Here is a 288,358-nt window from a genome sequence, read left to right as displayed (position 1 = left end):
TAGCTCATCTGACACTGACTCCTCTCACAACGACCAACTTTCCGAATACTCATTCAGTAGTAAGACTCTTAAATTGACGGAGAAAGCTCTCGTCAGAATCCCCTATTTTGATCCACACAATAGGAACAGAGACATACACTCATATCACAACAGTAGAAGTGGAGGCAATGATTAGAGGTCTGAGGAAGTTGGACGAGAAAACAAGTGCTGTAAAGAAGGTTACATGAATATTCTATACCATGGGTAAAGTCGCTACCATACAAGGTTAGGAACTATTTTAAAAAAACTCAGCCTAACAGTGATTACGAAGTTTGGAGAATATTCAACACTGAGGGGTTTAATGCTGCCAAATTTATGTCCCAGTGCGTAAACGAGGAGTGTATTACGCAGGTGATGTTGATCAATACCACGAAGGTGACAAAATGTTCAAGATTGTTTTTTTTAATCCTGACAAAATGTTCAAGATTGTTTTTTTTAATCCTTGAGTTCAGAGATTACAGAAATTGTGGGAATGGTTTTGGACCCAGAGACGGCCTCCTTACACCACATACAGAATAGGGTTCACACGGCATGGCTATATAGAATTAGGAGCCATAATTCGGACAAAACACAGGGAGAGAGATAATGCACCCCGCCATCTAGAGGGAAGTAAAAATCACGTGAGCAGCTACAGCACCTCACACCAAGCCCCACAATAGAGTTAGTTAGTTCATAGTTCATTTATTTGGTAGAGCCCTGTGAGCTATTCGGCTCTTGAATCGGGTGCAACCGCAACAAACAAAAAACATGAACAAGAAAACATCTTAAAGTGATTATGTGACTGTGCAAACAGAAAATACAGGAAAAAAATATCAAAATATTCCTGAAATAGCACCGTACACCAACGCTGTGTGCAAAAATCCCAGTGGGATGCAAGTCAAATAACAACAACAACAACCACAAGACAACTAAGATTAAAGCCATCAGTCTAACTCCGTACTACAATAAACAAAAACATGGCCAAAACAAAAAAAAACTTTTCGAAATCACCAAAATAAAAGCCATAAATTCAATGTAACAGTGATCATAGGGACTGTGACCGAATTTTTAACAATAAACTACATAAATAAATTATAACACCAAAATCTAGAGCCATATTTTAGGCCACTGAATAGCAGTGGCAGCTAGGGTTGTACAACTCCTCTAGAGCAGTTTTGAGTGAAGATCTCATAGGTAGTGATTCAAGTTGCAGTTTATTGGCAATAGCATTCCAGACCCTGGGGGCATCAATAGCAAAGGCCCTTCCTCCAGTTTTTGTACGGCAATAGGGAATGTGAAGCTGGTAAATGAGTGAAGACCTGAGGTCAAATTTGTTCTTTGAAACAGAGAGGAGATCCAGTAGGTAGTCTGCGGAATTTTTTTTTCAGAGAGGAGCAAGCACCCACGAACTACCAACATAATTACACGCAGAGATGGCAAGGTAACAATCCAGCGAGAGAGTGGCACACCAATCCGAGGCAACCACAGCGCACAAAGACAGGTAATTATTGGAATTTCAGGGTGTGGAAGCCAAGAGCGGAATCATACCAGCACCCCATGCCACGACAAACTCAAGGTTAAACACAATCTGCCCATTCCCCCTTCGATACCCCCACCCGGCTATACCAGGAGGGAGTAGAGAAACAGGAAAGGAAACAAAAATGGACTCAACTCAGATACAAAATGTGGCACAAACACGTGGTGAATCACCCACATTAATTGAGAATGAGCTGCCAGTGAGAGCACTGCCCACTGAATTACTGAAAAATAAAAGTTTTTCATCCAAAGGCCGATGCCTGCATTCCTCAGGGCGTGTCCCTGTAGCACGTTCCTCTGCCCCATCCATCGTACAATCATGCAAATCCGCGAGACAATGGGCGACTTTTCCAATTACCTGGCGATTAGGTTTTACTCCCCCTCCCTGCGGTTTATCATCTCCTGTCGGATGTAGATCGGAGTGCTGAAATAGGGGAAGATTCACAATGGATCGGGAATTATGTTGAAACCCAGCACACCCAAAAGCACAAAAGTGGGGAGGACCCAACGGGGCACGGAATCGAATCGACTCATCGAGTTAAATGTACGGATCAATGAGTGGTGGCCCACTTTACTCCAGTGACCTGGGTGCTGCTACGGGGTCCACTTTCTGCCCCGCCTCCTTTCCCCCCCCCCCCCTCTCTCCCCCCTACTGTCGATTCCTATATAACCTCGTGCCACGGCAGATCTCTCGCCTACTTCAGCAGTTTTTTCTTGCTGTGGTTGTCCCACCTGATGGGAGGGACTTGATCACATCAGCCGCGTCACAGGAAGTAAGATGTGGGGATGGCTGTCATTTTTAAAGGGGTCTGAGTAATTGACCATACACAAGGAATCGGTTATAATCGACTTGGTAATCGAATCGTTCCAGCTTTAGTATTCGCGCATATAATACACTAGCTATTCTAGATTTAAAGCTTTCGTGACTGCTAGGATCCATACTCTTTGGTTCTATTGGGTAAAGTCACGTAGGTGAAAATAAAATAACAAAAAATCACGACGTTTCGGCCACAACACAAGCGGCCTTCATCAGGTGAAGGGACGCTACTGTCTGGAGGACAGCGCTGGAGTGGAAGAAGCCACGCTTAGATCACGACCTTTAAGCTGTGTGAGAAGAAAAACACCAAGCGCCTTGACAATGGAATTAGCATATAATTTAGCATTGAAATGGCTAATTGAAATAGCTAAGTTAAAGTATACACATCCGCAGAGGTACCCCTTGACAAAGGAATTAGCATAGAAGTTAGCATTGAAATATCTGAGTGATTAGCTTGTAACTGGTCACAGAAATATCTATGTTAAAGTGGCGTACAATTCTCGAACTCACCCACTCAACTACTAAAGCCACCCACCAACCCACTCATAAACCCGCTCACCCTGCCATGCACTCAATTTCTAATCAACCCACTCACGCACACACCCACTCACTCACTCAACCACTCATCCACGCACCCACCTACACATGCACTCACTAACTCACTCACCCACCCACCCAACCTACCCACCCACTCACCTCACCCACCCACTCACTCAGTGACCAACTCACGCTCCAACCCACCCACTCACACTGTGACCCACTCAATCTCCCAACAACTCACCGAGCCCCTCACCTACTTACTTAACCACCCATTCACTCACCGACCGACGCACTCACCGCCCACTCACCCAACTGTAAACTAAAATTTAACTATTTTAATTTTAACAGGAAAGGCCCACGGAGCTATATAGATTTTTTTCATAAGCGACGCGGCCACAAATGACTGCTCAAGTAAGTTATTGAGTGCGTGTGTAGGTGGGTGCATGGATGAGTGGTTGAGTGAGTGGGTGTGTGCGTGAGTGCGTTGATTAGAAATTGAGTGCATGGTAGGGTGAGCGGGTTTGTGAGTGGGTTGGTGGGTGGCTTTAGTAGTTGAGTGGGTGAGTTCGAGAACAGCCAAAACCTCGAAATGCATGTTTCTAAATATGGAGAGAAAACCCGGAGGACTCGGGAGAAAAATACATGCAACCACAAGGAGAACATGCACACTCCAAATATACAGGCGTCATAATCGAGATCGAACCCACAAGCTCCTGTACAAAAGGCGAGGTAGTTAATATCTCACCACCATGGCGCTCCACTTTCTTGACTCAGTCACCCACTCACCCACCCATTCAGCCACCTACCCACTCAAACACCCACCCACTCAAAAACCCGCACCTTGCCACCAACTCAACCACTTACCGACGCATCCACTTGCACACCCACCCATCCACCCACTCAATCTCTAACTCGCACACTCACCAGTCCACCCGCTCACCCAGCTACTTACCTACTCACCCACTCACCCTGCCACCCACTCACCCTGCCGCCCACTCAACCTCTAACCGACCTACCGACCCAACCAGCCACCCACCCCCTAAAGTAAACTACTTTTTATTTCACCAGGTAAGACCCATTGAGCTATATAGACCCTTTTCAGAATCGGCCTGGCTACAAATGATAGATAAACGAAGTGGCTTAGCACATACATTTATTGCAGCCAAATCATCAAAAGGCATGTTGATTCTAAATGCAGCGGAAAGGACCCGGAGCAGGAAGCGCTGCCAGGTCTCTGGAAGCATGGAGTAGGTAAGAGAAGCCTATGTTCTGAAGAACCGTTCATGTTCTGAACTGTTATTAATAAAGATTGAGAAGATTGGATCAGTTGCACTTTTTTTTGGAATACTTGATGCGGCCCAGCCTCACACACAGACTCTACCTCCAGCGGCCCCCAGGTAAGTTGAGTTTGAGACTCCTGCTCTGAACGCATGTTTCTAAATATGGAGGGAAAAACTGGAAGACCTGGAGAACAATCCACGCGACCACGGGAGAGAGAGAGAGACATGCAAACTCCAAATATACAGGCGTCAGGGTCCGGATCGAACCCACGACCTCTTGCATACCAGGTGAAGGAGTTAACATTCCACCACCCTTATGTACCAGGTTACACAGTCACGGACTCAAATGAAGACACAGTCCCTTCATTTAACAGTCTGTTCGATAAAGAAGTGCTGTTAGCGAGCACCTATTAAGGCTAGCATGCCACACGAGGGGGTGGGTGGTCAGTTTTACCCAGGATAGCCCTACTGGCTCTTTTCAGGAGGGTTCTACCACATTTCCCAGCAATGATTACTAGGCACAGTATATTCCAACTGGGTAATTTGCGGGCAATTGTATTTAATTCGGTTAATCTGGTCCATGACGCTGGGATCTTCAACGTCCACTGAAGCAGACGGCACATGGTGTCTTTGCGGTGAACACGCCTGTAGCATTAAACAGGGCGGCCGCTGGATTCAAACCGCGAACATCTACGACAAGCGGCACACGTACAACTGCTACAGACACACGCCGAGTGTGTAATCATTCAATATGTGAGTGATTACACGCAACATTGTTGTGTGATTAAACACAACGTCGTTGTGTGTGTAATCACACACAAAAATATTGATGAGACGCAACGACGTTGTGTTGAGTGTAATCACAAACAACAACGTTGTGTTGAGTGTAATCACAAACAACGACGTTGTGTTGAGTGTAATCACTCACAACGACGTTGTGTTGAGTGTAATTACACACAACGACGTTGTGTTTAGTGTAATCACTAACAACGACGTTGTGTTGAGTGTAATCACTAACAACGACGTTGTGTTGAGTGTAATCACTTACAACAACAACGTTGTGTTGAGTGTAATCACAGGCAACAATGTTGATGACACACAGCGTCCAACAGAGGGCGTCGTAGTCGTGCCATGGGGAGGCGGCGAGTGATGAACGCCACTGCGGCGCCGCAAAGAGATCAGAGCCGTGATATTTATTTATTTGTACACTGGAGGAGGAATCCGATGAGCTACGAAGTTCTTTATCACAAACGTCCAGCGTCTTGGCCGTCACGATAGAACGAGGCCGATAAACGTGGAGGTATAAATGAGGGTGATGCTAAGTCGGTGTGCAGTGCCCTAAGTGAGGTTGCCATGGGCGTGTGTGTTGGCCGTGTCAGGAGCGGGTGAGGAGGACGAGGCAAGGGGTGAGGAGGACGAGGTGAAGGGTAAGAAGAACGAGGTCAGGAGGTGAGGTGTGAGGAGGACGAGATGAGGTGTGAGGAGGACGAGGAGAAGGGTGAGGAGAACGAGGAGTGAAGAGAACGAGGGGTGAGGAGGACGAGGGGTGAGGAGGACGAGGGGTGCCGAAGACGAGGGGTGAGGAAGACGAGGGGTGAGGAGGACGAGGGGTGAGGAGAGTGAGGGGTGAGGAGGACGAGGGGTGAGGAGGACGAGAGTGAGGAGGACGAGGGGTGAGGAGAGTGAGGGGTGAGGAGTAAGAAGAACGAGCTGTGGGGGTGAGGACGAGGTGAGGGGTGAGAACGAGGTGAGGGTTGAGGACAAGTGAGGTGGACGAGGTGAGGGGTGAGAATGAGGTGAGGGGTCAAGAGGACGAGGTGAGGGGTCAAGAGGACGAGGTGAGGGGTCAAGCGGACGACGTGAGGGGTAAGGAGGACGAGGTGAGGGTGAGGAGGATGAGGAGCAGGGTGAGGTGGACGAGCGAGGGGTGAGGAGGACGGGGGGTGAGAAGTAAGAAGAACGAGGTGTGGGGGTGAGGAGGACGAGGGGTGAGGAGGACAAGGTGAGGGCTGAGGAGAGCGAGGCGTGAGAGCTAGGGGTGAGGAGAGCGAGGGGTGAGGACAGCGAGGGGTGAGGAGGACGAGGGGTGAGGAGGTGAGGAGCAGGGTGCGGTGGACGAGCGAGGGGTGAGGACGGGGGGTGAGAAGAAAAATGAGGTGTGGGGGTGAGGACGAGGGTTGAGGAGAGCGAGGGGTGAAGAGAGCGAGGGGTGAAGAGAGCGAGGGGTGAGGAGAGCGAGGGGTGAGGAGGACGAGGGGTGAGGAGGACGAGTCGAGGGGTGAGGAGGAAGAGGTGAGGGGTAAGAAGAACGCGGTGTGGGTGAGAAGGACGAGGTGAGGGGTGAGGCGGGCGAGGCGTGAGGATGACGAGGCGCGGGGTGCGGTGGACGAGGTGAGGTGAGGGGTGAGGATGACGAGCTGAGGGGTGAGGAGAACGAGGGGTGAGGAGAACGAGCGGTGAGGAGGACAATGTGTGAGGAGGACAATGGGTGAGGAGGACAATGGGTGAGGAGGGTGAGGTGAGGGGTGAGTAGCACGAGTCGAGTGGTGAGGAGGACAAGGTGAGGGGTAAGAAGAACGAGGTGTGGGGTGAGGAGGACGAGGTGAAAGGTGAGGCGGACGAGGGGTGAGGATGGGTGAGGATGAGGCGAGGGGTGAGGAGGATGAGAGGTGAGGAGGACGAGGGGTGAGGAGGATGAGGGGTGAGAAGGACGAGTCGAGGGGTGAGTGAGTCGAGGGGTGAGAAAGTCGAGGGGTGAGGAAGTCGAGGGGTGAGGAAGTCGAGGGGTGAGGAAGACGAGGGGTGAGGAAGACGAGGGGTGAGGAGGACGAGCTGAGGGGTGAGGAGGACGAGGGGTGAGGAGGACGAGCTGAGGAGAGAGGAGGATGAGCTGAGGGGTAAAGCGGATGAGGTGAGGGGTGAGGAAGATGAGGTGATGGGTGAGGATGAGGTGAGGGGTGTGGACGAGGTGAAAGGTCAAGCGGACGACGTGAGGGGTGAGGACGAGGTGAGGAAGACGAGCTGAGGAGGATGAGGTGAGGGGTGAGGAGGACGAGGTGAGGGTGAGTAGGATGAGCTGAGGGGTAAAGATGACGAGGCAAGGGGTGAGGAGGATGAGGCGAGGACGAGGTGAGGGGTGAGGACGAGGTGAGGGGTGAGGAGGACGAAGTGAGAAGTGAGTACGAGGCGAGGGGTGAGGAGAACGAGGCGAGGGGTGAGGAGGAGGCGAGGGGTGAGGAGGGTGAGGGGTGAGGAGGGTGAGGTGAGATGAGGGGTGAGAAGGATGAGTCGAGTGGTGAGGAGGACAAGATGAGGGGTAAGAAGAACGAGGTGTGGGTTGAGGAGGACGAGGCAAATGGTGAGGACAGCGAGGGGAGGACGAGGAGTGAGGACGAGCTAAGGGTGAGGAGGACGAGGCGAGGGCGAGGTGAGCGGTGAGGAGGACGAGGTGAGCGGTGAGGATGACGACGGGTGAGGAGGACGAGCTGAGGTGAGGAGGAGTCAAGGGGTGAGGAGGACGAGGGGTGAGGACGACGAGGGGTGACGATGACGAGAGTGAGGAGGACGAGGGGTGAGGAGTAAGAAGAACGAGCTGTGAGGGTGAGGAGGACGAGGTGAGGGGTGAGAACGAGGTGAGGGTTGAGGACAAGTGAGGTGGACGAGGTGAGGGGTGAGAACGAGGTGAGGGGTCAAGCGGCCGACGTGAGGGGTAAGGAGGACGAGGTGAGGGGTGAGGAGGATGAGGAGCAGGGTGCGGTGGACGAGCGAGGGGTGAGGACGGGGGGTGAGAAGAAAAACGAGGTGTGGGGGTGAGGACAAGGGTTGAGTAGAGCGAGGCGTGAAGAGAGCGAGGGGTGAAGAGAGCGAGGGGTGAGGAGAGCGAGGGGTGAGGAGGACGAGGGGTGAGGAGGAAGAGGTGAGGGGTAAGAAGAACGCGGTGTGGGTGAGAAGGACGAGGTGAGGGGTGAGGCGGGCGAGGCGTGAGGATGACGAGGCGCGGGGTGGGGTGGACGAGGCGAGGTGAGGGGTGAGGAAGACGAGCTGAGGGGTGAGGAGAACGAGGAGTGAGGAGAACGAGGAGTGAGGAGAACGAGGGGTGAGGAGAACGAGCGGCGAGGAGGACAATGGGTGAGGAGGACGAGGGGTGAGGAGGGTGAGGTGAGGGGTGAGTAGGACGAGTCGAGTGGTGAGGAGGACAAGATGAGGGGTAAGAAGAAGGAGGTGTGGGGTGAGGAGGACGAGGCAAATGGTGAGGACAGCGAGGGGAGGGGAGGACGAGCTAAGGGTGAGGAGGACGAGGCGAGGGAGAGGTGAGGGGTGAGGAGGACGAGTTGAGCGGTGAGGACGACGACGGGTGAGGAGGACGAGCTGAGGTGAGAGGTGAGGACGAGTCGAGGGGTAAGGAGGACGAGAGGTGACGATGACGAGAGTGAGGAGGACGAGGGGTGAGGAGAGTGAGAGGTGAGGAGTAAGAAGAACGAGCTGTGGAGGTGAGGAGGACGAGGTGAGGGTTGAGGACAAGTGAGGTGGACGAGGTGAGGGGTGAGAAAGGGGTGAGGGGTCAAGAGGACGAGGTGAGGGGTCAAGGGGACGACGTGAGGGGTAAGGAGGACGAGGTGAGGGGTGAGGAGGATGAGGAGCAGGGTGCGGTGGACGAGCGAGGGGTGAGGAGGACGAGAAGTGAGGAGGACGGGGGGTGAGAAGTAAGAAGAACGAGGTGTGGGGGTGAGGAGGACGAGGGATGAGGAGGACGAGGCGAGGGCTGAGGAGAGCGAGGGGTGAGGAGAGCGAGGGGTGAGGACAGCGAGGGGTGAGGAGGACGAGGGATGAGTAGGTGAGGAGCAGGGTGCGGTGGACGAGCGAGGGGTGAGGACGGGGGGTGAGAAGGAAAACGAGGTGAGGACGAGGGTTGAGGAGAGCGGGGGGTGAAGAGAGCGAGGGGTGAGGAGAGCGAGGGGTGAGGAAGACGAGGGGTGAGGAGGACGAGAGGTAAGGAGGTGAGGGGTGCGAAGGACGAGTCGAGGGGTGAGGAGGAAGAGATGAGGGGTAAGAAGAACGCGGTGTGGGTGAGAAGGACGAGGCGCGGGGTGCGGTGGACGAGGTGAGGGGTGAGGAAGACGAGCTGAGGGGTGAGAACGAGGGGTGAGGAGAATGAGCGGTGAGGAGGACAATGTGTGAGGAGGACGAGGGGTGAGGAGGACGAGGGGTGAGGAGGACGAGGGGTGAGGAGGGTGAGGTGAGGGGTGAGTAGAACGAGTCGAGTGGTGAGGAGGACAAGATGAGGGGTAAGAAGACCGAGGTGAGGGGTGATGAGGACGAGGTGAGCGGTGAGGACGACGACGGGTGAGGACGAGCTGAGGTGAGAGGACGAGTCGAGGGGTAAGGAGGACGAGGTAAAAGGTGAGGCGGACGAGGGGTGAGGAGGACGAGGGATGAGGAGGTGAGGAGCAGGGTGCGGTGGACGAGCGAGGGGTGAGGACGGGGGGTGAGAAGAAAAACGAGGTGAGGACGAGGGTTGAGGAGAGCGAGGGGTGAAGAGAGCGAGGGGTGAGGAGAGCGAGGGGTAAGGAGGTGAGGGGTGCGAAGGACGAGTCGAGTGGTGAGGAGGACAAGATGAGGGGTAAGAAGAACGAGGTGTGGGGTGAGGAGGACGAGGCAAATGGTGAGAACAGCAAGGGGAGGGGAGGACGAGGAGTGAGGACGAGCTAAGGGTGAGGAGGACGAGGCGAGGGAGAGGTGAGGGGTGAGGAGGACGACGGGTGAGGAGGACGAGCTGAGGTGAGAGGACGAGTCGAGGGGTGAGGAGGACGAGGTAAAAGGTGAGGCGGACGAGGGGTGAGGAGGACGATGGGTGAGGATGTTGAGGCGAGGGGTGAGGAGGACGAGGGGTGAGGAGGACGAGGGGTGAGGAGGATGAGGTGTGAGGAGGACGAGGTGAGGGGTGAGGAGGACGAGGGGTGAGGAGGACGAGCTGAGGGGTAAAGCGGATGAGGTGAGGGGTGAGGGAGACGAGGTGATGGGTGAGGACGAGGTGAGGGGTGTGGACGAGGTGAAAGGTCAAGCAGACGACGTGAGGGGTGAGGACGAGGTGAGGAAGACGAGCTGAGGGGTGAGGAGGACGAGGTGAGGAGGACGAGGGGTGAAGAGGACGAGCTGAGGAGGACGAGATGAGCTGTGAGGAGGACGAGGAGAGGGGTGAGGAGAACGAGGAGTGAAGAGAACGAAGGGTGAGGAGGACGAGGGGTGAGGAGGACGAGGGGTGAGGAGGACGAGGGGTGAGGAGGACGAGGGGTGAGGAGGACGAGGGGTGAGGAGGACGAGGGGTGAGGAGGACGAGGGGTGAGGAGGACGAGGGGTGAGGAGGACGAGAGTGAGGAGGACGACGGGTGAGGAGAGTGAAGGGTGAGGAGTAAGAATAACGAGCTGTGGGGGTGAGGACGAGGTGAGGGGTGAGAACGAGGTGAGGGTTGAGGACAAGTGAGGTGGACGAGGTGAGGGGTGAGAATGAGGTGAGGGGTCAAGAGGGCGAGGTGAGGGGTCAAGCGGACGACGTGAGGGGTAAGGAGGACGAGGTGAGGGGTGAGGAGGATGAGGAGCGGGGTGCGGTGGACGAGCGAGGGGTGAGGAGGACGAGGGGCGAGGAGGACGGGGGGTGAGAAGTAAGAAGAACGAGGTGTGGGGGTGAGGAGGACAAGGGGTGAGGAGGACGAGGTGAGGGCTGAGGAGAGCGAGGCGTGAGGAGAGCGAGGGGTGAGGAGAGCGAGGGGTGAGGACAGCGAGGAGTGAGGAGGACGAGGGGTGAGGAGGTGAGGAGCAGGGTGCGGTGGACGAGCGAGGGGTGAAAACGGGGGGTGAGAATAAAAACGAGGTGTGGGGGTGAGGACGAGGGTTGAGGAGAGCGAGGGGTGAGGAGGACGAGGGGTGAGGAGGACGAGGGGTGAGGAGGACGAGGGGTGAGGAGGACGAGGGGTGAGGAGGACGAGGGGTGAGGAGGACGAGGGGTGAGGAGGACGAGGGGTGAGGAGGACGAGGGGTGAGGAGGACGAGGGGTGAGGAGGACGAGGGGTGAGGAGAGTGAGGGGTGAGGAGTAAGAAGAACGAGCTGTGGGGGTGAGGACGAGGTGAGGGGTGAGAACGAGGTGAGGGTTGAGGACAAGTGAGGTGGACGAGGTGAGGGGTGAGAATGAGGTGAGGGGTCAAGAGGGCGAGGTGAGGGGTCAAGCGGACGACGTGAGGGGTAAGGAGGACGAGGTGAGGGGTGAGGAGGATGAGGAGCGGGGTGCGGTGGACGAGCGAGGGGTGAGGAGGACGAGGGGCGAGGAGGACGAGATGAGGGCTGAGGAGAGCGAGGCGTGAGGAGAGCGAGGGGTGAGGAGAGCGAGGGGTGAGGAGAGCGAGGGGTGAGGACAGCGAGGGGTGAGGAGGACGAGGGGTGAGGAGGTGAGGAGCAGGGTGCGGTGGACGAGCGAGGGGTGAGGACGGGGGGTGAGAAGAAAAACGAGGTGTGGGGGTGAGGACGAGGGTTGAGGAGAGCGAGGGGTGAGGAGGACGAGGGGTGAGGAGGACGAGGGGTGAGGAGAGCGAGGGGTGAGGAGAGTGAGGAGTGAGGAGAGCGAGGGGTGAGGAGGACGAGTCGAGGGGTGAGGAGGAAGAGGTGAGGGGTATGAAGAACGCGGTGTGGGTGAGAAGGACGAGGTGAGGGGTGAGGCGGGCGAGGCGTGAGGATGACGAGGCGCGGGGTGCGGTGGACGAGGTGAGGGGTGAGGAAGACGAGCTGAGGGGTGAGGAGAACGAGCGGTGAGGAGGACAATGGGTGAGGACGAGGGGTGAGGAGGGTGAGGTGAGGTGAGGGGTGAGTAGGATGAGTCGAGTGGTGAGGAGGACAAGATGAGGGGTAAGAAGAACGAGGTGAAGGCTGAGGAGGACGAGGTGAGCGGTGAGGACAACGACGGGTGAGGAGAACGAGCTGAGGTGAGAGGTGAGGACGAGGTGAAAGGTGAGGCGGACGAGGGGTGAGGAGGACGATGGGTGAGAAAGATGAGGCGTGGGGTGAGGACGAGGGGTGAGGAGGACGAGGGGTGAAGAGGACGAGGGGTGAAGAGGACGAGGGGTGAGGACGACGAGGGGTGAGGACGACGAGGGGTGAGGACGAGGGGTGAGGAGGACGAGGGGTGAGGAGAGTGAGAGGTGAGGAGTAAGAAGAATGAGCTGTGGGGGTGAGGAGGACGAGGTGAGGGGTGAGAACGAGATGAGGGTTGAGGACAAGTGAGGTGGACGAGGTGAGGGGTGAGAAAGGGGTGAGGGGTCAAGAGGACGAGGTGAGGGGTCAAGCGGACGACGTGAGGGGTAAAGAGGACGAGGTGAGGGGTGAGGAGGATGAGGAGCAGGGTGCGGTTGACGAGCGAGGGGTGAGGAGGACGAGAAGTGAGGAGGACGGGGGGTGAGGAGGACGAGGGGTGAGGGGGACGAGGGGTGAGGGGGACGAGGGGTGAGGAGGACGAGGGGTGAGGGGGACGAGGGGTGAGGGGGACGAGGGGTGAGGAGGACGAGGGGTGAGGAGGACGAGGAGTGAGGAGGACGAGGGGGGCCGAAGACGAGGGGTGAGGAGGACGAGGGGTGAAGAGGACGAGGGGTGAGGAGGACGAGGGGTGAGGAGGACGAGGGGTGAGGAGGACAGGAGTGAGGAGGACGAGAGTGAGGAGGACGACGGGTGAGGAGGACGACGGGTGAGGAGAGTGAAGGGTGAGGAGTAAGAAGAACGAGCTGTGGGGGTGAGGACGAGGTGAGGGGTGAGAACGAGGTGAGGGTTGAGGACAAGTGAGGTGGACGAGGTGAGGGGTGAGAATGAGGTGAGGGGTCAAGAGGGCGAGGTGAGGGGTCAAGCGGACGACGTGAGGGGTAAGGAGGACGAGGTGAGGGGTGAGGAGGATGAGGAGCGGAGTGCGGTGGACGAGCGAGGGGTGAGGAGGACGAGGGGCGAGGAGGACGAGATGAGGGCTGAGAGCGAGGCGTGAGGAGAGCGAGGGGTGAGGAGAGCGAGGGGTGAGGAGAGCGAGGGGTGAGGACAGCGAGGGGTGAGGAGGACGAGGGGTGAGGAGGTGAGGAGCAGGGTGCGGTGGACGAGCGAGGGGTGAGGACGGGGGGTGAGAAGAAAAACGAGGTGTGGGGGTGAGGACGAGGGTTGAGGAGAGCGAGGGGTGAGGAGGACGAGGGGTGAGGAGGACGAGGGGTGAGGAGAGCGAGGGGTGAGGAGAGCGAGGGGTGAAGAGAGTGAGGAGTGAGGAGAGCGAGGGGTGAGGAGGACGAGTCGAGGGGTGAGGAGGAAGAGGTGAGGGGTATGAAGAACGCGGTGTGGGTGAGAAGGACGAGGTGAGGGGTGAGGCGGGCGAGGCGTGAGGATGACGAGGCGCGGGGTGCGGTGGACGAGGTGAGGGGTGAGGAAGACGAGCTGAGGGGTGAGGAGAACGAGCGGTGAGGAGGACAATGGGTGAGGACGAGGGGTGAGGAGGGTGAGGTGAGGTGAGGGGTGAGTAGGATGAGTCGAGTGGTGAGGAGGACAAGATGAGGGGTAAGAAGAACGAGGTGAGGGGTGAGGAGGACGAGGTGAGCGGTGAGGAAGACGAGCTGAGGGGTGAGAACGAGGGGTGAGGAGAATGAGCGGTGAGGAGGACAATGTGTGAGGAGGACGAGGGGTGAGGAGGACGAGGGGTGAGGAGGACGAGGGGTGAGGAGGGTGAGGTGAGGGGTGAGTAGAACGAGTCGAGTGGTGAGGAGGACAAGATGAGGGGTAAGAAGACCGAGGTGAGGGGTGAGGAGGACGAGGTGAGCGGTGAGGACGACGACGGGTGAGGACGAGCTGAGGTGAGAGGACGAGTCGAGGGGTCAGGAGGACGAGGTAAAAGGTGAGGCGGACGAGGGGTGAGGAGGACGATGGGTGAGGATGTTGAGGCGAGGGGTGAGGACGAGGGGTGAGGAGGACGAGGGGTGAGGAGGATGAGGTGTGAGGAGGACGAGGTGAGGGGTGAGGAGGACGAGGGGTGAGGAGGACGAGCTGAGGGGTAAAGCGGATGAGGTGAGGGGTGAGGGAGACGAGGTGATGGGTGAGGACGAGGTGAGGGGTGTGGACGAGGTGAAAGGTCAAGCAGACGACGTGAGGGGTGAGGACGAGGTGAGGAAGACGAGCTGAGGGGTGAGGAGGACGAGGTGAGGAGGATGAGGGGTGAAGAGGACGAGCTGAGGAGGACGAGATGAGGTGTGAGGAGGACGAGGAGAGGGGTGAGGAGAACGAGGAGTGAAGAGAACGAGGGGTGAGGAGGACGAGGGGTGAGGAGGACGAGGGGTGAGGAGGACGAGGGGTGAGGGGGACGAGGGGTGAGGGGGACGAGGGGTGAGGAGGACGAGGGGTGAGGAGGACGAGGGGTGAGGAGGACGAGGGGGGCCGAAGACGAGGGGTGAGGAGGACGAGGGGTGAGGAGGACGAGGGGTGAGGAGGACGAGGGGTGAGGAGGACGAGGGGTGAGGAGGACAGGAGTGAGGAGGACGAGAATGAGGAGGACGACGGGTGAGAAGAGTGAAGGGTGAGGAGTAAGAATAACGAGCTGTGGGGGTGAGGACGAGGTGAGGGGTGAGAACGAGGTGAGGGTTGAGGACAAGTGAGGTGGACGAGGTGAGGGGTGAGAATGAGGTGAGGGGTCAAGAGGGCGAGGTGAGGGGTCAAGCGGACGACGTGAGGGGTAAGGAGGACGAGGTGAGGGGTGAGGAGGATGAGGAGCGGGGTGCGGTGGACGAGCGAGGGGTGAGGAGGACGAGGGGCGAGGAGGACGGGGGGTGAGAAGTAAGAAGAACGAGGTGTGGGGGTGAGGAGGACAAGGGGTGAGGAGGACGAGGTGAGGGCTGAGGAGAGCGAGGGGTGAGGACAGCGAGGGGTGAGGAGGACGAGGGGTGAGGAGGTGAGGAGCAGGGTGTGGTGGACGAGCGAGGGGTGAAAACGGGGGGTGAGAATAAAAACGAGGTGTGGGGGTGAGGACGAGGGTTGAGGAGAGCGAGGGGTGAGGAGGACAAGGGGTGAGGAGAGCGAGGGGTAAGGAGAGCGAGGGGTGAGGAGAGCGAGGGGTGAGGAGGACGAGGGGTGAGGAGGACGAGGGGTGAGGAGGACGAGGGATGAGGAGGACGAGGGGTGAGGAGGACGAGGGGTGAGGAGGACGAGGGGTGAGGAGGACGAGGGGTGAGGAGGACGAGGGGTGAGGAGAGTGAGGGGTGAGGAGTAAGAAGAACGAGCTGTGGGGGTGAGGACGAGGTGAGGGGTGAGAACGAGGTGAGGGTTGAGGACAAGTGAGGTGGACGAGGTGAGGGGTGAGAATGAGGTGAGGGGTCAAGAGGGCGAGGTGAGGGGTCAAGCGGACGACGTGAGGGGTAAGGACGACGAGGTGAGGGGTGAGGAGGATGAGGAGCGGGGTGCGGTGGACGAGCGAGGGGTAAGGACGGGGGGTGAGAAGAAAAACGAGGTGTGGGGGTGAGGACGAGGGTTGAGGAGAGCGAGGGGTGAGGAGGACGAGGGGTGAGGAGGACGAGGGGTGAGGAGAGCGAGGAGTGAGGAGAGTGAGGAGTGAGGAGAGCGAGGGGTGAGGAGAGCGAGGGGTGAGGAGGACGAGTCGAGGGGTGAGGAGGAAGAGGTGAGGGGTATGAAGAACGCGGTGTGGGTGAGAAGGACGAGGTGAGGGGTGAGGCGGGCGAGGCGTGAGGATGACGAGGCGCGGCGTGCGGTGGACGAGGTGAGGGGTGAGGAAGACGAGCTGAGGAGTGAGGAGAACGAGCGGTGAGGAGGACAATGGGTGAGGACGAGGGGTGAGGAGGGTGAGGTGAGGTGAGGGGTGAGTAGGATGAGTCGAGTGGTGAGGACAAGATGAGGGGTAAGAAGAACGAGGTGAAGGGTGAGGAGGACGAGGTGAGCGGTGAGGACAACGACGGGTGAGGAGAACGAGCTGAGGTGAGAGGTGAGGACGAGGTGAAAGGTGAGGCGGACGAGGGGCGAGGAGGACGATGGGTGAGAAAGATGAGGCGTGGGGTGAGGACGAGGGGTGAGGAGGACGAGGGGTGAAGAGGACGAGGGGTGAGGACGACGAGGGGTGAGGACGACGAGGGGTGAGGAGGACGAGGGGTGAGGAGGACGAGGGGTGAGGAGGACGAGGGGTGAGGAGAGTGAGAGGTGAGGAGTAAGAAGAATGAGCTGTGGGGGTGAGGAGGACGAGGTGAGGGGTGAGAACGAGGTGAGGGTTGAGGACAAGTGAGGTGGACGAGGTGAGGGGTGAGAAAGGGGTGAGGGTTCAAGAGGACGAGGTGAGGGGTCAAGCGGACGACGTGAGGGGTAAAGAGGACGAGGTGAGGGGTGAGGAGGATGAGGAGCAGCGTGCGGTTGACGAGCGAGGGGTGAGGAGGACGAGAAGTGAGGAGGACGGGGGGTGAGAAGTAAGAAGAACGAGGTGTGGGGGTGAGGAGGACGAGGAGTGAGGAGGACGAGGCGAGGGGTGAGGAGAGCGAGGGGTGAGGAGGACGAGGGGTGAGGAGGACGAGGGGTGAGGAGAGCGAGGGGTGAGGAGGACGAGGGGTGAGGAGGTGAGGGGTGAGGAGGACGAGTCGAGGGGTGAGGAAAAAGAGGTGAGGGGTAAGAAGAACGCGGTGTGGGTGAGAAGGACGAGGTGAGGGGTGAGGCGGGCGAGGCATGAGGATGACGAGGCGCGGGGTGGGGTGGACAAGGTGAGGTGAGGGGTGAGAATGACGAGCCGAGGGGTGAGGAGAACGAGGGGTGAGGAGAACGAGCGGTGAGGAGGACAATGGGTGAGGAGGACAATGGGTGAGGACAATGTGTGAGGAGGGTGAGGTGAGGTGAGGGGTGAGTAGGACGAGTCGAGTGGTGAGGACAAGATGAGGGGTAAGAAGAACGAGGTGTGGGGTGAGGAGGACGAGGCAAATGGTGAGGACAGCGAGGGGAGGACGAGGAGTGAGGACGAGCTAAGGGTGAGGAGGACGAGGCGAGGACGAGGTGAGCGGTGAGGACGACAACGGGTGAGGAGGACGAACTGAGGTGAGGACGAGTCGAGGGGTGAGGAGGACGAGGTAAAAGGTGAGGCGGACGAGGGGTGAGGAGGACGATGGGTGAGGAAGATCAGGCGAGGGGTGAGGAGGACGAGGGGTGACGATGACGAGAGTGAGGAGGACGAGGGGTGAGGAGGACAGGAGTGAGGAGAGTGAGGGGTGAGGAGTAAGAAGAACGAGCTGTGGGGGTGAGGACGAGGTGAGGGGTGAGAACGAGGTGAGGGTTGAGGAAAAGTGAGGTGGACGAGGTGAGGGGTGAGAATGAGGTGAGGGGTCAAGCGGACGACGTGAGGAGTAAGGAGGACGAGGTGAGGGGTGAGGAGGATGAGGAGCCGGGTGCGGTGGACGAGCGAGGGGTGAGGAGAACGAGGGGCGAGGAGGACGAGGTGAGGGCTGAGGAGAGCGAGGCATGAGGAGAGCGAGGCATGAGGAGAGCGAGGGGTGAGGACAGCGAGGGGTGAGGAGGATGAGGGGTGAGGAGGACGAGGGGTGAGGAGGTGAGGAGCAGGGTGCGGTGGACGAGCGAGGGGTGAGGACGGGGGGTGAGAATAAAAACGAGGTGTAGGGGTGAGGACGAGGGTTGAGGAGAGCGAGGGGTGAAGAGAGCGAGGGGTGAGTAGGTGAAGGGTGTGGAGGACGAGTCGAGCGGTGAGGAGGAAGAGGTGAGGGGTAAGAAGAACGCGGTGTGGGTGAGAAGGACGAGGGGAGGGGTGAGGCGGGCGAGGCGTGAAGATGACGAGGCGCGGGGTGGGGTGGACGAGGTGAGGGGTGAGGAAGACGAGCTGAGGGGTGAGGAGAACGAGGGGTGAGGAGAACGAGCGGTGAGGAGGACAATGGGTGAGGAGGACAATGGGTGAGGAGGACGAAGGGTGAGGAGGGTAAGGTGAGGGGTGAGTAGGACGAGTCGAGTGGTGAGGAGGACAAGATGAGGGGTAAGAAGAACGAGGTGTGGGGTGAGGAGGACGAGGCAAATGGTGAGGACAGCGAGGGGAGGGGAGGACGAGGAGGACGAGCTAAGGGTGAGGAGGACGAGGCGAGGGAGAGGTGAGGGGTGAGGAGGACGAGGTGAGCGGTGAGGACGACGACGGGTGAGGAGGACGAGCTGAGGTGAGAGGTGAGGACGAGTCGAGGGTTGAGGAGGACGAGGTGAAAGGTGAGGCGGACGAGGGGTGAGGAGGACGATGGGTGAGGAAGATGAGGCGTGAGGGGTGGCGAGGGGTGAGGGGTGAGGAGGACGAGAAGTGAGGAGGACGGGGGGTGAGAAGTAAGAAGAAGGAGGTGTGGGGGTGAGGAGGACGAGGCGAGGGCTGAGGAGAGCGAGGGGTGAGGAGGACGAGAGGTGAGGAGGACGAGGGGTGAGGAGGACGAAGGATGAGGAGGTGAGGAGCAGGGTGCGGTGGACGAGCGAGGGGTGAGGATGGGGGGTGAGAAGAAAAACGAGGTGAGGACGAGGGTTGAGGAGAGCGAGGGTTGAAGAGAGCGAGGGGTGAGGAAGACGAGGGGTGAGGAGAGCGAGGGGTGAGGAAGACGAGGGGTGAGGAGAGCGAGGGGTGAGGAGGACGAGGGGTGAGGAGAACGAGGGGTGAGGAGAACGAGCGGTGAGGAGGACAATGTGTGAGGAGGACAATGTGTGAGGAGGACAATTGTTGAGGAGGACGAGGGGTGAGGAGGACGAGGGGTGAGGAGGGTGAGGTGAGGGGTGAGTAGGACGAGTCGAGTGGTGAGGAGGACAAGATGAGGGGTAAGAAGAACGAGGTGTCGGGTGAGGAGGACGAGGCAAATGGTGAGGACAGCGAGGGGAGGGGAGGACGAGGAGTGAGGACGAGCTAAGGGTGAGGAGGACGAGGCGAGGGAGAGGTGAGGGGTGAGTAGGACGAGGTGAGCGGTGAGGACGACGACGGGTGAGGAGGACGAGCTGAGGTGAGAGGACGAGTCGAGGGGTGAGGAGGACGAGGTAAAAGGTGAGTCAGACGAGGGGTGAGGAGGACGATAGGTGAGAAAGATGAGGCGAGGGGTGAGGAGGACGAGGGGTGAGGAGGATGAGGGGTGAGAAGGACGAGTCGAGGGGTGAGGAGGACGAGGTGAGGGGTGAGGAAGACGAGCTAAGGGGTGAGGAGGACGAGGGGTGAGGAGGACGAGCTGAGGGGTAAAGCGGATGAGGTGAGGGGTGAGGAAGACGAGGTGATGGGTGAGGATGAGGTGAGGGGTGTGGACGAGGTGAAAGGTCAAGCGGACGACGTGAGGGGTGAGGACGAGGTGAGGAAGACGAGCTGAGGGGTGAGGAGGACGAGGTGAGGAGGACGAGCTGAGGAGGACGAGGTGAGGGGTGAGGAGGACGAGGTGAGGGTGAGGAGGATGAGCTGAGGGGTAAAGATGACGAGGCAAGGGGTGAGGAGGACGAGGCGAGGACGAGGTGAGGGGTGACGAGGACGAAGTGAGGGGTGAGTACGAGGCGAGGGGTGAGGAGAACGAGGGGTGAGGAGAACGAGGGGTGAGGAGGACGAGGCGAGGCGTGAGGAGGAGGCGAGGGGTGAGAACGAGGGTTGAGGAGGACGAGGCGATGGGTGAGGAAGACGAGGCGATGGGTGAGGAGGACGAGGTGATGGGTGAGGACGAGGTGAGGAGAGCGAGGGGTTAGAGAAGGACGAGGTGAGGGTGAGGAGGATGAGCTAAGGGGTAAAGATGACGAGGCGAGGACGAGGTGAGGGGTGAGGAATACGAGCTGAGGGATGAGAAGGACGAGGTGAGGGGTGAGGAGGACGAGGCGACCCGAGCTCGATTCCCGCTTACAGCCACCATCACCACTGCGTCCTGGATCTCGAGAGGTCGGTTCAGCCTTAAATTAGTATCTGGTACGATGTGTACACATCGCAACTCCGGAGAAAAAGGCAGCAGAGGGTGGTCCCGGCCACCCACACAGAACATGTGTGAAACCCAGAGATTATGCGTGAAACACGTGCAGATCATTAGAAAAACAGGCAAATATCTTGTGTGATATCAAATATGGATCATGCGTAAAACACATACCGATCATACGCAAGAAACACACACTCAGGCAATGTATGAAAACACACTCATATGCTGCTGTAGGATACGTTGGTTCAACAGATGTACAGGGTGATGGATTACAATGTAAAGTTTTTTTTAAAATGGCGATGAAGAATATTGTCCATTCCTTTGCAGTCCAGCCGTACACTCATTCATTCACGTGCTATCTTTTCGTCTATGCATCGGTCAATCCGCAAGTCAATTATGCAAGAGGACTCAGTCCCCCCCTGCCCCGCCCCCCTCTGCAAGTAGTAGCAGCTCCCTGCACCACCCAGCTAACCCCACACTGCATGCCGCGTTCTGCGCGATGCCTCAAGTTCAAGGTCGTGTGGGTAACACATTACCGTGGTGATTATTTGAAATGTAACTTTTTATTTTACCAGGTAAGTGAGCCATATAGCTCTTTTTAAGAAGCGATCTGGTCACAAATGTTAGTTTTAACGGAGTGGCTCATCTTGTGGAAATTTATAGCAGTAAAATACAGGCCAATTGTGGCCCGCGGAACGATATTTTGTGGCCCACAATTTGACATCAATTATTTATTTATTTTTAAATTATTATATATTTTTTACCATAGCTCAGGCTCGTGACAGCTTCCGGTGTTTGTTGACAAGTTAGCCAACGCGAATTAGCAACGTTAGTCACTTGGTTGAAACATGATTCCGGAGTGACACCAAGTGGAAGGAAAATATATCCTGTCACCCTGTGCAAGGTACAGAGGACTTAGGAAGTGGGCGGACTCAACAAGTGTAATCAGTGACCTAATAAAGACAACAGAATGTTGCAATAGGAAAGGGAAAAAAGCCAAATGTTGGTTAAAACCTGAATATTATAAAGAAGTTATAGATTATTATTACAAGAGAAACAAAGAAAAGGAAAAAGGACAGATATGTGCAATCGCAAAAGAAAATAATTTACCAAGAACAATTTAATCAAAAAGAGCAAGAAATTAAAAGATATAAAACATGAGACAATGCACTTGATGTTAAGAATTAAGACAGGTGGAGTAACATGGACACCAGAGTTAGCTCAATGGCATCCAGAGAGATTCGGTAGAGCAGAAGGATATGTAGGATGTGAACAAAAAGAAGAAAATCTAGATCACTTTATTTGTGAATGTGAAAGGTATAAACACCTGAGAGAGAACACGATTGATGAATTTAATAATGATAAGAAAAACGAAGTGCTCAAAAAAAGCATGAACAATGATAAAGTTTTCAAATACCTCTCAGAATATATAGAAAGGGCATACTAAATAAGATCCCAAATACTCAGGTATTGGGATAAAAACATGTAAATATATCACCCCCACCTTTCCTGAGCTTTCCAGGATGTTCAAGCGGACCATGTGCCTTTTTGGGAGCACATATCTGTGTGAAAAGCTCTTTTGCACCATGAACTTTAATAAGTCAAAGTACAGGTCCAAACTTACTGATGAGCATTTCAAGCCATAATGAGGGTCTCAATTGCTTCCTCCCTCAAGCCAAATGTGGCTCAGCTGTGTAAGAAGAGGAAGCGCTGCCAGGTCTCTGGAAGCATGGAGTAGGTAAGAGAAGCCTATGTTCTGAAGAACCGTTCATGTTCTGAACTGTTATTAATAAAGATTGAGAAGATTGGATCAGTTGCACTTTTTTTTGGAATACTTGATGCGGCCCAGCCTCACCCAGACTCTACCTCCAGCGGCCCCCAGGTAAGTTGAGTTTGAGACTCCTGCTCTGAACGCATGTTTCTAAATATGGAGGGAAAAACTGGAAGACCTGGAGAACAATCCACGCGACCACGGGAGAGAGAGAGACATGCAAACTCCAAATATACAGGCGTCAGGGTCCGGATCGAACCCACAACCTCTTGCATACCAGGTGAAGGAGTTAACATCCCACCACCGCGGCACCCTTATGTACCAGGTTACACAGTCACGGACTCAAATGAAGACACAGTCCCTTCATTTAACAGTCTGTTCGATAAATAAGTTCTGTTAGCGAGCACCTATTAAGGCTAGCATGCCACACGAGGGGGTGGGTGGTCAGTTTTACCCAGGATAGCCCTACTGGCTCTTTTCAGGAGGGTTCTACCACATTTCCCAGCAATGATTACTAGGCACAGTATATTCCAACTGGGTAATTTGCGGGCAATTGTATTTAATTCGGTTAATCTGGTCCATGACGCTGGGATCTTCAACGTCCACTGAAGCAGACGGCACATGGTGTCTTTGCGGTGAACACGCCTGTAGCATTAAACAGGGCGGCCGCTGGATTCAAACCGCGAACATCTACGACAAGCGGCACACGTACAACTGCTACAGACACACGCCGAGTGTGTAATCACTCAATATGTGAGTGATTACACGCAACATTGTTGTGTGATTAAACACAACGTTGTTGTGTGTGTAATCACACACAAAAATATTGATGAGACGCAACGACGTTGTGTTGAGTGTAATCACAAACAACAACGTTGTGTTTAGTGTAATCACTCACAACGACGTTGTGTTGAGTGTAATTACACACAACGACGTTGTGTTGAGTGTAATCACTTACAACAACAACGATGTGTTGAGTGTAATCACAGGCAACAATGTTGATGACACACAGCGTCCAACAGAGGGCGTCGTAGTCGTGCCATGGGGAGGCGGCGAGTGATGAACGCCACTGCGGCGCCGCAAAGAGATCAGAGCCGTGATATTTATTTATTTGTACACTGGAGGAGGAATCCGATGAGCTACGAAGTTTTTTTTTATCACAAACGTCCAGCGTCTTGGCCGTCACGATAGAACGAGGCCGATAAACGTGGAGGTATAAATGAGGGTGATGCTAAGTCGGTGTGCCGTGCCCTAAGTGAGGTTGCCATGGGCGTGTGCGTTGGCCGTGTCAGGAGCGGGTGAGGAGGACGAGGCAAGGGGTGAGGAGGACGAGGTGAAGGGTAAGAAGAACGAGGTCAGGAGGTGAGGGGTGAGGAGGACGAGATGAGGGGTGAGGAGGACGAGGGGTGAGGAGGACGAGGGGTGAGGAGGACGAGGGGTGCCGAAGACGAGGGGTGAGGAGAGTGAGGGGTGAGGAGTAAGAAGAACGAGTTGTGGGGGTGAGGACGAGGTGAGGGGTGAGAACGAGGTGAGGGTTGAGGACAAGTGAGGTGGACGAGGTGAGGGGTGAGAATGAGGTGAGGGGTCAAGAGGGCGAGGTGAGGGGTCAAGCGGACGACGTGAGGGGTAAGGAGGACGAGGTGAGGATTGAGGAGGATGAGGAGCGGGGTGCGGTGGACGAGCGAGGGGTGAGGAGGACGAGGGGCGAGGAGGACGGAGGGTGAGAAGAAAGAAGAACGAGGTGTGGGGGTGAGGAGGACGACGGGTGAGGAGGACGAGGTGAGGGCTGAGGAGAGCGAGGCGTGAGGAGAGCGAGGGGTGAGGAGAGCGAGGGGTGAGGAGAGCGAGGGGTGAGGAGAGCGAGGGGTGAGGAGGACGAGGGGTGAGGAGAACGAGTCGAGGGGTGAGGAGAGCGAGGGTTGAGGAGAGCGAGGGGTGAGGAGAGCGAGGGGTGAGGAGAGCGAGGGATGAGGAGAGCGAGGGGTGAGGAGGACGAGGGGTGAGGAGGACGAGGAGTGAGGAGAACGAGTCGAGGGGTGAGGAGGAAGAGGTGAGGGGTATGAACAACGCGGTGTGGGTGAGAAGGACGAGGTGAGGGGTGAAGCGGGCGAGGCGTGAGGATGACGAAGCGAGGGGTGCGGTGGACGAGGTGAGGGGTGAGGAAGACGAGCTGAGGGGTGAGGAGAACGAGCGGTGAGGAGGACAATGGGTGAGGACGAGGGGTGAGGAAGGTGAGGTGAGGGGTGAGTAGGATGAGTCGAGTGGTGAGGACAAGATGAGGGGTAAGAAGAACGAGGTGAGGGGTGAGGAGGACGAGGTGAGCGGTGAGGACGACGACGGGTGAGGAGGACGAGCTGAGGTGAGAGGTGAGGACGAGTCGAGGGGTGAGGAGGACGAGGTGAAAGGTGAGGCGGACGAGGGGTGAGGAGGACGATGGGTGAGAAAGATGAGGCGAGGGGTGAGGACGAGGGGTGAGGAGGACGAGGAGTGAGGAGGACGAGGGGTGAGGAGGACGAGGGGTGAGGAGAGTGAGAGGTGAGGAGTATGAAGAATGAGCTGTGGGGGTGAGGAGGACGAGGTGAGGGGTGAGAACGAGGTGAGGGTTGAGGACAAGTGAGGTGGACGAGGTGAGGGGTGACAAAGGGGTGAGGGGTCAAGAGGACGAGGTGAGGGGTCAAGCGGACGACGTGAGGGGTAAGGAGGACGAGGTGAGGGGTGAGGAGGATGAGGAGCAGGGTGCGGTTGACGAGCGAGGGGTGAGGAGGACGAGAAGTGAAGAGGACGGGGGGTGAGAAGTAAGAAGAACGAGGTGTGGGGGTGAGGAGGACGAGGGGTGAGGAGGACGAGGCGAGGGGTGAGGAGAGCAAGGGGTGAGGAGGACGAGGGGTGAGGAGGACGAGGGGTGAGGAGATGAGGGGTGCGGAGGACGAGTCGAGGGGTGAGGAGGAAGAGGTGAGGGGTAAGAAGAACGCGGTGTGGGTGAGAAGGACGAGGTGAGGGGTGAGGCGGGCGAGGCGTGAGGATGACGAGGCGCGGGGTGCGGTGGACAAGGTGAGGTGAGGGGTGAGGAAGACGAGCTGAGGGGTGAGGAGAACGAGGGGTGAGGAGAACGAGCGGTGAGGAGGACAATGTGTGAGGAGGACAATGGGTGAGGACAATGGGTGAGGAGGGTGAGGTGAGGTGAGGGGTGAGAAGGACGAGTCGAGTGGTGAGAAGGACAAGATGAGGGGTAAGAAGAACGAGGTGTGGAGTGAGGAGGACGAGGCAAATGGTGAGGACAGCGAGGGGAGGGGAGGACGAGGAGTGAGGACGAGCTAAGGGTGAGGAGGACGAGGTGAGCGGTGAGGGCGACGACGGGTGAGGAGGACGAGCTGAGGTGAGGACGAGTCGAGGGGTGAGGAGGACGAGGGGTGAGAAGGACGAGGGGTGAGGAGGACGAGGGGTGAGGAGAGTGAGGGGTGAGGAGTAAGAAGAACGAGCTGTGGGGGTGAGGAGGACGAGGTGAGAGGTGAGAACGAGGTGAGGGTTGAGGACAAGCGAGGTGGACGAGGTGAGGGGTGAGAACGAGGTGAGGGGTCAAGAGGACGAGGTGAGGGGTCAAGCGGACGACGTGAGGGGTAAGGAGGACGAGGTGAGGGGTGAGGAGGATGAGGAGCAGGGTGCGGTGGACGAGCGAGGGGTGAGGAGAACGAGAAGTGAGGAGGACGGGGGGTGAGAAGTAAGAAGAACGAGGTGTGGGGGTGAGGAGGACGAGGGGTGAGGAGGACGAGGCGAGGGCTGAGGAGAGCGAGGCGTGAGGAGAGCGAGCGGTGAGGAGAGTGAGGGGTGAGGAGGACGAGGGGTGAGGAGGACGAGGGGTGAGGAGGACGAGGGGTGAGGAGGTGAGGAGCAGGGTGGGGTGGACGAGCGAGGGGTGAGGACGGGGGGTGAGAAGAAAACCGAGGTGTGGGGGTGAGGACGAGGGTTGAGGAGAGCGAGGGGTGAAGAGAGCGAGGGGTGAGGACGAGGGGTGAGGAGGACGAGGGGTGAGGAGAGCGAGGGGTGAGGAGAGCGAGGGGTTAGGAGAGCGAGGGGTGAGGACGGGGGGTGAGAAGAAAACCGAGGTGTGGGGGTGAGGACGAGGGTTGAGGAGAGCGAGGGGTGAAGAGAGCGAGGGGTGAGGACGAGGGGTGAGGAGGACGAGGGGTGAGGAGGTGAAGGGTGCGGAGGACGCGCTAAGGGGTGAGGAGAACGAGGGGTGAGGAGAACGAGTGGTGAGGACAATGGGTGAGGAGGACAATGGGTGAGGAGGACGAGGGGTGAGGAGGGTGAGGTGAGGGGTGAGTAGGACGAGTCGAGTGGTGAGGAAGACAAGATGAGGGGTAAGAAGAACGAGGTGTGGGGTGAGGAGGACGAGGCAAATGGTGAGGACAGCGAGGGGAGGGGAGGACGAGGAGGACGAGCTAAGGGTGAGGAGGACGAGGCGAGGGAGAGGTGAGGGGTGAGGAGGACGAGGTGAGCGGTGAGGACGGCGACGGGTGAGGAGGACGAGCTGAGGTGAGAGGTGAGGACGAGTCGAGGGGTGAGGAGGACGAGGTGAAAGGTGAGGCGGACGAGGGGTGAGGAGGACGATGGGTGAGGAAGATGAGGCGTGAGGGGTGAGGAGGACGAGGGGTGAGGGGTGAGGAGGACGAGAAGTGAGGAGGACGGGGGGTGAGAAGTAAGAAGAACGAGGTGTGGGGGTGAGGAGGACGAGGCGAGGGCTGAGGAGAGCGAGGGGTGAGGAGGACGAGGGGTGAGGAGGACGAGGGATGAGGAGGTGAGGAGCAGGGTGCGGTAGACGAGCGAGGGGTGAGGACGGGGGGTGAGAAGAAAAACGAGGTGAGGACGAGGGTTGAGGAGAGCGAGGGGTGAGGAAGACGAGGGGTGAGGAAGACGAGGGGTGAGGAAGACGAGGGGTGAGGAAGACGAGGGGTGAGGAAGACGAGGGGTGAGGAGGTCGAGGGGTGAGGAGGACGAGTCGAGGGGTCAGGAGGAACAGGTGAGGGGTAAGAAGAACGCGGTGTGGGTGAGAAGGACGAGGTGAGGGGTGAGGATGACGAGGCGCGGGGTGGGGTGGACGAGGTGAGGTGAGGGGTGAGCAAGACGAGCTGAGGGGTGAGGAGAACGAGGGGTGAGGAGAACGAGCGGTGAGGAGGACAATGTGTGAGGAGGACAATGTGTGAGGAGGACAATGGGTTAGGAGGACGAGGGGTGAGGAGGACGAGGGGTGAGGAGGGTGAGATGAGGGGTGAGTAGGACGAGTCGAGTGGTGAGGAGGACAAGATGAGGGGTAAGAAGAACGAGGTGTGGGGTGAGGAGGACGACGCAAATGGTGAGGACAGCGAGGGGAGGGGAGGACGAGGAGTGAGGACGAGCTAAGGGTGAGGAGGTCGAGGCGAGGGAGAGGTGAGGGGTGAGAAGGACGAGGTGAGCGGTGAGGACGACGACGGGTGAGGAGGACGAGCTGAGGTGAGAGGACGAGTCGAGGGGTGAGGAGGACGAGGTAAAAGGTGAGGCAGAAGAGGGGTGAGGAGGACGATGGGTGAGAAAGATGAGGCGAGGGGTGAGGACGACGAGGGGTGAGGAGGATGAGGGGTGAGAAGGACGAGTCGAAAGGTGAGGAGGACGAGGTGAGGGGTGAGGAAGACGAGCTGAGGGGTGAGGAGGACGAGGGGTGAGGAGGACGAGCTGAGGGGTAAAGCGGATGAGGTGAGGGGTGAGGAAGACGAAGTGATGGGTGAGGATGAGGTGAGGGGTGTGGACGAGGTGAAAGGTCAAGCGGACGACGTGAGGGGTGAGGACGAGGTGAGGAAGATGAGCTGAGGGGTGAGGAGGACGAGGTGAGGAGGACGAGGGGTGAAGAGGACGAGCTGAGGAGGACGAGGTGAGGGGTGAGGAGGACGAGGTGAGGGTGAGGAGGATGAGATGAGGGGTAAAGATGACGAGGCAAGGGGTGAGGAGGACGAGGCGAGGACGAGGTGAGGGGTGAGGAGGACTAAGTGAGGGGTGAGTACGAGACGAGGGGTGAGGAGAACGAGGGGTGAGGAGAACGAGGGGTGAGGAGGACGAGGCGAGGGGTGAGGAGGAGACGAGAGGTGAGAACGAGGGTTGAGGAGGACGAGGCGATGGGTGAGGACGAGGCGATGGGTGAGGAGGACGAGGTGATGGGTGAGGACGAGGTGAGGAGAGCGAGGAGTTAGAGAAGGACGAGGTGAGGGTGAGGGGGATGAGCTAAGGGGTAAAGATGACGAGGCGAGGACGAGGTGAGGGGTGAGGAGGACGAGGCGACCCGAGCTCGAGTCCCGCTTACAGCCACCATCACCACTGCGTCCTGGATCTCGAGAGGTCGGTTCAGCCTTAAATTAGTATCTGGTACGATGTGTACACATCGCAACTCGGGAGAAAAAGGCAGCTGAGGGTGGTCCGGGCCACCCACACAGAACATGTGTGAAACCCAGAGATTATGCGTGAAACACGTGCAGATCATTAGAAAAACAGGCAAATATCTTGCGTGATATCAAAAATGGATCATGCGTAAAACACATACCGATCATACGCAAGAAACACACACTCAGGCAATGTATGAAAACACACTCATATGCTGTAGGATACGTTGGTTCAGCAGATGTACAGGGTGATGGATTACAATGTTAAGTTTTTTTTAAATGGCGATGAAGAATATTGTCCATTCATTTGCAGTCCAGCCGTACACTCATTCATTCACGTGCTATCTTTTCGTCTATGCATCGGTCAATCCGCAAGTCAATTATGCAAGAGGACTCAGTCCCCCCCTGCCCCGCCCCCCTCTGCAAGTAGTAGCAGCTCCCTGCACCACCCAGCTAACCCCACACTGCATGCCGCGTTCTGCGCGATGAGTTCAAGGTCGTGTGGGTGACATATTACCGTGGTGATTATTTGAAATGTAACTTTTTATTTTACCAGGTAAGTGAGCCATATAGCTCTTTTTAAGAAGCGATCTGGTCACAAATGTTAGTTTTAACGGAGTGGCTCATCTTGTGGAAATTTATAGCAGTAAAATACTCTAAACCAGGGGTCTCAAACTCGCGGCCCGCAGGCCAATTGTGGCCCGCGGAACGATTTTTTGTGGCCCACTATTTGCCATCAATTTTTTATTTATTTTTAAATTATTATACTTTTTTTACCATAGCTCTGGCTCGTGACAGCTTCCGGTGTTTGTTGACAAGTTAGCCAACGCGAATTAGCAACGTTAGTCACTTGGTTGAAACGTGATTCCGGAGTGACACCAAGTGGAAGGAAAATATATCCTGTCACCCTGTGCAAGGTACAGAGGACTCAGGAAGTGGGCGGACTCAACAAGTGTAATCAGTGACCTAATAAAGACAACAGAGTGTTGCAATAGGAAAGGGAAAATAATTACATGGATAGCAAATAGCATGAGATGGGTGGCAAGAACAAAAGCCAAATGTTGGTTAGAACCTGAATATTATAAAGAAGTTATAGATTAATATTACAAGAGAAACAAAGAAAAGGAAAAAGGACAGATATGTGCAATTGCAAAAGAAAATAATTTACCAAGAACAATTTAATCAAAAAGAGCAAGAAATTAAAAGATATAAAACATGAGACAATGCACTTGATGTTAAGAATTAAGACAGGTGGAGTAACATGGACACCAGAGTTAGCTCAATGGCATCCAGAGAGATTCGGTAGAGCAGAAGGATATGTAGGATGTGAACAAAAAGAAGAAAATCTAGATCACTTTATTTATGAATGTGAAAGGTATAAACACCTGAGAGAGAACACGATTGATGAATTTAATAATTATAAGAAAAACGAAGTGCTCACAAAAAGCATGAACAATGATAAAGTTTTCAAATACCTCTCAGAATATATAGAAAGGGCATACTAAATAAGATCCCAAATACTCAGGTATTGGGATAAAAACATGTAAATATATAACCCCCACCTTCCCTGAGCTTTCCAGGATGTTCAAGCGGACCATGTGCCTTTTTGGGAGCACATATCTGTGTGAAAAGCTCTTTTGCACCATGAACTTTAATAAGTCAAAGTACAGGTCCAAACTTACTGATGAGCATTTCAAGCCATACTGAGGGTCTCAATTGCTTCCTCCCTCAAGCCAAATGTGGCTCAGCTGTGTAAGAAGAGGAAGCGCTGCCAGGTCTCTGGAAGCATGGAGTAGGTAAGAGAAGCCTATGTTCTGAAGAACCGTTCATGTTCTGAACTGTTATTAATAAAGATTGAGAAGATTGGATCAGTTGCACTTTTTTTTGGAATACTTGATGCGGCCCAGCCTCACCCAGACTCTACCTCCAGCGGCCCCCAGGTAAGTTGAGTTTGAGACTCCTGCTCTGAACGCATGTTTCTAAATATGGAGGGAAAAACTGGAAGACCTGGAGAACAATCCACGCGACCACGGGAGAGAGAGAGAGACATGCAAACTCCAAATATACAGGCGTCAGGGTCCGGATCGAACCCACAACCTCTTGCATACCAGGTGAAGGAGTTAACATCCCACCACCGCGGCACCCTTATGTACCAGGTTACACAGTCACGGACTCAAATGAAGACACAGTCCCTTCATTTAACAGTCTGTTCGATAAATAAGTTCTGTAAGCGAGCACCTATTAAGGCTAGCATGCCACACGAGGGGGTGGGTGGTCAGTTTTACCCAGGATTAACCTACTGGCTCTTTTCAGGAGGGTTCTACCACATTTCCCAGCAATGATTACTAGGCACAGTATATTCCAACTGGGTAATTTGCGGGCAATTGTATTTAATTCGGTTAATCTGGTCCATGACGCTGGGATCTTCAACGTCCACTGAAGCAGACGGCACATGGTGTCTTTGCGGTGAACACGCCTGTAGCATTAAACAGGGCGGCCGCTGGATTCAAACCGCGAACATCTACGACAAGCGGCACACGTACAACTGCTACAGACACACGCCGAGTGTGTAATCACTCAATATGTGAGTGATTACACGCAACGTTGTTGTGTGTAATCACACACAAAAATATTGATGAGACGGAACGACGTTGTGTTGAGTGTAATCACAAACAACAACGTTGTGTTGAGTGTAATCACTCAAAACGACGTTGTGTTGAGTGTAATTACACACAACGACGTTGTGTTGAGTGTAATTACACACAACGACGTTGTGTCTAATCACACACAACGACGTTGTGTTGAGTGTAATCACTAACAACGACGTTCTGTTTAGTGAAATCACTAACAACGACGTTGTGTTTAGTGTAATCACTAACAACGACGTTGTGTTTAGTGTAATCACTAACAACGACGTTGTGTTGAGTGTAATCACTTACAACAACAACGTTGTGTTGAGTGTAATCACAGGCAACAATGTTGATGACACACAGCGTCCAACAGAGGGCGTCGTAGTCGTGCCATGGGGAGGCGGCGAGTGATGAACGCCACTGCGGCGCCGCAAAGAGATCAGAGCCGTGATATTTATTTATTTGTACACTGGAGGAGGAATCCGATGAGCTACGAATTTCTTTATCACAAACGTCCAGCGTCTTGGCCGTCACGATAGAACGAGGCCGATAAACGTGGAGGTATAAATGAGGGTGATGCTAAGTCGGTGTGCCGTGCCCTAAGTGAGGTTGCCATGGGCGTGTGTGTTGGCCGTGTCAGGAGCGGGTGAGGAGGACGAGGCAAGGGGTGAGGAGGACGAGGTGAAGGGTAAGAAGAACGAGGTCAGGAGGTGAGGGGTGAGGACGAGATGAGGTGTGAGGAGGACGAGATGAGGTGTGAGGAGTACGAGGAGAGGGGTGAGGAGAACGAGGAGTGAAGAGAACGAGGGGTGAGGAGGACGAGGGGTGAGGAGGACGAGGGGTGAGGAGGACGAGGGGTGAGGAGGACGAGGGGTGAGGAGGACGAGGGGTGGCGAAGTCGAGGGGTGAGGAGGACGATGGGTGAGAAAGATGAGGCGAGGGGTGAGGAGGACGAGGGGTGAGGAGGACGAGGGGTGAGGAGGACGAGGGGTGAGGAGGATGAGGGGTGAGAAGGACGAGTCGAGGGGTGAGGAGGACGAGGTGAGGGGTGAGGAAGACGAGCTGAGGGGTGAGGAGGACGAGGGGTGAGGAGGACGAGCTGAGGAGTAAAGCGGATGAGGTGAGGGGTGAGGAAGACGAGGTGATGGGTGAGGATGAGGTGAGGGGTGTGGACGAGGTGAAAGGTCAAGCGGACGACGTGAGGGGTGAGGACGAGGTGAGGAAGACGAGCTGAGGGGTGAGGAGGACGAGGTGAGGGTGAGGAGGATGAGCTAAGGGGTAAAGATGACGAGGGCGAGGACGAGGTGACGGGTGAGGAGGACGAAGTGAGGGCGAGGTGAGGGGTGAGGAATACGAGCTGAGGGATGAGAAGGACGAGGTGAGGGGTGAGGAGGACGAGGGGTGAGGAGGACGAGGCAATGGGTGAGGAGGACGAGGTGATGGGTGAGGACGAGGTGAGGAGAGCGTGGGGTTAGAGAAGGACGAGGTGAGGGTGAGGAGGATAAGCTAAGGGGTAAAGATGACGAGGCAAGGGGTAAAGATGACGAGGCGAGGACGAGGTGAGGGGTGAGGAGGACGAAGTGAGGGCGAGGTGAGGGGTGAGGAATACGAGCTGAGGGATGAGAAGGACGAGGTGAGGGGTGAGGAGGACGAGGCGACCCGAGCTCGATTCCCGCTTACAGCCACCATCACCACTGCGTCCTGGATCTCGAGAGGTCGGTTCAGCCTTAAATTAGTATCTGGTACGATGTGTACACATCGCAACTCGGGAGAAAAAGGCAGCTGAGGGTGGTCCCGGCCACCCACACAGAACATTTGTGAAACCCAGAGATTATTGCGTGAAACACGTGCAGATCATTAGAAAAACAGGCAAATATCTTGTGTGATATCAAATATGGATCATGCGTAAAACACATACCGATCATACGCAAGAAACACACACTCAGGCAATGTATGAAAACACACTCATATGCTGCTGTAGGATACGTTGGTTCAGCAGATGTACAGGGTGATGGATTACAATGTTAAGTTTTTTTAAAATGGCGATGAAGAATATTGTCCATTCATTTGCAGTCCAGCCGTACACTCATTCATTCACGTGCTATCTTTTCGTCTATGCATCGGTCAATCCGCAAGTCAATTATGCAAGAGGACTCAGTCCCCCCCTGCCCCGCCCCCCTCTGCAAGTAGTAGCAGCTCCCTGCACCACCCAGCTAACCCCACACTGCATGCCGCGTTCTGCGCGATGCCTCAAGTTCAAGGTCGTGTGGGTGACACATTACCGTGGTGATTATTTGAAATGTAACTTTTTATTTTACCAGGTAAGTGAGCCATATAGCTCTTTTTAAGAAGCGATCTGATCACAAATGTTAGTTTTAACGGAGTGGCTCATCTTGTGGAAATTTATAGCAGTAAAATACTCTAAACCAGGGGTCTCAAACTCGCGGCCCGCAGGCCAATTGTGGCCCGCGGAACGATATTTTGTGGCCCACTGTTTGGCATCGATTATTTATTTATTTTTTAATTATTATATTTTTTTACCATAGCTCTGGCTCGTGACAGCTTCCGGTGTTTGTTGACAAGTTAGCCAACGCGAATTAGCAACGTTAGTCACTTGGTTGAAACGTGATTCCGGAGTGACACCAAGTGGAAGGAAAATATATCCTGTCACCCTGTGCAAGGTACAGAGGACTCAGGAAGTGGGCGGACTCAACAAGTGTAATCAGTGACCTAATAAAGACAACAGAGTGTTGCAATAGGAAAGGGAAAATAATTACATGGATAGCAAATAGCATGAGATGGGTGGCAAGAACAAAAGCCAAATATTGGTTAGAACCTGAATATTATAAAGAAGTTATAGATTATTATTACAAGAGAAACAAAGAAAAGGAAAAAGGACAGATATGTGCAATCGCAAAAGAAAATAATTTACCAAGAACAATTTAATCAAAAAGAGCAAGAAATTAAAAGATATAAAACATGAGACAATGCACTTGATGTTAAGAATTAAGACAGGTGGAGTAACATGGACACCAGATTTAGCTCAATGGCATCCAGCGAGATTCGTTAGAGCAGAAGGATATGTAGGATGTAAACAAAAAGAAGAAAATCTAGATCACTTTATTTATGAATGTGAAAGGTATAAACACCTGAGAGAGAACACGATTGATGAATTAAATAATGATAAGAAAAACGAAGTGCTCAAAAAAAGCATGAACAATGATAAAGTTTTCAAATACCTCTCAGAATATATAGAAAGGGCATACTAAATAAGATCCCAAATACTCAGGTATTGGGATAAAAACATGTAAATATATCACCCCCACCTTCCCTGAGCTTTCCAGGATGTTCAAGCGGACCATGTGCCTTTTTGGGAGCACATATCTGTGTGAAAAAGCTCTTTTGCACCATGAACTTTAATAAGTCAAAGTACAGGTCCAAACTTACTGATGAGCATTTCAAGCCATACTGAGGGTCTCAATTGCTTCCTCCCTCAAGCCAAATGTGGCTCAGCTGTGTAAGAAGAGGAAGCGCTGCCAGGTCTCTGGAAGCATGGAGTAGGTAAGAGAAGCCTATGTTCTGAAGAACCGTTCATGTTCTGAACTGTTATTAATAAAGATTGAGAAGATTGGATCAGTTGCACTTTTTTTTGGAATACTTGATGAGGCCCAGCCTCACAAAGACTCTACCTCCAGCGGCCCCCAGGTAAGTTGAGTTTGAGACTCCTGCTCTGAACGCATGTTTTTAAATATGGAGGGAAAAACTGGAAGACCTGGAGAACAATCCACGCGACCACGGGAGAGAGAGAAACATGCAAACTCCAAATATACAGGCGTCAGGGTCCGGATCGAACTCACGACCAATTGCATACCAGGTGAAGGAGTTAACATCCCACCACCGCGGCACCCTTATGTACCAGGTTACACAGTCACGGACTCAAATGAAGACACAGTCCCTTCATTTAACAGTCTGTTCGATAAATAAGTTCTGTTAGCGAGCACCTATTAAGGCTAGCATGCCACACGAGGGGGTGGGTGGTCAGTTTTACCCAGGATAGCCCTACTGGCTCTTTTCAGGAGGGTTCTACCACATTTCCCAGCAATGACTACTAGGCACAGTATATTCCAACTGGGTAATTTGCGGGCAATTGTATTTAATTCGGTTAATCTGGTCCATGACGATGGGATCTTCAACGTCCACTGAAGCAGACGGCACATGGTGTCTTTGCGGTGAACACGCCTGTAGCATTAAACAGGGCGGTCGCTGGAATCAAACCGCGAACATCTACGACCAGCGGCACACGTACAACTGCTACAGACACACGCCGAGTGTGTAATCACTCAATATGTGAGTGATTACACGCAACATTGTTGTGTGATTAAACACAACGTTGTTGTGTGTAATCACACACAAAAATATTGATGAGACGCAACGACGTTGTGTTGAGTGTAATCACAAACAACAACGTTGTGTTGAGTGTAATCACTCAAAACGACATTGTGTTGAGTGTAATCACTCACAACGACATTGTGTTGAGAGTAATTACACACAACGACGTTGTGTGTAATTACACACAACGACGTTGTGTGTAATTACACACAGCGACGTTGTGTTTAGTGTAATCACTAACAACGACGTTGTGTTTAGTGTAATCACTAACAACGACGTTGTGTTTAGTGTAATCACTAACAACGACGTTGTGTTTAGTGTAATCACACAGCGACGTTGTGTTTAGTGTAATCACAGGCAACAATGTTGATGACACACAGCGTCCAACAGAGGGCGTCGTAGTCGTGCCATGGGGAGGCGGCGAGTGATGAACGCCACTGCGGCGACGCAAAGAGATCAGAGCCGTGATATTTATTTATTTGTACACTGGAGGAGGAATCCGATGAGCTACGAAGTTCTTTATCACAAACGTCCAGCGTCTTGGCCGTCACGATAGAACGAGGCCGATAAACGTGGAGGTATAAATGAGGGTGATGCTACGTCGGTGTGCCGTGCCCTAAGTGAGGTTGCCATGGGCGTGTGCGTTGGCCGTGTCAGGAGCGGGTGAGGAGCACGAGGTGAAGGGTAAGAGAACGAGGTCAGGAGGTGAGGGGTGAGGACGAGATGAGGTGTGAGGAGGACGAGGAGAGGGGTGAGGAGAACGAGGAGTGAAGAGAACGAGGGGTGAGGAGGACGAGGGGTGAGGAGGACGAGGGGTGAGGAGGACGAGGGGTGAGGAGGACGAGGGGTGAGGAGAGTGAGGGGTGAGGAGGACGAGGGGTGAGGAGGACGAGAGTGAGGAGGACGAGGGGTGAGGAGAGTGAGGGGTGAGGAGTAAGAAGAACGAGCTGTGGGGGTGAGGACGAGGTGAGGGGTGAGAACGAGGTGAGGGTTGAGGACAAGTGAGGTGGACGAGGTGAGGGGTGAGAATGAGGTGAGGGGTCAAGAGGACGAGGTGAGGGGTCAAGCGGACGACGTGAGGGGTAAGGAGGACGAGGTGAGGGGAGAGGAGAATGAGGAGCAGGGTGCGGTGGACGAGCGAGGGGTGAGGAGGACGAGGGGCGAGGAGGACGGGGGGTGAGAAGTAAGAAGAACGAGGTGTGGGGTGAGGAGGACGAGGGGTGAGGAGGACGAGGTGAGGGCTGAAGAGAGCGAGGCGTGAGAGCGAGGGGTGAGGAGAGCGAGGGGTGAGGACAGCGAGGGGTGAGGAGAGCGAGGGGTGAGGACGAGAGGTGAGGAGGACGAGTCGAGGGGTGAGGAGGAAGAGGTGAGGGGTAAGAAGAACGCGGTGTGGGTGAGAAGGACGAGGTGAGGGGTGAGGTGGGCGAGGCGTGAGGATGACGAGGCGTGGGGTGCGGTGGACGAGGTGAGGTGAGGGGTGAGGAAGACGAGCTGAGGGGTGAGGAGAACGAGGGGTGAGGAGAACGAGCGGTGAGGACGACAATGTGTGAGGAGGACAATGGGTGAGGAAGACGAGGGGTGAGGAGGACGAGGGGTGAGGAGGGTGAGGTGAGGGGTGAGTAGGACGAGTCGAGTGGTGAGGACAAGATGAGGGGTAAGAAGAACGAGGTGTGGGGTGAGGAGGACGAGGCAAATGGTGAGAACAGCAAGGGGAGGACGAGGAGTGAGGACGAGCTAAGGGTGAGGAGGACGAGGCGAGGGAGAGGTGAGGGGTGAGGACGACGACGGGTGAGGACGACGACGGGTGAGGAGGACGAGCTGAGGTGAGAGGACGAGTCGAGGGGTGAGGAGGACGAGGTAAAAGGTGAGGCGGACGAGGGGTGAGGAGAGCGATGGGTGAGGAAGATGAGGCGAGGGGTGAGGAGGACGAGGGGTGAGGGGTGAGGAGGACGAGGGGTGAGGAGGACGAGGTGAGGGGTGAGGAGGACGAGCTGAGGGGTGAGGAGGACGAGGGGTGAGGAGGACGAGCTGAGGGGTAAAGCGGATGAGGTGAGGGGTGAGGAAGACGAGGTGATGGGTGAGGATGAGGTGAGGGGTGTGGACGAGGTGAAAGGTCAAGTGGACGACCTGAGGGGTGAGGACGAGGTGAGGAAGACGAGCTGAGGGGTGAGGAGGACGAGGTGAGGAGGACGAGGGGTGAAGAGGACGAGCTGAGGAGGACGAGGTGAGGGGTGAGGAGGACGAGGTGAGGGTGAGGAGGATGAGCTGAGGGGTAAAGATGACGAGGCAAGGGGTGAGGAGGACGAGGCGAGGACGAGGTGAGGGGTGAGGAGGGCGAAGTGAGGGGTGAGGAGGATGAAGTGAGGGGTGAGTACGAGGCGAGGGGTGAGGAGAACGAGGGGTGAGGAGGACGAGGCGAGTGGTGAGGTGAAGAGGACGAGCTGAGGAGGACGAGGTGAGGGGTGAGGAGGACGAGGTGAGGGGTGAGGAGGACGAAGTGAGGGGTGAGGAGAACGAGGGGTGAGGAGAACGAGGGGTGAGGAGAACGAGAGTTGAGGAGGATGAGGCGATGGGTGAGGAGTACGAGGTGATGGGTGAGGACGAGGTGAGGATAGCGAGGGGTTAGAGAAGGACGAGGTGAGGGTGAGGAGGATGAGCTAAGGGGTAAAGATGACGAGGCAAGGGGTGAGGACGAGGCGAGGACGAGGTGAGGGGTGAGGACGAAGTGAGGGTAAGGTGAGGGGTGAGGAACACGAGCTGAGGGATGAGAAGAACGAGGTGAGGGGTGAGGAGGACGAGGTGAGGGGTGAGAACAAGGGGTGAAGGAGAACGGGGTGAGGAGGACGAGGCGAGATGCGAGGACGGGGTGAGGACGAGGTGAAGGGTGAGGAGGAGGTGATGTTTGATTCGTGACAAAACATGTAATAAAGTTATTAATAACAATCTGAATTATTGTCAATTATTCACGTCTACTACATAGAGTGCAGGTAGCCGTGTGAGGATGAGGTGAGAACGAGGTGAGGGGTAACGACGAGGTGAGTAGAACGAGAGGCGAGAACGAGTTGAGGGTTGAGGACGACGGGTGAGGTGGACGAGGTGAGGGGTGAGGATGAGTCGAGGGGTGAGGATGAGTCGAGGGGTGAGGAGGACGAGGTAAAACGTGAGGCAGACGAGGGGTGAGGAGGACGATGGGTGAGAAAGATGAGGTGACGGGTGAGGAGGATGAGGGGTGAGGAGGACGAGGGGTGAGGAGGATGAGGGGTGAGAAGGACGAGTCGAGGGGTGAGGAGGACGAGGTGAGCGGTGAGGACGACGACGGGTGAGGAGGACGAGCTGAGGTGAGAGGACGAGTCGAGGGGTGAGGAGGACGAGGGGTGAGGAGGACGAGGCGAGGACGAGGCGAGGGGTGAGGAGAACGATGGGTGAGGAGGACGAGGCGAGGGGTGAGAACGAGGGTTGAGGAGGACGAGGCGATGGGTGAGGAGGACGAGGTGATGGGTGAGGACGAGGTGAGGAGAGCGAGGGGTTAGAGAAGGACGAGGTGAGGGTGAGGAGGATGAGCTGAGGGGTAAAGATGACGAGGCAAGGGGTGAGGACGAGGCGAGGACGAGGTGAGGGGTGAGGAGGACAAAGTGAGGGCGAGGTGAGGGGTGAGGAATACGACCTGAGGGATGAGAAGGACGAGGCGAGGGGTGAGGAGGAGGCGAGGGGTGAGAACGAGGGTTGAGGAGGACGAGGCGATTGGTGAGGAGGACGAGGTGATGGGTGAGGACGAGGTGAGGAGAGCGAGGGGTTAGAGAAGGACGAGGTGAGGGTGAGGAGGATGAGCTAAGGGGTAAAGATGACGAGGCAAGGGGTGAGGGATGAGGCGAGGACGAGGTGAGGGGTGAGGAGGACGAGGTGAGGGGTGAGGAATACGAGCTGAGGGATGAGAAGGACGAAGTGAGGGGTGAGGAGGACGAGGCGACCCGAGCTCGATTCCCGCTTACAGCCACCATCACCACTGCGTCCTGGATCTCGAGAGGTCGGTTCAGCCTTAAATTAGTATCTGGTACGATGTGTACACATCGCAACTCGGGAGAAAAAGGCAGCTGAGGGTGGTCCCGGCCACCCACACAGAACATGTGTGAAACCCAGAGATTATGCGTGAAACACGTGCAGATCATTAGAAAAACAGGCAAATATCTTGTGTGATATCAAATATGGATCATGCGTAAAACACATACCGATCATACGCAAAAAACACACTCAGGAAAACACACTCATATGCTGCTGTAGGATACGTTGGTTCAGCAGATGTACAGGGTGATGGATTACAATGTTAAGTTTTTTTTTTAAAATGGCGATGAAGAATATTGTCCATTCATTTGCAGTCCAGCCGTACACTCATTCATTCACGTGCTATCTTTTCGTCTATGCATCGGTCAATCCGCAAGTCAATTATGCAAGAGGACTCAGTCCCCCCCTGCCCCGCCCCCCTCTGCAAGTAGTAGCAGCTCCCTGCACCACCCAGCTAACCCCACACTGCATGCCGCGTTCTGCGCGATGCCTCAAGTTCAAGGTCGTGTGGGTAACACATTACCGTGGTGATTATTTGAACAAAATAGTGACGCGGTTCAATTTTCAAGTGCGAGTTCGCGTTTAAAGTCAATGTTATAAAATATATATTTGATGGAAGCAGGTTCGTAAGTGCAGGTGTTTGTAAGTTGAGGACTGCCTATATATACACTTATTTTTCACACAGATGTGTATATGCGCACTGGGTTACTGAGCATCCTCTGTTTAGGGACTGTACCACATTACAATCCACCATCCCACCTCTAGTAAAAGTACCTACTACTACTAGAACATCTGCTCCCCTCTGCTACGTGCATCTCCATCCCCTCCCTATTTTTGGTTGGGAAGCAATTATAATCGAACATTTTAAAGTAGCTTTTGGGTTAATTAATCCATATATCTGGGCTTTTATAGGTGTTATCTTGGGTTGTATGGATGGTGGTCACCCATCCAAGTACCATCAAAGTTCAACCCTGCTTTTCTTCCAAGATCTTATAATATTGGGTGCATTCCGGGTCATTTGGTCATAGGTGGTGTGGTGTATGGACATCTGTGAAAAAGAGTTTCATAGCTTATCAGATTCCTTCATTTAAAATAAAGATACTGGTTCTGTATGTGTTTGTTGGATTTGTATGTTCTTTAACAACTGCACGCAGTCGTTAAAATGCTTAGCCATGTCCTTCTGCTGCCGTTTGTCCGTGGCCCATGCAGCTCATCGAAAAGAATGAGCATCTGGGATCCCTGCAGGTGGGGATTTTGGGTTACCAGCGTGTGGTGGCGGAGCTGCACGCTGAGCTGGCGCCATGCCAAGAAAACCTGCAGAGCATTCACTCTCAGCTCCAGGATCTGCAAGTGCTGCACCAGCAGAGTGAGGCGAAGGTGAGCAAGTGCTGTTAGCGAGCACCTATGAAGTCCGGCATGGCACAAACGCACATATATACAGCAATACCATTATTTACGCCCTCCCGTTGTACGTACTTTCACTATTAACGTACTCAAGTCATTGATAGCCAATCGGATGTTATGTACTGTGGTACCTTGCCATGGCGTACTTGAGATTTACGAACTTTACTATAAAGACCCAAATAGTTTACGCTGGATGGCGACAGTAAGGCACCAGATGACGCCCAAGCGTTTGCATCTCTGACTACAGTAGTCACTTTCATGTGTACATGTGTAGTGACTAACTCAGAGACAGTAAGACTTTTAGGCGCTTCTTTTATTTAACGAGCACCATTGGGATAATACAGACACCCTACGTGGGTACACACTATTACCGTTGCTTGCCTATACAAAACACTAACCATCTAACACTGACAGCACTGAACGGAGACAGCGAACACCTATCTAGCAGCGTAATATCGAGTGAAGACGGCAGCGACGATGGCGACGAGACGACAGCGACGAGACGACAACGACGATGACGAGATGGTGACGACGACTATCTTATATATACGAACAGCACGACGAGGATCCCACTTCCAGCAACAGCCACAAGGTCCCTCACAGGGGCCCTTCTTATACTCTCAGCGTGGCCTCGCTCCGCCACGGCCACGCCCCCTCTCTGGAACCTACTAGCGGGTTCCCGATGGCCCCCCCTCTGTGACCTTTCCCCTAGATGTCCCCCTCTCGTGTCTATCGTGGCCTGCTGACGTGGGTACTACCATACACCGCAGTTACCCTTTTTTACCAGCAGCCAGCGCTATGCCACTACACATACTCTATCAATATTTTTTCCCCACATACCGGATTTATGGTGAATATTTTTCAAGTGTAAACTAATTTTACATGATAAACAACTAATAATACACAGTATAATAGACAAATATATCAATAATATGGCAGTCCTCGACTTACGAACGCATTTAGTTCCTGAGGCCCATTCATAAGTCGGAACGGTTCGTAATTCGGAATACAATATTGTGCGATATTTAAATTCCCATATTGTCAGTGTTATCAAATGTGTTAAGGTTCAACAAAAGAGTCAAGCATTGTTAAACTCGTAAATAAGAAATCATGTACATTTGCATTAACACTAAAATTATAGTGTATCGTAAGTAATACATAAAATGTAGTAAAAATATTTTTTTTATTTTCACTCACCGCTTTCAAATCACAAGCGTGCTCACCGCTACACTTGTAGCTTAATAGGCTGTTGGGGCACGTGCTGTTAGCGATAGCCTATGAAAGCCAGCACGGCATGCGAGGGGTTGTGTGCCAGCACCACACCCAGCTGCATTTGTGTCCCGAGTGGTGATGTTTATACAGCGCGCTAGGTGCTCATTTGAGGCCGAGTTGACCTACGGGAGGCCCAGGAATGGTTCAGATAATCGTCACTGGTGTTGGCCGTGACTTGGAATTGAACTTGGGTCGGTGGGTTTGTAGCGCAGCGCGTGAACTGCAACACTACCGCTCCCCACACAATCACTTTCACATATACGCACATGTGCGCGTGCACGAGGCTGACTCATGACATCTCGTGGAGGATCGCAGCACTGAACAAAATAGTTCTGTGGTTCAGTTTGGAAGTGCAAGTTCGCGTTTTAAAGTCAATGGTAACCAAAAATTAATACAGTTCATAGAAACAGATTCGGAAGTCGGGTATCCGTAAGTCGGGTCTCCGTAAGTATGGTGTTCCTAAGTCGAGGACTGTATGTATACACTTATTTTTCACACTGAAGGTTGTACAGAATGGATGCGCACTAGGTTACTGAGCATTCTCTGTTTAAGGACTGTACCACGTTACGATCCACCATCCCACCTCTAGTAGAAGTACCTACGACTACTAGACCATCTGCTCCCCTCTGCTACATGCATCTCCATCCCCTCCCTCTTTTTGGTTGGGAAGCGATCTTAATCTATTATTTTAATCCAGATTTTGGGTTAATTAATTCCTAAAAAATGTTTAACATAAAACTTTCGTGACTGCAGGAATTCATATTCTTGATTCTTTCGGTAAAGTCACGTACTTTTTTTTAATGATATAAAAAAACCCACGACGTTTCGATTGCAACACAAGCGGTCTTCATCATGCTTTTATAGGTGTTATCTTGGTTTGTATTGATGGTGGTTGCCCATCCAAGCACTTGAGGTTCAACCATGCTTTTCTTCCAAGATCTGAGATGATTGGATGCATTTCGGTTTATTTGGTCAAAGGTGGTGTATGGACATCTGTGTAAAAGAGCTTCGTAGCTCATTACATTACTCAATTATAAATGAAGATCCTGGTTGTGTGTGTGTCATTATACCTGTATGTTCTGCAATAACCTCACGCAGTCGTTAAAATGCTTTCCTGTGTCCCTCTGCCGCCATTTGCCCGTGGCCCACGCAGCTCATTGACAGGAATTGGCAACTGGAATCTCTGCAGGCAGAGATTCACTGGTATCAACGTGTAGTGGCAGAGCTGCACGCTGAGCTGGCGCCCTACCGCGACAACGAGCAGAGTGAACACTCGGAGCAGCAGCGTCTGCAGAGCGAGGTGGAGGTGAGTGCACAGCACTCGCGCATCGCACACACACACACACGTATATAATTTGCGTTTAACGTAAATAATAGATTCATGCACACACGATTCAGTGTATTATGATCATGATGAGCTGGTCTAACCATCACGTTAAGCCGTCATGGTCCCCGTTTACAAATACAGATTATCTATCTATAGACAATTTCATTATTGCTGGACACAGTGATAACGATGAGAATGATTTAGCACCTTTCTGTACACCGGGGCATCTCAGAGCGCTTTACATCACATCTCATCTCAACACGTGTGAAAGGGCACCCCCAATGACAGATGTCCCTGTGGGCACAAGGTGACTCAGCACCTGGTGTGCAATTGGCATTTGTCTGCCAAGTACTGAGTTGTGTGTAGTGTCTAATGGGTCAGTATGTCCACAGCTTGTCACGGTTGAGGAGGAAGAGTAGCCTCATGCAGAAGCTGCACGTGGCACGGCAGGCATGAAGGAAGCTGTGGAACAACTCGAGGAGCTGCTTGGCCTCGTCTGGCAACCCTGGTCAGCTGGTTCAGAACTGGAGGAGGAGAAGCAGCTGTTGTGAATCCCTGCAACAGCCGTCCCTGTGAGCTGCCCCTCACTACAGAGAGCTCCATGGAGAGCATGGCGATGATCACACCCACTCACCCACCCCACCCAATCACCCACCGACCCACTCACCCTGTAACTCACTTACTCGCCCTCATAACTTACCCAATCATTTACCCAGTCATCCACCCATCCACTCAATCACCCACTCACTCATCCACCCATCCACTCACTAACTCACTCACCAACCCACTCATCCACCAACCCCACACCCACTCACCCACTTATTAACACAGGCATTCATTCACTAACTCAACCACTAACTCACCCACCCACCAACTCACCCACAAACTCACTAACCAACCCAACCACCCACTCATTCACTTAACAAACCACCTACTCACTCAAGAACCAACCCACTCACCACCCACTCACCTACTACCAACGCAACCTCTCACTCACTCACCCACCCATTCACTCACTGACGTATCCACTCAATAACTCACTCATCCCAACCACTCCTTCACGCACCCACCAACCGATTAACCACCCACTCACTCACCCACTCACCCTCTCACTTGCCAACACACTCACCCAATCAATCACCCACCCATCCACTCACTCACTAACCTACCCACGCACCGTTTCACCCACTCACTCACCCATCAACTCACTCAACAACCCATCCACTCACTCAAAAACCCACCCATGAACTCAACCATCCACCGAGCCACCAGCACAGACTCACCCAGTCACCGACTCCATCACCCACAGACTAACACACAAATTAACTCAAACACCCACTAACTCACCCACTGAATCACCAATCCACTCAACCACTCACTCAATCTCTAACCCATCCACTCACTCGTGCACTCACCCACCCACTCACCAATCCACTCACTAACTCACCCACTCACTCATTCATTCACCCCACTCAATCAACAACCCATCCACTCTGTCTCACTATTGCATCTTCACTATCGCATCCACTAAGTCGCCTGTCACTAACGAACCCACGCACGTAGTCACCCAGTGAACAACCCACCCACTCACCCATTACCCAGGTTACCACTCCACTACTCCCCCACCCACCTAGTCACTCCTGACCCACCCACAAACCCACTCACCTACCCGCCAACCCACTCACCTACCCGCCAACCCACTCACCTACCCGCCAACCCGCTCACCTACCCCCAACCCACTCACCTACCCCCCAACCCACTCCCTGCCAACCCACTAACCCAACCGCCAACCCCCTCACCCACCCGCCAACCCCCTCACCTACCCCCCAACCCACTAACCCAACCCCCTCACCCACCCACCCGCCAACCCCCTCACCCACCCGCCAACCCACTCCCCTTCCCGCCAACCCACTAACCCATCCACAAACCCACTCACACACCCACCAACCAATTCACCCACCCACTAACCCACCCAACTACTCACTCACATACCCACCCACTCATTCAGCCACACTCACGCATAAACTCACCGACTCAACCTCCCACACTCACCCACACATCCACTCCGCCAGTGGGGGGGGGGGGGAGGTGATGGCACGTGGCCCCCCCAATGATCCGACCAAAATCCCTAATTTCGATCGGATCATTGGGGTTTATTAGTAATAAATCGGCATTTTGCGACCCCTACTGCCACTGTGTAGCATATTATTACGTGCCAGGAACTCTATGAGATGATAGGATAATAGTCTGAGTCCATAATTGGCAATAAGTAACGGCAAAGCAGTTATAAGTGACTCACAGAATTGTGCGAAGTTGCGCATAGTACACAACTTCCCTCAAGGCATTCACCTTTAGTGAGCGCGATGCCGATCACACAACACGTTCGAATCCGACCCTCGATCGATGGCTGCGCCATCGCTGGACACGCGTCGAATAAAAAGCAAGGGACAAGTTCTTACTTACTAACAACTCCTATGGTTTTTCATTGCTGGAGGGGTTTCCCCCCTACCTGAAAATCCTGGCTCTGCCATTGCACCCGCCCAATCACAAACCCATCCTGTCATCCCACCACACCCACAAATCACTCACTCATTCACTCACCTCTCCGCTCACCCACTCAATCTCTAACCCACCCACTAGCTTACCCACTTACTCAATCTCTAACCTGCCCGCCCACCCACAAACTCACCCATCCTGACGCACTCATCAAGCAACCCACTCAATCTTGTACCCACGAGCTCACTCACCCACCCACCCACTCACACACTTATGCACAGACTCACTCACCCACCCACTCACTCACCCACAGACTCAATCACCAAGCCACCCACCCAATAACTCACCAACTGACCCACCCACAAACTCCCTAACCAACCCAAACACTCATTCACTCAACCAACCATCCACTCAGCCACCCACCTATTCACCCCCACTCACTCACTCACCCCACTAACTCAATAAGCCACCCACTCACTTACCCACCCACTCATTCAGCTACACACCGACACATTAACTCATCCACTCAACATACCACACTCACACACTCATTCAACAATCCATCCATCCTCTCATTCAGCCACTGACTCACCCATTCACTCACACCCTCAACCTCCCACACTCATCCACTCACCCACCCTCCCACTAAGTCAACCACATACACCTACTCACCACCCACTCACCCATTACCCATGCAACAACTCACCCGCTTGCCCACCCACTCACCCATCCACCCATCCACTCACTCACTCACTCGGTCAACCACCCATTCACTCACCCACCCATTCCATCCATTCACTAACCCACGAACTGACCGACCCCTTCACTCACCAAACCCCTCACTCACCCAAACCCTCACTCATCCACACACTCACCCACTCAACCCCCCACATTCATCCACCCACTCACCAACCCACCCTCTCATCCAGCCATTCAATTACCCATCCCCACTCACCCCTTCAACATTGCACACTCATCCAATCACCCACCCACTAACTCAAACACCCTCACACTTACCAATGCACTCACCCACTCACTCATCCATCCACTCAATCACCCACGCACCACATCACTGACCCAACCCATCAACTCACGAACCCACCCATTATTCAGAAACTCACCCAGGCACTGACCTACTCACCCACGACGCACTACACACGTAACTACTCACCCATTCTCCCACCAACTGACTCAATTTCTCACCTACCCGCTTGACTCACTTACTCAATCACTCTCCCACTCACTCACCCAGTCATCCACCCATCCAGTCACTCACTCAGCCACACAACTCACTCACTTAATCACTCACCCACCCACTAGCGCTCCTACTAACTCATTCACCCACCCCTCACTCACCTAACCACTCACTCCCTTCAAGCTCCCACACTGCTCGCATCAGCCACCGACTTAATCAACCACAAATATCCACACACTCACCCGTCCACTCACCCACTCAATCACACAACCACCCACTCCGTCACACAACCACCCACTCAATCTCTAACCCACCCACTCAATCTCTAATCCACCCACTCACTCACCAACCCCCACAACCACCTACTCATCCACCCACGTATTAACAGGCATTCGTTCACTCTCTCACCCACGAACTCGCCTTCTCACCCACCCACAAAGTCACGAACCAACCCAACCACCCACTCACTCACTCAACATCCCATCCACTCACTCAACAATCCACTCACTCAAATACCTACCCACGCACTCACAAACTCACCGTATCATCCAACCACTAACTCACCCATCCCCTCACCCACTCATGCACTAACTCACTTTCGCATCCACTAACTCTCCTGCCACGAACTCATCCACCCACATACTCACCCAGTCACTCACCCACTACTGAGGCTACAACTCCACTACACCCACTGCCACCCACTCACTCGCCCACCCACCAACCCACTCACCTATTCGCCAACCCACTCACCTACCCGCCAACCCAACACCTACCCGCCAACCCACTCATCTACCCGCCAACCCACTCACCGATCCGTCAACCCACTCACCTACCCGCCAACCCACTCACCTACCCGCCAACCCACTCACCTACCCGGCAACACACTCATCTACCTGCCAACCCACTCACCTACCCGCCAACCCACTCACCTACCCACCAACCCACTCACCTACCCGCCAACTCACTCACCTACCCGCCAACCCACTCACCTACCAGCCAACCCACTCACCTACCAGCCAAACCACTCACCTACCAGCCAAACCACTCACCTACCAGCCAACCCATTCGCCTACCAGCCAACCCACTCACCTACCCGCCAACCCACTCAGCAACCACTCACGCATAAACTCACCGACTCAACCTCCCACACTCACCACCTACCCACTCACTCAACCAACTATTCACTCACCCCACTCACTCACCCATCCATACATTCACTCACCCACCCCCTCACCGAACCCTTCACTCACCGAACCCTTCACTCATCCACACACTCACCCAATAACTCACCCACTGAACCTCCCACATTCACCCACCCACTAACCAACCCACCCTCTCATCCAACCATTGAATCACCCATCGACTCATCCCTTCAACCTCGCACAGTCATCCAATCACCCACCCACTAACTCAAACACCCATTCACTCACCCATCCCTCCTGTTGTATATGTGGGTGTGTGAAAATTGATAAAAAAGAATTAAAATTAAATGAAATTTGAAATTGGCATAATTAATCCGAAATTATGCTAATTCGTGTAATTATGCATGTAACTATGCTAATTAGAGAGGTAATCGTATTAATTTATACGAGTGGGTGTGGTTGTGTTAATGATAGCCTTTATGATAATCAAGCCCCACCTCGTTGACGAGGTGGGGTTATCAATCAGGATGACGCAATCAATCGTGTGCAGTTACGCTAGTGTCAATTCGGCCTCGTTGTCTAACTTCGTATTATTAATCAGCATAATACAATGATTCTCGCTTTAACACTCCCCGAGTGTTCATATTTTAGGTCCCAAGTTCATATCATTCGCTTTAAAGTTTAATGAGTGTGGATTGGTGTGTTTATAGTTTAGGTTCCCGAGTTCATATCTCGTCGCAGGATACAGATCTTATGCAAAAATTTCAGGAAAGAATCACACGACCACTTCTGTATTAATCAATTTATTTCTAATTAAATCTTAACTATAATATGTATGTGAACTCTCAATCTCGGAACTTCAACACGGTATCCACACGGTATCAGGACAGTATCATCAACGACTGTACGATTTCACTTTGATAACACATGCACCCCGCATAAAGCGATTGCTGTTAGTGAGAGAGAGAGTCGGGAGATGCAAATGCTATGCTACACAAAAGCTTATACATTATAATATGAACGATCATTATGCTTGAAATGGTCAGCACATTATCACAGGCGATTGATTAACATCCAACGGTATTCATATAAAAAGACAATCAAACAGTTATTATTTCCAAAGGCATAAATGTAACAACAGATCCACCGGACAGAATATAAGATTACCGAAATGGCTTAGTGTGAGGGTATGCGGCGGAACGTGTTATCTCACGGGAGATTAATTAATTAATTCGTGAATAAGATTGTATGATCAGAAAATCGGTTTAGCACGATTCCTCCCCGGGAGCGTAGCTCCGGGGCGAAGGTGCCAAGGGTTAATTCGTATTGTTGGATCGGTTGGTAACTTATGCGATTAGAAGTACAGTCCAAAACAAAATATTAAAGAGGGAAATTATGAATATACTTATAAATGTCAGACTGTTATCACACGATCGATGCTTCTACAGCCAGATGGTTCACGGACTTGAGTGTTCGCCTCTGGTTAAGGACCCATGTATGTTTGAGTGATATGAATTGTTTTGAATAGTCAGTGTTTGGAATTAATTCTTTGCGTTGCCATACGCTGAAGTTGGCATCGCTTGTAGAAGTAGCCTTGCTCCCTTTAGAGCGGTGAGGTGTGTGGGAGTTGTGCATCATACGTATCGGCGTTCCCTCCACCACACAGCAGCCAGCCTCTGTCCACGGGGGAGAGTTGCTTGATCGCTCTCAGTTCTGCTCAGTGGACACCTCTCTCCACTGCTGGATGAGCTGCGCAATCACGCTCGTTCGCTGACAGCAGTTTCTCTCCGCTGTTGGATGAGCTGCATCGGCACGCTCCCTCTCTCTGGGTGGAGAACTCGAACCTGCTCGTTGCTGGTTTGCGGAAAGCAGGTTTTTCTCCACTGCTGGATGACTCAAGTCGCACGTGCTCTTGCTCTGGTTTGCAGAAGCTCTTGCTTGGTGCGTCGGTCGCTCTGCAGCTGGACTCAATGTAGAATCAGCAATACTCTGTCTTTCAGCTCTTGGAAATCACACTAGGTGACGCCTCACTACCCTGCGAGTCTTGCCAACGTCAGTGGGTAGCGACGGGGCCACTTTGGCTTCTGCTCGCCGCCCCCTGCTCTGCAGCTCGCCGGCTGGCGACCTGTTGCTCTCGTTCCCGATTGGAACTGCTCCTTAACCGACCCACTGGTCGAACTCCCCGCGTTCCGACCCCTCCGAGTCGAACTGTCTCCTGAGAGTCGACCCCCCGGTCGAACTCTGGTGAGCCGACCCCCCCCCCCCGGGTCGAACTCCGGTGAGCCGACCCACTCCTGTCGAACTGAGGTTTCAATGCTCAGGATCCTCTTTTTATGCCCAAAAATCCCTTCACTCGGATCCTGCCCACAAGGCGGGGTTTCTTTCGATTTTTGCTGTGTCAGGATTTGTCCGTATGTATCTGTGTCCGTGTGTGTCCGTACGTGTGTCAGTGTGTGTCCTTGTGCATCACCCACGGTATATTCCGTTGTCATACTCCTACCATAAAACCCACAAGTAAAACAATCAAATGTTATAAATTGTCTCGAAGGCGCCTCTCTGTCTGGGTGCACAACCTGGAGGGAGGGGCGATATTCCCTCCGACTTTCACCGACGCACAAAGAAATGGTTAAAAAGTTTTAAGTTAACATTTCATTTCATCTGAGTTCCATAGTTATGATTCTGTATTAATCCAAGGTCTGAGTCAGCTTCTCGTTGTGGTGTTTGACTCGTGTTTCCCAAGCGTATACAAACTCCTACCCCGCGCTGCAGGGATACAAAGACGGCCGGGATTTCCCTTTCTCTCCTACCCTGGGTTTAACATCGCCCTTTGCTTACGTTGCAGTTTTGCTGTGCGCTTGCATTTCTTTTCCTCTCCACTCTTACTTTAACCCTGCTTATTATTTGCGTATGGGTGGAGGCTAGGGCATTTATGTTGACTTAGGAAAACCTGATTGTTATAGGCTTCGGGTCAAGTCGTATAGAAATTATTAAAATATGGAAATACATTTCATATTAAATTAATAGACGGGTGATGGTTACATTGACGTAGCTATTGGCAGGGTTCAATTGAAGTTGGTGTGAAGATCAATAACTTTAGCCTACCCTGTCGTTGAATTCCGATTTTAAGTTACTTTAATAGTAATGTAGAACCAATCAGCTTTTTGACTGAACTATATCTAGGCTAACGCAAACTCCCAGTGACCCTGACTTTGTGTTTACGTCAGCCCCTGGCAATTCGCTGTGCTCTGCTCTCTATCTGCTCCCTCTGACCCTGGGAGGGCTCTAAATGTCAAAATCGTGTTAGTGGGTCAAGGTAAATATGACCTCCACATGCCATGCTGAGGCCTGGTTTGGTGTTTTTATTTATTATTAAAATTAAAAGAAACAATAGAAATATGTATCTATATGTATTGAAAAATTACTTGTTAATATTAAGATGGAAAGGGGGCATATACAACACTCCACTCACCTACTCAATCACATAACCACCAACTCAATCTCTAACCCAAACACTCACCAACTCACCCATCTTCTTATTCACTCAATCTTGTACCCATTAACTCTAATCACTCACCCACATTCCCATTCACTAACTCACTCACCAACACTCACACACCAACTCAGCCAGCCATGACCCACTACCCACGTAACCACTCACCCACCCAAGCATTAAATCACCCATCCACTCACCTTTTCAACCTCCCACTCATCCAATCACCCACCCACTAACTCAAACACAAACATCCATTCACTCACCCACCCACCTGCTCACTCACCCACGCACCAAAACACCCACCCACCCAATCACTCACCCACCCAATCACTCACCCACCCACCTTTTCACCCAGCCACCCTCTCAAACCCGTACCCACTAACACACCCACTGACCCACCCTCACCCACCCACTCATGAACTCAGCCATCCAATTATTAACCCACCCACTAACCCGCTAACTCACCCACTAACTCACCAACCCGACCACTCACCAACACAGCCTAAATATAAATTATGTTTGTTTTACCAGGCAAGGCCCACTGAGATATATGGATTGTTTTCAGAAGCAACTTCGCCACAAATGATAGCTCAACAGAGTGGCTTATCACGTATACATTTATAGCAGCCAACTCCTCTAAATGCATGTTTCTAAATGTGGAATCGAACCCACAACATCCTGTATACCCGGCGAGGTAGTTAACATCTTGCCACCATAACACTCCACTCTCTGACTCTCCCACCCACGAAACCACACACTCAAACACCGACCCACTAACTCAACCATCCATTAATTCAACAACCGAGCCTTGCACACACTCACTCACCCAGCCACGCACTCGCCAAGCCACGCACTCAATCTCTAATCCACACTCACTCACCAAGCCTCTCACCTACTACCCATCGAACGTCGCACTCACTCATCCATGCACCCACCCACAAAACCGACCATCTACACACCAAATAAAAATGTAGCTTTTTTTTTTTACTTTACTAGGTAAGGCCCATGCTATATACATCTTTTTCAGAGACAAGCAGAGTACACATGATTGCTCAATGGAATGGCTTTTCACATAGAACGTTATAGCAAAGTCTATAAATGCATGTTTCTAAATGTGGAGGGGCAACCTGGAGTACCCAGAGAAAATTCCATGCAACCACGGGGGAGAACGTGCAAACTCTAAATATACAGGCGAGGTTCTTAAAATTTCGCCACCTTGACATTCCACTCTTTAACTCAACCACCCACTCAAACACCCACCCACCCACACACAAACCACTTGTAGAGTAAAATGGGGACGTGACGTCTTGTGTGCCGTCTAGTGCTGGGCGGCTCGATTACGTCACGTCTCCTCTAGTATTTAAGGGGGACCCCGTGACGAAAGCGGGGTCACTGTGGGAACGGGTAGAGTGAGAAGGGTGGAGAGGGAACCAGGGGTAGAGAGGGATCGACGAAGAGTCAGGAGTGAAGCTGGTGGTAGCCGTAGGAGGTGCTGCTCTTTCCGGTCGGTGGGGTTGGCAAGTTCCCCCATCCGACTCGAGGGAGAGAGACCGGAGCTAGCCGGGCTGGACCAGGACTTAGTGTAGGACCCCTAACCCCTGGGAAGTTGTCACACCCTTTGTGTTATTGTAATATACTTAATAAACCTTTGGCGAAAGCCCTTACCTTCAAGCCGTCTCCGAGTCGTCGTCGGGAACTCCTCAACACACTAACCAAATCAATCTCTAACCGACTGACTCACCCACACACCCACAAACTAATTCACCAACCCACTTACCAGCCCACCCACTCCCTAACTCAACAACCCACTCACTCAACAATCCACTCACCCACCAGGTCACCTATTCACTCCCTCACACACCCACCCATCCACCAACTCAATGTCTAACTCACACACTCACCCACCCAACCAATCACAAACTCACCCAGCCACTCACCCTGCCACAAAATGAATCTCTAACCCACGCACTCAACATTCCACCTACTCACTAATCCAAACTGACTAAATTCAACTATTTTTTAAGTTACCAGGTAAGACCCACAGAGCTATATAAAATATTTTTCCAAAGTAACCTGGCCACAAATGAGAGTTTCACTAAGTGGCCTATCACATAGTAATGTATAGCAGCCAAATCCGATAAATGAATGTTTCTAAATGTGGAGTCGAAATCCACATGACCATAGAGCACATGCAAACCCCAAATATACAAGCATCAGGGTTGGGATGGAACCTACGAACTCCAAAATACCAGGCGACGTAGCTAACATCTCGCCACAGTGGCGTACAATTCTCGAACTCACCCACTCAACTACTAAAGCCACCCACCAACCCACTCATAAACCCGCTCACCCTGCCATGCACTCAATTTCTAATCAATGCACTCACGCACACACCCACTCACTCACTCAACCACTCATCCACGCACCCACCTACACATGCACTCACTAACTCACTCACCCACCCACCCAACCTACCCACCCACTCACCTCACCCACCCACTCACTCAGTGACCAACTCACGCTCCAACCCACCCACTCACACTGTGACCCACTCAATCTCCCAACAACTCACCCAGCCCCTCACCTACTACTTAACCACCCATTCACTCACCGACCGACGCACTCACCGCCCACTCACCCAACTGTAAACTAAAATTTAACTATTTTAATTTTACTAGGAAAGGCCCACGGAGCTATATATATTTTTTTCATAAGCGACGCGGCCACAAATGACTGCTCAAATAAGTTAGTGAGTGCGTGTGTAGGTGGGTGCGTGGATGAGTGGGTGAGTGAGTGAGTGGGTGTGTGCGTGAGTGCGTTGATTAGAAATTGAGTGCATGGTAGGGTGAGCGGGTTTGTGAGTGGGTTGGTGGGTGGCTTTAGTAGTTGAGTGGGTGAGTTCGAGAACAGCCAAAACCTCGAAATGCATGTTTCTAAATATGGAGAGAAAACCCGGAGGACTCGGAGAAAAAACCATGCAACCACTAGGAGAACATGCACACTCCAAATATACAGGCGTCATAATCGAGATCGAACCCACAACCTCCTGTACAAAAGGCGAGGTAGTTAATATCTCACCACCATGGCGCTCCACTTTCCTGACTCAGTCACCCATTCACCCACCCATTCAGCCACCTACCCACTCAAACACCCACCCACTCAAAAACCTGCACCTTGCCACCAACTCAACCACTTACCGACGCATCCACTTACACACCCACCCATCCACCCACTCAATCTCTAACTCGCACACTCACCAGTCCACCCGCTCACCCAGCTACTTACCTACTCACCCACTCACCCTGCCGCCCACTCAACCTCTAACCGACCCAACCAGCCACCCACCCCCTAAACTAAACTACCTTTTATTTCACCAGGTAAGGCCCATTGAGCTATATAGACCCTTTTCAGAATCGGCCTGGCTACAAATGATAGATAAACGAAGTGGCTTATCACATACATTTATTGCAGCCAAATCCTCAAAAGGCATGTTGATTCTAAATGCAGCGGAAAGGACCCGGAGCAAAATCCACACGACCAGGGGGAGAACATACAAACTCCAAATATACAGGCGGCAGGATCGCAATCGAATCCACAACCTCATGTATACTAGGCGAGCTAGTGAACATTTCACCACCGTAGCGCCCCACTCTTTGACTCACCCACTCACTCACAAGCTAACTTACCCACTCAACCTCCCACATTAACTTACCCACCCAGCAGTCACTCACCCATTCACTCACTCACCTACTTTCTGACCCCATTCAGTCAACAACTCACCGACCCACCCAACCACTTGGGTGGGTGGGTCGGTGAGTTGTTGACTGAATGTTAACCACTTGCTCACCCACCCACTCACCCTATGACCCACTTAATCTCTAAATCACTCACTCACTAAACTACACACTCACCCACCAACATACTAACTCAAACACTCACCAACGAACTCACTCACCCAACCACGAACTGACCCACTCACTCACCCACAAACTCGCGAACCAAAAACACACATACCCAACCCATCACTCACCCAACTCTTCACTCACCGACTTACTCAATCACCCATCCAGACACTCACCCACTGACCGACCCACCAACTCATTAACTCACCCAGGACTCACTCACTCTGCCACCCATTCAATTTCTAACCCACCGACACACCTACTCCCTCAGCCACTCACCTCTTCACACACTCACCCACTACCCACGTAATTATTCACCCACCCACTAACTCAACCACCCACTAACGCAACCACTGACCCACTCGAACTCATCCACTCAAAAAGCCACCCACTAAAATATCTAAACCACACCCATGCAACCACCCACCCACTCACCCTCACACTTACCAATGCACTTTCCCACTCACTCACCCATCAACTCACTAACCCACCCATTAATTCAGAAACTCACCGAGCCACTGACCTACTCACCCAAGACGCACTACCCACGGAACCACCCACCCACCAACTGACTCAATTTCTCACCCACTCACTCACCCACCCACTAGTGCTCCCACTAACTAATTCATTCATCTACTCACTCACCCACCCCTCACTCACCCAACCATTCAATGCTTCAAGCTCCCATACTGACCAAATCACCCACCGACTAAATCACCCACAAATATCCACTCACTCACCACCCACTCACCCACTCCTCACACAACCACTCACCAACTCATTCACTTGCTCACCCACGCATTCACTCACCCTACTCACTCACCAACCATCCACTCACTCACCCACTCACTGAACCACCCCTTCACTTACCCACCCCCTCCATACTTAACCGCAATAACTCACCCACTCAACCTCTCACATCCATCCACTCACTCACCAACCCAACCTTCCACGGTCATCCAATCTCGTACCCACTAACTCAATCACTCACCAACGCACTCACCGTCTCACTCATCCATTCCCTCATCCATCCACTCACTCACCCATTCACCAAATCAATCACGCACAAATTAACTCACCAATTCAACCAGCCACTGAGCTACTCACCCACGAGCCACGTAACCACTCACCCACCCTCCCTCCCACTGAATCTCTAACCCACCCACTCACACATCAACTAACCCACCCATCATCATCTCACTAACCCACCCATCATCTCACCCACTCACCCAGCCACCCACTCAATCTCGTACCCACCAATTCAATCACTCACCCCCCATCCAAGCATTCAATCACCCATTCACTCACCATTTAAATCTCCCACTCATCCAATTACCCTCCCACTCATCCAATCACCCACCCACTCATCCAACCACCCACCCACTAACTCAAACATAAACATCTATTCACTCATATTCTTAGTTTTTTCGGTAAAGTCACGTTGAAGAGAAACAACAAAATAACAAAATATATATGAAACAATAAAAAATTCTCACGACGTTTCGACCATAACTCAAACGGTCATCATCAGGTGTGTTGGTTTGCATAAATTTATTTTTAAACGGCACATTTATTTATTTATAAAAAACGTTGGCGTCACGCGCAGCGATTTGGCAGTTTGCCCAGGACTAGTCCATCTATTTTTTTGAAAAGAGGAGAGGGGAGACGAAATTTTTTATAATATATGCTGTCTGAAAGCCACTGTAAGCGTGAACAATCAATTAAGAACTGAAATGGTTTATCAAATCTTTCCAATGATTGCTAAGATAGAATCCATCTTCTCGGTTGAAATTGTCTCTGTGCTTGTATATGTGGATAGCCTCATGAACGAATCTCTCATGGAAGCCAGATGGCTTACAAAGAACCTCCGTCTTGGAAAAGTCAATGGCATGTGAGCCTACTGAATTAGAACAATGATCTGCTACGGCCGAGGTGTTGGTCCTACCGTGTTTAAGGTCTGCTTTATGTTCACGAATGCGGTCCGAAACATGGCGTTTGGTTTCTCCAATGTAACTACTACCACAGAGGCAACTTAGTTTGTAGACACCAGGGTATTGTATGTCCGGAATCACATCTTTTACAGACGGAACCAGATCACGGATTTTATGTAATGTGTTGAAACGGACCTGGATCTTGTGTTTATTCAAGATTTTGGAGATATTTTTGTGATCCCAGCAATGTAGGGTAAAGTGATGGTTTTGAAAGGCTCCTCAAGAGGGTTCTTCTTCATGGTTTGAGTGATAGCTTTGCGGATTGTATAGTCGGAGTAACCATTAGCCCTAAGAGCTTGGTGTACGTGCTTGAGTTCACTGCTTATGTGTTCCTGGTCGGATATGCATTGGGCTCTATGATACAGAGTCTTGATGAGAGAATTCTTCTGTGATGGATGGTGGTGGGAATCCGGTTTCAGATAAGCATCCGTATGGGTAGCTTTCCTGTAGACAGAGTGGCTCATTGAACCATCAGGTCTCTTTTTAATTAGGATATCCAAAAAAGGTATCTTTAAATAAATAAATAAATGTGCCGTTTAAAAATAACTTTATGCAAACCAACACACCTGATGATGACCGTTTGAGTTATGGTCGAAACGTCGTGAGAATTTTTTATTGTTTTATATATATTTTGTTATTTTGTTGTTTCTCTTCAACGTGACTTTACCGAAAAAACTAAGAATATGAATTACTGCAGTCACGAAAGCTTTAAATCAAAATCTATTCACTCACCCAATCCTCCGCTCACTTACTCAATCACATAACCACCAACTCAATATCTAACTCAAACACTCACCAACGAACTCTCAACCTCCCACACTCATGCACTCACCCACCTAACCAGTAACTCAACCACACAAATCCACTAATTCACCCCTTTGCTCAGCCAATCAATCACACAACCACCCACTCAATCTATAACCCATCCACTCACTCAACGACCCATCTTCTCACCCACTCAGACAATCACCCACTCAACCTCACACTAACTGATCAATCCACTCATTCACCCACCCACCAACTCACCCAACCCCTCACTCACGCAACCCCTCACCTCCACCCACCCAACCTCCCACTCTCACCCTACTACTCAATCACCCACTCAATTTACAAACTCAATCACCGACTCCATCACCCATCCACCCATACTGACCCACCCCCTAACTCACCCGCACACCCACTCAGCCACCCAATAATTCACCCACTCACTCACCCCAATTATCCAACAACCTACCCACTCAACTCACCCACCCCTTCACTCATTCACACACCCACTTAACTTCCCACGCTCACCCACCCATACAACCATTAAATTACACATCCACTCACCCCCTCAACCTCCCACAATCATCCACTCACCCACCCACTAACTCATCCACACACACACTCACTAAACCACAAACACTCATTCACATACCCCTCCGTTCAGCCATTCAATCACACGATGATTGATTAAATCACTAACCCGCCCACTCGCTCCCCCACTCACTCCCCCACCCACTTACGCACTCCCCAACCCACTCACGCACTCCCCAACCCACTCATCCTCTCACTTACCCACCCATGCACGCACTCACTGACTCACCGAGCCATTTACACAATTAACAATGCACTTACCAAATCACCCATGCATCCACTCACCCACTCAAACTCCCCCACCCACTCACCATCCGTCTCACTCACCCACTCGACCCCCCTCACTCACCCACTCGACCTCCCACACTCACCCACCTACTCACCAACCCACTCTCTCATCCAACCATTCATTCACCCCCTCAACCTCCCACATTTACCCACTCGGCCACCTACCAACTAACTCAACCACATACACCCGCTCACTCAACATTACCCACTCACCCTCTACCCACGCAATCAATCAATGCCTCTTTCACTCACCCAACCTGTCGCTCACCCAACCCCTCAGCCACCTACCTCCGTCTCAAGCCTCGTGCAGTCCAAGCTCCAGGAGGGCCTCCTCCTCCTCGAACCCGCCGAGGTTGGGTCCCGTGTACGTGCCCTCGTGGCCCCGCACGCTCACGCGCACACGGGGTCGCGCGTTTGTTCTCGCCACGCGAACCTCGGACGTTATCTCCCACCCGAGTCCCCGCCCACTGGGGCCCCATTAGGGTCCCCGTCGGGGGGAACAATGAGGTGTCCATCCGCTGTGTCTCCTCCCCTCTCGACCCCTCTAGGACCCCCTGCGCCGCTCACGATATCCCCCCAGGAGGACCCTGTCCCTCCTGTTTCCATCTCGCGGGGTCGCCTCTCCGCACTCCCGCGCTTCAGCAGGCTCAGTGCTTGCACCACCATGCGGCGCTCCTCAGAACCTGCGGGGGTGGACGAGGGTGGGGGGGATCATCATCGTCAGCAGCAGATGCAGCATCATTATTATTATAAGCAGCTACAGCAAGTCACAGCATCATAATCATCATCTGAATTACCACCACCAGCAGGAGCACTATCATCACCATCTTCAACTTGCCAAGCCATCATCATTACATCATCACCAGATTAATAGATCTCTACCATTACCATGCGTAAAGACATTAGCATTATAATCACTATCTCCTGCATATCCTAATCTCAACATAATTATCGTTAACATTATAATCAACATCATATCGATCAACGCACCGGTGTAAATTGTTCTAGTTGTATTCAATACAAATCAGTTAATATTTGCATCACTCGAACGTGTCACACCACTGCTCCACTCCCCGCTGCCCTTCTCCATCCTCCCCCTTGCTACTTGGCCCCTTACCATCTGCCAACTGCCCCCTTGCTGCCCGGGCTCGTGGGTACCCTCAGAGGATTTGTATTCAGCTGTAATATCGAGGCTAGAATACATTTCCGCGTGATAAGCCACTTCGTTGAGTTATCATTTGTGATAGCCAGGTCGCTTCAGAGAAACATCTATATAGCTCAGTGAGCTTTACCGGGTAAAATACAAAATTGTTTAGTTTTTTTGTCTGATGGTAAGGTACCACGCAAACCACCACCATCATGACTGCTGTCAGGCTCCATAGAGCAGGGTGCGTGTTTGTTGTCATCGTCTACAAGAGCTACACGTGGCAAACCGGGGGTGCTGTCGCATGGCTCGGCGATTGCGCATTTGCAGAATTAATCTGGCAAGGGTCACATGATCAGAAAAGGGGCAGTCCAGCAACATGAACCCTTGCACTGTGCCGCTCCCCACACCTGCAACCAACCAGCGTGGTGAAGTATGGTCAAATACACCGCAACGATCCGCTAGGTTGTGGCGGTCCCCATACAGCAGCGGAATCGTGAAAGGGCCATAGCGTGGTCGCACATCCATCGTCCCACGTGATACCACCTGCGGGGCACGCCTCGCAACGCTCAGGTGAGCGTTACCTGCACTCGCTTCCTGCCGGATAGCTTCAACCACCTGCCAGCCATCGTATCCCGAGGGGAGGTCGGGTCGCTTCATTTGCTCGTCGCTCCACAATTGGAAGTTCCTGGCAAAGGTGCGCGAGGTGGATGAGCTGGAGTCCTGTCTGTGAGCGTGTGGGTTTAGCACGCTGCGCTACAATGAATCCGGCGACCCGAGCTCGATTCCCGCTTACAGCCACCATCACCAGTGCGTCCTGGATCTTGAGAGGTCGGTTCAGCCTTAAATTAGTATCTGGTATGATGTGTACACATCGCAACTCGGGAGAAAAAGGCAGCTGAGGGTGGTCCCAGCCACCCACACAGAAAATGTGTGAAACCCAGAGATTATGAGTGAAACACGTGCAGATCATTAGAAAAACAGGCAAATATCTTGTGATATCAAATAAGGATCAGGCGTAAAACACATACCGATCATCTTCTTTGGTTCTTTCGGTAAAGTCACGTAGAATGAGAATAAAATAATAAATTGATAAAATAAAATAACACAATAATATTCTCACGACGTTTCGGCCACAACACAAGCGGCCTTCATCAGGTGAAGGGACGAGACTGTCTGGTAGGACAGCGCTGGAGTGAAAGAGCCACGTTCAGATCACGACCTTTAAGCTGTGTGAGAGGAAACAAAGCGCCCTCAACTTTAGCAACACGGATAGCTACGGGCCTCGTTCAGACGGACGAGTTCATCCATGGTCGGAACAGCTGTCTCTCTCCCCCTCCTCTGTTCCGACCATGGATGAACTCGTCCGTCTGAACGGGGCCCGTAGCTATCCGTGTTGCTAAAGTTGAGGGCGCTTTGTTTCCTCTCACACAGCTTAAAGGTCGTGATCTGAACGTGGCTCTTTCACTCCAGCGCTGTCCTACCAGACAGTCTCGTCCCTTCACCTGATGAAGGCCGCTTGTGTTGTGGCCGAAACGTCGTGAGAATATTATTGTGTTATTTTATTTTATCAATTTATTATTTTTTTCTCATTCTACGTGACTTTACCGAAAGAACCAAAGAAGATGAATCATTGCAGTCACGAAAGCTTTAAATCGAAACATACCGATCATACGCAAGAAACACACACTCAGGCAATGTATGAAAACACACTCATATGCTTCTGTAGGATACGTTGGTTCAGCAGATGTACAGGGTGATGGATTACAATGTTAAGTTTTTTTAAAATGGCGATGAAGAATATTGTACATTCATTTGCAGTCCAGCCGTACACTCATTCATTCACGTGCTATCTTTTCGTCTATGCATCGGTCAATCCGCAAGTCAATTATGCAAGAGGACTCAGTCCCCCCCTGCCCCGCCCCCCTCTGCAAGTAGTAGCAGCTCCCTGCACCACCCAGCTGACCCCACACTGCATGCCGCGTTCTGCGCGATGAGTTCAAGGTCGTGTGGGTAACACATTACCGTGGTGATTATTTGAAATGTAACTTTTTATTTTACCAGGTAAGTGAGCCATATAGCTCTTTTTAAGAAGCGATCTGGTCACAAATGTTAGTTTTAACGGAGTGGCTCATCTTGTGGAAATTTATAGCAGTAAAATACTCTAAACCAGGGGTCTCAAACTCGCGGCCCGCAGGCCAATTGTGGCCCGCGGAACGATATTTTGTGGCCCACTATTTGACATAAATTTTTGTATTATTATATTTTTTTACCATAGCTCAGGCTCGTGACAGCTTCCGGTGCTTGTTGACAAGTTAGCCAACGCGAATTAGCAACGTTAGTCACTTGGTTGAAACGTGATTCCGGAGTGACACCAAGTGGAAGGAAAATATATCCTGTCACCCAGTGCGGACTCAACAAGTGTAATCAGTGACCTAATAAAGACAACAGAGTGTTGCAATAGGAAAGGGAAAATAATTACATGGATAGCAAATAGCATGAGATGGGTGGCAAGAACAAAAGCCAAATGGTGGTTAGAACCTGAATATTATAAAGCATTTATAGATTATTATTACAAGAGAAACAAAGAAAAGGAAAAAGGACAGATATGTGCAATCGCAAAAGAAAATAATTTACCAAGAACAATTTAATCATAAAGAGCAAGAAATTAAAAGATATAAAACATGAGACAATGCACTTGATGTTTGACCTGGAGAACAATCCACGCGACCACGGGAGAGAGAGAGACATGCAAACTCCAAATATACAGGCGTCAGGGTCCGGATCGAACCCACGACCTCTTGCATACCAAGTGAAGGAGTTAACATCCCACCACCGCGGCACCCTTATGTACCAGGTTAAACAGTCACGGACTCAAATGAAGACACAGTCCCTTCATTTAACAGTCTGTTCGATAAATAAGTGCTGTTAGCGAGCACCTATTAAGGCTAGCATGCCACACGAGGGGGTGGGTGGTCAGTTTTACCAAGGATAGCCCTACTGGCTCTTTTCAGGAGGGTTCTACCACATTTCCCAGCAATGATTACTAGGCACAGTATATTCCAACTGCGTAATTTGCGGGCAATTGTATTTAATTCGGTTAATCTGGTCCATGACGCTGGGATCTTCAACGTCCACTGAAGCAGACGGCACATGGTGTCTTTGCGGTGAACACGCCTGTAGCATTAAACAGGGCGGCCGCTGGATTCAAACCGCGAACATCTACGACAAGCGGCACACGTACAACTGCTACAGACACACGCCGAGTGTGTAATCACTCAATATGTGAGTGATTACACGCAACATTGTTGCGTGATTAAACACAACGTTGTTGTGTGTGTAATCACACACAAAAATATTGATGAGACGCAACGACGTTGTGTTGAGTGTAATCACAAAGAACAACGTTGTGTTGAGTGTAATCACTCAAAACGACATTGTGTTGAGTGTAATCACTCACAACGACGTTGTGTTGAGTGTAATTACACACAACGACGTTGTGTTTAGTGTAATCACTAATAACGACGTTGTGTTAAGTGTAATCACTTACAACAACAACGTTGTGTTGAGTGTAATCAAAGGCAACAATGTTGATGACACAGCGTCCAACAGAGGGCGTCGTAGTCGTGCCATGGGGAGGCGGCGAGTAATGAACGCCACTGCGGCGCCGCAAAGAGATCAGAGCCGTGATATTTATTTATTTGTACACTGGAGGAGGAATCCGATGAGCTACGAAGTTCTTTATCACAAACGTCCAGCGTCTTGGCCGTCACGATAGAACGAGGCCGATAAACGTGGAGGTATAAATGAGGGTGATGCTAAGTCGGTGTGCCGTGCCCTAAGTGAGGTTGCCATGGGCGTGTGTGTTGGCCGTGTCAGGAGCGGGTGAGGAGGACGAGGCAAGGGGTGAGGAGGACGAGGTGAAGGGTAAGAAGAACGAGGTCAGGAGGTGAGGTGTGAGGAGGACGAGATGAGGGGTGAGGAGGACGAGATGAGGTGTGAGGAGGACGAGGGGTGAGGAGGACGAGGGGTGAGGAGGACGAGGGGTGCCGAAGACGAGGGGTGAGGAGGACGAGGATTGAGGAAGACGAGGGGTGAGGAGTACGAGGGGTGAGGAGAACGAGGGGTGAGGAGAACGAGGGGTGAGGAGGACGAGGGGTGAAGGAGGACGAGGGGTGAGGAGGACGAGGGGTGAGGAGGACGAGGGGTGAGGAGGACAAGGGGTGAGGAGGACGGGAGTGAGGAGGACGAGGGGTGAGGAGAGTGAGGGGTGAGGAGTAAGAAGAACGAGCTGTGGGGGTGAGGACGAGGTGAGGGGTGAGAACGAGGTGAGGGTTGAGGGCAAGTGAGGTGGACGAGGTGAGGGGGTGAGAATGAGGTGAGGGGTCAAGAGGGCGAGGTGAGGGGTCAAGCGGACGACGTGAGGGGTAAGGAGGACGAGGTGAGGGGTGAGGAGGATGAGGAGCGAGGAGGACGGGGGGTGAGAAGTAAGAAGAACGAGGTGTGGGGGTGAGGAGGACGAGGGGTGAGGAGGACGAGGTGAGGGCTAAGGAGAGCGAGGCGTGAGGAGAGCGAGGGGTGAGGAGAGCGAGGGGTGAGGACAGCGAGGGGTGAGGAGGACGAGGAGTGAGGAGGACGAGGGGTGAGGAGGACGAGTCGAGGGGTGAGGAGGAAGAGGTGAGGGGTATGAAGAACGCGGTGTGGGTGAGAAGGACGAGGTGAGGGGTGAGGCGGGCGAGGCGTGAGGATGACGAGGCGCGGGGTGCGGTGGACGAGGTGAGGGGTGAGGAAGACGAGCTGAGGGGTGAGGAGGACGAGCGGTGAGGAGGACAATGGGTGAGGACGAGGGGTGAGGAGGGTGAGGTGAGGTGAGGGGTGAGTAGGATGAGTCGAGTGGTGAGGAGGACAAGATGAGGGGTAAGAAGAACGAGGTGAGGGGTGAGGAGGACGAGGTGAGCGGTGGGGACGACGACGGGTGAGGACGAGCTGAGGTGAGAGGTGAGGACGAGTCGAGGGGTGAGGAGGACGAGGTGAAAGGTGAGGTGGACGAGGGGTGAGGAGGACGATGGGTGAGAAAGATGAGGTGAGGGGTGAGGACGAGTCGAGGGGTGAGGAGGATGAGGTGAAAGGTGAGGAGGACGAGGGGTGAGGAGGACGAGGGGTGAGGACGACGAGGGGTGAGGAGGACGAGGGGTGAGGAGGATGAGGGGTGAGGAGAGTGAGAGGTGAGGAGTAAGAAGAATGAGCCGTGGTGGTGAGGACGAGGTGAGGGGTGAGAACGAGGTGAGGGTTGAGGACAAGTGAGGTGGACGAGGTGAGGGGTGAGAAAGGGGTGAGGGGTCAAGAAGACGAGGTGAGGGGTCAAGCGGACGACGTGAGGGGTAAGGAGGACGAGGTGAGGGGTGAGGAGGATGAGGAGCAGGGTGCGGTTGACGAGCGAGGGGTGAGGAGGACGAGAAGTGAGGAGGACGGGGGGTGAGAAGTAAGAAGAACGAGGTGTGGGGGTGAGGAGGACGAGGGGTGAGCAGGACGAGGCGAGGGGTGAGGAGAGCGAGGGGTGAGGAGGACGAGGGGTGAGGAGAGCGAGGGGTGAGAAGGAAGAGGGGTGAGGAGGTGAGGGGTGCGGAGGACGAGTCGAGGGGTGAGGAGGAAGAGGTGAGGGGTAAGAAGAACGCGGTGTGGGTGAGAAGGACGAGGTGAGGGGTGAGGTGGGCGAGGCGTGAGGATGACGAGGCGCGGGGTGCGGTGGACGAGGTGAGGTGAGGGGTGAGAATGACGAGCTGAGGGGTGAGGAGAACGAGGGGTGAGGAGAACGAGCGGTGAGGAGGACAATGGGTGAGGAGGACAATGGGTGAGGACAATGGGTGAGGAGGGTGAGGTGAGGTGAGGGGTGAGTAGGACGAGTCGAGTGGTGAGGAGGACAAGATGAGGGGTAAGTAGAACGAGGTGTGGGGTGAGGAGGACGAGGCAAATGGTGAGGACAGCGAGGGGAGGACGAGGAGTGAGGACCAGCTAAGGGTGAGGAGGACAAGGCGAGGACGAGGTGAGCGGTGAGGACGACGACGGGTGAGGACGACGAGCTGAGGTGAGGACGAGTCGAGGGGTGAGGAGGACGAGGTAAAAGGTGAGGCGGAAGAGGGGTGAGGAGGACGATGGGTGAGGAAGATGAGGCGAAGGGTGAGGAGGACGAGGGGTGAGGAGGATGAGGTGTCAGGAGTAAGAAGAACGGGCTGTGGGGGTGAGGAGGACGAGGTGAGGGGTGAGAACGAGGTGAGGGTTGAGGACAAGTGAGGTGGACGAGGTGAGGGGTGAGAACGAGGTGAGGGATCAAGAGGACGAGGTGAGGGGTCAAGCGGACGACGTGAGGGGTAAGGAGGACGAGGTGAGGGGTGAGGAGGATGAGGAGCAGGGTGCGGTGGACGAGCGAGGGGTGAGGAGAATGAGAAGTGAGGAGGACGGGGGGTGAGAAGTAAGAAGAACGAGGTGTGGGGGTGAGGAGGACGAGGGGTGAGGAGGACAAGGGGTGAGGAGGACGAGGCGAGGGCTGAGGAGAGCGAGGCATGAGGAGGACGAGAGGTGAGGAGGACGAGGGGTGAGGTGGACGAGTCGAGGGGTGAGGAGGAAGAGGTGAGGGGTGAGGAAGACGAGCTGAGGGGTGAGGAGAACGAGCGGTGAGGAGGACAATGGGTGAGGACGAGGGGTGAGGAGGGTGAGGTGAGGTGAGGGGTGAGTAGGATGAGTCGAGTGGTGAGGAGGACAAGATGAGGGGTAAGAAGAACGAGGTGAGGGGTGAGGAGGACGAGGTGAGCGGTGAGGACGACGACGGGTGAGGACGAGCTGAGGTGAGAGGTGAGGACGAGTCGAGGGGTGAGGAGGACGAGGTGAAAGGTGAGGTGGACAAGGGGTGAAGAGGACCATGGGTGAGAAAGATGAGGTGAGGACGAGTCGAGGGGTGAGGAGGATGTGGTGAAAGGTGAGGAGGACGAGGGGTGAGGAGGACGAGGGGTGAGGACGACGAGGGGTGAGGAGGACGAGGGGTGAGGAGGACGAGGGGTGAGGAGAGTGAGAGGTGAGGAGTAGGAAGAATGAGCCGTGGGGGTGAGGACGAGGTGAGGGGTGAGAACGAGGTGAGGGTTGAGGACAAGTGAGGTGGACGAGGTGAGGGGTGAGAAAGGGGTGAGGGGTCAAGAAGACGAGGTGAGGGGTCAAGCGGACGACGTGAGGGGTAAGGAGGACGAGGTGAGGGGTGAGGAGGATGAGGAGCAGGGTGCGGTTGACGAGCGAGGGGTGAGGAGGACGAGAAGTGAGGAGGACGGGGGGTGAGAAGTAAGAAGAACGAGGTGTGGGGGTGAGGAGGACGAGGGGTGAGCAGGACGAGGCGAGGGGTGAGGAGAGCGAGGGGTGAGGAGGACGAGGGGTGAGGAGAGCGAGGGGTGAGACGGAAGAGGGGTGAGGAGGTGAGGGGTGCGGAGGACGAGTCGAGGGGTGAGGAGGAAGAGGTGAGGGGTAAGAAGAACGCGGTGTGGGTGAGAAGGACGAGGTGAGGGGTGAGGTGGGCGAGGCGTGAGGATGACGAGGCGCGGGGTGCGGTGGACAAGGTGAGGTGAGGGGTGAGAATGACGAGCTGAGGGGTGAGGAGAACGAGGGGTGAGGAGAACGAGCGGTGAGGAGGACAATGGGTGAGGAGGACAATGGGTGAGGACAATGGGTGAGGAGGGTGAGGTGAGGTAAGGGGTGAGTAGGACGAGTCGAGTGGTGAGGAGGACAAGATGAGGGGTAAGTAGAACGAGGTGTGGGGTGAGGAGGACGAGGCAAATGGTGAGGACAGCGAGGGGAGGGGAGGACGAGGAGTGAGGACCAGCTAAGGGTGAGGAGGACAAGGCGAGGACGAGGTGAGCGGTGAGGACGACGACGGGTGAGGACGACGAGCTGAGGTGAGGACGAGTCGAGGGGTGAGGAGGACGAGGTAAAAGGTGAGGCGGAAGAGGGGTGAGGAGGACGATGGGTGAGGAAGATGAGGCGAAGGGTGAGGAGGACGAGGGGTGAGGAGGATGAGGTGTCAGGAGTAAGAAGAACGGGCTGTGGGGGTGAGGAGGACGAGGTGAGGGGTGAGAACGAGGTGAGGGTTGAGGACAAGTGAGGTGGACGAGGTGAGGGGTGAGAACGAGGTGAGGGATCAAGAGGACGAGGTGAGGGGTCAAGCGGACGACGTGAGGGGTAAGGAGGACGAGGTGAGGGGTGAGGAGGATGAGGAGCAGGGTGCGGTGAACGAGCGAGGGGTGAGGAGAATGAGAAGTGAGGAGGACGGGGGGTGAGAAGTAAGAAGAACGAGGTGTGGGGGTGAGGAGGACGAGGGGTGAGGAGGACGAGGGGTGAGGAGGACGAGGCGAGGGCTGAGGAGAGCGAGGCGTGAGGAGAGCGAGGGGTAAGGAGAGCGAGGGGTGAGGAGGACGAGGGGTGAGGAGGACGAGGGGTGAGGAGGACGAGGGGTGAGGAGGTGAGGAGCAGGGTGCAGTGGACGAGCGAGGGGTGAGGACGGGGGGTGAGAAGAAAAACGAGGTGCGGGGGTGAGGACGAGGGTTGAGGAGAGCGAGGGGTGAAGAGAGCGAGGGGTGAGGACAGCGAGGGGTGCGGAGGAAGAGGTGAGGGGTAAGAAGAACGCGGTGTGGATGAGAAGGACGAGGTGAGGGGTGAGGCGGGCGAGGCGTGAGGATGACGAGGCGCGGGGTGGGGTGGACCAGGTGAGGGGTGAGGAAGACGAGCTGAGGGGTGAGGAGAACGAGGGGTGAGGAGAACGAGCGGTGAGGAGGACAATGGGTGAGGAGGACAATGGGTGAGGAGGACGAGGGGTGAGGAGGGTGAGGTGAGGGGTGAGTAGGACGAGTCGAGTGGTGAGGATGACAAGATGAGGGGTAAGAAGAACGAGGTGTGGGGTGAGGAGGACGAGGCAAATGGTGAGGACAGCGAGGGGAGGGGAGGACGAGGAGGACGAGATAAGGGTGAGGAGGACGAGGCGAGGGAGAGGTGAGGGGTGAGGAGGACGAGGTGAGCGGTGAGGACGACGACGGGTGAGGAGGACGAGCTGAGGTGAGAGGTGAGGACGAGTCGAGGGGTGAGGAGGACGAGGTGAAAGGTGAGGCGGACGAGGGGTGAGGAGGACGATGGGTGAGGAAGATGAGGCGTGAAGGGTGAGGAGGACGAGGGGTGAGGGGTGAGTAGGACGAGAAGTGAGGAGGACGGGGGGTGAGAAGTAAGAAGAACGAGGTGTGGGGGTGAGGAGGACGAGGCGAGGGCTGAGGAGAGCGAGGGGTGAGGAGGAGGAGGGGTGAGGAGGACGAGGGATAAGTTGGTGAGGAGCAGGTTGCGGTGGACGAGCGAGGGGTGAGGACGGGGGGTGAGAAGAAAAACGAGGTGAGGACGAGGGTTGAGGAGAGCGAGGGGTGAAGAGAGCGAGGGGTGAGGAGAGCGAGGGGTGAGGAAGACGAGGGGTGAGGAGAGCGAGGGGTGAGGAAGACGAGGGGTGAGGAGAGCGAGGGGTGAGGAGGTCGAGGGGTGAGGAGGACGAGGGGTGAGGAGGACGAGTCGAGGGGTGAGGAGGAAGAGGTGAGGGGTAAGAAGAACGCGGTGTGGGTGAGAAGGACGAGGTGAGGGGTGAGGTGGGCGAGGCGTGAGGATGACGAGGCGCGGGGTGGGGTGGACGAGGTGAGGTGAGGGGTGAGGAAGACGAGCTGAGGGGTGAGGAGAACGAGGGGTGAGGAGAACGAGCGGTGAGGAGGACAATGTGTGAGGAGGACAATGTGTGAGGAGGACAATGGGTGAGGAGGACGAGGGGTGAGGAGGACGAGGGGTGAGGAGGACGAGGGGTGAGGAGGGTGAGGTGAGGGGTGAGTAGGACGAGTCGAGTGGTGAGGAGGACAAGATGAGGGGTAAGAAGAACGAGGTGTGGGGTGAGGAGGACGAGGCAAATGGTGAGGACAGCGAGGGGAGGAGAGGACGAGGAGTGAGGACGAGCTAAGGGTGAGGAGGACGAGGCGAGGGAGAGGTGAGGGGTGAGAAGGACGAGGTGAGCGGTGAGGACGACGACGGGTGAGGAGGACGAGCTGAGGTGAGAGGACGAGTCGAGGGGTGAGGAGGACGAGGTAAAAGGTGAGGCAGACGAGGGGTGAGGAGGACGATGGGTGAGAAAGATGAGGCGAGGGGTGAGGAGGACGAGGGGTGAGGAGGATGAGGGGTGAGGAGGACGAGTCGAGGGGTGAGGAGGACGAGGTGAGGGGTGAGGAAGACGAGCTGAGGGGTGAGGAGGACGAGGGGTGAGGAGGACGAGCTGAGGGGTAAAGCAGATGAGGTGAGGGGTGAGGAAGACGAGGTGATGGGTGAGGATGAGGTGAGGGGTGTGGACGAGGTGAAAGGTCAAGCAGACGACGTGAGGGGTGAGGACGAGGTGAGGAAGACGAGCTGAGGGGTGAGGAGGACGAGGTGAGGAGGACGAGGGGTGAAGAGGACGAGCTGAGGAGGACGAGGTGAGGGTGAGGAGGATGAGCTGAGGGGTAAAGATGACGAGGCAAGGGGTGAGGAGGACGAGGCGAGGACGAGGTGAGGGGTGAGGAGGACGAAGTGAGGGGTGAGTACAAGGCGAGGGGTGAGGAGAACGAGGGGTGAGGAGGACGAGGCGAGGGGTGAGGAGGAGGCGAGGGATGAGAACGAGGGTTGAGGAGGACGAGGCGATGGGTGAGGAGGACGAGGCGATGGGTGAGGAGGACGAGGTGATGGGTGAGGACGAGGTGAGGAGAGCGAGGGGTTAGAGAAGGACGAGGTGAGGGTGAGGAGGATGAGCTAAGGGGTAAAGATGACGAGGCGAGGACGAGGTGAGGGGTGAGGAGGACGAAGTGAGGGCGAGGTGAGGGGTGAGGAATACGAGCTGAGGGATGAGAAGGACGAGGTGAGGGGTGAGGAGGACGAGGGGTGAGGAGGACGAGGCGAGGGGTGAGGAGGAGGCGAGGGGTGAGAACGAGGGTTGAGGAGGACGAGGCGATGGGTGAGGAGGACGAGGTGATGGGTGAGGACGAGGTGAGGGTCAGGAGGATGAGCTAAGGGGTAAAGATGACGAGGCAAGCGGTGAGGGACGAGGCGAGGACGAGGTGAGGGGTGAGGAAGACGAAGTGAGGGCGAGGTGAGGGGTGAGGAATACGAGCTGAGGGATGAGAAGGACGAGGTGAGCGGTGAGGAGGACGAGGCGACCCGAGCTCGATTCCCGCTTACAGCCACCATCACCACTGCGTCCTGGATCTCGAGAGGTCGGTTCAGCCTTAAATTAGTATCTGGTACGATGTGTACACATCGCAACTCGGGAGAAAAAGGCAGCTGAGGGTGGTCCCGGCCACCCACACAGAACATGTGTGAAACCCAGAGATTATTGCGTGAAACACGTGCAGATCATTAGAAAAACAGGCAAATATCTTGTGTGATATCAAATATGGATCATGCGTAAAACACATACCGATCATACGCAAGAAACACACACTCAGGCAATGTATGAAAACACACTCATATGCTGCTGTAGGATACGTTGGTTCAGCAGATGGACAGGGTGATGGATTACAATGTTAAGTTTTTTTTTAAATGGCGATGAAGAATATTGTCCATTCATTTGCAGTCCAGCCGTACACTCATTTATTCACGTGCTATCTTTTCGTCTATGCATCGGTCAATCCGCAAGTCAATTATGCAAGAGGACTCAGTCCCCCCCTGCCCCGCCCCCCTCTGCAAGTAGTAGCAGCTCCCTGCACCACCCAGCTAACCCCACACTGCATGCCGCGTTCTGCGCGATGCCTCAAGTTCAAGGTCGTGTGGGTAACACATTACCGTGGTGATTATTTGAAATGTAACTTTTTATTTTACCAGGTAAGTGAGCCATATAGCTCTTTTTAAGAAGCGATCTGGTCACAAATGTTAGTTTTAACGGAGTGGCTCATCTTGTGGAAATTTATAGCAGTAAAATACTCTAAACCAGGGGTCTCAAACTCGCGGCCCGCAGGCCAATTGTGGCCCGCGGAACGATATTTTGTGGCCCACTATTTGGCATCAATTTTTTATTTATTATATATTTTTTACCATAGCTCAGGCTCGTGACAGCTTCCGGTGTTTGTTGACAAGTTAGCCAACGCGAATTAGCAACGTTAGTCACTTGGTTGAAACGTGATTCCGGAGTGACACCAAGTGGAAGGAAAATATATCCTGTCACCCTGTGCAAGGTACAGAGGACTTAGGAAGTGGGCGGACTCAACAAGTGTAATCAGTGACCTAATAAAGACAACAGAGTGTTGCAATAGGAAAGGGAAAAAAGCCAAATGTTGGTTAGAACCTGAATATTATAAAGAAGTTATAGATTATTATTACAAGAGAAACAAAGAAAAGGAAAAAGGACAGATATGTGCAATCGCAAAAGAAAATAATTTACCAAGAACAATTTAATCAAAAAGAGCAAGAAATTAAAAGATATAAAACATGAGACAATGCACTTGATGTTAAGAATTAAGACAGGTGGAGTAACATGGACACCAGAGTTAGCTCAATGGCATCCAGAGAGATTCGGTAGAGCAGAAGGATATGTAGGATGTGAACAAAAAGAAGAAAATCTAGATCACTTTATTTATGAATGTGAAAGGTATAAACACCTGAGAGAGAACACGATTGATGAATTTAATAATGATAAGAAAAACGAAGTGCTCAAAAAAAGCATGAACATTGATAAAGTTTTCAAATACCTCTCAGAATATATAGAAAGAGCATACTAAATAAGATCCCAAATACTCAGGTATTGGGATAAAAACATGTAAATATATCACCCCCACCTTCCCTGAGCTTTCCAGGATGTTCAAGCGGACCATGTGCCTTTTTGGGAGCACATATCTGTGTGAAAAGCTATTTTGCACCATGAACTTTAATAAGTCAAAGTACAGGTCCAAACTTACTGATGAGCATTTCAAGCCATACTGAGGGTCTCAATTGCTTCCTCCCTCAAGCCAAATGTGGCTCAGCTGTGTAAGAAGAGGAAGCGCTGCCAGGTCTCTGGAAGCATGGAGTAGGTAAGAGAAGCCTATGTTCTGAAGAACCGTTCATGTTCTGAACTGTTATTAATAAAGATTGAGAAGATTGGATCAGTTGCACTTTTTTTTGGAATACTTGATGCGGCCCAGCCTCACCCAGACTCTACCTCCAGCGGCCCCCAGGTAAGTTGAGTTTGAGACTCCTGCTCTGAACGCATGTTTCTAAATATGGAGGGAAAAACTGGAAGACCTGGAGAACAATCCACGCGACCACGGGAGAGAGAGAGACATGCAAACTCCAAATATACAGGCGTCAGGGTCCGGATCGAACCCACAACCTCTTGCATACCAGGTGAAGGAGTTAACATCCCACCACCGCGGCACCCTTATGTACCAGGTTACACAGTCACGGACTCAAATGAAGACACAGTCCCTTCATTTAACAGTCTGTTCGATAAATAAGTTCTGTTAGCGAGCACCTATTAAGGCTAGCATGCCACACGAGGGGGTGGGTGGTCAGTTTTACCCAGGATAGCCCTACTGGCTCTTTTCAGGAGGGTTCTACCACATTTCCCAGCAATGATTACTAGGCACAGTATATTCCAACTGGGTAATTTGCGGGCAATTGTATTTAATTCGGTTAATCTGGTCCATGACGCTGGGATCTTCAACGTCCACTGAAGCAGACGGCACATGGTGTCTTTGCGGTGAACACGCCTGTAGCATTAAACAGGGCGGCCGCTGGATTCAAACCGCGAACATCTACGACAAGCGGCACACGTACAACTGCTACAGATACACGCCGAGTGTGTAATCACTCAATATGTGAGTGATTACACGCAACATTGTTGTGTGATTAAACACAACGTTGTTGTGTGTGTAATCACACACAAAAATATTGATGAGACGCAACGACGTTGTGTTGAGTGTAATCACAAACAACAACGTTGTGTTGAGTGTAATCACTCAAAACGACATTGTGTTGAGTGTAATCACTCACAACGACGTTGTGTTGAGTGTAATTACACACAACGACGTTGTGTTGAGTGTAATCACTTACAACAACAACAACGATGTGTTGAGTGTAATCACAGGCAACAATGTTGATGACACACAGCGTCCAACAGAGGGCGTCGTAGTCGTGCCATGGGGAGGCGGCGAGTGATGAACGCCACTGCGGCGCCGCAAAGAGATCAGAGCCGTGATATTTATTTATTTGTACACTGGAGGAGGAATCCGATGAGCTACGAAGTTTTTTTTTATCACAAACGTCCAGCGTCTTGGCCGTCACGATAGAAAAAGGCCGATAAACGTGGAGGTATAAATGAGGGTGATGCTAAGTCGGTGTGCCGTGCCCTAAGTGAGGTTGCCATGGGCGTGTGTGTTGGCCGTGTCAGGAGCGGGTGAGGAGGACGAGGCAAGGGGTGAGGAGGACGAGGTGAAGGGTAAGAAGAACGAGGTCAGGAGGTGAGGGGTGAGGACGAGATGAGGTGTGAGGAGGACGAGATGAGGTGGGAGGAGGACGAGGAGAGGGGTGAGGAGAACAAGTGAAGAGAACGAGGGGTGAGGAGGATGAGTCGAGGGGTGAGGAGGACGAGGTGAGGGGTGAGGAAGACGAGCTGAGGGGTGAGGAGGACGAGGGGTGAGGAGGACGAGCTGAGGGGTAAAGCGGATGAGGTGAGGGGTGAGGAAGACGAGGTGATGGGTGAGGATGAGGTGAGGGGTGTGGACGAGGTGAAAGGTCAAGCGGACGACGTGAGGGGTGAGGACGAGGTGAGGAAGACGAGCTGAGGGGTGAGGAGGACGAGGTGAGGAGGACGAGGGGTGAAGAGGACGAGCTGAGGAGGACGAGGTGAGGGTGAGGAGGACGAGGTGAGGGTGAGGAGGATGAGCTGAGGGGTAAAGATGACGAGGCAAGGGGTGAGGAGGACGAGGCGAGGACGAGGTGATGGGTGAGGAGGACGAGGGGTGAGGAGGACGAGGGGTGAGGAGGATGAGGGGTGAGAAGGATGAGTCGAGGGGTGAGGAGGACGAGGTGAGGGGTGAGGAAGACGAGCTGAGGGGTGAGGAGGACGAGGGGTGAGGAGGACGAGCTGAGGGGTAAAGCGGATGAGGTGAGGGGTGAGGAAGACGAGGTGAGGGGTGAGGAAGACGAGGTGATGGGTGAGGATGAGGTGAGGGGTGTGGACGAGGTGAAAGGTCAAGCGGACGACGTGAGGGGTGAGGACGAGGTGACGAAGACGAGCTGAGGGGTGAGGAGGACGAGGTGAGGAGGACGAGGGGTGAAGAGGACGAGCTGAGGAGGACGAGGTGAGGGGTGAGGAGGACGAGGTGAGGGTGAGGAGGATGAGCTGAGGGGTAAAGATGACGAGGCAAGGGGTGAGGAGGACGAGGCGAGGACGAGGTGAGGGGTGAGGAGGACGAGGGGTGAGGAGGACGAGGCGAGGGGTGAAGAGGAGGCGAGGGGTGAGAACGAGGGTTGAGGAGGACGAGGCAATGGGTGAGGAGGACGAGGTGATGGGTGAGGAGGACGAGGTGATGGGTGAGGACGAGGTGAGGAGAGCGAGGGGTTAGAGGACGAGGTGAGGGTGAGGAGGATGAGCTAAGGGGTAAAGATGACGAGGCAAGGGGTAAAGATGACGAGGCGAGGACGAGGTGAGGGGTGAGGAGGACGAAGTGAGGGGTGAGGAATACGAGCTGAGGGATGAGAAGGACGAGGTGAGGGGTGAGGAGGACGAGGCGACCCGAGCTCGAGTCCCGCTTACAGCCACCATCACCAGTGCGTCCTGGATCTCGAGAGGTCGGTTCAGCCATAAATTAGTATCTGGTACGATGCGTACACATCGCAACTCGGGAGAAAAAGGCAGCTGAGGGTGGACCCGGCCACCCACACAGAACATTTGTGAAACCCAGAGATTATGCGTGAAACACGTGCAGATCATTAGAAAAACAGGCAAATATCTTGTGTGATATCAAATATGGATCATGCGTAAAACACATACCGATCATACGCAAGAAACACACACTCAGGCAATGTATGAAAACACACTCATATGCTGCTGTAGGATACGTTGGTTCAGCAGATGTACAGGGTGATGGATTACAATGTAAAGTTTTTTTAAAATGGCGATGAAGAATATTGTCCATTCATTTGCAGTCCAGCCGTACACTCATTCATTCACGTGCTATCTTTTCGTCTATGCATCGGTCAATCCGCAAGTCAATTATGCAAGAGGACTCAGTCCCCCCCTGCCCCGCCCCCCTCTGCAAGTAGTAGCAGCTCCCTGCACCACCCAGCTGACCCCACACTGCATGCCGCGTTCTGCGCGATGCCTCAAGTTCAAGGTCGTGTGGGTGACATATTACCGTGGTGATTATTTGAAATGTAACTTTTTATTTTACCAGGTAAGTGAGCCATATAGCTCTTTTTAAGAAGCGATCTGGTCATAAATGTTAGTTTTAACGGAGTGGCTCATCTTGTGGAAATTTATAGCAGTAAAATACTCTAAACCAGGGGTCTCAAACTCGCGGCCCGCAGGCCAATTGTGGCCCGCGGAACGATATTTTGTGGCCCACTATTTGGCATCAATGTTTTATTTATTTTTTAATTATTATATTTTTTACCATAGCTCAGGCTCGTGACAGCTTCCGGTGTTTGTTGACAAGTTAGCCAACGCGAATTAGCAACGTTAGTCACTTGGTTGAAACGTGATTCCGGAGTGACACCAAGTGGAAGGAAAATATATCCTGTCACCCTGTGCAAGGTACAGAGGACTCAGGAAATGGGCGGACTCAACAAGTGTAATCAGTGACCTAATAAAGACAACAGAGTGTTGCAGTAGGAAAGGGAAAATAATTACATGGATAGCAAATAGCATGAGATGGGTGGCAAGAACAAAAGCCAAATGTTGGTTAGAACCTGAATATTATAAAGAAGTTATAGATTATTATTACAAGAGAAACAAAGAAAAGGAAAAAGGACAGATATGTGCAATCGCAAAAGAAAATAATTTACCAAGAACAATTTAATCAAAAAGAGCAAGAAATTAAAAGATATAAAACATGAGACAATGCACTTGATGTTAAGAATTAAGACAGGTAGAGTAACATGGACACCAGAGTTAGCTCAATGGCATCCAGAGAGATTCGGTAGAGCAGAAGGATATGTAGGATGTGAACAAAAAGAAGAAAATCTAGATCACTTTATTTATGAATGTGAAAGGTATAAACACCTGAGAGAGAACACGATTGATGAATTTAATAATGATAAGAAAAACGAAGTGCTCAAAAAAAGCATGAACAATGATAAAGTTTTCAAATACCTCTCAGAATATATAGAAAGGGCATGCTAAATAAGATCCCAAATACTCAGGTATTGGGATAAAAACATGTAAATATATCACCCCCACCTTCCCTGAGCTTTCCAGGATGTTCAAGCAGACCATGTGCCTTTTTGGGAGCACATATCTGTGTTAAAAGCTCTTTTGCACCATGAACTTTAATAAGTCAAAGTACAGGTCCAAACTTACTGATGAGCATTTCAAGCCATACTGAGGGTCTCAATTGCTTCCTCCCTCAAGCCAAATGTGGCTCAGCTGTGTAAGAGGTAGCGCTGCCAGGTCTCTGGAAGCATGGAGTAGGTAAGAGAAGCCTAGCCTATGTTCTGAAGAACCGTTCATGTTCTGAACTGTTATTAATAAAGATTGAGAAGATTGGATCAGTTGCACTTTTTTTTGGAATACTTGATGCGGCCCAGCCTCACCCAGACTCTACCTCCAGCGGCCCCCAGGTAAGTTGAGTTTGAGACTCCTGCTCTGAACGCATGTTTCTAAATATGGAGGGAAAAACTGGAAGACCTGGAGAACAATCCACGCGATCACGGGAGAGAGAGAGACATGCAAACTCCAAATATACAGGCGTCAGGGTCCGGATCGAACCCACGACCTATTACATACCAGGTGAAGGAGTTAACATCCCACCACCGCGGCAGCCTTATGTACCAGGTTACACAGTCACGGACTGAAATGAAGACACAGTCCCTTCATTTAACAGTCTGTTCGATAAATAAGTGCTGTTAGCGAGCACCTATTAAGGCTAGCATGCCACACGAGGGGGTGGGTGGTCAGTTTTACCCAGGATAGCCCTACTGGCTCTTTTCAGGAGGGTTCTACCACATTTCCCAGCAATGATTACTAGGCACAGTATATTCCAACTGGGTAATTTGCGGGCAATTGTATTTAATTCGGTTAATCTGGTCCATGACGCTGGGATCTTCAACGTCCACTGAAGCAGACGGCACATGGTGTCTTTGCGGTGAACACGCCTGTAGCATTAAACAGGGTGGCCGCTGGATTCAAACCGCGAACAACTACGACAAGCGGCACACGTACAACTGCTACAGACACACGCCGAGTGTGTAATCACTCAATATGTGAGTGATTACACGCAACATTATTGTGTGATTAAACACAACGTTGTTGTGTGTGTTATCACACACAAAAATATTGATGAAACGCAACGACGTTGTGTTGAGTGTAATCACAAACAACAACGTTGTGTTGAGTGTAATCACTCAAAACGACGTTGTGTTGAGTGTAATTACACACAACGACGTTGTGTTTAGTGTAATTACACACAACGACGTTGTGTTTAGTGTAATCACTAACAACGACGTTGTGTTTAGTGTAATCACTAACAACGACGTTGTGTTTAGTGTAATCACTAACAACGACGTTGTGTTGAGTGTAATCACACACAACGACGTTGTGTTGAGTGTAATCACACACAACGACGTTGTGTTTAGTGTAATCACTAACAACGACGTTGTGTTTAGTGTAATCACTAACAACGACGTTGTGTTGAGTGTAATCACTTACAACAACAACGTTGTGTTGAGTGTAATCACAGGCAACAATGTTGATGACACACAGCGTCCAACAGAGGGCGTCGTAGTCGTGCCATGGGGAGGCGGCGAGTGATGAACGCCACTGCGGCGCCGCAAAGAGATCAGAGCCGTGATATTTATTTATTTGTACACTGGAGGAGGAATCCGATGAGCTACGAAGTTCTTTATCACAAACGTCCAGCGTCTTGGCCGTCACGATAGAACGAGGCCGATAAACGTGGAGGTATAAATGAGGGTGATGCTAAGTCGGTGTGCCGTGCCCTAAGTGAGGTTGCCATGGGCGTGTGTGTTGGCCGTGTCAGGAGCGGGTGAGGAGGACGAGGCAAGGGGTGAGGAGGACGAGGTGAAGGGTAAGAAGAACGAGGTCAGGAGGTGAGGGGTGAGGACGAGATGAGGTGTGAGAAGGACGAGATGAGGTGTGAGGAGGACGAGGAGAGGGGTGAGGAGAACGAGTGAAGAGAACGAGGGGTGAGGAGGACAAGGGGTGAGGAGGACGAGGGGTGAAGAGGACGAGGGGTGAGGAGGACGAGGGGTGAGGAGGACGAGGGGTGAGGAGGACGAGGGGTGAGGAGGATGAGGGGTGAGAAGGACGAGTCGAGGGGTGAGGAGGACGAGGTGAGGGGTGAGGAAGACGAGCTGAGGGGTGAGGAGGACGAGGGGTGAGGAGGACGAGCTGAGGGGTAAAGCGGATGAGCTGAGGGGTGAGGAAGACGAGGTGATGGGTGAGGATGAGGTGAGGGGTGTGGACGAGGTGAAAGGTCAAGCGGACGACGTGATGGGTGAGGACGAGGTGAGGAAGTCGAGCTGAGGGGTGAGGAGGACGAGGTGAGGAGGACGAGGGGTGAAGAGGACGAGGGGTGAAGAGGACGAGCAGAGGAGGACGAGGTGAGGGGTGAGGAGGACGAGGTGAGGGTGAGGAGGATGAGCTGAGGGGTAAAGATGACGAGGCAAGGGGTGAGGAGGACGAGGCGAGGACGAGGTGAGGGGTGAGGAGGACGAAGTGAGGGGTGAGTACGAGGCGAGGGGTGAGGAGAACGAGGGGTGAGGAGGACGAGGCGAGGGGTGAGGAGGAGGCGAGGGATGAGAACGAGGGTTGAGGAGGACGAGGCAATGGGTGAGGAGGACGAGGCGATGGATGAGGAGGACGAGGTGATGGGTGAGGGGACGAGGTGAGGAGAGCGAGGGGTTAGAGAAGGACGAGGTGAGGGTGAGGAGGATGAGCTAAGGGGCAAAGATGACGAGGGCGAGGACGAGGTGAGGGGTGAGGAGGACGAGGGGTGAGGAGGACGAGGCGAGGGGTGAGGAGGAGGCGAGGGGTGAGAACGAGGGTTGAGGAGGACGAGGCAATGGGTGAGGAGGACGAGGTGATGGGTGAGGAGGACGAGGTGATGGGTGAGGACGAGGTGAGGAAAGCGAGGGGTTAGAGAAGGACGAGGTGAGGGTGAGGAGGATGAGCTAAGGGGTAAAGATGACGAGGCAAGGGGTAAAGATGACGAGGCGAGGACGAGGTGAGGGGTGAGGAGGACGAAGTGAGGGCGAGGTGAGGGGTGAGGAATACGAGCTGAGGGATGAGAAGGACGAGGTGAGGGGTGAGGAGGACGAGGCGACCCGAGCTCGATTCCCGCTTACAGCCACCATCACCACTGCGTCCTGGATCTCGAGAGGTCGGTTCAGCCTTAAATTAGTATCTGGTACGATGTGTACACATCGCAACTCGGGAGAAAAAGGCAGCTGAGGGTGGTCCCGGCCACCCACACAGAACATTTGTGAAACCCAGAGATTATGCGTGAAACATGTGCAGATCATTAGAAAAACAGGCAAATATCTTGTGTGATATCAAAAATGGATCATGCGTAAAACACATACCGATCATACGCAAGAAACACACACTCAGGCAATGTATGAAAACACACTCATATGCTGCTGTAGGATACGTTGGTTCAGCAGATGGACAGGGTGATGGATTACAATGTTAAGTTTTTTTTAAAATGGCGATGAAGAATATTGTCAATTCATTTGCAGTCCAGCCGTACACTCATTCATTCACGTGCTATCTTTTCGTCTATGCATCGGTCAATCCGCAAGTCAATTATGCAAGAGGACTCAGTCCCCCCCTGCTCCGCCCCCCTCTGCAAGTAGTAGCAGCTCCCTGCACCACCCAGCTAACCCCACACTGCATGCCGCGTTCTGCGCGATGAGTTCAAGGTCGTGTGGGTGACATATTACCGTGGTGATTATTTGAAATGTAACTTTTTATTTTACCAGGTAAGTGAGCCATATAGCTCTTTTTAAGAAGCGATCTGGTCACAAATGTTAGTTTTAACGGAGTGGCTCATCTTGTGGAAATTTATAGCAGTAAAATACTCTAAACCAGGGGTCTCAAACTCGCGGCCCGCAGGCCAATTGTGGCCCGCGGAACGATATTTTGTGGCCCACTATTTGCCATCAATTTTTTATTTATTTTTAAATTATTATACTTTTTTTACCATAGCTCTGGCTTGTGACAGCTTCCGGTGTTTGTTGACAAGTTAGCCAACGCGAATTAGCAACGTTAGTCACTTGGTTGAAACGTGATTCCGGAGTGACACCAAGTGGAAGGAAAATATATCCTGTCACCCTGTGCAAGGTACAGAGGACTCAGGAAGTGGGCGGACTCAACAAGTGTAATCAGTGACCTAATAAAGACAACAGAGTGTTGCAATAGGAAAGGGAAAATAATTACATGGATAGCAAATAGCATGAGATGGGTGGCAAGAACAAAAGCCAAATGTTGGTTAGAACCTGAATATTATAAAGAAGTTATAGATTAATATTACAAGAGAAACAAAGAAAAGGAAAAAGGACAGATATGTGCAATTGCAAAAGAAAATAATTTACCAAGAACAATTTAATCAAAAAGAGCAAGAAATTAAAAGATATAAAACATGAGACAATGCACTTGATGTTAAGAATTAAGACAGGTGGAGTAACGTGGACACCAGAGTTAGCTCAATGGCATCCAGAGAGATTCGGTAGAGCAGAAGGATATGTAGGATGTGAACAAAAAGAAGAAAATCTAGATCACTTTATTTATGAATGTGAAAGGTATAAACACCTGAGAGAGAACACGATTGATGAATTTAATAATGATAAGAAAAACGAAGTGCTCACAAAAAGCATGAACAATGATAAAGTTTTCAAATACCTCTCAGAATATATAGAAAGGGCATACTAAATAAGATCCCAAATACTCAGGTATTGGGATAAAAACATGTAAATATATAACCCCCACCTTCCCTGAGCTTTCCAGGATGTTCAAGCGGACCATGTGCCTTTTTGGGAGCACATATCTGTGTGAAAAGCTCTTTTGCACCATGAACTTTAATAAGTCAAAGTACAGGTCCAAACTTACTGATGAGCATTTCAAGCCATACTGAGGGTCTCAATTGCTTCCTCCCTCAAGCCAAATGTGGCTCAGCTGTGTAAGAAGAGGAAGCGCTGCCAGGTCTCTGGAAGCATGGAGTAGGTAAGAGAAGCCTATGTTCTGAAGAACCGTTCATGTTCTGAACTGTTATTAATAAAGATTGAGAAGATTGGATCAGTTGCACTTTTTTTTGGAATACTTGATGCGGCCCAGCCTCACCCAGACTCTACCTCCAGCGGCCCCCAGGTAAGTTGAGTTTGAGACTCCTGCTCTGAACGCATGTTTCTAAATATGGAGGGAAAAACTGGAAGACCTGGAGAACAATCCACACGAGAGAGAGAGACATGCAAACTCCAAATATACAGGCGTCAGGGTCCGGATCGAACCCACGACCTCTTGCATACCAGGTGAAGGAGTTAACATCCCACCACCGCGGCACCCTTATGTACCAGGTTACACAGTCACGGACTCAAATGAAGACACAGTCCCTTCATTTAACAGTCTGTTCGATAAATAAGTTCTGTAAGCGAGCACCTATTAAGGCTAGCATGCCACACGAGGGGGTGGGTGGTCAGTTTTACCCAGGATTACCCTACTGGCTCTTTTCAGGAGGGTTCTACCACATTTCCCAGCAATGATTACTAGGCACAGTATATTCCAACTGGGTAATTTGCGGGCAATTGTATTTAATTCGGTTAATCTGGTCCATGACGCTGGGATCTTCAACGTCCACTGAAGCAGACGGCACATGGTGTCTTTGCGGTGAACACGCCTGTAGCATTAAACAGGGCGGCCGCTGGATTCAAACCGCGAACATCTACGACAAGCGGCACACGTACAACTGCTACAGACACACGCCGAGTGTGTAATCACTCAATATGTGAGTGATTACACGCAACATTGTTGCGTGATTAAACACAACGTTGTTGTGTGTAATCACACACAAAAATATTGATGAGACGGAACGACGTTGTGTTGAGTGTAATCACAAACAACAACGTTGTGTTGAGTGTAATCACTCAAAACGACGTTGTGTTGAGTGTAATTACACACAACGACGTTGTGTTGAGTGTAATTACACACAACGACGTTGTGTCTAATCACACACAACGACGTTGTGTTGAGTGTAATCACTAACAACGACGTTGTGTTTAGTGAAATCACTAACAACGACGTTGTGTTTAGTGTAATCACTAACAACGACGTTGTGTTTAGTGTAATCACTAACAACGACGTTGTGTTGAGTGTAATCACTTACAACAACAACGTTGTGTTGAGTGTAATCACAGGCAACAATGTTGATGACACACAGCGTCCAACAGAGGGCGTCGTAGTCGTGCCATGGGGAGGCGGCGAGTGATGAACGCCACTGCGGCGCCGCAAAGAGATCAGAGCCGTGATATTTATTTGTACACTGGAGGAGGAATCCGATGAGCTACGAAGTTCTTTATCACAAACGTCCAGCGTCTTGGCCGTCACGACAGAACGAGGCCGATAAACGTGGAGGTATAAATGAGGGTGATGCTAAGTCGGTGTGCCGTGCCCTAAGTGAGGTTGCCATGGGCGTGTGTGTTGGCCGTGTCAGGAGCGGGTGAGGAGGACGAGGCAAGGGGTGAGGAGGACGAGGTGAAGGGTAAGAAGAACGAGGTCAGGAGGTGAGGGGTGAGGACGAGATGAGGTGTGAGGAGGACGAGATGAGGTGTGAGGAGGACGAGGAGAGGGGTGAGGAGAACGAGTGAAGAGAACGAGGGGTGAGGAGGACGAGGGGTGAGGAGGACGAGGGGTGAGGAGGACGAGAGTGAGGAGGACGACGGGTGAGGAGAGTGAAGGGTGAGGAGTAAGAATAACGAGCTGTGGGGGTGAGGACGAGGTGAGGGGTGAGAACGAGGTGAGGGTTGAGGACAAGTGAGGTGGACGAGGTGAGGGGTGAGAATGAGGTGAGGGGTCAAGAGGGCGAGGTGAGGGGTCAAGCGGACGACGTGAGGGGTAAGGAGGACGAGGTGAGGGGTGAGGAGGATGAGGAGCGGGGTGCGGTGGACGAGCGAGGGGTGAGGAGGACGAGGGGCGAGGAGGACGGGGGGTGAGAAGTAAGAAGAACGAGGTGTGGGGGTGAGGAGGACAAGGGGTGAGGAGGACGAGGTGAGGGCTGAGGAGAGCGAGGCGTGAGGAAAGCGAGGGGTGAGGAGAGCGAGGGGTGAGGACAGCGAGGGGTGAGGAGGACGAGGGGTGAGGAGGTGAGGAGCAGGGTACGGTGGACGAGCGAGGGGTGAAAACGGGGGGTGAGAATAAAAACGAGGTGTGGGGGTGAGGACGAGGGTTGAGGAGAGCGAGGGGTGAGGAGGACGAGGGGTGAGGAGAGCGAGGGGTAAGGAGAGCGAGGGGTGAGGAGAGCGAGGGGTGAGGAGGACGAGGGGTGAGGAGGACGAGGGGTGAGGAGGACGAGGGGTGAGGAGGACGAGGGGTGAGGAGGACGAGGGGTGAGGAGGACGAGGGGTGAGGAGGACGAGGGGTGAGGAGGACGAGGGGTGAGGAGGACGAGGGGTGAGGAGGACGAGGGGTGAGGAGAGTGAGGGGTGAGGAGTAAGAAGAACGAGCTGTGGGGGTGAGGACGAGGTGAGGGGTGAGAACGAGGTGAGGGTTGAGGACAAGTGAGGTGGACGAGGTGAGGGGTGAGAATGAGGTGAGGGGTCAAGAGGGCGAGGTGAGGGGTCAAGCGGACGACGTGAGGGGTAAGGAGGACGAGGTGAGGGGTGAGGAGGATGAGGAGCGGGGTGCGGTGGACGAGCGAGGGGTGAGGAGGACGAGGGGCGAGGAGGACGAGATGAGGGCTGAGGAGAGCGAGGGGTGAGGAGAGTGAGGGGTGAGGAGAGCGAGGGGTGAGGACAGCGAGGGGTGAGGAGGACGAGGGGTGAGGAGGTGAGGAGCAGGGTGCGGTGGACGAGCGAGGGGTGAGGACGGGGGGTGAGAAGAAAAACGAGGTGTGGGGGTGAGGACGAGGGTTGAGGAGAGCGAGGGGTGAGGAGGACGAGGGGTGAGGAGGACGAGGGGTGAGGAGAGCGAGGGGTGAGGAGAGTGAGGAGTGAGGAGAGCGAGGGGTGAGGAGGACGAGTCGAGGGGTGAGGAGGAAGAGGTGAGGGGTATGAAGAACGCGGTGTGGGTGAGAAGGACGAGGTGAGGGGTGAGGCGGGCGAGGCGTGAGGATGACGAGGCACGGGGTGCGGTGGACGAGGTGAGGGGTGAGGAAGACGAGCTGAGGGGTGAGGAGAACGAGCGGTGAGGAGGACAATGGGTGAGGACGAGGGGTGAGGAGGGTGAGGTGAGGTGAGGGGTGAGTAGGATGAGTCGAGTGGTGAGGAGGACAAGATGAGGGGTAAGAAGAACGAGGTGAAGGATGAGGAGGACGAGGTGAGCGGTGAGGACAACGACGGGTGAGGAGAACGAGCTGAGGTGAGAGGTGAGGACGAGGTGAAAGGTGAGGCGGACGAGGGGTGAGGAGGACGATGGGTGAGAAAGATGAGGCGTGGGGTGAGGACGAGGGGTGAGGAGGACGAGGGGTGAAGAGGACGAGGGGTGAAGAGGACGAGGGGTGAGGACGACGAGGGGTGAGGACGACGAGGGGTGAGGAGGACGAGGGGTGAGGAGGACGAGGGGTGAGGAGAGTGAGAGGTGAGGAGTAAGAAGAATGAGCTGTGGAGGTGAGGAGGACGAGGTGAGGGTTGAGGACAAGTGAGGTGGACGAGGTGAGGGGTGAGAAAGGGGTGAGGGGTCAAGAGGACGAGGTGAGGGGTCAAGGGGACGACGTGAGGGGTAAGGAGGACGAGGTGAGGGGTGAGGAGGATGAGGAGCAGGGTGCGGTGGACGAGCGAGGGGTGAGGAGGACGAGAAGTGAGGAGGACGGGGGAAGAGAAGTAAGAAGAACGAGGTGTGGGGGTGAGGAGGACGAGGGATGAGGAGGACGAGGCGAGGGCTGAGGAGAGCGAGGGGTGAGGAGAGCGAGGGGTGAGGACAGCGAGGGGTGAGGAGGACGAGGGATAAGGAGGTGAGGAGCAGGGTGCGGTGGACGAGCGAGGGGTGAGGACGGGGGGTGAGAAGGAAAACGAGGTGAGGACGAGGGTTGAGGAGAGCGGGGGGTGAAGAGAGCGAGGGGTGAGGAGAGCGAGGGGTGAGGAAGACGAGGGGTGAGGAGGACGAGAGGTAAGGAGGTGAGGGGTGCGAAGGACGAGTCGAGGGGTGAGGAGGAAGAGGTGAGGGGTAAGAAGAACGCGGTGTGGGTGAGAAGGACGAGGCGCGGGGTGCGGTGGACGAGGTGAGGGGTGAGGAAGACGAGCTGAGGGGTGAGAACGAGGGGTGAGGAGAATGAGCGGTGAGGAGGACAATGTGTGAGGAGGACGAGGGGTGAGGAGGACGAGGGGTGAGGAGGACGAGGGGTGAGGAGGGTGAGGTGAGGGGTGAGTAGAACGAGTCGAGTGGTGAGGAGGACAAGATGAGGGGTAAGAAGACCGAGGTGAGGGGTGAGGAGGACGAGGTGAGCGGTGAGGACGACGACGGGTGAGGACGAGCTGAGGTGAGAGGACGAGTCGAGGGGTCAGGAGGACGAGGTAAAAGGTGAGGCGGACGAGGGGTGAGGAGGACGATGGGTGAGGATGTTGAGGCGAGGGATGAGGAGGACGAGGGGTGAGGGGTGAGGAGGACGAGGGGTGAGGAGGATGAGGTGTGAGGAGGACGAGGTGAGGGGTGAGGAGGACGAGGGGTGAGGAGGACGAGCTGAGGGGTAAAGCGGATGAGGTGAGGGGTGAGGGAGACGAGGTGATGGGTGAGGACGAGGTGAGGGGTGTGGACGAGGTGAAAGGTCAAGCAGACGACGTGAGGGGTGAGGACGAGGTGAGGAAGACGAGCTGAGGGGTGAGGAGGACGAGGTGAGGAGGACGAGGGGTGAAGAGGACGAGCTGAGGAGGACGAGATGAGGTGTAAGGAGGACGAGGAGAGGGGTGAGGAGAACGAGGAGTGAAGAGAACGAGGGGTGAGGAGGACGAGGGGTGAGGAGGACGAGGGGTGAGGAGGACGAGGGGTGAGGGGGACGAGGGGTGAGGGGGACGAGGGGTGAGGAGGACGAGGGGTGAGGAGGACGAGGGGTGAGGAGGACAGGAGTGAGGAGGACAGGAGTGAGGAGGACGAGAGTGAGGAGGACGACGGGTGAGGAGAGTGAAGGGTGAGGAGTAAGAATAACGAGCTGTGGGGGTGAGGACGAGGTGAGGGGTGAGAACGAGGTGAGGGTTGAGGACAAGTGAGGTGGACGAGGTGAGGGGTGAGAATGAGGTGAGGGGTCAAGAGGGCGAGGTGAGGGGTCAAGCGGACGACGTGAGGGGTAAGGAGGACGAGGTGAGGGGTGAGGAGGATGAGGAGCGGGGTGCGGTGGACGAGCGAGGGGTGAGGAGGACGAGGGGCGAGGAGGACGGGGGGTGAGAAGTAAGAAGAACGAGGTGTGGGGGTGAGGAGGACAAGGGGTGAGGAGGACGAGGTGAGGGCTGAGGAGAGCGAGGCGTGAGGAAAGCGAGGGGTGAGGAGAGCGAGGGGTGAGGACAGCGAGGGGTGAGGAGGACGAGGGGTGAGGAGGTGAGGAGCAGGGTACGGTGGACGAGCGAGGGGTGAAAACGGGGGGTGAGAATAAAAACGAGGTGTGGGGGTGAGGACGAGGGTTGAGGAGAGCGAGGGGTGAGGAGGACGAGGGGTGAGGAGAGCGAGGGGTAAAGAGAGCGAGGGGTGAGGAGAGCGAGGGGTGAGGAGGACGAGGGGTGAGGAGGACGAGGGGTGAGGAGGACGAGGGGTGAGGAGGACGAGGGGTGAGGAGGACGAGGGGTGAGGAGAGTGAGGGGTGAGGAGTAAGAAGAACGAGCTGTGGGGGTGAGGACGAGGTGAGGGGTGAGAACGAGGTGAGGGTTGAGGACAAGTGAGGTGGACGAGGTGAGGGGTGAGAATGAGGTGAGGGGTCAAGAGGGCGAGGTGAGGGGTCAAGCGGACGACGTGAGGGGTAAGGAGGACGAGGTGAGGGGTGAGGAGGATGAGGAGCGGGGTGCGGTGGACGAGCGAGGGGTGAGGAGGACGAGGGGCGAGGAGGACGAGATGAGGGCTGAGGAGAGCGAGGCGTGAGGAGAGCGAGGGGTGAGGAGAGCGAGGGGTGAGGAGAGCGAGGGGTGAGGACAGCGAGGGGTGAGGAGGACGAGGGGTGAGGAGGTGAGGAGCAGGGTGCGGTGGACGAGCGAGGGGTGAGGACGGGGGGTGAGAAGAAAAACGAGGTGTGGGGGTGAGGACGAGGGTTGAGGAGAGCGAGGGGTGAGGAGGACGAGGGGTGAGGAGGACGAGGGGTGAGGAGAGCGAGGGGTGAGGAGAGTGAGGAGTGAGGAGAGCGAGGGGTGAGGAGGACGAGTCGAGGGGTGAGGAGGAAGAGGTGAGGGGTATGAAGAACGCGGTGTGGGTGAGAAGGACGAGGTGAGGGGTGAGGCGGGCGAGGCGTGAGGATGACGAGGCACGGGGTGCGGTGGACGAGGTGAGGGGTGAGGAAGACGAGCTGAGGGGTGAGGAGAACGAGCGGTGAGGAGGACAATGGGTGAGGACGAGGGGTGAGGAGGGTGAGGTGAGGTGAGGGGTGAGTAGGATGAGTCGAGTGGTGAGGAGGACAAGATGAGGGGTAAGAAGAACGAGGTGAAGGGTGAGGAGGACGAGGTGAGCGGTGAGGACAACGACGGGTGAGGAGAACGAGCTGAGGTGAGAGGTGAGGACGAGGTGAAAGGTGAGGCGGACGAGGGGTGAGGAGGACGATGGGTGAGAAAGATGAGGCGTGGGGTGAGGACGAGGGGTGAGGAGGACGAGGGGTGAAGAGGACGAGGGGTGAAGAGGACGAGGGGTGAGGACGACGAGGGGTGAGGACGACGAGGGGTGAGGAGGACGAGGGGTGAGGAGGACGAGGGGTGAGGAGAGTGAGAGGTGAGGAGTAAGAAGAATGAGCTGTGGAGGTGAGGAGGACGAGGTGAGGGTTGAGGACAAGTGAGGTGGACGAGGTGAGGGGTGAGAAAGGGGTGAGGGGTCAAGAGGACGAGGTGAGGGGTCAAGGGGACGACGTGAGGGGTAAGGAGGACGAGGTGAGGGGTGAGGAGGATGAGGAGCAGGGTGCGGTGGACGAGCGAGGGGTGAGGAGGACGAGAAGTGAGGAGGACGGGGGAAGAGAAGTAAGAAGAACGAGGTGTGGGGGTGAGGAGGACGAGGGATGAGGAGGACGAGGCGAGGGCTGAGGAGAGCGAGGGGTGAGGAGAGCGAGGGGTGAGGACAGCGAGGGGTGAGGAGGACGAGGGATAAGGAGGTGAGGAGCAGGGTGCGGTGGACGAGCGAGGGGTGAGGACGGGGGGTGAGAAGGAAAACGAGGTGAGGACGAGGGTTGAGGAGAGCGGGGGGTGAAGAGAGCGAGGGGTGAGGAGAGCGAGGGGTGAGGAAGACGAGGGGTGAGGAGGACGAGAGGTAAGGAGGTGAGGGGTGCGAAGGACGAGTCGAGGGGTGAGGAGGAAGAGGTGAGGGGTAAGAAGAACGCGGTGTGGGTGAGAAGGACGAGGCGCGGGGTGCGGTGGACGAGGTGAGGGGTGAGGAAGACGAGCTGAGGGGTGAGAACGAGGGGTGAGGAGAATGAGCGGTGAGGAGGACAATGTGTGAGGAGGACGAGGGGTGAGGAGGACGAGGGGTGAGGAGGACGAGGGGTGAGGAGGGTGAGGTGAGGGGTGAGTAGAACGAGTCGAGTGGTGAGGAGGACAAGATGAGGGGTAAGAAGACCGAGGTGAGGGGTGAGGAGGACGAGGTGAGCGGTGAGGACGACGACGGGTGAGGACGAGCTGAGGTGAGAGGACGAGTCGAGGGGTCAGGAGGACGAGGTAAAAGGTGAGGCGGACGAGGGGTGAGGAGGACGATGGGTGAGGATGTTGAGGCGAGGGATGAGGAGGACGAGGGGTGAGGGGTGAGGAGGACGAGGGGTGAGGAGGATGAGGTGTGAGGAGGACGAGGTGAGGGGTGAGGAGGACGAGGGGTGAGGAGGACGAGCTGAGGGGTAAAGCGGATGAGGTGAGGGGTGAGGGAGACGAGGTGATGGGTGAGGACGAGGTGAGGGGTGTGGACGAGGTGAAAGGTCAAGCAGACGACGTGAGGGGTGAGGACGAGGTGAGGAAGACGAGCTGAGGGGTGAGGAGGACGAGGTGAGGAGGACGAGGGGTGAAGAGGACGAGCTGAGGAGGACGAGATGAGGTGTGAGGAGGACGAGGAGAGGGGTGAGGAGAACGAGGAGTGAAGAGAACGAGGGGTGAGGAGGACGAGGGGTGAGGAGGACGAGGGGTGAGGAGGACGAGGGGTGAGGGGGACGAGGGGTGAGGGGGACGAGGGGTGAGGAGGACGAGGGGTGAGGAGGACGAGGGGTGAGGAGGACAGGAGTGAGGAGGACAGGAGTGAGGAGGACGAGAGTGAGGAGGACGACGGGTGAGGAGAGTGAAGGGTGAGGAGTAAGAATAACGAGCTGTGGGGGTGAGGACGAGGTGAGGGGTGAGAACGAGGTGAGGGTTGAGGACAAGTGAGGTGGACGAGGTGAGGGGTGAGAATGAGGTGAGGGGTCAAGAGGGCGAGGTGAGGGGTCAAGCGGACGACGTGAGGGGTAAGGAGGACGAGGTGAGGGGTGAGGAGGATGAGGAGCGGGGTGCGGTGGACGAGCGAGGGGTGAGGAGGACGAGGGGCGAGGAGGACGGGGGGTGAGAAGTAAGAAGAACGAGGTGTGGGGGTGAGGAGGACAAGGGGTGAGGAGGACGAGGTGAGGGCTGAGGAGAGCGAGGCGTGAGGAAAGCGAGGGGTGAGGAGAGCGAGGGGTGAGGACAGCGAGGGGTGAGGAGGACGAGGGGTGAGGAGGTGAGGAGCAGGGTACGGTGGACGAGCGAGGGGTGAAAACGGGGGGTGAGAATAAAAACGAGGTGTGGGGGTGAGGACGAGGGTTGAGGAGAGCGAGGGGTGAGGAGGACGAGGGGTGAGGAGAGCGAGGGGTAAAGAGAGCGAGGGGTGAGGAGAGCGAGGGGTGAGGAGGACGAGGGGTGAGGAGGACGAGGGGTGAGGAGGACGAGGGGTGAGGAGGACGAGGGGTGAGGAGGACGAGGGGTGAGGAGGACGAGGGGTGAGGAGGACGAGGGGTGAGGAGGACGAGGGGTGAGGAGAGTGAGGGGTGAGGAGTAAGAAGAACGAGCTGTGGGGGTGAGGACGAGGTGAGGGGTGAGAACGAGGTGAGGGTTGAGGACAAGTGAGGTGGACGAGGTGAGGGGTGAGAATGAGGTGAGGGGTCAAGAGGGCGAGGTGAGGGGTCAAGCGGACGACGTGAGGGGTAAGGAGGACGAGGTGAGGGGTGAGGAGGATGAGGAGCGGGGTGCGGTGGACGAGCGAGGGGTGAGGAGGACGAGGGGCGAGGAGGACGAGATGAGGGCTGAGGAGAGCGAGGCGTGAGGAGAGCGAGGGGTGAGGAGAGCGAGGGGTGAGGAGAGCGAGGGGTGAGGACAGCGAGGGGTGAGGAGGACGAGGGGGGAGGAGGTGAGGAGCAGGGTGCGGTGGACGAGCGAGGGGTGAGGACGGGGGGTGAGAAGAAAAACGAGGTGTGGGGGTGAGGACGAGGGTTGAGGAGAGCGAGGGGTGAGGAGGACGAGGGGTGAGGAGGACGAGGGGTGAGGAGAGCGAGGGGTGAGGAGAGTGAGGAGTGAGGAGAGCGAGGGGTGAGGAGGACGAGTCGAGGGGTGAGGAGGAAGAGGTGAGGGGTATGAAGAACGCGGTGTGGGTGAGAAGGACGAGGTGAGGGGTGAGGCGGGCGAGGCGTGAGGATGACGAGGCACGGGGTGCGGTGGACGAGGTGAGGGGTGAGGAAGACGAGCTGAGGGGTGAGGAGAACGAGCGGTGAGGAGGACAATGGGTGAGGACGAGGGGTGAGGAGGGTGAGGTGAGGTGAGGGGTGAGTAGGATGAGTCGAGTGGTGAGGAGGACAAGATGAGGGGTAAGAAGAACGAGGTGAAGGGTGAGGAGGACGAGGTGAGCGGTGAGGACAACGACGGGTGAGGAGAACGAGCTGAGGTGAGAGGTGAGGACGAGGTGAAAGGTGAGGCGGACGAGGGGTGAGGAGGACGATGGGTGAGAAAGATGAGGCGTGGGGTGAGGACGAGGGGTGAGGAGGACGAGGGGTGAAGAGGACGAGGGGTGAAGAGGACGAGGGGTGAGGACGACGAGGGGTGAGGACGACGAGGGGTGAGGAGGACGAGGGGTGAGGAGGACGAGGGGTGAGGAGAGTGAGAGGTGAGGAGTAAGAAGAATGAGCTGTGGGGGTGAGGAGGACGAGGTGAGGGGTGAGAACGAGGTGAGGGTTGAGGACAAGTGAGGTGGACGAGGTGAGGGGTGAGAAAGGGGTGAGGGGTCAAGAGGACGAGGTGAGGGGTCAAGCGGACGACGTGAGGGGTAAAGAGGACGAGGTGAGGGGTGAGGAGGATGAGGAGCAGGGTGCGGTTGACGAGCGAGGGGTGAGGAGGACGAGAAGTGAGGAGGACGGGGGATGAGGAGGACGAGGGGTGAGGAGGACGAGGGGTGAGGAGGACGAGGGGTGAGGAGTACGAGGGGTGAGGAGGACGAGGGGTGAGGAGGACGAGGGGTGAGGAGGACGAGGGGTGAGGAGGACGAGGGGTGAGGAGAGTGAGGGGTGAGGAGTAAGAAGAACGAGCTGTGGGGGTGAGGACGAGGTGAGGGGTGAGAACGAGGTGAGGGTTGAGGACAAGTGAGGTGGACGAGGTGAGGGGTGAGAATGAGGTGAGGGGTCAAGAGGGCGAGGTGAGGGGTCAAGCGGACGACGTGAGGGGTAAGGAGGACGAGGTGAGGGGTGAGGAGGATGAGGAGCGGAGTGCGGTGGACGAGCGAGGGGTGAGGAAGACGAGGGGCGAGGAGGACGAGATGAGGGCTGAGAGCGAGGCGTGAGGAGAGCGAGGGGTGAGGAGAGCGAGGGGTGAGGAGAGCGAGGGGTGAGGACAGCGAGGGGTGAGGAGGACGAGGGGTGAGGAGGTGAGGAGCAGGGTGCGGTGGACGAGCGAGGGGTGAGGACGGGGGGTGAGAAGAAAAACGAGGTGTGGGGGTGAGGACGAGGGTTGAGGAGAGCGAGGGGTGAGGAGGACGAGGGGTGAGGAGGACGAGGGGTGAGGAGAGCGAGGGGTGAGGAGAGCGAGGGGTGAGGAGAGTGAGGAGTGAGGAGAGCGAGGGGTGAGGAGGACGAGTCGAGGGGTGAGGAGGAAGAGGTGAGGGGTATGAAGAACGCGGTGTGGGTGAGAAGGACGAGGTGAGGGGTGAGGCGGGCGAGGCGTGAGGATGACGAGGCGCGGGGTGCGGTGGACGAGGTGAGGGGTGAGGAAGACGAGCTGAGGGGTGAGGAGAACGAGCGGTGAGGAGGACAATGGGTGAGGACGAGGGGTGAGGAGGGTGAGGTGAGGTGAGGGGTGAGTAGGATGAGTCGAGTGGTGAGGAGGACAAGATGAGGGGTAAGAGGAACGAGGTGAAGGGTGAGGAGGACGAGGTGAGCGGTGAGGACAACGACGGGTGAGGAGAACGAGCTGACGTGAGAGGTGAGGACGAGGTGAAAGGTGAGGCGGACGAGGGGTGAGGAGGACGATGGGTGAGAAAGATGAGGCGTGGGGTGAGGACGAGGGGTGAGGAGGACGAGGGGTGAAGAGGACGAGGGGTGAGGACGACGAGGGGTGAGGACGACGAGGGGTGAGGAGGACGAGGGGTGAGGAGGACGAGGGGTGAGGAGGACGAGGGGTGAGGAGAGTGAGAGGTGAGGAGTAAGAAGAATGAGCTGTGGGGGTGAGGAGGACGAGGTGAGGGGTGAGAACGAGGTGAGGGTTGAGGACAAGTGAGGTGGACGAGGTGAGGGGTGAGAAAGGGGTGAGGGGTCAAGAGGACGACGTGAGGGGTAAAGAGGACGAGGTGAGGGGTGAGGAGGATGAGGAGCAGGGTGCGGTTGACGAGCGAGGGGTGAGGAGGACGAGAAGTGAGGAGGACGGGGGGTGAGAAGTAAGAAGAACGAGGTGTGGGGGTGAGGAGGACGAGGAGTGAGGAGGACGAGGCGAGGGGTGAGGAGAGCGAGGGGTGAGGAGAGCGAGGGGTGATGAGGACGAGGGGTGAGGAGGACGAGGGGTGAGGAGGATGAGGGGTGAGGAGAGCGAGGGGTGAGGAGGACGAGGGGTGAGGAGGTGAGGGGTGCGGAGGACGAGTCGAGGGGTGAGGAGGAAGAGGTGAGGGGTAAGAAGAACGCGGTGTGGGTGAGAAGGACGAGGTGAGGGGTGAGGCGGGCGAGGCGTGAGGATGACGAGGCGCAGGGTGCGGTGGACAAGGTGAGGTGAGGGGTGAGGAAGACGAGCTGAGGGGTGAGGAGAACGAGGGGTGAGGAGAACGAGCGGTGAGGAGGACAATGGGTGAGAAGGACAATGGGTGAGGACAATGGGTGAGGAGGGTGAGGTGAGGTGAGGGGTGAGTAGGACAAGTCGAGTGGTGAGGACAAGATGAGGGGTAAGAAGAACGAGGTGTGGGGTGAGGAGGACGAGGCAAATGGTGAGGACAGCGAGGGGAGGACGAGGAGTGAGGACGAGCTAAGGGTGAGGAGGACGAGGCGAGGACGAGGTGAGCGGTGAGGACGACGACGGGTGAGGAGGACGAACTGAGGTGAGGACGAGTCGAGGGGTGAGGAGGACGAGGTAAAAGGTGAGGCGGACGAGGGGTGAGGAGGACGATGGGTGAGGAAGATCAGGCGAGGGGTGAGGAGGACGAGGGGTGACGATGACGAGAGTGAGGAGAGTGAGGGGTGAGGAGTAAGAAGAACGAGCTGTGGGGGTGAGGACGAGGTGAGGGGTGAGAACGAGGTGAGGGTTGAGGACAAGTGAGGTGGACGAGGTGAGGGGTGAGAATGAGGTGAGGGGTCAAGCGGACGACGTGAGGGGTAAGGAGGACGAGGTGAGGGGTGAGGAGGATGAGGAGCCGGGTGCGGTGGATGAGCGAGGGGTGAGGAGGACGAGGGGCGAGGAGGACGAGGTGAGGGCTGAGGAGAGCGAGGCGTGAGGAGAGCGAGGGGTGAGGACAGCGAGGGGTGAGGAGGATGAGGGGTGAGGAGGACGAGGGGTGAGGAGGTGAGGAGCAGGGTGCGGTGGACGAGCGAGGGGTGAGGACGGGGGGTGAGAATAAAAACGAGGTGTGGGGGTGAGGACGAGGGTTGAGGAGAGCGAGGGGTGAAGAGAGCGAGGGGTGAGTAGGTGAGGGGTGTGGAGGACGAGTCGAGCGGTGAGGAGGAAGAGGTGAGGGGTAAGAAGAACGCGGTGTGGGTGAGAAGGACGAGGTGAGGGGTGAGGCGGGCGAGGCGTGAGGATGACGAGGCGCGGGGTGGGGTGGACGAGGTGAGGGGTGAGGAAGACGAGCTGAGGGGTGAGGAGAACGAGGGGTGAGGAGAACGAGCGGTGAGGAGGACAATGGGTGAGGAGGACAATGGGTGAGGAGGACGAAGGGTGAGGAGGGTAAGGTGAGGGGTGAGTAGGACGAGTCGAGTGGTGAGGAGGACAAGATGAGGGGTAAGAAGAACGAGGTGTGGGGTGAGGAGGACGAGGCAAATGGTGAGGACAGCGAGGGGAGGGGAGGACGAGGAGGACGAGCTAAGGGTGAGGAGGACGAGGTGAGGGAGAGGTGAGGGGTGAGGAGGGGTGAGGGGTGAGGAGGACGAGAAGTGAGGAGGACGGGGGGTGAGAAGTAAGAAGAAGGAGGTGTGGGGGTGAGGAGGACGAGGCGAGGGCTGAGGAGAGCGAGGGGTGAGGAGGACGAGAGGTGAGGAGGACGAGGGGTGAGGAGGACGAAGGATGAGGAGGTGAGGAGCAGGGTGCGGTGGACGAGCGAGGGGTGAGGACGGGGGGTGAGAAGAAAAACGAGGTGAGGACGAGGGTTGAGGAGAGCGAGGGGTGAAGAGAGCGAGGGGTGAGGAAGACGAGGGGTGAGGAAGACGAGGGGTGAGGAGAGCGAGGGGTGAGGAGAATGAGGGGTGAGGAGAACGAGCGGTGAGGAGGACAATGTGTGAGGAGGACAATGTGTGAGGAGGACAATTGTTGAGGAGGACGAGGGGTGAGGAGGACGAGGGGTGAGGAGGACGAGGGGTGAGGAGGGTGAGGTGAGGGGTGAGTAGGACGAGTCGAGTGGTGAGGAGGACAAGATGAGGGGTAAGAAGAACGAGGTGTCGGGTGAGGAGGACGAGGCAAATGGTGAGGACAGCGAGGGGAGGGGAGGACGAGGAGTGAGGACGAGCTAAGGGTGAGGAGGACGAGGCGAGGGAGAGGTGAGGGGTGAGTAGGACGAGGTGAGCGGTGAGGACGACGACGGGTGAGGAGGACGAGCTGAGGTGAGAGGACGAGTCGAGGGGTGAGGAGGACGAGGTAAAAGGTGAGGCAGACGAGGGGTGAGGAGGACGATAGGTGAGAAAGATGAGGTGAGGGGTGAGGAGGACGAGGGGTGAGGAGGATGAGGGGTGAGAAGGACGAGTCGAGGGGTGAGGAGGACGAGGTGAGGGGTGAGGAAGACGAGCTAAGGGGTGAGGAGGACGAGGGGTGAGGAGGACGAGCTGAGGGGTAAAGCGGATGAGGTGAGGGGTGAGGAAGACGAGGTGATGGGTGAGGATGAGGTGAGGGGTGTGGACGAGGTGAAAGGTCAAACGGACGACGTGAGGGGTGAGGACGAGGTGAGGAAGACGAGCTGAGGGGTGAGGAGGACGAGGTGAGGAGGACGAGGGGTGAAGAGGACGAGCTGAGGAGGACGAGCTGAGGAGGACGAGGTGAGGGGTGAGGAGGACGAGGTGAGGGTGAGGAGGATGAGCTGAGGGGTAAAGATGACGAGGCAAGGGGTGAGGAGGACGAGGCGAGGACGAGGTGAGGGGTGACGAGGACGAAGTGAGGGGTGAGTACGAGGCGAGGGGTGAGGAGAACGAGGGGTGAGGAGGACGAGGCGAGGCGTGAGGAGGAGGCGAGGGGTGAGAACGAGGGTTGAGGAGGACGAGGCGATGGGTGAGGAAGACGAGGCGATGGGTGAGGAGGACGAGGTGATGGGTGAGGACGAGGTGAGGAGAGCGAGGGGTTAGAGAAGGACGAGGTGAGGGTGAGGAGGATGAGCTAAGGGGTAAAGATGACGAGGCGAGGACGAGGTGAGGGGTGAGGAGGACGAAGTGAGGGCGAGGTGAGGGGTGAAAAATACGAGCTGAGGGATGAGAAGGACGAGGTGAGGGGTGAGGACGAGGCGAGGACGAGGTGAGGGGTGAGGAGGACGAAGTGAGGGCGAGGTGAGGGGTGAGGAATACGAGCTGAGGGATGAGAAGGACGAGGTGAGGGGTGAGGAGGACGAGGCGACCCGAGCTCGATTCCCGCTTACAGCCACCATCACCACTGCGTCCTGGATCTCGAGAGGTCGGTTCAGCCTTAAATTAGTATCTGGTACGATGTGTACACATCGCAACTCGGGAGAAAAAGGCAGCAGAGGGTGGTCCCGGCCACCCACACAGAACATGTGTGAAACCCAGAGATTATGCGTGAAACACGTGCAGATCATTAGAAAAACAGGCAAATATCTTGTGTGATATCAAATATGGATCATGCGTAAAACACATACCGATCATACGCAAGAAACACACACTCAGGCAATGTATGAAAACACACTCATATGCTGCTGTAAGATACGTTGGTTCAGCAGATGTACAGGGTGATGGATTACAATTTAAAGTTTTTTTAAAATGGCGATGAAGAATATTGTCCATTCCTTTGCAGTCCAGCCGTACACTCATTCATTCACGTGCTATCTTTTCGTCTATGCATCGGTCAATCCGCAAGTCAATTATGCAAGAGGACTCAGTCCCCCCATGCCCCGCCCCCCTCTGCAAGTAGTAGCAGCTCCCTGCACCACCCAGCTAACCCCACACTGCATGCCGCGTTCTGCGCGATGCCTCAAGTTCAAGGTCGTGTGGGTAACACATTACCGTGGTGATTATTTGAAATGTAACTTTTTATTTTACCAGGTAAGTGAGCCATATAGCTCTTTTTAAGAAGCGATCTGGTCACAAATGTTAGTTTTAACGGAGTGGCTCATCTTGTGGAAATTTATAGCAGTAAAATACAGGCCAATTGTGGCCCGCGGAACGATATTTTGTGGCCCACTATTTGACATCAATTATTTTTTATTTTTTTATTATTATGTTTTTTTTACCATAGCTCAGGCTCGTGACAGCTTCCGGTGTTTGTTGACAAGTTAGCCAACGCGAATTAGCAACGTTAGTCACTTGGTTGAAACGTGATTCCGGAGTGACACCAAGTGGAAGGAAAATATATCCTGTCACCCTGTGCAAGGTACAGAGGACTTAGGAAGTGGGCGGACTCAACAAGTGTAATCGGTGACCTAATAAAGACAACAGAGTGTTGCAATAGGAAAGGGAAAAAAGCCAAATGTTGGTTAGAACCTGAATATTATAAAGAAGTTATAGATTATTATTACAAGAGAAACAAAGAAAAGGAAAAAGGACAGATATGTGCAATCGCAAAAGAAAATAATTTATCAAGAACAATTTAATCAAAAAGAGCAAGAAATTAAAAGATATAAAACATGAGACAATGCACTTGATGTTAAGAATTAAGACAGGTGGAGTAACATGGACACCAGAGTTAGCTCAATGGCATCCAGAGAGATTCGGTAGAGCAGAAGGATATGTAGGATGTGAACAAAAAGAAGAAAATCTAGATCACTTTATTTATGAATGTGAAAGGTATAAACACCTGAGAGAGAACACGATTGATGAATTTAATAATGATAAGAAAAACGAAGTGCTCAAAAAAAGCATGAACATTGATAAAGTTTTCAAATACCTCTCAGAATATATAGAAAGGGCATACTAAATAAGATCCCAAATACTCAGGTATTGGGATAAAAACATGTAAATATATCACCCCCACCTTCCCTGAGCTTTCCAGGATGTTCAAGCGGACCATGTGCCTTTTTGGGAGCACATATCTGTGTGAAAAGCTCTTTTGCACCATGAACTTTAATAAGTCAAAGTACAGGTCCAAACTTACTGATGAGCATTTCAAGCCATACTGAGGGTCTCAATTGCTTCCTCCCTCAAGCCAAATGTGGCTCAGCTGTGTAAGAAGAGGAAGCGCTGCCAGGTCTCTGGAAACATGGAGTAGGTAAGAGAAGCCTATGTTCTGAAGAACCGTTCATGTTCTGAACTGTTATTAATAAAGATTGAGAAGATTGGATCAGTTGCACTTTTTTTTGGAATACTTGATGCGGCCCAGCCTCACCCAGACTCTACCTCCAGCGGCCCCCAGGTAAGTTGAGTTTGAGACTCCTGCTCTGAACGCATGTTTCTAAATATGGAGGGAAAAACTGGAAGACCTGGAGAACAATCCACGCGACCACAGGAGAGAGAGAGAGACATGCAAACTCCAAATATACAGGCGTCAGGGTCCGGATCGAACCCACAACCTCTTGCATACCAGGTGAAGGAGTTAACATCCCACCACCGCGGCACCCTTATGTACCAGGTTACACAGTCACGGACTCAAATGAAGACACAGTCCCTTCATTTAACAGTCTGTTCGATAAATAAGTTCTGTTAGCGAGCACCTATTAAGGCTAGCATGCCACACGAGGGGGTGGGTGGTCAGTTTTACCCAGGATAGCCCTATTGGCTCGTTTCAGGAGGGTTCTACCACATTTCCCAGCAATGATTACTAGGCACAGTATATTCCAACTGGGTAATTTGCGGGCAATTGTATTTAATTCGGTTAATCTGGTCCATGACGCTGGGATCTTCAACGTCCACTGAAGCAGACGGCACATGGTGTCTTTGCGGTGAACACGCCTGTAGCATTAAACAGGGCGGCCGCTGGATTCAAACCGCGAACATCTACGACAAGCGGCACACGTACAACTGCTACAGACACACGCCGAGTGTGTAATCACTCAATATGTGAGTGATTACACGCAACATTGTTGCGTGATTAAACACAACGTTGTTGTGTGTGTAATCACACACAAAAATATTGATGAGACGCAACGACGTTGTGTTGAGTGTAATCACAAACAACAACGTTGTGTTGAGTGTAATCACTCAAAACGACATTGTGTTGAGTGTAATCACTCACAACGACATTGTGTTGAGTGTAATTACACACAACGACGTTGTGTGTAATTACACACAGCGACGTTGTGTTTAGTGTAATCACTAACAACGACGTTGTGTTTAGTGTAATCACTAACAACGACGTTGTGTTTAGTGTAATCACTAACAACGACGTTGTGTTTAGTGTAATCACACACAGCGACGTTGTGTTGAGTGTAATCACAGGCAACAATGTTGATGACACACAGCGTCCAACAGAGGGCGTCGTAGTCGTGCCATGGGGAGGCGGCGAGTGATGAACGCCACTGCGGCGCCGCAAAGAGATCAGAGCCGTGATATTTATTTATTTGTACACTGGAGGAGGAATCCGATGAGCTACGAAGTTCTTTATCACAAACGTCCAGCGTCTTGGCCGTCACGATAGAACGAGGCCGATAAACGTGGAGGTATAAATGAGGGTGATGCTAAGTCGGTGTGCCGTGCCCTAAGTGAGGTTGCATGGGCGTGTGCGTTGGCCGTGTCAGGAGCGGGTGAGGAGGACGAGGCAAGGGGTGAGGACGAGGTGAAGGGTAAGAAGAACGAGGTCAGGAGGTGAGGGGTGAGGAGGACGAGATGAGGGGTGAGGAGGACGAGGAGAGGGGTGAGGACGAGGTGTGAGGAGGTCGAGGGGTGAGGAGGACGAGGGGTGAGGAGGACGAGGGGTGAGGAGGACGAGGGGTGAGGAGGAAGAGGGGTGAGGAGGACGAGGGGTGAGCAGGACGAGGAGTGAGGAGAGTGAGGGGTGAGGAGTAAGAAGAACGAGCTGTGGGGGTGAGGACGAGGTGAGGGGTGAGAACGAGGTGAGGGTTGAGGACAAGTGAGGTGGACGAGGTGAGGGGTGAGAATGAGGTGAGGGGTCAAGCGGAGGACGTGAGGGGTAAGGAGGACGAGGTGAGGGGTGAGGAGGATGAGGAGCAGGGTGCGGTGGACGAGCGAGGGGTGAGGAGGACGAGGGGCGAGGAGGACGGGGGGTGAGAAGTAAGAAGAACGAGGTGTGGGGGTGAGGAGGACGAGGGGTGAGGAGGACGAGGTGAGGGCTGAAGAGAGCGAGGCGTGAGGAGAGCGAGGGGTGAGTAGAGGGAGGGGTGAGGAGAGCGAGGGGTGAGGAGGACGAGGGGTGAGGAGGACGAGGGGTGAGGAGGACGAGGGGTGAGGAGGTGAGGAGCAGGGTGCGGTGGACGAGCGAGGGGTGAGGACGGGGGGTGAGAAGAAAAACGAGGTGTGGGGGTGAGGACGAGGGTTGAGAAGAGCGAGGCGTGAGGAGAGCAAGGGGAGAGCGAGGGGTGAGGAGGACGAGGGGTGAGGAGGACGAGGGGTGAGGAGGACGAGGGGTGAGGACGAGTCGAGGGGTGAGGAGGAAGAGGTGAGGGGTATGAAGAACGCGGTGTGGGTGAGAAGGACGAGGTGAGGGATGAGGCGGGCGAGGCGTGAGGATGACGAGGCGCGGGGTGCGGTGGACGAGGTGAGGGGTGAGGAAGACGAGCTGAGGGGTGAGGAGAAAGAGGGGTGAGGAGAAAGAGGGGTGAGGAGAACGAGCGGTGAGGAGGACAATGGGTGAGGACGAGGGGTGAGGAGGGTGAGGTGAGGTGAGGGGTGAGTAGGATGAGTCGAGTGGTGAGGAGGACAAGATGAGGGGTAAGAAGAACGAGGTGTGGGGTGAGGAGGACGAGGGGTGAGGAGGACGAGGGGTGAGGAGGACGAGGGGTGAGGAGGACGAGGGGTGAGGATGACGAGAAGTGAGGAGGACGGGGGGTGAGAAGTAAGAAGAACGAGGTGTGGGAGTGAGGAGGACGAGGGGTGAGGAGGACGAGGCGAGGGGTGAGGAGCAGGGTGCGGTGGACGAGCGAGGGGTGAGGACGGGGGGGTGAGAAGAACGAGGTGTGGGGGTGAGGACGAGGGTTGAGGAGAGCGAGGGGTGAGGAGAGCGAGGGGTGAGGAGGACGAGGGGTGAGGAGGACGAGGGGTGAGGAGGACGAGGGGTGAGGAGGACGAGGGGTGAGGAGGTGAGGGGTGCGGAGGACGAGCCGAGCGGTGAGGAGGACAAGATGAGGGGTAAGAAGAACGAGGTGTGGGGTGAGGAGGACGAGGCAAATGGTGAGGACAGCGAGGGGAGGGGAGGACGAGGAGTGAGGACGAGCTAAGGGTGAGGAGGACGAGGCGAGGGATAGGTGAGGGGTGAGGAGGACGAGGTGAGCGGTGAGGACGACGACGGGTGAGGAGGACGAGCTGAGGTGAGAGGTGAGGACGAGTCGAGGGGTGAAGAGGACGAGGTGAAAGGTGAGGCGGACTGTGGTTCACAATATCGTGCATAGTTTGGGTTGCATGGTCACAATCACACTGTGGCTTGACTTTAAATTTCTATTGCGTCGTTTCACGTTGTACGATCTGTTCTGGATGACCACAGTCAAACACTGGAGAGTTTTTAATTTTACATTTGTGCATCAGGTATCCGCATCTGCCATGGTTTGTGCAGATGCGGTTTAGGGGGACCATGATCTTCGTGGAATATCAAGCCCAGGGATCTTCTGCGTTGGGTTTTTCACAAGGTGTGTCAGTTCTTTTGAACTTACACTGATCATGTCGACTCTCTGCAGTGGCAATGTGAAACTATTAAAATAAAAAGGGATACAATTTTTCAAAAGTTGATTCTTACACGTGCAATTCAATGCATGAATTGTCAGCTTAATAATAAATATTAATCGATTTAACCGATGTATCGCGCTGTTACTACTAACTAGCACAACTCTTTATTACGATCAGAGCATGTACAAAGTAAAATTTTAAGTAAAAATATATTTCCTGAAGTAATGATGGTTTATTCAAACTGTGTGCAATATCAAGCAACTTCGGAATGATTTCTGAAGCACTGCTGCAATGTTTGGTGCACTGCGATACTAACGCGGCGATCCGAGTTGGATTCCTAGCCATGGCTAACGTCAGTGGTGACTGATATCTGAACCAGTCCTGAACCTAATCCCCGCCCCCTTCACCAAGCGTGGTAAAGTTTGGTGCAACAACCCCCATGACCAAAGCAACGTGGCGAGGCCTTCATCAGGCAGTGGACTGCCAGAGGGGTGTAACACACACAATCATCAGTTTGTCTCGACAATCACTTGCATTGAACATTGAATCCTTAAGTTGCATTACCAATGGCATATTGGTGTGGCTCACTGACCCTTTGATGTGAAAGATTAAAGAACCCCAAGTGTCTGTCGCTGTGGCTCCAGATCCACCCAGGGCAGAGATCACAACCCCAGTCTCCTCCAACAGCTACCACAGACACAATAAAATCCGTCAACATCAGTTGGTTGACACCGCGGCGACCGCAAGGCAAACACCGGCTTAAAGCTAAACGATACGCATGGAGCTGCATCTCACAATGCAGTGCACGAAAACTGATTAAATATTACAGATTTAAGTTTGCATATTAAAACAAAATTCGCTCTCAATTTTAGTTTTCCAAATGCGCTATCGGCGTAATGTCAAGAGACAAATAAATCATCCATTCGTAAATCTCGCATAGCCGTGCAGGCCCTGTGTCATAAAATGCGGTGGGTGGCCTTTTATCTTGTACACAATAGGAGCCAACACTTTCACATTAGCTGTGTTATGAGATTGTGCGGCGCACGAGAGTCAAGCTGAAATTGTTATTCTCAGAGATGGAATTAGGAAAATGAAGTGCAAAACCCAAGTTTAATGAGACTGTAATTTTGTGCAGTCGCTGGTGAATGGGCTCGGACGATCGACTTGATAAGACTTGAGACCTCGGTTTCAACCCAAGCGGTCAAAATCCAGATTCAAGCCCAGAATCTCATTATTGCCAACACACCACTTTGATCTTTGAGCCACCCGTCCACTTTGCATATATAGTGTTATCATATATTTTATCTGAATGTCACCGCTGTACACTCAATTTTAACGGTGATTTTCAATATCTACCTTTGGGATGTTTGCCAAATTCACAGATATTTTTTAAGAGTGACAAGAGAAAACCCATGCATCTTACGTGACACTTTGTTGTGCTCTGCATTGGCAGTGATTACATAACGCTTAAACGTATTCGAGTTATCGACAAATGAGTTTTAAGTTCGTAATAATAAACTAATATTACCCCGCACAATTTTGGAAACAAACTTAACATTGAGCGCCACTCGGAGGCGGTAAGCAAACTCAAACTTTGCACGGGCAGTGTCGTACACCTACTTGCTGTACTGCCTCTTACCAGCTGGAGGCGGGTGGGCTCACGCACGCCACGTACGCACCTGGGCGTTGCGATGGAGGATGTCCAAGAAGGAGCCGAGGCCCAGGCTGGGGAGGTCGCGCGAGTCAAAAGCTCGGCAAGCTGCTTCTCCACGCGTGACAGCGCAGATAGGCTCGGGGGCTCTGCCATCTTACTTGCGTGGCTCAGCAGACGGACCAGATGCTCGGCTACCGCCTCTGCGAAGGAGAGAAGCAATGCCATTGTAGGAGAGGACAACGATGCTGTAACTCGCTCCAATAGGCTCAACAACTGCAACTCTCTCTCTGCCCCCCCACCCCCACGTCTCATCTACGGCCTCCCGATACGTTTCATCATCACTCTCCAGATGACTAAAAAAACAAGTTTAACACGAAGGCCTTCGCGACCAATGATTATCCATAATTTAGATTTTTGGGTAACCATTCATATGAACCTTATGGCGGGACCCCGGGGTCCCATAAGTCCCCGCCTCCCGCATAAACATATTATATATAATATATAATATAATTTAAACATTATATTATAATGTAAACATAAAGTTTGCTCTTTTTCACCAATGGGTTTGAAGGATGGTGGCAAGTGTTGTCTTGTTAAACTACGCCTTTAAAACTGGAAACTACTTACCTACAGTAGCTCTATTTAAATATACTATCGAAAATAAAATTTACTCCCCTCTGTCAATCATCGTGTTTCTCAGTGTGGATTTGTAAACACACTTGTTAAACAATACATAAAATAGTACGCGTTTTCAATGCGCTGTTCATATTGTAAAATGTGTTTATACCAATGTGACTCTACAGCAGTTGCAGAGCCGCACTTTTATATTATTCAGGTCAAAGCCAGATAAACAGTGGAGGATGAACATCCCATGAAGGCGGGGCAATTGTTGTGCAATCATTTCAGGTCAAATTTACAGGTGCGTTTTATTCATGCCACACAGGTAGAGAGTTGAGAGTGAAACCTGGCCCACTGGCATCGTGAATCACGGATCATGAGTCACCCGGACTTGTTGTGTTTGCTTATGGTTGCTATACAAGCCATCAAATCTACACCACGAAGAGAGTTGATGAACAAGTAGGAGAGTGTGTAACTGGATTACATTCATGTTCACAGGCGTTTCACATGTGAATATAAAATAAGGTCGACTCAAACGCTACTCTTTAGGATTTGGCACACTCAATAACATTTTAGTTGATAAATAAAGACCAATAAACCACAATCAAATGGGTCATGCATCGATGTATCAATTGTAGCTACGGACTGCTTAAGAAGAAAATGATGAATGCAGATTCGAAGCGAGTTTAAACATGAATCTACACCATTTAAATATATTTTAAACAACCCGTTGCAAACATGACAGTAATTTGAAATGTAGCACTGTACATCAGAACAATTTGAAAGACGTTAGAGATTTGAAACTGTCCAAAAAGAAAGGAGGAAAATAAATTTATTTTTACATAATACAGGTTTTTGCGTAAGATTGCGTAAATATAAAAATATGTCGGTAAACCCACCACCACCCGACACAGCCAATTAGTAAGGTTTGTCACTTAAACAGAACATGCCAATGCGTTACTAGTACAGCACACCGGTTGTGTGTTAGAGAGCAAAGCCACAACATAAACAATCTGAGTACGTCGTTTCGCCAGTAATTACAACCAGCATCATCAGGAGACAGCCAGATTTGTGGATTTTTAAATGTAGATTTATTCAAATCTATATTTAAAAACATATAGAGAAACTGGAACATTATTATTACAGAATTTGGTTGGACATATGTCGAAAAGAGAATGACCCCAGCTTAGCTTGCAAGAACTAAGAGACACTGTGTGGCCATGTGGCCTTAATGAGAGAGACTGACTCCAGCTTAGCTTCTAATAACTAAGAGACACAGTGTGGCCATGTGGCCTTAATGAGAGAGACTGACTCCAGCTTAGGTCGCAAGAACTAAGAGACAGTGGCCATGTGGCCTTAATGAGAGAGACTGACTCCAGCTTAGCTTGTAAGAATTAAGAGACAGTGTGGCCATGTGGCCTTAATGAGAGAGACTGACTCCAGCTTAGCTTGCAAAAACTAAGAGACACAGTGTGGCCATGTGGCCTTAATAAGATAGACTGACTCCAGCTTAGCTTGTAAGAACTAAGATACAATGTGGCCATGTGGCCTTAATGAGAGAGACTGACTCCAGCTTAGCTTGCAAGAACTAAGAGACACAGTGTGGCCATGTGGCCTTAATGAGAGAGACTGACTCCAGCTTAGCTTGCAAGAACTAAGAGACACAGTGTGGCCATGTGGCCTTAATGAGAGAGACTGACTCCAGCTTAGGTCGCAAGAACTAAGAGACAGTGGCCATGTGGCCTTAATGAGAGAGACTGACTCCAGCTTAGCTTGTAAGAATTAAGAGACAGTGTGGCCATGTGGCCTTAATGAGAGAGACTGACTCCAGCTTAGCTTGCAAAAACTAAGAGACACAGTGTGGCCATGTGGCCTTAATGAGATAGACTGACTCCAGCTTAGCTTGCAAGAACTAAGATACACTGTGGCCATGTGGCCTTAATGAGAGAGACTGACTCCAGCTTAGCTTGCAAGAACTAAGAGACACAGTGTGGCCATGTGGCCTTAATGAGAGAGACTGACTCCAGCTTAGCTTGCAAGAACTAAGAGACACAGTGTGGCCATGTGGCCTTAATGAGAGAGACTGGCTCCAGCTTAGCTTGCAAGAACGAAGAGACACAGTGTGGCCATGTGGCCTTAATGAGAGAGACTGACTCCAGCTTAGCTTGCAAGAACTAAGAGACACGGTGTGGCCATGTGGCCTTAATGAGAGAGACTGACTCTAGCTTCGCTTGCAAGAACTAAGAGACACAGTGTAGCCATGTGGCATTAATGAGAGAGACTCACTCCAACTTAGCTTGCAAGAACTAAGAGACACAGTGTGGCCATGTGGCCTTAATGAGAGAGACTCACTCCAGCTTAGCTTGCAAGAACTAAGAGACACAGTGTAGCCATGTGGCCTTAATGAGAGAGACTCACTCCAGCTTAGCTTGCAAGAACTAAGAGACACAGTCTAGCCATGTGGCCTTAATGAGAGAGACTCACTCCAGCTTAGCTTGCAAGAACTAAGAGACACAGTGTGGCCATGTGGCCTTAATGAGAGGGACTGACTCCAGCTTAGCTTGCAAGAACTAAGAGACTCAGTGTGGCCATGTGGCCTTAATGAGAGGGACTGACTCCAGATTAGCTTGCAAGAACTAAGAGACACAGTGTGGCCATGTGGCCTTAATGAGAGAGACTGACTCCAGCTTAGCTTGCAAGAACTAAGAGACACGGTGTGGCCATGTGGCCTTAATGAGAGAGACTGACTCCAGCTTAGCTTGCAAGAACTAAGAGACACTGTGTGGCCATGTGGCCTTAATGAGAGAGACTGACTCCAGCTTAGCTTCTAATAACTAAGAGACACAGTGTGGCCATGTGGCCTTAATGAGAGAGACTGACTCCAGCTTAGCTTGTAAGAATTAAGAGACAGTGTGGCCATGTGGCCTTAATGAGAGAGACTGACTCCAGCTTAGCTTGCAAAAACTAAGAGACACAGTGTGGCCATGTGGCCTTAATGAGATAGACTGACTCCAGCTTAGCTTGCAAGAACTAAGATACACTGTGGCCATGTGGCCTTAATGAGAGAGACTGACTCCAGCTTAGCTTGCAAGAACTAAGAGACACAGTGTGGCCATGTGGCCTTAATGAGAGAGACTGACTCCAGCTTAGCTTGCAAGAACTAAGAGACACAGTGTGGCCATGTGGCCTTAATGAGAGAGACTGGCTCCAGCTTAGCTTGCAAGAACGAAGAGACACAGTGTGGCCATGTGGCCTTAATGAGAGAGACTGACTCCAGCTTAGCTTGCAAGAACTAAGAGACACGGTGTGGCCATGTGGCCTTAATGAGAGAGACTGACTCTAGCTTCGCTTGCAAGAACTAAGAGACACAGTGTAGCCATGTGGCATTAATGAGAGAGACTCACTCCAACTTAGCTTGCAAGAACTAAGAGACACAGTGTGGCCATGTGGCCTTAATGAGAGAGACTCACTCCAGCTTAGCTTGCAAGAACTAAGAGACACAGTGTAGCCATGTGGCCTTAATGAGAGAGACTCACTCCAGCTTAGCTTGCAAGAACTAAGAGACACAGTCTAGCCATGTGGCCTTAATGAGAGAGACTCACTCCAGCTTAGCTTGCAAGAACTAAGAGACACAGTGTGGCCATGTGGCCTTAATGAGAGGGACTGACTCCAGATTAGCTTGCAAGAACTAAGAGACACAGTGTGGCCATGTGGCCTTAATGAGAGAGACTGACTCCAGCTTAGCTTGCAAGAACTAAGAGACACAGTGTGGCCATGTGGCCTTAATGAGAGAGACTGACTCCAGCTTAGCTTGCAATAACTAAGAGACACAGTGTGGCCATGTGGCCTTAATGAGAGAGACTGACTCCAGCTTAGCTTGCAAGAACTAACAGACAGTGGCCATGTGGCCTTAATGAGAGAGACTGACTCCAGCTTAGCTTGTAAGAATTAAGAGACAGTGTGGCCATGTGGCCTTAATGAGAGAGACTGACTCCAGCTTAGCTTGCAAGAACTAAGAGACACAGTGTGGCCATGTGGTCTTAATGAGAGAGACTGACTCCAGCTTAGCTTGCAAGAACTAAGAGACACAGTGTGGCCATGTGGCCTTAATGAGAGAGACTGGCTCCAGTTTAGCTTGCAAGAACTGAGAGACACAGTGTGGCCATGTGGCCTTAATGAGAGAGACTGACTCCAGCTTGGCTTGCAAGAACTAAGAGACACGGTGTGGCCATGTGGCCTTAATGAGAGAGACTGACTCCAGCTTAGCTTGCAAGAACTAAGAGACACAGTGTAGCCATGTGGCATTAATGAGAGAGACTCACTCCAACTTATCTTGCAAGAACTAAGAGACACAGTGTGGCCATGTGGCCTTAATGAGAGAGACTGACTCCAGCTTAGCTTGCAATAACTAAGAGACACAGTGTGGCCATGTGGCCTTAATGAGATAGACTGACTCCAGCTTAGCTTGCAAGAACTAAGATACACTGTGGCCATGTGGCCTTAATGAAAGAGACTGACTCCAGCTTAGCTTGCAAGAACTAAGAGACACAGTGTGGCCATGTGGCCTTAATGAGAGAGACTGACTCCAGCTTAGCTTGCAAGAACTAAGAGACACAGTGTGGCCATGTGGCCTTAATGAGAGAGACTGGCTCCAGCTTAGCTTGCAAGAACGAAGAGACACAGTGTGGCCATGTGGCCTTAATGAGAGAGACTGACTCCAGCTTAGCTTGCAAGAACTAAGAGACACGGTGTGGCCATGTGGCCTTAATGAGAGAGACTGACTCCAGCTTCGCTTGCAAGAACTAAGAGACACAGTGTAGCCATGTGGCATTAATGAGAGAGACTCACTCCAACTTAGCTTGCAAGAACTAAGAGACACAGCGTGGCCATGTGGCCTTAATGAGAGGGACTGACTCCAGCTTAGCTTGCAAGAACTAAGAGACACAGTGTGGCCATGTGGCCTTAATGAGAGAGACTGACTCCTGCATTGCTTGCAAGAACTAAGATACACTGTGGCCATGTGGCCTTAATGAGAGAGACTGACTCCAGCTTAGCTTGCAAGAACTAAGAGACACAGTGTGGCCATGTGGCCTTAATGAGAGAGACTGACTCCAGCTTAGCTTGCAATAACTAAGAGACACAGTGTGGCCATGTGGCCTTAATGAGAGAGACTGACTCCAGCTTAGCTTGCAAGAACTAAGAGACAGTGGCCATGTGGCCTTAATGAGAGAGACTGACTCCAGCTTAGCTTGTAAGAATTAAGAGACACAGTGTGGCCATGTGGCCTTAATGAGAGAGACTGACTCCAGCTTAGCTTGCAAGAACTAAGATACACTGTGGCCATGTGGCCTTAATGAGAGAGACTGACTCCAGCTTAGCTTGCAAGAACTAAGAGACACAGTGTGGCCATGTGGCCTTAATGAGAGAGACTGACTCCAGCTTAGCTTGCAAGAACTAAGAGACACAGTGTGGCCATGTGGCCTTAATGAGAAAGACTGGCTCCAGCTTAGCTTGCAAGAACTAAGAGACACAGTGTGGCCATGTGGCCTTAATGAGAGAGACTGACTCCAGCTTAGCTTGCAAGAACTAAGAGACACGGTGTGGCCATGTGGCCTTAATGAGAGAGACTGACTCCAGCTTAGCTTGCAAGAACTAAGAGACACAGTGTAGCCATGTGGCATTAATGAGAGAGACTCACTCCAACTTAGCTTGCAAGAACTAAGAGACACAGTGTGGCCATGTGGCCTTAATGAGAGAGACTCACTCCAGCTTAGCTTGCAAGAACTAAGAGACACAGTGCAGCCATGTGGCATTAATGAGAGAGACTCACTCCAGCTTAGCTTGCAAGAACTAAGAGACACAGTGTGGCCATGTGGCCTTAATGAGAGGGACTGACTCCAGCTTAGCTTGCAAGAACTAAGAGACACAGTGTGGCCATGTGGCCTTAATGAGAGAGACTGACTCCAGCTTAGCTTGCAAGAACTAAGAGACAGTGTGGCCATGTGGCCTTAATGAGAGAGACTGACTCCAGCTTAGCTTGCAAGAACTAAGAGACACAGTGTGGCCATGTGGCCTTAATGAGAGAGACTGGCTCCAGCTTAGCTTGCAAGAATTAAGAGACACAGTGTGGCCATGTGGCCTTAATGAGAGAGACTGACTCCAGCTTAGCTTGCAAGAACTAAGAGACACGGTGTGGCCATGTGGCCTTAATGAGAGAGACTGAATCCAGCTTAGCTTGCAAGAACTAAGAGACACAGTGTAGCCATGTGGCATTAATGAGAGAGACTCACTCCAACTTAGCTTGCAAGAACTAAGAGACACAGTGTGGCCATGTGGCCTTAATGAGAGAGACTCACTCCAGCTTAGCTTGCAAGAACTAAGAGACACAGTGTAGCCATGTGGCCTTAATGAGAGAGACTGACTCCAGCTTAGCTTGCAAGAACTAAGAGACACAGTGTGGCCATGCCGCCTTAATGAGAGAGACTGACTCCAGCTTAGCTTGCAAGAACTAAGAGACACAGTGTGGCCATGTGGCCTTAATGAGAGAGACTGACTCCAGCTTAGCTTGCCAGAACTAAGAGACACAGTGTGGCCATGTGGCCTTAATGAGAGAGACTGACTCCAGCTTAGCTTGCCAGAACTAAGAGACACAGTGTGGCCATGTGGCCTTAATGAGAGAGACTGACTCCAGCTTAGCTTGCAAAAACTAAGAGACACAGTGTGGCCATGTGGCCTTAATGAGAGAGACTGACTCCAGCTTAGCTTGCAAGAACTAAGAGACAGTGTGGCCATGTGGCCTTAATGAGAGAGACTGACTCCAGCTTAGCTTGCAAGAACTAAGAGACACAGTGTGGCCATGTGGCCTTAATGAGAGAGACTGACTCCAGCTTAACTCGCAAGAACTAAGAGACACAGTGTGGCCATGTGGCCTTAATGAGAGAGACTGACTCCAGCTTAGCTTGCCAGAACTAAGAGACACAGTGTGGCCATGTGGCCTTAATGAGAGAGACTGACTCCAGCTTAGCTTGCAAGAACTAAGAGACACAGTGTGGCCATGTGGCCTTAATGAGAGAGACTGACTCCAGCTCAGCTTGCAAGAACTAAGATACACTGTGGCCATGTGGCCTTAATGAGAGAGACTGACTCCAGCTTAGCTTGCAAGAACTAGGAGACACAGTGTGGCCATGTGGCCTTAATGAGAGAGACTGACTCCAGCTTAGCTTGCCAGAACTAAGAGACACAGTGTGGCCATGTGGCCTTAATGAGAGAGACTGACTCCAGCTTAGCTTGCAAGAACTAGGAGACACAGTGTGGCCATGTGGCCTTAATGAGAGAGACTGACTCCAGCTTAGCTTGCAAGAACTAAGAGACAGTGTGGCCATGTGGCCTTAATGAGAGAGACTGACTCCAGCTTAGCTTGCAAGAACTAAGAGACACAGTGTGGCCATGTGGCCTTAATGAGAGAGACTGACTCCAGCTTAGCTTGCAAGAACTAAGAGACACAGTGTGGCCATGCGGCCTTAATGAGAGAGACTGACTCCAGCTTAGCTTGCAAGAACTAAGAGACACAGTGTGGCCATGTGGCCTTAATGAGAGAGACTGACTCCAGCTTAGCTTGCCAGAACTAAGAGACACAGTGTGGCCATGTGGCCTTAATGAGAGAGACTGACTCCAGCTTAGCTTGCCAGAACTAAGAGACACAGTGTGGCCATGTGGCCTTAATGAGAGAGACTGACTCCAGCTTAGCTTGCAAAAACTAAGAGACACAGTGTGGCCATGTGGCCTTAATGAGAGAGACTGACTCCAGCTTAGCTTGCAAGAACTAAGAGACAGTGTGGCCATGTGGCCTTAATGAGAGAGACTGACTCCAGCTTAGCTTGCAAGAACTAAGAGACACAGTGTGGCCATGTGGCCTTAATGAGAGAGACTGACTCCAGCTTAGCTCGCAAGAACTAAGAGACACAGTGTGGCCATGTGGCCTTAATGAGAGAGACTGACTCCAGCTTAGCTTGCCAGAACTAAGAGACACAGTGTGGCCATGTGGCCTTAATGAGAGAGACTGACTCCAGCTTAGCTTGCAAGAACTAAGAGACACAGTGTGGCCATGTGGCCTTAATGAGAGAGACTGACTCCAGCTTAGCTTGCAAGAACTAAGAGACACAGTGTGGTCATGTGGCCTTAATGAGAGAGACCGGCAGAACAAAGTTGACGTTGGAATGAAGACAAATGGACGAGGAAGGACACGGACTGCGTTTCACGCATCGCCGAGTGCGTCTCGAAACCTTACCACGCCTACATATATTAACGGACATCGATTAAAGTGGTCCCATTAGATGTACAATTAGTCTGCATCTTTAGTACACATTTAATGCCTAGGAATATAAAACATGTTGTAAGAGAATACAGGTCGTTTAAACAAATTCAAATATTGCTTACTACAACCATAGCTCTTTGAAGAGTCGTAATTTAAAATCAAATGGCAGAGCAAAAGATTTTAATAAATTTCACTGCTCAAGAAAGTAGTCCGCTCAGAAAGCGCGTTGTGACGGAGCGCGTTCCGCGTTGTGCGAGAAGCGTTCCCTAACGTAAAGAAAACGCGTTGAAGTGAAAACGCGTTATCGTGTGAACACGCGGGACAGACCCAGGTGTTGTGGGTTAACTCCCCGAGAAAAAACTTTCTTCCAACTTTGTGTTTTATACGCCCGGTGCTCCGCCAATAATTGTTGTGAGCGTCGCTCCTCTGCCCTCTGTTGTTCATGGAGGGAGACTGCACCCTAGTGCCCAGTATCATCCTCCGCGAGCCTCTTCAAAATGCTGATATTGATACCGCTGGAAGCAGTCATCGAGCTTGACCTCACCTCACAACAGTGCAATTTTAACAGCTCAACATCAAAACACAATGATGGGTCGCTTGCATCAATCGCACAACATCCCATCATTGACTCTCAGCTGTTACTTGTGTAGAGGGGGTCACGTGTGTCACCATAATTGCCCTAATCCTGCAACACGTGCTGCGTAATATTTTCCTTGCCACATTACCTGTGACACACATAATGAGGACAACCGGTAAGTCAAATGAAACCAGAGGTGGGAAACCTGTTCTTTATTATATTATTAATAAGCAATGTGAACACGACTTTTATAAACACTTATGCAGCTATACACGTGCCACATTGTCCAGAAATTCGGTTGATACTAATAGGGTTTATTTGCCAGTATTGTAGATGATTTAAATTACATTTGTTTGGGCGGCAGGGTGGTGCAGTGGTCACGCCCATGCATGACATCTTCTGAAGGACTGCCTGGCTTCGCTTTCCTCATTCTGGTCCCTTTCTCTGTGTGGGTTTACTCCCATAGCAAAACAACAACATACAATGTAACTGGTACTAGCCAAACATCCAAATTACTCCTGCGAAAAGTTGGCAGGCCCCTCCTGAAAAGGAGTCTTGAGACTCAGTGAGATTGCTTGTGTGGCGATCGAAACATCGTGATCCATTATTATTTTTTCTACCTACGTGACTTTACCGAAAGAACCAAAGAGTAAGGATTCCTGCAGTCACGAAAGCTTCAAATCAAGATTAATGAGTGTTTACATGTGGGAAGAAATCGGAGCACCTGGAGAAATCCAAGCAAATGGGGGGGCCAACGCTCTACCACAAATCTTTAGATGGAACAGGCGGAGTCCACATTATTCCACACCGCCTTCTCTACCTCCTTGACGACCAAGGGGTGGGAGTTGTCGCAACATTTTTGTAATCCACCAACCCTCACCTCCACGCAGTCGTGGATTACAGGCATACATAGCCCCCACAACCACCCGGCTAAAGTAGCTGTAATGCACATCTAAAATTCTACAAAAGTTGATGGGGCAAAGGTCGTAGGTCAATTGGTTTGATTTCTATGCACATTTAGATTCGCATTCGGCCGCCAATGGAACAGGTGGAGTCCAAAAGCAAAGTGGATGTACTGATTGTATCTTCATTGCGGGACTCATCCAGCAGTGGATTGACATGGGCTTCAGGTATACACGTGTGGACGGGTAATAAACACTGGGGCCACCTGGCGGTAAATGTTTGCCGGTGCACATTGACACCGACTCACACGTCACTGGCCCCAGGCAGCCCCCAGCCACTGGCGTGCAACACAGCGAAGGGAATCTCCCACCAATGAGAACCACGCACAACCCAGGGTGCAGTCCTATAACTTGGACTCGCAAACACAACCAAACCCATGGCCGCCAACCCACACGGTTTACCCGTATTCTGTTGGGGGAAAGTGAGTTGTGAGGTCCATACGGCAGACGGCCGTTTCAATACGGGCAACATTTTTGTTAAGTTTATTTGTGTGTTTCTCCCTTGTCATGGGACTTATAAGGGGCACGGGGTGACCAACAAGGTCTGAATTGTTCTGTAATAAGGTAGGCACTGATGAGGGGTTGACAGCAATGCAAACCCCACACAATACAAAACGCCAAACGGCCAGTACCAATAAAAAATAATAATACATAACTGTCCAATGAGTAATAAGATAATTAAGATCAAAGAAACGCGTTCCTTAAATTGATCAAGTTTATTGTTGCAAGAGTTTGGGAAAACAGGAAGACCGGGTGTGGATTCCAGAGTGGAGCAGTGGAAACTGATAAATCTGAAAAGAAGAGTGAGGTGACCTGCATGGTGGTGAGCGGTTGGGTGAGTAAATGGGTGAGTGTTTGAGTAAACGAGTGGAGGAGTGTGTGATAGGGTGATTGAGTCAGTGACCGGATGAGTGGGTGACTGGATGCGTGGGTGACTGAATGCGTGGGTGATTAGATGAGTGGGTGATTGAGTGGGTGACTAGATGAGTGGGTGACTAGATGAGTGGGTGACTGGATGAGTGGGTGATAGGGTGATTTAATTAGTGACTAGATGAGTATGTGATAGGGTGATTGAGTGGGTGACTGGATGAGTGGGTTATAGGGTGATTGCGTGGATGACTGGATGAGTGGGTGACTGGATGCGTGGCTGATTTGATGAGTGGGTGATAGGGTGATTGAGTGGGTGACTGAATGAGTGGGTGACTGGATGAGTGGGTGACTGAATGAGTGGGTGACTGGATGAGTGGTTAACTGGATGAGTGGGTGATAGGGTGATTGAATTAGTGACGAGATAAGTGTGTGATAGGGTGATTGAGTTAGTGACTGGATGAGTTAGTGACTGGATGAATGTGTGATAGGGTGATTGAGTTAGTGACTGGATGAGTGGGTGACCGAGTTGTTTAGTTGAGTGCGTTGTTGTGAACTGCAGTGAGGCGCGGTGGTTGAACGTGGAGTGGATGAGACGAAGCGGTCAAAGTGTCTGGTAGACCGAGTCCCTTAACGTGGGTGGAGGGGAGAATCAACGAGGTGAAGTTCACTGCAACATTCACCATGGTGGTGCTAGTAGTCGCAGCGAAAGAAAGTGATACAGGGCTGACTGAATGAAGGTTGAGGCAAGGATGCAAGGTGGTGTAGAGGAGGCGAAGAGGAGGGTAGAGGAGGTGAGGTGGTGAGGAGGCGTAGAGGAGGGTGCCCCGCTCTTGGCGTTGATCTTGGTGAACACGTGTCCACGCCCCGTCTCGTAGCTCTGCCCGGTGCTGATGCAGCCTCCACCGGCCGCAGCGTCCAGCGGCCTCGCCGAGTCCGTGCCCAGCTCCGTTCTGAGCAAGCTCTCCATTGCACGCTGTCTGCTCGCAGCGACAAACACAACGTTAAACTTCCCCCCCCCCCCCCGTCCCGTGTGGCCTCTAACACAGGGGTCATCAACCCCCGGGTTGCAAGAGCACTTGCTTCAAGTACATTAAAACCCACTTTTGGTGTAGATATGTAGATGACACTTTGGTTGTCTGGCGACATGGTAAAGATACTTAATGAATGAATGTCTAAATCATCTCAATTTACAAAAACCGGCCATCCAGTTCATCATGGAAATGGAGGTGAATAACACACTCCCTTTCCTGGATATTTTGCTCGGACGAGGCCTAAATGGTAAAGTAACACACACAGCGTTTACCGAAAGGGAACACATACTGATGCCTATCTGAATGCAGATTGGCATCATCACCCCGCACAGAAATCCTTTCTCAACGAGATGCTCATACATCTGGCTAAAACAGTGTCAGATGGTCAAAGTTTGAGGAGAGAGATTAAACATGTCAAAGAAACGCTACGATTGAATGTCTACAATAATGCTCAAATTAACAGAGCAATGAATGCTAAACCAAGATCAAACAGCAATACTGCTGAATCAGGTTATTAAACAATTAAAATACCATATATCGTGGGAGTAACTGACAAATTAGCTAGTAGTCGCAGCTAAAAAAAAAGTGATACATTAATGACAGGGCTAAATGAATGAAGGTTGAGGCAAGGATGCGGGGTGGTGTAGAGGAGGCGAAGAGGAGGGTAGAGGAGGTGAGGTGGTGAGGTGTTGAGGTGGCGTGGTGAGGAGGTGAGGTGGCGTGGTGAGGAGGTGAGGTGGCGTGGTGAGGAGGTGAGGTGGCGTGGTGAGGTGGCATGGTGAGGAGGCGTAGAGGAGGCGAGGAGAAGGGTAGAGGAGGTGAGGTGGTGAGGAGGCGTAGAGGAGGCGTAGAGGAGGGTGCCCCGCTCTTGGCGTTGATCTTGGTGAACACGTGTCCGCGCCCCGTCTCGTAGCTCTGCCCGGTGCTGATGCAGCCTCCACCGGCCGAAGCGCCCAGCGTCCTCGCTGAGTCCGTGCCCAGCTCCGCTCTGAGCAAGCTCTCCATTGCGCGCTATCTGCTCGCAGCAACAGACACAACGATAAACTCCCCCCCCCCCCCCCCCCCCGGTCCCGTGTGGCCTCTAAATACTTATTTCCTTTGGAGAGGTGATTTATCGGACGAGGCCTAAATGGTAAAATAACACACACAGCGTTTACCAAAAGGGAACGCATACTGATGCCTATCTGAATGCAGATTCGCATTATCACCCCGTACAGAAAACCTCTCTCATCAAGATGCTCATACATCTGGCTAAAACAGTGTCAGATGGTGAATGTCTGGAGAGAGATTGAACATGTCAAAGAAACGCTACGATTGAATGTCTACAATAATGCTCAAATAATTAACAGCAATGAATGCTAAACCAAGATCGAACAGCAATACTGCTGAATCAGGTTATTAAACAATTAAAATACCATATATCGTGGGAGTAATTGAGAAATTAGCTCGAGTTTTGGAAAAGCAAAAAGCTAAACATCTAAGTAAGATTTGGCACGGTACACAAAATTAAAAAAATAGTATCTTGTACTTAAGATGAATTGCCTAAGTTGTCAACGGATGGTGTGTATCGGATTAATGGCTTATGTGGCAGATGTTATATTGGACAGATGGGACGTAACATTAGCGTAAGACTAAAGGAACACCAAATAAATATTAAACACTCTCAAACATAACTGTCGGAAGTTGCAGTACATGCTTGCCAACAAGAACACTTAATGTATTTTGATAACGATGAAGTGTTGTGTAAAACTCATTATTACTGGCCAAGACTAATTCGAGAATCCATTGAAACTGAGAAAATTTGTATTATTTTAACCTCTCTGACAGCTACAGGCTTAGTGCGGCCTGGAAGCGTATTATTAAGTAATTGTGATTTTAAGATGAGGAGATGAAGGCAGAAGAAGACGTGGGGCGATGTGGTGATGCGGTCGAACGTGGTGGCCCGAGGAGCGGAGGGAGAGATGGCGCGGGACGGGGCGGTGTGGAGAAGGTGGCAAGGACGGCGGACCCCACGTGAGTGGAACAAACGCGTGTAGGAAGAAGACATCTTACATTTATCATTACTTATAGAGGAAACATAAACACCTAACCCTTTAAACCCCTTTAACCTTAAAACCCTAACCCTCTAAACCCCTAACTCTAGAATCCCCTAAACCCCTAACACTCTCAACCCCTAAACCCTATAACCCTCGAAATACCTAAACATATAAACCCCTTATCCCCAAAATACCCCAAAACCTCTAAACCCATAACTTTATAAATCCCTAACCCTCTAAACTCCTAGCTCTTTGTGTAGTGTGTGGTGGGTGTCACGGGGTGGGTGGGTGCAGGGTGTGTGTGGTGGGTGGTGGGTATCACAGGGGGGTGTATGTGTGGAGTGTGCATGTGGTGGGTGTGGTGATAGTGGTCGTGGTTCACAACTATCCATGACCATCACCTCTACTGTGTGGTGGACCGGCCACCACACAGCAGCGCGCGTCGGAGGAGTGAACGGATGGTTCTCCCTATGCGGGCCAGGCCCCCTCGCTTCCTCTTCTCCTGCATCACCATCGCCTGATCCTCTTTCCTTGTCATCTCCTTCTCCTCCACCACCATCTCCTGCACCACCATCTCCTCCTCCTGCTCCTTCTTCGTCTCCACCTCCTCTGTCTCCCCCCCCATCTCCTCTTCGTCCTGCACCACCAGCTCCTCCACCCGGGTCTCCTCCTCCTGCACCACCAGCTCCTCCACCCGGGTCTCCTCCTCCTGCACCACCAGCTCCTCCACCCGGGTCTCCTCCTGCACCACCAGCTCCTCCACCAGGGTCTCCTCCTGCACCACCAGCTCCTCCAGCAGGGTCTCCTCGTCCTGCACCACCAGCTCCTCCACCAGGGTCTCCTCCTGCACCACCAGCTCCTCCACCAGGGTCTCCTCCTGCACCATCAGCTCCTCCACCAGGGTTTCCTCCTGCACCACCAGCTCCTCTAGCAGAGTCTCCTCTTCCTCCTGTACCACCAGCTCCTCCACCAGGGTCTCCTGCACCACCAGCTCCTCCACCAGGGTCTCCTCTCCCTGCACCACGAGCTCCTCCACCAGGGTCTCCTCTTCCACCACAACCGTCAGCTTCCATTTAGAGGCCAGGGCAAGCGCGGAGGATGGGGGCAGCGCCGGCTCCGCTCTGTGAAGAGATGCGCACGACACCGTTCCAACTTCCTGCTACAGCAGAGATCGCAGTCCGTCCCCCCCCATCGTCTGCGTACGGACTAACTGTGTGCAGAGATAGATTAACCAGGTTAATAACGATGCTGCAATAATGCAGCATACCATGCCCATCGTGGGTCTGGTTACAAAATGGGCATTAGTCTTGCGATATCACACTGGATGAAGGGCTAAATGGCAAAGATATGGCTGCCTCATTATTTGTCCTCACCCAGGAACCAATTATAAAAATACATCCGTATATAACCGAATGTACACGTGGGGTTTGAACTGTATATGTGTTCGTTTGCGGGCGGCAGGGCTGGAACTCAGTCAAAGAGGGACCTGGGTTTGATTCCCATACTTGGGTCACTTCTCCGTGTGGAATGTGGAGTGTGTTCTACCCCCCCCCCCCCCCGTTTTGTCCTGCATTGGTTTCCAAATCAGAATACATTATTTAGACTGGATGAAGAGGAATACGATAAGCTATGAAGCTCTTCCTTCACAGATATGCAGTCGAGGCACAGGGTAAGCAAGTTACAACAACAAACAAAAGGAGTGCAACGTGTAAAAATGTAAGCAAGTCACAAAAAATTGAGCACATAAGCACAAAGTACATAAAATCCTGCCAGTTTTCAACACTAACTGTAAATTTGGGCAAGGCAGCAAAACATCAACAAAAACAGCCCCAGACCCCACCGAGACAACACACAGTCCCTCAATAAAATTGTACATTAAAATGTAACTTTCATTCCTTTGGGTTTGGCATTTTCCTCCACGTAACTGAACCCTGACAAACGCAATGCAACCAGTTTTGGATGGATATCCTCATCAGTGTTAGAAATTGAACCTCCAAATCATTCAATCGGGATCGCATAGCAGCAGTAGCAAAAGCAAATTTGTTCTGTACTGCAAACAACTTGGCAGGACTCTACTGAAAAAGAGTCTTGAGACTGAGTGAGGCCCATGCTGGCTAAATAAGGGTAGTAGTAATAAATATAAATACATTAACAGGAGCAGAGCCGTCCCCCGGGTACGGTGTACTGGGGAAACCGCCCCGGGCACCGTGCTTTTGGCGGCCCTGTGCTTCGATGTCACGGTGTCAGACGTAAAATGTATTTTTAACACGCAAGCTTTCGCACCAGATTGGCTCACAAATGATGACATCACATTCACATTTATCACTATTTAAGACCGAAACAGGAGTATTTCTCCACAATTCTGGCCGTCACCTTATGAGGCTGGTTGCAATCCCCGGCAAAATGTCGTACTCGAATAGTAAATGTGGTGGGTTTACTTTCCAACACACTGGTGTGCTGATCTAGTAACTAATTGGCACATTTTGTTTACATGATACACCTTACTAATTGGCTGTGTTGGGTGGTGGTGAGTTTAACAACACATGTATATCTATGCGATCTAACCGAAAAAAACCCTGTATTGTTGGTAATACTTCCGATTTAATTGTGACTTGCCCTGGGCCCCACACCTCCCTATGGACTGCCTTGAACATTGGACAAGCAGCTCATGGCTTACCGTCGCTCAGCAGCTCCAAAACACTGTACCCTGCCAGGAGCAGCAATGGTGGTGGCAGTGGCGTTGCTGGTGGTGCTGGTGGCCACGGTCCGGAGCCAGCTGTGACCCAGCGCCTGCGCTGGCGTCATGCGACAATCCGGATCCCATCTGTTGAGAGACGCACCGGGGTCACACACAGCGCACGTGGTGAGAGAGGCGTGGTGAGAGGATTGACGTTCCTTCCCTTCTCCCACGAGGTCCAGGATCGCACGGCATCAGCGGTAGTCTTGGTAGCAGCGGCAATCCTTCATTACGCAGTACTCTAAAAATGCCCTGAGCCTCGCACTGCCGAGGATCATCTTTAACGGACCTCCAAAGAGGGCGATCTTAACAAGGGTGGTACTGGTTATCGGCAGGTTAACTCAGCTCCACATCTTCCTGGTGATCGGTGGAGGGCGATCGTTGATCACCTTGGTGGGAGAAATCCTCATGGGGAGGGGGGAGGGGGTGGGGGATGATTCTTACCGCAGGCAGGAGCTGACAAAGTCAACAAACTCCGGGTCGTGGCTTTTGAGTGCCCCGTGAAGTGACAAGCTCCCTGGCACCCTTCTCTTGACTGGGGAGAACATCATGCCCAAACGATCTGCAGGAGACATGCACAGCAGGAGAGACACACAGTCACCATTCACCACTTTGCCCACCTACCCACTTGCCCACGTGCCCAATTAGCCACCCACTCACCCAAGGAATTGAAAATACAAAGAGGCCCCCCCCCCCCATGGCCACCCCCCCAAAAAGAACTACAACAGCTCCAGGCCACACCCTAACACTGAATCCGGCCGGTTGCTCGCCCCACCCTTCAACTCACCAAAGTAGTGCATTCCGTCAGGAGCTGCATCCATCATGCATCTTGGAGGCAACCCGAGGATCTGCACATGGTTGAAATAAAGGCAAAAGTCACCCGTGTAGCCGCAGCAGACTGTAGGGGCAAGTGCTTATAGTAGTGAGTAGAAACAGCAGCAGCAACAGTAGCGGCACCTGTTGAGGGCCAGGACTGTGGCACACACAGAGAGGGGATGGTTGGCTATATTGAAGCAGGTACACACGGCACCAGGTACTCATTTGAGGCTGATTTGTACTAGGGGATGCCCAGTACCGGTTCAGATAATCGTCACTGATGTTGGCCGTGAATTGGAATCAAACTCGCATTACCGGGTTTGTAGCTGAGCACGCTAACCGCTACACCACTGCTCCCACAACACGTACAGGACACACACGTGTACACACATACAACATACGATGGCTGCCATTCGCCAGATCACCAAGTAGCCAATCGCCCCCCTCTCCTGGCTCCCCACCCCCCCCCCCATAGCCTACAACTTCAAGAAAGGAGGGGGGAATCACGAGCGGGTGAACGGCCAGTTGGAAATACCTCCATGCAGCACGGGAGGTGGTCGTCGCGGCTGTCCGACTGGAATAATTCCCTGCCGGTCGCCAACTCCGCCACTGTGCAGCCCAGTGCCCACATGTCCACTGCACACGTTAATCTGTAGCCCAGCAATACCTCCGGAGAGAGGTATGGCAGGGTCCCACCCACATACAGAGCTGCACAACAACAACAAATATATATGTACGTGTGTGTGTATACTCACTGTGTCATGAACAGCATCGTTATCACACACTGTCACATGTACAGACACTAAGAGACTTACACACACACACTGGAACACAGACACACCCACATGCAGAAACTCACACCCACACGCAGAAACTCACACCCAGGTGAGGTTACTCACGTTGCCTTTTCACAAAACAGCTGTTGCCAAAGTCCGTGACCCTGACGGTGCCGGTCACGGTATCCTTGAGTAGAACATTTTCCTAAAGGAAGAAAGGCAGAAGGAATTCACACTCGGAGGTTACGCCGATAGCATTCAGCCAGCAGTGGATCAATCACTTACCACGGTACAAGCTAAACAGGGGAACTAGGTGAGGCGTAGCGCCGTCATCAACCTTGAGTCAAGTGCAACATTCGCTGTTTTCTGACAGCTGCCACTGGGGGTGCCCCTTTCAAATGCGTCAAGATGAGCGATGTTAGTCGAGGCTCATCATATTTAAAGCTCTCTGAAGCACCATCTAAGTAAAAGGGTGCGGCTCTATCGACAACTTATCCTAGTTGCTCACAGCTGCCCGATAACGAGTTATGGACCAAAAACCACACTCAAGGGCGCACGGATTTCGTGACGCTTTCCACCGCGCGTTTGTCTTGGGAAGTTTTCCATTCACAGCATGGAAGCTGACAACGGGCAGCTGTCAGTTCAAACGCGTGTTTGGCACGTTTTGAAAATCATTCTTTTCGGCTCCGGTTTGTGTTTCTCAAAGTTTGGGGCAACGCTGTGATCTACATTGCTAGTTTTCTCTTTGGTGAGTCCCCCAATAGCGACACGACTCTACACGACAGTTTAATTCATACCAGATCATCACCAGAGGTAACGTGACCCTGCCTCCTTCCAGATAGACGGACAGAGCTAACACATCGACCCTGTGACCAACGTGGTCGGTTTTCTCTATGGACCGAGTCCCCAATAATGACACAACTCTGGAACAAAGTCACGCTGATTGCTGTGTCCACTCACTGGCTTGATATCTGCATGGATGATGCTCCTGGCCTTGGTGTGGCAAAGGAACTTGAGGATGCCCCTGGTGTAAGTTTTCACCATCCCCATGTGCAATTTCCGGAGCCCCGCTTCCATAATCACATCATAGAGGCTCTCCCTGTGAAAGAGGCAGCAGCAGCAACAACAATGACAACAACGAAGCAGCGTCAGTGTCATACCCTGCAATACTGCGTGGATTCTGATAACGACAATATTAATATTCTATTTGCACATTCACGACTAATATGATTCATAGCTCAGTGTGGGTTTAGGTCATCGGTTTGCTGATAAACCAAATCAGTTAGCACATCTGTCCACTTGCTTTCATTGGCTCTGTTTCCGGGTGGTGGAATTATCCATTAGGAGATACAAACTCCACAGAGAAAGGCGTCCGAGTTGAGAATCGAACTCAGGGATTTTCACCGAGGGGCTCAAGCATTACCACTGCGCTGATCGAGTGGAGGCGTGGCTATATAAAAGTGGGCGGGGCTTATTGAGAAAAGAGGCGTGGCCTCATGCACCCAGGACACATGACAGCTCCACAGTATCACAATGCGTGGGTGGCACAGGAATCCCAAAAGTAACATCTAGCTCCGGTGGTGTGACGTTATCACCCTCCCCTGGTGTGGAAGAGATCGAGGCTTTGATCCCGACCGTGACGCATGTATATTTTGAGTTTGCATGTTCTACCCCTGGTCACGTGGCTTTTTCTCCGGGTTCTCTGGTTTTTCCCTCCACATTTCGAAACATGTGTTTAGAGTATTTGGCTGCTATACATTTCCACATCAGCCACTTTTTTTAGCTATCATTTGTAGCCAGGCCGCTTGTGAAAAATAACTGATAGGGCAGTGGGCTTCACCTGTTAAATAAAAGTTTTAGTTTAGCTAATGAAGTTAACCACGCTATGGGGGGGGGGGGGGGGTGGGAACACATGGTACGTACTTCAACAGCTCCAGGACAATGCAGTGGTGTCCTCTGAAGTCAAAATGATTCAGGACTTTGACAACGTTGTAGTCCTCATCACTGCCCTCGCCCTGAAGTTCCAGAGCCATCTGGAGCTCCTTTCTCTGAAATTTATCACGCTTGGAGCTGTGCAGAGAAAATCCACAAATGAATCATGACTTAGACTTGCTTAAGGAATGACCAGAAACAAATTCTATTCAGAAATAAATAAATAAATATACGTTCCCCAAGTGTAATGGCATTGTGAGTTCCGGTAGTGCGCTCATGGAAGGTTCCAGAAAGGATCGGGAAGAGGATCAAATAAGCAAGGGATAGAAGGGGGCTTGGGGTGCTGCCTGAACGTAGTGATTCCCTAATGTGTGAATTGAGCCGACTCCGAGCATGGCCCCAGCCTAACTCAGGATTCCCAGGAGCTGAGCCAAGCCACGGCTGAGCCACTCATGTATCTTTAAAAGCAGCTGAGCGGCTCAAGCCTGGGCCAAACCACGGCTGAGCTAGAGCTGAGCCTGAGTTTTAGAGACTGAGCCACAGCTGAGTCGTGACTGAATGTGGCTCTCACAGAGCAAGACATTATAACATGGAATATCATGGGACCTCCTTTGCCAGTACCAAAATATCAGAATATATTTTCTCCTTTTTTCTAGCAAGAAAACAGGTGTTAAGATGTTAAAACACCAAACTGAAACCTTTTACAAGGAATCATTACTGCATTAACCACAATACTTGTGGTCAGAATGCAAACAAAAAAATACTCTGATAATATATGCATTGTCTTTGAAACTGATTGGTCCACACCAGAAACAGCTTTCTTTTGAGCCTCGTCTCAAAAACGGTGTTAGACCAGGGACGCCAAAAGGCGTACAGCACAAAGACAAGCGTTATCAGAGTAATGAGAGCTCGGGGTGAATGGCTACATCATGGGACCTCCTTTGGGAGTATATTTTGGTACTGGCAAAGGAGGTCCCATGATGTAGCTGCTGTAGCGCAGAACGCACACGTTATAACACGGAACACGCCCGTTATGACATGGGACAACTCCATTACAGTGTGGAACATGCCTTTTATAGCGTGGAACGTGCCCATGATAACGTGGAAGGCTCCCATTATAACGCGGACCGCACCCATTATAATCCGGAATGCTTCTGTTCTAATGCAGGAAAGCGCCCATTATAACGTGGAATGTGCCCGCTATAAAATTGCACGGCTGAGCGGTATGACACAGTAGGCGGAATGCGGAATGATCACGTGACGTGACAGCATGCCCTCCGTTATTGGTCTCTTCACATCACTGTGTGCGTGTATTATATCTTGCAAAACTTTATCGTTACATTATATATGGGGATATTATGTTTGCTTAATGTGCTTTCCCTTAACGTGGCACTTTTCAGGAATGCCTCTACTAGGTAAAATGAAGACTTAATGTAATGTAAGCGTGAACTGATCCAGAACAGGGGGAGAACATACAAACTCCACACAGGAGGGCACCCGAGTCAGGAGTCGAACCGGGGACCCTCTACGTGAGGCACGAGTTGTCACCACCTCATCACACGGCCGCCCACAGCACTGGACGTAACAACATCATCCTTTTTGATTTAAAGCTTTCGTGACTGCAGTAATTCATATTCTTAGTTTTTTCGGTAAAGTCACGTTGAAGAGAAACAACAAAATAACAAAATATATATAAAACAATAAAAAATTCTCACGACGTTTCGACCATAACTCAAACGGTCATCATCAGGTGTGTCGGTTTGCATAAATTTATTTTGAAAACGGCATATTTATTTATATATATAAAAATAACGTTTGCGTCACGCGCAACGATGGCAGTTTGCCAGGACTAGTCCATCTATTTTTTGAAAAGAGGAGGGGGGAGACGAAATTTGTTTTTATGTATGCTGTCTGAAAGGCACTGTAAGCGTGAACAATCAATCAAGAACTGAAATGATTTATCAAATCTTTCCAATGATTGCTAAGATAGAATCCATCTTCTCGGTTGAAATTGTCTCTGTGTTTGTATATGTGGATAGCCTCATGAACGAATCTCTCATGGAAGCCAGATGGCTTACAAAGAACCTCCGTCTTGGAAAAGTCAATGGCATGTGAGCCTACTGAATTAGAACAATGATCTGCTACGGCCGAGGTGTTGGTCCTACCGTGTTTAAGGTCTGCTTTATGTTCACGAATGCGGTCCGAGATATGGCGTTTGGTTTCTCCAATGTAACTACTACCACAGAGGCAACTTAGTTTGTAGACACCAGGGTATTGTATGTCCGGAATCACATCTTTTACAGACGGAACCAGATCACGGATTTTATGTAATGTGTTGAAACGGACCTGGATCTTGTGTTTATTCAAGATTTTGGAGATCTTTTTTGTGATCCCAGCAATGTAGGGTAAAGTGATGGTTTTGAAAGGCTCCTCAAGAGGGTTCTTCTTCATGGTTTGAGTGATAGCTTTGCGGATTGTATAGTCGGAGTAACCATTAGCCCTAAGAGCTTGGTGTACGTGCTTGAGTTCACTGCTTATGTGTTCCTGGTCGGATATGCATTGGGCTCTATGATACAGAGTCTTGATGAGAGAATTCTTCTGTGATGGATGGTGGTGGGAATCCGGTTTCAGATAAGCATCCGTATGGGTAGCTTTCCTGTAGACAGAGTGGCTCATTGAACCATCAGGTCTCTTTTTAATTAGGACATCCAAAAAAGGTATCTTGCCATCTATTTCGACTTCCATGGTAAATCTGATGGCTGGGTGTATGGAATTGATGTGGTCGAAGAATTTGTCTAGAGCAGGCCGGCCATGTGGCCAGATGACAAAAGTGTCATCCACGTACCTCTTCCATAAGGTTGGGCGCAGAGTGGCAGTCTGGATGGCGTCAGTCTCAAATTTCTCCATGAAAATGTTAGCTATAACTGGAGAAAGGGGGGAGCCCATTGGGGTGCCCTCAGTTTGTTTGTAGAAAGTTCCATTCCAAGTGAAGTATGTATTGGTTAAACAGTGTCTCACCAGGGGGGGTACCTCAGTGTTTAGTCCTTGATGAACCAAGTCTTCAATGATTGCAATGGTGTCAGGTACAGGAACCTTGGTGAATAAGGAAACTACATCAAAACTGACAAGCAGGTCGTCTGGGGACAGGGAAATACCCTTGATTGTTGATACCAGGTGAGTAGAATTTTGTACCGCAGAGGTGGTCTTTCCAGTGAAAGGACGCAGGATTTCAGACAAAAAACGAGCTAGTTTGTAGGTGGGGGAGCTGATAGTAGAGACTATGGGACGAAGAGGTGTATCAACTTTATGTATTTTTGGTAAGCCGTATAATCTTGGTGGCCTGGCAGCAGAAGGTTTCAACGAAAACTGTTTAGATTGATCAATTAATGCGGTTGAATCAGAAATTATTTTGTTGGTTTGTGTGACGAGGCTGTTGGTGGGATCTCTTTTTATTTTTGTATAACTACCATCGTCGAGTAATTCTTTAATTTTGTTGTTGTATTCTATTTTATCCATGATAACAGTAGCATTGCCTTTGTCAGCTGAGAGAACTACAATATCATTCCTCTTTTTTAATTTATATAATTCAAAACGCTCATCTTTGCTGAGGTTGCTAGCTGGCATCTTAGCGTTTTTGAGGGTTGCAGCGATTTCAGATCTTGCTACGTCTGCAGCGATGTGACCCAGGCCCCTGAGAGCAACGTCTACTTGGGCAATTATATCATTAACTGGTATGTGTTTAGGTGGGTCACATCGCTGCAGACGTAGCAAGATCTGAAATCGCTGCAACCCTCAAAAACGCTAAGATGCCAGCTAGCAACCTCAGCAAAGATGAGCGTTTTGAATTATATAAATTAAAAAAGAGGAATGATATTGTAGTTCTCTCAGCTGACAAAGGCAATGCTACTGTTATCATGGATAAAATAGAATACAACAACAAAATTAAAGAATTACTCGACGATGGTAGTTATACAAAAATAAAAAGAGATCCCACCAACAGCCTCGTCACACAAACCAACAAAATAATTTCTGATTCAACCGCATTAATTGATCAATCTAAACAGTTTTCGTTGAAACCTTCTGCTGCCAGGCCACCAAGATTATACGGCTTACCAAAAATACATAAAGTTGATACACCTCTTCGTCCCATAGTCTCTACTATCAGCTCCCCCACCTACAAACTAGCTCGTTTTTTGTCTGAAATCCTGCGTCCTTTCACTGGAAAGACCACCTCTGCGGTACAAAATTCTACTCACCTGGTATCAACAATCAAGGGTATTTCCCTGTCCCCAGACGACCTGCTTGTCAGTTTTGATGTAGTTTCCTTATTCACCAAGGTTCCTGTACCTGACACCATTGCAATCATTGAAGACTTGGTTCATCAAGGACTAAACACTGAGGTACCCCCCCTGGTGAGACACTGTTTAACCAATACATACTTCACTTGGAATGGAACTTTCTACAAACAAACTGAGGGCACCCCAATGGGCTCCCCCCTTTCTCCAGTTATAGCTAACATTTTCATGGAGAAATTTGAGACTGACGCCATCCAGACTGCCACTCTGCGCCCAACCTTATGGAAGAGGTACGTGGATGACACTTTTGTCATCTGGCCACATGGCCGGCCTGCTCTAGACAAATTCTTCGACCACATCAATTCCATACACCCAGCCATCAGATTTACCATGGAAGTCGAAATAGATGGCAAGATACCTTTTTTGGATGTCCTAATTAAAAAGAGACCTGATGGTTCAATGAGCCACTCTGTCTACAGGAAAGCTACCCATACGGATGCTTATCTGAAACCGGATTCCCACCACCATCCATCACAGAAGAATTCTCTCATCAAGACTCTGTATCATAGAGCCCAATGCATATCCGACCAGGAACACATAAGCAGTGAACTCAAGCACGTACACCAAGCTCTTAGGGCTAATGGTTACTCCGACTATACAATCCGCAAAGCTATCACTCAAACCATGAAGAAGAACCCTCTTGAGGAGCCTTTCAAAACCATCACTTTACCCTACATTGCTGGGATCACAAAAAAGATCTCCAAAATCTTGAATAAACACAAGATCCAGGTCCGTTTCAACACATTACATAAAATCCGTGATCTGGTTCCGTCTGTAAAAGATGTGATTCCGGACATACAATACCCTGGTGTCTACAAACTAAGTTGCCTCTGTGGTAGTAGTTACATTGGAGAAACCAAACGCCATATCTCGGACCGCATTCGTGAACATAAAGCAGACCTTAAACACGGTAGGACCAACACCTCGGCCGTAGCAGATCATTGTTCTAATTCAGTAGGCTCACATGCCATTGACTTTTCCAAGACGGAGGTTCTTTGTAAGCCATCTGGCTTCCATGAGAGATTCGTTCATGAGGCTATCCACATATACAAACACAGAGACAATTTCAACCGAGAAGATGGATTCTATCTTAGCAATCATTGGAAAGATTTGATAAATCATTTCAGTTCTTGATTGATTGTTCACGCTTACAGTGCCTTTCAGACAGCATACATAAAAACAAATTTCGTCTCCCCCCTCCTCTTTTCAAAAAATAGATGGACTAGTCCTGGCAAACTGCCATCGTTGCGCGTGACGCAAACGTTATTTTTATATATATAAATAAATATGCCGTTTTCAAAATAAATTTATGCAAACCGACACACCTGATGATGACCGTTTGAGTTATGGTCGAAACGTCGTGAGAATTTTTTATTGTTTTATATATATTTTGTTATTTTGTTGTTTCTCTTCAACGTGACTTTACCGAAAAAACTAAGAATATAACATCATCCTTGTGACGACAGCACTCTGAATTCTTACCTCAATGGTGATACCAAGATCTTCACGGCCACCAGGGTGTTCATCTTGTGGTCAAGGCACCGGATCACCTGGCCTTGACCTCCGCGCCCAATATTCTTCAGCACCTCATAGCGGTAGTGAAGGTGCTCATGGTGGACCTGCACAAAATTACACAAATTTAGACTGACTATATTTTGAAAATCACAACATGTGAGCATTATTTTACGAAATAATTGCTTTTTTAAGTGTTTGGTTTTCTTAAATCTGTAATTGTGGAATGCTCTGATGTCTGCTGGCCGAGTCACCCTAAAAAAAGCTCTTTAGCTCAATGGGCTTAACTTGGGAAATAAACTTCTGATTGTGAAGTGTGTGGGAGAGTGCACATGTGCTTTCTCTGGTTGGTTGGTGCTTAAGTTGCAATGACAAGAAGCCACGAACCCCGCGACCGCTGCGCCCTGTGACCGCCCCCACGGCGGGGGCTTTGTGGCGAGTCTCACCGGAATGTAATGATGTTCGTGGTCGTCGTATCCATCGTTGTTGTGTCCCCGGGATCTGTTGCTGAGCGCAAAGTACCATACTTTCTGTATGGCGACAAGCTCCAGCTTCTCCCGGTGGGTCATTTGTGGGCCAAAGAGAGCCAGGATTGCTGCAGGCAAGAGAATAACAACAGCTGTCGGTGATCTTTCGTTTACGCAGCACAGCCTCAAAAAGTCTCAAGATTCCTTTTCAGGAGGTTCCTGCAGATGATTTACAGAGAATGGGGGTGACGCTGCTGACATAATGTCTGCTGTGTGATCCCAATTTGAGGAATTTGCAGGGGATTTGGATGTTTTGGCCAATACCAGTTATGTCCGTATGTTAAACCGTGCTTCGGCAGCCCTGCTAATCAGAAGTGAGGGGGAAAGACAACAAACTAACAAGTTCGCAAAAAATATTGATTTAAAAGTGCATCGCTCCAGTGGCTGCCTAATGTCAGAAGAGCATTCCAGATGACTGCAGAAGCACATCTGAAAGCGTGCCATGCAGTGACCATCTTTGTTTGATGTCCAGCTATATGCAGCTCTGAGGACATCTTAGGTTGCTTGGGTTTGACAACAGGGTTAATGAATTAGATAAATATAACACAGATATGCCATGAAGGATTTTATGAAATAAGAATAGCTTTTACCCTTTCTGGCACAAAAACAGGTGTTAATATGTTCAAACACCAAATAGCTACCTTTTGCAAGGCATCAAGTCTACATTTACCACACGTACTTGTGGAAAAATATGCAAACAAACATGCTCTGATAATATATGGGCATTGTCTTTGAAACTGACTGGCCCGCACCAGAGACAGCCTTCTTTATGACCTTGTCTCGTCGGTGTTAGACCAGAGAACGGCAAAAGTCGAACGGTACATCACCCATGCAACATGGCCACCATGAAGTCCCCCCATGCATCATGGTCACTGTGACGTCCCCCTTGAAACATGACCATCGTGATGTCCCACCATTCAGCGTGGCCATCTTGACGTCACTCATTTCTGTTCTTACCTTGTGGCGATTTGCTGCGGATGGAGCCGGTGCATGCTGAGGACAGCGCACTCCACGTGGTGCAAGACTCGCCGTTACTCCGAGCCTCTCCAGCTCGGCTGATCTACACACACAAAGCCAAACGTCCACCACATGGGCTTGATTAAGATGTTGGAGCAAGTGCAGTGGGCGAGCACTGAGCCAGCATCTCTGACATCCTGGGCTCCACATTCAGGAGGGTCCTGCCGAGATGTTGCCAGTTCTCAGCGTTGGGATATTTGGCCAATATCAGTTGCCATGCTTGGATTTACAATGAAAGACGTGTGGATTTCGAGGTCACACGCAGGTCAATGGCATCGTTCAAACTGTTAAGAGGAGTGAGTGGGACTCGGGCCGGACGAGCCATGGCTAGGAGGGACAACAATGGCTCACGGTCAAGAATAATAACGGAGCGACAACCAAGGAACAGAACACATCAGAGAGGAGAGCCGCTAGAGAGATGGTGCGACGAAATCGACGCTTGGCAGATTATTCCATCACAGGATGTGAGGGGTAGTAGGGTCTCAGGGAGAGAGGCGTTCATCCATCAGTGGATAGATAACAGCGCTGTAGATGCTCACGCGTAGACGGGCACGTACACCAACAGGATCTCGGAGAGACACTCTGATAGACGCGCACACACTTAGGCGGGCAAGGAGAAGCACACCCAGGTATACAGGTGACAGGTAGGCACACGCAGAGGGGAGAACACACGTCCACCCATACTTCACCACACGAGTCGAGGAGCCACATGTACCTCCATGGTAGCAACTTGCAGACGAGGGTGCTCAGAGCTCACGGTGTCTCTCGCGCGGTCCGGGTCTCTGCGTGGAGAGCGGCAGACAGAGGCAAGGGACACGCAGAGTTGAAGGGGCATGACACACCCACGTCTAAACCCACGTCACGTCACAATGCGGACTCTCATCAATACGGACTCACATCCTCACCAGTCACACAATACGAAAAATACAAAAAACAACAACTGCCATTCGCCACTAAGTAGCGGTGATGTGACCACGGCGCCTGTGCCAGGCCAGGTGCACTTTGAGACCACGTGAAGTGCCGAAGGCTCACTGACAGGCGGTCGCAGGTCAGACCCAGGTGCCATGAGTTGTCTGACTGAGATGACTGTGCCAACTTGCTGCCTTTTAGATGCCCGGCTCAAAGGTTGTTGTCGTGAGCGTTGCTCCTCTGTTTGGACACCACTACTAACACTACTCCTAACACCACCAACACCACCACTACGAACACCACCACTACGAACACCACCACTACGAACACCACTACTACGAACACCACTACTAACACCACAATTAACACCACGAACAAAGACAACGATCCCCCGTTTAGCCTTAACAGACTGTTGGGGCAAGTGCTGTCCGCGAGCACCTATGAAGGCCGGCACGGCACACGAGGGGGTGGGTGGCCAACACCACGCCCGGCCGCCTTTGTCTCCCCAGTGGCAATGTTTGCACCTCGCACCAGGTACTTATTTAAGGCTGAGTCGATCTAGGGTGAGGCCCAGGACCAGTTCAGATAATCATCACCAATGTTGGCCGTGAGCGGGAATCAAACCCAGGTCGCCAGGTTCTTAGCGCAGCGCGCTAACCGCTACACTACCCCACTAATACCATCACTAACACCACTACTAACACCACCACCAATAATACCACCACCACTAACACCACCACTAAGACCACCACGAACACCACTACCAGCACCAATAATAGCACCATCACTAACACCACCACGACTAAGACCAGCAACAAAAATTCCACCATCACTAACACCAACAACAACAACAACCGACATTCGCCACTAAGTGGCGGTGATGTCACCACGATGCTTGTGCCAGGCCATGTGCACCTTGAGGCCACGTGAAGTGTCGAACGCCCGCCCGCTGGCAGGAGATCACAGGGCAGACCCAGGTGCCACAGGTCGACTGACTGAGATGACTGGCTGATGCACCACCTGTGCCCCTTACTGTGCCAACTTGCTGTGCTTTAGCCATCCGGCGCTCTGCTCGTTGTTGCGAGCGTCGTTCCTGCGCTCTCCGTTGTTGTTGGAGGGCGACTGCCTCCAACTGCCCAGTAGCGTCCTTCACGAGCCTCTTCCACAGAGGCCGATCTTGACACAGCTGGTACCAGTTATCGGCAAGTCCACTCAGCTCCACATCCTGCTGTACCACATCACTCCATCTCTTCTCTAGCCCGTGCCGCGTCCGTTCAGCCCCCTCAATCCGGCCGAATAAAAGCTGCTTGCGCATGCGGTGATTGGGCATGCGGGCTACATGGTCCAGCCAACGCAGCCTTGCCTGCTGGAGCTCACTGATGGGGCTTTGTCCAGATCTTTCGAGGATTTGTGAGCTCCTCACACAATCCAGCATGGGTAAACCCAGGATTGATCGGAGGCAGGCCAGCCTCAACGTTTCTAACTGGCAAAGATGTTCCATTAGGGGGGTCCACGTTTCACAAGCGTAGAGAAGGGAGGGAATGACTGCGGCTGAGAAGACCCGAAGCTTCGTGTGGAGCGACAGACCAGGTAGCTTCCACACAGCGTTACGCAACTGCTGAAAAGATAATGCCGCTCGACTGATTCGGAGTGAGACCTCTGCTGTTAAACCGGAGACGGTCATGAGCACACTGCCCAGGTATGGGAAACTTTCCACTCTCTCCACAACTGCCCCATCACCGATTGGGAGTTGTGGGGGTGGAGTGCCCGATGGTACAAAATACCCAGGCAGGTGCTTCGTTTTGGTGGGGCTGATGGTAAGGCCCCACCTCTTAGTGGCACACTCCAGTTTTAGCAGCAGCGCCTCCAACTCCTCCTCTGAGTGAGCCGCAATTATCACGTCATCGGCATACATAACGTGGTTGACCAATAGGGAGCCATCCCTTGACGGCATCCGGGCATTGATCAGCCTCCCACTGTATCTGTACCAGATGGAAATTCCTCCGGTACAGCTACTGAAGGCCTCACGAACTACGTGGTCGAAATAGATGTTAAATAATGTTGGAGCCAGAGGACATCCCTGTCGCACCCCAAGGTGAACAGGGAATGGCTCCGACTCCCGGCAATGTAGTTTTACCCGGGTCCGCTCACCATAATGAAGGTCCTTAAAGATCGTCAGCAGCGGGTCAGGGACTCCGAAAGCACGAAGAACCCAGAGCCCAGGCCTACTGAGGGTGTCATAGGCCTTTACCAGGTCAATAAAGCAGAGATGTAGGTCTTGTTGGAATTCCCTACACCTCTGCTTTAGCAAACGGACAGAAAATATGGCATCTGTGCAGGACCACCCTTTCCTGAAACCACATTGGGGCTCCGCAAGCCTCTCCTCAGCATGCCTGGTAAGGCAGTGTTGAATAATCCTTGCCAGGACCTTTCCCGGCACACTGAGGAGTGAGATGCCCCTGTAGTTGTTACAGTCTGTGCGGTCTCCCTTCTTAAAGATGGGGACCACCATGGTATCCAATCACCTCACTTACACCACCATCACTAATACCACCAACACCAACACCACCATCACTAGCACCAGTAACACCACCACTATCACCACTACTAACAACCACAATCACTAACACCACCATCACTAACACAACTAACACCACCACCATCACGAGCACCCCCACCACTAATACCACCAACATTAACACCACCACTCCTCCCCCTGCCAGTATGGGACACCAAAGACAAAGATCCCCGTAGAGACTTAACAGGCTGTAGGGGCAAGTGCTGTTAGCCAGCAGTACGTATGAAGGCCGGCACGACACACGAGGGGGTTGGATTGCCAGCACCACGCCCGGCCGCCTTTGTCTCCCCAGTGGCGATCTTTACACACCACACCAGGTACTCATTCGAGGTTGAGTCAACCTAGGGGAGGCCCAGCACCGGTTCAGATAATCGTTACTGCTGTTGGCCTTTAGAGGGAATCCAACTCGGGGTCGCCGGGTTCATAGCGCGGCGCGCTGTCAGCTCTACGACCGTTCCACACACACACAGACTCACACAGAGACTCGCACACGTAGAGACTCACACACACAGAGACTCACACAGACTCACACACACAGACTCACACAGAGACTCGCACACATACAGACTCACACACACAGAGACTCACACAGAGACTCACACACACACAGAGACTCACACACACACAGACACAGAGACTCACACACACACACAGAGACTCACACATACAGAGAGTCACACACACACAGACTCACACATACAGAGAGTCACACAGAGAGTCACACACACAGAGACTCACACAGAGAGTCATACACACACAGAGAGTCTCACACACACACACAGACTCACACAGAAACTCACACACATACAGAGAGTCACACACACAGATTCACACACACAGACTCACACAGAGAGACACACACACACAGAGTCACACACACACAGACTCATATAGAAAGCCTCACACACACACAGACTCACACAGAGAGACTCACACCACCACCGCCACCACTCACCCACAGCTCGGTTCCACTCCTGCTCTGGGGTCGGTCCGCGTCTCTCTAACGGCCAAACTGCCAGTGGGAAGCACGTGGCGCGAGGCGCGGGGGTGGTCCAAGGTAACCACGCCCCCGTGACGTCAGAGCCATGAGCTCCTCCCCCTCACACCTGAGCTCCTCCCCCCCTGCCCCCCCTCGCGACCACGCCCCATGGTCCGCCATTTCCCTCCCCCTCGCTACCCCCCTGCCCCTCCTCGTGACCCCCCTTCCCCCCCCGCCCCTCCACATTCGCAACCCCCCATGCCCCTCACAACCCCCCATGCCCCCTCACAACCCCCCATGCCCCCTCACAACCCCCCATGCCCCCCCTTTTCTCCACCTAACGAACCCCCTCTATGCTCCCCCTCACCCCCCCCTTGCCCCCCCTGCCCCACCCCCTCGTGACCCGCCCCCTCACCCCCCATGCCCCGCCCCCCTCCCCCGCTGCTACTTCCGCTTAGGCCGGGGCCGAGTGGAGGCGGCGCGCGCTGTGGATTGTGGGTGGCGAGCGGCTGATTTGGATTCCAGCTCACGGCCACCGTCAGTGGCTCGCGAAAGCTTCTGAAGCGGCGGCTCGCTGGGCCTCCTCTACGTCGACTCAGCCTGAAGGTGAGAACCTCGCGCGGTGTGTCCACATCAGCAGTGGCGGCGGCGGCGGTGGGGGGAGACAGAGGAGGCGCCTGGCCCACAGCCGTCACGTTCTGCTGAGTTTGCTTCAAGCAGAGCTCGGCCCTGCTGCTGCTGCTGTTGAGAGGCACTCCCAGAGGGCCGTGTGGCTGATGGGAATTATAGTTGTGGTTAAATTATAGTTGTGGTTACAGTTCATAATAACGGTTTTTGGGTTAGATCGCGTTTATTTATAAATGTGTCGTAACCCTCCACCACCCGACACGGCCAATCAGCAAAAAAAGTGTCACGTTGACAAAAGACAAATAATTCACTACTTTAGCCCAGTACTCAAACTGTAAATGTGGATTCACTCTTCAACACACCGGTGGGCTAAAGTAGTGAATTATTTGTCTTTTGTCAACGTGACACTTTTTTTGCTGATTGGCCGTGTCGGGTGGTGGAGGGTTACGACACATTTATAAATAAACGCGATCTAACCCAAAAACCGTTATTATGAATAATATTGGTCGCGAAAGCCTACGTGTTAAACTGTGGTTACAGTTGTTGGTCGTGGTTATTGTTGTGTGGTTGTTATTGTGGTGGTTGTGCAGGTGGTGGCACACGAGTTAACCCATAGCACCAGGGTCTAGCCCTCCTCTTGTACCTAGCCAGGCAGAGCAGTCAACCCATGGCACCTGAGTCTGGCCCGTGGCCTCCTCCTGCACTTAGCCTGGCACAGCCGTCAAACCTTGGCACCTGAGTTATTGTGGGGACATCACCGCCACGTAGTGGTGAATGGCGACAGTTGATGTGTGTGGGCTTGTGTGTGAGTATGATGGTGAATGCGTGAGTATGATGGTGAGTATCATGGCGAGTGTATCATGGTTAGTTAGTAATACTGAGTGTGAGTTTGACTAATTCTCCTCTCTCTCGCTGTCTCTGCTTTCCCCCCTAACTACCTCGCCTGGTGTACAGGAGGTTGTGGGTTCGACCCCGACCCTGATGCCTGCTGTATATTTGGAGTTTGCGTGTCTCTGTCTCTCCCCGTGGTCGTGTGGACTTTTTCTCCGGGTCCTCCGGTTTTTCCCTCCACATTTAGAAACATTCGTTTAAAGTTTTTACTTAAAACTTTCGTGACTGTGATGATGAGCCACTTCGTTGAGCTATCATTGGTGCCAAATCGCTTCTGAAGAAGAGATGTTTAGCTCAGTGGACCTTAGTCTAGTTTTCTCTCTCCTTCCCGAGCACAAAAACAAGCAGGAGCAGGGGTAGGAGCATTCTCCACTTAGTGGTGGTGATGACGCCACGGCGCTTGTGCCAGGATATGTGCACCACAGATATCCATCACATAGAGACCCATAGAGTCATCACACATAGACCTATACACTCACCACGCACATACCCTCAGACTTGCACAGAGAACCATAGACTCACCACAGAGACCCATAGACTCATCAGACAGAGAACCACAGACTCAAACAGATCCACAGACTCGCACAGAGCCCTATAGACTCACCAAACAGAGACATATACTCACCAAACAGAGACATAGACTCACCAGACAGATACCCATAGACTCAATCGTACCCATACTCACACAGAGACCCATAGACTCACCACAGAGACCCATAGACTCACCACAGAGACCCATAGACTCACCACAGAGACCCATAGACTCACCACAGAGACCCATAGACACATCAGACAGAGACGCATAGACTCACCCCACAAAGACGCATAGACTCACCCCACAGAGACCCATAGACTCAGAGAGAGACCCATAGACTCACCAAACAGACCCATAGAATCACCACATAGAGACCCATAGAGTCATACAAAAACGCATAGACTCATCACACAGAGAACCACCGAATCAAACAGACTCGCACAGAGCCCTATAGACTCATAAAACAGACACACATAAACTCACCACACAGAGACCCACGGACTCTCACAGAGACCCATAGACTCACCACACACAGATCCATCGACTCACAGAGAGCCCCAAGGGCTCGCGTGTGTGGTTATTTAGTTGAAGGTGGAGGGGGATTACCAGCCCCTTGCACCCATCCAGAACTCCCTGTTGCCACTGTGTGGCTGCGAGGCGACGTGAGGTTTACAGCTGGTCAGGTTTGGCGCCCCCCCCCCCCCCCCAAAATGGCATTTCTCACAACCACCGCCGCGTTATCGACCGTCGCCATTCGCCAATATGTGACAGTGACGTCACCACGGCGCCTGTGCCAGGCCAGGTGCACTTTGAAGCCACGTGAAGTGTCGAAGGCTCGCTGACCGGAGGTCCTGGAACAGACCCAGGTGCCATGGGTTGGCTGACTGAGATGACTGGCAGATGCACCACCTGTACCCCGTACTGTGCCAAATTGCTGCATATTTATCATCCGGTGTTCCGCTCGTTGTTGTGAGCGTCACTCCTCCGTTGTTGGTGGAGGGCGACTGTCTCCAACTGCCCAGTAGAAGCGTCCTTCACGAGCCTCCCCCGCAGAGGCCGATCCCGACACCGCTGGTACCAGTCGTCGGCAAAGCCCACTCAGCTCCATATCCTCCCGTAACGCATCAGTCCGCCTCCACTCCAGCCCATGGCGTTCCCGCCCATCCCCCTCCATCCACCCACATACTCACCTACCGGCTTACTGACGCACTCACCCACTCATATCTGCTCACGCACCCACACATTACATTTTAAATGCAGGCCACGCAAAGCATCGTGATCAGTTTACACCAAAATCTACTCTCAACCACTTAAACCACATATTCGTGAATGATGCGCACCCTAATCTGCCACTACGGTTGTGTGCAGGGTGTTGTGATGTCACGTAGTACGACGTTTCTCCTGGTCCCCCCCTTCTCCGTTATAACGCGCCGTCTATCTATGGCCTCGTCGCATTGGCCTTCATGGACGAGTGGTGATGGTGAAAGATGATTCAGCGGTGGACACTGAATTTACCGGGGCCCCATTTAACGTTTAGGTGACACGGGACACGGTACGTGAAGAACCTTTTATCTTTCGATTTAAAGCTTTCGTGACTGCAATGATTCATCTTCTTTGGTTCTTTCGGTAAAGTCACGTAGAATTAGAATAAAATAATAAATTGATAAAATAAAATAACACAATAATATTCTCACGACGTTTCGGCCACAACACAAGCGGCCTTCATCGGGTGAAGGGACGAGACTGTCTGGTAGGACAACGCTGGAGTGTTGTCCTACCAGACAGTCTCGTCCCTTCACCTGATGAAGGCCGCTTGTGTTGTGGCCGAAACGTCGGGAAAATATTATTGTGTTATTTTATTTTATCAATTTATTATTTTATTCTAATTCTACGTGACTTTACCGAAAGAACCAAAGAAGATGAACCTTTTATCTGTCCTATAAGCAGACTCCTCTGCGTGGGATATTTAACACCTCTTAATGCACAGACAACAGCCAACTCAGCCTCGCCTGCCGGAGGAGCTCACTGATGATCGGACAGTGCCCAGATCTCTCAAGCATCTGTGAGCTACTCGCACACAAAGATCCCCCGTGTAGCCTTTAACAGACTGTTGGGGCAAGTGCTTTATAACATCATCAAAGGGGCGCTGCAATATGATGCAATCCAAATCACCGATCAGAGATTTTCCTATATATGGTCTTTGTTGATCGTGAATCAAGACTAATTGTATTGATTCCACTCAATCGATCCTGCAGCAAGCTCGAAATGTCCGATTTTATCTGCAATATTCTGCGTTTCACAGATCATACAAAGCAACGGTATTGATGCCCGATTTGTATGAGCGAGTGGGTGGCAGGGTGAGTGGGTTTTTGAGTGGGTGAGTGAGGGTGTGGGTGGCTTTAGTAGTTGAGCGGGTGGGTGAGTCAGATAATGAGGCACCGCAGTGGCGAGATGTTAACTCCCTCGCCCAGAATACAGGATGTAATCAATTCGATCCCGACCCTGAAGCCTGTATATTTGGAGTTTTCATCTTCTTCCGTGGTCGCATCGATTTTTTTTATTCCTTGGGATTTGTTTTACACGTAGGCTTTCGCGACCAATATTATCCATAATAGAGGGTTTTTTGGGTTAGATCGCATAAATATATAAATGTGTCGTTAAAACCCACCACCACCCGACACAGCCAACTAGTAAGGGTTGTCACGTAATCAGAACATGCCAATTTATCACTAGTACAGCACACCGGTGTGTTGGAGAGTCAAGCCACAACATTTACAATCTGAGTACAACTTTTCGCCAGTAATTACAACTAGCTTCATCAGGCGACAGCCAGATTTGTGGAGAAGTTAGTCTGTTTCGTTCCTTATAAAGAGGCATAGATGTGGTGACCACACTTTGGCGCTCTTGATGCAAAGTGGGGAGGGGGGGAGAGATTAATGAGTCAACGTACATTATGCATGCGCATTATGTGAACCCTTTGCGCTTGTCCTTCTGGTCCATTGTGTGCATTAAAATAGCCGGGTTTTCCCTCCGCATTTCAAATCAACATGCGTTTAAAGGATTTGAATGCAATAAATGTTTACGTGATAAGCCACTTCGTCGACCTATTGTAACCAGGTCACTTGCTATACCTCTGTGTGCCTTACCTGGTAAAAAAAAAAATGTTTAGTTTCAGTTTATTGGATGGTTGAGTGGGTAGGTGGGATTTTGAGTGCGTGGGTGGGTCAGTTGGAGATTGAGTGGGTGTCAGGGTGAGTGGGTGGGTAAATTGGTGAGTGAGTGTGTTTGAGATCCAGTGGGTGGGTTTGTGAGTGGGTGGGTGAGTAGGTGGCTGAGTCGGAGTGTGGAGTGCCATGGTGGCGAGATGTTAACTGCCTCGTCTTTTATAAACGAGGTCATGGGTTCGATCCCGACCCTGACGTCTGTATATTTAGAGTGAGTGGGTGTGTAGGTGGGTGCATAGGTAAGTTCTTGAGTGAGTGGCTTGGTGTGTTGATGAGTCAGTGGGTTAGTGAATGAGTGGGTTTGTGAGTGGGTGAGTGAGTGTGTGGGTGGCTTTAGTAGTTGAGTTGGTGGGTGAGTCAGATAATGAGGCGCCACAGTGGCGAGATGTTAACTCCCTCGCCTGGTATATTGGAGTTCGTAGGTTCCCCCCAACCCTAAAGCCTGTATACATTTGGAGTTTGCATCTTCTCCCCATGGTCGGGTGGAATTTTCTCCGGGTTCTCCGGGTTGTCCCTCCGTATTTAGAAACATGCATTTATAGAATGTGGCTGCTATAACGTTCTACGTGAAAAGCCACTTCATTGAGCTGTTATTTGTGGGCAGATTGCTTCTGATAAAGATTTATATAGCTGTGGGCCTTACCTGGAAAAAAAAATCGTTTTAGTTCAGTGTTTTTTTATGATTGGCTGGGTGCGTGGGTGAGTGGGTTGGTGTGTGGGTGGGTGGATGAGTGGATGGGTGAGTAGCTGGATGCATGAGTGTGAGTTATAGATTGAGAGAGTGGCTTGGTGAGTGTGTGAGTGGCTCGGTGGTTGAGTTTGTGGGTGGTTGAGTAAGTAGCTGGTTGAGTAAGTGGCTGGTTGAGTTAGTGGGTGGTTGAGTTCATGGGTTGTTGAGTTAATGGGTGGGTATTTGAGTGGGTGGGTGTGTGGGTTCATGGATGGGAGAGTCGGAGAATGGAGCGCCATTGTGGTGAGATGCGAGCCACTTCACCTGGAAAACAGGAGGTTGTGGTTTCGATCTCGACCCTTCTGCCTGTATATTTGGAGTTTGCACGTTCTCCCCTTGGTCGCATGGATTTTTCTCCATGTCCTCCGGGTTTTCCCTCTGCATATAAAATCAACATGCATTTATAGGATTTGGCTGCAATAAATGTCTACGTGATAAGCCACTTCGTTGGCCTATCATTTGTAACCAGGTCACTACTGAAAGTGATGTACAGTATATAGCTCTGTGACCCTTACCTGGTAAAATAAAATTAGTTTAGTTTATTGGCTGGGTTGGTGAATGGGTAGGTGGGTTGTTGTGTGCTTGGGTTGGTGGGTTAGAGATTGAGTAGTTGTCAGGGTTGAGTGGGTTTGTTGTGAGTGGGTGGGTGAGTGGGTGGCTACGTCAGATAGTGGAGTGCCATTGTGGCGAGATGTTAACTTCCTCGTATTTTATGCAGGAGGTTGTGAGTTCAATCCCGACCCTGACGCCTGGAAATTTGGAGTGTGCATGTTGTTCCTGTGGTCGCGTGACATTTAATCAGAGTTCTTCGGGTTGTCCTGCTGCATTTAGACACATGCATTTATAGAATTTAGCTTCTACGTGAAAAGCCACTTCATTGAACTGCTATTTGTGGTCACGTGGCTTCTGAAAAATATCTATTTTGCTGTGGGCCTGACCTGGTAAAATAAAAAAAAATATTTAACATTTAGTTTAGTTTGTGGATAATTGGGTGGGTGGGTGAGTGGGCAAGTGCATGGGTGAGTGCCTGGGTGGGTTTATGGGTACTGAGTGGCTGGGTGAGTCAGTGCCTGGATGCATGTGACGGTGGGTATTTAAGTGAGTGGGTGACTGTGTGGGTTAGTGGGTGGGAGAGTCATATAGTGGGGGGCCACAGTGGCGATATGTTAACTACCTCGCCTCGTATACAGAAGGTTGTGGGTTCGATCCTGACCCTAATGCCTGTAGATTTCCCTCCACATTTAGAAACATGTATTTAGAGGAGTTGGTTGCTATAAATGTATACATGATAAGCCACTTTTTTGAGCTATAATTTTTGGCGATGGTGCTTCTGAAAACGATATTTATAGCTCAGTGGGCCTGACCTGGTAAAATAAACCTGGTTGAGTTAGTGGGTGGTTGAGTTAATGGGTGGTTTAATTATTGGGTGGCTTTATTATTGTTTGGTTGAGTGATGGGTGGATGATTAGTTATTTGGGTAGTGGGTGATTTGGTGAGTCGGTGAGTGGCTGAGGGAGTGGGAGGTGGTTGGGTGAGTGTGTGGGTTAGAAATGGAGTGGGTGGCAGGGTGAGTGGATGTGTAAGTGGGTGAGTGAGTAGGTGAGTGGCTGGGTAATTAGGTGAGTGGCTCGGTAAATTATTGAGCAGCTGGGCGAGTAGGTGAGTGTATGGGTGAGTGTGGGTGGGTATGTGGTTGGGTGAATGAGTGTGTGGGAAGGAGGTTAGGTGGGTAGTGGGTGGGTTATACATTGAGTGAGTGCGTTAGTGACTGGGTGAGTGAGTGGGCAGGTGGGTGGGTGAGTGAGTGGGCAGGTGGGTGGGTGAGTGGGTGGGTTAGCAATTGAGTGGCTCGGTGAGTGAGTGCTGGGTCGGTGAGTGGGTGAGTAGGTGAGTGTGTGGGTGTTAGTTGGTGGGTGATTGATGGGGTGGGTGTGTGAGTGAGGAGATGGGTGGGTGGGTTGGTGAGTGCATGAGGGAGTAAGTGGGTGGTTGGGCGAGTGCATAAGTGAGTGGGTCAGTGAGTGGGTGTGTGGGTGTGTGTAGATTAGTTTGGTATGAGATTGAGTGGGATGCTGGGTGAGTGGTTGAGAAGATAGGTGGGCAAGTTAATGAGTGAGTGGGTGGGTTAGTGGAGGGGTGAGTGACGGGTTGGGTGAGTGAGTGAATGGGTGAGTGACGGCTGGGTGGGTAATTTAACATGGGAAGTTGAGTGGGTAAGTTAGCGTGTAAGTGAGTGGATGGCTGAGTCAGAGAGTGAGGCGCCAAGGTGGTGAGATGTTCACTATTTTGCCTAGTATACAGGAGGTGGTAGATTCGATCCCGACCCTGTCGCCTGTATATTTGGAGTTTGCAAGTTCTCACCCGTGGTCGCCTGGATTTTGTTCTAGATACTCAGGGTTTTCCCTCTGCATTTAGAAGCAACATGTGTTTAGAGGATTTGGCTGCAATAAATGTATCTGTGATAAGCCACTCGTATATCTATCATTTGTAGCCAGGTCTATTCTGAAAAGGATCTATATAGCTTAATGGGCCTTGCCTGGTGAAATAAAAAGTAAATTTCAGTTTAAAGCTTTCATGACTGCAAGGATTCATCTTCTTGGTTCTTTCGGTAAAGTCACGTAGAATGGGAATAAAATAATAAAATTAAATAAGACAATAAAATTCTCACGACGTTTTGGCCACAACACAAGTGGCCTTCTTCAAGTGAAGAGACAGGTCTGTCCGGAAGACAGAGCTTGAATGAACGCTGACATGCAAGGACCGCGTCTATTAAGCTGTGTGGGCGGAGTTAAAATATGAATTTGCATGTTACCTGCATCACCTCCGGAGAGGAGGAGGGAGGGGGCTGGGAACACAGGCAGAGAGGAAACAAGAAAAGGGGCAAGTGCAACAGCCAAGGTGCGCTGTTGTGTCCTGAGTTGCCTTATGACTATGCTGTAAACTGGACTACTATATAATACAATATTATACCTTCCAATCTAAACTACATTGTATAACATCATATCATAGACAAATTCCACTTTTGAATTATACAATGCGTTACTTTACACTACCCTATACTTTAGATTATAAACTATTAGACTTGTGATATTACACTATGTCTTATTCTATGAACCCAACTATATACCACACTGATGTATATTCATTATGCAATTACGATGCTATATATTGCCTTATGAGTTATGTTAAACATTACAATGTTATACTATTAATTATTATACTACATGTTGTAAACCATACCATTGACCGTGGTGTGAGAAGTATTAAGAGGCAGTGCCAGCGAAAGGGCTGCGGTCTGAAAATCACCATAAAATACAATCAATTAAGAACCGAAATGGTTTAAAACATCTTTCCAATGGTTACTAAGCCAGAATCCATCTTCTCGGTTGAAATTGTATCTGTGCTTGTATATGTGGATGGCCTCATGAACGAATCTCTCATGGTAGCCGGTTGGCTTGCAAAGAACCTCTGTCTTGGAGAAGTCAATGTCATGTGAGCCCACTGAATTATAACAGTGATCTGCCACGGCAGAGGAGTTCGTCCTACCGTGTTTCAAGTCTGCTTTATGTTCGCGGATGGGGTCTGATATATGTCGTGTGGTTTCTCCAATGTAGCTGCTACCACAGACGCACTTTAGTTTGTAAACGCCCGGGTACTGTATGTCTGGAACCACATCCTTTACAGATGGAACCAGATCACGGATTTTTTTGTACTGTGTTGAATTGGACCTGGATTTTGTGTTTATTCAGGATTTTGGAGATATTTTTGTGACCCCCGCAATGTACAGTGAGGGAAAAAAGTATTTGATCCTCTGCTGATTTTGTACGTTTGCCCACTGACAAAGAAATGATCAGTCTATAATTTTAATGGTCGGTTTATTTGTGGTGAAGGTTGTTTTGAAAACGAGCTACGTAGCTCATTGGGCCTAACCTGGTAAAATAAACATAATTTAGTGTGTAGGTGAGTGGGCGGTGGGTGAGTGAAATATTGGGTTAGAGATATAGGTGGGTGGCTTGCTGAGTGGGTGAGTGGCTCGGTGGTTAAGTTAGTGGGTGGTTGAGGTAGTGGGTGGTTTAATTAATAGGCGATTTAGTTTGTGAGTGGTTGAATTATTGGGTGGTTGACTGATGGGTGGGTGAATAATTCCGTGGTAATGGGTGAGTAGATGAGTGGGCGGGTGGTTGGGTGAGTGGGGGATTAGAAATTGAGTGGATTGCAGGGTAAGTGGATGTGTAAGTGGGGTGGGTAAGTAGGTGAGTGGCTGAGGGAGTGGGCAGCTGGTTGGGTGAGTGGGTGGGTTAGGAATTGAGTGGGTGGCAGAGTCAGTTGATGTGTAAGTACTGGGTGAGAAGGTGAGTGGCTCATTGAGTAAGTGAGTGGATGGGCGAGTAGGTGAGTGGATGGATGAGGGAGTGAGTGGGTGGGTGAATTAGTGGGTGGGTGAGTGGATGTTTGGGTGGGTGGATGAGTGAGTGAGTGTGTGGGTGACTGAGTGAGTGAGTGTGTGGGTAGGTGGTTAGGTGGTTAGTGTGTGGGTTATAAGTTGAGTGGGTTAGTACCTGAGTGAGTCGGCGGGTGGGTTGGTGAGTTCGTTGTTGGATGAGTGGGTGAGTATTAGTGGGTAGGTATGTAGGTGAGTGATTGACTGTGTGGGTGGGTGAGTGAGTGAAGAGATGGGTAGGTGGGTTGGTTGGTGGGTGCGTGAGTGAGTAAGTGGGTGCGTGAGTGCATAAATGGGTAGGTGAGTGAGTTAGTGGGTATGAGATTGCGTGGGTGGTTGGGTGAGTGGTTGAGAATTAATTTTGATGAGTTAGTGGGTGGGTGAGTCGGTGAGTGAGTGGTTGGGTTAGCGTATGGGTAAGTGAGCAAGTGGTTGGGTGAGTGTGTGGGGTAGTGAGTGATTGAATAAGTGGGTGAGTGAGGGGCTGGGTGGTTGGCTTGGCTAGTGAGATTGTGGGTGGGTAAGTGAATGGGTGAATGGGTGTATTGGTCGGTGAGTGTGTGAGTAAGTTAGTCGGCACGTGATTGAGCGGGTGGCTGGCTGAGTGCGGGAGAAGATGGGTGGGTGAGTTAGTGGGTAGGTGAGTTGGTGCGTGGTTGGGTGAGTGAGGGGGTGGTTGGGTGAATGGGGGAGTGACTGGTGGGTGGGTAAGTTAATGTGGGAGGTTGAGTGGGTGAGTTAGTGTGTAATTGGGTGAGTGGGTCAGAGAGCGGGGTGCCACTATGGTGAGATATTAACTACCTCACTAAGTATACAGGAAATCGTGTATTCGATTCTGACCCTGCTGCCTGTATATTATGAGTTTTAATGTTTTGCCTGTGTCTTCGTAGATCTTTCTCCGGGTCCTCCAGATTCATCCCTCCCCATTTAGAGTCAAGATTTGTTTAGAAGAAATGTCAGCTTGATAAGCCACTTCGTTCACGTATCAGTTGTAACCAGATCACTTCTAAAATGTTTTATATAGCTCTGTGGGGCTTACCTGGTAAAATACAAAATAGTTTAGTTGTAGTTTATTGGATGGGTGATTGGGTAGGTGGGTAGTTCGGTGCGTGGGTGGGTTAGAGGTTGAGTAGGTGGCAGGATGAGTGGGTGGGTGAGTAGATAAGTGGCTGGTGAGCAGGTGGGTGGATGAGTGCATGAGTTATAGATTAAGTGGGTGAATGGGTCAGTGTGTGATTTGGGGCATGAATAGGTGATTGGGTGGGTTAGTGGAGTGTTGAGTGAGTGGGTCGTTGAGTTAGTGAGTGGGGGGTATGCAGGTGGGTTCGTAGGTAAGTGGTTAAGTGAGTGGCTGGGTGTGTTGATGAGTGAGTGGGTTTCGCGATTAAGTGGGTGCCACGGTGATTGGGTTCATGAGTGCTTGGCTGGGTGTTTGAGTGGGTGGGTGGGAGGCTGAGTCAGAGTGGAGCGCCAGGGTAGCGGAATGTTAACTCCCTCGCCATTTGTATAAGACATCGTGGGTTCGATCTCGATCGTGACGCCTGTATATTTGGAGTTTGCATGTTCTCCCTGTGGTTGCATGGATTTTTCTCTGGGACCTCCGAGTTTTTCATGCATATTTAGAAATATACATTTAGAGGCTTTGGCTGCTATAAATGTCCACGTGATAAGCCACTTCTTTGAGCTATCATTTGTTTGCCACGTCGTTTCCGACAAGGATCTATATAGCTCAGTGGGCCTTGCCTGGTGAATTTAAAATAATTCAATTGTAGTTGAACTATTTTAAGTGAATAGGTGGATGAGTGGGTCGGTGGGTTGGTGAGTGGCTGGTTTAGTAAGTGAGAGGTTGGATGAGTGGGTGGGTGGTTGAGTTGTTGGTTTAGAGATTAAGTACGTGGCAGGGTGAGTGAGTGGGTGGTTGAGTTGTTGGTTTAGAGATTCAGTACGTGGCAGGGTGAGTGAGTGGGTGGCTTTACGAGTGGGTGGGTGGGTGGATAAGTCAGAGAATGGGGCGCCATGGTGGCTAGGAGATGTTAACTGCCTCGCCTGGTATATTGGACTTCGTAGGTTCGATCCCGACCTTGACGCCTGCTGTATATTTTAAGTTTGCATGTTCTCCCCGTGGTCGTGCAGATTTTTCTCCGGTTTCTCCAGTTTTTCCCTGCACATTTAGAAACATGAGTATTTTGAGCATTTGGCTGCTATACATTTCCATGTGATAAGCCACTTCGTTAGGCTATCATTTGTGGCCAGGTCGGTTCTGAAAAATAGCTCTGGTAATATAAAAAATGGTTTCATTTATAGTCTACATAGGATTGACTTCCCAGGAAGTAACACTCATTGTATAAACCCCAGAAGAATATTGTTTTGAGTCACCTAAACCAGAATGTGAACTGATATATTCGTATTTTCAAGCGAGGTTCTTGGCCACAGACCACCTGGACAAATATGATGTAGTTTAGTTTGCATATGAATTATTACTTGGGGTTTGTTGACATGATAAAGTTAATGTTTTCTTTGACAGGTCTATTGTGTTGTACACTCTGACAGGGGCTCAGGCTTGTTGGGGCAGCATCTGGCTGAAATGCACCTTCACAACAGGAAGATTGGAGAGAGGCTTCACAAGGAAGAGAAACTATCGGTATTGAATCATGAAAATGTAAAACATGTGGAAAACTAGGCCCACCGATCCAACCCTAGCATCATGTCAACTATGTATTATGTTGACATTCCTTCGCACTGAGAGTAGGCATGCTAATCGGATCTAATGAATATGTGTAAACAGGCGATTTGTGTGTAAACAAACACACATTTCATACAGCTGTTTATTAATAGTAAAAATCAAGCGATTGAGCTAGTGAATGAGATAGACACATGCTGTCATTATTTCATACATGAACACAACTAGCCAGCCAGCGGTCATGCTTTTCCACACCTAATCACATTCATCTCTTTGTTTTAGCCATCTTTGTGATGAAGGGAACTGTATTGTTCATGTGTGTGCAATGTACTTTTCAGAATATGAATTATGTTGGGTAATATATGAATTATGGCTATTAAAAGTATCTGTATTTAAGTCCATCAGGGCAAACTCTTCTGCAAAGGAGACTTAGAGCATTCAACATTGCGTCCCTTTATATTTTTGCTAATCGCAATATTTTTCGATTTAAAGCTTTCGTGACTGCAGGGATTCATATTTTTGTTTCTTTCGGTAAAGTCACGTGGAAGGGAAATAATAAAATAATACAAATAAAACATTATATAATAAAATTTTCACGAAGTTTCGACCACAACGCAAGCAGACGTCCTCAGATGAAGAAACAGAGCTGTCGGAAAGACAGCGTCTTAATGAACGCTGGGTAGTGTTCATTAAGACGCTGTCTTTCCGACAGCTCTGTTTCTTCACCTGAGGACGGCTGTTTGCGTTGTGGCCGAAATGTCGTGAGAATTTTATTATATTATGTTTTATTTGTATTATTTCCCTTCTACGTGACTTTGCCGAAAGAACCAAGAATATAATCGCAATATGTTCAGGAGATAAATGTCAAGGTCTGCTAGCCAAAAGAAGGCTTTAGGAGAGAGTTCATGTAGTTTTGCTATTCATTCATTAAAGGGCAATAGAGTAAATGCTAAAATAAATGTTTTCAGCTAATTATTTATATACGCTAGATTTACAAGTCTATAATGTACAGAAAATACCATGGTTGGCCAGACCATTGCTCGGCATCTGCATGTGGCTCCTGGGCAGTTCAAGTGTGGCTCTGCAGAGGCGCTGCTAATTTGTAACTCTTCAATTTAACTTTATATGAAGTGAGAACAATCTGGTATCGGAGGCAGGCCATGAGTACTCCCAGGGCACTGAGATTTCTAAAGTCAAAATTCCACAGCCAGTCGACACGAGTCAACTTCTGTATGGCTAATCTTTATCTCTTGTGGCTCCCGCGGCCATCTGAAGATTATGGTATGCTGCTGGTAGGGTCAGGAAAGTTGGTCACCCTTGGTATATATCTGTATATGCGTTGATGATTTTGTGCAATGTTCAGCTGCTCCGTCACGACAGGGGTCCCAGTCAGTTTGAGACTGCTAAATTAAGGTTCTCATGTGTTTTACAGATTTTGATAAAAATTTCAGTCTTGAATTTCTCCCAACAGGTATAGACCCTGGGCAGGAGGATGTAGAGTATGTGGGTTTCATACGGCTATATGCTGTGGTTACATCCCACATGTGATCTCCGCTTTAAAGTCATGAAACTGGTTGTAGCCCATTTAAATTTGAATATACCCGTTTAACACGTAGGCTTTCGCGGCCAATATCATCCATAATATCGGTTTTTTTTGGGTTAGATCGTTGAAATATAAATTTGTCGTTAAACCCGCCACCGACAGCCAATTCGTAAGGTTTGTCACATAAACAGAACATTCCAATTAGTGAAGGGCTCACAAGTGACGTCATCACATCTATCCCTCCAAGGAATGAAACAGGAGGATTTCTCTATGATTTTGGCTGTCCACCTAATGATGATAGTTGTAAATACCAGCGAAACGTCATACTCAGATTGTAAATGTTGTGGATTTTCTCTCCAACACTTCGGTTTGCTGTTCAAGTAGCGGATTGGCATGTTCCGTTTACGTGACAACCTTACTAATTGGCTGTTAGGTGGTGGTAGGTTTAACGGCTCATTCATTTTTATGCGATCTAACCCAGAAAAAACTATGTTATAGATTTAATATACCCTTTTGTTGAAGGACAGCCTGGGTGACCAAAGTTTTATAGGAACGGCAATAATGTTTACTTGATTAAATTAGTTTTATCATGGAGCGGTGAAATCAGCTGTTGTTCAGATGTCAGTCTAATTAGTATTACATCGTAGAAATATGAGAGTCCTTTGTGTAATATTCTATTAACCACTGATGATGGTAACATTGGTTTAAGGTTACATTTTAAGAAGAACTAGATTGGCGTACATTTTATCTTGTGCAAGTACACAAATTTATAAAACAATATATTTGATAAAAAAATGCATATATTTTCTTCCATTGCACACAGTTGTACCATTGATAACAGGGCACACAGTTACAACTGACATCACCAGATATCACTGAAGTTCCCTCAGAGATCGATCTTGCATAACCAGTGTTCACGTAATCAGTTATGTTTTCGCTAATTACCAATTACACTCAGCCGGGTTTGAGAGACTTGTACATAGCCAACCGTGCTAAACGGAGGTGTGGGAATTAAGCGCAGAACCTATCGTTAGGATCAATGCTGTTGTAATTTTTTTATGAGGATATCAATTGGTGGCTAAAATGAGATGTTCAAAGACTACAGCATGATAATCGGTACATAACATGAGTGTCGAATTATGTCTTAAGAATTACCCAGCCATTTGTACGTAAAATTCAACGTTTCTGGGTGACATCTTAAGTCCGTGTTCTTCATTGCAAGGCCCGTGGGCCGGTGGCAGTCCCTGGTGTCCTTTTTACTGCGACCCCTGACGTGCAGTCCCCGACAATACACACAAGTGAAAACACCCCATCATGCTGTCAAACCCCCCAATGGTTTCAAATGTGAGATGGCTCTTTCACTGATAATGTCTTATTCGCGAAAGTGGCCCCCCTCCGAAAATGAGTGAATATCACTGTTTTAGGTCAAGGATTGGCCAAATAAAGTAGGTATTATTTGCTTATGTTTCTAAATGTCCGTAATAAAACTATATTTATGCCACCAGCTGAATGAGTGGCAGGAGGACTGGGTGACGTTCTTCTCACGGCAGCAACTGCAGCTTCAGCTGGACATGATAGAGAAGGACTACGGTGAACGGGAAACCCGCGAGCTCTGGTCTCGGCTTCAGGTTCGTAAGCTGTTTCACTCTCGCCCTTAACCCTTTCCTGTTCCGAGACGACTGCTCATTTCAGGATGGGTCTCGTTCACCACCGAATCTCGGAACCCGCAAGCGGTTCAGCGGTAATTTTATTTAGAGAGGCATAGCGCCGTTGTTTTTAAAGACATTGTACTCGCCGCAGAGCACCGTAGCAACAGGACAGCACTCTATTATAGCTGGTACCAAACTGTGCTACACACGTTCCCGCACGGCCTTGTGGGATCCTCGGTACTAATAAAGTTAATTAATATTTACTTCCTATTACGTTCCGATGACGTACACGAGATTCAGCGGTGAACGGGATGCACCCCGCAACTTGCGGTCATCTCTGAGCAGGAAAGAGTTAATACATGCAGCAGTGTAGCTCATCATGTGCACAGCCATATGGGAAACCCATTTGATCGCAGTGGGTTTTCGAGGTGACTTTAAAGGTAAAGTGGTGTTTCACACGCAGGCTTTCGCGACCAATATTATTCATGATAAAGTTTTTTTTGGCTTAGATCGCCCATTAGTAATGTTTCTGACATGAACAGAACGTGCCATTTATGTTATTGCTTCGGCACTCTGGTGTGTTAGAGAGGAAACGCGGAACATTTTAAAATGAGTACGACCTTTCGCTGGTGATTACAACCAGCATCATCAAGCAATTGCCAGAAGCATTCTGACTTCTGGCAATTGCCTCATTGCAATTGGAGGTGGGTGTACGACGCATGTAAATTTATGCGATCTAACTCGAAAAAAACGTTATCATGAATAAAGCGGTGTTGTTTTTTGCGTGGTGTGCAGCTTCGGTTGGGGGATTTTTTCCGGGACGTAGAGGTGGTTCTGGCACTGCTCCACAGTGATATATGGACTGGGAATGCTGCAGAGATTAATGAAGGGCCCGTCATCTTTGACCCAGCCTCCTTCTATGGGCACTCGGAGTACGAGCTTGCCATCGCTGGGTACAAAAAAAAGCTACAAACAACCAAAACAATAGCAGCAACTGCCGTTCACTGCCCTGTCTGTGGCATGCAAGGTTCATTCGTATAACCTCAGTGTGGCAAGGGCTGGCTCATTTAATAAATAACAGAGACCAGGTAGAGTTGTGGTTGAGATGTCTACATGCTGAGGTCTCCACCCTCTCTATTTGCTAACTTACAAAGACTCATCCTTCCTTGCTAAGGCGTTTTGGGCAAATCCTGTTAAAGCTGATACAGTCAACAAAACAATAGTGGAACGATAAAACTCTTACTTATCCACGGCACTTGAGGATGCTTGAATGTTCCAGAAACACAGTTTGTCGAACAAGGAACCCCTGGTTCAGAGACAAGTTGCCACTGATGTGCTTTACCAGAAATCCAAGCTGAAGATAATTCATTACACGTCAAATGGAATTCAAACCCTCAGAGCTGGGATATGCTTCAGTGAACAAAAACACATTTGACATGATGTTTACTGTGCAGCCATTGGTGACCAAGTTGAGACCACAGCATTCCTGCACTTAATTCGCAGGAACGTTTGTTGATAGATGGCTCACTGAATTTTGAATGGAGGACCTCAATGGCATTGGCTCGGTGCTCTGACATTGAAATTAACCTCGAGCCACTCAATTACCTGCATTACGTTGAATTTGTTAAAATGTGTTCATTGTTATGTTGTTCGTGCTGGAACAGCAGCATTGTAAGATTTTGAATGTTTGGTGTTGTTTGGGTACAGGATGTTCCAGGAGCTTTAGCTCTACGCTTCACTCATCCTACCACGCTCTCATCCCAAAGTCACAAGGCTTCGGCAAGAACCAGAAGCTCTAGCAACTCTTCCACTACCTGAACCACTGGAATTACTTTGGGACAGGATACCGAGGGTAATCCATCTCCACCATGCGCAGTCTCCTCAAGTGAATGAACGGTGCAGGAAATCGTGGGCTATGGTGTATAACTATAAAAATTCTTATCGGCCATGATATACATTGTTGAATAAAGGCCTTCCCTAAGCCACCAAATAAATCTCACAAAACTAGTCCATTTAATTGCTGTGCAATGCCCTAGGCATTCCACGTGAGTGTGACCGGGGGTCCCTTTGTTCCGCATCCTGGCCATGATATCTGCGCGAAAACTGGGTCAGTTAATGTTAGAATCAGAATCTTTAATTAGGCTGGACGAATCTGATGAGCTATGAAGCTCTTTTTTTCACAGATGTCCAGTCGGGGCGAGTCAGAAAGTTACAACAACAAACAGCAATACAAACAGATAGGAGGGCAAAGTAAAGGAACGCGAAGCAAATTTTGACTTAAAACTTTCGTGACTGCAGGAAATCATATTCTTGGTTCTTTCGGTAAAGTCACGTAAATAGAAAACAAAAAACAATAAAATAAAGACCACTTGTGTTGCGATTGAAACGTCCTGGGTTTTTTGCTTTTATTATTTTCAATTTATTTTTTATTTGTTATTTTTTAATTTATTTTTTTATTTAATTTGAATTTTATTTCTTGTTTTCTATTTACGTGACTTTACCAAGAATATGAACGCTAAGCAAGTCATGAAATGAAAATATATAAGAGTTCAAATTGCATTAGTGCATCAATTCCTGCCAAATTTTTTTATCACCAAATGCCATTTTGGGCAAGGCAGCATAACAAAAACAATCCCAGATGTTTGGCTAGTACCAGTTACAGTGTATGTTTTTGTTGTTGTTTTGCTATGGGAGTAAACCCATGCAGAGAAAGGGACCAGAATTAGGAAAGCGATGCCAGGCACTCCTTCAGAAGATGCCATGCACGGGCGTGACCACTGCACCACCCTGACGCCCAAACAAATGTAATTCAAATAATCTACAATACTGGAAAAATAAACCCTATTAGTATCAACCGAATGTCTGGACAATCTGACCCCCTCTACACAAGTAACAGTTGAGAGTCAACGCTGTGATGTTGTGCGATTGGTGCAAGCGACCCATCGTTGTGTTTTAATGTTGAGCGGTTAAACTTGCACTGTTGTGGGGTGAGGTCAAGTCCGATGGCTGCTTCCAGCGGTGTCAAGGTGAGCGTTTTGAAGAGGCTCGCGAAGGATGATACTTGGCAGTTGGGCGCAGTCTCCCTCCATTAACAACAGAGGACAGAGGAGCGACGCTCACAACAATTGGCTGAGCACTGGGCGTATACAACGCATGAAGTCGGCAGCAAGTTTATCTCAGGGAGTTGACCCGCACACGACAACTGGGTCTGTCCCGCGTGTTCACGCTATAACGCGGTTGCCTTCATTTAGGGAACGCGCACCGCCATAAGGCGACTTGTGAGCAGTCGACGCCGAACTACTTTCTTGAGCTGCGCGGTTGAGCGAGACGAGACGGTAACGCGGCGGCGTCCCCTCAAGTTGTTTGTAACCCAATTCTGACTGCGCTTGGACATTCATTACGGGGGAAATAGTTTTCGCTTAGCGCGGCACTTTTCAGGAACGCATCTACTGCGTTAAACGAGGACCCGTCGTACAGGTGCTGTGCACACTGTACTGGGAATCAAAATCTGTTTTGACCCTGGAGAAATCCGAAGCGCTATCAAGCTCTCACTCACAGGTGTCCAGTAAAAGGCGGTGGGGGGGTCACCAAGTGACACGCAGCTTGACCGTGGAGTAGACCGCGAGGACGCCAACGTCGCCTAGGCAACGCCGCCCCCCCGCCCCTCTGGCTCTGCCTGCCTCGCTCTGTGCACGTGAGGTGCCAACCACGTGACGCGGGCCACTGCGCGCGTTGCGTCACCGCTCACCGTGGGGGGCCCCTCCGCTACGTCCACATCGTACAGTCGCACATTCATTACTAGTTACTCTTAATCATGTTTATGGTCATCGTCATTAAAGGTGAGTTTAATAATAATACCACTACTACACAATGTGTGCATTAATATATACGGCATGAATAAAATGCACCTGTAAATATCCTAAGTAAGTTTGACCTGACATTATTGCACAACAATTGCCCAGCCACCGTGGGATGTTTATCCTCCAATGTGTATCTGGCTCTGACCTGACTTATATAAAAGTGCAGCTCTGCAATTGCTTGGTCACACCACCGCTGGTGAAAAGACTTTCATGAGAGCGAACTCTTTACGAGTATTTGGTCTACTTTTCCATATAACAATAGGTTTTACCCTTTCTGGCAATACAACAGGTGTCAAGATGTTAAAACACCAAACAGAATCCTCATTCAAGGAATCCTGTCTGCATTAACCACACGTACTTGTGGTGAACATGCAAACATGCTCTGATAATATATGCATTGTCTTTGAAACTGATTAGTCCACACCAGGAAGGTCCCATATTCTACTTTTCCACGTTGACCAGATGTGTTGGAAGAGCCGGCTGAAAGCCACACTTTGCTGCATCACACGTGACTTGCCGATCAGCTAACTGTGGTGTACCCATTTAGCGACCTATGGTCTGTGAGTTCAGTTTACTAACCATTAACAGCATGGCAGCTTTCTAATTGGCTTGTGTGACAATTAACCCATGTCATTATCTCTTGCACAGCCTGAAATAAGTTTTGGCGTCGGATGGAAATTATGACTCACCCACCTGCACCTGCCTTGTGCTCCCAGACACCTAAGGACCTTACTACCGCTGTGAGAAATTGACGGGCGTAGACTGCTGCATGGCGATGATGTATTCACGTCGTTCCTGCTGTTTTCCTCTTTTGCTAGGTGATGCAATTGGTGTGCCAACACCTCCAGATGCAGTTCCTGAAGGACGTGGGCATTCGGGACATGTTCGTTTTGCCTGTGATGAATGAGTTTGTCCAAACACACAGGGAAGTCAGCTTGTTCATCGAGGTGCGTTTCCCATGTTTATTTCACTCGATTGGTCGTCTGTTTGCAAGGTCATGCTCTGCCCAGAGGTCACCCACTGAGATTTTTTTTTACCGTAACATTACCGTCACTTGGGTTTGGTGATCGATTCAACAGGGCAAAAATATTTGTAAGAAGCGTAAACATGGCAACGTGATCATTGTCAGACCACGGAGGACCTTCAGAATGCCGAGTATGATCTTTAAATTGATCCTGGATGTCATTCCTGACTTACAGTACCCCGGGGTTTACAAATTGAGTTGTACCTGTGGTGATTGCTATATCGGGGAGACAAAGCGACATGTCTCTGACCGAATTCGCGAGCACAAATGAGATTTGAAACACGGCAGAACGAATTCTTCTGCTGTGGCTGATCATTGTCACAACGCTATGGGTGATCATGAGATTGTCTTCTCCGATACCAAGGTTCTCTGTAAACCTATAGGTTATCACCAGAGATGTGTTCACCAAGCCATTCAGATATACAAATACAGGCATACCTTCAACCGAGAGGATAGTTTCAAATTAAGCAACCACTGGAAGGACGTTTTAAATCATACCAACCGTCAACTAATTTCTAACAGCAATTTCAAGTAGTGGTATACCAAGCATATTCCTTCCGAACTTTCTATTTCCCTTTTTTCTACTTCCCCCTGACAGCACATTCTTGCCGATCTTTAATTTTTCTATTTTTTTTCCGTTTCTATTGCACATACACAGTGACCCATCCCCCGCACCCTCTACACAACAAAAGACGGATTAACTCAGCCCCGCACCCCACCAAGGTCCCCCTACATGGCTCCTCCCACCCGCCCCCCCTTAACCTGCATTTAAGCTTTTCTATTTCCACGGTTTTCTACTCCGCACCTTACAGCACATTCTTGCGGATCTTTAATTTTTTTCTATTTTTCCGTTTCTATTGCACATACACAGTGACCCTCCCCCCACACCCTCTACACAACAAAAGACGGATTAAGTCAGCCCCTCACCCCACCAAGGTCCCCCTACATGGCTCCTTCCCCCCCCTCCCATAACCTGTATTTAAGCCAGAGGTTTCCAGAGCCTCGCCACTTGGTGCAGCGATTTTTTGCTGTGACTGTTTCCACCTGAAGATGGAAGCTTGTGTTGCCTTCGAAACGTCGTGTTTTAATTTATTCTTTTATTTAATTTTAATTTATTTTTTACCTACGTGACTTAACCGAATAAAACCAAAGATTATAAAATAAAACCCCAATTCAGGACCCTACTGTGACTCAGTGTGGATTTCTTGGAGTAAGTCTTTTATTATAAAGAATTACAGGGGCTGTTTGATGACACGACTAGGGAGCTGGCTTGCACTGCGGGGAACTTAATATTCAATTTGGATTCTGCAACCCTCAATGACCTTTTTAAGTTCCATTTGTGCATGTAAAACTCGCACAAACAACCATACCCAGAAACCCATAGACTCCAACAGAGACCCATGCATTCCTACAGACACTCAGACTCACACAGCAACCCCATAGACTCACACAGAGTCCTTTTGACATGCACAGAGACCAATAGCCTCACACAGAGATCCATACACTCAAGAGACCGAAAAACTCACACAGAAATCCATAGATTCGCACAGAGGTCAATAGAATTTTAATCTGAATATTTATTTATACTGGATGAATCTGATGAGCTATAACGATCTGTTTTCACAGACGTCCAATCGGGCGGGTCAGAACATAACAAAAATACAATACAAAAACACGACAGGGAAGGTAAACAAATTGTTTAAATATATACAAATTAAACTGAACTGTTTTTATCTTACCATAGACTAAAATAAACCTGTTGGACTCGCACAGAGACCTTAACCACTAAACCTCGAACAAATAAAACCCTCTAAAACCTCTAAACCCCGTAACTATCTAAATCCCTAACCATTTAAACCCATAACCATCTAAACCGCTAACCCTCTCAAACCCTTTACCCTTAAAACCCTAACCCACCAAAAACCCCTCACTCTCCAAACCCCTTAGTCTTTTAACCCTAACCTTCGAAGCCATTAAAAATCAAACCCTCAACCCTCTGAATCCCTAACCCTCTAAACCTTGAAACTCTAGGCTTCTAAAACCCTACATCCCTAATATTCTAAATACCAACCAATCTAAACCAAAACCCTGTAATGAACTAACCCTCTAGACCCCTAACCCTCTGAACTCACAACCTTCTAAATCCTCAACTTCTAAAACCCTAACCCTCAAAACCCTAACGTTCTAAAACCCTAAATCCCTAATCTAATCCCAACACATTTAAACCCCAACCCTCTAAAGAACTAACCCTCTAGATGCCTAACCCTTAAAACACCTATACCCCTAAAATGCTAACCCTCTAAACACATAACCCACTAAACCCCTAACCCTCTAAACCCATAAAAAAAAATTTGGGGTTAGATTGTGTAACTATAAATGTGTCGTTAAACCAGCCACCACCTGACACAGCCAATTAGGAAAATTTGTCACATCAACAAAAAGTGCCATTTAGTGTTGGAGACTAACCCAATATTAGTTGTGAAAGTCTAGGTGTTAAACCCTCAACTCTCAAACCACTAAACCCCTAACACTCTAAATCCCTAACCCTCTAAACACCAAATTCTCTAAAGGACTTTACCCTGAAGACTCCAACCGTCTAAACACCTCACCCTTTAGAACCCTAACCCATAAACCCCAAAAACTCTTAGCTGTCTAAACCCTTAACCTTCTAAACCAGACATGGGAAAAGCACGCCCCCCGGGCCGTATACGGCCCGTTGGGCGTTTTAATCCGGCCCGCCGAACTTGTACAAATATTATTATTACTAAATTAAATTTTACCTTTCTCCTGTAATGCCCCCATTTCCCCATTAGATGGCGGACTTTGACCGGGAGTTACGACATGTTTTTGTATGTTCATGTTCGTACAATTTGTTAAATTGCCTTGCAAATAAATGCTTTGCTACCTGTTAAAGGCCAAATCCTTTCATGTTATTATTTTTACATGCCATTTATATTAGTTCACACAAACACTCCATCCATCTGTTCCTGGCCCGGCCCCTCTGTCAAATTTTAGAACCCATTGTGGCCCGCGAGTCAAAAAATTTGCCCACCCCTGTTCTAAACCCTTAAACCCCAAATTGTCTAAACCCATAAACCTGTAAAACCATAACCCTTTAAACCCCTCACCTTATAAACCTCTAATCCCCGAAACACCGAAACCTCTAAACCCATAACCTTCTCAAACTCGTAACCTTGTAAACCAAAACACCGAGCAATCAAAACCCATAAACCCCCTAAACCTCTAAACACCGACAGTAACTCTAAACCCTTAACCCTCTAAACCCATAACCTAAACTCTACCAAATAAAGACCTCAACCCCTTCACCCTTAAAACCCTCTCCGTCTAAACTCCTCACCGTTTGAAATCCTAACCCAAATACCTTGAAAACCCCAACCCTCTAAACCCCTCACCCTCTAATCCCCTAACCCTCTACACCCTTAACCCACTAAAACCCTAACCCTCAAAACCCCTAATACGCTCAAACCCTAAACATCATAACCCTTAAAACCCCCCAAACCTCTAAACTGCTTACCCCCTAAAAACCCCAAAACCTCTAAACCCCTAAGCCCATAACCTTATAAACTCCTAACCCTCTAAACCACTAACCCTTTAACAATCAAACCCCATAAACCCTCTAAACACCTAATTATCTAAACCGAGAACCCTTTAAAACCATAACCTTCTAAACTGTAACCCTCTAAAACTCAACCCTCAAAACCTCTTTACCCTTAAAACCATAACGGTCTAAACCCATCACGCTCTAAAATCCTAACCCATAAACCCCCAAACCTCTAACCCACTGAACCCCTAACCTAAACCCTTAAACACAAAATCGTTAAATTCAAAACCCTCTAAATCCCTAACCCTCTTAACCCCTAAACCCCTAACTCTTTAAAACCCTATACCCCTAATAGCCTAATCCTCTAAACACCTAACCCTTTAAACCCCTTTACCCTTAAAACCCTAACCCTCTAAACCCCTAACTCTAGAATCCCCTAAACCCCTAACACTCTCAACCCCTAAACCCTATAACCCTCGAAATACCTAAACATATAAACCCCTTATCCCCAAAATACCCCAAAACCTCTAAACCCATAACTTTATAAACCCCTAACCCTCTAAACCCCTAGCCCTTTGTGTAGTGTGTGGTGGGTGTCACGGGGTTGGTGGGTGCAGGGTGTGTGTGGTGGGTGGTGGGTATCACAGGGGGGTGTATGTGTGGAGTGTGCATGTGGTGGGTGTGGTGATAGTGGTCGTGGTTCACAACGATCCATGACCACCACCTCTACTGTGTGGTGGACCGGCCACCACACAGCAGCGCGCGTCGGAGGAGTGAACGGATGGTTCTCCCTATGCGGGCCAGGCCCCCTCGCTTCCTCTTCTCCTCCTGCATCACCATCGCCTGATCCTCTTTCCTTGTCATCTCCTTCTCCTCCACCACCATCTCCTGCACCACCATCTCCTCCTCCTGCTCCTTCTTCATCTCCACCTCCTCTGTCTCCCCCTCCATCTCCTCTTCGTCCTGCACCACCAGCTCCTCCACCAAGGTCTCCTCCTCCTGCACCACCAGCTCCTCCACCAGGGTCTCCTCCTCCACCTGCACCACCAGCTCCTCCACCAGGGTCTCCTCCTGCACCACCAGCTCCTCCACCAGAGTCTCCTCCTGCACCACCAGCTCCTCCACCAGGGTCTCCTCCCCCTCCTGCACCACCAGCTCCTCCACCAGGGTCTCCTCCTGCACCACCAGCTCCTCCACCAGGGTGTCCTCCTCCTGCACCACCAGCTCCTCCACAAGGGTCTCCTCCTCCTGCACCACCAGCTCCTCCACCAGGGTCTCCTCCTGCACCACCAGCTCCTCCACCAGGGTCTCCTCCTGCACCACCAGCTCCTCCACCAGGGTCTCCTCTTCCACCACAAACGTCAGCTTCCATTTAGAGGCCAGGGCAAGCGCGGAGGATGGGGGCAGGGCCGGCTCCGCTCTATAAAGAGATGCGCACGACACCGTTCCAACTTCCTGCTACAGCAGAGATCACAGCCCCCCCCCCCCCCCCCCACCATCGTCCGCGTACGGACTGTGTGCAGAGATAGATTGACCAGGCTAATAACGATGGTGCAATAATGCAGCATACCTTTGCCCATCGTGGGTCTGGTTACAGAATGGGCATTAGTCTTGCGATATCACAAAGGATGAAGGGCTACATGGTAAAGATATGGCTGCCTCATTATTTGTCCTCACCCAGGAACCAATTATAAAAATACATCCGTATATAACCGAATGTATACGTGGGGTTTGAACTGTACATGTGTTCGTTTGCAGGCAGCAGGGCTGGAACTCAGTCAAAGAGGGACCTGGGTTTGATTCCCATACTTGGGCCACTTTCTCCGTGTGGAATGTGGAGTGTGTTCTACCCCCCCCCCCCCCGTTTTGTCCTGCATTGGTTTCCAAAATCAGAATACATTATTTAGACTGGATGAAGAGGAATCCGATAAGCTATGAAGCTCTTCTTTCACAGATATGCAGTCGAGGCACAGGGTCAGCAAGTTACAACAAACAAGAGGAGTGCAACGTGTAAAAATGTAAGCAAGTCACAAAAAATTGAGCACATAAGCACAAAGTACATAAAATCCTGCCAGATTTTCAACACTAAATGTAAACTTGGGCAAGGCAGCAAAACATCAACAAAAACAGCCCCAGACCCCTCCAAGACAACACACAGTCCCTCAATAAAATTGTACATTAAAATGTAACTTTCATTCCTTTGGGTTTGGCATTTTCCTCCACGTAACTGAACCCTGACACACGCCACGCAACCAGTGTTGGATGGACATCCTCGCCAGTGTTAGAAATTGAACCTCCAAATCACTCAATTGGGATCACATAGCAGCAGTAGCAAAAGCAAATTTGTTCTGTACTGCAAACAACTTGGCAGGACTCTACTGAAAAAGAGTCTTGAGACTGAGTGAGGCTCATGCTGGCTAAATAAGGGTAGTAGTAATAAATATAAATACATTAACGGGAGCAGAGCCGTCCCCCGGGTACGGTGTACTGAGGAAACCGCCCCAGGCACCGTGCTTTTGGCGGCCCTGTGCTTCGATGTCACGGTGTCAGACATCAAATGTCTTTTTAACACGTAGGCTTTCGCACCAGATTGGCTCACAAATGATGACATCACATTCACATTTATCACTAAGACCGAAACAGGAGTATTTCTCCACAATTCTGGCCGTCACCTTATGAGGCTGGTTGCAATCCCCGGCAAAATGTCGTACTCGAATAGTAAATGTGGTGGGTTTACTTTCCAACACTGGTGTGCTGATCTAGTAACTAATTGGCACATTTTGTTTACATGATACACCTTACTAATTGGCTGTGTTGGGTAGTGGTGAGTTTAACAACACATGTATATCTATGCGATCTAACCGAAAAAACCCCTGTATTGTTGGTAATACTTCCGATTTAATTGTGACTTGCCCCGGGCCCCACACCTCCCTATGGACTGCCTTGAACATTGGACAAGCAACTCATGGCTTACCGTCACTCAGCAGCTCCAAAACACTGTACACTGCCAGGAGCAGCAATGGTGGTGGCGGTGGCGTTGCTGGTGGTGCTGGTGGCCACGGTCCGGAGCCAGCTGTGACCCAGCGCCTGCGCTGGCGTCATACGACAATCCGGATCCCATCTGTTGAGAGACGCACCGGGGTCACACGTGGCTCACATGCTGAGAGAGGCGTGGTGAGAGGATTGACGTTCCTTCCCTTCTCCCACGAGGTCCAGGATCGCACGGCATCAGCGGTAGTCTTGGTAGCAGCGGCAATCCTTCAATACGCGGTACTCTAATAATGCCCTGAGCCTCGCACTGCCGAGGAGCATCTTTAACGGACCTCCAAAGAGGGCGATCTTAACACCGGTGGTACTGGTTATCGGCAGGTTAACTCAGCTCCACATCTTCCTGGTGATCGGTGGAGGGCGATCGTTGATCACCTTGGTGGGAGAAATCCTCATGGGGAGGGGGGAGGGGGTGGGGGATGATTCTTACCGCAGGCAGGAGCTGACAAAGTCAACAAACTCCGGGTCGTGGCTTTTGAGTGCCCCGTGAAGTGACAAGCTCCCTGGCACCCTTCTCTTGACTGGGGAGAACATCATGCCCAAACGATCTGCAGGAGACATGCACAGCAGGAGAGACACACAGTCACCAACCACCACTTTGCCCACCTACCCACTTGCCCACGCGCCCATTTACACACCCACTCACCCAAGGAATTGAAAATACAAAGAGGCCCCGCCGCATGGCCACCCCCCCAAAATACTACAACAGCTCCAGGCCACACCCTAACACTGAATCCGTCCAGTTGCTCGCCCCACCCTTCAACTAACCAAAGTAGTGCATTCCGTCAGGAGCTGCATACATAATGCATCTTGGAGGCAACCCAAGGATCTGCACATGGTTGAGATAAAGGCAAAAGTCACCCGTGTAGCCGCAGCAGACTGTAGGGGCAAGTGCTTTTAGTAGTGAGTAGAAACAGCAGCAGCAACAGTAGCGGCACCTGTTGAGGGCCAGGACTGTGGTACACACAGAGAGGGGATAGTTGGCCATATTGAAGCAGGTGCACACGGCACCAGGTACTCATTTGAGGCTGATTTGTACTAGGGGATGCCCAGTACCGGTTCAGATAATCCTCACTGATGTTGGCCGTGAATTGGAATCAAACTCGCATTACCGGGTTTGTAGCTGAGCACGCTAACCGCTACACCACTCCTCCCCCCACACGTTCAAGACACACACGTGTACACGCATAAAACATACGATGGCTGCCATTCGCCAGATCACCAAGTAGCCAATCGCCCCCCCTCTCCTGGCTCCCCCCCCCCCCATAGCCTACAACTTCAAGAAAGGAGGGGGGAATCACGAGCGGGTGAACGTCCAGTTGGAAATACCTCCATGCAGCACGGGAGGTGGTCATCGCGGCTGTCCGAATGGAATAATTTCCTGCCGGTCGCCAACTCCGCCACTGTGCAGCCCAGTGCCCACATGTCCACTGCACACGTTAATCTGTAGCCCAGCAATACCTCCGGAGAGAGGTATGGCAGGGTCCCACCCACATGCAGAGCTGCACAACAACAACGAATATATAAGTACGTGTGTGTGTATACTCACTGTGTCATGAACAGCATCGTTATCACACACTGTCACATGTACAGACACTAAGAGACTTGCACACACACACACACACTGGAACACAGACACACCCACACGCAGAAACTCACACCCACACGCAGAAACTCACACCCAGGTGAGGTTACTCACGTTGCCTTTTCACAAAAAAGCTGGTGCCAAAGTCCGTGACCCTGATGGTGCCAGTCACGGTATCCTTGAGTAGAACATTTTCCTAAAGGAAGAAAGGCAGAAGTAATTCACACTCGGAGGTTACGCCGATAGCATTCAGCCAGCAGTGGATCAATCACGTACCACGGTGCAAACTAAACAGGGGAACTAGGTGAGGCGTAGCGCCGTCATCAACCTTGAGTCAAGTGCAACATTCGCTGTTTTCTGACAGCTGCCACTGGGGGTGCCCCTTTCAAATGCGTCAAGATGAGCGATGTTAGTCGAGGCTCATCACATTTAAAGCTCTCTGAAGCACCATCTAAGTAAAAGGGTGCGGCTCTATAGACAACTTATCCTAGTTGCTCACAGCTGCCCGATAACGAGTTACGGACCAAAAAACACACTCGAGGGCGCACGGATTTCGTGACGCTTTCCACCGCACGTTTGTCTTGGGAAGTTTTCCATTCACAGCATGGAAGCTGACAACGGGCAGCTGTCAGTTCAAACGCGTGTTTGGCACGTTTTGAAAATCATTCTTTTCGGCTCCGGTTTGTGTTTCCCAAAGTTTGGGGCAACGCTGTCATCTACATTGCTGGTTTTATCTGTGGTGAGTCCCGCAATAGCGACACGACTCTACACAACAGTTTAATTCATACCAGATCATCACCAGAGGTAAGGTGACCCTGCTTCCTTCCAGATAGACGGACAGAGCTAACACATCGACCCTGTGACCAACGTGGTTAGTTTTCTCTATGGACCGAGTCCCCAATAATGACACAACTCCGGAACAAAGTCACGCTGATTGCTGTGTCCACTCACTGGCTTGATGTCTGCATGGATGATGCTCCTGGCCTTGGTGTGGCAAAGGAACTTGAGGATGCCCCTGGTGTAAGTTTTCACCATCCCCATGTGCAATTTCCGGAACCCCGCTTCCGTAATCACATCATAGAGGCTCTCCCTGTGAAAGAGGCAGCAGCAGCAACAACAATGACAACAACGAAGCAGCGTCAGTGTCATACCCTGCAATACTGCGTGGATTCTGATAACGACAATATTAATATGATATTTGCACATTCACGACTAATATGATTCATAGCTCAGTGTGGGTTTAGGTCATCGGTTTGTTGATAAACCAAATCAGTTAGCACATCTGTCCACTTGCTTTCATTGGCTCTGTTTCCGGGTGGTGGAATTATCCATTAGGAGATACAAACTCCACGCAGAAAGGCGTCCGAGTTGAGAATCGAACTCAGGGATTTTCACCGAGGGGCACAAGCGTCACCACTGCGCTGCAGCCAACCTGCTGATCGAGTGGAGGCGTGGCTATATAAAAGTGGGCGGGGCTGATTGAGAAAAGAGGAGTGGCCTCGTGCACCCGGGACACATTACAGCTCCACAGTATCACAATGCGTGGGTGGCACAGGAATCCCAAAAGTAACATCTAGCCCCGGTGGTGTGACGTTATCACCCTCCCCTGGTGTGGAAGAGATCGGGGCTTTGATCCCGACCGTGACGCATGTATATTTTGAGTTTGCATGTTCTACCCCTGGTCACGTGGATTTTTCTCCGGGTTCTCTGGTTTGTCCCTCCACATTTAGAAACATGTGTTTAGAGTATTTGGCTGCTATACATTTCCACATCAGCCATTTTTTTTAGCTATCATTTGTAGCCAGGCCGCTTGTGAAAAATAACTGATAGGGCAGTGGGCTTTACCTGTTAAATAAAAGTTTTAGTTTAGCTAATGTAGTTAACCACGCTATGGGGGGGGGGGGGGGGCGGTGGGAACACATGGTACGTACTTCAACAGCTCCAGGACAATGCAGTGGTGTCCTCTGAAGTCAAAATGGTTCAGGACTTTGATGACGTTGTACTCCTCATCACTGCCCTCGCCCTGAAGTTCCAGAGCCATCTGGAGCTCCTTTCTCTGAAATTTATCATCCTTGGAGCTGTGCAGAGAAAATCCACAAATGAATCATGACTTAGACTTGCTAAAGGAATGACCAGAAACAAATTCTATTCCGAATTAAATAAATAAATATACGTTCCCCAAGTGTAATGGCATTGTGAGTTCCGGTACCGCGCTCATGGAAGGTTCCAGAAAGGATCGGGAAGAGGATCAAATAAGCAAGGGATAGAAGGGGGTTTGGGGTGTTGCCTGAACGTAGTGATTCCCTAATGTGTGAATTGAGCCGACTCCGAGCATGGCCCCAGCCACACTCAGGATTCCCAGAAGCTGAGCCAAGCCACGGCTGAGCCACTCATGTATCTTTAACAGCAGCTGAGCGGCTCAAGCCTGAGCCAAACCACGGCTGAGCGAGAGCTGAGCCTGAGTTTTAGAGACTGAGCCACAGCTGAGTCGTGACTAAATGTGGCTCTCACAGAGCAAGGCATTATAACGTGGGATATCATGGGACCTCCTTTGCCAGTACCAAAATATCAGAATAGATTTTCCCTTTTTTTCTGGCAACAAAACAGGTGTTAAGATGTTAAAACACCAAACTGAAACCTTTTACAAGGAATCATGTCTGCATTAACCATAATACTTGTGGTCAGAATGCAAACAAAAAACATACTCTGATAATATATGCATTGTCTTTGAAACTGATTGGTCCACACCAGAGACAGCTTTCTTTTGAGCCTCGTCTCAAAAACGATGTTAGACCAGAGTACGCCAAAAGGTGTACAGCACAAAGACAAGCGTTATCAGAGTAATGAGAGCTCAGGGTGAACGGCTACATCATGGACCTTCTTTGGGAGTATATTTTGGTACTGGCAAAGGAGGTCCCATGAAGTAGCTGCTATAACGCAGAACGCACCCGTTATAACATGTAACACGCCCGTTATGACATGGGACAACCCCATTACAGCGTGGAACACGCCTTTTATAGCGTGGAACGTGCCCATGATAATGTGGAAGGCTCCCGTTATAACACGGACCGCACCCATTATAATCCGGAATGCTTCTGTTCTAATGCAGGAAGGCGCCCATTATAACGTGGAATGTGCCCGCTATAAAATTGCAAGGCTGAGCGGTATGACACAGTAGGTGGAATGCGGAATGATCACGTGACGTGACAGCATGCCCTCCGTTATTGATCTCTTTACATCACTGTGTGCGTGTATTATATCTTGCAAAACTTTATCGTTACATTATATATGGGGATATTATGTTTGCTTAATGTGCTTTCCCTTAATGCGGCACTTTTCAGGAATGCATCTACCGGGTTAAATGAAGACTTAATGTAATGTAAGAGTGAACTGATCCAGAACAGGGGGAGAACATACAAACTCCACACAGGAGGACACCCGAGTCAGGAGTCGAACCGGGGACCCTCTACGTGAGGCACGAGTTGTCACCACCTCATCACACGGCCGCCCACAGCACTGGACATAACAACAACGTCGTCCTTGTGACGACACCACTCTGAATTCTTACCTCAATGGTGATCTCAAGATCTTCACTGCCACCAGGGTGTTCATCTTTTGGTCAAGGCACCGGATCACCTGGCTTTGAGCTCCATCCCCAATCTTCTTCAGCACCTCATAGCGGTAGTGGAGGTGCTCATGGTGGACCTGCACAAAATTACACAAATTTAGACTGACTATATTTTGAAAATCACAACATGTGAGCATTATTTTACGAAATAATTGCTTTTATTAAGCGTTTGGTTTTCTTAAATCTGTAATTGTGGAATGCTCTGATGTCTGCTGGCCGAGTCACCCTAAAAAAAGCTCTTTAGCTCAATGGGCTTAACTTGGGAAATACACTTCTGATTGTGAAGTGTGTGGGAGAGTGCACGTGTGCTTTCTCTGGTTGGTTGGTGCTTAAATTGCAATGACAAGAAGCCACGAACCCCGCGACTGCTGCGCCCTGTGACCGCCCCCACGGCGGGGGCTTTGTGGCGAGTCTCACCGGAATGTAATGATGTTCGTGGTCGTCGTATCCATCGTTGTTGTGTCCCCGGGATCTGTTGCGGAGCGCAAAGTACCATACTTCCTGTATGGCGACAAGCTCCAACTTCTCCCGGTGGGTCATTTGTGGGCCAAAGAGAGCCAGGATTGCTGCAGGCAAGAGAATAACAACAGCTGTCGGTGATCTTTCACTTAAGCAGCACAGCCTCAAAAAGTCTCAAGATTCCTTTTCAGGAGGTTCCTGCAGATGCTTTACAGAGAATGGGGGCGACGCTGCTGTCATTACGTCTGCTGTGTAATCCCAATTTGAGGAATTTGCAGGGGATTTGGATGTTTTGGCCAATACCAGTTATGTCCGTATGTTAAACCGTGCTTCGGCAGCCCTGCTAATCAGAAGTGAGGGGGAAAGGCAACAAACTAACAAGTTCGCAAAAATTATTGATTTAAAAGTGCATCGCTCCAGTGGCTGCCTAATGTCGGAAGAGCATTCCAGATGACTGCAGAAGCACATCTGAAAGCGTGCCATGCAGTGACCATCTTTGTTCGATGTCCAGCTATATGCAGCTCTGAGGACATCTTAGGTTGCTTGGGTTTGAAAACGGGGTTAACGAATTAGATAAATATAACACAGATATGCCAAGAAGGATTTTATGAAATAAGAATAGCTTTTACCCTTTCTGGCACAAAAACAGGTGTTAATATGTTCAAACACCAAATAGATACCTTTTGCAAGGCATCAAGTCTGCATTTACCACACGTACTTGTGGAAAAATATGCAAACAAACATGCTCCGATAATATATGGGCATTGTCTTTGAAACTGACTGGCCCGCACCAGAGACAGCCTTCTTTATGACCTTGTCTCGTCGGTGTTAGACCAGAGAACGGCAAAATTCGAACGGTACATCACCCATGCAACATGGCCACCATGAAGTCCCCCATGCATCATGGTCACTGTGACGTCCCCCTTGAAACATGACCGTCGTGATGTCCCACCATTCAGCGTGGCCATCTTGACGTCACTCATTTCTATTCTTACCTTGTGGCGATTTGCTGCGGATGGAGCCGGTGCGCGCTGAGGACAGCGCACTCCACGTGGTGCAAGACTCGCCGTTACTCCGAGCCTCTCCAGCTCGGCTGATCTACACACACAAAGCCAAACGTCCACCACATGGGCTTGATTAAGATGTTGGAGCAAGTGCAGTGGGCGAGCACTGAGCCAGCATCTCTGACATCCTGGGCTCCACATTCAGGAGGGTCCTGCCGAGATGTTGCCAGTTCTCAGCGTTGGGATATTTGGCCAATATCAGTTGCCATGCTTGGATTTACAATGAAAGACGTGTGGATTTCGAGGTCACACGCAGGTCAATGGCATCGTTCAAACTGTTAAGAGGAGTGAGTGGGACTCGGGCCGGACGAGCCATGGCTAGGAGGGACAACAATGGCTCACGGTCAAGAATAATAACGGAGCGACAACCAAGGAACAGAACACATCAGAGAGGAGAGCCGCTAGAGAGATGGTGCGACGAAATCGACGCTTGGCAGATTATTCCATCACAGGATGTGAGGGGTAGTAGGGTCTCAGGGAGAGAGGCGTTCATCCATCAGTGGATAGATAACAGCGCTGTAGATGCTCACGCGTAGACGGGCACGTACACCAACAGGATCTCGGAGAGACACTCTGATAGACGCGCACACACTTAGGCGGGCAAGGAGAAGCACACCCAGGTATACAGGTGACAGGTAGGCACACGCAGAGGGGAGAACACACGTCCACCCATACTTCACCACACGAGTCGAGGAGCCACATGTACCTCCATGGTAGCAACTTGCAGACGAGGGTGCTCAGAGCTCACGGTGTCTCTCGCGCGGTCCGGGTCTCTGCGTGGAGAGCGGCAGACAGAGGCAAGGGACACGCAGAGTTGAAGGGGCATGACACACCCACGTCTAAACCCACGTCACGTCACAATGCGGACTCTCATCAATACGGACTCACATCCTCACCAGTCACACAATACGAAAAATACAAAAAACAACAACTGCCATTCGCCACTAAGTAGCGGTGATGTGACCACGGCGCCTGTGCCAGGCCAGGTGCACTTTGAGACCACGTGAAGTGCCGAAGGCTCACTGACAGGCGGTCACAGGTCAGACCCAGGTGCCATGAGTTGTCTGACTGAGATGACTGTGCCAACTTGCTGCATTTTAGATGCCCGGCTCAAAGGTTGTTGTCGTGAGCGTTGCTCCTCTGTTCGGACACCACTACTAACACTACTCCTAACACCACCAACACCACCACTACGAACACCACCACTACGAACACCACTACTACGAACACCACTACTACGAACACCACTACTAACACCACAAGTAACACCACGAACAAAGACAAAGATCCCCCGTATAGCCTTAACAGACTGTTGGGGCAAGTGCTGTCCGCGAGCACCTATGAAGGCCGGCACGGCACACGAGAGGGTGGGTAGCCAACACCACGCCCGGCCGCCTTTGTCTCCCCAGTGGCAATGTTTGCACCTCCCACCAGGTACTCATTTAAGGCTGAGTCGATCTAGGGTGAGGCCCAGGACCAGTTCAGATAATCGTCACCAATGTTGGCTGTGAGCGGGAATCAAACCCAGGTCGCCAGGTTCTTAGAGCAGCGCGCTAACCGCTACACTACCCCACTAACACCATAACTAACACCACTACTAACACCACCACCAATAATACCACCAACACTAACACCACCACTAAGACCACCACGAACACCACTACCAGCACCAATAATACCACCATCACTAACACCACCACGACTAACACCAGCAACAAAAATTCCACCATCACTAACACCAACAACAACAATCGCCATTCGCCACTAAGTGGCGGTGATGTCACCACGACGCTTGTGCCAGGCCATGTGCACCTTGAGGCCAAGTGAAGTGTCGAACGCCCGCCCGCTGGCAGGAGGTCACGGGGCAGACCCAGGTGCCACAGGTCGACTGACTGAGATGACTGGCTGATGCACCACCTGTGCCCCTTACTGTGCCAACTTGCTGTGCTTTAGCCATCCGGCGCTCTGCTCGTTGTTGGGAGCGTCGTTCCTGCGCTCTCCGTTGTTGTTGGAGGGCGACTGCCTCCAACTGCCCAGTAGCGTCCTTCACGAGCCTCTTCCACAGAGGCCGATCTTGACACAGCTGGTACCAGTTATCGGCAAGTCCACTCAGCTCCACATCCTGCTGTACCACATCATTCCATCTCTTCTCTAGCCCGTGCTGCGTCCGTTCAGCCCCCTCGATCCGGCCAAATAAAATCTGCTTGGGCATGCGGTGATTGGGCATGCAGGCTGCATGGCCCAGCCAACGCAGCCTTGACTGCCGGAGGAGCTCACTGATGGGGCTTTGTCCAGATCTTTCGAGGATTTGTGAGCTCCTCACACAATCCAGCCTTGTTAAACCCAGGATTGATCGGAGGCAGGCCAGCCTCAACGTTTCTAACCGGCAAAGATGTTCCATTAGGGGGGTCCACGTTTCACAAGCGTAGAGAAGGGAGGGAATGACTGTGGCTGAGAAGACCCGAAGCTTCGTGTGGAGCGACAGACCAGGTAGCTTCCACACAGCGTTACCCAACTGCTGAAAAGATAATGCCGCTCGACTGATTCGGAGTGAGACCTCTGCTGTTAAACCGGAGACGGTCATGAGCACACTGCCCAGGTATGGGAAACTTTCCACTCTCTCCACAACTGCCCCATCACCGATTGGGAGTTGTGGGGGTGGAGTGCTCGATGGTACAAAATACCCAGGCAGGTGCTTCGTTTTGGTGGGGCTGATGGTAAGGCCCCACCTCTTAGTGGCACACTCCAGTTTTAGCAGCAGCGCCTCCAACTCCTCCTCTGAGTGAGCCGCAATTATCACGTCATCGGCATACATAACGTGGTTGACCAATAGGGAGCCATCCCTTGACGGCATCCGGGCATTGATCAGCCTCCCACTGTATCTGTACCAGATGGAAATTCCTCCGGTACAGCTACTGAAGGCCTCACGAACTACGTGGTCGAAATAGATGTTAAATAATGTTGGAGCCAGAGGACATCCCTGTCGCACCCCAAGGTGAACAGGGAATGGCTCCGACTCCCGGCAATGTAGTTTTACCCGGGTCCGCTCACCATAATGAAGGTCCTTAAAGATCGTGAGCAGCGGGTCAGGGACTCCGAAAGCACGAAGAAGCCAGAGAGCAGGCCTACTTATGGTGTCATAGGCCTTTACCAGGTCAATAAAGCAGAGATGTAGGTCTTGTTGGAATTCCCTACACCTCTGCTTTAGCAAACGGACAGAAAATATGGCATCTGTGCAGGACCACCCTTTCCTGAAACCACATTGGGGCTCCGCAAGCCTCTCCTCAGCATGCCTGGTAAGGCAGTGTTGAATAATCCTTGCCAGGACCTTTCCCGGCACACTGAGGAGTGAGATGCCCCTGTAGTTGTTACAGTCTGTGCGGTCTCCCTTCTTAAAGATGGGGACCACCATGGCATCTGATCACCTCACTTACACCACCATCACTAATACCACCAACACCACCATCACTAACACCAGTAACACCACCACTATCACCACTACTAACAACCACAATCACTAACACCACCCGCAGACTCACAACGGACACGCACAGACTCGCAACGGACACCCACAGACTCACAACGGACACCCGCAGACTCACAACAGACACCCGCAGACTCAGAACGGACACCCACAGACTCGCAACGGACACCCACAGACTCACAATGAACACCCACAGACTCACAACGGACACCCGCAGACTCACAATGAACACCCACAGATTCACAACGGACACCCGCAGACTCACAATGGACACCCACAGACTCACAACAGACACCCACAGACTCGCAACGGACACCAACAGACTCACAAGGAACACCCACAGACTCACAACGGACACCCGCAGACTCACAATGGACATCCACAGACTCACAACGGACACCCGCAGACTCACAACGGACACCCACAGACTCACAATGGACACCCACAGACTCACAACAGACACCCGCAGACTCACAACAGACACCCGCAGACTCAGAACGGACACCCACAGACTCACAACAGACACCCGCAGACTCGCAACGGACACCCACAGACTCGCAACAGACACCCACAGACTCACAACAGACACCCGCAGACTCAGAACAGACACCCACAGACACACAACGGACACAAGCAGACTCACAACGGACGCCGGAAGACTCACAACGGACACCCACAGACTCGCAACAGACACCCGCAGACTCAGAACGGACACCCACAGACTCACAACGGACACAAGCAGACTCACAACGGACGCCGGTAGACTCACAACATACGCCCACAGACTCACAAAGAGACCCATTAACGTGGAAAGGGACCAATCTATTTGGAAAGGGACCAAGGGAAGGCGCCCAACCGCCATCTTGCATAGGGAAGGCACCTAACCGCCATCTTACGTGGGGAAGGCGTCCAATCGCCATCCCACCCTACCTGCCCATTATAAATCCACCCCACCTGTCCATTATGAACCCACTCTACGTGCCCATTATAAACCCACTCTACCTGCCCATTATAAACCCACCCTACCTGTCCATTATAAACCCACTCTACCTGCGCATTATTAACCCACTCTACCTGCCCGTTATAAACCCACCCTACCTGTCCATTATAAACCCACCCTACCTGTCCATTATAAACCCATCCTACCTGACCATTAAATACCCACCCTACCTGCCCATTATAAACCCACCCTACCTGCCAATTATAAACCCACCCTACCTGCCCATTGTAAACCCACCCTACCTGTTCATTATAAACCCACCCTACCTGCCCATTATAAACCCACCCTACCTATCCATTATGAACCCACCCTACCTGCCCATTATAAACCCACCCTACCTGCCCATTATAAACCCACCCTACCTGTCCATTATAACCCACCCTACCTGTCCATTATAAACCCACCCTACCTGCCCATTATAAACCCCAGTGACACGGCCAAGATGAACCCACCCTACCTGCCCATTATAAACCCACCCTACCTGTCCATTATAAACCCACCCTACCTGCCCATTATAAACCCACCCTACCTGTCCATTATAAACCCCAGTGACACGGCCAAGATGAACCCACCCTACCTGCCCATTATAAACCCCAGTGACACGGCCAAGATGAACCCAGACCCCACACGTCACTGACAATCGACGGCACCAGACCCCACAAAATCAACGTCCGCAAGGTCATCTCACGTCCCGGTGACTTTATGCACAATAACAACCCTCTTAGAAGAACACAACATTCTTACAATAATTATAATATTTACAATAATAACATTCAAAACTACGATATTATGTACAGAGCTATATATGATTAAATTATAACATTTTTTCTTAAACAAACTTCACGTGGCAGGGCCTAGACAGGCTTCTCGCCCAGTGCCTGCACCAGGCCTCCCTTCCCCCTCCCCATGTCCTGGAAACCGTGTGGCGAGGTCACTCCCTCCCTCATCCTCCTCCTTTGAGGACTGCCACCGGATGAAAACCAGCATGGGCTGGAGTCCCGGGGTAAGCGGGCCCTGGGTAGGCTACTGGGCTGAGTGTGTGGTGAGTGAGTGGTGGGCTGTGTGGTGAGTGCAGTCAGAGTGGCTGTGTCCAGTCCATGTCTGGGTTTCCACTCTTTCGTCTTCTGCCACAGCTGTTTCCCCACGGGAGTGTGTGGGGTGAGTGTGTGTGTGTGGTGAGTGTGTGTGGTGAGTGTGTGTGTGTGTGGTGAGTGTGTGTGTGGGGTGAGTGTGTGTGTGGGGTGAGTGTGTGTGGGGTGAGTGTGTGTGTGTGTGGGGTGAGTGTGTGTGTGTGTGGGGTGAGTGTGTGTGTGTGGGCTGGGTGTGTGTGGCTGGGTGTGTGTGGTGAGTGTGGTGTTACGGGGTGAGTGGGTGGTGCGTGCGGTGGTGGTGCTGCTCGTGGTGGTGGATGGCACCGACTCCACCACCACCACCACGCCGCTACTCTGCCGTGGGCCGTCCACCACACAGCAGCAGGCGGCCGAAGAGCGACCGGAGTGAGCGGAGCGCCCTGCCCAGTTGGGCCAAGCCCCCTCGCTTCCTCTTCTTCTTCTCCTCCTCCTCCTCCTCCTTCTTCTGCTGTTGCCGCATCTCCACCTCCTCCATCTTCTCCATCTTCTCCTTGTTCTCTTCTGTCTCCTCCTCCAACTCCTTCGTCTCGACCTCTTGCACCACGGCCACCACCACCACCACCTCCTTCTCCTCCTCCTTCTCCTCATCCGTCTCCTCCTCCACCTCCTCCACCTCCTTCTCCTCCATCTTCTCGTCCTTCTCCTCCTTCTCCTCCTCCGTCTTCTCCTCCTCCTCCATCTTGTCCTCGTTCACTTCCATCTTCACCACCTTCGTCTCGACCTCTTGCACCACCACGACCACCACCTTCTCCACCTCCTCCTCTGTCTCCTCATCACCCCCCTCCTCCTCACATTTGTTCTCCTGCTCCTCATTCTCATCCTTTTCCTCATCCCCCGTTTCCTCCTCTATCTCCTCATCCATCTCATCCTCATCCAACTCCTCCTCCTCCATCGCCTCCTCCGCCTCCTCGTCCTCCTCCATCTCCTCCTCATCCTCCGTCTCCTCCTCCTCGTCCTCATCCTCCTCCTCATCCTCCTCATCCTCATCCTCCTCATCCTCATCTTCCTCATCCTCCTCCTCATCCTCCTCATCCTCCTCCTCCTCCTCATCCTCCTCATCCTCATCCTCCTCATCCTCATCCTCCTCCTCGTCCTCGTCCTCCTCCATCTCCTCCTCATCCTCCTCCTTCTCCTCCTCCTCCTGCTCCTCCTCCTCCCCCTCCTCATCGGAGGAGGAGGATGATGATGATGATGGGAGCCTCTTCTCCGGCTGAGCTCTGTGGAGAGAGAGGCAGCAACACCACAGCACCACCACGTCAGCATCGCGCGACTACGGCCAGAGGTCACAGTCGGTCCCCACCCCCAGGAGTGGACTTGCCCATCACGAGTTTCTACAGACTCATAGACACCCACAGAGATTCACAGAGACCCATACTCATAGAGACCCATACTCATAGAGACCCATGCTCATAGAGACCCATACTCATAAACATCCACAGAGATTCACAGAGACCCATACTCATAGAGACCCACAGAGACTCACAGAGACCCATACTCATAGAGACCCATACTCATAGAGACCCGCAGAGACTCACAGAGACCCATACTCATAGAAACCCACAGAGACTCACAGAGGCCCATACTCATAGAGACCCATACCCATAGAGACCCACAGAGACTCATAGAGACCTATACTCATAGAGATCAGCAGAGACCCATACACACAGAGACCCATACTCATAGAGACCCACAGAGACTCACAGAGACCCATACTCATAGAGACCAGCAGAGACCCATACACACAGAGACCCATACACATAGAGACCCATACTCATAGAGACCCACAGAGACTCACAGAGACCCATACTCATAGAGACCCATACCCATAGAGACCCACAGAGACTCACAGAGACCCATACTCATAGAGACCCACAGAGACTCACAGAGACCCATACTCATAGAGACCCACAGAGACTCACAGAGACCCATACTCATAGAGACCAGCAGAGACCCACAGAGACCCATACTCATAGAGACCCATACTCATAGAGACCCACCGAGACTCACAGAGACCCATACTCATAGAGACCCACCGAGACTCACAGAGACCCATACTCATAGAGACCCACAGAGACTCACAGCGACCCATACTCATAGAGACCAGCAGAGACCCATACTCATAGAGACTCACAGAGACTCACAGAGACTCATACTCATAGAGACCAGCAGAGACCCATACACACAGAGACCCATACTCATAGAGACCCACAGAGACTCACAGAGACCCATACTCATGGAGACCCATACTCATAGAGACCCACAGAGACTCACAGAGACCCATACTCATAGAGACCCACAGAAACTCACAGAGACCCATACTCACAGAGACCCATACTCTTAGAGACCCATACACATACAGAGACACACAGAGACCCATACACACAGAGACCCATACACACAGAGACTCATAGAGACTCATAGAGACCCACAGAGACCCATACACACAGAGAGAGCCTCACCGTGGCTTCACAGCTCTGGGGAGGGCCCGGCTGGTGGTGGGGAGGGCCCGGCTGGTGGTAGGGAGGGCCCGGCTGGTGGTGGGGAGGGCATGGCTGGTGGTGGGGAGGGCCCGGCTGGTGGTGGGGAGGGCCCGGCTGGTGGTGGGGAGGTCGTCGCTGGGGCTGGCGGTGTCGTCGCTCTGGAGCCAGCCGTGAGCCAGCGCCTGCTCCGGTGTCATGCGGAGTTCCGGATCCCAGCTAGGGTGAGGGGGGGCACGGAGGGGGGTGAGGGGGGGCACGGAGGGGGTTAGGGGGGGCACGGAGGGGGGGGGGAAGGACAAGAAGGGGGGTGAGGCGGGGTGAGGATATGACGTTCGCTAGACGTACGTCACGTTCCGATCTGATCGTGTCTGTACGTGTGTGTCTGTACGTGTGTGTGTGTACGTGTGTGTGTGTACGTGTGTGTCTGTACGTGTGTGTGTGTGTACGTGTGTGTGTGTACGTGTGTGTCTGTACGTGTGTGTGTACGTGTGTGTGTGTACGTGTGTGTGTACGTGTGTATCTGTACGTGTGTGTGTACGTGTGTGTAGGTCCGTCCGGCAAAACAACCCCCTACCTCCTCGTGGTGCCGGACGGGCAACTCTGCCGTGGACAGTGCTGTGGGGGGAGGTCCAATTTCGATTGGCTCCTCCCCTCATGGCATCTGTGTCCACCACAGGGTCTAAACGGGAGCTCTGGACGGGTGCGAGGGGCTGGTAACCCCTCCACCTTCAATTAATTACCACTAAACCGCGAATTAAGTATATAGCTAATAAGCTTGTGCCGGAGGCCCCGGGGGGCCAGGCGTCTATGACGTCTCCTGGCCAAACCCCAATTGGCGGAGCCAGGAGATTGAATATCTACCCTCGGGGCTCCTCCAGAAACAACGAAAAACCACTACGGGTGGCAACGTGGAATGTTCGAACGCTCACTGCGGAGGAGAGGCTGCCACTCCTCTGTCGGGAGCTGGACCGGTACCGCCTGGATCTCTGTGGCATTCAGGAGGTCCGGTGGACCGGTTCTGGCTCCTGCCACCATGATGGGTGGACAGTCCTCTACTCGGGGCAGCAGACTGCCAAACAACAGGATGTGGCTCTTCTGTTGAACAAAAGAACGAAGGGGGCGTGGGAGCGTGGCGGTGAGGTGTGGGAAGCTGTAAGCCCCAGGCTACTTTGGGCTCGCCTTCCCATCAACCGGAGGCGAGGAATGGTGGTCGTGGTTACTTATGCCCCCACCGAAGATGAACATCCGTGAAAGGATGCAGGCAAAGCCAATGAGTCAGATGCCTTCTATGACCTCCTGTCACAGGTGCTGGCTAAAGTGGCCCCTCGGGATAGAGTCATCATGTTGGGTGACTTCAATGGCCGAGTTGGTCATGATGCTGGCACCTGGTCTGGAGTGATTGAAGGGCATGGGCCAGATCAGCTCAATAACAACGGTAGGAGGCTGCTAGATTTTTGTGCAGCCCATGGGCTTGTAATTACCAACACGCTGTTCTGGCATCGGCGCATCCACACAACATCATGGATGCATGCCGGGTCCAAGCAAGAACATCTGCTGGACTACATAGTTACGGACCAGCGGATGCGAGCCCATGTCCTTGACACCAGGATCTACCGTGGAGCTGATCTGCCCTCTGACCATTGACTAGTCATATGTAAGATGCGCCTGCCATTCTTCCACTCCGGTGGTGGGTGTACACCCAGGACCCCATGCCAACCTAAAGTGGCCTGGTCTCAGTTATCTGATGAAAGTTGCAAGCGAGAATTTAATCATCGCTTGCGGCTGGGATTGGCATCGTCCCCGACTCCTCCTGATGTCGAGGGGAAATGGGCGAGGTTTAGGACTGTGACTCATGCAGCTGCAATGGCTGCTTTGGGTACGCGGTCCAGACCTCCCCAGAGACCCTGGCTGACAGAGAAGGTGTTCAGGATGGTTGAGAAAAAACGACAGGCCCACTGTCATCGGCTACAGAATCCCACGTCAGAGAATGAGGAGGCTTACCGCAGCCTTCGCTCGGAGGTTCGGAGAGCCGTGAGGCGCTGCAAGGATGGGTGGTGGTCGCGGGTTGCTGAGGAGATGGAGTCTGTCTCCGTGGCCCGTGATCACAAATCTCTATTTAACTCCATCAAAAAAGTAACCTGCAGCGCCACACCTATTACCATCATTAGGGGAAAAAACGGTGATCTAATCTCCAACCCCCAGGAATAGGTTTGCAGATTTTCTGGGCATTTCTGTGAGGTCCTGGGGGAGGGAAAATCCCTCAGCCAGGAAAACATCGTGGCACAAAGTGAGGATGACCCTGCTGAGGCTGCGGTGCCTCAAATATTGGAAGAAGTCACCCCCTGTGAGTGGCTGGCTGAGGTGCCATCTGTTGAGGAAGTACTGAAGGCGATCCGGAGTCTGAGACCAGGAAAGGCAGCGGGCAGAGATGATCTCCCATGCGAAATGCTGAGGGAGGGTGGCGTTTGTGCACAGACTGCCCTATATGACATCATAACAACAGTCTGGACCACTGGACGGGTTCCGCAGGATTGGAAGGATGCCCTGGTAGTCCCCCTTTTTAAGAAGGGGGACCGCACAGACTGTAACAACTACAGGGGCATCTCACTCCTCAGTGTGCCGGGAAAGGTCCTGGCAAGGATTATTCAGCATCGCCTTGCCAGGCACGCTGAGGAGAGGCTTGCGGAGCCCCAATGTGGTTTCAGGAAAGGGCGGTCCTGCACAGATGCCATATTTTCTGTCCGTCTGCTACAGCAGAGGTGTAGGGAATTCCAACAAGACCTACATCTCTGCTTTATTGACCTGGTCAAGGCCTATGATACCATCAGTAGGCCTGGGCTCTGGGTTGTTCTTCGTGCTTTTGGAGTACCTGACGCTCTGCTCACGATCATTAAGGACCTTCATGATGGTGAGCGGGCCCGGGTAAAACTACGTGGCCGGGAGTCAGAGCCATTACCTGTACACCTTGGGGTGCGACAGGGATGTCCTCTGGCTCCCACATTATTTAACATCTATTTTGACCACATAGTTCGTGAAGCCTTCAATAGCTGTACCGGGGGAATCTCTATATGGTACAGATATAATGGGAGGCTGATCGATGCCCGGGTGCGGTCAAGGGATGGCTCCGTATTGCTCAACCACGTTATGTATGCTGATGATTGGGTAATAGCTGCTCATTCAGAGGAGGAGTTGGAGACGCTGCTGCTGAGACTGGAGCGTACCACTAAGAGGTGGCGCCTTACCATCAGCCCCACCCAAACTAAGCACCTGCCTGGGTATTGTACCATCGGACACTCCACCCCCACAACTCCCAATCGGTGATGGGGCAGTTGTGGAGCGAGTGGAGAGTTTCCCATACCTGGGCAGTGTGCTTATGACCGGCTCCAGTTTAACAGCAGAGGTCTCACTCCGAATCAGTCGAGCGGCAATATCTTTTAATTGGTTGCGTAACGCTGTGTGGAAGCTACCTGGTCTCTCGCTCCGCACTAAGCTTCAGGTCTTCTCGGCCACCGTCATTCCCTCCCTTCTCTACGCTTGCGAAACGTGGACCCCCCTAATGGAACATCTTTGCCGGTTAGAAACATTTAGGCTGGCCTGCCTACGATCCATCTTGGGTTTAACCAGACTGGATTGTGTGAGGAGCTCACAAATCCTTGAAAGATCTGGGCAAGGTCCCATCGGTGAGCTCCTCCGGCGGGCAAGGCTGCGATGGCTGGGTCATGTAGCCCGCATGCCCAGCCACCGCATGCTGAAACAGCTTTTGTTCAGCCAGATTGAGGGGGCTAAACGGGCACGGCACGGGCTAGAGAAGAGATGGAGTGACGTGGTACAGGAGGACGTGGAGCTGAGTGGACTTGCTGATGACTGGTACCAGCGGTGTCAAGATCGGCCTCTGTGCAGGAGGCTCGTGAAGGACGCTACTGGGCAGTTGGAGGCAGTCGCCCTCCAACAACAACAGAGGGCGGAGGAGCGACGCTCACAACAACGAGCGGAGCGCCGGGTGGCTAAAGCACAGCAGGTTGGCACAGTAGGGGGCACAGGTGGTGCATCAGCCAGTCATCTCAGTCAGTCGACCTGTGGCACCTGGGTCTGCCCCGTGACCTCCTGCCAGCGGGCGGGCGTTCGACACTTCACGTGGCCTCAAGGTGCACATGGCCTGGCACAAGCGTCGTGGTGACATCACTGCCACTTAGTGGCGTGTGAGTGTGTGTACGTGTGTGTACGTGTTCGATTCCCGCTCACAGCCAACACCAGTGACTGCGATTATCTGAACAACCGGTCCTGGTCCTCCCCTCGGTCGACTCAGCCTCAAAAGAGTACCTGGTGCGGTGTGTAAACATCTCCAACCCTGAGACAAAGGCGGCCGGGCGTGGTGCTGGCCACCCACCCCCTCTGTGTGTGCCACAGCACCGGCCTTCATAGATGCTGCTACTCGCTACTACTAACAGCACTTGCCCCTACAGTCTGCTAGAGGCTACACGGGGGATTTTGTCTGTGTGTAGGTGCTGCTACTCGCTACTACTAACAGCACTTGCCCCTACAGCCTGCTAGAGGCTACATGGGGGATCTTTGTCTTTGTTCTTACTGTAGGCAGTTTCTGATAAAGTTCACGAGCTGAGCTCCACATCCCCACAGCACGAAATGCAGGGGAATGCTTCCCGGGTGACGCTTCGTGGCCGGGCAGAGAGGATGGCCGAATCGGTCTGCAGGAGAGCGAGAGAGACAGAGAGAGACACAGATAGACAGAGATAGAGAGATAGAGAGAGATGGATAGAGAGACAGGGAGAGAGACAGAGAGAGACAGAGAGATAGAGAGAGAGGCAGAGAGAGACAGAGACACAGAGAGAGACACATAAAGAGATAAAGAGAGAGACAGGGAGAGAGAGACAGACACACGCACAGTGTCACTAACCACCACGTCAACAACATATCAACTCACCCACCCACACCGACTCCCACCCACCCACTTACTCACCTAACTACCTATCCACTCAACCCACCTACCACCCGACCTATCCACCAACTCACCCACCCACCTACCCACCCACCAACCTATCGACCCACCTATCCATACTTGGGTTGCTTATCAACCCCAACCCAGGTCGTAATTGAGTGGGCCCAAACCCCAACCACCACCTCCTCCCTACCGCTCCCCCCAGGCCCCCCCCACCACCACACCACCACCATCGCCACCACCACATCAACAACACACCACACCACGACACCACCACCACTGAACCACCACCAACACAGCACCACCACCACACCACCACCACACCACCCTTCTACTCACCAAAGAAGTGCTCTTTGTTGCGAGATCTCTCCACCATTTCTTTTGGAGGCATGCCCAGGATCTGCACAACCATTTCAAGACAGCGACAAAGAGAGACACGCTTGTTACACGCATTTTACACGCATGTTACACGCGTGTTACACGCATGTTACACGCGTGTTACACAGAGAGACCCATAGAGATTCAGAGACATATAGAAACATAGGGACTCCTAGAGACCCATACATAGATGCATAGAGACCGACAGAGATTCAGAGACTCACATAGAACCATAGGGACTCACAGAAACCCATACAGAGACCCATAGAGACCCATAGACTTACATAGAACAATAGGGACTCACAGAGACCCATACATAGACCCATAGAGACCCATATACTTATATAGAACAATAAGGACTCACAGAGACCCATACAGAGACCCATAGAGACCCATATACTTACATAGAACAATAGGGACTCACAGAGACCCATACAGAGACCCATAGAGACCCATAGACTTACAAAGAACAAAAGGAACTCACAGAGACCCATACAGAGCACCTTGGAGATCTAGAGACTCATATAGAAGGACAGTGACCTACACAGGGACCCAAGCTACAGCTAAACTATTTTTCTTTAACCAGGTAAGGCGCCCACAGAGCTACGTAGCTATTTCTCATCGGCCGTACGGCAGAAAAAGATCTCTATGTGACATTGTCACATTGAGCATTATGGGTGCGTAGGTGGGTAGATAGGTGGGTAGGTTGGTAGGTGGGTGGGTGAGTGGGTAGGTGGGTAGATAGGTTGGTAGGTGGGTGGGTGTGTCGGTAGGTAGGTGGGTTGGTAGGTGGGTGGGTGAGTGGGTCGGTCGGTGGGTTTGGCGAGTCGGTGGGTCACTGGCTGGGTGACTGGCTGGGTAACTGCGTATTTGTCTGGGTGTCTGGCTGGGTGATTGGCTGGGTGACTTACTGGGTGACTGACTGGGTGACTGGTCAGGTGGCTGGCCGGGTGGCTGTGTATCGGGCTGGGTGACTGGCTGGGTGACTGGCTGGGTGACTGGCTGGGTCACTGGCTGCGTGTCTGGCTGGGTGACTGGCTGGGTAACTGGTCAGGTGACTGGCTGGGTAACTGGCCAGGTGACTGGCTGGGTGTCTGGCTGGGTAACTGGCTGGGTGTCTGACTGGGTGTCTGGCAGCGTGACTGGCTGGGTGTCTGGCAGCGTGACTGGCTGGATGACTGGCTGCGTGACTGGCTGGGTGTCTGACTGGGTAACTGGCCAGGTGACTGGCTGGGTGACTAGCTGGGTGTCTAGCTGGGTGTCTGACTGGGTGACTGGCTGCGTGACTGGCTGGGTGTCTGACTGGGTGACTGGCTGGGTGTCTGACTGGGTGGCTGGCTGGGTGTCTGGCTGTGTGGCTGGCTGGGTGTCTGGCTGGGTGACTGGCTGGGTGGATGTCTGCGGGGCCGGTCTGGGCCAAGTCTCCCGCTTGAGGTGTCCCCCCCCCTTTCCCCCAAGGAGGCTCCCCGGTCACCTCGATGCAGCATGCCAGGTGGTCGTCGCGGCCGAAGGAGAGGAAGAGGTCCCTGCCGGTGGCCATCTTGGCGACGGTGCAGCCCAGGGACCACGTGTCCGCGGCGCAGGTGACCGGGTAGCCCAGCAGCACCTCGGGCGCCACGTAGACGAGGGTGCCTCCCACGTGTGAGGCTGTGCGGACGACGGCAAGCGACAGCGGCGGTGATGGTGAATGTGGACTGGGTACGTGCGCGTGTGTGGGGGGCGGTGGTGGGTGGGTGGGTGGGAGGAGAAACCCGCACACAGACACCCACACACCCACACACACACACCCACTCACACACCCACACACCCATAACCACACACCCACACACCCACACACCCACACCCACACACCCACACACCCACACACACACACAGACACCCACTACACACACCCACACACCCACACACACAGACACCCACACACACACCCACACACACACCCACACACCCACACACACCCACACACACAAGTGCAGGTGTATGAGGGTCACCACTCACGTGGACGGTCCACAAAGAAGCTGAAGCCAAAGTCGGTGACTCTGGCAACGCGGCTCGCGATGTTTTTCACCAGAATGTTGCCCTGGATGGGGAGCGAGCGGCAGGGAGAGAGAGGATTCACACTCAGCGGGGTCAAGGTGTCGAACACTCTCTAGGACTGTACGTCTATGTACGGTAACTACCTCTACTTATGAACGTTCAGCTTGCGAACTATCAGAGATACGAACCAAACCCAGTCCGTACGCTCCAGTTGCTGCTGTTCAGAACCGAGAGTTCATAAGTTCGATAGATGGCGGTCGTGGCATCTACATCTGCAGAACGTGAAGAACCAGTGGTAATCTACATCTGCTGAATGTGAAGAACCAGTGGCATCTACATCTGCAGAACGTGAATAACCAGTGGCATCTACATCTGCAGAACGTGAAGAACCAGTGGCATCTACATCTACAGAACGTGAAGAACCAGTGGAATCTGCATCTACAGAACGTGAAGGACCAGTGGCATCTACATCTACAGAACGTGAAGAACCAGTGGCATCTACATCTGCAGAACGTGAAGAACCAGTGGAATCTACATCTGCAGACTGTGAAGAACCAGTGGCATCTACATCTGTAGAACGTGAAGAACCAGTGGCATCTACATCTGTAGAACGTGAAGAACCAGTGGCATCTACATCTACAGAACGTGAAGAACCAGTGGCATCTGCGTCTACAGAACGTGAAGGACCAGTGGCATCTACATTTACAGAACGTGAAAAACCAATGGCGTCTAAATCTGCAGAACATGAAGAACCAGTGGCATCTATATCTGTAGAACGTGAAGAACCAGTGGCATCTGTGTCTACAGAACGTGAAGAACCAATGGCGTCTACATCTACAGAACGTGAAGAACCAGTGGCATCTTCTTCTACAGAACGTGAAGGACCAGTGGCATCTACATCTGCAGAACGTGAAGAACCAGTGGCATCTACATCTGTAGAACGTGACGAACCAGTGGCATCTACATCTGCAGAACGTGAAGAACCAGTGGCATCTACATCTACATCTACAGAACGTGGAGAACCAGTGGCATCTACATCTACAGAACGTGAAGAACCATTGACATCTACATCTAAAGAACGTGAAGAACCAGTGGCATCTACGTCTACAGAATGTGAAGGACCAGTGGCATCTACAGAACGCGAAAAACCAGTGACATCTATATCTCCAGAACGTGAAGAACCAGTGGCATCTACATCTGTAGAACTTGACGAACCAGTGACATCAACATCTACAGAACGTGAAGAACCAGTGGCATATTCGTCTAAAGAATGTGAAGGACCAGTGGCATCTACATCTACAGAACGTGAAGAACCAGTGGCATCTACATCTACAGAAAGTGAAGAACCAGTGGCATCTACGTCTACAGAACGTGAAGGACCAGTGGCATCTGCGTCTACAGAATGTGAAGAACCAGTGGCATCTGCGTCTACAGAATGTGACGAACCAGTGGCTTCTACATCTACAGAATGTGAAGAAGCAGTGGCATCTACATCTGTAGAACGTGATGAACCAGTGGCATCTACATCTACAGAACGTGAAGAACCAGTGGCATCTTCATCTACATAACGTGAAGAACCAATGGCATATACATCTGCAGAACGTGAAGAACCAGTGGCATCTACATCTACAGAATGTAAAGAACCAGTGGCATCTTCGTCTACAGAACATGAAGGACCAGTGGCATCTACATCTGCAGAACGTGAAGAACCAGTGGCATCTACATCTTTAGAACGTGACGAACCAGTGGCATCTACATCTAGAGAACGTGAAGAACCAGTGGCATCTACATCTACAGAACGTGAAGAACTAGTGGCATCTACATATGCAGAACGTAAAGAACCAGAGGCATCTACATCTGTATAACGTGACGAACCAGTGGCATCTACATCTGCAAAACGTGAAGAACCAGTGGTATCTACATCTACAGAACGTGAAGGACCAGTGGCATCTACATCTACAGAGCGTGAAGAACCAGTGGCGTCTACATCTACAGAACGTGAAGAACCAGTGACATCTACATTTAAAGAACGTGAAGAACAAGTGGCATCTACGTCTACAGAATGTGAAGGACTAGTAGCATCTACATCTACAGAACGCGAAAAACCAGTGACATCTATATCTCCAGAACGTGAAGAACCAGTGGCATCTACATCTCTAGAACTTGACGAACCAGTGACATCTACATCTAAAGAACGTGAAGAACCAGTGGCATCTACATCTACAGAATGTGAAGGACCAGTGGCATCTACTTCTACAGAACGCAAAAAACCAGTGACATCTATATCTCTAGAAACGTGAAGAACCAGTGGCATCTACATCTGTAGAACTTGACGAACCAGTGACATCTACATCTACAGAACGTGAAGAACCAGTGGCATATTCGTCTACAGAATGTGAAGGATCAGTGGCATCTACGTCTACAGAACGTGAAAAACCAGTTGCATCTGCGTCTACAGAATGTGAAGAACCAGTGGCATCTGAGTCTACAGAATGTGAAGAACCAGTGGAATCTGCGTCTACAGAATGTAACGAACCAGTGGCATCTACATCTACAGAACGTAAAGAACCAGTGGCATCTTCGTCTACAGAACGTGAAGGACCAGTGGCATCTATATCTGCAGAACGTGAAGAACCAGTGGCATCTACATCTTTAGAACGTGACGAACCAGTGGCATCTACATCTGCAAAACGTGAAGAACCAGTGGTATCTACATCTACATAACGTCAAGAACCAGTGGCGTCTACATCTACAAAATGTGAAGAACCAGTGACATCTACATTTAAAGAACGTGAAGAACCAGTGGCATCTACGTCTACAGAATGTGAAGGACCAGTGGCATCTACATCTACAGAACGCGAAAAACCAGTGACATCTAAATCTCCAGAACGTGAAGAACCAGTGGCATCTACATCTGTAGAACTTGACGAACCAGTGACATCTGCATCTGCAGAACGTGAAGAACCAATGGCATATTCCTCTACAGAATGTGAAGGACCAGTGGCATCTACATCTACAGAACGTGAAGAACCAGTGGCATCTACATCTACAGAAAGTGAAGAACCAGTGGCATCTACATTTACAGAAAGTGAAGAACCAGTGGCATCTACGTCTACAGAACGTGAAGGACCAGTGGCATCTGCGTCTACAGAATGTGAAGAACCAGTGGCATCTGCGTCTACAGAATGTAACGAACCAGTGGCTTCTACCTCTACAGAATGTGAAGAAGCAGTGGCATCTAAATCTACAGAACGTGAAGAACCAGTGGCATCTACATCTGTAGAACGTGATGAACTAGTGGCATCTACATCTACAGAACGTGAAGAACCAGTGGCATCTTCATCTACATAACGTGAAAAACCAGTGGCATATACATCTGCAGAATGTGAAGAACCAGTGTCATCTACATCTACAGTACGTGAAGAACCAGTGGCATCTTCGTCTACAGAACGTGAAGAACCAGTGGCATCTACATCTGTAGAACTTGACGAACCAGTGACATCTAAAGAACGTGAAGAACCAGTGGCATCTACATCTACAGAATGTGAAGGACCAGTGGCATCTACTTCTACCGAACGCAAAAAACCAGTGACATCTATATCTCTAGAAACGTGAAGAACCAGTGGCATCTACATCTGTAGAACTTGACGAACCAGTGACATCTACATCTACAGAACGTGAAGAACCAGTGGCATATTCGTCTACAGAATGTGAAGGATCAGTGGCATCTACGTCTACAGAACGTGAAAAACCAGTTGCATCTGCGTCTACAGAATGTGAAGAACCAGTGGCATCTGCGTCTACAGAATGTGAAGAACCAGTGGAATCTGCGTGTACAGAATGTAACGAACCAGTGGCATCTACATCTACAGAACGTAAAGAACCAGTGGCATCTTCGTCTACAGAACGTGAAGGACCAGTGGCATCTATATCTGCAGAACGTGAAGAACCAGTGGCATCTACATCTGTAGAACGTGAAGAACCAGTGGCATCTACATCTACAGAACGTGAAGAACCAGTGGCATCTGCGTCTACAGAACGTGAAGGACCAGTGGCATCTACATTTACAGAACGTGAAAAACCAATGGCGTCTAAATCTGCAGAACATGAAGAACCAGTGGCATCTATATCTGTAGAACGTGAAGAACCAGTGGCATCTTTGTCTACAGAACGTGAAGAACCAATGGCGTCTACATCTACAGAACGTGAAGAACCAGTGGCATCTTCTTCTACAGAACGTGAAGGACCAGTGGCATCTACATCTGCAGAACGTGAAGAACCAGTGGCATCTACATCTGTAGAACGTGACGAACCAGTGGCATCTACATCTGCAGAACGTGAAGAACCAGTGGCATCTACATCTACATCTACAGAACGTGGAGAACCAGTGGCATCTACATCTACAGAACGTGAAGAACCAGTGACATCTACATCTAAAGAACGTGAAGAACCAGTGGCATCTACGTCTACAGAATGTGAAGGACCAGTGGCATCTACAGAACGCGAAAAACCAGTGACATCTATATCTCCAGAACGTGAAGAACCAGTGGCATCTACATCTGTAGAACTTGACGAACCAGTGACATCAACATCTACAGAACGTGAAGAACCAGTGGCATATTCGTCTAAAGAATGTGAAGGACCAGTGGCATCTACATCTACAGAACGTGAAGAACCAGTGGCATCTACATCTACAGAAAGTGAAGAACCAGTGGCATCTACGTCTACAGAACGTGAAGGACCAGTGGCATCTGCGTCTACAGAATGTGAAGAACCAGTGGCATCTGCGTCTACAGAATGTGAAGGACCAGTGGCATCTTCGTCTACAGAACATGAAGGACCAGTGGCATCTACATCTGCAGAACGTGAAGAACCAGTGGCATCTACATCTTTAGAACGTGACGAACCAGTGGCATCTACATCTAGAGAACGTGAAGAACCAGTGGCATCTACATCTACAGAACGTGAAGAACTAGTGGCATCTACATATGCAGAACGTAAAGAACCAGAGGCATCTACATCTGTATAACGTGACGAACCAGTGGCATCTACATCTGCAAAACGTGAAGAACCAGTGGTATCTACATCTACAGAACGTGAAGGACCAGTGGCATCTACATCTACAGAGCGTGAAGAACCAGTGGCGTCTACATCTACAGAACGTGAAGAACCAGTGACATCTACATTTAAAGAACGTGAAGAACAAGTGGCATCTACGTCTACAGAATGTGAAGGACTAGTAGCATCTACATCTACAGAACGCGAAAAACCAGTGACATCTATATCTCCAGAACGTGAAGAACCAGTGGCATCTACATCTGTAGAACTTGACGAACCAGTGACATCTACATCTAAAGAACGTGAAGAACCAGTGGCATCTACATCTACAGAATGTGAAGGACCAGTGGCATCTACTTCTACAGAACGCAAAAAAATAGTGACATCTATATCTCTAGAAACGTGAAGAACCAGTGGCATCTACATCTGTAGAACTTGACGAACCAGTGACATCTACATCTACAGAACGTGAAGAACCAGTGGCATATTCGTCTACAGAATGTGAAGGATCAGTGGCATCTACGTCTACAGAACGTGAAAAACCAGTTGCATCTGCGTCTACAGAATGTGAAGAATCAGTGGCATCTGCGTCTACAGAATGTGAAGAACCAGTGGAATCTGCGTCTACAGAATGTAACGAACCAGTGGCATCTACATCTACAGAACGTAAAGAACCAGTGGCATCTTCGTCTACAGAACGTGAAGGACCAGTGGCATCTATATCTGCAGAACGTGAAGAACCAGTGGCATCTACATCTTTAGAACGTGACGAACCAGTGGCATCTACATCTGCAAAACGTGAAGAACCAGTGGTATCTACATCTACAGAACATGAAGGACCAGTGGTATCTACATCTACATAACGTCAAGAACCAGTGGCGTCTACATCTACAAAATGTGAAGAACCAGTGACATCTACATTTAAAGAACGTGAAGAACCAGTGGCATCTACGTCTACAGAATGTGAAGGACCAGTGGCATCTATATCTACAGAACGCGAAAAACCAGTGACATCTAAATCTCCAGAACGTGAAGAACCAGTGGCATCTACATCTGTAGAACTTGACGAACCAGTGACATGTACATCTGCAGAACGTGAAGAACCAATGGCATATTCCTCTACAGAATGTGAAGGACCAGTGGCATCTACATCTACAGAACGTGAAGAACCAGTGGCATCTACATCTACAGAAAGTGAAGAACCAGTGGCATCTACATCTACAGAAAGTGAAGAACCAGTGGCATCTACGTCTACAGAACGTGAAGGACCAGTGGCATCTGCGTCTACAGAATGTGAAGAACCAGTGGCATCTGCGTCTACAGAATGTAACGAACCAGTGGCTTCTACCTCTACAGAATGTGAAGAAGCAGTGGCATCTAAATCTACAGAACGTGAAGAACCAGTGGCATCTACATCTGTAGAACGTGATGAACTAGTGGCATCTACATCTACAGAACGTGAAGAACCAGTGGCATCTTCATCTACATAACGTGAAAAACCAGTGGCATATACATCTGCAGAATGTGAAGAACCAGTGTCATCTACATCTACAGTACGTGAAGAACCAGTGGCATCTTCGTCTACAGAACGTGAAGGACCAGTGGCATCTACATCTGCAGAACGTGAAGAACCAGTGGCATCTACAGAACGTGAAGAACCAGTGGCATCTACTTCTGCAGAACGTGAAGAACCAGTGACATCTCCATCTACAGAACGTGAAGAACCAGTGGAATCTGCATCTACAGAACGTGAAGGACCAGTGGCATCTACATCTACAGAACGTGAAGAACCAGTGGCATCTACATCTGCAGAACGTGAAGAACCAGTGGCATCTACATCTGCAGACCGTGAAGAACCAGTGGCATCTACATCTGTAGAACATAAAGAACCAGTGGCATCTACATCTGTAGAACGTGAAGAACCAGTGGCATCTACATCTACAACACGTGAATAACTAGTGGCATCTGCGTCTACAGAACGTGAAGGACCATTGGCATCTATATCTGTAGAACGTGAAGAACCAGTGGCATCTGTGTCTGCAGAACGTGAAGGACCAGTGGCATCTACATCTGCAGAACGTGAAGAACCAGTGGCATCTACATCTGTAGAACGTGACGAACCGTTGGCATCTACATCTGCAGAACGTGAAGAACCAGTGGCATCTACATCTACATCTACAGAACGTGGAGAACCAGCGGCATCTACATCTGCAGAACGTGAAGAACCAGTGGCATCTACGTCTACAGAATGTGAAGGACCAGTGGCATCTACTTCTACAGAACGCGAAAAACCAGTGACATCTATATCTCCAGAACGTGAAGAACCAGTGGCATTTACATCTGTAGAACTTGACGAACCAGTAACATCTACATCTACAGAACGTGAAGAAGCAGTGGCATATTCGTCTACAGAATGTGAAGGACCAGTGGCATCTACAGCTACAGAACGTGAAGAACCAGTGGCATCTACATCTACAGAAAGTGAAGAACCAGTGTCATCTACATCTGCAGAACGTGAAGAACCAATGGCATATTCGTCTACAGAATGTGAAGGACCAGTGGCATCTACATCTACAGAACGTGAAGAACCAGTGGCATCTACATCTACAGAAAGTGAAGAACCAGTGGCATCTACATCTACAGAAAGTGAAGAACCAGTGGCATCTACGTCTACAGAACGTGAAGGACCAGTGGCATCTGCGTCTACAGAATGTGAAGAAGCAGTGGCATCTAAATCTACAGAAAGTGAAGAACCAGTGGCATCTACATCTGTAGAACGTGATGAACCAGTGGCATCTACATCTACAGAACGTGAAGAACCAGTGGCATCTTCATCTACATAACGTGAAGAACCAGTGGCATATACATCTGCAGAACATGAAGAACCAGTGGCATCTTCGTCTACAGAACGTGAAGGAACAGTGGCATCTACATCTGCAGAACGTGAATAACCAGTGGCATCTACATCTACAGAACGTGAAGAACCAGTGGCATCTACTTCTGCAGAACGTGAAGAACCAGTGACATCTACATCTACAGAACGTGAAAAACCAGTGGAATCTGCATCGACAGAACGTGAAGGACCAGTGGCATCTACATTTACAGAACGTGAAAAACCAATGGCGTCTACATCTGCAGAACATGAAGAACCAGTGGCATATATATCTGTAGAACGTGAAGAACCAGTGGCATCTGTGTCTACAGAACGTGAAGGACCAGTGGCATCTACATCTGCAGAACGTTAAGAACCAGTGGCATCTACATCTGTAGAACGTGACGAACCGTTGGCATCTACATCTGCAGAACGTGAAGAACCAGTGGCATCTACATCTACAGAACGTTGAGAACCAGTGGCATCTACATCTGCAGAACGTGAAGAACCAGTGGCATATTCGTCTACAGAATGTGAAGGATCAGTGGCATCTACAGCTACAGAACGTGAAGAACCAGTGGCATCTACATCTACAGAAAGTGAAGAACCAGTGGCATCTACATCTGCAGAACGTGAAGAATCAATGGCATATTCGTCTACAGAATGTGAAGGACCAGTGGCATCTACATCTACAGAACGTGAAGAACCAGTGGCATCTACATCTACAGAAAGTGAAGAACCAGTGGCATCTACATCTAAAGAAAGTGTAGAACCAGTGGCATCTACGTCTATAGAACGTGAATGACCAGTGGCATCTGCGTCTACAGAATGTGAAGAACCAGTGGCATCTGCGTCTACAGAATGTAACGAACCAGTGGCTTCTACATCTACAGAATGTGAAGAACCAGTGGCGTCTACATCTACAGAACGTGAAGAACCAGTGATATCTACATCTGCAGACCGTGAAGAACCAGTGGCATCTACATCTGTAGAACGTGAAGAACCAGTGGCATCTACATCTACAGAACGTGAAGAACCAGTGATATCTACATCTAAAGAACGTGAAGAACCAGTGGCATCTACGTCTACAGAATGTGAAGGACCAGTGGCATCTACTTCTACAGAAGACGAAAAACCAGTGACATCTATATCTCCAGAACGTGAAGAACCAGTGGCATCAACATCTGTAGAACTTGACGAACCAGTGACATCTACATCTACAGAACGTGAAGAACCAGTGGCATATTCGTCTACAGAATGTGAAGGATCAGTGGCATCTACAGCTACAGAACGTGAAGAACCAGTGGCATCTACATCTACAGAAAGTGAAGAACCAGTGGCATCTACATCTGCAGAACGTGAAGAACCAATGGCATATTCGTCTACAGAATGTGAAGGACCAGTGGCATCTACATCTACAGAACGTGAAGAACCAGTGGCATCTACATCTACAGAAAGTGAAGAACCAGTGGCATCTACATCTAAAGAAAGTGAAGAACCAGTGGCATCTACGTCTACAGAACGTGAAGGACCAGTGGCATCTGCGTCTACAGAATGTGAAGAAGCAGTGGCATCTAAATCTACAGAAAGGGAAGAACCAGTAGCATCTACATCTGTAGAACGTGATGAACCAGTGGCATCTACATCTACAGAACGTGAAGAACCAGTGGCATTTTCATCTACATAACGTGAAGAACCAGTGGCATATACATCTGCAGAACGTGAAGACCCAGTGGCATTTACATCTACAGAACATGAAGAACCAGTGGCATCTTCGTCTACAGAACGTGAAGGAACAGTGGCATCTACATCTGCACAACGTGAAGAACCAGTGACATCTACATCTACAGAACGTGAAGAACCAGTGGCATCTACTTCTGCAGAACGTGAAGAACCAGTGACATCTACATCTACAGAACGTGAAAAACCAGTGGAATCTGCATCGACAGAACGTGACGGACCAGTGGCATCTACATTTACAGAACGTGAAAAACAAATGGCGTCTACATCTGCAGAACATGAAGAACCAGTGGCATATATATCTGTAGAACGTGAAGAACCAGTGGCATCTGTGTCTACAGAACGTGAAGGACCAGTGGCATCTACATCTGCAGAACGTTAAGAACCAGTGGCATCTACATCTGTAGAACGTGACGAACTGTTGGCATCTACATCTGCAGAACGTGAAGAACCAGTGGCATCTACATCTACAGAACGTGGAGAACCAGTGGCATCTACATCTGCAGAACGTGAAGAACCAGTGGCATCTACATCTACGGAACGTGAGGGACCAGTGGCATCTACATCTACAGAACGTGAAGAACCAGTGGCATCTACGTCTACAGAATGTGAAGGACCAGTGGCATCTACTTCTACAGAACGCGAAAAACCAGTGACATCTATATCTCCAGAACGTGAAGAACCAGTGGCATCTACATCTGTAGAACTTGACGAACCAGTGACATCTACATCTACAGAACGTGAAGAACCAGTGGCATATTCGTCTACAGAATGTGAAGGACCAGTGGCATCTACATCTACAGAACGTGAAGAACCAGTGGCATCTACATCTACAGAAAGTGAACAACCAGTGGCATCTACGTCTACAGAACGTAAAGGACTAGTGGCATCTGCGTCTACAGAATGTGACGAACCAGTGGCTTCTACATCTACAGAATGTGAAGAAGCAGTGGCATTTAAATCTACAGAACGTGAAGAACCATTGGCATCTACATCTGTAGAACGTAATGAACCAGTGGCATCTACATCTACAGAACGTGAAGAACCAGTGGCATCTTCATCTACATAACGTGAAGAACCAGTGGCATATACATCTACAGAAAGTGAAGAACCAGTGGCATCTACATCTGCAGAACGTGAAGAATCAATGGCATATTCGTCTACAGAATGTGAAGGACCAGTGGCATCTACATCTACAGAACGTGAAGAACCAGTGGCATCTACATCTACAGAAAGTGAAGAACCAGTGGCATCTACATCTAAAGAAAGTGAAGAACCAGTGGCATCTACGTCTACAGAACGTGAATGACCAGTGGCATCTGCGTCTACAGAATGTGAAGAACCAGTGGCATCTGCGTCTACAGAATGTAACGAACCAGTGGCTTCTACATCTACAGAATGTGAAGAACCAGTGGCGTCTACAACTACAGAACGGGAAGAACCAGTGACATCTACATCTGCAGACCGTGAAGAACCAGTGGCATCTACATCTGTAGAACGTGAAGAACCAGTGGCATCTACATCTACAGAACGTGAAGAACCAGTGACATCTACATCTAAAGAACGTGAAGAACCAGTGGCATCTACGTCTACAGAATGTGAAGGACCAGTGCCATCTACTTCTACAGAACGCGAAAAACCAGTGACATCTATATCTCCAGAACGTGAAGAACCAGTGGCATCAACATCTGTAGAACTTGACGAACCAGTGACATCTACATCTACAGAACGTGAAGAACCAGTGGCATATTCGTCTACAGAATGTGAAGGACCAGTGGCATCTACATCTACAGAACGTGAAGAACCAGTGGCATCTACATCTACAGAAAGTGAAGAACCAGTGGCATCTACATCTGCAGAACGTGAAGAACCAATGGCATATTCGTCTACAGAATGTGAAGGACCAGTGGCATCTACATCTACAGAACGTGAAGAACCAGTGGCATCTACATCTACAGAAAGTGAAGAACCAGTGGCATCTACATCTAAAGAAAGTGAAGGACTAGTGGCATCTGCGTCTACAGAATGTGACGAACCAGTGGCTTCTACATCTACAGAATGTGAAGAAGCAGTGGCATTTAAATCTACAGAACGTGAAGAACCAGTGGCATCTACATCTGTAGAACGTGATGAGCCAGTGGCATCTACATCTACAGAACGTGAAGAACCAGTGGCATCTTCATCTACATAACGTGAAGAACCAGTGGCATATACATCTGCAGAACAAGAAAAACCAGTGGCATCTACATCTACAGAACGTAAAGAACCAGTGGCATCTTCGTCTACAGAACGTGAATAACCAGTGGCATCTACATCTACAGAACGTGAAGAACCAGTGACATCTACATCTAAAGAACGTGAAGAACCAGTGGCATCTACATCTGTAAAACGTGACGAACCAGTGGCATCTACATCTGCAAAACGTGAAGAACCAGTGGCATCTACAGAACGTGAAGAACCAGTGGCATCTACATCTGCAGAACGTGAAGAACCAGTGGCATCTACATCTGTAGAACGTGACGAACCAGTGGCATCTACATCTACAGAACGTGAATAACCAGTGGCATCTACATCTACAGAACGTGAAGAATCAGTGGCATCTACATCTGCAAAACGTGAAGAACCAGTAGCATCTACATCTGTAAAACGTGACGAACCAGTGGCATCTACATCTGCAAAACGTGAAGAACCAGTGGTATCTACATCTCCAGAACGTGAAGGACCAGTGGAATCTACATCTACAGAACGTGAAGAACCAGTGGCATATTCGTCTACAGAATGTGAAGTACCAGTGGCATCTACATCTACAGAACGTGAAGAACCAGTGGCATCTACATCTACAGAAAGTGAAGAACCAGTGGCATCTACATCTAAAGAAAGTGAAGAACCAGTGGCATCTACGTCTACAGAACGTAAAGGACCAGTGGCATCTGCGTCTACAGAATGTGAAGAAGCAGTGGCATCTAAATCTACAGAAAGTGAAGAACCAGTGGCATCTACATCTGTAGAACGTGATGAACCAGTGGCATCTACATCTACAGAACGTGAAGAACCAGTGGCATCTTCATCTACATAACGTGAAGAACCAGTGGCATATACATCTGCAGAACGTGAAGACCCAGTGGCATTTACATCTCAGAACATGAAGAACCAGTGGCATCTTCGTCTACAGAACGTGAAGGAACAGTGGCATCTACATCTGCAGAACGTGAAGAACCAGTGGCATCTACATCTACAGAACGTGAAGAACCAGTGGCATCTACTTCTGCAGAACGTGAAGAACCAGTGACATCTACATCTACAGAACGTGAAAAACCAGTGGAATCTGCATCGACAGAACGTGACGGACCAGTGGCATCTACATTTACAGAAAGTGAAAAACCAATGGCGTCTACATCTGCAGAACATGAAGAACCAGTGGCATATATATCTGTAGAACGTGAAGAACCAGTGGCATCTGTGTCTACAGAAGGTGAAGGACCAGTGGCATCTACATCTGCGGAACGTTAAGAACCAGTGGCATCTACATCTGTAGAACGTGACGAACCGTTGGCATCTACATCTGCAGAACGTGAAGAACCAGTGGCATCTACATCTACAGAACGTGGAGAACCAGTGGCATCTACATCTGCAGAACGTGAAGAACCAGTGGCATCTACATCTACGGAAAGTGAGGGACCAGTGGCATCTACATCTACAGAACGTGAAGAACCAGTGGCGTCTACATCTACAGAACGTGAAGAACCAGTGACATCTATATCTAAAGAACGTGAAGAACCAGTGGCATCTACGTCTACAGAATGTGAAGGACCAGTGGCATCTACTTCTACAGAACGCGAAAAACCAGTGACATCTATATCTCCAGAACGTGAAGAACCAGTGGCATCTACATCTGTAGAACTTGACGAACCAGTGACATCTACATCTACAGAACGTGAAGAACCAGTGGCATATTCGTCTACAGAATGTGAAGGACCAGTGGCATCTACATCTACAGAACGTGAAGAACCAGTGGCATCTACATCTACAGAAAGTGAACAACCAGTGGCATCTACGTCTACAGAACGTGAAGGACTAGTGGCATCTGCGTCTACAGAATGTGACGAACCAGTGGCTTCTACATCTACAGAATGTGAAGAAGCAGTGGCATCTACATCTGTAGAACGTAATGAACCAGTGGCATCTACATCTACAGAACGTGAAGAACCAGTGGCATCTTCATCTACATAACGTGAAGAACCAGTGGCATATACATCTACAGAAAGTGAAGAACCAGTGGCATCTACATCTGCAGAACGTGAAGAATCAATGGCATATTCGTCTACAGAATGTGAAGGACCAGTGGCATCTACATCTACAGAACGTGAAGAACCAGTGGCATCTACATCTACAGAAAGTGAAGAACCAGTGGCATCTACATCTAAAGAAAGTGAAGAACCAGTGGCATCTACGTCTACAGAACGTGAATGACCAGTGGCATCTGCGTCTACAGAATGTGAAGAACCAGTGGCATCTGCGTCTACAGAATGTAACGAACCAGTGGCTTCTACATCTACAGAATGTGAAGAACCAGTGGCGTCTACATCTACAGAACGGGAAGAACCAGTGACATCTACATCTGCAGACCGTGAAGAACCAGTGGCATCTACATCTGTAGAACGTGAAGAACCAGTGGCATCTACATCTACAGAACGTGAAGAACCAGTGACATCTACATCTAAAGAACGTGAAGAACCAGTGGCATCTACGTCTACAGAATGTGAAGGACCAGTGGCATCTACTTCTACAGAACGCGAAAAACCAGTGACATCTATATCTCCAGAACGTGAAGAACCAGTGGCATCAAAATCTATAGAACTTGACGAACCAGTGACATCTACATCTACAGAACGTGAAGAACCAGTGGCATATTCGTCTACAGAATGTGAAGGATCAGTGGGATTTACAGCTACAGAACGTGAAGAACCAGTGGCATCTACATCTACAGAAAGTGAAGAACCAGTGGCATCTACATCTGCAGAACGTGAAGAACCAATGGCTTATTCGTCTACAGAATGTGAAGGACCAGTGACATCTACAACTACAGAACGTGAAGAACCAGTGGCATCTACATCTACAGAAAGTGAAGAACCAGTGGCATCTACATCTAAAGAAAGTGAAGGACTAGTGGCATCTGCGTCTACAGAATGTGACGAACCAGTGGCTTCTACATCTACAGAATGTGAAGAAGCAGTGGCATTTAAATCTACAGAACGTGAAGAACCAGTGGCATCTACATCTGTAGAACGTGATGAACCAGTGGCATCTACATCTACAGAACGTGAAGAACCAGTGGCATCTTCATCTACATAACGTGAAGAACCAGTGGCATATACATCTGCAGAACGTGAAAAACCAGTGGCATCTACATCTACAGAACGTAAAGAACCAGTGGCATCGTCGTCTACAGAACGTGAATAACCAGTGGCATCTACATCTACAGAACGTGAAGAACCAGTGACATCTACATCTAAAGAACGTGAAGAACCAGTGGCATCTACATCTGTAAAACGTGACGAACCAGTGGCATCTACATCTGCAAAACGTGAAGAACCAGTGGCATCTACATCTACAGAATGTGAAGAACCAGCGGCATCTACATCTGCAGAACGTGAAGAACCAGTGGCATCTACATCTGTAGAACGTGACGAACCAGTGGCATCTACATCTACAGAACGTGAATAACCAGTGGCATCTACATCTACAGAACGTGAAGAACCAGTGGCATCTACATCTGCAGAACGTGAAGAACCAGTAGCATCTACATCTGTAAAACGTGACGAACCAGTGGCATCTACATCTGCAAAACGTGAAGAACCAGTGGTATCTACATCTCCAGAACGTGAAGGACCAGTGGAATCTACATCTACAGAACGTGAAGAACCAGTGGCATATTCGTCTACAGAATGTGAAGTACCAGTGGCATCTACATCTACAGAACGTGAAGAACCAGTGGCATCTATATCTACAGAAAGTGAAGAACCAGTGGCATCTACATCTAAAGAAAGTGAAGAACCAGTGGCATCTACGTCTACAGAACGTGAAGGACCAGTGGCATCTGCGTCTACAGAATGTGAAGAAGCAGTGGCATCTAAATCTACAGAAAGTGAAGAACCAGTGGCATCTACATCTGTAGAACGTGATGAACCAGTGGCATCTACATCTACAGAACGCGAAGAACCAGTGGCATCTTCATCTACATAACGTGAAGAACCAGTGGCATATATATCTGCAGAACGTGAAGACCCAGTGGCATTTACATCTACAGAACATGAAGAACCAGTGGCATCTTCGTCTACAGAACGTGAAGGAACAGTGGCATCTACATCTGCAGAACGTGAAGAACCAGTGGCATCTACATCTACAGAACGTGAAGAACCAGTGGCATCTTCATCTACATAACGTGAAGAACCAGTGGCATATACATCTGCAGAACGTGAAAAACCAGTGGCATCTACATCTACAGAACGTAAAGAACCAGTGGCATCTTCGTCTACAGAACGTGAATAACCAGTGGCATCTACATCTACAGAACGTGAAGAACCAGTGACATCTACATCTGTAAAACGTGACGAACCAGTGGCATCTGTGTCTACAGAACGTGAAGGACCAGTGGCATCTACATCTGCAGAACGTTAAGAACCAGTGGCATCTACATCTGTAGAACGTGACGAACCGTTGGCATCTACATCTGCAGAACGTGAAGAACCAGTGGCATCTACATCTACAGAACGTGGAGAACCAGTGGCATCTACATCTGCAGAACGTGAAGAACCAGTGGCATCTACATCTACGGAACGTGAGGGACCAGTGGCATCTACATCTACAGAACGTGAAGAACCAGTGGCGTCTACATCTACAGAACGTGAAGAACCAGTGATATCTACATCTAAAGAACGTGAAGAACCAGTGGCATCTACGTCTACAGAATGTGAAGGACCAGTGGCATCTACTTCTACAGAACGCGAAAAACCAGTGACATCTATATCTCCAGAACGTGAAGAACCAGTGGCATCAACATCTGTAGAACTTGACGAACCAGTGACATCTACATCTACAGAACGTGAAGAACCAGTGGCATATTCGTCTACAGAATGTGAAGGATCAGTGGGATCTACAGCTACAGAACGTGAAGAACCAGTGGCATCTACATCTACAGAAAGTGAAGAACCAGTGGCATCTACATCTGCAGAACGTGAAGAACCAATGGCATATTCGTCTACAGAATGTGAAGGACCAGTGGCATCTACATCTACAGAACGTGAAGAACCAGTGGCATCTACATCTACAGAAAGTGAAGAACCAGTGGCATCTACATCTAAAGAAAGTGAAGGACTAGTGGCATCTGCGTCTACAAAACGTGATGAACCGTTGGCATCTACATCTGCAGAACGTGAAGAACCAGTGGCATCTACATCTACAGAACGTGGAGAACCAGTGGCATCTACATCTGCAGAACGTGAAAAACCAGTGGCATCTACATCTACGGAACGTGAGGGACCAGTGGCATCTACATCTACAGAACGTGAAGAAACAGTGGCGTCTACATCTACAGAACGTGAAGAACCAGTGACATCTACATATAAAGAACGTGAAGAACCAGTGGCATCTACGTCTACAGAATGTGAAGGACCAGTGGCATCTACTTCTACAGAACGCGAAAAACCAATGACATCTATATCTCCAGAACGTGAAGAACCAGTGGCATCTACATCTGTAGAACTTGACGAACCAGTGGCGTCTACATCTACAGAACGTGAAGAACCATTGACATCTACATATAAAGAACGTGAAGAACCAGTGGCATATTCGTCTACAGAATGTGAAGGACCAGTGGCATCTACATCTACAGAACGTGAAGAACCAGTGGCATCTACATCTACAGAAAGTGAACAACCAGTGGCATCTACGTCTACAGAACGTGAAGGACTAGTGGCATCTGCGTCTACAGAATGTGACGAACCAGTGGCTTCTACATCTACAGAATGTGAAGAAGCAGTGGCATTTACATCTACAGAACGTGAAGAACCAGTGGCATCTACATCTGTAGAACGTGATGAACCAGTGGCATCTACATCTACAGAACGTGAAGAACCAGTGGCATCTTCATCTACATAACGTGAAGAACCAGTGGCATATACATCTACAGAAAGTGAAGAACCAGTGGCATCTACATCTGCAGAACGTGAAGAATCAATGGCATATTCGTCTACAGAATGTGAAGGACCAGTGGCATCTACATCTAAAGAAAGTGAAGAACCAGTGGCATCTACGTCTACAGAACGTGAATGACCAGTGGCATCTGCGTCTACAGAATGTGAAGAACCAGTGGCATCTGCGTCTACAGAATGTAACGAACCAGTGGCTTCTACATCTACAGAATGTGAAGAACCAGTGGCGTCTACATCTACAGAACGTGAAGAACCAGTGACATCTACATCTGCAGACCGTGAAGAACCAGTGGCATCTACATCTGTAGAACGTGAAGAACCAGTGGCATCTACATCTACAGAACGTGAAGAACCAGTGACATCTACATCTAAAGAACGTGAAGAACCAGTGGCATCTACGTCTACAGAATGTGAAGGACCAGTGGCATCTACTTCTACAGAACGCGAAAAACCAGTGACATCTATATCTCCAGAACGTGAAGAACCAGTGGCATCAACATCTGTAGAACTTGACGAACCAGTGACATCTACATCTACAGAACGTGAAGAACCAGTGGCATATTCGTCTACAGAATGTGAAGGATCAGTGGGATCTACAGCTACAGAACGTGAAGAACCAGTGGCATCTACATCTACAGAAAGTGAAGAACCAGTGGCATCTACATCTGCAGAACGTGAAGAACCAATGGCATATTCGTCTACAGAATGTGAAGGACCAGTGGCATCTACATCTACAGAACGTGAAGAACCAGTGGCATCTACATCTACAGAAAGTGAAGAACCAGTGGCATCTACATCTAAAGAAAGTGAAGGACTAGTGGCATCTGCGTCTACAGAATGTGACGAACCAGTGGCTTCTACATCTACAGAATGTGAAGAAGCAGTGGCATTTAAATCTACAGAACGTGAAGAACCAGTGGCATCTACATCTGTAGAACGTGATGAACCAGTGGCATCTACATCTACAGAACGTGAAGAACCAGTGGCATCTTCATCTACATAACGTGAAGAACCAGTGGCATATACATCTGCAGAACGTGAAAAACCAGTGGCATCTACATCTACAGAACGTAAAGAACCAGTGGCATCTTCGTCTACAGAACGTGAATAACCAGTGGCATCTACAGAACGTGAAGAACCAGTGACATCTACATCTAAAGAACGTGAAGAACCAGTGGCAACTACATCTGTAAAACGTGACGAACCAGTGGCATCTACATCTGCAAAACGTGAAGAACCAGTGGCATCTACATCTACAGAACGTGAAGAACCAGTGGCATCTACATCTGCAGAACGTGAATAACCAGTGGCATCTACATCTACATCTACAGAACTTGGAGAACCAGTGGCATCCACATCTGAAGAACGTGAAGAACCAGTGGCATCTACATCTACGGAACGTGAGGGACCAGTGGCATCTACATCTACAGAACGTGAAGAACCAGTGGCGTCTACATCTACAGAACGTGAAGAACCAGTGACATCTACATCTAAAGAACGTGAAGAACCAGTGGCATCTACGTCTACAGAATGTGAAGGACCAGTGGCATCTACTTCTACAGAACGCGAAAAACCAGTGACATCTATATCTCCAGAACGTGAAGAACCAGTGGCATCAACATCTGTAGAACTTGACGAACCAGTGACATCTACATCTACAGAACGCGAAAAACCAATGACATCTATATCTCCAGAACGTAAAGAACCAGTGGCATCTACATCTGTAGAACTTGACGAACCAGTGACATCTACATCTACAGAACGTGAAGAACCAGTGGCATATTCGTCTACAGAATGTGAAGGACCAGTGGCATCTACATCTACAGAACGTGAAGAACCAGTGGCATCTACATCTACAGAAAGTGAACAACCAGTGGCATCTACGTCTACAGAACGTGAAGGACTAGTGGCATCTGCGTCTACAGAATGTGACGAACCAGTGGCTTCTATATCTACAGAATGTGAAGAAGCAGTGGCATTTAAATCTACAGAACGTGAAGAACCAGTGGCATCTACATCTGTAGAACGTGATGAACCAGTGGCATCTACATCTACAGAACGTGAAGAACCAGTGGCATCTTCATCTACATAACGTGAAGAACCAGTGGCATATACATCTACAGAAAGTGAAGAACCAGTGGCATCTACATCTGCAGAACGTGAAGAATCAATGGCATATTCGTCTACAGAATGTGAAGGACCAGTGGCATCTACATCTAAAGAAAGTGAAGAACCAGTGGCATCTACGTCTACAGAACGTGAATGACCAGTGGCATCTGCGTCTACAGAATGTGAAGAACCAGTGGCATCTGCGTCTACAGAATGTAACGAACCAGTGGCTTCTACATCTACAGAATGTGAAGAACCAGTGGCGTCTACATCTACAGAACGTGAAGAACCAGTGACATCTACATCTGCAGACCGTGAAGAACCAGTGGCATCTACATCTGTAGAACGTGAAGAACCAGTGGCATCTACATCTACAGAACGTGAAGAACCAGTGACATCTACATCTAAAGAACGTGAAGAACCAGTGGCATCTACGTCTACAGAATGTGAAGGACCAGTGGCATCTACTTCTACAGAACGCGAAAAACCAGTGACATCTATATCTCCAGAACGTGAAGAACCAGTGGCATCAACATCTGTAGAACTTGACGAACCAGTGACATCTACATCTACAGAACGTGAAGAACCAGTGGCATATTCGTCTACAGAATGTGAAGGATCAGTGGGATCTACAGCTACAGAACGTGAAGAACCAGTGGCATCTACATCTACAGAAAGTGAAGAACCAGTGGCATCTACATCTGCAGAACGTGAAGAACCAATGGCATATTCGTCTACAGAATGTGAAGGACCAGTGGCATCTACATCTACAGAACGTGAAGAACCAGTGGCATCTACATCTACAGAAAGTGAAGAACCAGTGGCATCTACATCTAAAGAAAGTGAAGGACTAGTGGCCTCTGCGTCTACAGAATGTGACGAACCAGTGGCTACTACATCTACAGAATGTGAAGAAGCAGTGGCATTTAAATCTACAGAACGTGAAGAACCAGTGGCATCTACATCTGTAGAACGTGATGAACCAGTGGCATCTACATCTACAGAAAGTGAAGAACCAGTGGCATCTACATCTAAAGAAAGTGAAGAACCAGTGGCATCTATATCTACAGAAAGTGAAGAACCAGTGGCATCTACATCTAAAGAAAGTGAAGAACCAGTGGCATCTACGTCTACAGAACGTGAAGGACCAGTGGCATCTGCGTCTACAGAATGTGAAGAAGCAGTGGCATCTAAATCTACAGAAAGTGAAGAACCAGTGGCATCTACATCTGTAGAACGTGATGAACCAGTGGCATCTACATCTACAGAACGTGAAGAACCAGTGGCATCTTCATCTACATAACGTGAAGAACCAGTGGCATATACATCTGCAGAACGTGAAGACCCAGTGGCATTTACATCTACAGAACATGAAGAACCAGTGGCATCTTCGTCTACAGAACGTGAAGGAACAGTGGCATCTACATCTGCAGAACGTGAAGAACCAGTGGCATCTACATCTACAGAACGTGAAGAACCAGTGGCATCTTCATCTACATAACATGAAGAACCAGTGGCATATACATCTGCAGAACGTGAAAAACCAGTGGCATCTACATCTACAGAACGTAAAGAACCAGTGGCATCTTCGTCTACAGAACGTGAATAACCAGTGGCATCTACATCTACAGAACGTGAAGAACCAGTGACATCTACATCTAAAGAACGTGAAGAACCAGTGGCATCTACATCTGTAAAACGTGACGAACTAGTGGCATCTACATCTGCAAAACGTGAAGAACCAGTGGCATCTAGATCTACAGAACGTGAAGAACCAGCGGCATCTACATCTGCAGAACGTGAAGAACCAGTGGCATCTACATCTGTAGAACGTGACGAACCAGTGGCATCTACATCTACAGAACGTGAATAACCAGTGGCATCTACATCTACAGAACGTGAAGAACCAGTGGCATCTACATCTGCAGAACGTGAAGAACCAGTAGCATCTACATCTGTAAAACGTGACGAACCAGTGGCATCTACATCTGCAAAACGTGAAGAACCAGTGGTATCTACATCTCCAGAACGTGAAGGACCAGTGGAATCTACATCTACAGAACGTGAAGAACCAGTGGCATATTCGTCTACAGAATGTGAAGTACCAGTGGCATCTACATCTACAGAACGTGAAGAACCAGTGGCATCTACATCTACAGAAAGTGAAGAACCAGTGGCATCTACATCTAAAGAAAGTGAAGAACCAGTGGCATCTACGTCTACAGAACGTGAAGGACCAGTGGCATCTGCGTCTACAGAATGTGAAGAAGCAGTGGCATCTAAATCTACAGAAAGTGAAGAACCAGTGGCATCTACATCTGTAGAACGTGATGAACCAGTGGCATCTACATCTACAGAACGTGAAGAACCAGTGGCATCTTCATCTACATAACGTGAAGAACCAGTGGCATATACATCTGCAGAACGTGAAGACCCAGTGGCATTTACATCTACAGAACATGAAGAACCAGTGGCATCTTCGTCTACAGAACGTGAAGGAACAGTGGCATCTACATCTGCAGAACGTGAAGAACCAGTGGCATCTACATCTACAGAACGTGAAGAACCAGTGGCATCTACTTCTGCAGAACGTGAAGAACCAGTGACATCTACATCTACAGAACGTGAAAAACCAGTGGAATCTGCATCGACAGAACGTGAAGGACCAGTGGCATCTACATTTACAGAACGTGAAAAACCAATGGCGTCTACATCTGCAGAACATGAAGAACCAGTGGCATATATATCTGTAGAACGTGAAGAACCAGTGGCATCTGTGTCTACAGAACGTGAAGGACCAGTGGCATCTACATCTGCAGAACGTTAAGAACCAGTGGCATCTACATCTGTAGAACGTGACGAACCGTTGGCATCTACATCTGCAGAACGTGAAGAACCAGTGGCATCTACATCTACAGAACGTGGAGAACCAGTGGCATCTACATCTGCAGAACGTGAAGAACCAGTGGCATCTACATCTACGGAACGTGAGGGACCAGTGGCATCTACATCTACAGAACGTGAAGAACCAGCGGCGTCTACATCTACAGAACGTGAAGAACCAGTGACATCTACATCTAAAGAACGTGAAGAACCAGTGGCATCTACGTCTACAGAATGTGAAGGACCAGTGGCATCTACTTCTACAGAACGCGAAAAACCAGTGACATCTATATCTCCAGAACGTGAAGAACCAGTGGCATCAACATCTGTAGAACTTGACGAACCAGTGACATCTACATCTACAGAACGTGAAGAACCAGTGGCATATTCGTCTACAGAATGTGAAGGATCAGTGGGATCTACAGCTACAGAACGTGAAGAACCAGTGGCATCTACATCTACAGAAAGTGAAGAACCAGTGGCATCTACATCTGCAGAACGTGAAGAACCAATGGCATATTCGTCTACAGAATGTGAAGGACCAGTGGCATCTACATCTACAGAACGTGAAGAACCAGTGGCATCTACATCTACAGAAAGTGAAGAACCAGTGGCATCTACATCTAAAGAAAGTGAAGGACTAGTGGCATCTGCGTCTACAAAACGTGATGAACCGTTGGCATCTACATCTGCAGAACGTGAAGAACCAGTGGCATCTACATCTACAGAACGTGGAGAACCAGTGGCATCTACATCTGCAGAACGTGAAAAACCAGTGGCATCTACATCTACGGAACGTGAGGGACCAGTGGCATCTACATCTACAGAACGTGAAGAAACAGTGGCGTCTACATCTACAGAACGTGAAGAACCAGTGACATCTACATATAAAGAACGTGAAGAACCAGTGGCATCTACGTCTACAGAATGTGAGGGACCAGTGGCATCTACTTCTACAGAACGCGAAAAACCAATGACATCTATATCTCCAGAACGTGAAGAACCAGTGGCATCTACATCTGTAGAACTTGACGAACCAGTGACATCTACATCTACAGAACGTGAAGAACCAGTGGCATATTCGTCTACAGAATGTGAAGGACCAGTGGCATCTACATCTACAGAACGTGAAGAACCAGTGGCATCTACATCTACAGAAAGTGAACAACCAGTGGCATCTACGTCTACAGAACGTGAAGGACTAGTGGCATCTGCGTCTACAGAATGTGACGAACCAGTGGCTTCTACATCTACAGAATGTGAAGAAGCAGTGGCATTTAAATCTACAGAACGTGAAGAACCAGTGGCATCTACATCTGTAGAAGGTGATGAACCAGTGGCATCTACATCTACAGAACGTGAAGAACCAGTGGCATCTTCATCTACATAACGTGAAGAACCAGTGGCATATACATCTACAGAAAGTGAAGAACCAGTGACATCTACATCTGCAGAACGTGAAGAATCAATGGCATATTCGTCTACAGAATGTGAAGGACCAGTGGCATCTACATCTAAAGAAAGTGAAGAACCAGTGGCATCTACGTCTACAGAACGTGAATGACCAGTGGCATCTGCGTCTACAGAATGTGAAGAACCAGTGGCATCTGCGTCTACAGAATGTAACGAACCAGTGGCTTCTACATCTACAGAATGTGAAGAACCAGTGGCGTCTACGTCTACAGAACGTGAAGAACCAGTGACATCTACATCTGCAGACCGTGAAGAACCAGTGGCATCTACATCTGTAGAACGTGAAGAACCAGTGGCATCTACATCTACAGAACGTGAAGAACCAGTGACATCTACATCTAAAGAACGTGAAGAACCAGTGGCATCTACGTCTACAGAATGTGAAGGACCAGTGGCATCTACTTCTACAGAACGCGAAAAACCAGTGACATCTATATCTCCAGAACGTGAAGAACCAGTGGCATCAACATCTGTAGAACTTGACGAACCAGTGACATCTACATCTACAGAACGTGAAGAACCAGTGGCATATTCGTCTACAGAATGTGAAGGATCAGTGGCATCTACAGCTACAGAACGTGAAGAACCAGTGGCATCTACATCTACAGAAAGTGAAGAACCAGTGGCATCTACATCTGCAGAACGTGAAGAACCAATGGCATATTCGTCTACAGAATGTGAAGGACCAGTGGCATCTACATCTACAGAACGTGAAGAACCAGTGGCATCTACATCTACAGAAAGTGAAGAACCAGTGGCATCTACATCTAAAGAAAGTGAAGGACTAGTGGCATCTGCGTCTACAGAATGTGACGAACCAGTGGCTTCTACATCTACAGAATGTGAAGAAGCAGTGGCATTTAAATCTACAGAACGTGAAGAACCAGTGGCATCTACATCTGTAGAACGTGATGAACCAGTGGCATCTACATCTACAGAACGTGAAGAACCAGTGGCATCTTCATCTACATAACGTGAAGAACCAGTGGCATATACATCTGCAGAACGTGAAAAACCAGTGGCATCTACATCTACAGAACGTAAAGAACCAGTGGCATCTTCGTCTACAGAACGTGAATAACCAGTGGCATCTACAGAACGTGAAGAACCAGTGATATCTGCATCTAAAGAACGTGAAGAACCAGTGGCAACTACATCTGTAAAACGTGACGAACCAGTGGCATCTACATCTGCAAAACGTGAAGAACCAGTGGCATCTACATCTACAGAACGTGAAGAACCAGTGGCATCTACATCTGCAGAACGTGAAGAACCAGTGGCATCTACATCTGTAGAACGTGACGAACCAGTGGCATCTACATCTACAGAACGTGAATAACCAGTGGCATCTACATCTACAGAACGTGAAGAACCAGTGGCATCTACATCTGCAGAACGTGAAGAACCAGTAGCATCTACATCTGTAAAACGTGAAGAACCAGTGGTATCTACATCTCCAGAACGTGAAGGACCAGTGGAATCTACATCTACAGAACGTGAAGAACCAGTGGCATCTACATCTTCAGAACGTTAAGAACCAGTGGCATCTACATCAGTAGAACGTGACGAACCGTTGGCATCTACATCTGCAGAACGTGAATAACCAGTGGCATCAACATCTACATCTACAGAACTTGGAGAACCAGTGGCATCCACATCTGAAGAACGTGAAGAACCAGTGGCATCTACATCTACAGAACGTGAAGAACCAGTGACATATACATCTAAAGAACGTGAAGAACCAGTGGCATCTACGTCTACAGAATGTGAAGGACCAGTGGCATCTACTTCTACAGAACACGAAAAACCAGTGACATCTATATCTCCAGAACGTGAAGAACCAGTGGCATCTACATCTGTAGAACTTGACGAACCAGTGACATCTAAAGAACGTGAAGAACCAGTGGCATATTCGTCTACAGAATGTGAAGGACCAGTGGCATCTACGTCTACAGAAAGTGAAGAACCAGTGGCATCTACGTCTACAGAACGTGAAGGACTAGTGGCATCTGAATCTGCAGAATGTGACGAACCAGTGGCTTCTACATCTACAGAATGTGAAGAAGCAGTGGCATTTAAATCTACAGAACGTGAAGAACCAGTGGCATCTACATCTGTAGAACGTGATGAACCAGTGGCATTTACATCTACAGAACGTGAAGAACCAGTGGCATCTTCATCTACATAACGTGAAGAACCAGTGGCATATACATCTGCAGAACGTGAAAAACCAGTGGCATCTACATCTACAGAACGTAAAGAACCAGTGGCATCTTCGTCTACAGAACGTGAATAACCAGTGGCATCTTCGTCTACAGAACGTGAAGAACCAGTGGCATCTACATCTGCAGAACGTGAAGAACCAGTGGCATCTACATCTGTAAAACGTGACGAACCAGTGGCATCTACATCTGCAAAACGTGAAGAACCAGTGACATCTACATCTACAGAACGTGAAGAACCAGTGACATCTACATCTACACAACGTGAAGAACCAGTGGAATCTGCATCTAACGAACGTGCAGTGGCATCTACATCTACAGAACGTGAAGAACCAGTGGCATCTACATCTACAGAACGTGAAGAACCAGTGACATCTACATCTAAAGAACGTGAAGAACCAGTGGCATATTCGTCTACAGAATGTGAAGGATCAGTGGCATCTACAGCTACAGAACGTGAAGAACCAGTGGCATCTACATCTACAGAAAGTGAAGAACCAGTGGCATCTACATCTGCAGAACGTGAAGAATCAATGGCATATTCGTCTACAGAATGTGAAGGACCAGTGGCATCTACATCTACAGAACGTGAAGAACCAGTGGCATCTACATCTACAGAAAGTGAAGAACCAGTGGCATCTACATCTAAAGAAAGTGAAGAACCAGTGGCATCTACGTCTACAGAACGTGAATGACCAGTGGCATCTGCGTCTACAGAATGTGAAGAACCAGTGGCATCTGCGTCTACAGAATGTAATGAACCAGTGGCTTCTACATCTACAGAATGTGAAGAACCAGTGGCGTCTACATCTACAGAACGTAAAGAACCAGTGACATCTACATCTGCAGACCGTGAAGAACCAGTGGCATCTACATCTGCAGAACGTTAAGAACCAGTGGCATCTACATCTGTAGAACGTGACGAACCGTTGGCATCTACATCTGCAGAACGTGAATAACCAGTGGCATCTACATCTACATCTACAGAACTTGGAGAACCAGTGGCATCCACATCTGAAGAACGTGAAGAACCAGTGGCATCTACATCTACGGAACGTGAGGGACCAGTGGCATCTACATCTACAGAACGTGAAGAACCAGTGGCGTCTACATCTACAGAACGTGAAGAACCAGTGACATCTACATCTAAAGAACGTGAAGAACCAGTGGCATCTACGTCTACAGAATGTGAAGGACCAGTGGCATCTACTTCTACAGAACGCGAAAAACCAGTGACATCTATATCTCCAGAACGTGAAGAACCAGTGGCATCAACATCTGTAGAACTTGACGAACCAGTGACATCTACATCTACAGAACGCGAAAAACCAATGACATCTATATCTCCAGAACGTAAAGAACCAGTGGCATCTACATCTGTAGAACTTGACGAACCAGTGACATCTACATCTACAGAACGTGAAGAACCAGTGGCATATTCGTCTACAGAATGTGAAGGACCAGTGGCATCTACATCTACAGAACGTGAAGAACCAGTGGCATCTACATCTACAGAAAGTGAACAACCAGTGGCATCTACGTCTACAGAACGTGAAGGACTAGTGGCATCTGCGTCTACAGAATGTGACGAACCAGTGGCTTCTACATCTACATAATGTGAAGAAGCAGTGGCATTTAAATCTACAGAACGTGAAGAACCAGTGGCATCTACATCTGTAGAACGTGATGAACCAGTGGCATCTACATCTACAGAACGTGAAGAACCAGTGGCATATACATCTACAGAAAGTGAAGAACCAGTGGCATCTACATCTGCAGAACGTGAAGAATCAATGGCATATTCGTCTACAGAATGTGAAGGACCAGTGGCATCTACATCTAAAGAAAGTGAAGAACCAGTGGCATCTACGTCTACAGAACGTGAATGACCAGTGGCATCTGCGTCTACAGAATGTGAAGAACCAGTGGCATCTGCGTCTACAGAATGTAACGAACCAGTGGCTTCTACATCTACAGAATGTGAAGAACCAGTGGCGTCTACATCTACAGAACGTGAAGAACCAGTGACATCTACATCTGCAGACCGTGAAGAACCAGTGGCATCTACATCTGTAGAACGTGAAGAACCAGTGGCATCTACATCTACAGAACGTGAAGAACCAGTGACATCTACATCTAAAGAACGTGAAGAACCAGTGGCATCTACGTCTACAGAATGTGAAGGACCAGTGGCATCTACTTCTACAGAACGCGAAAAACCAGTGACATCTATATCTCCAGAACGTGAAGAACCAGTGGCATCAACATCTGTAGAACTTGACGAACCAGTGACATCTACATCTACAGAACGTGAAGAACCAGTGGCATATTCGTCTACAGAATGTGAAGGATCAGTGGGATCTACAGCTACAGAACGTGAAGAACCAGTGGCATCTACATCTACAGAAAGTGAAGAACCAGTGGCATCTACATCTGCAGAACGTGAAGAACCAATGGCATATTCGTCTACAGAATGTGAAGGACCAGTGGCATCTGCATCTACAGAACGTGAAGAACCAGTGGCATCTACATCTACAGAAAGTGAAGAACCAGTGGCATCTACATCTAAAGAAAGTGAAGGACTAGTGGCATCTGCGTCTACAGAATGTGACGAACCAGTGGCTTCTACATCTACAGAATGTGAAGAAGCAGTGGCATTTAAATCTACAGAACGTGAAGAACCAGTGGCATCTACATCTGTAGAACGTGATGAACCAGTGGCATCTACATCTACAGAACCTGAAGAACCAGTGGCATCTTCATCTACATAACGTGAAGAACCAGTGGCATATACATCTGCAGAACGTGAAAAACCAGTGGCATCTACATCTACAGAACGTAAAGAACCAGTGGCATCTTCGTCTACAGAACGTGAATAACCAGTGGCATCTACAGAACGTGAAGAACCAGTGACATCTACATCTAAAGAACGTGAAGAACCAGTGGCATCTACATCTGTAAAACGTGACGAACCAGTGGCATCTACATCTGCAAAACGTGAAGAACCAGTGGCATCTACATCTACAGAACGTGAAGAACCAGTGGCATCTACATCTGCAGAACGTGAAGAACCAGTGGCATCTACATCTGTAGAACGTGACGAACCAGTGGCATCTACATCTACAGAACGTGAATAACCAGTGGCATCTACATCTACAGAACGTGAAGAACCAGTGGCATCTACATCTGCAGAACGTGAAGAACCAGTAGCATCTACATCTGTAAAACGTGAAGAACCAGTGGTATCTACATCTCCAGAACGTGAAGGACCAGTGGAATCTACATCTACAGAACGTGAAGAACCAGTGGCATCTACATCTGCAGAACGTTAAGAACCAGTGGCATCTACATCTGTAGAACGTGACGAACCGTTGGCATCTACATCTGCAGAACGTGAATAACCAGTGGCATCTACATCTACATCTACAGAACTTGGAGAACCAGTGGCATCCACATCTGAAGAACGTGAAGAACCAGTGGCATCTACATCTACAGAACGTGAAGAACCAGTGGCGTCTACATCTACAGAACGTGAAGAACCAGTGACATATACATCTAAAGAACGTGAAGAACCAGTGGCATCTACGTCTACAGAATGTGAAGGACCAGTGGCATCTACTTCTACAGAACACGAAAAACCAGTGACATCTATATCTCCAGAACGTGAAGAACCAGTGGCATCTACATCTGTAGAACTTGACGAACCAGTGACATCTAAAGAACGTGAAGAACCAGTGGCATATTCGTCTACAGAATGTGAAGGACCAGTGGCATCTACGTCTACAGAAAGTGAAGAACCAGTGGCATCTACGTCTACAGAACGTGAAGGACTAGTGGCATCTGAATCTACAGAATGTGACGAACCAGTGGCTTCTACATCTACAGAATGTGAAGAAGCAGTGGCATTTAAATCTACAGAACGTGAAGAACCAGTGGCATCTACATCTGTAGAACGTGATGAACCAGTGGCATTTACATCTACAGAACGTGAAGAACCAGTGGCATCTTCATCTACATAACGTGAAGAACCAGTGGCATATACATCTGCAGAACGTGAAAAACCAGTGGCATCTACATCTACAGAACGTAAAGAACCAGTGGCATCTACATCTGTAGAACTTGACGAACCAGTGACATCTAAAGAACGTGAAGAACCAGTGGCATATTCGTCTACAGAATGTGAAGGACCAGTGGCATCTACAACTACAGAATGTGAAGGACCAGTGGCATCTACGTCTACAGAAAGTGAAGAACCAGTGGCATCTACGTCTACAGAACGTGAAGGACTAGTGGCATCTGCGTCTACAGAATGTGACGAACCAGTGGCTTCTACATCTACAGAATGTGAAGAAGCAGTGGCATTTAAATCTAAAGAACGTGAAGAACCAGTGGCATCTACATCTGTAGAACGTGATGAACCAGTGGCATTTACATCTACAGAACGTGAAGAACCAGTGGCATCTTCATCTACATAACGTGAAGAACCAGTGGCATATACATCTGCAGAACGTGAAAAACCAGTGGCATCTACATCTACAGAACGTAAAGAACCAGTGGCATCTTCGTCTACAGAACGTGAATAACCAGTGGCATCTACATCTACAGAACGTGAAGAAACAGTGGCATCTACATCTGCAGAACGTGAAGAACCAGTGGCATCTACATCTGTAAAACGTGACGAACCAGTGGCATCTACATCTGCAAAACGTGAAGAACCAGTGACATCTACATCTACAGAACGTGAAGAACCAGTGACATCTACATCTACACAACGTGAAGAACCAGTGGAATCTGCATCTAACGAACGTGCAGTGGCATCTACATCTACAGAACGTGAAGAACCAGTGGCATCTACATCTGCAGAACGTGAAGAACCAGTGGCATCTACATCTGCAGACCGTGAAGAACCAGTGGCATCTACATCTGTAGAACGTGAAGAACCAGTGGCATCTACATCTACAGAACGTGAAGAACCAGTGACATCTACATCTAAAGAACGTGAAGAACCAGTGGCATATTCGTCTACAGAATGTGAAGGATCAGTGGCATCTACAGCTACAGAACGTGAAGAACCAGTGGCATCTACATCTACAGAAAGTGAAGAACCAGTGGCATCTACATCTGCAGAACGTGAAGAATCAATGGCATATTCGTCTACAGAATGTGAAGGACCAGTGGCATCTACATCTACAGAACGTGAAGAACCAGTGGCATCTACATCTACAGAAAGTGAAGAACCAGTGGCATCTACATCTAAAGAAAGTGAAGAACCAGTGGCATCTACGTCTACAGAACGTGAAGAACCAGTGGCATCTTCATCTACATAACGTGAAGAACCAGTGGCATATACATCTGCAGAACGTGAAAAACCAGTGGCATCTACATCTACAGAACGTAAAGAACCAGTGGCATCTTCGTCTACAGAACGTGAATAACCAGTGGCATCTACAGAACGTGAAGAACCAGTGACATCTACATCTAAAGAACGTGAAGAACCAGTGGCATCTACATCTGTAAAACGTGACGAACCAGTGGCATCTACATCTGCAAAACGTGAAGAACCAGTGGCATCTACATCTACAGAACGTGAAGAACCAGTGGCATCTACATCTGCAGAACGTGAAGAACCAGTGGCATCTACATCTGTAGAACGTGACGAACCACTGGCATCTACATCTACAGAACGTGAATAACCAGTGGCATCTACATCTACAGAACGTGAAGAACCAGTGGCATCTACATCTGCAGAACGTGAAGAACCAGTAGCATCTACATCTGTAAAACGTGAAGAACCAGTGGTATCTACATCTCCAGAACGTGAAGGACCAGTGGAATCTACATCTACAGAACGTGAAGAACCAGTGGCATCTACATCTGCAGAACGTTAAGAACCAGTGGCATCTACATCTGTAGAACGTGACGAACCGTTGGCATCTACATCTGCAGAACGTGAATAACCAGTGGCATCTACATCTACATCTACAGAACTTGGAGAACCAGTGGCATCCACATCTGAAGAACGTGAAGAACCAGTGGCATCTACATCTACGGAACGTGAGGGACCAGTGGCATCTACATCTACAGAACGTGAAGAACCAGTGGCGTCTACATCTACAGAACGTGAAGAACCAGTGACATATACATCTAAAGAACGTGAAGAACCAGTGGCATCTACGTCTACAGAATGTGAAGGACCAGTGGCATCTACTTCTACAGAACACGAAAAACCAGTGACATCTATATCTCCAGAACGTGAAGAACCAGTGGCATCTACATCTGTAGAACTTGACGAACCAGTGACATCTAAAGAACGTGAAGAACCAGTGGCATATTCGTCTACAGAATGTGAAGGACCAGTGGCATCTACAACTACAGAATGTGAAGGACCAGTGGCATCTACGTCTACAGAAAGTGAAGAACCAGTGGCATCTACGTCTACAGAACGTGAAGGACTAGTGGCATCTGCGTCTACAGAATGTGACGAACCAGTGGCTTCTACATCTACAGAATGTGAAGAAGCAGTGGCATTTAAATCTACAGAACGTGAAGAACCAGTGGCATCTACATCTGTAGAACGTGATGAACCAGTGCCATTTACATCTACAGAACGTGAAGAACCAGTGGCATCTTCATCTACATAACGTGAAGAACCAGTGGCATATACATCTGCAGAACGTGAAAAACCAGTGGCATCTACATCTACAGAACGTAAAGATCCGGTGGCATCTTCGTCTACAGAACGTGAATAACCAGTGGCATCTACATCTACAGAACGTGAAGAACCAGTGGCATCTACATCTGCAGAACGTGAAGAACCAGTGGCATCTACATCTGTAAAACGTGACGAACCAGTGGCATCTACATCTGCAAAACGTGAAGAACCAGTGACATCTACATCTACAGAACGTGAAGAACCAGTGACATCTACATCTACACAACGTGAAGAACCAGTGGAATCTGCATCTAACGAACGTGCAGTGGCATCTACATCTACAGAACGTGAAGAACCAGTGGCATCTACATCTGCAGAACGTGAAGAACCAGTGGCATCTACATCTGCAGACCGTGAAGAACCAGTGGCATCTACATCTGTAGAACGTGAAGAACCAGTGGCATCTACATCTACAGAACGTGAAGAACCAGTGACATCTACATCTAAAGAACGTGAAGAACCAGTGGCATATTCGTCTACAGAATGTGAAGGATCAGTGGCATCTACAGCTACAGAACGTGAAGAACCAGTGGCATCTACATCTACAGAAAGTGAAGAACCAGTGGCATCTACATCTGCAGAACGTGAAGAATCAATGGCATATTCGTCTACAGAATGTGAAGGACCAGTGGCATCTACATCTACAGAACGTGAAGAACCAGTGGCATCTACATCTACAGAAAGTGAAGAACCAGTGGCATCTACATCTAAAGAAAGTGAAGAACCAGTGGCATCTACGTCTACAGAACGTGAAGAACCAGTGGCATCTTCATCTACATAACGTGAAGAACCAGTGGCATATACATCTGCAGAACGTGAAAAACCAGTGGCATCTACATCTACAGAACGTAAAGAACCAGTGGCATCTTCGTCTACAGAACGTGAATAACCAGTGGCATCTACAGAACGTGAAGAACCAGTGACATCTACATCTAAAGAACGTGAAAAACCAGTGGCATCTACATCTGTAAAACGTGACGAACCAGTGGCATCTACATCTGCAAAACGTGAAGAACCAGTGGCATCTACATCTACAGAACGTGAAGAACCAGTGGCATCTACATCTGCAGAACGTGAAGAACCAGTGGCATCTACATCTGTAGAACGTGACGAACCAGTGGCATCTACATCTACAGAACGTGAATAACCAGTGGCATCTACATCTACAGAACGTGAAGAACCAGTGGCATCTACATCTGCAGAACGTGAAGAACCAGTAGCATCTACATCTGTAAAACGTGAAGAACCAGTGGTATCTACATCTCCAGAACGTGAAGGACCAGTGGAATCTACATCTACAGAACGTGAAGAACCAGTGGCATCTACATCTGCAGAACGTTAAGAACCAGTGGCATCTACATCTGTAGAACGTGACGAACCGTTGGCATCTACATCTGCAGAACGTGAATAACCAGTGGCATCTACATCTACAGAACTTGGAGAACCAGTGGCATCCACATCTGAAGAACGTGAAGAACCAGTGGCATCTACATCTACGGAACGTGAGGGACCAGTGGCATCTACATCTACAGAACGTGAAGAACCAGTGGCGTCTACATCTACAGAACGTGAAGAACCAGTGACATATACATCTAAAGAACGTGAAGAACCAGTGGCATCTACGTCTACAGAATGTGAAGGACCAGTGGCATCTACTTCTACAGAACACGAAAAACCAGTGACATCTATATCTCCAGAACGTGAAGAACCAGTGGCATCTACATCTGTAGAACTTGACGAACCAGTGACATCTAAAGAACGTGAAGAACCAGTGGCATATTCGTCTACAGAATGTGAAGGACCAGTGGCATCTACAACTACAGAATGTGAAGGACCAGTGGCATCTACGTCTACAGAAAGTGAAGAACCAGTGGCATCTACGTCTACAGAACGTGAAGGACTAGTGGCATCTGCGTCTACAGAATGTGACGAACCAGTGGCTTCTACATCTACAGAATGTGAAGAAGCAGTGGCATTTAAATCTACAGAACGTGAAGAACCAGTGGCATCTACATCTGTAGAACGTGATGAACCAGTGCCATTTACATCTACAGAACGTGAAGAACCAGTGGCATCTTCATCTACATAACGTGAAGAACCAGTGGCATATACATCTGCAGAACGTGAAAAACCAGTGGCATCTACATCTACAGAACGTAAAGAACCGGTGGCATCTTCGTCTACAGAACGTGAATAACCAGTGGCATCTACATCTACAGAACGTGAAGAACCAGTGGCATCTACATCTGCAGAACGTGAAGAACCAGTGGCATCTACATCTGTAAAACGTGACGAACCAGTGGCATCTACATCTGCAAAACGTGAGGAACCAGTGACATCTACATCTACAGAACGTGAAGAACCAGTGACATCTACATCTACACAACGTGAAGAACCAGTGGAATCTGCATCTAACGAACGTGCAGTGGCATCTACATCTACAGAACGTGAAGAACCAGTGGCATCTACATCTGCAGAACGTGAAGAACCAGTGGCATCTACATCTGCAGACCGTGAAGAACCAGTGGCATCTACATCTGTAGAACGTGAAGAACCAGTGGCATCTACATCTACAGAACGTGAAGAACCAGTGACATCTACATCTAAAGAACGTGAAGAACCAGTGGCATATTCGTCTACAGAATGTGAAGGATCAGTGGCATCTACAGCTACAGAACGTGAAGAACCAGTGGCATCTACATCTACAGAAAGTGAAGAACCAGTGGCATCTACATCTGCAGAACGTGAAGAATCAATGGCATATTCGTCTACAGAATGTGAAGGACCAGTGGCATCTACATCTACAGAACGTGAAGAACCAGTGGCATCTACATCTACAGAAAGTGAAGAACCAGTGGCATCTACATCTAAAGAAAGTGAAGAACCAGTGGCATCTACGTCTACAGAACGTGAAGAACCAGTGGCATCTTCATCTACATAACGTGAAGAACCAGTGGCATATACATCTGCAGAACGTGAAAAACCAGTGGCATCTACATCTACAGAACGTAAAGAACCAGTGGCATCTTCGTCTACAGAACGTGAATAACCAGTGGCATCTACAGAACGTGAAGAACCAGTGACATCTACATCTAAAGAACGTGAAAAACCAGTGGCATCTACATCTGTAAAACGTGACGAACCAGTGGCATCTACATCTGCAAAACGTGAAGAACCAGTGGCATCTACATCTACAGAACGTGAAGAACCAGTGGCATCTACATCTGCAGAACGTGAAGAACCAGTGGCATCTACATCTGTAGAACGTGACGAACCAGTGGCATCTACATCTACAGAACGTGAATAACCAGTGGCATCTACATCTACAGAACGTGAAGAACCAGTGGCATCTACATCTGCAGAACGTGAAGAACCAGTAGCATCTACATCTGTAAAACGTGAAGAACCAGTGGTATCTACATCTCCAGAACGTGAAGGACCAGTGGAATCTACATCTACAGAACGTGAAGAACCAGTGGCATCTACATCTGCAGAACGTTAAGAACCAGTGGCATCTACATCTGTAGAACGTGACGAACCGTTGGCATCTACATCTGCAGAACGTGAATAACCAGTGGCATCTACATCTACAGAACTTGGAGAACCAGTGGCATCCACATCTGAAGAACGTGAAGAACCAGTGGCATCTACATCTACGGAACGTGAGGGACCAGTGGCATCTACATCTACAGAACGTGAAGAACCAGTGGCGTCTACATCTACAGAACGTGAAGAACCAGTGACATATACATCTAAAGAACGTGAAGAACCAGTGGCATCTACGTCTACAGAATGTGAAGGACCAGTGGCATCTACTTCTACAGAACACGAAAAACCAGTGACATCTATATCTCCAGAACGTGAAGAACCAGTGGCATCTACATCTGTAGAACTTGACGAACCAGTGACATCTAAAGAACGTGAAGAACCAGTGGCATATTCGTCTACAGAATGTGAAGGACCAGTGGCATCTACAACTACAGAATGTGAAGGACCAGTGGCATCTACGTCTACAGAAAGTGAAGAACCAGTGGCATCTACGTCTACAGAACGTGAAGGACTAGTGGCATCTGCGTCTACAGAATGTGACGAACCAGTGGCTTCTACATCTACAGAATGTGAAGAAGCAGTGGCATTTAAATCTACAGAACGTGAAGAACCAGTGGCATCTACATCTGTAGAACGTGATGAACCAGTGGCATTTACATCTACAGAACGTGAAGAACCAGTGGCATCTTCATCTACATAACGTGAAGAACCAGTGGCATATACATCTGCAGAACGTGAAAAACCAGTGGCATACATCTACAGAACGTAAAGAACCAGTGGCATCTTCGTCTACAGAACGTGAATAACCAGTGGCATCTACATCTACAGAACGTGAAGAACCAGTGGCATCTACATCTGCAGAACGTGAAGAACCAGTGGCATCTACATCTGTAAAACGTGACGAACCAGTGGCATCTACATCTGCAAAACGTGAAGAACCAGTGACATCTACATCTACAGAACGTGAAGAACCAGTGACATCTACATCTACACAACGTGAAGAACCAGTGGAATCTGCATCTAACGAACGTGCAGTGGCATCTACATCTACAGAACGTGAAGAACCAGTGGCATCTACATCTGCAGAACGTGAAGAACCAGTGGCATCTACATCTGCAGACCGTGAAGAACCAGTGGCATCTACATCTGTAGAACGTGAAGAACCAGTGGCATCTACATCTACAGAACGTGAAGAACCAGTGACATCTACATCTAAAGAACGTGAAGAACCAGTGGCATATTCGTCTACAGAATGTGAAGGATCAGTGGCATCTACAGCTACAGAACGTGAAGAACCAGTGGCATCTACATCTACAGAAAGTGAAGAACCAGTGGCATCTACATCTGCAGAACGTGAAGAATCAATGGCATATTCGTCTACAGAATGTGAAGGACCAGTGGCATCTACATCTACAGAACGTGAAGAACCAGTGGCATCTACATCTACAGAAAGTGAAGAACCAGTGGCATCTACATCTAAAGAAAGTGAAGAACCAGTGGCATCTACGTCTACAGAACGTGAATGACCAGTGGCATCTGCGTCTACAGAATGTGAAGAACCAGTGGCATCTGCGTCTACAGAATGTAATGAACCAGTGGCTTCTACATCTACAGAATGTGAAGAACCAGTGGCGTCTACATCTACAGAACGTAAAGAACCAGTGACATCTACATCTGCAGACCATGAAGAACCAGTGGCATCTACATCTGCAGAACGTTAAGAACCAGTGGCATCTACATCTGTAGAACGTGACGAACCGTTGGCATCTACATCTGCAGAACGTGAATAACCAGTGGCATCTACATCTACATCTACAGAACTTGGAGAACCAGTGGCATCCACATCTGAAGAACGTGAAGAACCAGTGGCATCTACATCTACGGAACGTGAGGGACCAGTGGCATCTACATCTACAGAACGTGAAGAACCAGTGGCGTCTACATCTACAGAACGTGAAGAACCAGTGACATCTACATCTAAAGAACGTGAAGAACCAGTGGCATCTACGTCTACAGAATGTGAAGGACCAGTGGCATCTACTTCTACAGAACGCGAAAAACCAGTGACATCTATATCTCCAGAACGTGAAGAACCAGTGGCATCAACATCTGTAGAACTTGACGAACCAGTGACATCTACATCTACAGAACGTGAAGAACCAGTGGCATATTCGTCTACAGAATGTGAAGGATCAGTGGGATCTACAGCTACAGAACGTGAAGAACCAGTGGCATCTACATCTACAGAAAGTGAAGAACCAGTGGCATCTACATCTGCAGAACGTGAAGAACCAATGGCATATTCGTCTACAGAATGTGAAGGACCAGTGGCATCTACATCTACAGAACGTGAAGAACCAGTGGCATCTACATCTACAGAAAGTGAAGAACCAGTGGCATCTACATCTAAAGAAAGTGAAGGACTAGTGGCATCTGCGTCTACAGAATGCGACGAACCAGTGGCTTCTACATCTACAGAATGTGAAGAAGCAGTGGCATTTAAATCTACAGAACGTGAAGAACCAGTGGCATCTACATCTGTAGAACGTGATGAACCAGTGGCATCTACATCTACAGAACGTGAAGAACCATTGGCATCTTCATCTACATAACGTGAAGAACCAGTGGCATATACATCTGCAGAACGTGAAAAACCAGTGGCATCTACATCTACAGAACGTAAAGAACCAGTGGCATCTTCGTCTACAGAACGTGAATAACCAGTGGCATCTACATCTACAGAACGTGAAGAACCAGTGACATCTACATCTAAAGAACGTGAAGAACCAGTGGCATCTACATCTGTAAAACGTGACGAACCAGTGGCATCTACATCTGCAAAACGTGAAGAACCAGTGGCATCTACATCTACAGAACGTGAAGAACCAGTGGCATCTACATCTGCAGAACGTGAAGAACCAGTGGCATCTACATCTGTAGAACGTGACGAACCAGTGGCATCTACATCTACAGAACGTGAATAACCAGTGGCATCTACATCTACAGAACGTGAAGAACCAGTGGCATCTACATCTGCAGAACGTGAAGAACCAGTAGCATCTGCATCTGTAAAACGTGACGAACCAGTGGCATCTACATCTGCAAAACGTGAAGAACCAGTGGTATCTACATCTCCAGAACGTGAAGGACCAGTGGAATCTACATCTACAGAACGTGAAGAACCAGTGGCATCTACATCTGCAGAACGTTAAGAACCAGTGGCATCTACATCTGTAGAACGTGACGAACCGTTGGCATCTACATCTGCAGAACGTGAATAACCAGTGGCATCTACATCTACAGAACTTGGAGAACCAGTGGCATCCACATCTGAAGAACGTGAAGAACCAGTGGCATCTACATCTGCGGAACGTGAGGGACCAGTGGCATCTACATCTACAGAACGTGAAGAACCAGTGGCGTCTACATCTACAGAACGTGAAGAACCAGTGACATCTACATCTAAAGAACGTGAAGAACCAGTGGCATCTTCATCTACAGAATGTGAAGGACCAGTGGCATCTACTTCTACAGAACACGAAAAACCAGTGACATCTATATCTCCAGAACGTGAAGAACCAGTGGCATCTACATCTGTAGAACTTGACGAACCAGTGACATCTACAGAACGTAAAGAACCAGTGGTATATTCGTCTACAGAATGTGAAGGACCAGTGGCATCTACAACTACAGAATGTGAAGGACCAGTGGCATCTACGTCTACAGAAAGTGAAGAACCAGTGGCATCTACGTCTACAGAACGTGAAGGACTAGTGGCATCTGCGTCTACAGAATGTGACGAACCAGTGGCTTCTACATCTACAGAATGTGAAGAAGCAGTGGCATTTAAATCTACAGAACGTGAAGAACCAGTGGCATCTACATCTGTAGAACGTGATGAACCAGTGGCATTTACATCTACAGAACGTGAAGAACCAGTGGCATCTTCATCTACATAACGTGAAGAACCAGTGGCATATACATCTGCAGAACGTGAAAAACCAGTGGCATCTACATCTACAGAACGTAAAGAACCAGTGGCATCTTCGTCTACAGAACGTGAATAACCAGTGGCATATACATCTATAGAACGTGAAGAACCAGTGGCATCTACATCTGCAGAAGGTGAAGAACCAGTGGCATCTACATCTGTAAAACGTGACGAACCAGTGGCATCTACATCTGCAAAACGTGAAGAACCAGTGACATCTACATCTACAGAACGTGAAGAACCAGTGACATCTACATCTACACAACGTGAAGAACCAGTGGAATCTGCATCTAACGAACGTGCAGTGGCATCTACATCTACAGAATGTGAAGAACCAGTGGCATCTACATCTGCAGAACGTGAAGAACCAGTGGCATCTACATCTGCAGACCGTGAAGAACCAGTGGCATCTACATCTGTAGAACGTGAAGAACCAGTGGCATCTACATCTACAGAACGTGAAGAACCAGTGACATCTACATCTAAAGAACGTGAAGAACCAGTGGCATATTCGTCTACAGAATGTGAAGGATCAGTGGCATCTACAGCTACAGAACGTGAAGAACCAGTGGCATCTACATCTACAGAAAGTGAAGAACCAGTGGCATCTACATCTACAGAAAGTGAAGAACCAGTGGCATCTACATCTAAAGAAAGTGAAGAACCAGTGGCATCTACGTCTACAGAACGTGAATGACCAGTGGCATCTGCGTCTACAGAATGTGAAGAACCAGTGGCATCTGCGTCTACAGAATGTAACGAACCAGTGGCTTCTACATCTACAGAATGTGAAGAACCAGTGGCGTCTACATCTACAGAACGTGAAGAACCAGTGACATCTACATCTGCAGACCGTGAAGAACCAGTGGCATCTACATCTGTAGAACGTGAAGAACCAGTGGCATCTACATCTACAGAACGTGAAGAACCAGTGACATCTACATCTAAAGAACGTGAAGAACCAGTGGCATCTACGTCTACAGAATGTGAAGGACCAGTGGCATCTACTTCTACAGAACGCGAAAAACCAGTGACATCTATATCTCCAGAACGTGAAGAACCAGTGGCATCAACATCTGTAGAACTTGACGAACCAGTGACATCTACATCTACAGAACGTGAAGAACCAGTGGCATATTCGTCTACAGAATGTGAAGGATCAGTGGGATCTACAGCTACAGAACGTGAAGAACCAGTGGCATCTACATCTACAGAAAGTGAACAATCAGTGGCATCTACATCTGCAGAACGTGAAGAACCAATGGCATATTCGTCTACAGAATGTGAAGGACCAGTGGCATCTACATCTACAGAACGTGAAGAACCAGTGGCATCTACATCTACAGAAAGTGAAGAACCAGTGGCATCTACATCTAAAGAAAGTGAAGAACCAGTGGCATCTATGTCTACAGAACGTGAAGGACCAGTGGCATCTGCGTCTACAGAATGTAAAGAAGCAGTGGCATCTAAATCTACAGAAAGTGAAGAACCAGTGGCATCTACATCTGTAGAACGTGATGAACCAGTGGCATCTACATCTACAGAACGTGAAGAACCAGTGGCATCTTCATCTACATAACGTGAAGAACCAGTGGCATATACATCTGCAGAACGTGAAGACCCAGTGGCATTTACATCTACAGAACATGAAGAACCAGTGGCATCTTCGTCTACAGAACGTGAAGGAACAGTGGCATCTACATCTGCAGAACGTGAAGAACCAGTGGCATCTACATCTACAGAACGTGAAGAACCAGTGGCATCTACATCTGCAGAACGTGAAGAATCAATGGCATATTCGTCTACAGAATGTGAAGGACCAGTGGCATCTACATCTACAGAACGTGAAGAACCAGTGGCATCTACATCTACAGAAAGTGAAGAACCAGTGGCATCTACGTCTATAGAACGTGAATGACCAGTGGCATCTGCGTCTACAGAATGTGAAGGACCAGTGGCATCTACATCTACAGAACGTGAAGAACCAGTGGCATCTACATCTACAGAAAGTGAAGAACCAGTGGCATCTACATCTAAAGAAAGTGAAGAACCAGTGGCATTTACGTCTACAGAACGTGAATGACCAGTGGCATCTGCGTCTACAGAATGTGAAGAACCAGTGGCATCTGCGTCTACAGAATGTAACGAACCAGTGGCTTATACATCTACAGAATGTGAAGAACCAGTGGTGTCTACATCTACAGAACGTGAAGAACCAGTGACATCTACATCTGCAGACCGTGAAGAACCAGTGGCATCTACATCTGTAGAACGTGAAGAACCAGTGGCATCTACATCTACAGAACGTGAAGAACCAGTGGCATCTACGTCTACAGAATGTGAAGAATCAGTGGCATCTACATCTGCAGACCGTGAAGAACCAGTGGCATCTACATCTGTAGAACGTGAAGAACCAGTGGCATCTACATCTACAGAACGTGAAGAACCAGTGACATCTACATCTAAAGAACGTGAAGAACCAGTGGCATATTCGTCTACAGAATGTGAAGGATCAGTGGCATCTACAGCTACAGAACGTGAAGAACCAGTGGCATCTACATCTACAGAAAGTGAAGAACCAGTGGCATCTACATCTACAGAAAGTGAAGAACCAGTGGCATCTACATCTAAAGAAAGTGAAGAACCAGTGGCATCTACGTCTACAGAACGTGAATGACCAGTGGCATCTGCGTCTACAGAATGTGAAGAACCAGTGGCATCTGCGTATACAGAATGTAACGAACCAGTGGCTTCTACATCTACAGAATGTGAAGAACCAGTGGCATCTACATCTACAGAACGTGAAGAACCAGTGACATCTACATCTGCAGACCGTGAAGAACCAGTGGCATCTACATCTGTAGAACGTGAAGAACCAGTGGCATCTACATCTACAGAACGTGAAGAACCAGTGACATCTACATCTAAAGAACGTGAAGAACCAGTGGCATCTACGTCTACAGAATGTGAAGGACCAGTGGCATCTACTTCTACAGAACGCGAAAAACCAGTGACATCTATATCTCCAGAACGTGAAGAACCAGTGGCATCAACATCTGTAGAACTTGACGAACCAGTGACATCTACATCTACAGAACGTGAAGAACCAGTGGCATATTCGTCTACAGAATGTGAAGGATCAGTGGGATCTACAGCTACAGAACGTGAAGAACCAGTGGCATCTACATCTACAGAAAGTGAAGAACCAGTGGCATCTACATCTGCAGAACGTGAAGAACCAATGGCATATTCGTCTACAGAATGTGAAGGACCAGTGGCATCTACATCTACAGAACGTGAAGAACCAGTGGCATCTACATCTACAGAAAGTGAAGAACCAGTGGCATCTACATCTAAAGAAAGTGAAGAACCAGTGGCATCTATGTCTACAGAACGTGAAGGACCAGTGGCATCTGCGTCTACAGAATGTGAAGAAGCAGTGGCATCTAAATCTACAGAAAGTGAAGAACCAGTGGCATCTACATCTGTAGAACGTGATGAACCAGTGGCATCTACATCTACAGAACGTGAAGAACCAGTGGCATCTTCATCTACATAACGTGAAGAACCAGTGGCATATACATCTGCAGAACGTGAAGACCCAGTGGCATTTACATCTACAGAACATGAAGAACCAGTGGCATCTTCGTCTACAGAACGTGAAGGAACAGTGGCATCTACATCTGCAGAACGTGAAGAACCAGTGGCATCTACATCTACAGAACGTGAAGAACCAGTGGCATCTACATCTGCAGAACGTGAAGAATCAATGGCATATTCGTCTACAGAATGTGAAGGACCAGTGGCATCTACATCTACAGAACGTGAAGAACCAGTGGCATCTACATCTACAGAAAGTGAAGAACCAGTGGCATCTACGTCTACAGAACGTGAATGACCAGTGGCATCTGCGTCTACAGAATGTGAAGGACCAGTGGCATCTACATCTACAGAACGTGAAGAACCAGTGGCATCTACATCTACAGAAAGTGAAGAACCAGTGGCATCTACATCTAAAGAAAGTGAAGAACCAGTGGCATCTACGTCTACAGAACGTGAATGACCAGTGGCATCTGCGTCTACAGAACGTGAAGAACCAGTGGCATCTACATCTGTAGAACGTGATGAACCAGTGGCATTTACATCTACAGAACGTGAAGAACCAGTGGCATCTTCATCTACATAACGTGAAGAACCAGTGGCATATACATCTGCAGAACGTGAAAAACCAGTGGCATCTACATCTACAGAACGTAAAGAACCAGTGGCATCTTCGTCTACAGAACGTGAATAACCAGTGGCATATACATCTATAGAACGTGAAGAACCAGTGGCATCTACATCTGCAGAAGGTGAAGAACCAGTGGCATCTACATCTGTAAAACGTGACGAACCAGTGGCATCTACATCTGCAAAACGTGAAGAACCAGTGACATCTACATCTACAGAACGTGAAGAACCAGTGACATCTACATCTACACAACGTGAAGAACCAGTGGAATCTGCATCTAACGAACGTGCAGTGGCATCTACATCTACAGAATGTGAAGAACCAGTGGCATCTACATCTGCAGAACGTGAAGAACCAGTGGCATCTACATCTGCAGACCGTGAAGAACCAGTGGCATCTACATCTGTAGAACGTGAAGAACCAGTGGCATCTACATCTACAGAACGTGAAGAACCAGTGACATCTACATCTAAAGAACGTGAAGAACCAGTGGCATATTCGTCTACAGAATGTGAAGGATCAGTGGCATCTACAGCTACAGAACGTGAAGAACCAGTGGCATCTACATCTACAGAAAGTGAAGAACCAGTGGCATCTACATCTACAGAAAGTGAAGAACCAGTGGCATTTACATCTAAAGAATGTGAAGAACCAGTGGCATCTACGTCTACAGAACGTGAATGACCAGTGGCATCTGCGTCTACAGAATGTGAAGAACCAGTGGCATCTGCGTCTACAGAATGTAACGAACCAGTGGCTTCTACATCTACAGAATGTGAAGAACCAGTGGCGTCTACATCTACAGAACGTGAAGAACCAGTGACATCTACATCTGCAGACCGTGAAGAACCAGTGGCATCTACATCTGTAGAACGTGAAGAACCAGTGGCATCTACATCTACAGAACGTGAAGAACCAGTGACATCTACATCTAAAGAACGTGAAGAACCAGTGGCATCTACGTCTACAGAATGTGAAGGACCAGTGGCATCTACTTCTACAGAACGCGAAAAACCAGTGACATCTATATCTCCAGAACGTGAAGAACCAGTGGCATCAACATCTGTAGAACTTGACGAACCAGTGACATCTACATCTACAGAACGTGAAGAACCAGTGGCATATTCGTCTACAGAATGTGAAGGATCAGTGGGATCTACAGCTACAGAACGTGAAGAACCAGTGGCATCTACATCTACAGAAAGTGAACAATCAGTGGCATCTACATCTGCAGAACGTGAAGAACCAATGGCATATTCGTCTACAGAATGTGAAGGACCAGTGGCATCTACATCTACAGAACGTGAAGAACCAGTGGCATCTACATCTACAGAAAGTGAAGAACCAGTGGCATCTACATCTAAAGAAAGTGAAGAACCAGTGGCATCTATGTCTACAGAACGTGAAGGACCAGTGGCATCTGCGTCTACAGAATGTAAAGAAGCAGTGGCATCTAAATCTACAGAAAGTGAAGAACCAGTGGCATCTACATCTGTAGAACGTGATGAACCAGTGGCATCTACATCTACAGAACGTGAAGAACCAGTGGCATCTTCATCTACATAACGTGAAGAACCAGTGGCATATACATCTGCAGAACGTGAAGACCCAGTGGCATTTACATCTACAGAACATGAAGAACCAGTGGCATCTTCGTCTACAGAACGTGAAGGAACAGTGGCATCTACATCTGCAGAACGTGAAGAACCAGTGGCATCTACATCTACAGAACGTGAAGAACCAGTGGCATCTACATCTGCAGAACGTGAAGAATCAATGGCATATTCGTCTACAGAATGTGAAGGACCAGTGGCATCTACATCTACAGAACGTGAAGAACCAGTGGCATCTACATCTACAGAAAGTGAAGAACCAGTGGCATCTACATCTAAAGAAAGTGAAGAACCAGTGGCATTTACGTCTACAGAACGTGAATGACCAGTGGCATCTGCGTCTACAGAATGTGAAGAACCAGTGGCATCTGCGTCTACAGAATGTAACGAACCAGTGGCTTATACATCTACAGAATGTGAAGAACCAGTGGCGTCTACATCTACAGAACGTGAAGAACCAGTGACATCTACATCTGCAGACCGTGAAGAACCAGTGGCATCTACATCTGTAGAACGTGAAGAACCAGTGGCATCTACATCTACAGAACGTGAAGAACCAGTGGCATCTACGTCTACAGAATGTGAAGAATCAGTGGCATCTACATCTGCAGACCGTGAAGAACCAGTGGCATCTACATCTGTAGAACGTGAAGAACCAGTGGCATCTACATCTACAGAACGTGAAGAACCAGTGACATCTACATCTAAAGAACGTGAAGAACCAGTGGCATATTCGTCTACAGAATGTGAAGGATCAGTGGCATCTACAGCTACAGAACGTGAAGAACCAGTGGCATCTACATCTACAGAAAGTGAAGAACCAGTGGCATCTACATCTACAGAAAGTGAAGAACCAGTGGCATCTACATCTAAAGAAAGTGAAGAACCAGTGGCATCTACGTCTACAGAACGTGAATGACCAGTGGCATCTGCGTCTACAGAATGTGAAGAACCAGTGGCATCTGCGTATACAGAATGTAACGAACCAGTGGCTTCTACATCTACAGAATGTGAAGAACCAGTGGCATCTACATCTACAGAACGTGAAGAACCAGTGACATCTACATCTGCAGACCGTGAAGAACCAGTGGCATCTACATCTGTAGAACGTGAAGAACCAGTGGCATCTACATCTACAGAACGTGAAGAACCAGTGACATCTACATCTAAAGAACGTGAAGAACCAGTGGCATCTACGTCTACAGAATGTGAAGGACCAGTGGCATCTACTTCTACAGAACGCGAAAAACCAGTGACATCTATATCTCCAGAACGTGAAGAACCAGTGGCATCAACATCTGTAGAACTTGACGAACCAGTGACATCTACATCTACAGAACGTGAAGAACCAGTGGCATATTCGTCTACAGAATGTGAAGGATCAGTGGGATCTACAGCTACAGAACGTGAAGAACCAGTGGCATCTACATCTACAGAAAGTGAAGAACCAGTGGCATCTACATCTGCAGAACGTGAAGAACCAATGGCATATTCGTCTACAGAATGTGAAGGACCAGTGGCATCTACATCTACAGAACGTGAAGAACCAGTGGCATCTACATCTACAGAAAGTGAAGAACCAGTGGCATCTACATCTAAAGAAAGTGAAGAACCAGTGGCATCTATGTCTACAGAACGTGAAGGACCAGTGGCATCTGCGTCTACAGAATGTGAAGAAGCAGTGGCATCTAAATCTACAGAAAGTGAAGAACCAGTGGCATCTACATCTGTAGAACGTGATGAACCAGTGGCATCTACATCTACAGAACGTGAAGAACCAGTGGCATCTTCATCTACATAACGTGAAGAACCAGTGGCATATACATCTGCAGAACGTGAAGACCCAGTGGCATTTACATCTACAGAACATGAAGAACCAGTGGCATCTTCGTCTACAGAACGTGAAGGAACAGTGGCATCTACATCTGCAGAACGTGAAGAACCAGTGGCATCTACATCTACAGAACGTGAAGAACCAGTGGCATCTACATCTGCAGAACGTGAAGAATCAATGGCATATTCGTCTACAGAATGTGAAGGACCAGTGGCATCTACATCTACAGAACGTGAAGAACCAGTGGCATCTACATCTACAGAAAGTGAAGAACCAGTGGCATCTACATCTAAAGAAAGTGAAGAACCAGTGGCATTTACGTCTACAGAACGTGAATGACCAGTGGCATCTGCGTCTACAGAATGTGAAGAACCAGTGGCATCTGCGTCTACAGAATGTAACGAACCAGTGGCTTATACATCTACAGAATGTGAAGAACCAGTGGCGTCTACATCTACAGAACGTGAAGAACCAGTGACATCTACATCTGCAGACCGTGAAGAACCAGTGGCATCTACATCTGTAGAACGTGAAGAACCAGTGGCATCTACATCTACAGAACGTGAAGAACCAGTGGCATCTACGTCTACAGAATGTGAAGAATCAGTGGCATCTACATCTGCAGACCGTGAAGAACCAGTGGCATCTACATCTGTAGAACGTGAAGAACCAGTGGCATCTACATCTACAGAACGTGAAGAACCAGTGACATCTACATCTAAAGAACGTGAAGAACCAGTGGCATATTCGTCTACAGAATGTGAAGGATCAGTGGCATCTACAGCTACAGAACGTGAAGAACCAGTGGCATCTACATCTACAGAAAGTGAAGAACCAGTGGCATCTACATCTACAGAAAGTGAAGAACCAGTGGCATCTACATCTAAAGAAAGTGAAGAACCAGTGGCATCTACGTCTACAGAACGTGAATGACCAGTGGCATCTGCGTCTACAGAATGTGAAGAACCAGTGGCATCTGCGTATACAGAATGTAACGAACCAGTGGCTTCTACATCTACAGAATGTGAAGAACCAGTGGCATCTACATCTACAGAACGTGAAGAACCAGTGACATCTACATCTGCAGACCGTGAAGAACCAGTGGCATCTACATCTGTAGAACGTGAAGAACCAGTGGCATCTACATCTACAGAACGTGAAGAACCAGTGACATCTACATCTAAAGAACGTGAAGAACCAGTGGCATCTACGTCTACAGAATGTGAAGGACCAGTGGCATCTACTTCTACAGAACGCGAAAAACCAGTGACATCTATATCTCCAGAACGTGAAGAACCAGTGGCATCAACATCTGTAGAACTTGACGAACCAGTGACATCTACATCTACAGAACGTGAAGAACCAGTGGCATATTCGTCTACAGAATGTGAAGGATCAGTGGGATCTACAGCTACAGAACGTGAAGAACCAGTGGCATCTACATCTACAGAAAGTGAAGAACCAGTGGCATCTACATCTGCAGAACGTGAAGAACCAATGGCATATTCGTCTACAGAATGTGAAGGACCAGTGGCATCTACATCTACAGAACGTGAAGAACCAGTGGCATCTACATCTACAGAAAGTGAAGAACCAGTGGCATCTACATCTAAAGAAAGTGAAGAACCAGTGGCATCTATGTCTACAGAACGTGAAGGACCAGTGGCATCTGCGTCTACAGAATGTGAAGAAGCAGTGGCATCTAAATCTACAGAAAGTGAAGAACCAGTGGCATCTACATCTGTAGAACGTGATGAACCAGTGGCATCTACATCTACAGAACGTGAAGAACCAGTGGCATCTTCATCTACATAACGTGAAGAACCAGTGGCATATACATCTGCAGAACGTGAAGACCCAGTGGCATTTACATCTACAGAACATGAAGAACCAGTGGCATCTTCGTCTACAGAACGTGAAGGAACAGTGGCATCTACATCTGCAGAACGTGAAGAACCAGTGGCATCTACATCTACAGAACGTGAAGAACCAGTGGCATCTACATCTGCAGAACGTGAAGAATCAATGGCATATTCGTCTACAGAATGTGAAGGACCAGTGGCATCTACATCTACAGAACGTGAAGAACCAGTGGCATCTACATCTACAGAAAGTGAAGAACCAGTGGCATCTACGTCTACAGAACGTGAATGACCAGTGGCATCTGCGTCTACAGAATGTGAAGGACCAGTGGCATCTACATCTACAGAACGTGAAGAACCAGTGGCATCTACATCTACAGAAAGTGAAGAACCAGTGGCATCTACATCTAAAGAAAGTGAAGAACCAGTGGCATCTACGTCTACAGAACGTGAATGACCAGTGGCATCTGCGTCTACAGAATGTGAAGAACCAGTGGCATCTGCGTCTACAGAATGTAACGAACCAGTGGCTTATACATCTACAGAATGTGAAGAACCAGTGGCGTCTACATCTACAGAACGTGAAGAACCAGTGACATCTACATCTGCAGACCGTGAAGAACCAGTGGCATCTACATCTGTAGAACGTGAAGAACCAGTGGCATCTACATCTACAGAACGTGAAGAACCAGTGGCATCTATGTCTACAGAATGTGAAGAATCAGTGGCATCTACATCTGCAGAACGTGAAGAACCAGTGGCATCTACATCTGTAGAACGTGAAGAACCAGTGGCATCTACATCTACAGAACGTGAAGAACCAGTGACATCTACATCTAAAGAACGTGAAGAACCAGTGGCATATTCGTCTACAGAATGTGAAGGATCAGTGGCATCTACAGCTACAGAACGTGAAGAACCAGTGGCATCTACATCTACAGAAAGTGAAGAACCAGTGGCATCTACATCTACAGAAAGTGAAGAACCAGTGGCATCTACATCTAAAGAAAGTGAAGAACCAGTGGCATCTACGTCTACAGAACGTGAATGACCAGTGGCATCTGCGTCTACAGAATGTGAAGAACCAGTGGCATCTGCGTATACAGAATGTAACGAACCAGTGGCTTCTACATCTACAGAATGTGAAGAACCAGTGGCGTCTACATCTACAGAACGTGAAGAACCAGTGGCATCTACATCTGCAGAACGTGAAGAACCAATGGCATATTCGTCTACAGAATGTGAAGGACCAGTGGCATCTACATCTACAGAAAGTGAAGAACCAGTGGCATCTACATCTAAAGAAAGTGAAGAACCAGTGGCATCTATGTCTACAGAACGTGAAGGACCAGTGGCATCTGCGTCTACAGAATGTGAAGAAGCAGTGGCATCTAAATCTACAGAAAGTGAAGAACCAGTGGCATCTACATCTGTAGAACGTGATGAACCAGTGGCATCTACATCTACAGAACGTGAAGAACCAGTGGCATCTTCATCTACATAACGTGAAGAACCAGTGGCATATACATCTGCAGAACGTGAAGACCCAGTGGCATTTACATCTACAGAACATGAAGAACCAGTGGCATCTTCGTCTACAGAACGTGAAGGAACAGTGGCATCTACATCTGCAGAACGTGAAGAACCAGTGGCATCTACATCTACAGAAAGTGAAGAACCAGTGGCATTTACATCTAAAGAAAGTGAAGAACCAGTGGCATCTACGTCTACAGAACGTGAATGACCAGTGGCATCTGCGTCTACAGAATGTGAAGAACCAGTGGCATCTGCGTCTACAGAATGTAACGAACCAGTGGCTTCTACATCTACAGAATGTGAAGAACCAGTGGCGTCTACATCTACAGAACGTGAAGAACCAGTGACATCTACATCTGCAGACCGTGAAGAACCAGTGGCATCTACATCTGTAGAACGTGAAGAACCAGTGGCATCTACATCTACAGAACGTGAAGAACCAGTGACATCTACATCTAAAGAACGTGAAGAACCAGTGGCATCTACGTCTACAGAATGTGAAGGACCAGTGGCATCTACTTCTACAGAACGCGAAAAACCAGTGACATCTATATCTCCAGAACGTGAAGAACCAGTGGCATCAACATCTGTAGAACTTGACGAACCAGTGACATCTACATCTACAGAACGTGAAGAACCAGTGGCATATTCGTCTACAGAATGTGAAGGATCAGTGGGATCTACAGCTACAGAACGTGAAGAACCAGTGGCATCTACATCTACAGAAAGTGAACAATCAGTGGCATCTACATCTGCAGAACGTGAAGAACCAATGGCATATTCGTCTACAGAATGTGAAGGACCAGTGGCATCTACATCTACAGAACGTGAAGAACCAGTGGCATCTACATCTACAGAAAGTGAAGAACCAGTGGCATCTACATCTAAAGAAAGTGAAGAACCAGTGGCATCTATGTCTACAGAACGTGAAGGACCAGTGGCATCTGCGTCTACAGAATGTAAAGAAGCAGTGGCATCTAAATCTACAGAAAGTGAAGAACCAGTGGCATCTACATCTGTAGAACGTGATGAACCAGTGGCATCTACATCTACAGAACGTGAAGAACCAGTGGCATCTTCATCTACATAACGTGAAGAACCAGTGGCATATACATCTGCAGAACGTGAAGACCCAGTGGCATTTACATCTACAGAACATGAAGAACCAGTGGCATCTTCGTCTACAGAACGTGAAGGAACAGTGGCATCTACATCTGCAGAACGTGAAGAACCAGTGGCATCTACATCTACAGAACGTGAAGAACCAGTGGCATCTACATCTGCAGAACGTGAAGAATCAATGGCATATTCGTCTACAGAATGTGAAGGACCAGTGGCATCTACATCTACAGAACGTGAAGAACCAGTGGCATCTACATCTACAGAAAGTGAAGAACCAGTGGCATCTACATCTAAAGAAAGTGAAGAACCAGTGGCATTTACGTCTACAGAACGTGAATGACCAGTGGCATCTGCGTCTACAGAATGTGAAGAACCAGTGGCATCTGCGTCTACAGAATGTAACGAACCAGTGGCTTATACATCTACAGAATGTGAAGAACCAGTGGCGTCTACATCTAGAGAACGTGAAGAACCAGTGACATCTACATCTGCAGACCGTGAAGAACCAGTGGCATCTACATCTGTAGAACGTGAAGAACCAGTGGCATCTACATCTACAGAACGTGAAGAACCAGTGGCATCTACGTCTACAGAATGTGAAGAATCAGTGGCATCTACATCTGCAGACCGTGAAGAACCAGTGGCATCTACATCTGTAGAACGTGAAGAACCAGTGGCATCTACATCTACAGAACGTGAAGAACCAGTGACATCTACATCTAAAGAACGTGAAGAACCAGTGGCATATTCGTCTACAGAATGTGAAGGATCAGTGGCATCTACAGCTACAGAACGTGAAGAACCAGTGGCATCTACATCTACAGAAAGTGAAGAACCAGTGGCATCTACATCTACAGAAAGTGAAGAACCAGTGGCATCTACATCTAAAGAAAGTGAAGAACCAGTGGCATCTACGTCTACAGAACGTGAATGACCAGTGGCATCTGCGTCTACAGAATGTGAAGAACCAGTGGCATCTGCGTATACAGAATGTAACGAACCAGTGGCTTCTACATCTACAGAATGTGAAGAACCAGTGGCATCTACATCTACAGAACGTGAAGAACCAGTGACATCTACATCTGCAGACCGTGAAGAACCAGTGGCATCTACATCTGTAGAACGTGAAGAACCAGTGGCATCTACATCTACAGAACGTGAAGAACCAGTGACATCTACATCTAAAGAACGTGAAGAACCAGTGGCATCTACGTCTACAGAATGTGAAGGACCAGTGGCATCTACTTCTACAGAACGCGAAAAACCAGTGACATCTATATCTCCAGAACGTGAAGAACCAGTGGCATCAACATCTGTAGAACTTGACGAACCAGTGACATCTACATCTACAGAACGTGAAGAACCAGTGGCATATTCGTCTACAGAATGTGAAGGATCAGTGGGATCTACAGCTACAGAACGTGAAGAACCAGTGGCATCTACATCTACAGAAAGTGAAGAACCAGTGGCATCTACATCTGCAGAACGTGAAGAACCAATGGCATATTCGTCTACAGAATGTGAAGGACCAGTGGCATCTACATCTACAGAACGTGAAGAACCAGTGGCATCTACATCTACAGAAAGTGAAGAACCAGTGGCATCTACATCTAAAGAAAGTGAAGAACCAGTGGCATCTATGTCTACAGAACGTGAAGGACCAGTGGCATCTGCGTCTACAGAATGTGAAGAAGCAGTGGCATCTAAATCTACAGAAAGTGAAGAACCAGTGGCATCTACATCTGTAGAACGTGATGAACCAGTGGCATCTACATCTACAGAACGTGAAGAACCAGTGGCATCTTCATCTACATAACGTGAAGAACCAGTGGCATATACATCTGCAGAACGTGAAGACCCAGTGGCATTTACATCTACAGAACATGAAGAACCAGTGGCATCTTCGTCTACAGAACGTGAAGGAACAGTGGCATCTACATCTGCAGAACGTGAAGAACCAGTGGCATCTACATCTACAGAACGTGAAGAACCAGTGGCATCTACATCTGCAGAACGTGAAGAATCAATGGCATATTCGTCTACAGAATGTGAAGGACCAGTGGCATCTACATCTACAGAACGTGAAGAACCAGTGGCATCTACATCTACAGAAAGTGAAGAACCAGTGGCATCTACGTCTACAGAACGTGAATGACCAGTGGCATCTGCGTCTACAGAATGTGAAGGACCAGTGGCATCTACATCTACAGAACGTGAAGAACCAGTGGCATCTACATCTACAGAAAGTGAAGAACCAGTGGCATCTACATCTAAAGAAAGTGAAGAACCAGTGGCATCTACGTCTACAGAACGTGAATGACCAGTGGCATCTGCGTCTACAGAATGTGAAGAACCAGTGGCATCTGCGTCTACAGAATGTAACGAACCAGTGGCTTATACATCTACAGAATGTGAAGAACCAGTGGCGTCTACATCTACAGAACGTGAAGAACCAGTGACATCTACATCTGCAGACCGTGAAGAACCAGTGGCATCTACATCTGTAGAATGTGAAGAACCAGTGGCATCTACATCTACAGAACGTGAAGAACCAGTGGCATCTACGTCTACAGAATGTGAAGAATCAGTGGCATCTACATCTGCAGAACGTGAAGAACCAGTGGCATCTACATCTGTAGAACGTGAAGAACCAGTGGCATCTACATCTACAGAACGTGAAGAACCAGTGACATCTACATCTAAAGAACGTGAAGAACCAGTGGCATATTCGTCTACAGAATGTGAAGGATCAGTGGCATCTACAGCTACAGAACGTGAAGAACCAGTGGCATCTACATCTACAGAAAGTGAAGAACCAGTGGCATCTACATCTACAGAAAGTGAAGAACCAGTGGCATCTACATCTAAAGAAAGTGAAGAACCAGTGGCATCTACGTCTACAGAACGTGAATGACCAGTGGCATCTGCGTCTACAGAATGTGAAGAACCAGTGGCATCTGCGTATACAGAATGTAACGAACCAGTGGCTTCTACATCTACAGAATGTGAAGAACCAGTGGCGTCTACATCTACAGAACGTGAAGAACCAGTGGCATCTACATCTGCAGAACGTGAAGAACCAATGGCATATTCGTCTACAGAATGTGAAGGACCAGTGGCATCTACATCTACAGAAAGTGAAGAACCAGTGGCATCTACATCTAAAGAAAGTGAAGAACCAGTGGCATCTATGTCTACAGAACGTGAAGGACCAGTGGCATCTGCGTCTACAGAATGTGAAGAAGCAGTGGCATCTAAATCTACAGAAAGTGAAGAACCAGTGGCATCTACATCTGTAGAACGTGATGAACCAGTGGCATCTACATCTACAGAACGTGAAGAACCAGTGGCATCTTCATCTACATAACGTGAAGAACCAGTGGCATATACATCTGCAGAACGTGAAGACCCAGTGGCATTTACATCTACAGAACATGAAGAACCAGTGGCATCTTCGTCTACAGAACGTGAAGGAACAGTGGCATCTACATCTGCAGAACGTGAAGAATCAATGGCATATTCGTCTACAGAATGTGAAGGACCAGTGGCATCTACATCTACAGAACGTGAAGAACCAGTGGCATCTACATCTACAGAAAGTGAAGAACCAGTGGCATCTACATCTAAAGAAAGTGAAGAACCAGTGGCATTTACGTCTACAGAACGTGAATGACCAGTGGCATCTGCGTCTACAGAATGTGAAGAACCAGTGGCATCTGCGTCTACAGAATGTAACGAACCAGTGGCTTATACATCTACAGAATGTGAAGAACCAGTGGCGTCTACATCTACAGAACGTGAAGAACCAGTGACATCTACATCTGCAGACCGTGAAGAACCAGTGGCATCTACATCTGTAGAACGTGAAGAACCAGTGGCATCTACATCTACAGAACGTGAAGAACCAGTGGCATCTACGTCTACAGAATGTGAAGAATCAGTGGCATCTACATCTGCAGACCGTGAAGAACCAGTGGCATCTACATCTGTAGAACGTGAAGAACCAGTGGCATCTACATCTACAGAACGTGAAGAACCAGTGACATCTACATCTAAAGAACGTGAAGAACCAGTGGCATATTCGTCTACAGAATGTGAAGGATCAGTGGCATCTACAGCTACAGAACGTGAAGAACCAGTGGCATCTACATCTACAGAAAGTGAAGAACCAGTGGCATCTACATCTACAGAAAGTGAAGAACCAGTGGCATCTACATCTAAAGAAAGTGAAGAACCAGTGGCATCTACGTCTACAGAACGTGAATGACCAGTGGCATCTGCGTCTACAGAATGTGAAGAACCAGTGGCATCTGCGTATACAGAATGTAACGAACCAGTGGCTTCTACATCTACAGAATGTGAAGAACCAGTGGCATCTACATCTACAGAACGTGAAGAACCAGTGACATCTACATCTGCAGACCGTGAAGAACCAGTGGCATCTACATCTGTAGAACGTGAAGAACCAGTGGCATCTACATCTACAGAACGTGAAGAACCAGTGACATCTACATCTAAAGAACGTGAAGAACCAGTGGCATCTACGTCTACAGAATGTGAAGGACCAGTGGCATCTACTTCTACAGAACGCGAAAAACCAGTGACATCTATATCTCCAGAACGTGAAGAACCAGTGGCATCAACATCTGTAGAACTTGACGAACCAGTGACATCTACATCTACAGAACGTGAAGAACCAGTGGCATATTCGTCTACAGAATGTGAAGGATCAGTGGGATCTACAGCTACAGAACGTGAAGAACCAGTGGCATCTACATCTACAGAAAGTGAAGAACCAGTGGCATCTACATCTGCAGAACGTGAAGAACCAATGGCATATTCGTCTACAGAATGTGAAGGACCAGTGGCATCTACATCTACAGAACGTGAAGAACCAGTGGCATCTACATCTACAGAAAGTGAAGAACCAGTGGCATCTACATCTAAAGAAAGTGAAGAACCAGTGGCATCTATGTCTACAGAACGTGAAGGACCAGTGGCATCTGCGTCTACAGAATGTGAAGAAGCAGTGGCATCTAAATCTACAGAAAGTGAAGAACCAGTGGCATCTACATCTGTAGAACGTGATGAACCAGTGGCATCTACATCTACAGAACGTGAAGAACCAGTGGCATCTTCATCTACATAACGTGAAGAACCAGTGGCATATACATCTGCAGAACGTGAAGACCCAGTGGCATTTACATCTACAGAACATGAAGAACCAGTGGCATCTTCGTCTACAGAACGTGAAGGAACAGTGGCATCTACATCTGCAGAACGTGAAGAACCAGTGGCATCTACATCTACAGAACGTGAAGAACCAGTGGCATCTACATCTGCAGAACGTGAAGAATCAATGGCATATTCGTCTACAGAATGTGAAGGACCAGTGGCATCTACATCTACAGAACGTGAAGAACCAGTGGCATCTACATCTACAGAAAGTGAAGAACCAGTGGCATCTACGTCTACAGAACGTGAATGACCAGTGGCATCTGCGTCTACAGAATGTGAAGGACCAGTGGCATCTACATCTACAGAACGTGAAGAACCAGTGGCATCTACATCTACAGAAAGTGAAGAACCAGTGGCATCTACATCTAAAGAAAGTGAAGAACCAGTGGCATCTACGTCTACAGAACGTGAATGACCAGTGGCATCTGCGTCTACAGAATGTGAAGAACCAGTGGCATCTGCGTCTACAGAATGTAACGAACCAGTGGCTTATACATCTACAGAATGTGAAGAACCAGTGGCGTCTACATCTACAGAACGTGAAGAACCAGTGACATCTACATCTGCAGACCGTGAAGAACCAGTGGCATCTACATCTGTAGAACGTGAAGAACCAGTGGCATCTACATCTACAGAACGTGAAGAACCAGTGGCATCTACGTCTACAGAATGTGAAGAATCAGTGGCATCTACATCTGCAGAACGTGAAGAACCAGTGGCATCTACATCTGTAGAACGTGAAGAACCAGTGGCATCTACATCTACAGAACGTGAAGAACCAGTGACATCTACATCTAAAGAACGTGAAGAACCAGTGGCATATTCGTCTACAGAATGTGAAGGATCAGTGGCATCTACAGCTACAGAACGTGAAGAACCAGTGGCATCTACATCTACAGAAAGTGAAGAACCAGTGGCATCTACATCTAGAGAAAGTGAAGAACCAGTGGCATCTACATCTAAAGAAAGTGAAGAACCAGTGGCATCTACGTCTACAGAACGTGAATGACCAGTGGCATCTGCGTCTACAGAATGTGAAGAACCAGTGGCATCTGCGTATACAGAATGTAACGAACCAGTGGCTTCTACATCTACAGAATGTGAAGAACCAGTGGCGTCTACATCTACAGAACGTGAAGAACCAGTGGCATCTACATCTGCAGAACGTGAAGAACCAATGGCATATTCGTCTACAGAATGTGAAGGACCAGTGGCATCTACATCTACAGAAAGTGAAGAACCAGTGGCATCTACATCTAAAGAAAGTGAAGAACCAGTGGCATCTATGTCTACAGAACGTGAAGGACCAGTGGCATCTGCGTCTACAGAATGTGAAGAAGCAGTGGCATCTAAATCTACAGAAAGTGAAGAACCAGTGGCATCTACATCTGTAGAACGTGATGAACCAGTGGCATCTACATCTACAGAACGTGAAGAACCAGTGGCATCTTCATCTACATAACGTGAAGAACCAGTGGCATATACATCTGCAGAACGTGAAGACCCAGTGGCATTTACATCTACAGAACATGAAGAACCAGTGGCATCTTCGTCTACAGAACGTGAAGGAACAGTGGCATCTACATCTGCAGAACGTGAAGAACCAGTGGCATCTACATCTACAGAACGTGAAGAACCAGTGGCATCTACATCTGCAGAACGTGAAGAATCAATGGCATATTCGTCTACAGAATGTGAAGGACCAGTGGCATCTACATCTACAGAACGTGAAGAACCAGTGGCATCTACATCTACAGAAAGTGAAGAACCAGTGGCATCTACGTCTACAGAACGTGAATGACCAGTGGCATCTGCGTCTACAGAATGTGAAGGACCAGTGGCATCTACATCTACAGAACGTGAAGAACCAGTGGCATCTACATCTACAGAAAGTGAAGAACCAGTGGCATCTACATCTAAAGAAAGTGAAGAACCAGTGGCATCTACGTCTACAGAACGGGAATGACCAGTGGCATCTGCGTCTACAGAATGTGAAGAACCAGTGGCATCTGCGTCTACAGAATGTAACGAACCAGTGGCTTATACATCTACAGAATGTGAAGAACCAGTGGCGTCTACATCTACAGAACGTGAAGAACCAGTGACATCTACATCTGCAGACCGTGAAGAACCAGTGGCATCTACATCTGTAGAACGTGAAGAACCAGTGGCATCTACATCTACAGAACGTGAAGAACCAGTGGCATCTACGTCTACAGAATGTGAAGAATCAGTGGCATCTACATCTGCAGACCGTGAAGAACCAGTGGCATCTACATCTGTAGAACGTGAAGAACCAGTGGCATCTACATCTACAGAACGTGAAGAACCAGTGACATCTACATCTAAAGAACGTGAAGAACCAGTGGCATATTCGTCTACAGAATGTGAAGGATCAGTGGCATCTACAGCTACAGAACGTGAAGAACCAGTGGCATCTACATCTACAGAAAGTGAAGAACCAGTGGCATCTACATCTACAGAAAGTGAAGAACCAGTGGCATCTACATCTAAAGAAAGTGAAGAACCAGTGGCATCTACGTCTACAGAACGTGAATGACCAGTGGCATCTGCGTCTACAGAATGTGAAGAACCAGTGGCATCTGCGTATACAGAATGTAACGAACCAGTGGCTTCTACATCTACAGAATGTGAAGAACCAGTGGCGTCTACATCTACAGAACGTGAAGAACCAGTGACATCTACATCTGCAGACCGTGAAGAACCAGTGGCATCTACATCTGTAGAACGTGAAGAACCAGTGGCATCTACATCTACAGAACGTGAAGAACCAGTGACATCTACATCTAAAGAACGTGAAGAACCAGTGGCATCTACGTCTACAGAATGTGAAGGACCAGTGGCATCTACTTCTACAGAACGCGAAAAACCAGTGACATCTATATCTCCAGAACGTGAAGAACCAGTGGCATCAACATCTGTAGAACTTGACGAACCAGTGACATCTACATCTACAGAACGTGAAGAACCAGTGGCATATTCGTCTACAGAATGTGAAGGATCAGTGGGATCTACAGCTACAGAACGTGAAGAACCAGTGGCATCTACATCTACAGAAAGTGAAGAACCAGTGGCATCTACATCTGCAGAACGAGAAGAACCAATGGCATATTCGTCTACAGAATGTGAAGGACCAGTGGCATCTACATCTACAGAACGTGAAGAACCAGTGGCATCTACATCTACAGAAAGTGAAGAACCAGTGGCATCTACATATAAAGAAAGTGAAGAACCAGTGGCATCTATGTCTACAGAACGTGAAGGACCAGTGGCATCTGCGTCTACAGAATGTGAAGAAGCAGTGGCATCTAAATCTACAGAAAGTGAAGAACCAGTGGCATCTACATCTGTAGAACGTGATGAACCAGTGGCATCTACATCTACAGAACGTGAAGAACCAGTGGCATCTTCATCTACATAACGTGAAGAACCAGTGGCATATACATCTGCAGAACGTGAAGACCCAGTGGCATTTACATCTACAGAACATGAACAACCAGTCGCATCTTCGTCTACAGAACGTGAAGGAACAGTGGCATCTACATCTGCAGAACGTGAAGAATCAGTGGCATCTACATCTACAGAACGTGAAGAACCAGTGGCATCTACATCTGCAGAACGTGAAGAATCAATGGCATATTTGTCTACAGAATGTGAAGGACCAGTGGCATCTACATCTACAGAACGTGAAGAACCAGTGGCATCTACATCTACAGAAAGTGAAGAACCAGTGGCATCTACATCTAAAGAAAGTGAAGAACCAGTGGCATCTACGTCTACAGAACGTGAATGACCAGTGGCATCTGCGTCTACAGAATGTGAAGGACCAGTGGCATCTACATCTACAGAACGTGAAGAACCAGTGGCATCTACATCTACAGAAAGTGAAGAACCAGTGGCATCTACATCTAAAGAAAGTTAAGAACCAGTGGCATCTACGTCTACAGAACGTGAATGACCAGTGGCATCTGCGTCTACAGAATGTGAAGAACCAGTGGCATCTGCGTCTACAGAATGTAACGAACCAGTGGCTTATACATCTACAGAATGTGAAGAACCAGTGGCGTCTACATCTACAGAACGTGAAGAACCAGTGACATCTACATCTGCAGACCGTGAAGAACCAGTGGCATCTACATCTGTAGAACGTGAAGAACCAGTGGCATCTACATCTACAGAACGTGAAGAACCAGTGGCATCTACGTCTACAGAATGTGAAGGACCAGTGGCATCTACTTCTACAGAACGCGAAAAACCAGTGACAACTATATCTCCAGAACGTGAAGAACCAGTGGCATCAACATCTGTAGAACTTGACGAACCAGTGACATCTACATCTACAGAACGTGAAGAACCAGTGGCATATTCGTCTACAGAATGTGAAGGATCAGTGGCATCTACAGCTACAGAACGTGAAGAACCAGTGGCATCTACATCTACAGAAAGTGAAGAACCAGTGGCATCTACATCTGCAGAACGTGAAGAACCAATGGCATATTCGTCTACAGAATGTGAAGGACCAGTGGCATCTACATCTACAGAACGTGAAGAACCAGTGGCATCTACATCTACAGAAAGTGAAGAACCAGTGGCATCTACATCTAAAGAAAGTGAAGAACCAGTGGCATCTACGTCTACAGAACGTGAAGGACCAGTGGCATCTGCGTCTACAGAATGTGAAGAAGCAGTGGCATCTAAATCTACAGAAAGTGAAGAACCAGTGGCATCTACATCTGTAGAACGTGATGAACCAGTGGCATCTACATCTACAGAACGTGAAGAACCAGTGGTATCTTCATCTACATAACGTGAAGAACCAGTGGCATATACATCTGCAGAACGTGAAGACCCAGTGGCATTTACATCTACAGAACATGAAGAACCAGTGGCATCTTCGTCTACAGAACGTGAAGGAACAGTGGCATCTACATCTGCAGAACATGAAGAACCAGTGGCATCTACATCTACAGAACGTGAAGAACCAGTGGCATCTACTTCTGCAGAACGTGAAGAACCAGTGACATCTACATCTACAGAACGTGAAAAACCAGTGGAATCTGCATCGACAGAACGTGAAGGACCAGTGGCATCTACATTTACAGAACGTGAAAAACCAATGGCGTCTACATCTGAAGAACATGAAGAACCAGTGGCATCTATATCTGCAGAACGTGAAGAACCAGTGGCATCTGTGTCTACAGAACGTGAAGGACCAGTGGCATCTACATCTGCAGAACGTGAAGAACCAGTGGGATCTACATCTGTAGAACGTGACGAACCGTTGGCATCTACATCTGCAGGACGTGAAGAACCAGTGGCATCTACATCTACAGAACGTGGAGAACCAGTGGCATCTACATCTGCAGAACGTGAAGAACCAGTGGCATCTACATCTACGGAACGTGAGGGACCAGTGGCATCTACATCTACAGAACGTGAAGAACCAGTGGCGTCTACATCTACAGAACGTGAAGACCCAGTGACATCTACATCTAAAGAACGTGAAGAACCAGTGGCATCTACGTCTACAGAATGTGAAGGACCAGTGGCATCTACTTCTACAGAACGCGAAAAACCAGTGACATCTATATCTCCAGAACGTGAAGAACCAGTGGCATCTACATCTGTAGAACTTGACGAACCAGTGACATCTACATCTACAGAACGTGAAGAACCAGTGGCATATTCGTCTACAGAATGTGAAGGACCAGTGGCATCTACATCTGTAGAACGTGACGAACCGTTGGCATCTACATCTGCAGGACGTGAAGAACCAGTGGCATCTACATCTACAGAACGTGGAGAACCAGTGGCATCTACATCTGCAGAACGTGAAGAACCAGTGGCATCTACATCTACGGAACGTGAGGGACCAGTGGCATCTACATCTACAGAACGTGAAGAACCAGTGGCGTCTACATCTACAGAACGTGAAGACCCAGTGACATCTACATCTAAAGAACGTGAAGAACCAGTGGCATCTACGTCTACAGAATGTGAAGGACCAGTGGCATCTACTTCTACAGAACGCGAAAAACCAGTGACATCTATATCTCCAGAACGTGAAGAACCAGTGGCATCTACATCTGTAGAACTTGACGAACCAGTGACATCTACATCTACAGAACGTGAAGAACCAGTGGCATATTCGTCTACAGAATGTGAAGGACCAGTGGCATCTACATCTACAGAACGTGAAGAACCAGTGGCATCTACATCTACAGAAAGTGAATAACCAGTGGCATCTACGTCTACCGAACGTGAAGGACTAGTGGCATCTGCGTCTACAGAATGTGACGATCCAGTGGCTTCTACATCTACAGAATGTGAAGAAGCAGTGGCATTTAAATCTACAGAACGTGAAGAACCAGTGGCATCTACATCTGTAGAACGTGATGAACCAGTGGAATCTACATCTACAGAACGTGAAGAACCAGTGGCATCTTCATCTACATAACGTGAAGAACCAGTGGCATATACATCTGCAGAACGTGAAAAACCAGTGGCATCTACATCTACAGAACGTAAAGAACCAGTGGCATCTTCGTCTACAGAACGTGAATAACCAGTGGCATCTACATCTACAGAACGTGAAGAACCAGTGACATCTACATCTAAAGAACGCGAAGAACCAGTGGCATCTACATCTGTAAAACGTGACGAACCAGTGGCATCTACATCTGCAAAACGTGAAGAACCAGTGGCATCTACATCTACAGAACGTGAAGAACCAGTGGCATCTACATCTGGAGAACGTGAAGAACCAGTGGCATCTACATCTGTAGAACGTGACGAACCAGTGGCATCTACATCTACAGAACGTGAATAACCAGTGGCATCTACATCTACAGAACGTGAAGAACCAGTGGCATCTACATCTGCAGAACGTGAAGAACCAGTAGCATCTACATCTGTAAAACGTGACGAACCAGTGGCATCTACATCTGCAAAACGTGAAGAACCAGTGGTATCTACATCTCCAGAACGTGAAGGACCAGTGGAATCTACATCTACAGAACGTGAAGAACCAGTGGCATCTACATCTGCAGAACGTTAAGAACCAGTGGCATCTACATCTGTAGAACGTGACGAACCGTTGGCATCTACATCTGCAGAACGTGAATAACCAGTGGCATCTACATCTACAGAACTTGGAGAACCAGTGGCATCCACATCTGAAGAACGTGAAGAACCAGTGGCATCTACATCTACGGAACGTGAGGGACCAGTGGCATCTACATCTACAGAACGTGAAGAACCAGTGGCGTCTACATCTACAGAACGTGAAGAACCAGTGACATCTACATCTAAAGAACGTGAAGAACCAGTGGCATCTACGTCTACAGAATGTGAAGGACCAGTGGCATCTACTTCTACAGAACACGAAAAACCAGTGACATATATATCTCCAGAACGTGAAGAACCAGTGGCATCTACATCTGTAGAACTTGACGAACCAGTGATATCTACAGAACGTGAAGAACCAGTGGCATATTCGTCTACAGAATGTGAAGGACCAGTGGCATCTACAACTACAGAATGTGAAGGACCAGTGGCATCTACGTCTACAGAAAGTGAAGAACCAGTGGCATCTACGTCTACAGAACGTGAAGGACTAGTGGCATCTGCGTCTACAGAATGTGACGAACCAGTGGCTTCTACATCTACAGAATGTGAAGAAGCAGTGGCATTTAAATCTACAGAACGTGAATAACCAGTGGCATCTACATCTGTAGAACGTGATGAACCAGTGGCATTTACATCTACATAACGTGAATAACCAGTGGCATCTTCATCTACATAACGTGAAGAACCAGTGGCATATACATCTGCAGAACGTGAAAAACCAGTGGCATCTACATCTACAGAACGTAAAGAACCAGTGGCATCTTCGTCTACAGAACGTGAATAACCAGTGGCATCTACATCTACAGAACTTGAAGAACCAGTGGCATCTACATCTGCAGAACGTGAAGAACCAGTGGCATCTACATCTGTAAAACGTGACGAACCAGTGGCATCTACATCTGCAAAACGTGAAGAACCAGTGACATCTACATCTACAGAACGTGAAGAACCAGTGGCATCTACATCTGCAGAACGTGAAGAACCAGTGGCATCTACATCTGTATAACGTGACGAACCAGTGGCATCTACATCTACAGAACGTGAATAACCAGTGGCATCTACATCTACAGAACGGGAAGAACCAGTGGCATCTACATCTGCATAACGTGAAGAACCAGTAGCATCTACATCTGTAAAACGTGACGAACCAGTGGCATCTACATCTGCAAAACGTGAAGAACCAGTGGTATCTACATCTCCAGAACGTGAAGAACCAGTGGCGTCTACATCTACAGAACGTGAAGAACCAGTGACATCTACATTTAAAGAACGTGAAGAACCAGTGGCATCGACGTCTACAGAATGTGAAGGACCAGTGGCATCTACATCTACAGAACGCGAAAAACCAGTGACATCTATATCTCCAGAACGTGAAGAACCAGTGGCATCTACATCTGTAGAACTTGATGAACCTGTGACATCTACATCTGCAGAACGTGAAGAATCAATGGCATATTCGTCTACAGAATGTGAAGGACCAGTGGCATCTACATCTAAAGAACGTGAAGAACCAGTGGCATCTACATCTACAGAAAGTGAAGAACCAGTGGCATCTACATCTACAGAAAGTGAAGAACCAGTGGCATCTACGACTACAGAACGTGAAGGACCAGTGGCATCTGAGTCTACAGAATGTGAAGAACCAGTGGCATCTGCGTCTACAGAAAGTGACGAACCAGTGGCTTCTACATCTACAGAATGTGAAGAAGAAGTGGCATCTAAATCTACAGAACATGAAGAACCAGTGGCATCTACATCTGTAGAACGTGATGAACCAGTGGCGTCTACATCTACAGAACGTGAAGAACCAGTGGCATCTTCATCTACATAACGTGAAGAACCAGTGGCATATACATCTGCAGAACGTGAAAAACCAGTGGCATCTAAATCTACAGAACGTGAAGAACCAGTGGCATCTTCGTCTACAGAACGTGAAGGACCAGTGGCATCTACATCTGCAGAATGTGAAGAACCAGTGGCATCTACATCTTTCGAACGTGACGAACCAGTGGCATCTACATCTACAGAATGTGAAGGACCAGTGGCATCTACATCTACAGAACGCGAAAAACCAGTGACATCTATATCTCCAGAACGTGAAGAACCAGTGGCATCTACATCTGTAACCAGTGACATCTACATCTGCAGAACGTGAAGAAGCAATGGCATATTCGTCTCCAGAATGTGAAGGACCAGTGGCATCTACATTTACAGAACGTGAAGAACCAGTGGCATCTACATCTACAGAAAGTGAAGAACCAGTGGCATCTACATCAACAGAAAGTGAAGAACCAGTGGCATCTACTTCTACAGAACGTGAAGAACCAGTGACATCTACAACTACAGAATGTGAAGAACCAGTGACATCTACATTTAAAGAACGTGAAGAACCAGTGGCATCGACGTCTACAGAATGTGAAGGACCAGTGGCATCTACATCTACAGAACGCGAAAAACCAGTGACATCTATATCTCCAGAACGTGAAGAACCAGTGGCATCTACATCTGTAGAACTTGATGAACCTGTGACATCTACATCTGCAGAACGTGAAGAATCAATGGCATATTCGTCTACAGAATGTGAAGGACCAGTGGCATCTACATCTAAAGAACGTGAAGAACCAGTGGCATCTACATCTACAGAAAGTGAAGAACCAGTGGCATCTACATCTACAGAAAGTGAAGAACCAGTGGCATCTACGTCTACAGAACGTGAAGGACCAGTGGCATCTGCGTCTACAGAATGTGAAGAACCAGTGGCATCTGCGTCTACAGAAAGTGACGAACCAGTGGCTTCTACATCTACAGAATGTGAAGAAGCAGTGGCATCTAAATCTACAGAACATGAAGAACCAGTGGCATCTACATCTGTAGAACGTGATGAACCAGTGGCGTCTACATCTACAGAACGTGAAGAACCAGTGGCATCTTCATCTACATAACGTGAAGAACCAGTGGCATATACATCTGCAGAACGTGAAAAACCAGTGGCATCTAAATCTACAGAACGTGAAGAACCAGTGGCATCTTCGTCTACAGAACGTGAAGGACCAGTGGCATCTACATCTGCAGAATGTGAAGAACCAGTGGCATCTACATCTTTCGAACGTGACGAACCAGTGGCATCTACATCTACAGAATGTGAAGGACCAGTGGCATCTACATCTACAGAACGCGAAAAACCAGTGACATCTATATCTCCAGAACGTGAAGAACCAGTGGCATCTACATCTGTAACCAGTGACATCTACATCTGCAGAACGTGAAGAAGCAATGGCATATTCGTCTCCAGAATGTGAAGGACCAGTGGCATCTACATCTACAGAACGTGAAGAACCAGTGGCATCTACATCTACAGAAAGTGAAGAACCAGTGGCATCTACATCAACAGAAAGTGAAGAACCAGTGGCATCTACATCTACAGAACGTGAAAAACCAGTGACATCTACAACTACAGAATGTGAAGAACAGTGGCATCTGCGTCTACAGAACGTGAAGAACCAGTGGCATCTACATCTACAGAACGTGAAGGACCAGTGGCATCTACATCTACAGAACGTGAAGGACCAGTGGCATCTACATCTACAGAACGTGAAGGACCAGTGGCATCTACATCTACAGAGCGTGAAGAACCAGTGGCATCTACATCTGGAGAACGTGAAGGACCAGTGGCATCTACATCTACAGAACGCGAAAAACCAGTGACATCTATATCTCCAGAACGTGAAGAACCAGTGGCATCTACATCTGTAACCAGTGACATCTACATCTGCAGAACGTGAAGAAGCAATGGCATATTCGTCTCCAGAATGTGAAGGACCAGTGGCATCTACATCTACAGAACGTGAAGAACCAGTGGCATCTACATCTACAGAAAGTGAAGAACCAGTGGCATCTACATCAACAGAAAGTGAAGAACCAGTGGCATCTACATCTACAGAACGTGAAGAACCAGTGACATCTACAACTACAGAATGTGAAGAACCAGTGACATCTACATTTAAAGAACGTGAAGAACCAGTGGCATCGACGTCTACAGAATGTGAAGGACCAGTGGCATCTACATCTACAGAACGCGAAAAACCAGTGACATCTATATCTCCAGAACGTGAAGAACCAGTGGCATCTACATCTGTAGAACTTGATGAACCTGTGACATCTACATCTGCAGAACGTGAAGAATCAATGGCATATTCGTCTACAGAATGTGAAGGACCAGTGGCATCTACATCTAAAGAACGTGAAGAACCAGTGGCATCTACATCTACAGAAAGTGAAGAACCAGTGGCATCTACGTCTACAGAACGTGAAGGACCAGTGGCATCTACGTCTACAGAACGTGAAGGACCAGTGGCATCTGCGTCTACAGAATGTGAAGAACCAGTGGCATCTGCGTCTACAGAAAGTGACGAACCAGTGGCTTCTACATCTACAGAATGTGAAGAAGCAGTGGCATCTAAATCTACAGAACATGAAGAACCAGTGGCATCTACATCTGTAGAACGTGATGAACCAGTGGCGTCTACATCTACAGAACGTGAAGAACCAGTGGCATCTTCATCTACATAACGTGAAGAACCAGTGGCATATACATCTGCAGAACGTGAAAAACCAGTGGCATCTAAATCTACAGAACGTGAAGAACCAGTGGCATCTTCGTCTACAGAACGTGAAGGACCAGTGGCATCTACATCTGCAGAATGTGAAGAACCAGTGGCATCTACATCTTTCGAACGTGACGAACCAGTGGCATCTACATCTACAGAATGTGAAGGACCAGTGGCATCTACATCTACAGAACGCGAAAAACCAGTGACATCTATATCTCCAGAACGTGAAGAACCAGTGGCATCTACATCTGTAACCAGTGACATCTACATCTGCAGAACGTGAAGAAGCAATGGCATATTCGTCTCCAGAATGTGAAGGACCAGTGGCATCTACATCTACAGAACGTGAAGAACCAGTGGCATCTACATCTACAGAAAGTGAAGAACCAGTGGCATCTACATCAACAGAAAGTGAAGAACCAGTGGCATCTACATCTACAGAACGTGAAGAACCAGTGACATCTACAACTACAGAATGTGAAGAACAGTGGCATCTGCGTCTACAGAACGTGAAGAACCAGTGGCATCTACATCTACAGAACGTGAAGGACCAGTGGCATCTACATCTACAGAACGTGAAGGACCAGTGGCATCTACATCTACAGAACGTGAAGGACCAGTGGCATCTACATCTACAGAGCGTGAAGAACCAGTGGCATCTACATCTGGAGAACGTGAAGGACCAGTGGCATCTACATCTACAGAACGTGAAGGACCAGTGGCATCTACATCTACAGAACGTGGAGGACCAGTTTCATCTACATCTGTCAGAGTGCCGAGCGTCGAAGCGAGCGTCCGCGCCCCCAGCCTGCCCTCCGCTCACCAGCTTTATGTCCCCGTGGACGATGCCCCGGGACTTGGCATAGGCGAGGAAGCGGAGGATGCCCCTGGTGTAGGCCCTCGCGATGTCCTCGTCGATGTGCCCCTGCCCCATGTCTCTGAGCAGCCAATGGAGGTTCGTGCTGTGACGGCGAGACAGAGGCGTCAGCGATGCCCCTCTCTGTGGGTCTCTGTGGGTGGTGGTGTGGTGGTGGTGAGTGGGTGGTGATGGTGGTAGTGGTGATGGTGAGTGGTGGTGATGGTGGGTGAGTGAGTGGTGGTGGTAGTGGTGAGTGAGTGAGTGAGTGGTGGTGAGTGAGTAGGTGGTGGTGGTGGTGGTGGTGATGGTGGTGATGGTGGTAGTAGTGATGGTGAGTGAGTGGTGGTGCTGGTGGTAGTGGTGATGGTGAATGAGTGAGTGAGTGGTGGTGGTGTTGGTGGTAGTGGTGATGGTGAGTGAGTGAGTGGTGGTGCTGGTGGTAGTGGTGATGGTGAGTGAGTGAGTCGTGGTGGTAGCGGTGATGATGGTGGTAGTCGTGATGGTAAGTGAGTGGTGGTGATGGCGGTAGTGGTGATGGTGAGTGAGTGAGTGGTGCTGGTGCTGGTGCTGTTCGTACCTCAACAGCTCCATGACAAGGCATTTATGTCCTCGGAAGGAGAAAGTCTCCAGGACTCTGGCAACGTTGAAGTCCACGTCGCTACGGTGGCTCTGCAGCTCCATGGACATCTGCATCTCCCTCAGCTGGTTCTCCTCTTGCATGGAGCTGCGCGCGAGTGAGCGAGTGCACAGAGAGAGACACAGAGACAGAGAGACAGAGAGTTTAGACATAACGTAGAGGAGGGATGGTGGTGATGGTGGGGAAGGGTGGTGGTGGTGTGGGGGTGGTGGTGGTAGTAGTCGTGATGGTGGTGGTAGTGTGGGGGTGGTGGTGGTGGTAGTGTGATGGTGATGGTGGTGGTAGTGTGATGGTGATGATGGTGGTGGTGGTGGTAGTGTGATGGTGGTCCGGCAAAACAACCCCCTACCTCCGTGCGGTGCCGGACGGGCAACTCTGTCGTGGAGAGTGCTGTGGGGAGAGGTCCAATTTTGATTGGCTCCTCCCCTCATGGCATATGTGTCCACCACAGGGGCTAAACGGGGGCTCTGGACGGGTGCGAGGGGCTGGTAACCCCTCCACCTTCAATTAATTACCACTAAACCACGAGTTAAACTGAAATATGTAACTAATAAGCTTGTGCCGGAGGCCCCGGGGGGCCAGGCATCTATGACGTCTCCTGGCCAAACCCCAATTGGCGGAGCCAGGAGATTGAATATCTACCCTCGGGGCTCCTCCAGAAACAACGAAAAGTCATTACGGGTGGCCACGTGGAATGTTCGAACGCTCACTGCGGAGGAGAGGCTGCCACTCCTCTGTCGGGAGCTGGACCGGTACCGCCTGGATCTCTGTGGCATTCAGGAGGTCCGGTGGACCGGCTCTGGCTCCTGCCACCATGAGGGGTGGACAGTCCTCTACTCGGGGCAGCAGACTGCCAAACAACAGGGTGTGGCTCTTCTTTTGAACAAAAGAATGAAGGGGGCGTGGGAGCGTGGCGGTGAGGTGTGGGAAGCTGTAAGTCCCAGGCAACTTTGGGCTCGCCTTCCCATCAACCGGAGGCGAGGAATGGTGGTCATCGTTACTTATGCCCCCATTGAAGATGAACATCCGTGGAGGGATGCAGGCAAAGCCGATGAGTCAGATGCCTTCTATGACCTCCTGTCGCAGGTGCTGGCTAAAGTGGCCCCTCGGGATAGAGTCATCATGCTGGGTGAATTCAATGCCCGAGTTGGTCATGATACTGGCACCTGGTCTGGAGTGATTGGAGGGCAGGGGCCAGATCAGCTCAATAACAACGGTAGGAGGCTGCTAGATTGTTGTGCAGCCCATGGGCTTGTAATTACCAACACGCTGTTCCGGCATCGGCGCATCCACACAACATCATGGATGCATGCCGGGTCCAAGCAAGAACATCTGCTGGACTACATAGTGACGGACAAGCGGATGCGAGCCCATGTCCTTGACACCAGGACCTACCGTGGAGCTGATCTGCCCCCTGACCATCGACTAGTCATCTGTAAGATGCGCCTGCCATTCTTCCACTCCGATGGTGGGTATTCACCCAGGACCCCATTCCAACCTAAAGTGGCCTGGTCTCAGTTATCTGATGAAAGTTGCAAGCGAGAATTTCATCATCGCTTGCGGCTGGGATTGGCATCGTCCCTGACTCCTCCTGATGTCGAGGATAAATGGGCGAGGTTTAGGACTGTGACTCATGCAGCTGCAATGGCTGCTTTGGGTACGCGGTCCAGACCTCCCCAGAGACCCTGGCTGACAGAGGAGGTGTTCAGGATGGTTGAGAAAAAGCGACAGGCCCACTGTCATCGGCTACAGAATCCCACGTCAGAGAATGAGGAGGCTTACCGCAGCCTTCACTCGGAGGTTCGGAGAGCCGTGAGGCGCTGCAAGGATGGGTGGTGGTCGCGGGTTGCTGAGGAGATGGAGTCTGCCTCAGTGGCCCGTGATCACAAATCTCTATTTAACTCCATCAAAAAAGTAATCTGCAGCGCCACACCTATTACCATCATTAGGGGAAAAAACGGTGACCCAATCTCCAACCCCCAGGAACAGGTTTGCAGATTTGCTGAGCATTTCTGTGAGGTCCTGGGGGAGGGAAAATCCCTCAGCCAGGAAAACATTGTGGCACAAAGTGAGGATGACCCTGCTGAGACTGCGGTGCCTCAAATATTGGAAGAAGTCACCCCCTGTGAATGGCTGGCTGAGGTGCCATCTGTTGAGGAAGTACTGAAGGCAATCCGAAGTCTGAGACGAGGAAAGGCAGCGGGCAGAGATGATCTCCCAAGCGAAATGCTGAGGGAGGGCGGCGTTTGTGCACAGACTGCCCTATATGACATCATAACAACAGTCTGGACCACTGGACGGGTTCCGCAGGATTGGAAGGATGCCCTGGTGGTCCCCCTTTTTAAGAAGGGGGACCGCACAGACTGTAACAACTACAGGGGCATCTCACTCCTCAGTGTGCCGGGAAAGGTCCTGGCAAGGATTATTCAACATCGCCTTGCCAGGCACGCTGAGGAGAGGCTTGCGGAGTCCCAATGTGGTTTCAGGAAAGGGCGGTCCTGCACAGATGCCATATTTTCTGTCCGTCTGCTACAGCAGAGGTGTAGGGAATTCCAACAAGACCTACATCTCTGCTTTATTGACCTGGTCAAGGCCTATGATACCATCAGTAGGCCTGGGCTCTGGGTTGTTCTTCGTGCTTTTGGAGTACCTGACGCTCTGCTCACGATCATTAAGGACCTTCATGATGGTGAGCGGGCCCGGGTAAAACTACGTGGCCGGGAGTCAGAGCCATTCCCTGTTAACCTTGGGGTGCGACAGGGATGTCCTCTGGCTCCCCCATTATTTAACATCTATTTTGACCACGTAGTTCGTGAAGCCTGCAATAGCTGTACCGGGGGAATCTCCATATAGTACAGATATAATGGGAGGCTGATCGACGCCCGGGTGCGGTCAAGGGATGGCTCCCTATAGCTCAACCACGTTATGTATGCTGATGATTTGGTAATAGCTGCTCATTCAGAGGAGGAGTTGGAGACGCTGCTGCTGAGACAGGAGCGTGCCACTAAGAGGTGGGGCCTTACCATCAGCCCCACCAAAACTAGCACCTGCCTGGGTATTTTGTGCCATCGGACACTCCACCCCCACAACTCTCAATCGGTGATGGGGCAGTTGTGGAGAGAGTGGAGAGTTTCCCATACCTGGGCAGTGTGCTTATGACTGGCTCCAGTTTAACAGCAGAGGTCTCTCTCCGAATCAGTCGAGCGGCAATATATTTTCATCGGTTGCGTAACGCTGTGAGGAAGCTACCTGGTCTGTCGCTCCGCACTAAGCTTCAGGTCTTCTCAGCCACGGTCATTCCCTCCCTTCTCTATGCTTGCGAAACGTGGAACCCCTAATGGAACATCTTCGCCGGTTAGAAACATTTAGGCTGACCTGCCTACGATCCATCCTGGGTTTAACCAGACTGGATTGTGTGAGGAGCTCACAAATCCTTGAAAGATCTGGGCAAGGTCCCATCGGTGAGCTCCTCCGGCGGGGAAGGCTGCGATGGCTGGGTCATGCCGAAACAGCTTTTGTTCGGCCGGATTGAGGGGGCTAGGCGGGCGCGGCACGGGCTAGAGAAGAGATGGAGTGATGTGGTACAGGAGGACGTGGAGCTGAGTGGACTTGCCAATGACTGGTACCAGCGGTGTCAAGATCGGCCTCTGTGGAGGAGGCTCGTGAAGGACGCTACTGGGCAGTTGGAGGTAGTCGCCCTCCAACAACAACGGAGGGCGGAGGAGCGACACTCAGAATAACGAGCGGAGTGCCGGGTGGCTAAAGCACAGCAGGTTGGCACAGTAGGGGGCAAAGGTGGTGCATCAGCCAGTCATCTCAGTCAGTCCACCCGTGGCACCTGGGTCTGCCCCGTGACCTCCTGCCAGCGGGCGTTCGACACTTCACGTGGCCTCAGGGTGCACATAGCCTGGCACAAGCGTCGTGGTGACGTCACCGCCACTTAGTGGCGAATGGCGGTTGTTGTTGTTGTGATGGTGGTGGTGGTAGTGTGATGGTGGTAGTGTGGTGGTGGTAGTGAGAGAGGGGTGGTGGCAGTGGTCGTGATGGTGGTGGTAGTGTGATGGTGGTGGTGGTAGTGTGATGGTGGTGGTGATGGTGGTGGCAGTGGTCGTGATGGTGGTGGTAGCGAGAGAGGGGTGGTGGTAGTGTGATGGTGGTGATGGTGGTGGCAGTGGTGGTGGTGATGGGGGTGGCAGTGGTCGTGATGGTGGTGGGTGCTCGAGCGAGTCAAGTAAAGGATGTTTCAGCCATAGTTTGTTATTGTTGTCACTGTGAGTGTTAGCTCACAGTGACAACAGCAGTCCCATAGTTGGCCCATTGTTGTTGTTGACATCGTTGTTGTTGTTGGTGCTGCTGCTGCTGCTGTTGACTGCACCGCTGCACCAGGGCCCACTCACTTGGAGGGCGAGGCGAGGATCTTGAGCGCCACCATTGTCCGAGTCTTGTGGTCCAGACACTGCACCACCACGCCCTGTCCGCCATGCCCAATCGTCTCGTTCAGCTCGAAGCGGTAGTAGAAGTGCTCGTTCTGGACCTTGCAGGGGTCACGAGGGAGGTCACGCGGAGTGGTCAGGGTGAAGGTCAAAGTGGGGTCACGGGGAGGTCACGGAAAGCATCAGGGTGAAGGTCAAATTGGGGGTCTGTGTGTGTCTGTGTGTGTGGGGAGTGGTGGTGCAGCGGTTAGCGTTACGCTGCGTTATCAACCTGGCGACCCGGGGTTCGATTCCCACTCACGGCCAACACCAACAGTGACGATTATCTGAACCGGTCCCGGGCCTCCCCTAGGTCGACTCAGCCTCAAATGAGTAGCTGGTGCGGTGTGTAAACATCGCCACTGGGGAGACAAAGGCGGTCGGGCGTGGTGCTGGCCACCCACCCCCTCGTGTAACGTTCTGGCCTTCATAGGTGCTCGCTAACAGCACTTGCCCCTACAGTCTGTGAAGGCTATATAGGGGATCTTTGTCTTTGTCTTGTGTGTGAGTCTCACAGGGATGTAGTTGTGTGTGTGTCTGTGTGTGTCTGTGTGTGTGTGTGTGTCTGTGTGTGTGTGTCTGTGTCTGTGTGTGTCTGTGTGTGTCTGTGTCTGTGTGTATGTGTCTGTGTGTGTCTGTGTGTGTCTGTGTTTGTGTGTGTGGCTGTGTGAGTGTCTGTATGTGTCTGTGTGTGTCTGTGTGTATGTGTGTGTCTGTGTGTGTCTGTGTGTGTGTGTCTGTGTGTGTATGTGTGTGCGTGTGTGTCTGTGTGTCTGTGTGTGTGAGTCTCACAAGGATGTAGTTGTGTGTGTCTGTGTGTCTGTGTATGTGTGTGTCTGTGTGTGTGACTGTGTGTGTGAGTCTCACAAGGATGTAGTTGTTATCGTCGTCGTCATATCCTCCATTGGCCACGCCCCCTCGGCTTTCCTCCTCCCCCTCGTCCAAAGTAAAAAACCAAACCGCGTCCATGGCGGCGAGCTCCAGCTTCTGGCGCTTCGTCAGGGAAGTCTTGAAGATACGCTGGATCGCTGCACACGTGACAACAACAACAACATCAGCCACAACAACTGAAGCTATCAACTTGTTTTGTATACACAAACCGCGCTATGCCCCCCCCCCCCCAAAGTGGCTGGTGTCATCATCATCGTCGTCATCATCACCGTCGTCATCATCGTCATCATCATCATCGTTATCATCACGTGGCAGACAAATGCTCTAAACGCATTTTTCTACAGACTCAAAGAGACCCACAGAGACTCATTGAGACCCACAGAGACCCACAGAGACTCATAGAGACCCACAGAGAGCCACAGAGACCCACTGACACCCACAGAGACTCACAGAGACTCACCAGAGACCTTTACTAATGCAGAGGAGTCAAATGGAAACGTGTCGTCAGGTGTGCCGTCCGGCGCGATGGCGTCATGAAACGTGACGTCATGCGCGCCGGGCGGCTCCATGACGTCACGTCTCCCCTTGGTATAAAAAGGGGAACCCCGTGACGTAGGCGGGGTCGTTGCTGGAGCCAGGGCTCGGAGTAGGGTGGAACGGGGGGAGCCAGGGGCAAGAGGGTAGGAGTAGGGGATAGCACAGCGTACAGGGCTGGAGGTGACCGCGCTCCTCGGTCGGCCGGGTTGGCTGAACCCACGGTCGGACGCAGAGGAGGCAGCACGGGGCAGCCGGCTGTGACGGGTGGGCTAGTGGGACGTAGCCCGGGACCCCTGGGGAAGTTGTTACACCCTCGTGTACTGTAATAAGCTTCGAGTAAACTTACGGCGAAAGCCCCTAAACCTCCGAGTCGTCGGGAACCCTTCAACGCTAATGTAGACCCACGTGGCGGTACAGGTTGCATCTACGAAAGTTAAACTTCTTTTTGGGTCTGAGTGTCTCTGTGGGTCTCTGTGTGTCTACGGGTGTATCTGTGTGTCTCTGTGTGTCTATGAGTGTCTATGGGTGTATGTGGGTGTCTATGAGTGTCTCTGTGTGTCTATGGGTGTCTCTGTCTATGGTTGTCAGTGTATGTCTATGGGTGTCTCTGTGTATCTATGGGTGTCTCTGTGAGTATCTCCCCGCTCAACATTTAGAGGAATCAACATCACCACGCTTGTATCCAAGTGTTATTTGGCTGCTGCTATGCATTTCCACGCGACAGCGACAATGATGATGACGACGATGATGATGATGACGACGATGATGACGGCGATGATGATGACGACGATGATGATGACGATGATATCAGCCCACTTGGTTGAGCTGCTTTGATCTGAGCTGCCATCATTCTTAGACTTTGATGATTCTCCTGCTCCTCTCTCGTTCTTACCTTTGGGTGATTTGGGGCGGATTAACGTGGAGCTGGCGGTCAGCGCACTCCACCTGGTGATAGGCGGAGGCTGCCTCACGCTCGGTCCAGCTTGCCTCGTCTACACGCACACAAATTCATACATACATACACAACAACAACCGCCATTCGCCACTAAGTGGCGGTGACGTCACCACGACGCTTGTGCCAGGCTATGTGCACCGTGAGGCCACGTGAAGTGTCGAACGCCCGCTGGCAGGAGGTCACGGGGCAGACCCAGGTGCCACGGGTCGACTGACTGAGATGACTGGCTGATGCACCACCTGTGCCCCCTACTGTGCCAACCTGCTGTGCTTTAGCCACCCGGCGCTCCGCTCGTTGTTCTGAGCGTCGCTCCTCCGTCCTCCGTTGTTGTTGGAGGGCGACTGCCTCCAACTGCCCAGTAGCATCCTTCACGAGCCTCCTCCACAGAGGCCGATCTTGACACCGCTGGTACCAGTCATCGGCAAGTCCACTCAGCTCCACGTCCTCCTGTACCACATCACTCCATCTCTTCTCTAGCCCGTGCCGCGCCCGCTTAGCCCCCTCAATCCGGCCAAACAAAAGCTGTTTCGGCATGCGGTGGCTGGGCATGCGGGCTACATGACCCAGCCATCGCAGCCTTGCCTACCGAAGGAGCTCACCGATGGGACCCTGCCCAGATCTTTCAAGGATTTGTGAGCTCCTCACACAATCCAGTCTGGTTAAACCCAGGATGGATCGTAGGCAGGCCAGTCTAAATGTTTCTAACCAGCGAAGATGTTCCATTAGGGGGGTCCACGTTTCGCAAGCGTAGAGAAGGGAGGGAATGACCGTGGCCGAGAAGACCTGAAGCTTAGTGCGGAGCGACAGACCAGGTAGCTTCCACACAGCGTTACGCAACCGATGAAAATATATTGCCGCTCGACTGATTCGGAGTGAGACCTCTGCTGTTAAACTGGAGCCAGTCATAAGCACACTGCCCAGGTATGGGAAACTCTCCACTCTCTCCACAACTGCCCCATCACCGATTGGGAGTTGTGGGGGTGGAGTGTCCGATGGTACAAAATACCCAGGCAGGTGCTTAGTTTTGGTGGGGCTGATGGTAAGGCCCCACCTCTTAGTGGCACGCTCCTGTCTCAGCAGCAGCGTCTCCAACTCCTCCTCTGACTGAGCAGCTATTACCAAATCATCAGCATACATAACGTGGTTGAGTAATAGGGAGCCATCCCTTGACCGCACCCGGGCATCGATTAGCCTCCCATTATATCTGTACCATATGGAGATTCCCCCGGTACAGCTATTGAAGGCTTCACGAACTACGTGGTCAAAATAGATGTTAAATAATGTGGGAGCCAGAGGACATCCCTGTCGCACCCCAAGGTGTACAGGGAATGGCTCTGACTCCCGGCCACGTAGTTTTACCCGGGCCCGCTCACCATCATGAAGGTCCTTAATGATCGTGAGCAGAGGGTCAGGTACTCCAAAAGCACGAAGAACGACCCAGAGCCCAGGCCTACTGATGGTATCATAGGCCTTGACCAGGTCAATAAAGCAGAGATGTAGGTCTTGTTGGAATTCCCTACACCTCTGCTGTAGCAGACGGACAGAAAATATGGCATCTGTGCAGGACCACCCTTTCCTGAAACCGCATTGGGGCTCCGCAAGCCTCTCCTCAGCGTGCCTGGCAAGGCGATGTTGAATAATCCTTGCCAGGACCTTTCCCGGCACACTGAGGAGTGAGATGCCCCTGTAGTTGTTACAGTCTGTGCGGTCCCCCTTCTTGAAAAGGGGGACCACCAGGGCATACACACACACATACACACACACATACACATATACACACATATATACACATACACGCATACACACACATTCATACATACTTACACACACATACACACATACACATTCATACACACACACATATACACAGACATACACACATACATACACACATACATACACATTCCTACACACATACACATTCATAGATACATATATACACACACATACACACATACACACACATACATACACATTCATACACACACACACACATACACATTCATACATACATATATACACACACATACATATATATGTATATATGTATACATATATGGGTGGTGTTTGTAAGTGTGAGTGGTGTTCACAGGTGTGGGTGGTGTTTGTAAGTGTGGGTGGTGTTTGTAAGTGAGGGTGGTGTTTGTAATAGTGGATGGTGTTTGTAAGTGTGAGTGGTGTTTGTAAGTGAGGGTGGTGTTCGTAAGTGAGGGTGGTGTTTGTAAGTGAGGGTGGTGTTCGTAAGTGAGGGTGGTGTTTGTAAGTGAGGGTGGTGTTTGTAATAGTGGATGGTGTTTGTAAGTGAGGGTGGTGTTCGTAAGTGAGGGTGGTGTTCGTAAGTGAGGGTGGTGTTTGTAAGTGTGGATGGTGTTTGTAAGTGAGGGTGGTGTTTGTAAGTGAGGGTGGTGTTCGTAAGTGAGGGTGGTGTTTGTAAGTGAGGGTGGTGTTTGTAAGTGAGGGTGGTGTTGTAAGTGTGGGTGGTGTTCGTAAGTGTGGGTGGTGTTTGTAAGTGAGGGTGGTGTTTGTAAGTGTGGGTGGTGTTTGTAAGTGTGGGTGGTGTTTGTAAGTGTGGGTGGTGTTTGTAAGTGAGGGTGGTGTTTGTAAGTGAGGGTGGTATTTGTAAGTGTGGGTGGTGTTTGTAAGTGAGGGTGGTCTATGTAAGTGAGGGTGGTGTTTGTAAGTGTGGGTGGTGTTTGTAAGTCTGAGTGGTGTTTGTAAGTGTGGGTGGTGTTTGTAAGTGAGGGTGGTGTTTGTAAGTGTGAGTGGTGTTTGTAAGTGTGAATGGTGTTTGTAAGTGTGGGTGGTGTTTGTAAGTGAGGGTGGTGTTCGTAAGTGAGGGTGGTGTTTGTAAGTGAGGGTGGTGTTTGTAAGTGTAGGTGGTGTTTGTAAGTTAGGGTGGTGTTCATATGTTGAGTGGAGGGGGCCACGCCTACCTGCATGGCGTTGCTGTGCTCCGTAAATCTCTCGGCGTCTCTGCGTGGAGAGTGGAGAGTGGGGAGAGTCAGGCACAGTTCAGTAGAGGGCGATTGCACCGCTACCAAGTGGACTCACATTGTTAGCACGGACTCACGCACCACAAACCCACATCCTCACCACGAACCCACCAACCCTCACCAAGAACCCACATCCTCACCACGAACCCTCACAACTCACCACAAACCCACATCTACACCACAAACCCTCACAACTCACCACAAACCCACATCCTCACCACGAACCCTCACAACTCACCACAAACCCAAACCTACACCACGAACCCTCACAACTCGCCACAAACCCACATCCTCACCACGAACCCACACAACTCACCACAAACCCACATCCTCACCACGAACCCACACAACTCACCACAAACCCACATCCTCACCACTAACCCACACATCAAACCAAGAACCCACATCCTCACCACGAACCCACACAACTCACCACGAACCCACATCCTCACCACGAACCCACACAACTCACCACGAACCCACACAACTCACCACAAACCCACATCATCACCACGAATCCACACAACTCACCACGAACCCACATCCTCACCACGGACTCTCACAACTCACCATGAATCCTCACCACGGACACCCACACTCACCAATAAGCCACAATAAGGACCCACACAACTCACCACGAACCAACACTCTCACCAAGAACCCACACAACTCACCACGGATCCACAACACGGACCCACACAACTCACCACAGACCCAGACAACTCACCACAGACCCACAACACTGACCCACACAACTCACCACGTCAATGGCTTCAGCAGAAGGTGCTCAGCGATTAGGATGATGAAGAATCTGAAGATGTCGACGCTAAAGACGAAAAAGCAGCCGCCTCCTTCACGTCCGTCTCGAACTGTGACGAGCCACGTGGCCACGTGACGTCACCGATGACGTTCAGTGCGAGGGAAGTGACCACGCCCACGCCAAGCCACGCCCACGCGGAGCCACGCCCCTGCCGAATGACGTGGATAACGCGGCCACGCCCCCGGCAGCCGGGCGCCCCCAAATCTACAGCTTCTACTTCCGCTTCCGGGTCGGGACGAGTGGAGGCGGTGGCGGGAAAATCTGAACCCTGTCTGGGCCTCCTCAAGGTCGACTCAGCCTGAAGGTGCCCACACGGGGCTCTGTGTGGTGAGTCTGTGGGTCTCTGTGTGGTGAGTCTGTGGGTCTCTGTGTGGTGAGTCTGTGGGTCTCTGTGTGGTGAGTCTGTGGGTCTCTGTGTGGTGAGTCTGTGGGTCTCTGTGTGGTGAGTCTGTGGGTCTCTGTGTGATGAGTCTGTGGGTCTCTGTGTAGTGAGTCTGTGGGTCTCTGTGTGGTGAGTCTGTGGGTCTCTGTGTGGTGAGTCTGTGGGTCTCTGTGTGGTGAGTCTGTGGGTCTCTGTGTGGTGAGTCTGTGGGTCTCTGTGTGGTGAGTCTGTGGGTGTCTGTGTGGTGAGTCTTTGGGTCTCTGTGTGGTGAGTCTGTGGGTCTCTGTGTGGTGAGTCTGTGGGTCTCTGTGTGGTGAGTCTGTGGGTCTCTGTGTGGTGAGTCTGTGGGTCTCTGTGTGGTGAGTCTGTGGGTCTCTGTGTGGTGAATCTGTGGGTCTCTGTGTGGTGAATCTGTGGGTCTCTGTGTGGTGAGTCTGTGGGTCTCTGTGTGGTGAATCTATGGGTCTCTGCGTGGTGAGTCTGTGGGTCTCTGCGTGGTGAGTCTGTGGGTCTCTGCGTGGTGAGTCTGTGGGTCTCTGTGTGGTGAGTCTGTGTATCACTGTGTGGTGAGTCTGTGTATCACTGTGTGATGAGTCTGTGGTTATCTGTGTGGTGAGTCTGTGGGTCTCTGTGTGGTGAGTCTATGGGTCTCTGTGTGGTGAGTCTGTGGGTCTCTATGCGGTGAGTCTGTGGGTGTCTGTGTGGTGAGTCTGTGGGTCTCTGTGCGGTGAGTCTGTGGGTCTCTGTGTGGTGAGTCTGTGGGTCTCTGTGTGGTGAGTCTATGTGTCTCTGTGTGATGAGTCTATGTGTCTCTGTGTGATGAGTCTGTGGGTCTCTGTGTGGTGAGTCTGTGTGTCTCTGTGTGATGAGTCTGTGGGTCTCTGTGTGATGAGTCTGTGGGTCTCTGTGTGGTGAGGCAGTGGGTCTCCGTGTGGTAAGTCTGTGGGTCTCTGTGTGGTGAGTCTATGGGTCTCTTTGTGATGAGTCTATGTGTTTCTGTGTGATGAGTCTGTGGGTCTCTGTGTGGTGAGTCTATGGGTCTCTGTGTGATGAGTCTATGTGTCTCTGTGTGATGAGTCTGTGGGTCTCTGTGTGGTGAGTCTGTGGGTCTCTGTGTGGTGAGTCTGTGGGTTTCTGTGGTGAGTCAGTGGGTCTCCGTGTGGTGAGTCTGTGGGTCTCTGTGTGGTGAGTCTATGGATCTCTGTGTGGTGAGTCTGTGGGTGTCTGTGTGGTGAGTCTGTAGGTCTCTGTGTGGTGAGTCTGTTGGTGTCTGTGTGTGGTGAGTCTGTGGGTCTCTGTGCGGTGAGTCTCTGGGTGTTTGTGGTGAGTCTATGGGTCTCTGTGTGGTGAGTCTGTGTGTCTCTGTGTGATGAGTCTGTGGGTCTCTGTGTGATGAGTCTGTGGGTCTCTGATGAGTCAGTGGGTCTCTGTGTGGTGAGTCTATGGGTCTCTTTGTGATGAGTCTATGTGTCTCTGTGTGATGAGTCTGTGGGTCTCTGTGTGGTGAGTCCGTGGGTCTCTGTGTGGTGAGTCTGTGGGTCTCTGTGTGGTGAGTCTATGGGTCTCTTTGTGATGAGTCTATGTGTCTCTGTGTGGTGAGTCTGTGGGTCTCTGTGTGGTGAGTCCGTGGGTCTCTGTGTGGTGAGTCTGTGGGTCTCTGTGTGGTGAGTCTGTGGGTCTCTGTGTGATGAGTCTATGGGTCTCTGTGTGGTGAGTCTGTGGGACTCTGTGTGGTGAGTCTGTAGGTCTCTGTGTGGTGAGTCTGTGGGTCTCTGTGTGGTGAGTCTGTGGGTCTCTTTGTGGTGAGACTGTGGGTCTCTGTGTGGTGAGTCTATCGGTCTCTGTGTGGTGAGTCTGTGGGTCTCTGTGTGGTGAGTCTGTGGGTCTCTGTGTGGTGAGTCTGTGGGTCTCTGTGTGGTGAGTCTGTCTGTCTCTGTTTGATGAGTCTATGGGTCTCTGTGTGGTGAGTCTCTGGGTATCTGTGTGGTGAGTCTGTGGGTCTCTGTGTGGTGAGTCTGTGGGTCTCTGTGTGGTGAGTCTGTGGGTCTCTGTGTGGTGAGTCTGTGGGTCTCTGTGTGGTGAGCCTGTGGGTCTCTGTGTGGTGAGTCTGTGGTTCTCTGTGTGGTGAGTCCGTGGGTCTCTGTGTGGTGAGTCTGTGGGTCTCTGTGTGGTGAGTCTGTGGGTCTCTGTGTGGTGAGTCTGTGGGTCTCTGTGTGGTGAGTCTGTGGGTCTCTGTGTGGTGAGTCTGTGGGTCTCTGTGTGGTGAGTCTGTGGGTCTCTGTGTGGTGAGTCTGTGGGTCTCTGTGTGGTGAGTCTGTGGGTCTCTGTGTGGTGAGACTGTGGGTCTCTGTGTGGTGAGTCTGTGGGTCTCTGTGTGGTGAGTCTGTGTGATGAGTCTGTGGGTTTCTGTGTGGTGAGTCTGTGGGTCTCTGTGGTGAGTCAGTGGGTCTCTGTGTGGTGAGTCTGTGTGTCTCTGTGTGGTGAGTCTGTGGGTGTCTGTGTGTGGTGAGTCTGTGGGTCTCTGTGTGGTGAGTCTGTGGGTCTCTGTGTGGTGAGTCTGTGGGTGTCTGTGTGTGGTGAGTCTGTGGGTTTCTGTGCGGTGAGTCTCTGGGTGTTTGTGGTGAGTCTATGGGTCTCTGTGTGGTGAGTCTGTGGGTATCTGTGTGGTGAGTCTGTGGGTCTCTGTGTGGTGAGTCTGTGTGTCTCTGTGTGATGAGTCTGTGGGTCTCTGTGTGATGAGTCTGTGGGTCTCTGTGTGGTGAGTCTGTGGGTCTCTGTGTGGTGAGTCTATGGGTCTCTGTGTGGTGAGTCTGTGGGTCTCTGTGTGGTGAGTCTGTGGGTCTCTGTGTGGTTAGTCTGTGGGTCTCTGTGTGGTGAGTCTGTGTGTCTCTGTGTGATGAGTCTATGGGTCTATGTGTGGTGAGTCTGTGTGTATCTGTGTGGTGAGTCTGTGGGTCTCTGTGTGGTGAGTCTGTGGGTCTCTGTGTGGTGAGTCTGTGGGTCTCTGTGTGATGAGTCTATGGGTCTCTGTGTGGTGAGTCTGTGGGACTCTGTGTGGTGAGTCTGTAGGTCTCTGTGTGGTGAGTCTGTGGGTCTCTGTGTGGTGAGTCTGTGGGTCTCTTTGTGGTGAGACTGTGGGTCTCTGTGTGGTGAGTCTATCGGTCTCTGTGTGGTGAGTCTGTGGGTCTCTGTGTGGTGAGTCTGTGGGTCTCTGTGTGGTGAGTCTGTGGGTCTCTGTGTGGTGAGTCTGTGTGTCTCTGTTTGATGAGTCTATGGGTCTCTGTGTGGTGAGTCTCTGGGTATCTGTGTGGTGAGTCTGTGGGTCTCTGTGTGGTGAGTCTGTGGGTCTCTGTGTGGTGAGTCTGTGGGTCTCTGTGTGGTGAGTCTGTGGGTCTCTGTGTGGTGAGTCTGTGGGTCTCTGTGTGGTGAGTCTGTGGGTCTCTGTGTGGTGAGTCTGTGGGTACTCTTTGGTTCTATTGGGTAAAGTCAAGTAGGTAAAAAAATAAAATAACAAAAATCACGACGTTTCGGCCACAACACAAGCGGCCTTCATCAGGTGAAGGGACGAGACTGTCTGGAGGACAGCGCTGGAGTGAAAAAAGCCACGCTCAGATCACGACCTTTAAGCTGTGTGAGAAGAAACAAAGCGCCTTGACAAAGGAATTAGCATATAATTTAGCATTGAAATGGCTGAGTGATTAGCTTGTGGCTGGTGACAGAAATGACTATGTTAAAGTTAAAGCATACACATCCGCAAAGGCACCCCTTGACAAAGGAATTAGCATAGAATTTAGCAATGAAATAGCCAAGTTAAAGTATACACATCCGTAGAGGCACCTTTTGACAAAGGAATTAGCATAGAATTTAGCATTGAAATAGCTGAGTGATTAGCTTGTAACTGGTCGCAGAAATAGCTATGTTAAAGTCAGAGCATATACATTCACCGAGGCACCTAGTACAAATCAAACAGGAGAATTAAGCAACCATTGGAAAGATGTTCTAAATCGAACTAAACATTAAAGTAACTTCAATGGTACAGTATATTTTTCAAGTAGTGGTACCCCAAACTTTCGCAGCTCTTATAAATTCCCTTTTCACACCATCAATAGGTAAACTCCCCCCACGCGCCAAACGGCCAGTCCACCGGCACGTACACCACCTCTTTTCTATAATCGGCCAATCAAATGCTAATTTTTATGCTAATTTCTTTGTCAGGACACCTTGTTTGCTCGCACACAGCTTAAAGGTCCGCGGTCTGAGCATGGTTGTGTTTCGCTAAATTCTCCTGTTTGATTTGTACTAGGTGCCTCGGTGAATGTATATGCTCTGACTTTAACATAGCTATTTCTGAGTCCAGTTACAAGCTAATCACTCAGCTATTTCAATGCTAAATTCTATGCTAATTCCTTTGTCAAGGGGTGCCTCTGCGGATGTGTATACTTTAACTTAGCTATTTCAATGCTAAATTCTATGCTAATTCCTTTATCAAGGGGTGCCTTTGCGGATGTGTATGCTTTAACTTTAACATAGCCATTTCTGTGACCACTCAGCCATTTCATTCCTTTGTCAAGGCGCTTTGTTTCTTCTCACACGGCTTAAAGGTCGTGATCTGAGCGTGGCTTTTTTCACTCCACCAGAACTCACACAGCCAGCCCCAAACACTGACCCAGAACTCATACGGCCTGCACCAAACACTCACCCAGAACTCACACAGCCACCCCCAACACTCATGCAGAACTCACACAGCCAGCCCCAAACACTCACCCAGAACTCACAAGGCCAGCACCAAACACTCACCCAGAACTCACTGTCACCCCCAAACACTCACCCAGAACTCACACAGCCACCCACAAACACTCACCCAGAACTCACACAGCCAGCCCCAAACCCTCACCCAGAACTCACACAGCAAGCACCAAACCATCACCCAGAACTCACACAGCCAGCCCCAAACACTCACCCAGCACTCACACAGCCAGCCCCAAGCCCTCACCCAGCACTCACACAGCCAGCCCCAAACACTCACCCAGAACTCACACAGCCAGCCCCAAACCCTCACCCAGAACTCACACAGCCAGCTCCAAACCCTCACCCAGCACTCACACAGCCAGCCCCAAACACTCACCCAGAACTCACACAGCCAGCCCCAAACACTCACCCAGAACTCACACAGTCAGCCCCAAACACTCACCCAGAACTCAAACAGCCAGCCCCAAACACTCACCCAGAACTCACACAGCCAGCCCCAAACACTCACCCAGAACTCACACAGCCAGCCCCAAACACTCATCCAGAACTCACACAGCCATCCTCAAACACTCACCCAGAACTCACTGCCACCCCCAAACACTCACCCAGAACTCACACAGCCACCCACAAACACTCACCCAGAACTCACACAGCCAGCCCCAAACCCTCACCCAGAACTCACACAGCAAGCACCAAACCATCACCCAGAACTCACACAGCCAGCCCCAAACACTCACCCAGCACTCACACAGCCAGCCCCAAGCCCTCACCCAGCACTCACACAGCCAGCCCCAAACACTCACCCAGAACTCACACAGCCACCCACAAACACTCACCCAGAACTCACACAGCCAGCCCCAAACCCTCACCCAGAACTCACACAGCAAGCACCAAACCATCACCCAGAACTCACACAGCCAGCCCCAAACCCTCACCCAGCACTCACACAGCCAGCCCCAAGCTCTCACCCAGCACTCACACAGCCAGCCCCAAACACTCACCCAGAACTCACACAGCCAGCCCCAAACCCTCACCCAAAACTTACACAGCCAGCTCCAAACCCTCACCCAGCACTCACACAGCCAGCCCCAAACAATCACCCAGAACTCACACAGCCAGCCCCAAACACTCACCCAGAACTCACACAGTCAGCCCCAAACACTCACCCAGAACTCAAACAGCCAGCCCCAAACACTCACCCAGAACTCACACAGCCAGCAGCAAACCCTCACCCAGAACTCACACAGCAAGCACCAAACCATCACCCAGAACTCACACAGCCAGCCCCAAACACTCACCCAGAACTCGCACAGCCAGCCCCAAACCCTCACCCAGAACTCACACAGCCAGCTCCAAACCCTCACCCAGCACTCACACAGCCAGCCCCAAACACTCACCCAGAACTCACACAGCCAGCCCCAAACACTCATCCAGAACTCACACAGTCAGCCCCAAACACTCACCCAGAACTCAAACAGCCAGCCCCAAACACTCACCCAGAACTCACACAGCCAGCCCCAAACACTCACCCAGAACTCACACAGCCTGCCCCAAACACTCATCCAGAACTCACACAGCCATCCCCAAACACTCACCCAGAACTCACAAGGCCAGCACCAAACACTCACCCAGAACTCACTGCCACCCCCAAACACTCACCCAGAACTCACACAGCCACCCACAAACACTCACCCAGAACTCACACAGCCAGCCCCAAACCCTCACCCAGAACTCACACAGCAAGCACCAAACCATCACCCAGAACTCACACAGCCAGCCCCAAACACTCACCCAGCACTCACACAGCCAGCCCCAAGCCCTCACCCAGCACTCACACAGCCAGCCCCAAACACTCACCCAGAACTCACACAGCCACCCACAAACACTCACCCAGAACTCACACAGCCAGCCCCAAACCCTCACCCAGAACTCACACAGCAAGCACCAAACCATCACCCAGAACTCACACAGCCAGCCCCAAACCCTCACCCAGCACTCACACAGCCAGCCCCAAGCCCTCACCCAGCACTCACACAGCCAGCCCCAAACACTCACCCAGAACTCACACAGCCAGCCCCAAACCCTCACCCAAAACTTACACAGCCAGCTCCAAACCCTCACCCAGCACTCACACAGCCAGCCCCAAACAATCACCCAGAACTCACACAGCCAGCCCCAAACACTCACCCAGAACTCACACAGTCAGCCCCAAACACTCACCCAGAACTCAAACAGTCAGCCCCAAACACTCACCCAGAACTCACACAGCCAGCAGCAAACCCTCACCCAGAACTCACACAGCAAGCACCAAACCATCACCCAGAACTCACACAGCCAGCCCCAAACACTCACCCAGAACTCACACAGCCAGCCCCAAACCCTCACCCAGAACTCACACAGCCAGCTCCAAACCCTCACCCAGCACTCACACAGCCAGCCCCAAACACTCACCCAGAACTCACACAGCCAGCCCCAAACACTCACCCAGAACTCACACAGTCAGCCCCAAACACTCACCCAGAACTCAAACAGCCAGCCCCAAACACTCACCCAGAACTCACACAGCCAGCCCCAAACACTCACCCAGAACTCACACAGCCTGCCCCAAACACTCATCCAGAACTCACACAACCATCCCCAAACACTCACCCAGAACTCACAAGGCCAGCACCAAACACTCACCCAGAACTCACTGCCACCCCCAAACACTCACCCAGAACTCACACAGCCACCCACAAACACTCACCCAGAACTCACACAGCCAGCCCCAAACCCTCACCCAGAACTCACACAGCAAGCACCAAACCATCACCCAGAACTCACACAGCCAGCCCCAAACACTCACCCAGCACTCACACAGCCAGCCCCAAGCCCTCACCCAGCACTCACACAGCCAGCCCCAAACACTCACCCAGAACTCACACAGCCAGCCCCAAACCCTCACCCAAAACTTACACAGCCAGCTCCAAACCCTCACCCAGCACTCACACAGCCAGCCCCAAACAATCACCCAGAACTCACACAGCCAGCCCCAAACACTCACCCAGAACTCACACAGTCAGCCCCAAACGCTCACCCAGAACTCAAACAGCCAGCCCCAAACACTCACCCAGAACTCACACAGCCAGCCCCAAACCCTCACGCAGAACTCACACAGCCAGCAGCAAACACTCACCCAGAACTCACACGGCCAGCCCCAAACACTCACCCAGAACTCACACAGCCAGCCCCAAACCCTCACGCAGAACTCACACAGCCAGCCCCAAACACTCACCCAGAACTCACACAGCCAGCACCAAACACTCACCCAAAACTCACACAGCCAGCCCCAAGCACTCATCCAGAACTCACACAGCCAGCCCCAAACACTCACCCAGAACTCACACAGCCAGCACCAAACACTCCCCCAGAACTCACACAGCCAGCCCCAAACACTCACCCAGAACTCACACAGCCAGCCCCAAACACTCACCCAGAACTCACACGGCCAGCCCCAATCCCCCACCCAGAACTCACCCAGCCAGCCCCAAACACTAACCTATAACTCACACAGCCAGCCCCAAACACTCACCCAGAACTCACACAGCCAGCCCCAAACCCTCACCCAGAACTCACACAGCCAGCCCCAAACACTCACCCAGAACTCACACAGCCAGCCCCATACCCTCACGCAGAACTCACACAGCCAGCCCCAAACACTCATCCAGAACTCACACAGCCAGCCCCAAACACTCACCCAGAACTCACACAGCCAGCCCCAAACACTCACCCAGACCTCACACAGCCAGCCCTATACCCACCTAGCAATCAAACAGCCAGATAGTCTAATCTACAGCCCATACACCCAACTCGAATACAAACACCCATCCTCGTACACACCTTGCACACCCCCAACTCCTATACCCAGCCTCATACACACCTAGCAACATACGATCAGCCTCTTTGTCCGGTCCACATACCACCGACCACTCGCCCCAACACTCAGCGCACACAGCCTACCCAAACCTCCACATTATCTCAGAGCCAGGATCTCCAATACACAACCTTCTTCCTGCCCACATCCCACATTCCATGTATCTGGCCCCAGACTCTTCTTCCCCCTACATGCACATCACGCCCTACACCTTGTTGGTGGCAGAAGCAAAGTTAGTTTGTGGTGCAAAGCAGGGCCCTTGTGGTGCGGGACACCACGCTGCACAGTCCACAAGCTGCAAGACGGATTTATAGCGCTGATATGGCTCCCCACGTGGGTAATTAACGGTGTGCATATTCATTAATTATTCTTATTTTAGGGAGAATGGTGGGAGGAAGTGCATGGATTGATAATAAATGCTAGATTCCTTTGCCTATGCCCAAATCCATGGCATTCATTATACAGACAAAGATCACCCGTATAGCCTTAACAGACTGTTGGGGCAAGTGCTATAAGCAAGCACCTATGAAGGCCTGAACGGCACACGAGGGATGGGTGGCCAGCACCACGCCCGCCCGTCTTTATCTTGCCAGTGACGATATTTACACATCGCACCAGGTAAGAATTTGAGGTTGAGTCAACCTTAGCCTCATCACATCTCACAACTTCCCTCCTTCCACATGCCCTGCCTTCCACACCGCGTTTGCTTTCCCGGGCAACAGGAAACTTCTCATCGCCCCTACCTTGTCTCTCACTCTATACAGGTATCCCTCGATTTACGAACGTTCAGTTTCACGAAATTTCGCGGATTCTTAAGTACTAGTGTTCGTCAGTCGGGTGTTCCTAAGGCGGGTATTCTTAAGTCGGGTGTTCGTAAGTCGAGGGCTGCCTGTAATTTTCATTTTACAGGTCCAGCTGATTTTTACCAGAAACCGATAACCTATGGCACTGGTAATGACCTATAACAACTGCTTATAGCCTCTAAACTAGATTAAAGAAACATCTGTGGTTCATGTGGTGGATGGAGCTGAACAGGGCCTGCTGGTGGAGGAGCGAGGCCAAGGGAAGGAGTGGGGACAGCCTCTGGAGAGAGAGGCAACAAGGAAAACACGTGTGTGAGTTATGGCGCAGATTATGAATCGGCTCACATAAGCCGGTGTGTTTTGGCAGCATTAATTTGAGTAGTTGCCAACGTACAGAGCCGAAAGATAACTCATTTTGACCGTATTAATCCAGCTGGCTATGGTATTAAATGTGAACTTTGTACGACGTATGAATTTTATCTCAGATTTAAAAAAAAAATAGAATCCAGTGCGTGACACAGGTAGGGTGTTTGATGGCAATCTGAAACACCCACCATAATCATCCATGGGGGTCTTTGGAATTGCACATTGCCTATGTTATGACTCTTGACCTAGATACAATAAAAAAGTCACGTGCTGCAGTGCAATGACTACTCAGAGAAAATTCGTAAATAAAAAACTGTGGTCTTAAAAGTATTTATTTTTTAATACGCGACATTTGGTCAATTGTTCTTCTTCATAGCACGTGAAGCCAACACGTGCGTCAACAACATTGCCGCAGCACCCCCTGCTGGACTAAACACGCTACTGTGCCGCGGAGACAATACGCATCAGACGGCCACAAGCGAGTGGTGTCAAGTGTGATCATGATGATTAACACATTCCTGCGGAGGGAGCTGGTAGGAACGTTGGGTTGCTCGGTCAATGGCCAGGGTCAACGGCGGCACCACGTGGTGTATTCCGCAAATATGCCCGACTGTGAGGGCGGGCACAAGCCGGCGTGAGTAGGTTAAACGTTGAGTTTTATAAGGGCACCACAGGGTGACCAGCCCCTCCCCACCCAGCCCCACCCCTCCCACCCCCCACCCAGCCCCACCCTCACCACCCTCCCCACTCAGCCCCTCCCCACCCTCCCCACCCAGCCCCACCCTCCCCATCCAGCCCCTCCCCACCCTCCCCTCCCCACTCAGCCCCTCCCCACTCAGCCCCTCCCCACCCTCCCCTCTCCACCCAGCCCACCCCTCCTATTTTTTGATGCACGACGGATGGACGGACACAATAATCCCCTGTGGGCTGGTGTAACCAGGAGGTTCCTACCAGTATGAGGCTTGTTTACCCAGGAAAGCCTCACTGCAGGCGCGACACGTCCATGTAGGCTATCTAGGCGGTCGTCTAGGGAGCCAAGTTAAGTGGGGTGCCAAATTCGAGGAAAAAAAATAATTTCTCAACATTTCTGACAATTGATTGATTGGACAGACGGACAAATCGAATAAATATGCCTCTTTAAAAACCATTAAACGGAAAATAGGGGCAAAATGTTTCCCAGTTTACCAAAAAACTCAGCCTCGATCTGCCCCTGGGGTTTGGGGGGCGCCGATTGCTGGCAACAGCGGGTCCAGGGCCACCGCTGCCTCACTGAGTGAGTCTCGTGGCTCTTTTTCAGGAGGGTCCTGCCAGTTTTCACAGTAAGGGGTGGCTATCTATAATCCCAATTGAGTAATGTGTGCTGTATATCAGAATCTATTACAGTACAGTATACCATTTTGCGTGAAAACTCGGACCCATTATCTTGAAGTTATCGGGGGTGGGGCGTCTTTGCTTATTAGCATCTTTAGTATCTTGCGATTCACCAATGTTGGTTGGGGCAAGCCTGACTGCTGATGAGACGCTGAATGTCTAATCGAGCCCATAGCTTGCTTTGTATTGAACTAATACTGCTGATATTATGCACTCCACGAAGACCTTGGGGCCGATGGGATAAAAAAAAACATTGATTTTTTTGTTTTATGCGATGAGACAGATACAGGATTGTGAATGAGACGTGTTTTTTGTCAATGTTATGGACGAATAGGTGAGAATGGTGTGAGTTTGTGTGCGAGTGAATGGCAAATGCCTGGAATGTGTGGTTCGGATCAGGTGAGTGGTGCGTGGTGGTTGATGAGTATATCATGTGTGTGCCAGGTGAATGATATCTGGTGAGTGGTGAGTGCCCGCATGGTGAGCGGTGTCTGGCGATGGGTCAGTTGTCATGCATGTGAGGTCACGCCACCTTATCCGTCCTCTAGTGTGTGTGTCAATAATAACAATGTCAACTTGCAACACGCCGCTACCGCACATCACTCGCTCGCTCTCGCAGAGAGGACAACGACTCGGAGGCGCGAGGAGGAACCACAGATGAGCGGGAAGGCAGCAGCCAGGTGACGAGTCGGCGCCAACGATTGCCCAAGCTCTGCGGTCCTCTACAGTTTGAGGTGGTGTGGGCCAATTAATGTGGGAGGAAACCGGAGCACCTGAAGAATAACCAAATAAAAAAATGTTCACCACGTGAAGCTCACTCAGCTATACAGCTCTTTTTTGCAGAAACGACCTGGCCTCAAATGATAGCTCAACGAAGTGGCTTATCTTGTGGAAATTTACAGCAGTCAAATACTCAAAACGCTCGTTTATTCTGTATCTGCGGAGGTAAAAACCGGAGGACCCGGAAAAAATCCACGCGACCACGGGGAGACAGAGACATGCAAACTCCAAATATACAGCAGGCGTCTGGGTCGGGATCGAATCCATGACCTGTATACCAGGCGAGGTAGTTAACATCTCACCACCGTGGCGCCCATGCGTGCGAAGGGGGCAAACGATCAATCCCATGCAGTCCACATTCTTCCTTTACCGCCTTCTCCTGGCATAGCCAGAGCATGGCACCTCCTCGACGCCCACGGCAAGGGAGTTTCACAACATCGAAGTGCGGTGATCCACCGACCCTCGCTGCTGCCTCCACAGTGCAGCAGCCACGTGCAGCAGCGTAGCCGCCACCGCCCAGCTTTTGTTGTGTGCGTGTGTACACAGGAGACGGTAAAAACGAGGCATGAGCAAGTAATAAATGAAATTGTAAATTCTGAATCGTGACGAATTAAATTACTGGTGAACTACATAACTGCGTCCCTACGAACCATCCGCCAGCAGCAGGTCTAGCGATGTTTTCAATCTCAGATCATTCTAATGTTTTACATTTCCATGCATTCGTTTTCCTTCTTCAGCACGCAGATGCTTATACATTAATCCAGAGATCATATGTCAATGTCTTCCTCGTCCAAGTATTAGCTGCACTCATTTGATATGTCGGTGTGTCTGAGCCATACATCACAGCAGGTGATAGATGCACCGTTTGTTAACGTGATTCCCTGAGCACATAGCTATGTTGATATTCAGAAGCACTCCGATCTAACGTCGTCCCCCTCTCTTATATCCTGTCTATGATCCCGGTCTGCCTTCAATAACTCCCCTAGGTATACATATGAGCATGCATATTCTAGTTCCTCTAACATTGATTCCACAGGGAGCTACAATTACTTTTTAATATTTTCCCACAGAAACTTTCACCACTCTACATGGTCAATAGGCCTGATTAGGTACGTCTTCATGCTAAGTATATGGTACAGTATTTACATGAGGTGGATGTGACTGTGATTCTCGTATTGTAAAATGTTTTAGCACTAAAGTCAGGACTGGACTTAGGAATGGACGATCGGGGCAGCTACTCATGGGCGAAAATTTGTAATGAAAATAATGAGGGCATCGCCATGGGCAAATAGGGGTAGAGAGAAAGACACGGAGAGAAACACACACAGCGAAAGATAGACACAGAAATAGGCAGTGAGAGACGTAGGAGTAAAGTGAGAAACAAACACAACAACAACCGCCATTCGCCACTAAGTGGCAGTGACATCACCATGACGCTTGTGCCAGGCTATGTGCACCTTGAGGTCACGTGAAGTGTCGAAAACCCGCTGGCAGGAGGTCACGGGGCAGACCTAGATGCCACGGGTCTACTGACTGAGACTACTGGCTGATGCACCACCTGTGCCCCCTACTGTATCAACTTGCTGTGCTTTAGCCACCCGGCACTCCGCTCGTTGTTGTGAGCGTCGCTCCTCCGCCGTCTGTTGTTGTTGGAGGGTGACTGCCTCCAACTGCCCAGTAGCAGCGTCCTTCACGAGCCTCCTCCACCGAGGCCGATCTTGACACCGCTGGTACAAGTCATCGGCAAGTCCACATCCTCATGTACCACATCAATCCATCTCTTCTCTAGCCCGTCCGCGCCCGTTTCACCACCTAGATCCGGCTGAACAAAAGCTGTTTAGGCATGCGGTGGCTGGGCATGCGGGCTACATGATCCAGCCAACGAAGCCTTGCCTGCCGGAGGAGCTCACCAATGGGACTTTGTCCACATCTTTCAACGATTTGTGAGCTCACACAATCTAGCCTGGTTAAACCCAGGATGGATCGTAGGCAGGCCAGCATAAATGTTTCTAACCGGCGACGATGTTCCATTAGGGGGGTCCACGTTTTGCAAGCGTAGAGAAGGGAGGGAATGACCGTGGCCGAGAAGACCTGAGGCTTTGTGCGGAGTGAAAGACCAGGTAGCTTCCACACAGCGTTACGCAACCGATGAAAATATAATGCCGCTTGACTGATTTGGAGTGAGACCTCTGCTGTTAAAGCGGAGCCGGTCATGAGCACATTGCCAAGGTATGGGAAGCTCTCCACTCTCTCCACAACTACCCTATCACCAATTTGGAGTTGTGGGGGTGGAGTGTCCGATGGTACAAATACCCAGGCAGGTGCTTAGTTTTGGTGGGGCTGATGGTAACGCCCCACCTCTTGGTGGCAAGCTCCAGGTTCGGCAGCAGAGCCTCCAACTCCTCCTCTGAGTGAGCAGCAATTACCCGGGCATCGATCAGCCTCCCATTGTATCCGTACCAAATGGAGATTCCTCCGGTACAGCTATTGAAGGCTTCACGAACCACGAGGTCAAAATAGATGTTAAATAATGTGGGAGCCAGAGGACATCCCTGTCGCACCCCAAGGTGTGCAGGGAATAGCTCTGACTCCCAGCCACGTAGTTTTACCCAGGCCCGCTCACCATCATGAAGGTCCTTAATGATCGTGAGCAGAGGGACAGGGACTCCGAAAGCATGAAGAACAACCAGAGCCCAGGCCTACAAATACACACACAAAGGGACACAGACACAGAGAAAAACCATCATGCAGACTCCGGTCATCCTCACAGTGGCTTTTGGCTGGCCATAGAACAAAGATGGCCACCGCATCACGTGTTTTCTGATGCAGTTTTACGGCCGTCTGGAACGCTGTCCCGATATTAGGAAGCCACTGGAGCTATGCAATTTTAAATATAGATTGAAAACTAATTTCTTTATAACTTATTTTTGTGTTTAGTAGGCTGTCTTTCCCCCGCACCTCCGATTAGCACGGTTGGCAATGTATGGAACGAAAGAACTTCCACAGATATATAGAGACAGACACAGAAATAGAGAGGGACATTCAAAAAAAGCAGTGCAGAGAGAGACACGAAACATTAATACAGAGACATAGGGAGAGAGAGACAGACACAGAGAGATACACAGACTGAGATAGAAACAGATAGAGAGACAGAGACATAAAGAGAGATGCAGAGAGAGGGACAGTGACATACAAGTTTTGTGGCCCGAACTAACCACACGGAGACATCTGCTGGAGGCAACGCGTTTATTGTAACAACTCTTAACACTCTGTTAAGACTACTCTGTTAAACACTACTGTAACACCCGATAGCCTAAGGGAGAGACAGCCTCCCTTCTAGCGTGTCCTACACACGCCGGGCTTCGCTACACGCCGGTCCCTTGCGACGGCGGCTAGGGGAAGACTGGACCGACCGACCCACCCCGGGGTACGGGACTCGCCCTGGTCCGCTGCAACCCCGGCTCTAGCGAGAGCCTCGGGGAGGGTCCCCGGGTGCTGGTCCAGTCTTCAGGTCTTCAGATGTCTTCAAGCTTGAGTTGGCGAACACTCCCTGGCCCGTCCCGAGGGCCGGCCTTTTATCCCCAGGTCGAGGTCACCCCTCCCCTCATGATCCCCCCTACAGAACCTTCTAGAAGGTCTTAGTAGGTCTTAATTCTTAAGGGGTTTTAGGAAGTGGTGGGGGTCCCCATCCCCCTCAGCCCCCAGCCCCTGGGGGGTCTGGGGTGTCAACCTCCGGTCACGGAGGGGCGGGGGTTTGACCTTCGGTCAACCCCTACACACCTCGCTCTCTCTCGGCTGCCCCCTGTCGGTCCATTGGCGTGGTGGCAGCTCAGCTGCCTACAGCGCCTTATGGCGCATTAAAGTAATTATTATGGCGCATTAAAGTAATGATCAGCCACAGCAGAAGTATTGGTCCTGCCGTGTTTCAGATCTGCCTTATGTTCACGAACACGGCCCGAGACATGTCGTTTGGTTTCCCCAATGTAACTGCTGCCGCAGATACAGCTTAGTTTGTAGACACCGCGATATTGCATGTCAGGAATTTTGTCCTTCACAGATGGGATCAGATCACGAATTTTATGTACTGTGTTAAATCGGACCTGGATCTTGTATTTCTTCATGATTTTATAAATATTTGTGGTTACCCCTGCTATGTATGGCAGGGTGATGGTTTTGATTGGATCCTCAGATGGCTCCTTCCTCACGCTTGGGGTGAAGGCTTTGCGGATTGTTTAATCAGAATATCCATTCGCCTTGAGAGCTTGGTGTACGTGTTTTACTTCACTGGTTAGGTGTTCATGGTCGGAGATACACTGAGCTCTATGTGTAGCGTTTTGATGAGGGGATTCTTCTGGGATGGATGGTGGTGGGAATCAGGTTTTAGGTAGGCGTCAGTATGGGTTACTTTCCTGTAGACAGAGTGGCTCATTGAGCCATCTGGTCTCTTTTTGATTAAGACATCCAAGAAAGTTAGCATGCCATCCTTTGCTACCTCCATCGTGAATTTGATGGCTGGGTGTATGGAATTGATGTAGTTGAGCCGGTCGGCCATGTGGCCAGATGACAAACGTGTCATCCACGTACCTCTTCCACAAGGACAGGCGTAGAGTGGATGCCTGGATGGCGTCCGTCTCAGATATTTCCATGAAAATATTGGCCACAACCGGAGATAAGGGAGAACCCATTGGGTGCCTTCAATTTTTTTTTGTAAAATGATGGTGAATATGTATGTCTTAGCATTTGCTATTAAAATATGAAATAATTATTCTTTATTAGATTAAGTAATTATTTTTTATTAGATATTAAATAATGTGGAATCTGTAGAACATCCCTGTCGCACATACAGAGGGAAAAAAAGCATTTGATCCCCTGCTGATTTTGTACGTTTGCCCACTGACAAATACATGATCAGTCTATAATTTTAATGGCAGGTTTATTTGAACAGTGAGAGACAGAATAACAACAAAAAAATCCAGAAAAACGCATGTCAAAAATGTTATAAATTGATTTGCATTTTAATAAGGGATATAAGTATTTGAGCCCTCTTCAAAACATGACTTAGTACTTGGTGGCAAAACCCTTGTTGGCAATCACAGAGGTCAGACGTTTCTTGAAGTTGGCCACCAGGTTTGCACACATCTCAAGAGGGATTTTGTCCCACTCCTCTTTGCAGATCTTCTCCAAGTCATTAAGGTTTCGAGGCTGACGTTTGGCAACTCGAACCTTCCCCATCCACGACCCATTTTCAATGCCCTGGCTGAGGGAAGGAGGTTCTCACCCAAGATTTGATGGTACATGGTCCCCACCATTGTCCCTTTGATACGGTGAAGTTGTCCTGTCCCCTTAGCAGAAAAACACCCCCAAAAATAATGTTTTTACCTCCATGTTTGACGGTGGGCATGGTGTTCTTGGGGTCATAGGCAGCATTCCTCCTCCTCCTCCAAACACGGCGAGTTGAGTTGATGCCAAAGAGCTCCATTTTGGTCTCATCTGACCACAACACTTTCACCCAGTTGTCCTCTGAATCATTCAGATGTTCATTGGCAAACTTCAGACGGGCATATATATGTGCTTTCTTGAGCAGGGGGACCTTGCGGGTGCTGTAGGATTTCAGTCCTTCACGGCATAGTGTGTTACCATTTGTTTTCTTGATGACTATGGTCCCAGCTGCCTTGAGATCATTGACAAGATCCTCCTGTGTAGTTCTGGGCTGATTCCTCACCGTTCTCATGATCATTGCAACTCCACGAGGTGAGATCTTGCATGGAACCCCAGGCCGAGGGAGATTGACAGTTCATTTGTGTTTCTTCCATTTGCGAATAATCGCACCAACTGTTGTCACCTTCTCACCAAGCTGCTTGGCAATGGTCTTGTAGCCCATTCCAGCCTTGTGCAGGTCTACAATCTTGTCCCTGACATCCTTGCAGAGCTCTTTGGTCTTGGCCATGGTGGAGAGTTTGGAATTTGATTGATTGCTTGTGGACAGGTGTCTTTTATAG

The 288,358-nt window shown here is 50.1% G+C and overlaps 2 protein-coding genes and 3 long non-coding RNA genes across 5 annotated transcripts; 2 read left to right on the top strand and 3 right to left on the bottom strand.

The window, feature by feature from the left end:
* Positions 1 to 125,897: 125,897 nt before the first annotated feature.
* LOC142922690 (uncharacterized) lies at positions 125,898 to 133,371 on the bottom strand. Its single transcript, XR_012940238.1, has 3 exons — positions 133,279 to 133,371; positions 131,765 to 132,389; positions 125,898 to 126,065 (listed from the first exon to the last, which is right to left on the bottom strand). It is a non-coding gene; the product is annotated as an uncharacterized LOC142922690 (long non-coding RNA).
* Positions 133,372 to 138,273: 4,902 nt separating this feature from the next.
* LOC142922694 (uncharacterized) lies at positions 138,274 to 156,978 on the top strand. Its single transcript, XR_012940240.1, has 4 exons — positions 138,274 to 138,410; positions 150,803 to 150,893; positions 153,981 to 154,103; positions 155,832 to 156,978. It is a non-coding gene; the product is annotated as an uncharacterized LOC142922694 (long non-coding RNA).
* A 23,274-nt stretch (positions 156,979 to 180,252) lies between these two features.
* LOC142922686 (dual specificity tyrosine-phosphorylation-regulated kinase 4-like) lies at positions 180,253 to 187,410 on the bottom strand. The gene is made up of 4 exons (XM_076063513.1): positions 187,255 to 187,410; positions 185,742 to 185,802; positions 185,034 to 185,151; positions 180,253 to 180,664 (listed from the first exon to the last, which is right to left on the bottom strand). The coding sequence occupies exons 1-4, from the start codon at positions 187,318 to 187,320 to the stop codon at positions 180,424 to 180,426; spliced, it is 486 nt and encodes a 161-aa protein (XP_075919628.1). The 5' UTR covers positions 187,321 to 187,410; the 3' UTR covers positions 180,253 to 180,423.
* Positions 187,411 to 187,529: 119 nt separating this feature from the next.
* On the bottom strand, positions 187,530 to 270,192 carry LOC142922699 (dual specificity tyrosine-phosphorylation-regulated kinase 2-like). The gene is made up of 8 exons (XM_076063519.1): positions 269,936 to 270,192; positions 269,116 to 269,155; positions 266,120 to 266,219; positions 264,667 to 264,827; positions 263,725 to 263,861; positions 259,268 to 259,414; positions 258,655 to 258,793; positions 187,530 to 187,860 (listed from the first exon to the last, which is right to left on the bottom strand). Exons 2-8 carry the CDS (start codon positions 269,119 to 269,121, stop codon positions 187,768 to 187,770), a joined length of 783 nt encoding a protein of 260 aa, XP_075919634.1. The 5' UTR covers positions 269,122 to 269,155; positions 269,936 to 270,192; the 3' UTR covers positions 187,530 to 187,767.
* Positions 270,193 to 270,215: 23 nt separating this feature from the next.
* On the top strand, positions 270,216 to 282,959 carry LOC142922700 (uncharacterized). Its single transcript, XR_012940244.1, has 2 exons — positions 270,216 to 270,322; positions 282,199 to 282,959. It is a non-coding gene; the product is annotated as an uncharacterized LOC142922700 (long non-coding RNA).
* The last annotated feature ends 5,399 nt before the right edge of the window (positions 282,960 to 288,358 follow it).

The sequence above is a fragment of the Petromyzon marinus genome, unplaced genomic scaffold (assembly GCF_048934315.1).
Source record: "Petromyzon marinus isolate PM22_M1 ecotype Great Lakes invasive population unplaced genomic scaffold, UKy_Petmar_22M1.pri1.0 PM_Scaffold_14, whole genome shotgun sequence".
Classification (NCBI taxonomy): Eukaryota; Metazoa; Chordata; class Hyperoartia; order Petromyzontiformes; family Petromyzontidae; genus Petromyzon; species Petromyzon marinus.
Note: the sequence above shows the minus strand (reverse complement) of the source record. Positions and strands in the feature narration are given on the sequence as shown.

What these genes read in the sequence shown, in the direction of transcription:
- LOC142922686 (XM_076063513.1), bottom strand. Translation starts at nt 187,320, where the DNA reads ATGGCCACCGGCAGGGACCTCTTCCTCTCCTTCGGCCGCGACGACCAC. An exon ending in ACCTGGCATGCTGCATCGAG is followed by an intron (nt 185,803 to 187,254) that starts GTGACCGGGGAG and finishes ATGGTTGTGCAG; the next exon opens with ATCCTGGGCATGCCTCCAAA. An exon ending in CAACAAAGAGCACTTCTTTG is followed by an intron (nt 185,152 to 185,741) that starts GTGAGTAGAAGG and finishes GCTCTCCTGCAG; the next exon opens with ACCGATTCGGCCATCCTCTC.
- LOC142922699 (XM_076063519.1), bottom strand. An exon ending in CTTGTCATGGAGCTGTTGAG is followed by an intron (nt 258,794 to 259,267) that starts GTACGAACAGCA and finishes TCGCCGTCACAG; the next exon opens with CACGAACCTCCATTGGCTGC. An exon ending in TCCACGGGGACATAAAGCTG is followed by an intron (nt 187,861 to 258,654) that starts GTGAGCGGAGGG and finishes CTCCCCATCCAG; the next exon opens with GGCAACATTCTGGTGAAAAA.